General features: G+C 46.5%; 8 protein-coding genes and 4 long non-coding RNA genes across 23 annotated transcripts; 9 read left to right on the top strand and 3 right to left on the bottom strand.

The window, feature by feature from the left end:
* The first annotated feature begins 7,481 nt into the window (after positions 1 to 7,481).
* On the top strand, positions 7,482 to 50,013 carry EPS8L1 (EPS8 signaling adaptor L1). The gene is made up of 21 exons (XM_079950391.1): positions 7,482 to 7,630; positions 13,983 to 14,035; positions 15,037 to 15,080; positions 16,989 to 17,047; positions 22,119 to 22,280; positions 22,428 to 22,577; positions 22,845 to 22,927; positions 23,849 to 23,964; positions 24,108 to 24,160; positions 25,181 to 25,307; positions 26,352 to 26,440; positions 26,539 to 26,613; positions 27,475 to 27,623; positions 28,830 to 28,971; positions 30,054 to 30,082; positions 37,296 to 37,392; positions 38,763 to 38,903; positions 40,137 to 40,236; positions 41,635 to 41,806; positions 46,371 to 46,503; positions 47,022 to 50,013. Exons 2-21 carry the CDS (start codon positions 14,019 to 14,021, stop codon positions 47,094 to 47,096), a joined length of 2,013 nt encoding a protein of 670 aa, XP_079806517.1. The 5' UTR covers positions 7,482 to 7,630; positions 13,983 to 14,018; the 3' UTR covers positions 47,097 to 50,013.
* Positions 48,384 to 52,048, bottom strand: LOC307201338. The gene is made up of 2 exons (XR_013832680.1): positions 51,388 to 52,048; positions 48,384 to 50,274 (listed from the first exon to the last, which is right to left on the bottom strand). It is a non-coding gene; the product is annotated as an uncharacterized lncRNA (long non-coding RNA).
* A 15,312-nt stretch (positions 52,049 to 67,360) lies between these two features.
* CDC42EP5 (CDC42 effector protein 5) lies at positions 67,361 to 85,349 on the top strand. 3 transcript variants are annotated; one of them, XM_079950430.1, is made up of 3 exons: positions 67,361 to 67,548; positions 75,775 to 76,169; positions 82,662 to 85,349. In XM_079950430.1, the coding sequence occupies exon 3, from the start codon at positions 82,662 to 82,664 to the stop codon at positions 83,334 to 83,336; it is 675 nt and encodes a 224-aa protein (XP_079806556.1). In that variant the 5' UTR covers positions 67,361 to 67,548; positions 75,775 to 76,169; the 3' UTR covers positions 83,337 to 85,349. The 3 variants fall into 3 exon arrangements, with proteins under 3 accessions (XP_079806556.1, XP_079806557.1, XP_079806558.1); XM_079950431.1 differs by having other exon boundaries at positions 67,361 to 67,614; XM_079950432.1 differs by lacking the exon at positions 67,361 to 67,548 and adding an exon at positions 67,859 to 68,221.
* Positions 85,350 to 94,364: 9,015 nt separating this feature from the next.
* On the top strand, positions 94,365 to 99,325 carry LENG9 (leukocyte receptor cluster member 9). Its single transcript, XM_079950407.1, has 2 exons — positions 94,365 to 94,499; positions 96,356 to 99,325. The coding sequence occupies exon 2, from the start codon at positions 96,376 to 96,378 to the stop codon at positions 97,801 to 97,803; it is 1,428 nt and encodes a 475-aa protein (XP_079806533.1). The 5' UTR covers positions 94,365 to 94,499; positions 96,356 to 96,375; the 3' UTR covers positions 97,804 to 99,325.
* On the bottom strand, positions 98,912 to 118,506 carry LENG8 (leukocyte receptor cluster member 8). 2 transcript variants are annotated; one of them, XM_079950374.1, is made up of 15 exons: positions 118,205 to 118,506; positions 114,768 to 114,945; positions 114,110 to 114,229; positions 113,455 to 113,568; positions 112,524 to 112,803; positions 111,177 to 111,327; positions 109,463 to 109,648; positions 108,879 to 109,229; positions 108,069 to 108,197; positions 107,614 to 107,902; positions 106,636 to 106,737; positions 105,069 to 105,137; positions 103,793 to 103,922; positions 102,944 to 103,151; positions 98,912 to 100,688 (listed from the first exon to the last, which is right to left on the bottom strand). In XM_079950374.1, the coding sequence occupies exons 1-15, from the start codon at positions 118,240 to 118,242 to the stop codon at positions 100,526 to 100,528; spliced, it is 2,508 nt and encodes an 835-aa protein (XP_079806500.1). In that variant the 5' UTR covers positions 118,243 to 118,506; the 3' UTR covers positions 98,912 to 100,525. The 2 variants fall into 2 exon arrangements, with proteins under 2 accessions (XP_079806500.1, XP_079806499.1); XM_079950373.1 differs by lacking the exon at positions 118,205 to 118,506 and adding an exon at positions 117,071 to 117,312.
* LOC307201336 lies at positions 114,956 to 117,690 on the top strand. 2 transcript variants are annotated; one of them, XR_013832677.1, is made up of 3 exons: positions 114,956 to 116,377; positions 117,037 to 117,111; positions 117,525 to 117,690. It is a non-coding gene; the product is annotated as an uncharacterized lncRNA (long non-coding RNA). The 2 variants fall into 2 exon arrangements; XR_013832678.1 differs by having other exon boundaries at positions 114,956 to 117,111.
* A 14,448-nt stretch (positions 118,507 to 132,954) lies between the features above and the next one.
* TTYH1 (tweety family member 1) lies at positions 132,955 to 198,638 on the bottom strand. Of its 2 annotated transcripts, none has more exons than XM_079950405.1 (14): positions 198,380 to 198,638; positions 173,292 to 173,464; positions 156,896 to 157,007; positions 154,897 to 155,117; positions 152,794 to 152,889; positions 150,378 to 150,450; positions 149,983 to 150,058; positions 145,829 to 145,884; positions 143,722 to 143,814; positions 143,455 to 143,547; positions 141,962 to 142,104; positions 139,637 to 139,828; positions 136,045 to 136,123; positions 132,955 to 134,145 (listed from the first exon to the last, which is right to left on the bottom strand). In XM_079950405.1, the coding sequence occupies exons 1-14, from the start codon at positions 198,503 to 198,505 to the stop codon at positions 134,065 to 134,067; spliced, it is 1,614 nt and encodes a 537-aa protein (XP_079806531.1). In that variant the 5' UTR covers positions 198,506 to 198,638; the 3' UTR covers positions 132,955 to 134,064. The 2 variants fall into 2 exon arrangements, with proteins under 2 accessions (XP_079806531.1, XP_079806532.1); XM_079950406.1 differs by having other exon boundaries at positions 139,780 to 139,828; positions 198,380 to 198,637.
* LOC307201335 lies at positions 140,871 to 143,186 on the top strand. Its single transcript, XR_013832676.1, has 2 exons — positions 140,871 to 141,735; positions 142,755 to 143,186. It is a non-coding gene; the product is annotated as an uncharacterized lncRNA (long non-coding RNA).
* LOC307201337 lies at positions 167,566 to 172,096 on the top strand. Its single transcript, XR_013832679.1, has 3 exons — positions 167,566 to 168,477; positions 169,879 to 169,989; positions 171,897 to 172,096. It is a non-coding gene; the product is annotated as an uncharacterized lncRNA (long non-coding RNA).
* Positions 198,639 to 202,106: 3,468 nt separating the features above from the next.
* LOC307201325 (T-cell-interacting, activating receptor on myeloid cells protein 1-like) lies at positions 202,107 to 258,810 on the top strand. Of its 3 annotated transcripts, XM_079950412.1 has the most exons (6): positions 250,071 to 251,629; positions 251,757 to 251,792; positions 252,786 to 253,082; positions 254,091 to 254,396; positions 255,518 to 255,808; positions 258,178 to 258,791. In XM_079950412.1, the coding sequence occupies exons 1-6, from the start codon at positions 251,467 to 251,469 to the stop codon at positions 258,285 to 258,287; spliced, it is 1,203 nt and encodes a 400-aa protein (XP_079806538.1). In that variant the 5' UTR covers positions 250,071 to 251,466; the 3' UTR covers positions 258,288 to 258,791. The 3 variants fall into 3 exon arrangements, with proteins under 3 accessions (XP_079806539.1, XP_079806540.1, XP_079806538.1); XM_079950413.1 differs by lacking the exons at positions 250,071 to 251,629; positions 251,757 to 251,792; positions 252,786 to 253,082; positions 254,091 to 254,396; positions 255,518 to 255,808 and adding exons at positions 202,107 to 202,398; positions 203,159 to 203,467; positions 205,060 to 205,362; positions 207,226 to 207,519 and having other exon boundaries at positions 258,178 to 258,810; XM_079950414.1 differs by lacking the exons at positions 250,071 to 251,629; positions 251,757 to 251,792; positions 252,786 to 253,082; ... (1 more) ...; positions 255,518 to 255,808; positions 258,178 to 258,791 and adding exons at positions 202,107 to 202,398; positions 203,159 to 203,467; positions 205,060 to 205,362; positions 207,226 to 207,519; positions 209,079 to 209,886.
* Positions 212,017 to 232,628, top strand: LOC307201316 (leukocyte immunoglobulin-like receptor subfamily A member 3). Of its 2 annotated transcripts, XM_079950385.1 has the most exons (11): positions 212,017 to 212,514; positions 212,643 to 212,678; positions 213,521 to 213,811; positions 214,337 to 214,633; positions 214,863 to 215,165; positions 216,802 to 217,092; positions 227,778 to 228,056; positions 228,695 to 228,985; positions 229,813 to 229,932; positions 231,302 to 231,339; positions 231,807 to 232,628. In XM_079950385.1, exons 1-11 carry the CDS (start codon positions 212,484 to 212,486, stop codon positions 231,963 to 231,965), a joined length of 2,136 nt encoding a protein of 711 aa, XP_079806511.1. In that variant the 5' UTR covers positions 212,017 to 212,483; the 3' UTR covers positions 231,966 to 232,628. The 2 variants fall into 2 exon arrangements, with proteins under 2 accessions (XP_079806511.1, XP_079806512.1); XM_079950386.1 differs by lacking the exons at positions 227,778 to 228,056; positions 228,695 to 228,985; positions 229,813 to 229,932; positions 231,302 to 231,339; positions 231,807 to 232,628 and adding exons at positions 218,320 to 218,424; positions 218,927 to 218,964; positions 220,344 to 220,854 and having other exon boundaries at positions 212,021 to 212,514.
* Positions 233,760 to 244,328, top strand: LOC307201328 (uncharacterized protein). Of its 4 annotated transcripts, XM_079950418.1 has the most exons (7): positions 233,763 to 233,962; positions 234,090 to 234,125; positions 235,081 to 235,368; positions 238,282 to 238,371; positions 240,726 to 240,830; positions 242,967 to 243,004; positions 243,769 to 244,328. In XM_079950418.1, exons 1-7 carry the CDS (start codon positions 233,830 to 233,832, stop codon positions 243,925 to 243,927), a joined length of 849 nt encoding a protein of 282 aa, XP_079806544.1. In that variant the 5' UTR covers positions 233,763 to 233,829; the 3' UTR covers positions 243,928 to 244,328. The 4 variants fall into 4 exon arrangements, with proteins under 4 accessions (XP_079806545.1, XP_079806547.1, XP_079806544.1 ...); XM_079950419.1 differs by lacking the exon at positions 238,282 to 238,371 and having other exon boundaries at positions 233,760 to 233,962; XM_079950421.1 differs by lacking the exon at positions 242,967 to 243,004 and having other exon boundaries at positions 233,762 to 233,962; positions 243,769 to 243,899.
* Positions 258,811 to 267,388: the final 8,578 nt, after the last annotated feature.

Here is a 267,388-nt window from a genome sequence, read left to right as displayed (position 1 = left end):
TAGCACCAGTACCTTAACCAACACTTTATGCTCATGCGGGTGCCCTTGGGAAAACCGTGGCTGAAACGGCCTGCTGACTTTGGAAAACCCAGGAGCCCTGGCTATGACCTAGAGCACCTGAGTCAGTTTGTGTTGGCTGGGCCTGTCTGCTCTCGCTTGCTCAGCTACACCTGTTTCCTCCTTGTCCCTCTAAATCACAGTTATTTCCAATTACAGGCTTCTTGCACAGATGTGGCTCAAGTCTCTTGTCTCACCCAGCCTCCTTGCTTTTGATCATTGCTCTCTGCCAAACTAAGACCAAAACGACGCTTCTGCTCACTGTGCCAAGACCTTTGCCACAAGATTGCGTAACTCTTGCTCCCGCACCCCCAGGACAAACAAAAGGGAGCTCTTCAGATTAGGTTCTTACGTCTGGGTGATTCAGGCTGTCCTTAAGCCTCCTTGGGCTAAAATTAGAGCTGGTCTCGGCCCCACCCTTCCTCCCCAGGCCAAACCTAACCTTCAGGAATGGTAAGGATGCTGTGGCAAGGTGTCACCTCTCGAGTAAGGGTGATCCATCGGATCTGGGCATCCCTCTAGGCAGGAAATGCTGCCTCCTCCCTCTGGTCCAAGCCGTCCCTCTTTGGCACCACCTCATAGTCTTGGCTTCTCAGATGCAAAGGACTAGAGCAGTGGTTCTCGATGTGAGGCACACGCCCCACAGGGGGGCAATTTGATTTTTAAGGGGCAATTCGAGAACCAGTTAACAGGGAACTTTTTGTATTTCTTACAGTTCTAGGGGCTTCATATGCAGTACATAAATATATATTGTGACATACACATCTTTATTACATGTTTTGAAACTTGATTTGCCATTTTTTCATATCACTTTGTTTCTTCTTAACAATTTCTTCGTGATTTCTTCCTCAGTACTTCAACTGTCCTTTCGTTCTTCTCTTTCATGGATGCCATGTTCTTTGGAAGCATGTTTAAGACCAAGTTAATGGCCTTTTGGGATGCGGGTGGCGCTGTGGGTTAAACCACAGAGCCTAGGGCTTGCCAATCAAGGTTGGCGGTTCGAATCCCCGCAACAGGGTGAGCTCCCGTTGCTCAGTCCCTGCTCCTGCCAAACCTAGCAATTTGGAAGCATGTCAAAGTGCAAGTAGATAAATAGGTACTGCTCTGGCGGGAAGGTAAACGGCGTTTCCGTGTGCTGCTCTGGTTCGCCAGAAGTGGCTTAGTCATGCTGGCCACATAACCCGGAAGCTGTCTGCGGACAAACGCCGGCTTCCTCAGCCAATAAAGCAAGATGAGTGCCGCAACCCCAGAGTCGTCCGTGACTGGACAGGTCAGGGGTACCTTTACATAATGGCCTTTTAGGCTTTCTCTACATGAATAGGAGTTCACTTTTTGAGTAATAAAGAATTATATGTCACGAGGGGGGGGGTCAGGATTTTAGAGGTACTTAGGTGGGGCGTGGCCAAAAAAAAGGTTGGGAACCACTGAACTAGAGGCAGGGTAGAGGTTTGGGGGTTGCCGACTTGCCCGGAGCCCTAATTTGTTTTCCACCTCTTTTCTAATACAGTGGTACCTCGGGTTACATATACTTCAGGTTACAGACTCCGCTAACCCAGAAATAGTGCTTCAGGTTAAGAACTTTGCTTCAGGGTAAGAACAGAAATCGTGCTCCGGTGGCGCAGCGGCAGCGGGAGGCCCCATTAGCTAAAGTGGTTTCAGGTTAAGAACCTTTTCAGGTTAAGAACAGACCTCCGGAACGAATTAAGTACTTAACCCGAGGTACCACTGTACATTTGTTTTAGACCACCTTTGTGATCTGTGACATTAGAGCTCCCACTAAAAAAATTTGGCAGCTTGGTGTCAGAAGGGGAGGGGAGTCTCTCCCCCAACTCTGGTAATAGGGTTTTTGTCCTCCCCCCCCCCCAATTCCGCATGCTTAGGTTTCTTCCTGTCTCAGGGTGGATCCTCTTTAAGACCCCCCCCTCCCCTATGGCATGCTTTCATGATGTGGGAACGCTGGCTATCCTGCAACTCTGACAAGTTGCATGTCAGGTTCATGGGAGCTGCATTTTTAAGGTATTAATCAGCATTAGTACATTAAAATGTATGGTGGTGTTTTTTTTTTTTTTTAAATAACTTTATTGTTCTGCTTGTGTGTTTCCTGTGCTATAGCAACTCAGAGGCGTTAAAATGTACACAGCCAGTTTTGGTGGTTTATGAGGAAATGATTTCGCTCTGCAGCCCCACCTAGCAAGAGAGGCCTTGCTGCAGCCTTGCCTACTCGACTCCAGGGCCCCACAGACTCCAGGGCTCCCATCTCGCAATAACAGTGGCTGCATCACACTAGTCAGGGGAAGGAATTGTAATTTTTCTTGCCAGAGAGCATGCTGTGGATGCAGAAGGCCCTAGACTCAGTCCCTGCCTCTCAAAAGGAAGATTAGAAGATATCCAGGCTTTTAGATTTATGGCATCAACCTTTTTTAGGATTCCCTCTTGTTAAATATTAGACTGGCTGTTCTTTTCTCAGCTCCTTTCTCTCCCAACAAGCCTTTTAAGTAGAGATCGTTCCCAGTCTGCATCCGTACTGGAATGGGTGTGGGTGGGTGTGTAGCTTTCCATGTTTCAATTATTTTATTGCTTATGTGTTCGCTGCTCCTTTGGGAGTTCGGGCAGGATGTGAGTAAGCAATACTAATGATCACCCTTAAAAAGAGAGAGACACCCCATAGCTGCTGCCCGATAGAGTAGATATCACTGAACTAGATGGGCAAAGAATGTGACCTCTTCCGAGGCAACCTCAAGGATGTTGCTCTGTTACCTACAGTATAAAACATATCCCTGCCCATTTCACTCACGCCTGCGTCTCATTGACACATTTTACACATCACTTCGGAAGACAGGCAAACTAATACCAGTGTACTGGAAGAAGCAAAGATCACCAGTGTTGAAGCAATGATTCTTCAACATCAACTTTGTTGGACTGGTCATGCTGTGCAGATGCCTGGTTATCGTCTTTCAAAGCAACTACTCTATTCCTAACTTAAAAATGGAAAGCGTAATGCTGGTGGTCAACAAAATAGATTTAAATACTGTCTCAAGGCAAATTTTTAAAAATGCAGTATAAACACCGACAATTAGGAAGCACTTTCCTGCGAGCGCTCCAGTTGGAGAACAGCCTTTACCCAAGGTGTAATGGGCTTTGAAGACACTCGAACTTAGGACGCAAGGGAGAAACGTGCTAAGAGGGAGGCACGCTTGGCAAATCCACACCGTGATCAGTTCCCACCTGGAAACCAATGTCCCCGCTGTGGAAGGACGTGTGGATCCAGAATTGGCCTCCACAGTCACTTACGGACTCATTGTTAAAACTGTGTTTATGGAAGACAATCTTACTCGGCTACGAGTGATTGCCAAAGAAGAAGAAAACATCTCCCTGCCCACTTCATTCATGCCTGCGTCTCATTGATAGCAGGTAAGAGACCCTACTGTAAATGAGTACGTCAGGCTGGAAGTGGGAGCCTTGCAGTGTTGGGTAACAACTAAACAATGAGAGTGTGCAGTAGGAATGTCCTTTGATACTTTTTTTTATAGCCTGCGTTGTATTGACACCTGAAACTGGCTGGGTGGGGACACACCTGAGCTGCTACTGTTCCTGCTTCGTTCTGGATCTTTTCAAAAGGAGAGAGAACAGAGAGCATTCTTTTCCTCTGTGAACACACACAGAGAATAATTTCCTTACTTTGGTGGGTAGGGTAGCTGCTTCAGGCAGCTGTCACTCAAATGTTTATATCCTGCTTTTTCTCTGCCGTTAAACTCAAAGGGGGGGGGGGTGTACAGGGTCCCCCACTGGCCGAACCCAAACTTGTGTAGCTTCTGCCAGTGGCTGCCTCATGTAGCCCCTGACCTTGGCACTTCATTGGTCTGTTCTGATGGGTCATTTCTGAAGCACACAAGAGGAAGTTGCTGTACATAGGAGGTTGCTGTATACTGAGTGAGGCCATCTAGCTCAGCATTATCGACAACTGACTGGCGGGTGCTCTCTGGAGTTTTAGCAGGGCTGGATTAACCATTAAGCAAAAGAAGCACGTGCTTAGGGCATCAAGGGAAGAGGGGCACCATAGACATTTTCCATTGCTGGGTTTACCATGGACCATACGATGCAGCTGAAAAAAAGGCCCTAACTATAAATGAAAATAATAATAATAATGTGTTACCTTGGAAGTCGAACGAAATCTGTTCTGGAAGTCCATATGACTTCCAAAACATTTAGAAAGTAAGGCGCGGCTTCCAATTGGCTGCACGAAGCTCCTGCAGCCAATCGGAAGCCACGGATGTTGTGTCAGACGTTTGGGTTCCAAAGAATGTTTGCAAACCGGAACACTCACTTCCGGATTTGTGGCGTTCAGGAGCCAAAACGTTCCATTCGCAAGACGTTCGACTTCCAAGGTACAATTGTATACATTAATGATATACATTAATCTTGGGAATACAACAACGAAATGAGAATCTGGTAACTGGTAAACTGCCACTTGGTCCACCGAGACTCATGTGTTTGTATTTTGAATTAGATAGAAAGGGGCACCAAATACTTTAAAGTGCTTAGGCAGCTAAAGGTCTTAATCCAGCCCCAGGTTTTAGGCAGGGTCTATCCCAGCTCTGGGACGCAGGTGGTGCTGTGGGTTAAACCACAGAGCCTAGGACTTGCCGATCAGAAGGTCGGCGGTTCAAATCCCCGCGACAGGGTGAGCTCCCGTTGCTCGGTCCCTGCTCCTGCCAACCTAGTAGTTCGAAAGCATGTCAAAGTGCAAGTAGATAAATAGGTACCGCTCCGGCGGGAAGGTAAACGGTGTTTCTGTGCGCTGCTCTGGTTCGCCAGAAGCGGCTAAGTCATGCTGGCCACATGACCCGGAAGCATTACGCCGGCTCCCTCGGCCAGTAAAGCGAGATGAGCACCGCAACCCCAGAGTCAGTCACGACTGGACCTAATGGTCAGGGGTCCCTTTACCTTTACCTTATCCCAGCCCTAACTGGAAGTGGCAGGGATTGAAACTGGAACCTTCTACATACAAAGCACACAAGCGCAGCCAGTGTTGGAAATCAACACAGCTTGACACCCTTTTGATTACATGGCTAGCAGGTTAGCTGGATAACCATTCAGCACAGCTATTTGCCTTGTCATGCACACACGGAGCTCAATTTAACTGACCTCGTGGTGGAAGAAGATTGGAAGAAATTTAAAGACTACTTGCAGAAATATTGTAAAATTAATGAATGTTAGAATGATGTTGGAATGAAATTAAGTGGTTTTTAGCAGTAATGCTATTAAGGAGTATGTGAAAACGGATTGTAAACAGGTGAGAAAGTAAAGTTATAATATATTAAGATGAAGGATTAAGATAAAAACAAAGAGGGAAAGGATTTGCTGAATTAACCAACTGAATTGGATTACAAAAAAGGGAGGTGTGAGGAGGTCAGGGAAATAAGGGAATGAAGGATAAACTTGGAAAGATGGATCTATTTTTAATTGTTTTTGTTTTTCTCTGTGTTTTTGTATTTTTTTCTTTTTCTTTTTGTTGTTTATTCTCTCTGTAACCTTTTTTTGAAACTTCAATAAATATCTTTTTTTAAAAAAAACAATTTACCGTAACTGACCTTGGCCAAGACATGATGTGTTCATGCAGAGCAAATTGTTCCAGGCGCCTTGAACAAGCAAGAACCATCACATGCTATAGCAGACCAAAACAAAAAAGATAACAAAAGTCTATAAATGCAAATGGAAGTTTATTGCCTAGGTTTTGGGAAACACCTGTAAAGCGGCTTGAGCCAATGAGGACTATACAAAGCTACCAGAAACCTAAGTGAATTTACCTCAAAAGTTGAGAGCAAGTTTAGCAAAATATGGGTTACCAGAGAGAAATACTAATAAATAGGAGCTTCCATTAAGCCTAAATATAAGAAACGAGATTACATAGCTACCCCGGAGATGTTATATAGACCATGCTCGTTTGAAAAGGGTCCTAAATTTTTGCCCTTCTCTGCAAAAATGCATTGGACAGCCAACACTTCCTTTAGAACCCAGAAAGTTCCCCTTCCCCTTTGCTCCGCCCAACTTGACTTTGTGGCACTCCCCCAAATCAGTGTTGCCTTCAGTGTTAAAACCGGACAAAACTGAAATGCCTTTTCCCCTCAATTTTTTAAAATTTTATTTACAAAAGTATTTTTTATATATACTACCAAAACAAAACTTCAGGGTGGTGTATAACAATAAAACAAATGAAAGTAGCTAGCTGGGTTTGGGGAATTAAACAATGGCATAGGTCTGTTGCTGTGAAAGTCTTAGACATGCCTGAAAGTCAAAAGTGAGGGTGCCTGACTAATCTCTGCTGGAAGCACAGAATGGGACCAGTGGCATGAAATACCCAATACAGTACTTCTAGTAGAGACCAGGCCTCTGTGATGCAGGGGACAATTACCAGTATTCCTCCAGCTGATTTTCTCTTTCCATGGCTTGTGGCTTTTGCATATCATTTAGCTGTGGATTTTTAGAAGAGAGAAAAGGAATTTTGGACAGTTTTGAGGCCTGGTTGGGGGGGGTGACTTCGGGCGTAGGTGGGGTCACCTGTCCTCACCTCCTTCATCGTAAATCCCTGCATATTTTACAAAAACTAAACCATTCAGTATCCCATTATTACATCCATCAAAGCTTATTTACACTGTTGAATTTATCTTAATGCTGCCAACCTTTTCAAGTGTACACAATTTACCCCCACATATTCAATAAACATTTTCTCTAAATATATGTTCTTCTTTTTCTCTTATTCTGTATGTTAAGTCTGCAAGCTGCGCATATTCCGTCAACTTAAGTTGCCATTCTTCTTTAGTTCGTTTTCCATTTTGGGGCTAACAAAACACTGGCCACATTAGTGGCATACATAAATAACCTTTTTTGACACCTGGGAATATCTGTCTGAATTATCCCCAACGAAGAGGACTCTGGTTGTTTTGGGAAAGTACTTTTAAACATTTTTTTCAGTTCATTATGGATTATTTCCCAATACTCTTTTATCCTTTTGCAGGTCCACCAAAGATAAAAGGTTTTTAAGCTGTCTTGGACCCAAGTTGTTAAGGGCTCTGTACGTCAACATAAGAGCCTTGAACCTTCTGAATAGATGGGCGTTCAACAAACTCTGTAGATCCGTCATGTATAATGAGCACATATGCAGGCGTTTTAGTGCATAGACACGTGCAAGGAAAATGACCGCAGCTTCTCACCATGCACGTACAATGCCTGCAAGCACGTTTTGAAGCATGCCCTCATTTCCCTCTTCCTCCAACCAGCTGCCTCCAGAAAGAGCCCTGCCACTTTTTCCCCCTAGCAAAAGTTTCGTTTCAAATACAGATTGGTGTGTGTGTGTTCCTGAGGCTTAAAAAAAACAAAAAAAAAGGCACCTGGTGAGTGAGTGCTACCTGCCCAGGTATGCAAGGGGTGTGGTTCAGCTGACAGGCTCGCTCTCATAGGGACTGGTAAGTCTCAAGCCACATCGGTATTTTCTACTTGCCATGTCAGATGCCACCAGCTGGGTGCCCAAAGCAGAGATGGTTGAGAACTGAAGACAAGGACTGCTGCGTACAAGGTAAGTCTAAAAGTATAGTGGGAGCTTGCAGGGGGAGAGGGGAAGGACAAGCAGGGAGCCTGGGCTTCGTGGGGATAGAGCCTAGTTAGTTGGTTGGTTGCACCAAGGGAACTTGGTCCTCAACTCTCTGGTGTAGAAAAAAAAAAGGCCTTGCTCAGCAGAGCAAGAAAGTTGGCTTTCTTCTAGCAGGGTAGATTTTTCTGAGAAGGGCAAAATTTTGGACAAACAGAAGCACTTGATTTACAGCAGGGACTGTGCTGTGGCTCCTAAAATGAGAACCCTTTTATTTGGAAGAAACTCAGATATGGGTTTAACGTGGATCTTATCAGTTGCCAAAAAGAGATCACATTGTTTTTCTGGTGAGAGGGGGCTGGAAAGTAAGGGGGGGGGTCTCTTGCAAAGCATCCAGAACTTAAGTTGTGCTTATTGTGTTTCTTAGTAATTGACTAGAATACTGACCGGGCACTTAAATTTCCACAAATAAAAAGGGTAGAGACTTTGTTTTTAATTGAAAGTTGAACATCACGGGGAGACCTGGAATACCTGCAAGGGGCCAGGCCCCCAGAGCATTGGTTGTGTCATCAATCCTCCCCACCCACAAAAAAGCTTCCACATGTACCTATAGTTTTAAAGAAGGATTGAGCAGAGATAGGCCTGCACATGCCAGTTTTTTCTCTTAACGGTATTCTGCGTGTGTCAGTCACATTTTCCCACTGCCGCCACAATCCCCTTGAGGGTGTTTGTTCTGCTTCTCTTTCCTCAGTGTTGGCTAAATCCCATTTTACACAATTTCTTGCCGTGAGATCCAGGAAGCTCTAGCCCAGGGAGCTGCTATTTTGAGGCTTTTTGAATAGGAAGATTACAGATTTGCGTGGAACAGAAAAGAGACATGTTGTTTAAAAAACACCAAGTGTGTGTGTTTGTGTGGTGATCTCACATGTAGTAACGAGAGAACCTCTAAACATACGCAGAAAGGCTTTCCTTGCCAAAGCATCAAAAGCTAGCCCTACATTTTTTGATTGCAGCTGACTACCATAAGTCATACTCAGAGAAGACCCACTGAAATCTTAGTCTTCATAACTTTTGTCCATTGGCCTAAGTCATGGGTAGGCAAACTAAGGCCCGGGGGCCGGATCCGGCCCAATCACCTAAATCCGGCCTGCAGATGGTCTAGGAATCAGCGTGTTTTTACATGAGTAGAATGTGTGCTTTTATTTAAAATCCATCTCTGGGTTATTTGTGGGGCATAGGAATTTGTTCATTATTATTTTTTCCCAAAACCTAGTCCAGCCCCCCAGTGGCGTAACGTGGGGGGTGCAGGGGGTGCCGGCCGCACCGGGCGCAACATCTGGGGGTTAGGGTTAGGGATAGGGTTAGGGGGCGCAAATCCAGGGTTAGGGGGCGCAAATTACTTGCCTTGCCCCGGGTGCTGACAACCCACGCTACACCACTGCAGCCCCCCACAAGGTCTGAGGGACAGTGAACCAGCCCCCAGCTGAAAAAGTTTGCTGACCCCTGGTCTAAGTGTTCTCATTAGGGGTTCATAATTGCTTCAGCATACATATGCCCCTCTTTTGTTAAAGGCTTTGACAGCAAATATGGGCAAGGGTTAAATCTGAAAATATTTAGGTCTCTGGTCCGTTTATTTCATTTTTACAGTTATATTCTACCTTTTTGTCCAAGGACAGTGTTACTTGGCTTCTTTTAGGCAAATTTTCTCTATTAAATCTGTAGCTTTATTGGTATATTTCCCAGAATGGTTGCTGCATCTTTGACTTAGTTTCTTTATGGCTGCCTACCCTCCAGTATAGCAGATGAGAAGATGTCCATTTTTGTAAGCCTCCTACTCTCGCACCAAGGATCACTGCCTGATCCTCACCACCACCAGAACAGCACAACGCACAATTTATACATTGCTGAGGGTTTGCAACCTCAGCAGTGACAATCTGTAAAATGGGCTTTGTTCCTGATGCGGAAGCTTATTGTTCAAGCGCATGTATTAATGTGCATCTCTAGCAGAGACAAGAAGGGGGAAAGCCATAGAAAAGTAGTAGAACATCTGCTTTGCATGCAGAAGGTTGCAGGTTCAATCTATGGCATCTCTAGGAAGGGCTGGGAGAGATTCCCTGTCGAAAACCCTGGAAAGCCACCGCTATACTTTATAGACAGCACAGAGCTAGATGGAGCAATGGTTTGGTTTGTTATAATTCAGTTTCCTATATTCCTGTGATAAACTTGGGCCAAACGCCACATGACATTATTCTGACTTTTAAAAAGTGCCTAAAACTAGCTGCACTAATTTCAAAGAACAAGTTGCTGTGGGGCCCCACTCTGGAATATGCTCTAATGCCTCAATCCCCTGCCCCCCCCCCCCCCCCGCAACTGTTTGCCTCCAAAGGTGCTGTTTTTACTGCCAAAGCCCTGGAGCTGGGGCTGAGCCTGATAAATGACAACTCGAGCAATTTGCACTAGCAACATACTAATTAGGTGTCCCCCAAAGGCAAAAAAAAAAAAAAGAGAGAGAGAGAAAGATTTAACAGAGAGCAGAACCAGGAAACAGGGACTGCCCCCATTTGGGGGGAATATGCTATTTCTTGCAAACAGCCTTCTTTGTGCCCTTTTGCATCAAAAATCAGGATGTATAGACGTTTTGGAAATGAAAGAAACGTGTAAGAAGAGAAAAAGTGGGGCTAACATGTAGATAGTGTATACTTTCTCCACAGACAGGTTGTGGAGCTCTCACCTGCCCACATTTCATACCCTCTCTCAGAGGTGAGGGCGAAAACGCATTATGCATGCTTAGAGGTGTGCCTATATTTTGTCGCTTCATTTCACACATCCAGGATTAGGCAGCGGCTTTCAAAACAGATTACCGAATTCAGAGTTAAGCTTTGGGTATAGTAATCAGATACAGCAGCGTTATCTAGCAGTTGGCTAAAATGACCCAGAGCCCTGAGCAAAGAATTTTAACCTTGTGCATGGCAGACAGAAAATCAACAGGTGCAGCTTCTCTGTGAATGGAGGCGCAACACTAGGGAAATCTTGAATTTCTGCCTCTTGGGTTCTAAAAAGGCAGGAACCCTGCAAAAATTAAAAAGGGATGCACCACCTACCTGAAACCCACCTAATTTTGATGGGGGTGGGCAGGTAATGTTTTGGGGGGAAAGCGGTGACATATAAGCAGTAATCCTTTTTCCTTTCTGGCCTAAACCCAAATACACAGTCCAACTGAGTCAATATTGACCATTGTTTCTTCATATCAACCACGGCTGGCGAGAGACCTGTGCATAAATGAGCATTGCTTGCAAATCTGTAGCTGGGATATTTAAGCAAATATCGGGAAGAGAGTATCCTGTTTCTCTCGCCACCACCCGCACTATTAAACACTACGACCTCTGCTTTAACCATTAAGCCGCTTGCTCCTTGTGTGGCTTCTTCTCTGAAAAAGAAGCACGGTTAGACGAGAGCAGGTTGGCTCTGCTCCAAGCATAGAAGGAGGTTAAATCCCACCTTTAATAAACAAAGCACCTTGCCAGGTGAAACGAAACAGGTGTGGCCGTTGGCAAGAGATGCTGCAGCATTCTTGGGCAGGAGCAAGGGCTACTTACTTTTCTTTACCATGTGTGCATGATCGCACACCCTTGTACTGTAAATGTTCTGGGGTTTTATTTATTTGCACACACACACACAAAACAACCCTATACCGCCCACATGTAGGTACATCATGCCGGTCAGCATAATTAGATCAGAATACAATGAGGAACAGAATACCATTGTGGCAAAGTGGTTAGAGTGTCAGAATTGGACTTGGGAGACCACGGTTCAAACACCAAGCCCACTGGATTGCCAATCGTGATCTCTTTTAGCCGAACCTGCCTCGCAGCGTTGTTTTGAGGATAAAACGGAAAGGCATCCTGGAAGAATACATGTGATGATAAATGAATAAATAATCAACATCAGATTAGTACAGGGGTCACAAACTTTTTCAGCAGGGGGCCGGTCCACTGTCCCTCAGACCTTGTGGAGGGCCGGACTATATTTTGGAAAAAAATTAATGAACAAATTCCTATGCCCCACAAATAACCCAGAGATGCATTTTAAATAAAAACACACATTCTACTCATGTAAAAACATGCTGATTCCTGGACCATTCACGGGCCGGATTTAGAAGGCAATTGGGCCTTAGTTTGCCTACCCATGGATTAGTACATCAGAACAACTGGGTTTACCTTTTACCCAGCCCCACTCTTTCCAGGCTGCGCTTTAATGTCCAAACATAATGGTTTGGTTTTTTTGGGGGGTTGCCCCAAATATTCCCCACAAAAACCAGCTCCTTAAAGCTGAATCAGAGCAGGATTGAAATATGTAAATAAATTAAACCATTAGGCGGGGAAGAGAAGGGAATAATGATCCCTCACTTCCCTAACATCAGGATTTTCTTCCTTCATCACAGCCAAGACCTTAAAAAAGTTCCTTTTTGAGCCTCCCTCTTACTAAGGCCCAAAGCCTGACAGTACCCACCTCAGGTGTGAAGGCATGCAAATGTAGCATCAAGGTACCTGAGCCACATGCAAAACATTCACCTCTAAACTAGCAATGTCAGCTTGAATTTGCTAGTCATATAATATTGTTTAGGACGCTTCAGCGAAGTGGATTCTAACTGCAAGAACAAGGGAAATGAGTGCAGAGCTCAGGGTACTTATCTCTCTCCCTCTCTCTCTCTCTCTCTCTCTCTCTGTGTGTGTGTGTGTGTGTGTGTGTGTGTGTGTGTGTGTGTTTTGGGGGTCAGGGGGTAATAATCCCTGAAATCAAATGTCCGCTGGGTGTCTATTGGCAGCTGCCTGGGCCTGCTTAATGAATTCTGAAACCACTCTTCTAGTGGGAGAATAGGCATTTGCCGTTGTTCTTTTTAGCACAGGGGTAGGGAACCTTTTTCAGCCCCAAGGCTGTATTTCCTTATAGGCGACCTGCTGAAGGCCACATGCAAGAGGTAGGCAGGGCCAGAGGCAAAAGTGGGCAGAGGAGTAAAGGCAAATATTACTTTTCCACAGCACTTCCCTCTCCGTCCTCCACCCAGACAAGCCACAGAGTTTTTAGGGACACATCCCAGCCAGGCAAAAACACTCTAGGTGCAAAGCAGGATCGTTGTGGGGAGAGTTCTGAGGGCCAGATAGAGAGTGCTGGAGGGCCACATATGGCCCCTGGGTCTGGGGTTCCCAGTGCCGGATTTACATATAAGCTAAACAAGCTATAACTTAGGGCCCCACTCTCTTGAGGCCCCCCAAAAAATTCAAAGGAAAAAACTGGATGTACATTTTCAAAATATAAGATAAAAAACGAATAAAATAAAACCTACATAAAACAACAGTGTTTTGTGTTGTGTAGGCTCCTAAGATGTAATGGGCCCTGCCTGCTAGCCTGCTCCCTAAAATATCACTGGTTTGCTCATTTCTATATATAGGGTGCCTACATTCTGCATGGACTGGTTGCGTGACAACATGCATGGCAAATGACTTTAGATACCTATGAGGTCCATAACTTACCATATAGCATATATTCAACTGAAAAAACAGCAACAATTTGTTGTTGACAGAGGACAGGTGGACATATAAAGGGCCCCATTACCTTCAATAGCTTAGGGCCTCATCAAACCCAATTCCAGCCCTGGGGGCTCCCCACCCCATAAGCAACAAAAGCTACTTGCTTTCTCTATGCAGACTTGTTGTGAAATGGATAACCTTCTCTTTTTTCTTTTTTGAATTTGCATTTTATTTATTTGTTAACATTCTTATATTACATCGGTAAACGTTGTCATATTACATTACAGGACTTAGTATACATGACTTAGTATACATGTATACAAAAATTATATACAAATTTTATATACCTAGAAAGAAAATGAAACAAACAAAAAAAGAAAGAACAAAGAGAAAAAAACAAAAACAATTCCCCCCTCCAAAATCATATACATACCAACACACTAGACTTCCTGTCTCTCCCGTTGTATATTCCTTTTTTACAAATGAATGTACTCTTATTATTGTATATTTCTTTACATTTTATCTAATACAGTCCTATATCAATATGTGCTCTTAGTCTTATTTCTCAACTCATTCTCACTCCAACGTCAATCAAATGCTAGCATAGATAGCGAACCTTTACTATATTTTTGAACGTATGTTTTATATCTATCCCACATTTCCATAAACTTGTTTTGAATTGCCTCTCAGGGTATTTGTTGACTGCGCCATTTCAGCAAATTCTTGTAGCTTGTAATGCCAGTCCGTTATTGTCGGGGTTTCTTGTTCCTTCCACCCCTTTGCCACCAATGTTCTCTTCTTATGCTTGCCAGGTTGCATTGGGACTTTTGGACGAGGCCGCTGACATCATGAGTGACTCAGGAAGGTAAGATTGGCTGTCAGAGAACTCCATCCAGCACCTACATATTTGGGAGCAAGACTAGCTAGGGAGGCACTGAAATTCAAAGTGTGCCCAGTTTTATCTGGGATGTAGAGCTTAAGTACAAAGTTCTTTGCTTTCCAGAACCTTCTATGGTGTTCTGGGCATGCACTCCCTTTTTGCCCCGAGGGTGAGAGAGCCCAACCTGCATAGAAAAGGTGTTAGGTGCAATCCCTGACATTTCACATCTCCGGGTCGTGCTGGGAAGAAGGCCCAGCAACTGAAACCTTGGAGAGCCACTGCCCTCCACAAAAGGTGGAGACCCTCAGGCCTGGCGGGGGGCAAATGTAACCCTCCGAACCTCCCTGTCTGAACCTCAGGATTCTCTCCAGGCCTCACACCCTTCCCAGATCTTAAGGCAAGGGTGTCTCCTGTGCTTCACCTGCTATTTTTCTAGAAAATGAGCTGCCGGAACTCGCCAGGAACGCCTCCCTTGTTCTCTTGCCCCTTTCGTTGTGATTTTTGAACTTACTGAGCATTGTCAAGGGACTGCTTAGAAAACAGCCATTGGGGATCATGTAGAGGCCCTGCTGGTGTGACAAGGAAGTCTTGCCATAGTCTTGACTCCCTTTTTCTTTCACTTCTGGGTTGACAAAAGGGGTTGGTGGCTGTGGGACTAGAGTTGACGTGGGCTGAGGCACTAATGGCTGCAAAACCTCTTTGAACAGAAACTAGGCTGTTTCAATATAGCGCCATGGCCTTGTTTGGGAGCTGAAGTAAAATTAAGTGGCACAGATTACTAATATTTCTTTTCCTTGGGTGCACAGTGGGGCTGATAGGATTTGGACAGGTTCCCCAGCCCTAGAAGATACTGGCCTCCAGGATACATGGGCAGAGGGGAGCCTGAGGGCCTAGCAAGCTTTGAGAAGGATGTCTAGTAGTCTGGAAATGTGGACCTGAGGTGATTTCTTCTGGTTGTTGAATAACTATTCCATTTTGTCTTGCAGCCTCGGCAGTGACCGCTCCAAGCCCAGTGCCAGAGCCATTTATGGTGAGTTTTAGAGTATAGGGGTGTATCTGGAAGATTTGTTTATTCATGAGTGTGCTGGTACGTTTCAAATCTGAAGACCTTCTCAGTCCTGAAGCTGTAGCATCCTCAACTTTTTCAAAGATTACCAGCTCTCATAAACGGATCTGCTGATGATCTTTACGCCTGGAACTCCCTCCTGAGTATGTCACGTGGGAACCTTTTCTCAAATCAACACCTTACCTGGGAAGCCTTTGGCCTAACTCTTTGCTCCTCACCCTCAATAACCACATTTGTTTACAATTAATCCCTTGACTCGCCCTCCCCTCTCTTCCTTGGTTGACTTCGCTACCATCAAAATGTAGTTTATTGCTTTATAATCTCCTTGAGTGCAGGGACTTTTTTTTAATAATAAAGAACTCGCGTAGCTTTGAAAAGTGCTGCAAAAAAAATTATATGGGTGATCTTTTGCAAAATTTGTCTTGCTCATAACTGTTTCTGCAGAGCTTGCAAGATTGGCGTGGTTCCCCCTCATGTTCTACTGTGTGCTATGAAACTAAAAGTTTTTTTCTTCCAACGCTGGGATCATGTGTATGATACCACAATGAACTTCTGCTCCTCTGCTGCAAACTAAACCAGGAAACCTGTCCGTCTTTCACTTTACATCCTCTCTGTGTTTCTTCCCTTTGACTTGAGGAAGCTTGAACATTTGGTTTTCCTGGGATTTAAAAACCAAAGGTTCTGTGCCGCGTGCAGTGGGGTAAAAGCAGGAATCAGCAGAGAAGCAGTAAGAGGGGAGGAGATGGGTGTGTGTGTATTTCTCACAAGCTAAACTGGTTCCCGCAGGGAGAGGCAGTAATTACATCCCTCTTCTTTAGAAGAGGTAATAATTTCTTAAGAACTGAAAAGTGTTCCTTAGAGAGATAAATCCCTGGATGTTCTTATTAAGAGTTTTAACCTGTGCTAGTCCTAGTCAGAGTACACCCATTGAAATTAATGAACCTAAGTTAGTCATGTCTGTTAACTTCCATGGGTCTACTCTGAGTCAGATTAGCATTGGATACAACCCATTGTCCTTTAAACTAGGCAAACCCTCACTCATTGCATGTGTGCATGAGGGAGAGATATAGTAATATGTATAATGTGTGTACATTCAGTTGTACCTTGGAAATCGAACGGAATCTGTTCCAGAAATCCGTTCAACTTCCAAAACATTCAGAAACCAAAGCACAGCTTCTGATTGGATGCAGGAAGTGCCTGCAGCCAATCGCAAGCCGTGGAAGCCCCATCAGATGTTCTTCTTCCAAAAAGAGTTTACAACCCGGAACAGTCACTTCTAGGTTTGCGGCGTTCAGGAGCCAAAACTTTCGAGAACCAAGCTGTTTGAAAACCAAGGTATAACTGTATATACATTTATGCTTATTTCCCGTTTTTATGCTGATGTTTCTGTGTCTTGAAAACAACCCTGGCATGCAGCTGTTAAGCATGTGCAATTTTCCCTAAGATGTAAATTAAATGACATTTTATTTGCTGAATTTTCGACTGTCACGCCACTGTCAGGAGCCCTGTCACAAAGAAGGCAGACCTCATGTGCATTGTGGCTGGAGCAACGTCCTGGCTACTGTAGGTCACTTCTCACAGGGTAACAAACAGCCGTTCCCGGGATTCTTTGTGCTTTGAATGAATGTCTGTGTATCCTGTAATCCCACCCTCCCTGCCCATTTGTTCTGGATAGTACATGGACCCCAAAGACGGTGCTTCCCTTCTCTTTCCCCACCCTCACTGCCACCTTTTAAAAATAAAAGTTGCCGCTTGATGCTAAACAGACCCGGCTGACAGTCGATACTAAAGTTTCAGGTTTCATTTGCTGGTTTAAGTCAACATTGCAACACAATTCCTCCCCCTTAAATAATGTTTTGTCTCTTTCTGCAGAGCAGAGGAAGAAGTATTCCAGCATTATCATGGCAGACGTCTCACAGTATGCCGTCAATGTAAGTTTGGGTCTGGGCTGTCCTAAAGCAGGGGCAAGATCTGTGGGACATCAGTGGCTAGTGAATTAGAGTGGGGAAAACTGAGTGATGTTAGGGAAGAGGTTATAAGGATGAGGGGTTCTTGGTTGCCTCCAGAGTTATTTTGAGGAAACCCATTGCATGAGACCCCTTCATGGATCACTGCCTTGCCGTGGCGAAGGGGCTTGAAGAACTCAGAGAAGCTATGAACTATGCCGAGCAGGGCACCCAAGATGAACAGGTCATAGTGGAGAGTTTTGACCAAACGTGATCCACCTGGAGGAGGAACCGGCAAGCCACTCCAGTATCCCTGCCAAGAAAACTCCATGGACAAAGACAACAGGCATATAAAAGTTATGACGCTGGAAGATGAGCCCCTCAGGTCGGAAGGCGTCCAACATGCTACTGGGGAAGAGCGGAGGGCAAGTACAAGTAGATCCAGAGCTGATGAAGCGGCTGGGCCAAAGCCGAAAGGACGCTCAGTTGCGGATATGCCTGGAAGCGAAAGGAAAGTCCAATGCTGTAAAGAAAAATATTGCATAGGAACCTGGAATGTAAGAACCATGAACATGGGTAAGTTGGAGGTGGTCAAAAATGAGATGGCAAGAATAAATATTGACATCCTGGGCATCAGTGAACTAAAATGGACGGGAATGGGTGAATTCAGTTCGGATGACCATCATATCTACTACTGTGGGCAAGAAACCCGTAAAAGAAATGGAGTGGCCCTCATAGTCAACAAAAGAGTGGCAAAAGCTGTACTGGGATGCAATCTCAAAAATGATAGAATGATCTCGATACGAATCCAAGACAGACCTTTTAACATCACAGTAATCCAAGTTTATGCACCAACTACTGGTGCTGAAGAAACTGAAATTGACCAATTCTATGAAGACTTACAACACCTTATAGAAGTGACACCAAGGAAGGATGTTCTTCTCATTATAGGGGATTGGAATGCTAAAGTAGGGAGTCAAGAGATAAAAGGATTTTAGATTTGGTGGACAGAGTGCCTGAAGAACTATGGATGGAGGCTCGTAACATTATACAGGAGGCAGCAACGAAAACCATCCCAATGAAAAGGAAATGCAAGAAAGCAAAGTGGCTGTCCAATGAGGCCTTACAAATAGCGGGGGAGAGAAGGCAAGCAAAATGCAAGGGAGATCGTGAAACATACAGGAAATTGAATGCAGATTTCCAAAGAATAGCAAGGAGAGACAAGAAGACCTTCTTAAACAAGCAATGCAAAGAAATAGAGGAAAGCAATAGAATGGGAAGAACCAGAGATCTGTTCAAGAAAATTGGAGATATGAAAGGAACATTTCGTACAAAGATTTCCATAATAAAGGACAAAAGTGGAAAGGACCTAACAGAAGCAGAAGACATCAAGAAGAGGTGGCAAGAATACACAGAGGAATTATACCAGAAAGAAACGGATGTCTCATATACCCCAGGTAGTGTGGTTGCTGACCTTGAGCCAGACATCCTGGAGAGTGAAGTCAAATGGGCCTTAGAAAGCACTGCAAATAACAAGGCCAGTGGAAGTGATGGTATTCCAGCTGAACTATTTAAAATTTTAAAAGATGATGCTGTTAAGGTGCTACACTCAATATGCCAGCAAGTTTGGAAAACTCAGCAGTGGCCAGAAGATTGGAGAAGATCAGTCTACATCCCAATCCCAAAGAAGGGCAGTGCCAAAGAATGCTCCAACTATCGCACAATTGCACTAATTTCTCACGCTAGCAAGGTTATGCTTAAAATTCTACAAGGAAGGCTCAAGCAGTATGTGGACCGAGAACTCCCAGAAGTGCAAGCTGGATTTAGAAGAGGCAGAGGAACCAGAGACCAAATTGCAAACATGCGCTGGATTATGGAGAAAGCTAGAGAGTTCCAGAAAGACATTTACTTCTGCTTCATTGACTATGCAAAAGCCTTTGACTGTGTCGACCATGGCAAACTATGGCAAGTTCTTAAAGAAATGGGAGTGCCTGATCACCTCATCTGTCTCCTGAGAAATCTCTATGTGGGGCAAGAAGCTACAGTTAGAACTGGATATGGAACAACTGACTGGTTCAAAATTGGGAAAGGAGTACGACAAGGCTGCATTTTGTCTCCCTGCTTATTTAACTTATATGCAGAATTCATCATGCGAAAGGCTGGGCTGGATGAATCCCTAGCCGGAATTAAGATTGCCGGAAGAAATATCAACAACCTCAGATATGCAGATGACACAACCTTGATGGCAGAAAGTGAGGAGGAATTAAAGAACCTTTTATTGAGGGTGAAAGAGGAGAGTGCAAAATATGGTCTGAAGCTCAACATCAAAAAAACGAAGATCATGGCTACTGGTCCCATCACCTCCTGGCAAATAGAAGGGGAAGAAATGGAGGCAGTGAGAGATTTTACTTTCTTGGGCTCCATGATCACTGCAGATGGTGACAGCAGCCACGAAATTAAAAGACGCCTGCTTCTTGGGAGAAGGGCAATGACAGGCCTAGACAGCATCTTGAGAAGTAGAGACATCACCTTGCCAACAAAGGTCCGTATAGTTAAAGCTATGGTTTTCCCAGTAGTGATGTATGGAAGTGAGAGCTGGACCATAAAGAAGGCTGATTGCCGAAGAATTGATGCTTTTGAATTATGGTGCTGGAGGAGACTCTTGAGAGTCCCATGGACTGCAAGAAGATCAAACCTCTCCATTCTGAAGGAAATCAGCCCTGAGTGCTCACTGGAAGGACAGATTGTGAAGCTGAGGCTCCAGTACTTTGGCCACCTCATGAGAAGAGAAGACTCCCTGGAGAAGACCCTGATGTTGGGAAAGATGGAGGGCACAAGGAGAAGGGGGCGACAGAGGACGAGATGGTTGGATAGTGTTTTCGAGGTTACCAGCATGAGTCTGACCAAGCTGCGGGGGGCAGTGGAGGACAGGAGTGCCTGGCGTTCTCTGGTCCATGGGGTCACGAAGAGTCGGACACGACTAAACGACTAAACAACAACAATTGCATGAGAAGCCTATGTGTTGCAGTGGATTCTGAAGAACATTCTAGAACAACTGTCTTGAATTATTTTGACTTGTCACTTGACTCTGACTTCTTTTTTTACCACACACGTCCTCCTTAACTCTACACCTTTCCCTCCGCTTCTGTTTGCCTGTCTGCCTGTCTCCTCTTTAAAAGACAACAGTCTTCCCTCCAAAACAAATCATCTAAATAATCTGCAACTCACTCTGAGGTTGGCCTACAAGCTTGTTTTGGGATCCTGACTCACGAGTTGGAAGATGGGTATTCTAGTTCATTTGGGATGTTGCCTAGGCCTGTATAAAGTTTTTGCGTTCATGGTTTTTTTGGACTGTCCTTTGGTAGAACTATATGGGGAACCAAACAAGAAAATAATTTTTAAAAAGCATCCCTGTTATACAATCCACATTGAAGCAGTAAGTGCCAAGGAGAGCCATGGCACAGGGCAAAAATCAGCAGAGTGAATAAGCTCATGTTTAATACTGGAAGGTCAGGACAAATGCATTCCTCACAATTCTCCTTTCATGACACAAATTATTCCAAGGTGGTGTACAAATAAAATTAAATACAATCTTTTTAGGGGGAAAAAGCAATGATCAACAATACTATAAGATCATAAGAAAGTAGTAGAAGTAGTAGTAATAATAAAAATACCCCACCCATCTGGCTGGGTTTCCTAGACACTCTGGGTGGCTCCCAACAGAATATTAAAAACACGATAAACTTCCCTAAACAGGACTGCCTTCAGATGTCTTCTAAAAGTTAGATAGTTGTTTATTTCCTTGGCATCTGACGCGAGGGCGTTCCACAGGGTGGGCGCCTCTACCGAGAAGGCCCTCCACCTGGTTCCCTGTAACCTCACTTTTTGCAGTGAGGGAAGCGCCCTCCTGAGAAGCCCTCCTGGTTCAGGCCAATGGCCTATCTAGTCCAGCATCCTGCCCTCAAAGTGGCCAAAGAGATGCTGGTGGGAAACCCTCCAGCACCAGCCAAGCACAAGAGCAGCCTCTTCTCCTGCAGCTTCCAGCAACTGGTACTCAGAAGCGTACTGAGTATGACTGACAGCATATAAAATGTCACTGAGATGCTTCCCACAGAGCAGCTGGTAGTAGCAGATGGCTCTGTGGAGGCAGAGGACAGCTCAGCTGGAGTATGAGCTGGTCTACCATCAAATAACCAACATACTTGGTGCCAAGTTAGCCTCTCAGGGGAGAACCCTCTCCAAAAGGCCCACTCTCTTCTCTGCCCACCAACCAAACATAAGATGACGGAGAGACCCTGTTAAGGCCTTTCTTCCTCTCCCTCCCTCCCTCTCTATCTATCTCTATCTCTCTCATTTATTTATGTATTCATTCACTCACTTTCTGACTCATTCACACACACTCACACTTCACTTTTGAGCACCTGGATGTTCTAGGGCAGGGTTGGTTTTGGTAGTCATACTGATGCCCATGAATACTTGTCTACCATATCTGAGACCATATAACACTGGTCCTGAAAGACCTACATTGGCTCCCAGTACGTTTCCGAGCACAATTCAAAGTGTTGGTGTTGACCTTTAAAGCCCTAAACGGCCTCGGCCCAGTATACCTGACGGAGTGTCTTCACCCCCATCGTTCAGCCCGGACACTGAGGTCCATCTCCAAGGGCCTTCTGGTGGTTCCCTCCATGTGAGAAGTGAGGTTACAGGGAAGCAGGCAGAGGGCCTTCTCGGTGGTGGCACCCACCCTGTGGAACGCCCTCCCATCAGATGTCAAGGAAGTAAACAACTATCTGACTTTTAGAAGACATCTGAAGGCAGCCCTGTTTAGGAAAGTTTTGAATGTTTTATGTTTTTAATATTCTGTTGGGAAACCCAGCCAGATGGGGCGGAGTATAAATTATTATTATTATTATTATTATTATTATTATTATTATTATTATTAAACCCCTTCTGATGGTCCCCAGAACCATTTGCAAACTAGTGAAATAAAGAAACAAGTAACCTCGGTGACTTAAGATGGATTTGCACAGGCTTCTCTCCCTTCTGTATCTTCCAGCACTTGGTGACCTTCTCCATTGGGGACGAGGATGACTTGGCAACCGTGGAGGATGCCACCAGGAAACTGTCTGTCATGGATGCCCAAGGGAAGATCTGGGTTCAGGAGATGTTGCTTCAGGTCAACGGGTCAGCCATCAAGCTCTTTGACATAGACTCAAAGGTAGAGGAGCAACCCAAGACTGTGATGTTGGGTGGCGAATAGGAACCAAGAGGTTTTGGCTGTAGCCCTGTGATCCAATATCTCTTATTTGGAGAGGGCTCTGTATGGGTTGTCTGGATTGTTTGGTGACTTTGTCTCCCCCTACAGGAGGAGCTAGAAAACTACGGATTAGCAGCTGTGGCTCGCTGTGAAGCCGTTCGACCTGAGTCTCGATCCCAGTCGCTGCTTCTGCTTGTGTGCCAGGAACCCCACCAGCTCAAACCAGATGTCCACTTCTTTGAATGTGACCATGTAGGGGTAAGGAAACTGGACACTGTGGATCCATAAGGGAAGTGTGAAAAGCCACTCTTGATAGTGAAACCCTCTTCCAGCTGCAGGAAATGTAACCTAAAGCAGTCTTTGTCAACCTGGTGCCCTCCTCTGCTGGCAAGGGCTGATGGGAGTTGAAGTCCAAAACATTGGGAGGGCACCAAGTTTGTGAAGGCTAATGTGATGCCCCAAGGCATATTTTGGGCCTGGGGAAGGGAGAGAGTTTTCTGACTTGGTTTCTCTTCTATTTTATAGGCAGAATTGATCCAGCAGGACATTAATGGAGCTCTGTTGGACTTCAAGTCAGGCGGAAATGCTCAACGGAAGGAGGCGCTCAGGTGAATGCAGACCCATAAGCCTGTACAGCCACACGTCTGAAGGAAAGGGGAGTTCTAAAACTATGAAGGCTGCAAAGTACACACACACACACACACACACACACAATGTATAGTGGTACCTTGGGTTACAGATGCTTCAGGTTACAGATGCTTCAGGTTACAGACTCCACCAACCCAGAAATAGTACCTCAGGTTAAGAACTTTGCTTCAGGATGAGAACAGAAATCGCATGGCGGCGGTGGGAGGCCCCATTAGCTAAAGTGGTACCTCAGGTTAAGAACAGTTTCAGGTTAAGAATGGACCTCCGGAACGAATTAAGTTCTTAACCCGAGGTACCACTGTATTTCAATCCTGCTGATGGCTTTTTCTAGGGAAGAGCAGCTGTAGAAGGAATGGTCTGTGTGGTTTTCCAGTAGAGATGTTTGGGTGGAGGCATCTGACCCTTTCACCCACGTGCTATTTTTCTAACGCAAGTCCCACTGATTTTCCCCCCTCCGAGTTTCCTCCCATGGTTCTTGGATCCTGCGGAGTGGAGGTGTGGAGAGTGGCTTAAAGTGGGAGTGAGTTGCAGCAAAAAAGCAATGGAAAAGGGTTAAGCACCCACATGCGCCGCTTCTCTGCTAAAACAAAGCAGAAACCTCACCAAAGCTGCTTTCACCAGTAAAAGCAGCTGCTGGAGTGCCAGTACACCTGATTGTGAGTGACATAGTTTGGGATATGGCCCCGCCTGCTTTGGTTCTGGCCACACCCACCACTGGCTCCAGCCCCTCCCACACCCAAGAGACTGTAGCCCTTGACCAGAAAAAGATTCCCCACCCTTGAGCCAGAGGAGAACTAGAGATGTCTAGAATAGCATTCTCTCTCAGGGTGAGAGCCCTTCCTTTTTATCTCAACCTCTTGCTTTTCATCTCTTGACTTCAGAGCTACCCAGAATTGGCTTGGCAGCCAGACCAACAAGGCTCCGGAGACCCTGCCTCAGTCTCCTAAACAGGTGCCCTCCAGGACAACGGTTGTCGTGCCAGAGCAAAGGGAGAACGGTGAGAAGCCAGGAGCCCTAACTCTTCGCCAAAGGCTGCAAACCTATGCACACCTTTATGCCTGAGTTGAACATCACTAAAAAAATTAGGGTGGGCAGAGGCTAGCATAGTGTGTCTAACCTCCTGGCTCTTTCTGCTTCCAGATATCTCAGCAGCTGACTCTGACCTGGCCTTTGTTCAGTCCGAGCAAAATGTGGTAAGTTTAGCTGGAAAGGTGTGGTGTGAAAAACCAGGTGGCCTTCAAAAGAGGTTAGAATGATTTGTGGGAGGTAGGAGTGATTGCCATGAGGTAGGATTTGTGGATTTGCCTATATTTGCATGCACCCAATAGGACCTGTCACCTTTTGTCCCTGATGCATACTTAGTGCCCTTGGCAGCTTCCTGACAGGTATGTGCAGGTTTGGACAGGTAACAAAGCAATGATAGGGAGAGATACACCTGTGGTGGGGTTTTTTCCCTGCTTGTTGTACAGCTGTTAAAAGTACAGAACGTATTGGCATATCTGGACTTTAAGAAACACACACACAACCTATAGAATATATTTGGGCTGATCTCTTAAATACTATTTTTTTCTTCCTATATATATTTTTTTAAATACCGTTCCCTCACCCCCCCAAAAAAATGTTTAGGGAAGCGTGTTTTCATTCTGTTAAAAGTATTGTTGTTGTTTTGCAAACCACGTGTTGTTTTATTTTGCTGTAGCTCAATGGAATGCTGCCGTTGATATAAATACCTTGAAATCCTTCAAGGAGTTCAAGATTGAGTAGATGGTCTTTGCTGCTTTTCCAGGAGTAAAGTGTAGTTAGGGCAAAGGAACATCACTTCATACAATATGATAATCTTTACAGTATTGTCAACAACAAAATTGAAAAATCTACATCAGACATTCAAAAACCAACAAGCCTGCTATCCCAGCCTGGTTAACCCCCTAAAAACTCTGATACCCCATAATTAAATACAATATATTTCATGAATTTGCACAGAACAGAGAATTCCAGTACATGTAGTTCGCATGCCACAATTCTCTTTCTTTCTTTTTAGAAATTGAGGCTACAGTGCTATGCCCGCTTACCTAGCAGTACGCTCCACTCAGTGGGACTTACTTCTAAGTAGACATGTACAGATCTGTGCATTTGGTTCTTACACAGAGAGCTCTATACAGAGTGTTCAGCTGGAGCTGTCTATTGTTATCTCCCTTCCTCTCTCTGTCTGACAGGAGCTGCTGAACCATGTTTTTGACGACGTGGAAGCCTTCATAGGGAAGCTGCAGAAATCGGCCGAAGCTTTCCGTGTCCTGGATCAACGCAAGCGCTCCGCAAAGGGGCGTCGCCGGGGGCCAGGCGGTGAGAAATATAGATCGAACTGGGCTCCAGGAAACTACATTCTCCCTCTCTTTCCTGCCACGATAACTGAGGCAGCTAGAAACTAGAGAGCCAGTGTGGTGTGGTGGTTAAGAGCGGTAGACTCGTAACCTGGTGAACTGGGTTCGATTCCCTGCTCCTCCACATGCAGCTGCTGGGTGACCTTGGGCTAGTCACACTTCTCTGAAGTCTCTCAGCCCCATTCACCTCACAGAGTGTTTGTTGTGGGGGAGGAAGGGAAAGGAGAATGTTAGCCGCTTTGAGACTCCTTCAGGTAGTGATAAAGCGGGATATCAAATCCAAACTCCTTTTCTTCTTCTTCTGAATGCTGCTCCTGTCTGGCTGAACATTCTGGTTCTGCCCTCTGGACAATTCTGGAAACCCACCAGAATCCAGAAAGTTTCACTGGGCTCTGAAAGGCTTCCCTAACATAACAGGCCCCAGGTCTCCTGTTTCGGCATAGCACCATAGCAGAGTTGTCATGCTTTGCATATACAAGAGTTCTTTGTGTGTGTGTTTTTTTCACTCGTTTGACGTGAGTTGCTCTTTCAGATAAAACCTGGGGCAAGGGGCCTTTCCCCAGAACCCTCAATGGATTCCAGTCTGCAGGCAGAAATCCTGCAGCTTTGGTCATGGATCCAAAAGGCTTACTGACATGGTTGCTGCACACCGTGTGTGCAGCTCCACATCTGGGCATCTTGTATTGACATGTGTAGCACATTAATTTCATTATGTGGAGCATTTACAGGTGGCCTTTGGCACCTGTGCTGAGGAAGCCTCTAGAGCCATCAGGACCAGGGGCTCTGGTCTCCAAAACAGATTCTGGACTGGTGAGGTGGAAGTGGGATGTACACACATGCCTGAGTCTGTTTTGGCATTCGTTTGTGCTTTCATGCCTCTTGCTTTGTTCCGCTGCAATTCCAAGAGGAAGTATACATAATTTAGGTTGCATGTAATGTCATCGTAGAACAATAGCCCAAGTTGCAGTACAGGTGTCAATATCTTCTTACTCTGCTGCATCCGCAGAGGGACTCCTGACAATCCGATCCCGGCCTCCTCCCCAAGAGGAGTTTGAAGATGCTCTGGCAAAGATGAAATATTCCTTCAGCCTTCTGGTGAGTGTTGTTGGGTGTGCTTTTCTCACAAGAAAGCAAGAGGTCACCTGCCTGGCTCATGCTAACCACTAGGATATGCTTTTGTTCCCACCACTCAGGCAAGGCTGAAATCGAACATTGCAAACCCTACCTCAGAGGAGCTCATACATTTTCTCTTCAACCCCTTGAAGCTGGTAAGCAACAGATGGGGCAGAGGGGAGGGGAAGATGAACTCTCAGGCAGCTGAACCAGTGGTGATTAAACCCTGGAAGGTGATTTGCCCAAGCAGCAGAATGACAGGGTGAACTATACCATGCGGATGGCAGACATGGGACTGAAACCCATTTTTTAAAAAAAAAATCATTGCATGTGGAAAACTGGTGTATCAAAGGGGAGCCTAGAACAGGCATAGGCAAACTCGTCCCTCCAGATGTTTTGAGACTACAATGCCCATCATCCATGACCACTGGTCCTGTTAGCTAGGGATGATGGGAGTTGTAGTCCCAAAACATCTGGAGGGCCGAGTTTGCCTATGCCTGGCCTAGAACATATATCCCTGGCATGCTAGGCATCTGTATGTGAAGTCTCCTTTGTCACGGGAGAGCATTAAAAGTGCAATCCCCTCCCCGCATCCTTGGAGAGCAGCGTGGTACAATCCATGAAAAGCTTCATCGTGTGATGTTGCTGCATGTGCAGATTGGCTCTAGAGCCGTGGTTCCAAATGTGGGGCACACACCCCACAGGGGGACAATTTGATTTTTAAGGGGGCCAATTCGAGAATGAGTTATTCACAGTTAATGGCCTTTTAGACTTCTTCCACATGAATAGTTCACTTTTTGAATAATAAGAATTATGTGTCATGGGGGTGGGGTGGGGGCATCAGGATTTTTAGAGTTGCTTAGGTGGGGCATGGCCAAAATAAGGTTGGGAACCACTGCTCTAGAGTCAAGCACCTCCCGTGGAGAACTTGGGCCCCCTTGAGTCCCGGACTGGGATATAAATAAATAGAACAATAACAACAACTTGGCATTTTTGACTCTCGCATCCCACTTCAGGTTGTGGAGTCTTCGGGGGGACCAGCGTTTGCTTCTGAGCTGCGCAGCCCCATGCTGACCCTGGAAGCAGTGACCCTGATGCGAGGCTGCTTGGGAGACCAGGAGACGGAACTGTGGTATTCACTGGGTGAAAACTGGACCAGGCCAAGGTAAGGGGGGTTTGTTATTTCTTCCCCAGTGCTGGATTTACACATAAGCTAAACAAGCTATAGCTTAGGGCCCCACTTTCTTGGGGCCCCCCAAAAAAATTAAAGGGGAAAAATGTACATTTTCAAAATATAAGATAAAAAACAAATAAAACGAAACCTACATACAGCAACAGTGTTTTGTGTTGTGTAAGCTCCTGTGATGTAAGTAATGGGCCCCACCTGCTAGCCTGCTCCCTAAAATATCACTGGTTTGCTCATTTCTATATATAGGGTGCCTACATTCTGCATGGACTGGCTGCATGGCAACATGTGCAAATGGCTTTAGATTCCTATTAGGTCCATAAATTACCATATAGCATATATTCAGCACCAAAAAACAGTGACAATTTGTTGTTGACAAAGGACAGCTGGATATATAAAGGGTCCCATTACCTTCAGTAGCTTAAGGTAAAGGTAAAGGGACCCCTGACCATTAGGTCCAGTCGTGGCCGACTCTGGGGTTGCGGTGCTCATCTTGCTTTATTGGCCGAGGGAGCCAGAATACAGCTTCCAGGTCATGTGGCCAGCATGACTAAGCCGCTTCTGGCAAACCAGAGCAGTGCATGGAAACACCGTTTGCCTTCCCTCTGGAGCAGTACCTATTTATCTACTTGCACCTTGGTGTGCTTTCGGACTTCTAGGTGGGCAGGAGCAGGGACCGAGCAACGGGAGCTCACCCATGACCTTTCTTGCCTGCCATTGGCTGAACTGAGCTGATGGCACCAGAGGAGCTTGGTCACTGGAGCCCAGCGGTTCATTTCAGGCTCGGAGGTCACTGGAAACCTTGGGGATTTGCATTCCAAAGTCTTCGATATGTTGCTGATAAATTAGACCCATCCATTTGTGACACTGGCTAGTGATTCCGTGTTGATCGGTTTGAGGTCAATCAGTCGAGTGGTTTTGGCAATTTTAATCAGAAATGAATGGGCAAGTTTCAGTATGTGATTGAGGGTTTCATGATTATTATTGTTTATTAAATTGGTATACCACCCTATACCTGCAGGTCTCAGGGTGGTTCACAAGATAAAGCCACAATATGAAAACACAAAATACACAATAAAAACAAAAACAACCCAATAACCCCCCTCATTTGATGATTTCACTCATTCTCAATTGTATTATTTTCTTCTATTCATTTCTACCTCCTTTCTGCCCTGTGCGCCCCAGAGTGGACTTCCCCCGGGGCTACGCAGATCCCTACAACCCAACTTTCCGGAGCGGCTGGGAGACACCACGCCTAGATGCTTCTGGCCAGCCTTGGGAAGACCCAGTGGAGATGCAACACCGACACGAAGAACGTCGTGCCCAAGTGAGTGATGAGGTGGAAAGCAGGCAGGATAAACATTTGCAAAAAAAACCCCACACCGAGGGCAAGAGGACAGGTGCAAAAGCATCTGATGCTCCTGGGAGAAAGACCAAGTTCTCCTTGTGGGCAGAAAGTGGCTTGAAGGATCCATTCTGATGTATTTTGGGGCATCCTAATACCTTCTGGGTGGATCCAATAGCTCATTTCTTGTTTGCAATTGCTACAAATAAGAATCTGGTGGAACCAACTTTTCTAGAAGAGCGTTATGACTGTTTAATTCCACAGCTGCTACTCACTGCATAAATCAGACCATTTTTTAAAAACAACTACTTCCTACAGTTCCACCTCTCTCTCTCTCTGCTATAAGAATAGACCTGCTGAGTGAGACTAAAAGTCATTTTAAACTAGCCTTTTGCTTCCTTCTGTGGCCAACTAGATACTTCAGGGAAGCTCCTCAAGCAGGCTGTTAAGGCAAGATCCATCCCACATTGTTTGTCCTCCCCTCTTCTCCCTAATATTCATCAGCATAGTGGCACTGAAAATGGGGGCTCTATTCAGCTAGTAATAAAACTGTCTATCATAAATTTGTCTAGTTTCCTTCTAGAAGTGTCCAATCTTGTATCTTCCAGTGCATCTTAATTACACATTAATTGGGCTTGCCCCGGATCACTCAGGGAACTTGATGGGCTACGTGAGGATTTGAATGCAAGTCTTGCTGGCCACACATTCTAGCCACCACTTTGCACTGGCTCTCATTATGGTTGGGTACGCCAGAGGCAGAGTGGATCTGAATTGGCTTTTCCCCACTTGCTGCCCTCCAGACATTATTGGCCTGCAAATCCCATCAGCCCCAGCATCATACGGCTGTGCTGACTGAGGCCGATGGGAACTATAGTCCTGGAGGGCACCAGGTTGCAGGAGGGAGGTTGGCTCTGACTACAGTCAGTATGACTTCAGGCCTGATCAGTTAGAGATGATAACTTGGGGAGGATACTGCCTTGAGCTGGATGTTGGGCCAAGGTGACTGTGCAGTCTTCGTAGTTAACCATTTATCTGTTTCTCTTCCCCACTCTCCTCTGTTACAGCAATCAGCTCCCACAATTGCAGCCAATGGGTAAGTCCCTTTCAAGCCTCTGGCCATTTTATTTTTATATTTGCGAAGGTGTGTTGAGATGGATGGATGGATGGATGGATGGATGGATGGATGGATGGACCGACCTTGGAAGGCAGGGTTGGAAATTGGATCTGAGAGGCAAGGAGAGAGGAAAGGTGGGAGAGGGGGGGAAGGTATTGCAGGCTTCCCATAGGCATCTGGTTGGCCACTGTGAGAACAGGATGCTGGACTAGAGGGGTCTTTGGCCAGATCCAGCAAGCTGTTCTTATACTGAAGGATAGGATGGGATTGCCAAAGTTTTGGTAAAGTTCTCCCAAAATTTCAGAATTTGATCAGCATTGTCTGTTTTCTGTCTTACTGTGTCTGGAGCCACAAAATGTCAGCTTTCTGAATAGGGATATTGGCTTTCCTTTTTAATATATATATGAGAGTCTTAATAAAAAAACTAGTTAAAAAAAAAGAATTATTATTATTATTATTATTTTATGTTACTACATAGAGGAGGGCCCCCATAAAATCTTAAGAATATTATTTCTGTGTGCAGCAGATAATATAGGGACCCCTGACCATTAGGTCCAGTCGTGACCAACTCTGGGGTTGCGGCGCTCATCTCGCTTTATTGGCCGAGGGAGCCAGCGTACAGCTTCCAGGTCATGTGGCCAGCATGACTAAGACACTTCTGGAGAACCAGAGCAGCACGCGGAAACGCCGTTTACCTTCCTGCCGGAGTGGTACCTATTTATCTACTTGCACTTTGATCTGCTTTCGAACTGCTAGGTTGGCAGGAGCAGGGACCGAGCAACGGGAGCTCACCCCATCGCGGGGATTCAAACCGCCGACCTTCTGATCGGCAAGTCCTAGGCTCTGTGGTTTAACCCACAGCGCCACCCGCATCCCAGCAGATAATATGGACTATTGCTATTTTGCAGATGGGAGATTCTGTAACATACTGGCACAATTAAAGTTTGGTGCTCTTGCACAACAAAGCCACTTTCCTCTTAAATCTGACTTTTTGTAATAAGGAAAATGATGGGGAAATGTACCGGAAAGTATGGGATATAACCATGGCTTGATGCAACATCCTATAACCTCCGAACATATAAATCAGAAAGAATGTTCAATAAACAGGTTGTCTGCAAGTGACCTCAGATGCATGGGCCCCCGTGCAGCACTGGTGGGGGCAGCATATGGGAATAGAAAGCTAAATTTACTGTATACTGAACTGAAAGTACTGGCCATTGTGTTGCCTCTCCTGTGAGTGACAAAAGCTCTCCAGAGTCACAGGCCTTTCCCAACCATGCTGCACAAAACCCTTTCGTGCTGGGCTCTCATCCAGTCACCAATTAAATCACAGCTTCACAGACCTCCAAAACCTTTGATGGACCCTAAGGGTGGGGGAACTTGAAAGAAGTGTGTGTGTGCGTGGAGAGAGAGAGAGAGAGAGAGAGAGAGAGAGAGAGAGAGAGAGCGCAAGCGTGAGCGCGCAAGGGCTGGGATTGGAATGGCCTTGGCCATTGTCATGATGAAGGGCTCCTTCTCAGCGTAATATGCCTTTCAGGCAGAGAGTTCTTGAAGGTCTTCCCAGCTGGGAAAATTTGTGAGCCATTTGATCACGGGAAATTTAGATAAATTCTATGTTGTTCTTTTCTGTTTCTCTCTCTCTTTCTGTTGTTCTCACTGTCTCTCTGCCTTGCATGAAGCTGGGTCCGGTGGTGAGCAGGGAAGTCAGTGATAGGACTAGTAAGCTGGTGGTGGTGCTAATGGCTGGGGGCTTCTCTAGGTGAGGGTGGTCTATAAGTCTGTATAAATTGCAGGTGGCTGTTAGGGTAAGTGGGAGGTAAGGGAGCTTCAGGTCAGTGACCAGCAAACATTTAACGTTGAGTGGGGACTTGAAATTACCTCCACAAATCGGAACCTGTTTGGATTTGTGGCTAAGGACCTGCCTAGCCACTGTCACATCAATGAATTCTGAATGCAAACTGTTAGCAGCTGCCAAAGAATCCAGCTTATTAAAACTTTAATAATTTTATCTGCTTTAAAAAAAAAAATGTTCCTAGTCTTCTTCACTGATGGGAGAAATACTTTAAAAAAAAACTGACACGAGATTAATAAATCGCTGAAGAGTAAATTCAGATCCAGTGTGGCCAAGAAAGAGGTTTCTGAGAAAACATACAGGCCTTGTTGGTCATTATACCAACTCCCATGCTTAGTTTAATCCTCTGCTCCCTAACTGTACAGTGAGTCCTAATACTTGCCAGGAACAAGAATAGTGGTAAACAGAAACAAAATGTTCTGGCCCCTCAGCTGCAAACTCATTAATTTATCTTTAACCAGTAGTATAGCAGACTGATAAATAGATAGATAGATAGATAGATAGATAGATAGATAGATAGATAGATAGATATAGATAGATGATAGATAGATTAGATAGATAGATAGATAGATAGATAGATAGATAGATAGATATAGATATAGATAGATCGATAGATTTGTCCTTATGACCACCCTCTGATTTGGGGTAATTCAGTTCTATAGCATTCCAGCTATAGCGCGCGAGCGCACACACACACACACACACCCCCCAATAATCCTGAGAAGAGGATGGTAAGAACTGTGAGTGGTCTCTAGCTCCCTTACCCCAGGAACCACCTCTCAGTCATACAATGACTATTGAACTTTCTTCAAACATATTTAGTATAGATATGCCCATAATGATTCACTTGAGATCCACAAGGTTGAAATATAACCTGGTTAACAAAGGGAGATAGGGCAATAACAGATATCTTGAATTAAAGTAAACATGTACAATGGGGGTGGAAAAACACTTCTGGCCCCATAAGTGTTGGGGTGTGTGTGCACATACTGCCCAAAAATGAGGAAATGACTGTTCACTGATGCATACTGTGTCAGGGAGGGAGCGGGTTCCCTCATAGTTCTTGAAATAAATTAAAACCAGATGCCTCTTTTTTAGCTGAACCAGAAATTCTGGATTTCAGGCAAGACAAAGATAGACTAAGGTCCCAACGGGTCACTGAAATAATCTAGGCTAGTGACCTCTCCCCTTTTTATTATTTAGGGTGGATTTTCCACAAGTATTTATGATGTGATGTTGTTTGCATAGAGAAGTCATGAAAAGGTTCCAATAAAGTGTTGAGATCCAAGGTCTCCACTTCCTGGAAAACCCTTCAGAAAAGGAGCCGAGCAACACTGACATTAAAAAGAGTAAACAACTTTGAGTCCCGAGCCATGTCTTCCCCAAAAAGAAGACTGGGAATTGTACTTCTGCAAAAGTGCCGGGATTTCTTGGCTAAAGCCTTGGCTTCACGTCACATTCACTGCATAATAGAATCTCACAATTGGACACATGCGGCGAAGGAGGAAGCACTAGTAGCCTCTGTCTGAGTACCACTCCTCTTGGCAGCTGATTTTCTCTGTTTCTTTCCCCTACCAATTGGGAATCGCTTTTCAGCACTGGACAGATGGCATAAACAGGTCCTAGTCACATACACCAGATCGTACAACATGTTCTATGTACAGAAGGGCTCCTGTCAACCCCCCTTCCCCCGGATTAAGCCCAATGTCACCACATTTCCACTCCATGTCACCTTCCAGCCCTTGCAAGGTTTCACTCTAGGAAATATGGAGAGTGATTAATAATGATTAATAACTCTAGGAAATATGGAGAATGGGAGTAATTATAGGGTTGCTACCTTTCCACCCATTAAGTGGCTGCTGGAGGAGTAGCCAACATTTTTGCCCTCCAGCTGTTGTTGGACTCCAACTCCCATTAACCCCAGCCAGCATGGCCAGTGGTCAAGGATGATGGGAGTTGTAGTCCACAGGGGAGGACAACCATGCTGGACCCACTAGGCTGCTGCATGGTTCCCAGTTGTTCCCCGGAGGAGTTCAAGCAGGGAAGCAATAAGAGCACGGAATTAATATGCTGGATCCTACACAGTTTGGCTTTCTGCACACATTACAGAAGTAAGGCCTGTACTGTTCCTTCTCAGAATGCATCTGCGCACCACAGAGAGTTTGGGTGTGTAAGCAGTCGGGAGCAGAGCCAGATAGACTTATTGGCTATATCCCCAGGTAGACACTGCTGAACATGATGTCCCCTTCAGTGAGGGCTTGGGGGACATTGAGGCACATTGCCCTCCTAAATAGGCCTCCTGTAGAATTACTTGTTTTCACTTAACGTTAACACGAATACTGCCATAAACAGGAGCACACTTTGGTAATGGCCAGGCACTGTAATTTGGGCACAGCGCACAGGGAGTTCTTAATGTGGAACAGCACACAAGTAGCAGGCTCAAGAGAACATGACAATCTCTTCAGCCCCTGGATAGCCATGGCTTGGCAGGAAGCTAAACAAACACAAAGGAAGTCCATTCCAGGCTGTGTGTACAATGTGGGAGGACAGAACTGGGAGAACTGGGTTTTCTAGAAAGGCTGGGGGAATGAGCCAGGGCAGCAGGGCTTGGGAACAACGAGGCTGCCTGGGTTAGCTTGAAACAAAATGGGGGTTTGTTATGGCCGAATAATGTAAGGAACAGACCAGGAATTAAGGGCTCTTGGGTTTACTGGGATAAGGTAGCTTAATAGGAGCTGGCTGGTTATAACAGGGAGGTGTAAAGGAATGCAGGTATCACAGAAGGCAAGGTCAGGTGCTCTGGTGATGGGTGCAGAAGGGAAATATAACAGGATGAAAACAAGAGGACAGCGGTTAAAGAAAGATGGCGCCCAGAAGAGAGCCAAGAGGGGGACGCTAGGCAGCCAGCTAAGGTAGGATTGGTGGTGGTGGGGATGAAGGGCTCTAATTCCTTTTCTTCTCCATTTCCTATCATCTGTTCTGAAGCGCTTGGCAAGCTTTGTATCCCAGCGGGTTCCAGTTGTGATCCTCATCCAATTGGGAGGAGGACCGCAACATGGAGGGGCGAGAGACTATTTTGTCTTGCAGGAAATTCCATTCCCTATAGGAAAGAGGCAGGTGTTGTGGGGGCCAATATCTCACATTGTCCATTATCTAGCCCTTCCTTCAATATTACATTTTTTTCCTGTCATCATGAATTTGCATCATTGCTCCCATTCAACTAGATAAAAAGTGATGAAAAGCTAGGGCTGAATGGTTGAAATAACTTTCGGTTGATTCATCACCTGACCTTTTTAGCAGATTAGTCAAGTGATAAAAATTTCAGTGAACTTTCATATTGCCAAGCCCAAATTTGCATGCCTTTCTGAGATATTGAAGGAAGTGTACAATATTTACTTACAACATTTACTGGTAACCACTCTTTGTTAGAAAGGCTGTGTTTAATACTTTCTTGTTCATTCCTCTTATGCCATTGAACCCCAACGTAACCTTGAAGAAAGTGTTCCACAATTTGAACTAAAGTTTTAATTGATGTCTTAATTGGTTTTAAAATGGATCTGTCCCCCAATCAAGAAATCCCCCATTGGTTTCAGAATTGACATGCCTCATCCTCTCTCTTTTATTGTTCTGGCCTCTGAATTTGAGGCAAAGTCCATTACTTCAAATGTAACCACAGCGCCAGCCTATCTGCTGTGGTCAGGAAAGGTTCTGTGGAGGCTTTTCAGGGTTACTGTGCCTTTAAAAACTTCCGTCTTGTGTCTCTAATTAATTGCTTCCTGTTCAGCACAGCCAGGGCATCACTGATGAATTTCCCTTTGAATGGTTCAGTTCCTGTTTCCTGCGAGGGGATCTTAATTTATGGTTTCCTCCGCTTATTTTTCTTACGAAAATTATTATCAAGTAATACTTAAATGAAGGGGATGGGAATTAATTCTGCCATCAGCTAATGGTGGTAAAGTAAATGGACCTCAGTGTGGACCACTGGTTGGTTAAAACTACAGGTTTGCAATTAAATGAAACAATAGTTCTGAGCAAAATGCATACTTCCTTTGTTTTTAGACTGCAAGCACGTATATCACAGCAGCATCTTAAAAGAGGTTACTTTTCCCACCCCTCTTCTTCCCTGTCAAATGAGAACACACACACACACACACACACACACACGTGTGTGTGTGTGTGTGTGTGTGTGTGTGTGTATGGTGTGTGTGTGTGTATATATGGTGTGTGTGTGTGTGTGTGTGTATATATATATATATATATATATATATATATATATAGGGACGCAGGTGGCTCTGTGGGTTAAAGCCTCAGCGCCTAGGACTTGCCGATCGAAAGGTTGGCGGTTTGAATCCCTGCGGCGGGGTGCGCTCCCGCTGCTCGGTCCCAGCGCCTGCCAACCTAGCAGTTCGAAAGCACCTCCGGGTGCAAGTAGATAAATAGGGACCGCTTACCAGCGGGAAGGTAAACGGCGTTTCCGTGTGCGGCTCTGGCTCGCCAGATGCAGCTTTGTCACGCTGGCCACGTGACCCGGAAGTGTCTCCGGACAGCGCTGGCCCCTGGCCTCTTAAGTGAGATGGGCGCACAACCCCAGAGTCTGTCAAGACTGGCCCGTACGGGCAGGGGTACCTTTACCTTTATATATATATATATGTGTGTGTGTGTGTATATATATGCACACGCGCACACACACACACACCCATCTGCCCCATGTATCAAGAGCACCTTTTTAATCAGTCAAATTGTTTTTATTGGGTTTATCTTCTGATTAATTAACTAAACGTTGCAGCCCTAGATTAAACCAAATGAAGATCGCAAAACTACATAAATGTCACAAGCTTGCAAATCCAGGAGAAAGATTATTTTGGGAACAGCAATGGACAGAGTGAAATTAAACTGTTTCGTTGTTCGTTTGGAATATGTACAACCTGCCCGTCATCTATATGGAAACTGGTGCACGATACAAAACCTAAAAATAAACTGTACTACGATCAGCTATAAACAGTACAACACATCACCCAAACGAATAAAGACAATTTTTAAAAATGTGACACAGAAAGGGTTGCATGATCATCAAATTAAAAACTCTTGAAATGTCTGGGTAAAGTAGGTCTTGACCTAGCACTGAAATGATAGCATCTGTGCCAGCCCAACTTCTAAAGGAGGGCATTCCACAAGCACATTGATGCAGACAGAGCCTTCTGGGTGGCCATATTTTACTGTTTAAGCTGGGGGTGCTGGGTTTCCAGCCCCCATCCTAACCCTCACTGATGTTCTAGAAAGCCCACAAGTAATGGACCTTCCTGCCCATAACTCCATGTGCTCTTTCTTCCCTCCTGACAGACATAAACACCCAGAGAGCAAGTCTGTGATCTCCACCCATAACTTCACAGCCAGAAACAACAACGAACTCTCAGTACTTCATGGAGAAATGTTGCAGGTGAGTTGATGTCCCAGAACACTTGCAGTGCCAGAAGATTCCCACTCCCACCCCGCTCCTGATCTGGCCAGAATAGAAAGGAATGTGATTTGCAGATTGGACACAGCTGTAGGGAAGCTGCTTTCATTGGGGACTCAGGGCATTTGGAAATACCCTATTGCCTGGTCACCTGTCCCAAGCCAGAATATCCTAGGCAATGAAGCAGGCTTGTACATTAGACCTCTTGATCTCGCCTCCCACCACACTTGTAGGCCATGAATGAGCCCTAAATGGCTTAACAGAAATGTGCATGGGCTGGGAGCCTACCAACAACCTTGTGGGTTAGGTAACATTTATAGAATTGTTTGTGAAATGGAATCGGGACCTCCCCTGACAGGGAACTTGAGAAGCAAGTTTTTGTTTTTGAGTTTTTCCCCCAATTTTTTTTATTTGTTTTCTAAATTTATAACAAACATAAACAAAGAAACAAACATAAATCCTAACTACCGTATAATAATTCCACTTTTGTTGACATTGTTAGGTGACTTCCTTTAATCCCCCTGGCTGCGTTTCAATGTATATCATTGTAACAGTTTTCCAAAACTAATTTCTCATAAAATTTACTTGGTCAATTAACACCTTTCTTTCCTTTCATATTAACTTTAAACATATTATTCCATAAAGGGATGCAGGTGGTGCTGTGGGTTAAACCACAGAGATTAGGACTTGCCGATCAGAAGGTCAGTGGTTCAAATCCCTGCAACGGGGTGAGCTCCCGTTGCTTGGTCCCTGCTCCTGCCCACCTAGCAGTTCGAAAGCATGTCAAAGTGCAAGTAGATAAATAGGTACCGCTCCGGCGGGAAGGTAAATGGTGTTTCCGTGCACTGCTCTGGTTTGCCAGAAGCGGCTTAGTCATGCTGGCCACATGACCCAGAAGCTGTACACCGGCTCCCTCGGCCAATAAAGCGAGATGAGCGCCGCAACCCCACAGTCGGTCACGACTGGACCTAATGGTCAGGGATCCCTTTACCTTTTATTATTCTATAACATCATATATTCAAATCCAAAGCCAGTCTGATACTTGCAAGTATTTCTATTTAAGTTATCTTAGCATATTTAGCTAAATAGTCTTTAAATTTCATCCATTCCTCCTGGTGCTCCTCCTCCTTCTGGTCGTGGACTCTTCCAGTCAGGTCGGCCAGCTCCCAAAAGTCCATCATCTTCATCTGCCATTCCTCCACTGTTGGCACTTCTTGTGCTTTCCAATTTTTGGCCAACAAAATCCTAGCAGCAGTTGTGGCATACAAAAACAATCTAGCATCTTTCAGTTCCAGACCTAGAACCAAGTTTTCGCTTCACTAGGAACATGTCTCTTTTTTCTTTGCCGTTAGGTCCTGGATGACAGCAAGAAGTGGTGGAAAGTTCAGAACCACTACGGTCAGGTTGGCTACGTCCCTTATAATATTCTGGCCCCAGTTCTAAACCACAACAGCGCTCCTCAGGTCAACGGAACCAGCCCAGCGATATCCAAGGTGAGGCTTAGAGCACTAATTAGAGCTTGTCTGTTTGCTTGCTTGATTTTATTTGTTGTAGCGCTATGTGCCACTTTTCTATTAAAATACCCTATTTTTCGCTGTATAAGACACACCAGACCACAAGATGCACCTAGTTTTTGGAGGAGGAAAACAAGAAAAAAAATATTCTGAATTTCAGAAGCCAGAACAGCAAGAGGGATCGCTGTACAGCAAAAGCAGCAGATGCTGGGCAAAACCAGGGAATAGGTGTTGCCTTTCTGCCCTGCATGCTTTGCTGATTCCCAGAAAAAAAATGTCTACATGCTGTTGGAAAGATGATTTTGGACTAAATGGATCTTTGGTCTGATCCAACAGCACAACTCTTATGCTCAAATAATCCTGGCCATGGAATCTTGAACAAGCCTGGGAAATGTTAGACTCACATTGGCCGGTTTAAGGAATGGGTACAGAAGACTTTTTAAAAATGTATTTTTAAATAAATAAATAAGATTTCCCTGGAAGGTTGGAAGAGGGACACTTTTAAAATCCATTCTCACCAATGTAGATTTGCTGGAAATGACCCCCCCCCCCCCAGCTTATGCTTATGGCCACTTTTTAAAACCAACACGGCATAAGAACATGTATGGGACCCAGACTGTTCAGACATGCTTAAAAACCCAGACAGTCTGGAAGGCAGTGGGAAGCAGGGGAGAAATTCAATCCAGTTTGCAGTTGAAGGTGAATCTATCAAATGTTCGCTTTCTGAACCAATATGGAAACTGAAACACAGCCATTCTGCGAAAATTCACACTTAATCTGAATTTTGCGATGCAGTTCCCAACCAAACAGTGTTGACAAAAATGTATACAGGAATGAATACATTGGTGAAACTGACATCTGAAAATGCTTACTATTAAAAGAAATTGCTTGCAAAAAGGTGTAGTGCAGACCAAAATGTGCTTATTAGGAGAAATTCACGCTAAAATGAAGAATTTTAATGGGAATTGTTTTGGGTTGTTTAATTCACAAATTGATGCAGAAATAAGGAGGACTGAATTTAAGACTGGGAAAAAATGTGAAACTGAGAGAACTGAAATTGTCAAATCCTTCCATCCCTAGTAGGAAGGCAGATGTACTGGCACTTGCAATATTAGCGTAGCATGTTCTTTGTGAGTTGACGTCCCACCAGGAGATGGGCTTTTCAGGAGGCCGAGCTGTTAATATTTGCTTCTCCCCTCTGCCTCTACTTAGAAAAGTCCACCTCAGCCGCCACCCAAGACCAAAAGTCTGTACACAAATGGCAGAAATTGGGCCAGCACAGAGGCACTTAACATGGACCTGAGTGAGCGAGGTAAGCCTGCCTTTGTATGTGGAACTGGGGAGCTCTGGGGAGCATAAGCTATTTTTTCACCATTTTAACATAGCTTTGGTTCAAGCGGTGTAGGACAAACCTCAGCACAGAGCAGGGGACACAATAGCTTATGCGGCAGGCTGCAAGGATTATAGGCAATAAAATGTGTTTTTAAAAATCTGCATATTAAGTGAAATTTGCACTAAAATTCTGACGAGGACATTTTTTTTTTAATGTGAAAAATTTAAGGTTGGGAAAGCATAGAGGAAACAACTGGGGAGAGGTCTATGAGGTGCTCACACCCCCATTAGAAATTGTGGGTTTCGTGAATGTTTTGTGAAACATTCAGTGTCACTTGATAAATTGAAAGCCTCTTATACTGTACTTGGAAAGCTTATACTTGAATGCATTGTCATTCTAGATCCCTAAAAATGTATTAAGACCCCCTTTGTGAAGGGGGGGGAGAGTTATTTGCAACAAATTCTCTTAATGGTTTGGATCTAAAGAGGGTCATGCAAGGAGTTTCTGCTACCAGTGGAATTGATGTTCTTAACACATGACCAAATGCTTTTGAAACTTTCCTCATTGCTATGTGACATGGGGAACATGGCTACTCAGCCCAGAGTTGGTTTTAGTTAAAATTCTTCACACCACATATATATATATCTATTTATATGAGTTTGTGGTATAGAAAGGAATTAATAATCATAATAAAAAGGCCACATTTCCTAAGGGACACCCAAACCTTGGCTCTAGGGCAAAGCACTTTCTATTACATGATTTTAAACAACTGAACACTAATTGGTGGTTGTGACTAACAGAGACTAATAGCCTCTAAGGGAAGCTGAGCCTCTGGAATATTGGTAGCTGCCAGGGCCTCAGATTCCGCTTGCTTTGAAGCCAACAGCACATCAAAACTGCTCATGGTTGTCCCACCAACGTTCCCCAGGCTCTGAGCTTTCTTCCCTTGGTATGTTTCCCAGCTGATTCCTCTCCCCATTCCTTTCCGTCCAACCTGTCCTTGACAAAGGGATCTCCTGTTGGTTCCTAAGAGGTTTTTTCGAGCTTGGAAGGTATAAAGAGTTGTCCTTCCCTCCCAGAAGCACAGTACAAGGATGCAAAAATCTCGACTTACATGAGAACTGGAATAGAGTCGCATGGATGAAGGATTTAGACTGAAATGTGCAGTTTGAGGTGTGGTGGACTGGCTTTTTGCTATCTGAAAGCTGTTATACAACTGACCTCGTATGACATGACACAGGGTTCTGTGGGAGAATTTCTGAACTGTGCATATAGCGATCGGAGGCTGTTGTATATGATTGTGGGAAGTAGGGTTAATTGGTCTGCCTACCCATCCAAACATTGCGTCGTGTGCGACATCACTTCCTGCCCCGGCAGAGCGCTTCAACACGGTGAACGAGGAGCTCGCCCTGAGACTGGCCAATGGGACAACTAGCCATAGCAGGAACCTTCACATCCAGCGGGCTGCAGACACCAACCTGCCTCTAGGATACGATTCAGACCCTGCTCAAGTTCGGACCTGGCTGGAAGCCAAAGGATTCAGCCCATTGTGAGTTGGCCTCTGTTTTCCTTTGAGAAGATATGTAGGTTGGCCATGAAAGTCCAAACGTATTCCTTGGTATCTCCCAAAGCAGCTTCCTGCCTTTCCTGTATTGTCTGCAATTACCTTCTTCAGATTCATGTTGCACATTCGCCAATCGTGAGGCCTGCATGTGTCAACTTAACCTACCCAGTTTTCCTAGTTGGCCTGTTTTATGAGCACCTTCTTTACTGGCCTATATCTGAAGCAGCTTCCACTTTCCTGAATAGCTCAATAGCCCTTAGCTTCTTAATGATTTGCCGTTGCCCAGTTGTTAGCTGTGTTTCCTTTTTCTGTGCTCCTGGTTAAGGTTTCTGATTGGCTGTGGTGACTCCCTATTCCCTCATTAACCCAACACCAGTTTTCAGGGGTCCATGAGATGCCATATTATCCGATGGGTTGCTGTTTGTCTACCGTGGATATTTTAATTGATGTTTTAGGCATTCTGCTAATTCATCTGCATGGATATTCCATCCCACAGCTTAAGACCTGTAGCGGTGCGACTTAGTTGTATGTACATACCATACAATTGCAGTAATCCTGGAACTTTTGTTAACCCCTCACAGAACTACAATTGCTGGCACCCTTAGCAAGCTACAGTTGTCAGGATTCTTGGGGGGCAGGAATGTGCTTTAAATGTATGGTGTGTATCCAGGCAACATTTGTTTCCTGCTTGTTTCCTGTTTAACGTTTTATGAGTGTAAATAGGAGAAATTCCCTTTCCCTCCCATAACCCTGTGAAACGATCTTGATAAGATCTTAATTGCACTGGCCATCTAATTGCTTTATGGCCTCAATTAGCCCCAGTGGTCCGGCACGCTCCCAGCCGAGCTGCGCAGACCTCTTGCTTCTCCGGTTTCGTCTAGCAGAGTAAAAACACAGCGGATCAAAACTGTCGCAGTCTGCTTCAGATCCAGACAAACACACGAAGCACCTGTGTGTGTCCAAATTTCATCAGTTCTTTATTGCAGCAAATATGTACAGCTCAGCATTTCCCAAAATCTCCTGGACTGCTAGCATTCATGGCTTCCGTCCGTCTCTCTCAGAGACACACAGAGAGAACAACAAGCTCCTCCCTCCTTTCCCACGTCAGAATGGGAGGCACACTCAGAACAAACATTAACCCAGTAAGTTCTGAACCCCAACACCCCCTCTTGCAGAGCATTCTGACAAGACCTGTGGATGTACCTTTGCAGACCTCTGTGAGATCAATCTCTGCCCCAATGCCTTGCGCCCTCTCCTGGCGTCCCTGTCAGGCATCTGTGGAACATCCTCACAACTCTCAGATTCGCACTGTGCGAAACTCACCCACGCACCTGTGGCCTGATACCTCTCAGGTGGAATTCCCTTCGTTGTGCGACTGGACCTCCTGGGCACAAACTCAGGCACTGCCTCTGACTCACTGTGGTCAGCAGGTGTGTCCTTTGCATCCTGGGATTCCCCCTCTGACTTAACGCGTCTTCGAACCCTTGGAATTACCCTCACAGGAGAACTAGGCTCACTCTTGGGCTCCCTTTTAACAACTTGCGGAGATGCCCCATCCTGCTCCTGACTTTGGTCAGTGAGCTGATCGTCATCAGCAGACTCAGCCCCTGGCTCTCCTTCCTCATCATCAGAACCTTCCTGCTCTGAATCAGAAAGACATTCTGAAAGAATATCGCGTCTGGCAGGGGTCTTTGACCTTTCCTCCTGCTTACAGAACTCAGCGTGTTTACTGATCAGCAGCTTACTCTGATCACCTGACGGGTACGCAAACCTCCATGCACGAGCCGTTGGCTCATACCCACAGAAGATCATTTTCTGGAACTTGGGTTCACCTGGCCCTCGCAAAGCTTCAGGCACCGGCAGCGAGGCCGTTGAACCGAACGCACGGAGGAAGTGTACCTGCGGTTTCCTCCCGTGAAGCATGAAAAACGGTGTGTCCCCTACCACTGAATTGTAGGCCCTGTTCCAGGTGAAGCTCACATATTTAACTGCCTCCATCCAAAACTTTGGAGGTAACCCAGAGTCTGACAGCATCACCTGTGCAGCCTTAACCAGAGCCTCACTTCTGAGCTCTGCCACCCCCCTCTGTTGAGGAGAAGTCACTGTGTGACTTATCCCTTTCTTGTGAAAGAACTTCTGCAAAGCAGACCCAGTAAACTGTGAACCTCTGTCACTAGCAATTTCCCTGACTCTGGTGGAGAACATTAGTTCCACCTCCTCAATCCAACACCTAATCAGCTGTGCTGCATCTTCCTTGGATTTGAGACCATGTGTCCAGGTGTTCTGCGTAAAATCATCCTGCAGTGTCAGCAGAAACCTGGCCCCTCCCAGACTTGGTTCCTTCATGGGACCCAACAGATCTATGTGTACAAGATCAAAAGGTTTTGTGGTTACCCTCTCCACCCTGGGGTAACTGCACCCTCTTACCTTCGCCTGTCTGCAAGCCTGACAATCTAGGACTCTTGCACATTCCGCAATTCTACAGCCTTTGGAAACCTCAGGTAGCACCTGTAGTTCTTCAAGACAAGCATGCGCTGTCTTCCTGTGCCATGCACACGAACATGAAACATGAGTGGGAACTGTAGCACGCAGGGCTTGTGCTTTCTCAACCTTCCCCTCACCCTCCAGGGACGTTTTAAGAATGAAGAGATCATTCTGCCCCTTTGCAACTCTGACCAGTTGCTTCCCTCCTTTGGAGATTGTACAAACATCGTGTTCAAAGCAAACCTTAAACCCCTTTTTCAACAAATAAGGCACAGATAAAATACAGTGTTGCACTCCCGGCACAATGCAAACTTCCATCTGCTCCTGCAAAACAGAAAACAATACATTTGCAAAGTTAGTCACATTTTTCTTTTCCCCACTTGCAAACTGAACAGTTTTTCCAGCCGGAATTGCCTTGCAATTCCACATCTCGACTGCAGGGGTCTCTGGGATCAGGTGGCAGTTAGCTGCTGAGTCGATTAGAAAACGAAAATTAGTGTGTCTCTCAGAGCTGTCCTCAAACAAAGCCATACTGGCAACAAACGTCCCGCTGCCCCCTGTCTTTGGGCTTTTGCAGCAGTTCTGTCTGGTTGTCTTGACAACCAACTCCCCCTTGCTCAGGACCTTGGCAGCTTCCGTAGAAGTAGCCTCCTCCGTCGCCTTGGAGACCGGCCTGGCCTCTGCGTTCCCACGCGACTCTTTAGGCCTTATCTTCACTTTGTCCAGGTGGCCGACCTTGAAGCGTCTAGCTCCCCGGAGCTTCCCAGCCTTTGGCTGACGACGACGATCCCCAGTGGAAAAATACTGCCCAGGGCTCCTTTCAGCTGGCATGGCCCCCCTTCTTCCGGAAGAGCACTCTGTGCCAGCCCTGCCCTCGCTGAAACTGCGTTCCACTTCAGCACTCACAGTGGAAAACTTTTGAAACTTGCCTTTGGAATTCTCAGCCCCCCCGACGTGCACCTCAGGGACTGGGGCTTCAGCCATTTCCAGGCTCTGCATGACTCCTCCAGGGCTCTGGCATCCTGCTGAAGTTTCACACAAACTTCTCAGCACCTCCCAGGCAGCCCTTGCTGACTTTACGCCCTCCAAACTGGGCAAAAGTGATGCATGTACGCATGCCTTTAGCATAGCAAGCTCTCTTTGCATTCTCTGCTGGCTTTCTTCAGGCAACGCAGCCTCAAAGCCTGTAATGTCTGTCCCTTCAGGACCTGGATTCAGGGGAAATGGTTCTGTCTGGCTTACATCCCAAAGCCCAGTAACCAGGAACCAACCCCTTACTCTTCTGGACCAGGTTGCCCAACTTCTTAAAGTGAGCTTCTCAAGCGGAACGTCCTCAAAGACCTGACCGTCTGCCATTCTCTCCTCTTCCCCGGGGCCCAGCTGTACTCACGTTTCACCAGTCAGCCCTCCGGCACCCGATTCCTCAGCTGCTTTTCCAGCTCTTAGCTTTCAGCAACTCTTGCCTCTTAGAAGCAGGCAAAACACAGAACGCAGACCTCCGCCCTGCTTCAGTAGCGTCTTCCAGCTATTGCCAAGCTGACTTCAAGACTTCAAAGCTCACCGGCAGACTCACAGCAACAGTTTTATTAGCGGTAATTAGGTCCTCCCATAACCTGTGAAACGATCTTGATAAGATCTTAATTGCACTGGCCATCTAATTGCTTTATGGCCTCAATTAGCCCCAGTGGTCCGGCACGCTCCCAGCCGAGCTGCGCAGACCTCTTGCTTCTCCGGTTTCGTCTAGCAGAGTAAAAACACAGCGGATCAAAACTGTCGCAGTCTGCTTCAGATCCAGACAAACACACGAAGCACCTGTGTGTGTCCAAATTTCATCAGTTCTTTATTGCAGCAAATATGTACAGCTCAGCATTTCCCAAAATCTCCTGGACTGCTAGCATTCATGGCTTCCGTCCGTCTCTCTCAGAGACACACAGAGAGAACAACAAGCTCCTCCCTCCTTTCCCACGTCAGAATGGGAGGCACACTCAGAACAAACATTAACCCAGTAAGTTCTGAACCCCAACAAACCCACCCCCCATAACTCACTCTTTCTTCCTCCTCACAGGACAGTAAGTGCCCTGGGGGTCCTAAACGGAGCTCAGCTTTTCTCCCTGAAGAAGGATGAGTTCAGAGCTGTCAGCCCAGAGGAAGGAGTTCGAGTTTACAGCCAGGTCACAGTCCAGAGAGCCCTATTGGAGGTACAAGGAGCCCGGAAGCTTCTCCTAAGGGCTGGGAGGGTGCTGATGCAAGTCAAGGCTTCTTGTATCCCTGAGCAGGAAGCAGTCTACTGGGCTTTAGCAAAAAAACACACCAAGGAAGGCTCCTGGGGTCCAGGAAACCGCAAACTACAGTGGTACCTCGGGTTACATACGCTTCAGGTTACATACACTTCAGGTTACAGACTCCGCTAACCCAGAAATAGTGCTTCAGGTTAAGAACTTTGCTTCCGGAGAAGAACAGAAATCGTGCTCCGGCGGCGCAGCAGCAGCAGGAGGCCCCATTAGCTAAAGTGGTGCTTCAGGTTAAGAACAGTTTCAGGTTAAGAACAGACCTCCGGAACGAATTAAGTACTTAACCCAAGGTACCACTGTAGTTTTCTATGACACTACAATTTTCTGAGAATTAAATGCACCACGGCGGGACTGGGGAAAGTTGGGGCATTCTTGAAGCCAGAACAATATTATATCCTTTCTTCGTTTTCATTATTTTCTTCCAGGATTCTGGGAAAGTATCAGAGCTAGAGGCTGTGATGGCGAAACAGAAAAGGAAACTGGAGGGTTTGAATCCGTAGCTGGGAGATCGCCCCGTTTGGTGTGGGAGTGCCCCCTGTTGAAGCATTGAGGAACTGCATGGTAACAGGCTCTGAAGCCACACCATCACCCCAAACTCCCCCCACATCACCCAAGATCTGCATTCTACAGCAGCGTTTGTTTTGAGCTAAACTTGTTGTTGCTGAGCATATGTTCCTGTAAAGCAAATTACTGCCTTCAAATCATATCCCAGATTTTCTCTCCAACTCCCTTTTGAAATAGTCATCAGAAGAAACCTCTCTTCTCTCAGTAGAACATGACACTCTTAATTGTAGGATTGTGAGTTCGAGCCCCATGTTGGGCAAAGGATTTCTGTACTGCAGGGGGTTGGACCAGATGACCCTCGTGGTCCCTTACAACTCTACAATTCACCCAGCCCCCACGCCTTCCCTCCCCAAATGCGGGGGGAAATGGAATAGCAGCAACTCTTCCTCATTATAACAGAGAACATTCATGCTGCATTCATTTTATCTCCTTTCGTACAAAATGAAATAATGTTTACCTTTTACAGAAGGTAATGGACCTAGGTCTGGCTCACTAGGAAAACTGGATTGAATTATTATTATCATTAATTAAATTTTACAAGCTTTGCAACAGATCTCCATGGAAATTCCACTCATCAAATCAACCGTTCTTCCATTTCTATGCATTCCTATTTGCTATCTCTTTCTCCACCCATCCCCAAATTTTTCAGTTAAATCTAGGCCTGGATATTGCCGTATGCATTATTTGTCTTGCAGTTGCACTGCATCATTATCCTTGCAGCTATAAATCTGCATTTTTACACACTGCATCATAGTGGTTATAGTCAAAATTTTTGTCTCCACTTTCCATCAGGGTGAGTTGGCAACTCATGAGTATTTTCCACCAAGAAATCTTCTGTTGCCAGGATTTATCCATCTATCTTTACTTAATAAGAGAATAGCTCGGCTGAAATGTATGAAGTATCTCGGGAATGTTTCCTCCTTCAGGAGAGACATGGGAAGCTATGGAACAAGCTTTTCTACAAGATCATTCCTTCACCCTTAAAGGATTTTTCCCACTGACAAACTCACACTTTCATTCCATGGAGTTAATGTAAACTGACATTGGGCACTACCACCTCCTGTCACCAGATGGCAGTCTCTGTTTGAGGCAAACCGAGCCTTAACCTTCACAAACTGTATTTGGAAAACGTCATTTCCCCCACTTTCGCTGTGTACATAAAAGCTTTGCCAGGTTTTAACAACTTGGCCCTTTCATCTCTAGTTGTATCTTTTTTTTTGGGGGGGGGGGGGATTGAATCAGATCAGCTGCTTTCAAGGAGTCTTCTGCAAGAGAATACTGTATGATATTCGGTGTGTGTGTGTATATATACATAGTCAAAGCTTGATGATTTATTTGGAAACAAGTTATGCTGAATTTCCATTGTGGTGGATTGGAAGGAGAGGAGTTTGGCAATATAACCAGATCCCCCCGCCCCCCGACAGTTTTCACAATTGTTAAAGAATTTGTTGAAGAACACGATGATTTTGACGGCTTTAGAACTGTTTCCATTCAAACTTCCTCTGTTTAGTTTTAAGTGTCCCTCAGATGGTTTACCCTTGATGTGTGCCTTTTAAAATTGACATGTTGAAGAAATTTTGGCCAAATCGCTCAAAGCTGTTTCCCCCCAAAAATTGATCTAGTGTTAAAGGGAATATTTCTTTGAAAGGATATTTGTATTAATTTAACATTAGCTGCCGTTAATGTTTTGTAAAGAATAGGCTGCATTTTTTTTTTACCCACCTCCACCACGTGCTGTAGCCTAATTTTGACAGTTTCCATAAAGTACAAGTCAGTAATTGGCAGCCCATTGGCCAAATACAGTCCTCTGAGCAGTGCAGTCTACTGTTGCAAACCTAAGGTAGAAAGGAAAGTTTAGAGCAGGTGTGGAGAAGCTTTGGCACTCCAGCTGTTACTGAACTTTTGGGCATGCTTGCTGGGGCTGATGGGAGTTTTAGTTCACCATCATCTGGAGGGCTTCCCCACACCTGCATTAGAATATTAATCATAAAATACCAAATTGTACACTAAAAAATAGTTTCTGGTCCAATGTGGTAATTGGAAAGGGAAGGAAAAGGAGCTGGGGAGGGCATGGCCTACCATCATCATGCAACTACCACGGAGCCTCTTGGGCTTGCCGATCAGAAGGTCGGTGGTTCAAATCCCTGCGACGACAGGGTGAGCTCCTGTTGCTCTATCCCAGCTCCTACAAACTTACAGTTCGAAAGCATACCAGTGTAAGTAGATAAATAGGTTCTGCTGTGGTGGGAAGGTAAACAGCATTTCTGTGCACTCTGGTTTCCATCACGGTGTCCCGTTGTGCCAGAAGTGGTTTAGTCATGCTGGCCACACGACCTGGAAAGCTGTCTGTGGACAAACGCCGGCTCCCTCGGCCTGAAAGCGAGATGAGTACCACAATCCCATGGTCGCCTTTGAGTGGACTTAACTGTCCAGGGGTACTTTACCTTTTACCTTTACTTTATATGGACTTCTACAAGGATCTTAATGTAGTCTTCCAGTCCTCATGGTTGCATAGACTACAAGTCCGAGGACCTATTGCTTTTGCAAACCATATCACGACAGTGAAGGGCTTTTAATGTTTAAAGAGCTCCAGGCTATTCTGGCTAGGCAAATTTGGTGCCGTGGACACGTATATACGCTGCTAGGGAGAAATTTACTCTGTTGTTGTGTTCGTGTTATTATTAATGTGCACTTGCACTTTTAAAAATCTGATTTATTTTTCAAAACTGCTTGCCCTCAGGGTGGAGGGCACATGATGGAAGTACAGCATAGCTGCCACTGGAGAGCTTGGCGTTCATTGGGGAAACGTGTTAATTATATAAAAAGTATGTAAATAAAAATATGCAAACCTGATGCAAATTTCCTGGCGTGAAAAGCATTTGAAGTTATGCTCCAAAGCAATGAACAACTCCCTTTCTGGGCAGGATCAGTGACCGACTAAGATTGCTGGGGACTTCCAGACAGCACTTAGGGATTCCGTGGCATCCATCTTTGTAAAGGAATCTTTAGATGGGATGGAGAACCTGTGGCTTTCCTGACCATTGGTTGTGCTGACTGGGGTCAAAAGGAGCCCAATTGCATCCAGTGGCTCTTTGAAGACATCCATTTATCACCCTGAAAATTTTTCAGTTTTATTTTAATACTTATTATATTAGAAATACTTGCATGCAAAGACAGTCTCTGGCGGATTGAGTGGATGAGACCAATATTTAGTCCAATGGTCAATAAGGCAGTTTCTACACATGCTGTAGAGGGAAAAGAGGGGCAGGTGAGGCTTGTCAACTGGGGAAGGTAGCTCCTAAACCTCTGTTGCCTTGTGGAATATCTCTGGGAGAAGAAAAGGCTAAGGAGTAAACCCTACACAAATCCGGAGCGGAGTCCCTAAGACAGTTGGAAGGCGCCTTGTGCTCCTCCTTCCAGCAATTTCTGCAGTCAAGCTGGTGCCAAACGTATTGCTCTGCTTTCCTTCAGACCTCCTCAAGTGAGGCCAAGAGAGGGGTCTTGTCTCTGGGCAGCCCAGGATACGCATGGCACAGGCTTGCGCCGCGGGGAGGTCACTTTGCTGCTGCTAACACAGCAGTTTGACTTCATACTCCATTGTCTCTCAAGGCAGATGGATGCCAACAGGAAATACCTATTTTCTATTTAAAATATCCAAGATTTAATTGAATTTGACTTATAGGGCCTTTAAAAAAATTGCTACCAGGTGACAGTACAACAATTCTTTTGTTTTTATTATGAGAAACAGTTGTCCTGATCGTGTGGGGCGTCAAAGTATATTCTCTCAATACAAATAAAAATCTCAGAGTTAGGTGTGGTGGGGAAAACTTGACTTGCTCCTCCAACCCCACGTCCATAATGTTTGGGCAAGAGTTTGCAGAGCATATGCAGAAAGTGCTACATTCAGTTCCTTGCTTTGCCAGGTTGGTCTGGGAAAGAGCCCAGCCAGAAACCAGAAAGGGAGAGACTTCAATTTTCAGTAATAGATCAAGAGTAGCCAGCATGATGCCCTCCAGATGTTCTGGCCTACAACTCTTATCATCCCTGAACTTTGGCCAGCCTGGCTGGGACGGGTGGGAGTTGATATCCAACATCTGGAGTCCATCATTGCTGGCTACCCTGGGATAGGCAATGTTTGAACTAGATGCGCCAATGAACTGACTCAGCAGATGGCAGCATCCTGTGTTTCTAACCTTCTCAAAACGGTCTGCCAGGAACTCTGCTTACCTCTAAGAATATCCCTTAGTCAGCCTTCTCTAAGGTCCACACACAACTTTGTGCTTCTCCCGTTTCCTTCCCTAGAACTGTGCTCAGGTGAGCTCTTGAATTCTCTACCCCATTTGTGAACAGCAGAGTTGGGGTGTTTCTCTTGCGAGCAGAGAGAGATCATGAGCAGGGAGCTTACCTTTAGCAATGACAATAGCACAGCTTCTTTTTCCCTCCGCCCCCCAATCATCCTTCCACAACCTGGCAGACCCCACAGGTCTTTTGTCTACAACTGCTCTTAGGCCCACCAGCCTGTTAGAACTTGCAGCCCAAAAAAATCCAGAGGGCAGCAGGTTGGGGAAGGATGCCGTCTGTCACAAGTGGCGGCAGCGAATTTGTTGACAAGGTGGCAGCCATTAGCGTCTTCCACAATGCCCCAGACTAGCATCGTTCCAGCACGTGGTGGTGGTTGGGAGGACAGCCATCATGAAACAATGAGAAGGGAGGGGGGAATATCAGGAAAACATATTTTGAGAAATTTCGACTTCGCTGTAATTTGTGCCAACCATCTGCACTACCTCTCTCCCTGCCTTTACCCAACCATAAAATCATGGAATTGTAGAGTTGGAAGGGATCCCATGGGTCATTTATTCCAACCCCCTGCAATGCAGAAATATAAACTACAGTGGTACCTCGGGTTAAGAACTTAATTCGTTCTGGAGTCCGTTCTTAACCTGAGGTACCACTTTAGCTAATGGAGCCACCTGCTGCCACCACGCCACTGCCACACGATTTCTGTTCTCCCCTGAAGCAAAGTTCTTAACCTGAGGTACTATTTCTGGGTTAGTGGAGTCTGTAACCTGAAGCCTCTGTAACCTGAAGCGTCTGTAACCCAAGGTACCACTGTAAAAGCATCCATGACAGACGGCCATCCAACCTCCAAGGAGGGAGACTCCACAACCTCCCGAAGAAGACTGTCAAACAGCTCTCAACCATGTCGTGCCTCGTCTTCTTTCTTCTTCATTTCTCTGCCAAACGGGGTCTTCATCCTTTCTTCTCTAAAGGCCGAGTCTGCTGAGCACTGGCTGCTATGGGGAAGGGGCCCTGTGACTCAGTTCGGCTGCGTTCTTTGGGAGGGAAACTGGTCCAAGCAGTTTGTTTGAAGGGGCTGAATGTTGGGGAAGAAGAGAGAGAACCATCTGTGATTTTGCAACGTGAGTGTTGTGGTGAGCTGTGTTTATGGAGCAGATTCCTCTAATTCCTGACAGAACGGCGCGGACCCTGTCAGAGCGGGCCTCGGCCTGCTCTGGAGGGTGGCTCCCAGTGTGGTTCAGAGCTGCCAACTGCAAGAGGCCGGGGGGGGGGCAATGGTACAGTTCTGCCTCACCCTGGCCCAGGGCTCAGTTGCGTGCTGGTGGCGGATCCCCAATACTTGTAGCATTGCTGACAGAAACGTCACTGAGCATTCGGGGCGGGGGGGGGGCCTGCTGGTGAGGGTTAGCATATTTTTAAGGGGTTTGAGACAGAAACTGGGAGTTTCTGAGATGGGTGACTCAGTCCCAGGTTAAAAGTGCCCCTCCTGTTTGCCAAATTCCATAGATTACCAAATAACATACAAGCACACACACACACCCCTCCGTTGCTGTATATTTCACAACCACTGGCATTCCCCATTAAGTAAGCAGCCACACATGGTGCCAGGAAGAGCGTAGGGATGGGAAGGAAAGCCAGCAACCTCATCATTGCATACCCGCCACCCCCATCCACGCCTCCCCAGAGATGGCCTCATCTCAGGCTCCGATCTCACTTGAGGCAGCAAATCTGGCTGTGTACCACCCTGGAATTTTGTGGAAGCTCATACGCTTGAATAATGCTCTGTACAAAATAATTAGTGCAAACTCTACCATTTGACTATTAAATGTTGGGAAGAAGGTTTCTGGCCTAGTCTTGATCATAGCTGTCAACTTTTCCCTTTTCTTGCGAGGAATCCTATTCGGAATAAGGGAATTTCCCTTTTTAAAAAGGGGAAACGTTGACAGCTATGGTCTTGATGTATGTAATTATATAAAAAAATGTATGGAGGAAGCCCACATTACAATGTGGCACAGATCAGAGGCAAGTTGACCACCTCAGTGAGGACTCCAAACACAAATCACCGTATAAACAAGACAGGTGAGAAGAAGCAGCAGCTACGAAAGTGAAATATACGTACTTGGAGTCGAGTGTGGATTTCATGCTCTTTATTCAGCTCATAGTAGTGAGGAATGGAAGTTCCTCCAAAATGTCTGCTTTATATACATTATTTACACAATGGGTCCCACGTGATTGGCTAATTCTGGGATTCTCCTGTAGGCCAATCAGGTTGTGGATTCACTTCCACCCAGTGGCGTAGCGTGGGTTGTCAGCACCCGGGGCAAGGCAAGTAATTTGCGCCCCCTAACCCGTGGATTTGCGCCCTCTAACCCGTGGATTTGCGCCCCCTAACCCTAACCCCCAGATGTTGCGCCCGGTGCGGCCGGCCCCCCCTGCACTTCCCACGCTACGCCACTGCTTCCACCTGGAGTTGGATCGGGTGGCTCCTGCAGACCAATCAGACTAGTGCATTCTGGATCCTATTGTTCTAGGACCAATCAGACTGCTGCATTTTGGATCCTATTCAACTCAGTACATAACAGAAAGGCATACAGGCACTGCCTCCTGTCCTCTAAAATGTGTCCTGGTGAAACGGCACGTCCAAGGGTCTCCCCCCGCCTTTCCCTTAAACTAGGTAAATCTAACATTGTGCATAGTCGTGAATTCATTCAGAATGAGGCAAGCAGCCAGCCAGGGTCACATCTCTGTCACGGCACCTTCTGTTGAAATGTTCACAGAGAGAGAGAAAGAGAGAGAGAGAGAGAGCGCAGTTTAAATAATCAGTAGGATCAAATGGTAACTCTTTGCCTGGATTGTACCCAGTGGCCAACAATACGTGCTTTTGGGAGGGGGGGTAAGAGGACTTGGCCAAGGGTGCCCTCAGTGTTTCATCTTCTCTGACTGAAATAACAACAACAACAACAACAACAACAACAACAACAACAACAATCTGATGTGAGAATGTTGAGAACTAAAACGGGAAAAATGAGAAGCCAAGAGCAACCAAGGTGGACAGATCTGGCCATCCTGAGCCTCAGCAGGTGCCCATCAAAGTTGATTCCTGATGCCAACTCTGACTTGAGGCTCTGGGTGTGCGTTTCACAGGCTAGAGGGCATTTTCTGCACACAGACAAGCATTTTTGTGGGAGGGCAGCTCAGTGTTAGAGCATCTTCTCTGTAGACAGAAGATCCCAGCTTCAATTCCCAGCATCTTTGTCTAGGGTGGGGAAAGTCCCCTGTCTAAAAATTTGGAGAGCCCTGCCAGTCAGAGTAGGTAAAACTGAGCCATGCACTTAGTCCACGCTTCCCAGTACATTTCCTGTCCTGTCACTTTCCTTATCACAAAAAATCCGATCTTCTCGGGAAGAAGGTTTGTTGCAAAGGACCTCCCGATATTTGAAATTGTGCAACTTGAATTTGCATGCACGTCACTGAATCCCGCAGGAAAACAGCAGGCATCTGGAAGTCCCATTGGTGGTATAAGGAAGTTGCCTATATCCTCTATGTTTGCATGCTGTAATATTAATATGCAAATTCAGATACTGCTGTCACCCTATTCCTCCCTTTAGCTCTGCCTCTCTGCGCTGGCTGAGTTGTGGTTCCCTCTAGGGCTTAGAGCTCTGGTCAACGACTAGTTTGAAGGAGCAGCCGTTTTTAGAGCCAAGAGCCAAGAGCCAACTCCAGCTCCTGAAAAGTGGACTGCCAACAAGCCATTGCACCCTCTCCGCCTTTGGCCTCTTGACCAGCTGATATTCTGGCGGTGGGGAGGGGCAGATCTAGCCCTGTGGTCTTCGGAGAGGCTGGTCCCTAGTTCAGAGATTAAACACAGCCATTACCTCTTTGGTTCAGCGATCAAGGAGTAAACCATCTTTACAAGCCATAAGCTTGAGAGAGCACAGCTTTTTTTGCATGCACATGTCTGTGTGTGCGCACACCCACACAGAGAGAGCATGGATCTTTTAAAAGTTTAGCAGTGCTGCATTCACTCTCACGCATAAATACTTCTCCACCCACCCACCCCCATTTAAACCTCCAGCGCTGGCTGCATTCAACCCAGACCCCAGGGGGAATGGTGGCAGCTGTTTTTCAGGGCCCTTTGGCACCAGCCATCAAGCTTGTGTTTAACCAAAAACATTTGTAGTGGCTCTGTTTTCATTCTGAAATAGGATCCCATCAGCTCTGGCCTGACCCCAGAGTAGGGAAGAAAAGGGGGGGGGGACCACAGCGGGAGGCACATCTTGGGGCCATGCACTACCCTTATCCACTCTGAGATGCCCAAAACCTTCCCAGAGGACCCAGAAGTCCCACAGAAACTTTTCCTGTTTCACTCGCCATTCGCATCTCACCAAGGTTCTTTGATCCCCTCCAAGAATTCGGTTTCTGTCCCTCACTGCACCCCCCCCCCATGCAATAGCACGTTTATAGCACAGGGGTTGGTAAGGTTTACCTCCTCTGGGCCGGTTCACTGCACCGGAGATCCCTCCGTGGGCCGGATTGCACGCGCAACCACGATTTCTGGCGTCTGCGCAGACATGATTTGCAGCATCTGCGCATGCGCAGACTCGATTTCCGGCGCCACAGAAGTGAGTCCCCACACTGCACCATGCCAATTTAGCGCAGCAGGCAGGGACTCGCCGAGCGGGCGGCTCAGTTCGGGGGTGGTTCGTGGGCCAGTTAAACGATCCTCGTGGGCCGCTTGTGGCCGGCGGTCCTAGGTTGCCTCCCCCTGTTATAGCACTTTTACTTTACAATGTGTTTGGCTATCTTGATATATGCTTGGCACCACACTATTGTGAGGTAGGTCATTATTCCCATTTCACAGTAGACAAAATGACGATTCCTCTGTAGTGCTGACTCTGACTGTGCTTGGAAGTGCACATGAATTAAGCCTTCCCTTTTCCTCCTACAGGATCTGGTAGAGGAGATATGTACAAAGCACTGGCTCCAGATTCAGAGGATCCTACGGGCGAGATGCCCTCAGCAGGACCCCCTCCCAGTGTATTTGCTACTGTCACCACTGCCCAGGAGGTTGCCCTTTTCCTCTGGGTCCAATCTACCCCACTGCCCAGAGGAAGAGAGCAAGACAAGAAGAAGCGGAACTGTTGTTCTTATTATTTATTAAATTTATATCCTGCCTTGGGAGTAGCCAGGATTTTTTGTTGGGGGGGGGGCAGGACTTTTGTTGGGGGAGACAGAACTGACGTAATTGGTCAATTAGTTAAGTATTTGTATTGTTTTACAATACATGGCTGCGCCCATGTACACTGCCCTTCATCCGAAGATCACAGGGTGGTTTACAACATAAAAGCAGAAAATACATAACTATATATTTTTTTAAGAGCCCAGCAATAACCTTGCCAGGAACATATTTTAAGTCTCAAGATCAGGCTTCATCAAACTCGGCCCTCCAGATGTTTTGAGACTACAATTCCCATCATCCCTGACCACTGGTCCTGCTAGCTAGGGATCATGGGAGTTGTAGGCCAAAACATCTGGAGGGCTGAGTTTGAGGAAGCCTGCTGAAGATTGTTTAATCAGTCAAAGGCCTGGTTGTTGCTGTTTCACATCTGCATGCCCTACACTGTGGTGTCAGTGTCCCTCTGCTATTCACTCAGCTCCTAACATATTAAACCTTTTACTTTGTATGAAGCTCAGGAGCCTTTATGGTCCTAAGGGAAGCAGCAGAGAGCAGACTCTCTAAGAGTCCCTATTTTCCAGGGATGTCCCTGATTTAGATAAGCCATCCCAGTTTCTCATTGGATCCCAGAATGTCCCCCTTTTCCTTAGGATGTTCTTATTTTCCTTGTAGAAATGTTGGAGGGTATGGTGAGTTGTCCCTGTTTTCACAGAATAAATGTTGGAGGGTATGGAGTTATCCGACCCCACAAGCTGTCTAAAGGCGATCCTGTATAGGGAAGTTTTTTTAAAAAATGTTTAACGTTTTATTATGTTTTTATATATGTTGGAAGCTGCCCAAAGTAGCTCAGGCAACCCAGTAAGATGTGTGGGGTATAAATAGTAAAATTGTCATTATGGAGTGGGACGTCCCTATTTTCATCAGAGAAATGTTGGAGGGTATGAGAGAATGTCTCTCACCTCTCCAAACCACGGAAGTGATAAATGGCTAATTATACCCTCATGCCTGAGGTGTGAATGGTTACCTGATAAGTTTTTTTTTTGACACTTAATTTGTACTTCAAATTAAAGCATCTCCCCTATTTGCCTAGTAGTGGATCCCAAATGTTTTCCTTGGAACCCTGAAATTCCCCAGGAGCTCTTCAACAAGAAGAAATCGGCAGTGCCTCTAGAAGATGGCTTGTATATCACTTCCAGAAGGGTAACCACAAAAAACAACACAAACTTGAGGCATCTTAAAGACATGCAGATTTATTCTAGTAGAAGAGTTTGTGAACTAGAGCCCACTTCATCACACGCGTGAAAAGATCACATGCATCTGCTCTTAGCTGGTAGACGCACTCACACAAATGTGCACAAGCAGCTGGGACAGTCCTGCTGGGTAACAACCACAGTGATAGCTGTAACACCATCAGGGGCTTGTTTGCCTGCTTGCCACCACCCTCCCATGGTATTTATATATTTCATAGAATCTTAGAGTTGTAAGGGACCCCAAGGGTCATCTAGTCCAACCCCCTGTAATGTAGGAATCTCAAATAAAGCATCTGTGACAGATGGCCATCCAACCTCTGCTTAGAAACCTCCAAGGATGGAGAGTCCGCCCCCTTCCAAAGGAGGTGGTTTATTTATTTATGAAACCAATTACCTTGCCTTTCAACCCTTCCCCACCCAAGGGCCCAGGTTGCAAACACAAAAATGCAATAAAAAATAATGAGATTGAAACAGAATCCAGTATAGCAATTACATAATTAAAACAACAGTACCCGAGGGGCATAACACGATACCCAGTCCATTTAAAAATACATTGTCACAGTGGGCGGAATAGAACCCTCCTAATAAACAAACTGCAATTTGCCAAGAATGCTGCTCTCTCTGCCTCAGGGCAGACAAGTCATTCTCTATGAAAAAGAATGAAATGGACACAAATCAGACATCAAAAATGGCAGCCTTCAGAAACCAGCAGAACATTCCCTTCTCCTGGACTAGGACACTCTGCTACTGACCGCTTTCCAGCCAAGAGACTTCAAAGGGAGACTCTAACAGGAACTTCCTCAACTAGAATTTGTAAGTTGATGTTATTTTATTTATTTAAGCCTCCCACAATATAATGGTTTCTCCTTCCACTTTGGTTGGTTAGTTGGCATTCATGTCTGTCTCAGGAGACTGCTATTAAATTAGCATAGTGAAACTGGAAAGACATTGTTATCACCTCTTATTGAAGTTGTGAATGGTTGATATGCTTATCTTGTATACATTTAAGCTTGACCTGGAATTGTCACAGACAGAATCTCTTACTTTCATGGTTTGGCCCAACTGCTTTGCAATTTCCCACCCTGCTCATATATCTGAGGATAACCCTTCCTGTATCTGGTCAAGTCTGTTTATTCCGCAATAAATTTGTTACGTTGGTAAGCTGCAAACTTGAAGTGCGTTTCTCCCTTGCATCCTGAGAGTCTTCAAAGCCCATGACACCTTCCAAACTTAAAAATGGAAAGCATAATGCTGGTGGTCAACAAAAGAGATTTAAAGAATGTATTGGGGCAGCATGACATGGGTAAATATGTGCCCTCCTAGTTTTCTCACTTGCAATACAAATGAATAAGGCAAATATATTCAGCCACTAGTATAGGGCTGGGAAGAGGGGAACCAGTGTGGTGTCACAGTTGGAGTGTAGGATTATGTGTCCAAAATGCCTCTCAGTCATGAAGCTCCTTGGGTGATCTTGAACCAGTCACTGTCTCTCATCCTAACCTACCTCACGGTGTGCTTGCAGGGTTCAGTGGGGAGGGGGGCATATATGCACTACTTTGAGCTCCTTGGAGGAAAGGTGGGGTATCAATGTAATAAATGATAACAAATAGATTCGGGTTTTCCAAATGAGGGATACAATTTCTCCACAGGCCTGGGCCAGCGTGAGACAGTTTGCTGTCTGAGGCAAATGACAAGATGGCGCCGCCCCGCATTCCATGTACAAAAGCTAACCAGACTGGAAATTGAAGGCTAACACTGGGGATGAGGCAGCATATTCCACTACACCTGAGCACATCTGGCTACCGCAGGGGGCAGGGTGTGGGGCACACACAACTCTGTGCACTCCTCACCTGTCAGCATGTGCCACCAAGACAGGTACCTCACTCTGCCTAATGGTAGGAGCGGCCCTGAATCAGACTTTGTGGTTCTAAAGGTCCGGTGTCAAGACCGATCCTCCTCATGTTTTGTTTTTTTAAAAACAAACACACAATTGCAACCTCTTCCCTTCACACCATTCAATTTGTGTGGAACAGGAAACAAGGGGTGGAAATCACCAAAAGCCCTGAGGAGAAAATCAAATTTTCTCACTCCTGAGAGTTCAACCAGATGCAGACAGGCATTTTTGTGTGTAGCATATTTAGTAACAGAGCATGCTTTAAACCAGAAGGTTTTAAGTTCAATCCCTCACATTTCCAAGTGAAGGACTCAAGAACCAAGACAGGCAAGGTTCCCTGCCTGCGACCCTGGAGAGTAAACCGTACTGAGCTGGATGGATCAGTTATGTAACGACTTCCGGGTTAGCGCGATCGGCTAATGGCGGATTCCCTCCGAGCTCCGGAGGGAATCGGCTCTGCTGAAGACGGGTCTTACCGCGCCGGCGACGCGGGGACCCTTAGAAACCGCAGGCGCGGAAGCCTGCGGACTTGGTGACTCGGCGGGCACCTTTAAGCGCCTTCCCCGACCCACGAAGAGCCTTTTTAAAGGCTACGGAGAGGGTACGGGGAGTGGCGTGGTGCTGTGAGTAGACCGCTACTTCAGTGGAGCGAAGCTGCGCAGCCATGGCCGGAGAGCGCTGACTTTTTTCCCAAAATTCGGACTGGAAAAAGAACAACCCGTGAGTAGAATGGAATCTGGACTTTAAAATTTATACCTTTGAATTTGGTACAACCGGGGGATGTGCTAAAGGGAAGTCCGCACCCCCCCTACCTACAAACGATCTAAAGCAAGGATCGGAGAACTAAGGTGGAGAGTACTGTTTTTGGTGTCAGATAAAAGATACTTCCAAGAATTTGACAGAAGAAGTCTTGTGCTGGAGAGAAAGTGAGGAATTTTGGAAGTTTTTGTGTAACCCCCCCCCCCCGAACCCGGGAGCGTCCTGTGTGTGAGCCGGAGGAAAAAGAATAAGGAGTTTGACAGCTGTCAAAGGAGCTGTCAAACGGGCGGCTAAAGTTAAGAACTTTGTTATTTAATGACTCTCTGAATTAAAAGTGTTGCATTTGAATTGAGGTGGTTGGAAACAACGTAGCTATAAACAACAAGTAACGGACTGTTGGAAAAAGGACTATCAAGTAATTGGAATCCCCCTAGGGGGAACTAGAGACATTACAATGGCTGCAGAGGGAAAATTACTGGCAGAGATAGAAAAAATGTTTTTTCTCGTGGGAATCCTGCAAGAGCAGAGTACGGCTATGAACAAAGAACTTATGACCTTGAACCCTAAAACAAACAACTCTGCTGAATGCATAAAGGATTTGACTGATAAGGAATCTGCAGCTGAACCAGAAGAGGCGTTTTTGGAATTGGTGGAGAGGAAAGAAGGAGTGAAAAAATTACAGGAAAATACCAATCAGAAGCCTATATTGTCAGGAAATAAAGAAGAAGATCTTTGGACTACAAATCTGCGAAAGATGAGAAAGATGAAGGAAGAAGTCCCTGGAGTCCCTGGAATACTGGAATTTAAAAGAATAAAGAAATATGATTGGGACTTCCTCTTTGAATATGGGAGATCAGCTGACCTTTTGCAGCAACTGCTTTTAAGTATTTTGGATGGAAGAAAATTTGATGTGACTGTGACAGAACTCCTTCGAGACCTGAGGACCAACAAAAAGGGTTATCAACAAAATCGGCAGAGAGAGACTGACAGAGACTTGAAGGCCTCGGATGTGAGGAATCCGGGCTAGGAACTGTTTTTGGGGACATCTGCTTGGGAAGGGATGGAAACCGGGGTAGGGAGGGAGGGGAGAATAGAATTTCAAAATTTTATGATTTTTGTATTTGGCCATTATGGCATATAACTAATTAATATATGAAGGGAGAAATTCTTGGAAGGGAAATTAGGTCGACCTTAGAAAAAGGACTTAATGTTTATAATAGAATTGGATAAGTTAAATGTGGATAAGTAAAAAGAGCTAAGTTCCAAAATAACAATAATATGTTAAAGATGGGAGATAAGAACTTGCTGAATTAATTATTGGAATTGGGATGTATGAAGAGGGGGTGGGGGGAAGTCAGGGAAAGGGGGTAAAGAAAGTAAGAATATGAAATTATACATGTTTTGTTTTTGTTTTTGTTTTGTGTGTGTGTGTGTAAAATGTGAAAATCTAATAAAAATTTTATTAAAAAAAAAAAAAAAGGATCAGTTATGTAACTTGGTACATTATAGTGTCATAGGTGCTCAAAATTATGTTTTATCTTTTGACTTGTAACTCATATGGCTATAAACCTGAGTGCTAGTAATATAGGCAAAACACCTACGGTATATTGTGTATAACCATATTATATACACGATGATTACAGCAACCACTTTCATTCTCTCTCCACCACACACAAAGCTAGAATCATTAAGTGAAGCCAAAGACCCACCCAGACCAGTATTATTTTACCACAGTGGCTGACTAGTTATCTATTAGAAGCACATAAACAGGACATGATCTCATTAGCCCTCTCAGCTTGTGGCTGTGTGACAGTCACTTCATATTTTGCTGTGAGATAATCTCTGATTGTACAGTGTCGATGGATTTATGCTTTATTTCAGCCAGCCCTGATAAAATACATCCCAGAACCCTTTGCCGCATAGAGGAGTATTTCTGAGTCAGTGGACAACTTGACATTGGGAGGGGTGCTGAGGGGTTTGGAAGCTTGGAAATTTGTAGCAGCTCCTTGATTTGATACCTTGATGACCCTCCAAGCCCCTTCCAGCTCTACATTTCTAACAAACCAGATCTAGCAACTTGGCAGGCGCATCCTGAGCTTTGAAATCCTCACAATTATAGGGTTTGAGAGTTAATTTGTATGTTTTGCTGAGGAAGAACAACATGCAGATTTGGGTACCTAAATGCTGCCAAATGTTGTTGTTATTTTTTAAGTGGTAGAGAAAGTTTCCATTTCTTTTTCTTAGGGAACGTGTGTCAGCTGCCTGCTATCAAGACCTCCCATGAGGCAGCTTCCCTTTGAGGCAGCTTGGAACAGTTAAAGTGTTGGACTAGGATCTGGGAGAGCAGGGTTCGAATTCCCACTCAGCCATGAAGCTCCCTGGGTGACCTTGAGCCAGTCACCATCTCACACAGCCTAACATACTTCACTGGGTTGCTGTGAGGATGAAATGACGAGGAGGCAAGCCGTGTACACACCACCTTGAGATCCTTGGAAGACAAAGGTGGTATATAAATTTAACAAATAAAATAAAAAAACATTGGCTTTATACAACCAATAGCTGCAGTGTGGACACTTAATACTGTAGTTTACCGTGTGAGCCTGCAGCTCTAACAATGTGACTAAACCTACCCACACAGAAAAGTACAGTGGTACCTCGGGTTACATACGCTTCAGGTTACAGACTCCGCTAACCCAGAAATAGTGCTTCAGGTTAAGAACTTTGCTTCAGGATGAGAACAGAAATCGGGCTCTGGCGGCATGGCGGCAGCAGGAGGCCCCATTAGCTAAAGTGGTGCTTCAGGTTAAGAACAGTTTCAGGTTAAGAACGGACCTCCGGAACGAATTAAGTACTTAACCCGAGGTACCACTGTACTAACAGTGGGTTAGCCACACAGTCAGTGGCTGCAGATGACCACTGCTCTAGACAGCCACAGGTGCCATGCCGTTTTCTGATGCCATCAAACAAGAAGCAAAAGCAAGCTTCTTTAGGGCGTATTATATCTGGTGCAAGTGCGCTGCTTTGTCAATACAAGCCAGCAAACAGCCCTTTGGCTGGGCGCTTCTGAGGAGCTAAGAGTTGCCTCCAGGCGGCCATTATACATTTCTGCTAAAGGTGGGAGGTATAAATTATGTAAATATATTTGCCAGCTCACCTTACAAAAGTTTGTTATTTCTCTCAGGCCAAAAATGAACGATTATGAGTATATGAGGGCAGGCGAGGCCAGTTAACTTTATGCAGTAATTATTTTTTATTACTTATTTTAATCCTGCCTGTACTCCCATGAGCTCAGGTTGGTCCACGTGGTTCGCCGCCCCCCCCCCCCCCATTTTTATTCTCACAACAACCTACCCTGTGAGATACAGGGAGATGGTGACTGACCCCAGGCCGCCTAATGAACTTTATGGGGATCTGAGCCCATCTTCTCGGGCCTAAACATTTCCTGACAGCATCACTGTGGGACTGACTTTACTTTTATGTGTTAATAGTAACTTGTTCAGAATAATTTTGCACCGCTTCAGGCCAATTCATGACTCAGACAAAAGGTCTGCCTCCCTTTGCAATTTACAAGTACCTTGCAGTTTAGTGAGCTTTGATGTAGCTACCATGGAATCTACCAAACCTCCCTTTCATTATTTGGAACCATTCTTGGGAAATTCTCTCAAATATCTGTCAAATGTTAGACGTTGGTCCTTTTATCTACAGACCTCATCACCCCCCCACCCTCCGCCCCACCATACTTCCCAGGCCTCTCTACCTCCTCAGATTCTCATAGTGGAGATTCTGCGTAGAAAATCTGCAGGCCATGGGCCCAGGGGTTGGATTAGGAGAGCCTGCAATGCATTTCCTGCCATCAATTTTACTTGGGAGGCATTGATTTACTGGGGGGGAAGTGAAAAATTATTCCCTCCCCACAGCAGCTCGGTCAACTGTATCTTGACGGAAAATCTACCATTAAAACAAGCACTACCACCACTCTGGATTTATCTGGGACAGAAGTGAATTAGAGGGGAGGAAACATTGGGAGTCCAAGCTTCTTCTGGCTTCTCCAGGAAGAGTGCAATGTCTAATGCTGTTGCGCAGCAGGAGAAATTGGTAGCCTCCTCAGTTTTCTAAACTGGTGTAGGGATGAAGCGTATGATGACGTTGGCTGCGGCCTAACCTGCCCCTGGAGGATGCTGCCTGGCCCATCCCATTGCCAACCCAGAGGAAAATGTGGAACGAGGAGGCAGCCATTGCTATGACAGCAGGATTTGCCTGCAGGCTGCTTTACAAAGTTGGGAGTTTGGCCCAGGGTCTGCAGAAGAGCCTAGCAGGGACCAAATGAAATGCAAGTAAGCCCACACTTTTTTTGGTGGTTACATTCCAGGGATCACACCTAAAGCCAGCATCTCCTATAGTCAAAACACATTGGGATCCATGGTGGGTAGGATTACCAAAGTCTTTTTTTCCTGGATGCCTGCCCTCACTTTATTTATTTAATTGCCAAGCACATAAAGCTGAATGCACACAAGTTAAATGTGTTATGTTACAGGCTTTCTGTGATTCTTAGTAACTGTTATAGTTACTAAATAGGTGTAAACATAAAACATTAAAGCTTCTTATATAGTTATTACCTTTCAACAGATTTGCATTTCAAAGCACTTCTTTTAATTTTAAATTGCCTAAGTTAGCAATGTTCATTAATTTTGGTGGGTCTGCTCTGAGCGGGATGAGCACTAGCTACAACCCATAATAGCATTTTGAGCTTTTTAGTTTACACTGAAATAAAGAAGTTTATACAGTTATGAATAGCATGACCAAAGCAGATAAATATAAACGTTTCTCCAACGGTCATTGTAGTTGGTGGAACAGAGGGTCACCAAGTGGAAGTGATTTGCAAAATAAAATATTCCTTCATAAAACATGAAATTGATTTATGGAATTCACTACTACAACATGTGGTGGTTGATGGTCAGTGGCACAGGACCAACCAATCTAGGCCTGAGTGATTGAATTTCTGTCTCTGGCTGTGCTGGATCAGACTAAAGGCCCGTCTAGTCCGACATCCTGTGCTCACAGGGCCCGGCCAGATCCCTGGGGGATCAAAGCCTTGCTTTTGCTGTAATAATGAATGCCTTTGTGTGTTTGCTTTGAGTAATCTGCAGCTATTTGCTCTAAGGTTGCATCTCCCACACCCACCCTGACAAGCATAGCATAAGGATTAAGGTAATTAGCTAGAAAGTTCCAGGCTGAAATTGCACTTTTGCAATCAACTTATTGGGGAGGCTTTAAGGCAGGCCTTCTTCATGCTCTGACCCTGAGCTCAGATTGCACACCGATTCTCCAGCACTCCTAAAAGTAAATTAAAGGACCTGAAGCATCTGTTTGGCTTGCCTGTGACACAATGCGTCCAACCCTAATGCCCGACCTTGGGAGTAATCCGATGAAATGGACTGACTGGAGACTCAGGAAAGACCAAAGGAAGCGCTTCCTCATTCAACACAAAATTATTCTGTGGAATTTCTGGTCACAAGATGTAGCAAGGACCACTGTTTGAGACGGCTTAAAAGAGGGTAAGACGCTTTTAAGTATATGAGCCACATTCAAAGGCAGCATGTGACTGAATACATAATACAGAACAACTGTAGGAGAAGAAAGCTAGCACCTTCCTGCCCCCCTTCTTTGTTTTGGGGGTGCTTCCCATGGACATCTGCTTGGCCACTGTGGGAAGGATGATGCCAACTTAGGTAGACCTCGGTGTGATCCCATTAACTTCAATGGGAGCTTTCCCCCTGTGTAAATTACAGGCGCAGGAGCCTTCAGCCCCACAATACAGGTGGGGGGTACAGTTCCCTCCCTGACCCCCCATGCTGGGGTTCCAATTGTTGGCAATTGGTATTGAAAAAACAAAACAAACCCCCATCTTGCACTTAAGTGTACAGACGCATAACCAACATGCTGTGTAGTTGGGCTCTTGTGTTCTTAACCCTCCTTTACATCCCACCCAAAAACAAAACAAAAACCACCATCTGGAAGGACCCCCCCCCCCCCACTGCGCTCCTATCCCCCTTTCCTCAATTTTCTTCCTCCCCTCAATTTTCTTAACTGCTTCACTGTCGCTTCACACATTACAAGACACACCACACACACAACACTTGCATCCTGGCCGTAACCGTTTTGCTGTCAACAACCCTCATCGCTGCTCTTGACAAAGTTTGTGAAATGAAGCACAGCGCAGTGAATGAGTGACCCTACACATACGTGCAAAAGGGCCGCTTGCTCCCAAGCGCTGGAAGGATGCGGCTGGCCGCGTCACACTAAATAACGCCGCAGAAGCCACGCGTCCCTGCGGCGCGCGCGTGTGACACGTGAAGCTGCGCACGTGTGAAGCGGCCGCCAGTATCTGCCTTCTCTCCTCCATTATCTAGGTTCTGTTTCTTTTCTCCATCTAGTCTCTGCCCCATTCTCCCATTCCTGTGCTGGGCTCCCCTCCCCTTTCCCCTTCTCACGTTGCCCCCAAACCCCCTCTCTTCCTCTGTTCTCCCTCTCTTCTCCTATCAGTTATCCCAATTCCTCTTTCTCTCCCCCCACTTTCCCCATCTGGAACTGATTATTCTCCCTGGGAAAGGAACTTTCAGGAAATTCCATCCTAGGGTTGGGTTAGCCGCCGGGGTGGGGGCGGGAAGGGAGAGAGGAGGGGAAAAAAAACCCTTTTCCAGCATTAACTTTCTTCTCTTCTCCCACCCGCCTCCATTCTGAATTCCGCAGTCTTTTTTTTCCAGTCTTTTTACAACGTGTGTGTATCCTTTAAGGAATTCCTTTCCAAAGAGCCGCCTTTATTTTATTTTTTAGTTATTGATCATGCAATCCTCTTCCCGAATTCGTCCTGGTATATCCCTTTAAGAAAGTGGAGCAAGGAAGGGAAAGTGGGCGCGGCGTGAGACCCGCCCGTCCCTTTTAACCTCTGGCTTGCCAGAGCTGTAAAGCGGAGCCGAGTGGTTGGAACTTTGCTCGAGAGATGGAAAGAGGTACGACGGGTCGCCCCCCTGAGAGTTTCGTGGGTCGGGACTCCTGGGTTCCTTTCTGTAAAGGGCGTGAGTAGGCTCGAGAGTCCCTGGGCTCCGTTAGAAAATATAGGGGGAAAGGGGCAGGGAACCCCGGATTCTCTGGGAAGGTAGTGTTGCCTAGTGGGTTAGAAGCGGGTATGCTCTCTTGAAGAGCAATTGGTTTGGGAGCCAGGACTCCTGGGTTCTTTGGACTACTGGGGTGGAACCACGATGGCGGTTCCTCGTCCGATCTAGGAGCCGCCAGAGACTCAAGACTCCTGAGTCTTGAGGAAAGGAAGCGTGGGCTAGTGGTTGAAGCCACAATGACCGGGAGCCAGGAAAGGGAGTGTAGAGTAGTAATGAGTTAGAATCTGGTCGTGGGAACGTTTCTAGAGACCAGAGGAGATCTGCGGGCAGCCTGAGTTCTGTGCTCCCTGCGTCCAAACGCTGAGTTTGGCTGGGAGAGGAAGTGTGGATTAGAAGTCCCTGTGGATGACTAACTTGTGAGCAAATGGGGTGAGCCAGGGAGAAGAGGCTGTAAACTGAAGTTAATCACACACAAAAAATCCAAAGGCAGAAGATACCTGGTTAGGAAGGAATTGATGTCAGGCAGTGGGAGGCTGGCTAGCGCTGGAGGGAACTGCATTCAGAAAAGGTACCTGCACACCTTCTGAACATGTGCATGTTCACACTTGCAGGGGAACATGAGCAAATGGGTCAAGGAGGGTTGTCCTGAAGGATCCAGTCCCTTTTAGGAAGGCTTTTGGCTGTTTTGTATTGGGCTGAAAGGTTCATATGTGTGTTTGTGTGTACAGTTCAGGACTGTGTGGGTGAGCAGTGATGCACATGGCTGGTTCATACATAGGACACGTGAGTTTTGCACAGTGATGGGGGGACAGTCAGCTTCCCGAACTTTGGTTTTGTTCTGCGGAAAAATCTCCTAAGTCGATCAGTAACAATTAACAGGTGCCGGTTGCAGTACAGTGGTACCTCAGGTTACATACGCTTCAGGTTAGAGACTCCGCTAACCCAGAAATAGTGCTTCAGGTTAAGAACTTTGCTTCAGGATGAGAACAGAAATCGTGCTCCGGCAGTGCGGCAGCAGCAGGAAGCTCCACTAGCTAAAGTGGTGCTTCAGGTTAAGAACAGCTTCAGGTTAAGAACGGACCTCCGGAACGAATTAAATACTTAACCTGAGGTACCACTGTATAGATATCGGGCAAGCTTGGCAGTTCTAGAGTTTTTTGCTTTGTTCACCAAATACAAGTAAATTAAACATGCTGAATTAAGTGACTCTCTAGAGCATCAGAAAATTTCCTCAGGCATGTTTCCTAATTAGGCAAACTAGCCTAATTATCCAATTCAAAATTTCCCAGAAAAATCCACATTGCTGGTTGTGAAACAGTGTGCACTTGTGTGTAAAAATTCTTCAGAGTTTCGAGTTGTCTGTTATTGGGCTGTCAGTGCTGTGCAGAGGTGCGGATTTTCCTGTATTCCTGCTGTGTGCTATGTAAAATCATTGATCTGCATTTGGCAAGGCCCATCCACTTTCCCTGGCGAAACCTGCTCAGTTGGGCACAAGCCTATGCCTTTGAGGATCACATGGCGCACAGCATGTTCAAAGCGTGTTCCAGGTCTCCAGGGCGCTTGGCGGGGGAAGGGTGCCGCGGATCCTCCGCTTGTTATATAAATCTGGATTCCTGTTGCTGCTGATTGAATTGCAGTCATGTGGTTTGTTGTCCCTGCTTGCCTAGTTAATTGATTTTTGTGTTTTGTTTTTGGTATTGCGGCTCCTATTGATTTATTTCTCTGTGTGTCTCTTTTAGTGCTGCTGGTGTTAATTCAGCTGTCTTTTTTAAAAAAATGAGGCTCGTTTACAATGTTTTGATACATGATCTGCTTTGATTCCTTATTCCTCCTTGATTCTCTGCACACACTAGACTTTGCTGTTTCCCTGGGGAAATTGGAGATCTGGCTTCTCTTCCCCTTACTGGTGGGTCTCAACCTGTGGGTCCTCAGATGTTGTTGGACTACAACTCCCATCATCCCTGACCACTGGTCATGTTGGCTAGGAATGATGGGAGTTGTAGTCCAACAACATCTGTGGACCCACAGGTTGAGAAAGGCTGCTGCGCAGCTTAGAGAGTCAGGACCAAAGTTCCATCTAGCCCAGCATCCTGTTTTCAAGGATGCCTCCAGAACCCCTTAAGCAGGTCACAAAGGCAAGAGCTGTTCCCTGTTTGTCTCCAGAGATAGCTTGCCCCTGAACGTGGAGGTTCTATTTAGCCGGCATGGCTAAGACAGCCTTTGGATTCTACTGGGAGGAGTTACACATGCTGTGCTTTAGCCTCATGAAAGTGCTCCTGTCAGCATGAAATGCTTGCGTCAGAGTAAAGGCTATAGCTCTGCAACAGAGCGTCTGCTTTGCATGCAGAAGATTCCAGGTTTGTTCCCCAACATCTTCAGGCCAGGCTGGGAACGCCCCCGTGGGAAGCCTTGGAGAGTCCCTGCCAGTCAGTGTAAACAGTTCTGAACTAGGTGGACCCATGATCTGACTCTGTATTAGGCGCTTGTGGAAGGTGAGTGAGCTATTCTATTCCCCCTTCTTAGCAGATGGGGAAGCTGAGGTCAGGAGGAAACTTGCCTTCGAGGAAACCAGTGTGTCCTTGACCGAACAGGTAGTTGAAACCAGAGCTGAGCTGCCATCTTTTTATAGCATCACCGATGTATGTCCCACTTAACAGAATAGCATGAGCAAATCAAACAGGCCCCTGCCCCAAGGAGCTTGCAGTCTTGCGTTGGACATGCTGTTTGTTGCGCCAGATCCGCTGCGCCTCACTGTGACTCCAAACACCTCCCTACTCAACCCAGGATCCAGCCAAACCCTTCCACCCCATCCTCATCGCTAGACCTTCTTCACATGTTAGCTTTTGGCAGGTTGCTGGACTTTTGGGTCTGATCCCAGACGGGCTGCTCTTTTAACTCTCGTCAATTTCCTACAAGGAAGCCCTTTTGGTGTACAAAAGCAGGTGCGTAGGCAAAACGCTGTGTGCATAGGTGGCAGTTGTTGCAACTGAGCAGAGCTTTCTTCCACAGCTTGTTGGACCAGTCTCGAGGTGGCTCCTGGTTCCCAGTTCCTTATTTGACACTGCAGCCTGAATAAGAACAAGTTGCCAAACCCCTGCACCCCAGAATAAGCTTTGGTCATAACCTCCATGAACAGGAGGCCCCCCTCAGTTGTATTTACACCCTGTGTAGCTGCCGAACTCTGGAGCAATCTCTAGACACAGGATTTCCCCACTTCCCTTACACGAAAGCAACTTGGATAAAGTGGTTCTTGTATTTCAGAGACTAGAACCCATTCACAGAGTTCAGGAATTGCACCTAAATTTCTTACACACACACACACACACACACACACACACACACATAGCGTAAGAAGATTTTGCTGGATCAGGCCAATAGCCCATCTAGTCTAGCATCCTGTTCTCACACTGTCCTCACATCACTGTTCTCACATCATCTCACAGATGTCTGTGGGAAGGCGGTGAGCCCGGACCTGACTGGAGCAGCCCTTTCTCCCTTTGTGATTCCCAGTCAAAACCCAGTTTCCCTGAAACTCTTCGCTGTGGTCCAGGCCTATGGGCTCCCTATTCCCTTTTTTATCCCATCGTGGATAGAGATCAATCAATGAGTCACATGGCAGCACATCATTTTTTGCTGACGCATCAGTGCGTGGGGGAACAGAAAGGAAGCATTTCAGATAACAGCAAATTGAACAGCTAAGACCCTGATAGCAGAAACATCCATGGGCGGAAAATGCCATTGACTTTATGAAATTGGAGCAGGAGCGGTTAGGAGACAGCGCTCTCTGATGAAGGTCCAAGTTTGCTGAAAGAGCATTCACCCCCCCCCCCCTTTTTGCTTATATTTCCTAAAAGAATAAAAAGTCACACACACATTTCCAGTAAACTTAAGGAGAAAATTCTTCATTTGTCTTGTTGATTACTTTTTCCAGTACTCAATAAAAACTCTCCTGTCCCAGTCCCTTGTCCTCTGCTGCTGCCAAAATCTCCCATTATTTGCTAATTGTTATCTTCAGGTCATGTTACTGGCTGCTGTCGCCTCCACCCCTTTAATCGACAATTCTTTATCATTCCCCCAATATTTTGCCTCACTCAGGCTCGTGGCTGGAAAATGCCTTAATTCGTTGTTGTTTTAATCTAGTCTCATTATTGGAACAATGTTTTCTAGCCTCGTTGGACGGAAGGGAGTTTCAGACTTCTGTGCAGCGGGGTTTTCAGAAGGCCTTGAAGATCTGCCCTTTCCAATTGGCCTTCCAGGAGTGATGTTTTCTTGGTTGGGCTGCGGCCATGTTTTCCTGGCTTTCTTATTCTTGTAAGGAGATGGGCCAAGCTATTTCTGGTTTTAAAACGTCTGCGTTAACTGTTTCTTTTTCTCCTGCTCCTTCTTGGCTTTGTGGCTGTAAGCCATCTTGGATGAGCATTGTCCCCAAAAAAAAAATTGCCTAAAAATAGTTTCAAATAAATGACATTATTTCTAAATCAGGGGTGGGATTGAGAAGTGGGGACCAGAGTGCGGTACGTAGGCCAGATGTGGCCTGATCCTTTATGCCATTGAGCCCCCTCTGTTGGCTCCATCCTTCAAATGTAAATACAGTAGTACCTCAGGTTACAGACGCTTCAGGTTACAGACTCTGCTAACCCAGAAATAGTACCTTGGGTTAAGAACTTTGCTTCAGGATGAGAACAGAAATCATGCAGCAGCAGCGGGAGGCCCCATTAGCTAAAGTGATGCTTCAGGTTAAGAACAGTTTCAGGTTAAGAACGGACCTCCAGAACGAATTAAGTTCTTAACCCGAGGTACCACTGTAGTCCAATAAGAGAGACTGTGTAGCGTAGTGAGTGCTGAAGTAGGACCTGAGAGACGAGGGTTCAAACCCTCCACTGGGCCATGAAGCTCACTGGGAGACCTTGGGTCAATCGCTGCCTCTCAGCCTAATCTACCTCACAGGGTTACTGTTGGGATTAAATAAGATGGGGGAGAACCTGGTATGCCATCCTGAGCTCCATGGGGGGAAGGTGGGATATAAATGTAATAAATAAGATGACCAGCAGATTTCTCAAATCCTCTGAACACTGTTTTTTGTTTTTGTTGTTAGCCATGATTTCATTCCTAAAATTTAAATGTTAGGACTAAATGCTAGCAAGACCAACCTCTTTAGCAAATGCTCAGCCTTCTGCCTGCTGTTCTAGCTTGAAGGCAACACACACGGCCCTGGCCATTGTTCATTCTTCCACCTCAGGAATCTGCCACAATATTCTGGTGGGCTGTGTGTGCCCCATCCTGACACCCTGGGCCATGGTTAGGCAAACTAAGGCCCGGGGGCCGGATCCGGCCCAATCGCCTTCTAAATCCGGCTCGTGGACGGTCCGGGAATCAGAGTGTTTTTACATGAGTAGAATGTGTCCTTTTATTTAAGATGCATCTCTGGGTTATTTGTTGGGCATAGGAATTCGTTCCTCCCCCCCCCAATATAGTCTGTCCCCCCACAAGGTCTGAGGGACAGTGGACAGGTCCCCCGCTGAAAAAGTTTGCTGCCCCCTGTACTAGGGCATGGAGAAATACCAACTTTTTTCTTCAAGCCTTATCTGAATGATGTTGCCATTAGATGAGGAGCAAAGATGTCTGGTGGAAGTGGAAGAGGATGAGGAGAATAGCAGCCGCTGTCTCCTACGATTGCCCTCCTGTCTCTCTCCCCCATTTTTTTTGTCTACTTCACTGTTAAACATAAGCTTTGAACCTGATGCTCATAAATAGAGATAAAAAGTTCTTGACGCTGAGATTTATCGGTATGTGCAACGACCTCCTTCACCCCTTGCGTCCCACATACGGACGTAGATCTGCCTCTCGAAAGGTTGTTTTCCTTAAAGCTGACTAATCTTAGCACGCGATCGCGCCTCCCCCTTTAAACCATTCATCTCCAAACTCCTCTCCTTTCAACCAGCCGTCCTTCTCCCAATCTTCGCTTTTTGCCTGTGCCTCCTTGGCTACATCCATCCATCCGCACTCTGGGAGGACTGCAGATCTCCCTCCATCTGACTGTCAGTGCATAAACTCTAAAAAGAGGATTCCTGTGGCAGAGAAGTGAGTCTGGGAGCTCCACCTGTTGATCTTCAGCCCAGTCTTCCTTGATCCCAGTTGCATAAAGGGTATTGTTGTTGTTTAGTCCTGTCCGACTCTTCATGACCCCATGGACCAGAGCACACCAGGCACTCCTGTCTTCCACTGCCTCCCGCAGTTTGGTCAGACTCATGTTTGTAGCTTTGAGAACACTGTCCAACCATCTCGTCCTCTGTCGTCCCCTTCTCCTTGTGCCCTCCATCTTTCCCAACATCAGGGTCTTTTCCAGGGAGTCTTCTCTTCTCATGAGGTGGCCAAAGTATTGGAGCCTCAGCCCCAGACAAAAGGCATAAAGGGTATACCTGATGGCCAAGGGAATGCGTTCTGCACAAAAACAAGTGTGCTTCTATATTGTTGCACACTGCAGAAGTTGAAAATAATCCCCTGGCTTGCTTAATAATAATAATAATATCCATGCTTCACCAGCACGTCCCACGATGGGTTAATGGTATTTAAAATTCAGAATTAAATGCAGCTGAAAGATTATAGTCACAGGTATGGGGTGGGGTCCTGAAAACGCATATCTCATGTGTCAAAGGCCAAGGTAAAGAGGTACATTTAAGATCAAGATACCAGGGTTATCTGGCTCAAAACTTGTTTTCAATACTGATGGTCCCAGGATTCTGTGGTGATCATCAGCCACAGGTTCGTGACAAAGAGGCAAGTGCCTCTGACCACCCATAATGCCTTGCACCGTAAAGTAACTGCGTTCAAAGTTTCTGACCCTCCTCCTGGCAACACCTGGAATTAAAGAGAAGGCCACAGGGTGCAATTTTATGGTAGGTTTGCCTCCTGTGACACAGATTCCCTGCAAGAAGAGAACCTGTGCTTCAGCAAGAAGAGCTGTATTGCAAGCCCTCCCCTTGCTGCTCTACTTTTCTGCTTGCGGGGAGCCTTTTACATGGGACTTAGGAACCAGTAAGATGGAGCAATTCATCTATCCATCACATCTCTTAACACGTTCTCCCCTCATATGTATGGTTCTTGCCTATTGTGTGTCACAACAAGGAAACTCTAATTACGCCGATATGCTTAGATTTTGTGATGAGCATGCTTTGCTTGATTTTGAAGGTAGTGGTTGAGTTTTTGCAAAAATTGCATCCTCTACCATCCATGGAGCAGTTAGAATAAATTGTCTGGGCGTAAGGAGACCTTTAGGGAAGGGAAAGGTGATAATGTATATAGCATAAGAAAATGGGAATCATCAGGAAAACCAATCATGAGGGCTAGAAACCTATTTTGGTTTTTTTTAAAAAAAAATGAATGTTGAGGTTTAAAATTATAATTGCACAGAATCCACAGCCTTGGGTTTATCTTTCTTATCCATACTCTAATGCCCCCCTACAGTCATGTGGTACCCCACTCCTCCATTCTTTCCAATTGCATCACCCTTCCTGATTGTCTTTTGTGTCCGTAACCGCTCCATTATCTTTTCTGTTTGATTTTCTGTGCATAAGTTGTTGCTTCCTTAATATGGGATAGCCCCATGCCCCAATATAGCTTAGGGCATCCTTTGCCCTCTCCATCAGTCTTCTTCCATCTCTTCCCCCCCCCCCCCATCTTGCTCCCAGTTGTTCCCTTCCACCATCCTCCACTTCAGTTTCCCTCTTTCCATACCTCCTCACTGTTGTTTTTTCAACATGCCACTTTTGTTTTAAAGCCACATGCTTCCTTTCTCAAATTCCCTTCTTTGCAGCCCTCTACTCTTTCACCAATCCTCCCCAATCCGGCGCTTAGCCTGGTTTCCAAACACGACAACCAAGTCCGGAAGTTCAGGAATGCAGTGAACTTTATAAGGCAATGGAGAGGCTTTTTGTGTTTTTCAAATTTCCTCTCCCCTCTTCTTGGGACAATATTTTTTTTGGCTCCTGGATCCCAAGCGTTTTTCCCCCCATTTGGGGCTTGTGTCTCCCCCCCCCCCACCTCTTTCTTTTCTTTGGGGCAAGCAGTGTGTTTGGTTTTGCTTTAGCTTCTGACATCTACGATTTCATCTTTCTAATGCAGGTATAAATAAATAAAATTCCGGGCCACCACCCAAGAAGGGAGGAGTGAAAGCTCGTGACGAAGAAGTGGGTGAAAGAGAGAGAGAGAGAAAGAGAGGAGTGTGAGAGGCGGACAAATGAAAGGAGAGAGAAAAGAGGAAATTTTGCTGGGGATTTCTGAGAACTGCGAGCAAACTTCCCGGACCTAGCTAGACAAAAGTGGCGACAGGATCCAACTGCAAATATCCAGGGAAGGATATACGCGTTTTGTAGCTCTGGTTCACTTGGCACTGCCTCTTGGCGGAGGCAGCGGATTGGGGCGACTACAAAAGCAGGAAGAACGACCGGGACAGTCCTGTGAGTCACCCCGAGCTGTGGGGGAAAGGAAAAGGACGTTGGAGTGTTTTCTTTGCAAAGGTGAGTTTCGCTAGCACCTGGGAGAGATTCTAAGCAATGCTTTGTGCCGGCTGACAGCTCTCAGCCAACTGCTGCAAGTCAGAAGGCGAGAGAGCGCAGCAGGCTGTCTGGACTCCTGAGTTCCCGGAGACAGGATTGCGGGGTCAGCAGGGAGTGGCTGCCAGACAGGGCCTTGTGGGCTCTCCCACAAGGCAGGGTGGGATTTAGTGGTTTTGAGCCAGCCAGCAGGGAAGTAGGACTCCTGGTTCCTCTAACAGAGGACTGGGGTTTAGGAGCCAAGGCACAGGAAATCTGGAAGAGGTGGGAAAAAGCTGCAGGGTTCCTGAGTTGGGTTGTGGGAGTGGGGAGTGGGCTTGAGTGAGGTGGGCAGGTTTAGGTGGTTCTCTCCTCGAAAGGTGGGGTGGGTGGGTGGAGATGGTCTTCAGCCCTTGGGTGCCTCATCCCAGGAGAGAAGGGGGCGGGGAGGGAGAAGCCACCATTTGTGTAGCAAAAGGGGTGTGTGTCTGGCAAGAGGAATGAGTGAGTGGCCATAAATCAAAGAGCGGCTGGGCTGGGAGCAAGAGAGGGTGTTGGCTGGGGCTAAAGTAAATAGGCCCCCTAGCCTGAGCTTCTTGGCATGCTCTCCACAGGCAATCAAAACTCCTGGCTTGCAGCTAAACTTCCCCTATGCCCCCTTTCTTGACCCCCCCTCCTAAAGAACCCAGGAGTCCTGGCTTTCCCCCACCCCTGTAAGCCTCCAATCGGTGCAGGGTACCTTATTTGCACCCAGCCCCACATCATGCTGTAGCCCCCCATATCCCACCTCTCAGCCAGCAAACCCACACGTTCAAACACCCACGTTGGTTTCGCTGCCACCACAACAACCCAGTTAAATCCTGTCCCTTTCCAAGAAGAGCCCTGGCTCCCAAGCCCTTCACTGGCACTTTGTATTCACTTGATCACTGTTCCGTTCCAGGGAACCCAGGTGTCTGGGCTAAATGGCTCTGCCCCATCACATCTCCCCCCCCCCCCCCCCGATTCCTGATCATTTCCTCAACCACGGCCACATCTGAGCCTTTCAAAGGTCTTCATTTCATTTACCAAAGGAAATTCCGTCATCGTACTCCGGGCCTCGTAACCATATCTGTCATCCGCAGAGAAGGGAAACATGGACGGGAAAGGAGGGAATAGATATCTTCTCCCAAGAGGCTGGAGCATAAGCCTCTCTGGGTTTGTGCCAGGACCATGTCAGACCCCAGCCCTTCTGGATCTCAGCTGTTCCCCGTCTCTCCGTTAAGTTATTGCATGCACAATTGATGCGTTTTAGTGTGTACGCCCAAGAGTTCACTTTTGTTGGGGGGGGGCGGTATTGTGGCATTATCCCCTGCTCTCCCCTCCCCACATCCCTTGCCTGAAATCAGCCTTGCGTAGAGAAAACTTCCCCTCCACAAACTGCCCCCCGCTTCTTATTAGCTAACTTGTCCTCACAGACTATGCTGGTCAATTGGGGCATTCATGAAAAACAAACAAGTTATAACGTTTTTCCTGCTAGTCGCCTGGAGGCGAGTCTGAATTTGACACAGGTGACCAGGCGAGCAGCTCTTGGCAAGCTGGATTCGTGAATGCAATCTCTTTTATGCTTGGGAGAATACTTCTCCCACCACCCCCAAAACAATGTAGTTTTCCCAGTACTATTCTGGTTGTTATATGTACGCTGTTAGTGCAAGTGTTGCTTGATAGATCTCTCCTGGACTGCAGTTAATGACACAAACACCACAGCTCTTTCCCATCCACCATTTAGTGATCTTCCGTTCTTCTGTTCTTTTAAAAGCCACCTTTTGAATTTGTCTTCCTGCTCTGCCTGTCCCAGAACTTAGCTGTCTTCATGTAAACTCTGGCTTAGAAGGAGGAGAGCATACATTTAACCAGGTTCATGTTGACCAGGCTGGGCTTCCCATCCTGCCAACTTTTCTATCTCACCCCCCCAAAAAAAATATCCAGTGGAGCATTGCACTGTTGTTGCTGGCTCAGGGTTGGTGTTTATCATTTATGGCCTTCGGGGTGGGAGATATGCCAGTTCAGGCAAAGAGCACTTTGGCAGAAGTTATATGGCGGATGCAGCCACTTTGAAGTCATCTGTTCACCAAAGCTGCCTTGAACTTCAACAAAATCTGAAGCTAAGCAGGGCTGGATCTGGTGGAAAGATCCATCTTGCAGCCCTGTCTAGTCTAGGCTGGGTTGTGTTCCATAAAGTCCGGTAACTGTAGTGGTAAGTAAAACATACACAGTGCATTGCTGACTTAACCTAAGCAGTGAAGCTGGGTCTCTGCCCCAAGGGTTTTACAGTATAGTCTTGACAGTGGGGAGAGGTAGCTAAGGGGACTAAGGGATGGACAGAGTCAAAAAGAGATGGCTGTGAGGGCCATGCGACCAGAGCTCAACCTTAGAGCAAGAGAGGGGGGAACCATTTCAGCTTGGGGGCTGCATTCTCTGCTATGGAGCCTTCCAGGGGCCACATGCCAGTGGTGGGCGTGGCCAGGAGAGAAAGTGGGTGGAGCCAGTTTGCCACATAAAAGGTAAAGGTACCCCTGCCCGTACGGGCCAGTCTTGACAGACTCTGGGGTTGTGCGCCCATCTCACTTAAGAGGCCAGGGGCCAGCGCTGTCCGGAGACACTTCCGGGTCACGTGGCCAGCGTGACATCGCTGCTCTGGCGAGCCAGAGCCGCACACGGAAACGCCGTTTACCTTCCCGCTGGTAAGCGGTCCCTATTTATCTACTTGCACCCGGGGGTGCTTTCGAACTGCTAGGTTGGCAGGCGCTGGGACCGAGCAGCGGGAGCGCACCCCGCCGCAGGGATTCGAACCGCCGACCTTTCGATCGGCAAGCCCTAGGCGCTGAGGCTTTAACCCACAGCGCCACCTGCGTCCCACAGTTTGCCACATAACCCTCTCTTATTCTCTTTCTAGGCTGGCAAGACACATTATCAGAGTTCAATGGCTCTCCAGCCAGGCAAAAACACAAAGGGGGGGGGTGCAAAAGAGGGCTGGTGAGGGGTGTGGCTTGGGGAGAGTCTTGAGGGCCACGTAGAGAGGCCTGGAGGGCCACAATCAGCCTCTGGGCCTGAGCTGCCCTACAGACATATCTCAGTATTTATTTATTTTTTATGGAATTTACTGACCTCCACAAAAACATATGTTGGTTTCCCCCCTGCTGCTTTTCCAGCAGAAATCTGTGCCCAAAGCAGTTTGGAGCACGTAGGAAAATAAGTGAAAGAAGCAATGCATAACGAAAGAGAAACCATCAGCATATCTAACCACTTGGTATAAAAAAATAGTTGCGCCAAATATTGGCAGCTGCCTCCACAGTTGAGGGATGCATTTCTGAGGCATGACGGAGAACCAGCATTTAATCTCAGTGTTGGTGGAACTGAGTGAACGGGCAAGATTCAGAACCATTAGACTTTGCCTGTTATTGTAGATTTTTAATGCACATTTCAGGGGTTTTTTAAAGTGAAATTTCCCTTGTACAGAAAGGGCTCAGTCCTTCCCCATTCGAGGTTTTTTTGGTACCTGAAGAGTTAAGAGCTGGCTAGGAGATTGGCAGCCAGCTACCTTCCTGTGTTCTGCTGGAAGGGTGTGGTGTTGAGTGGCTGAGAGGAAGGGATGCTGGCAGCCAGGACTCCTGGGTTCTTTTCTCTCCTTGCCTCCTAATGTGTTTGGGTTTCTCTTTCTCTCCCACCTGTGCTGACTCGACTCTCCCTCCCTGCCCTTTTTTCCACTTCTGTCAGCGCTTTCTGATCTTCGGAGCTTGCCGGCTTCCTTCTAACTTGGCCTCCACCTCCTCCGTGTTGTCCTCCTTCTCCTCCCCTCCCCAGTACTTGCCCAGACTATGTCTCCTACCCCCAGCGCAGCTGCTGCGTTGTTCCCCATTAAAGCATGAATCATTCCCGGCTCTTAGATCATCACACCTGAGATCATGACATGCAATAGGCAGGCAGCACCCAGGAGTCCCACCTTGTATCTCCAAAGCACCATCCATGTCAGGGCCAGCCCAATACATTTTGACACCTGAGGCGGACCACAATATAGCTCCCCCCTCCCTGCCATGGAAGAAGGGGGTTAAGGGACACAGGTGGAGCTGTGGGTTAAACCACAGCGCCTAGGACTTGCCAATCAGAAGGTTGATGGTTCGAATCCCCACAATGGGCTGAGCTCCAGTTACTCGGTCCCTGCTCCTGCCAACCCAGCAGTTTGAAGTGCAAGTAGATAAATAGGTACCGCTCCAGCGGGAAGGTAAACGGTGTTTCCATGCACTGCTCTGGTTTGCCAGAAGCGGCTTAGTCATGCTGGCTACATGACCCAGAAGCTGTACGCCAGCTCCCTCGGCCAATAAAGCGAGATGAGCACTGCAACCCCAGAGTCGTCCACAACTGGACCTAACGGTCAGGGGTCCCTTTACCTTTACCTTTACCTTTACCTTACATTGAGAACGGGGGGGGGGGGGGAGAGAGAAGGATCAGTATCAGGATTTGCTCCCCCAGTGAACACTGCCACTCATGGGTGAGCCAGCCCTTCTTTACAATTTTATTTGATTTTACCAGTATAAAATTATAACAATCCAAATGCTTATCCATATATAGAGATTACTCTGAATCTCAAGACTTGCCCCCACCCCCTTCATGGGTCCTATTGTCAGCATTTACAACTGCATATTATTCGATAATCTACATTTTATATCAATCCATATTATCCATAATATTTGTTACATTAAAAGCGAGATTAAAATTCTGCTAATGTTTTCCTCTGCTTGCAATGGTCCCTTAAATAGATTATAAATTTCCCCCGTTCCTTTTTAAAGATTTTGTCCTCTTGGTTCCTGAGCTTTTACGGTCAGCTCTGCCATTTCCTCTTAGTCCATCAGCTTAGCTTGCCATTCCTCCCTGATGGGGACCCATTCTTCTTTCCATCTCTGGGCTAGTAGCACATGGGTGAGCCAGCCTTGATCCATGTGTCTGGCACAGTACAGAGTACAAAAAAAGGTAGGTGTTTCCTCTGAGGCACTTAAAAGTTGGACAAGAGGGAGACTGAGGTTGGGGTAAACAAGGGAGAGAATGTGTTCCTGGGCTTGGTCCCCAGGCTGCACTGATTTCTCCCTTGCTTAAATCTGTGGTGTCCTGATGATCCCATTATCTTCAGCTGTGATCCTAACTAAACCCCACTAGGCTTTCACTTCTCGGCTTCTTGGTTAAGATCAAGTGTAGTAGCCAAAGATTTCCAGTCCCTGTCTTTTCCATTTTAGCAGTCCCCACCAGGCCCGGATTTAGGTTTGATGAGGCCCTAAGCTACTGAAGGTAATGGGGCCCTTTATATGTCCAGCTGTCCTTTGTCAATAACAAATTGTCGCTGTTTTTTTGTGTTGAATATATGCTATATGGTAATTTATGGGCCTAATAGGTATCTAAAGCCATTTGGACATGTTGTCATACAACCAGGCCATGCAGAATGTATGCACCCTATATATAGAAATGAGCAAACCAGTGATATTTTAGGTAGCAGGCTAGCAGGCAGGGCCCATTACTTACATCATAGGAGCCTACACAACACAAAACACTGTTGCTGTTATGTGGGTTTTATTTTATTTGTTTTCTATCTTATATTTTGGAAATGTACATCCAGGTTTCTTTTTCCTTTAATTTTTTTGGGGGACCCCCAAGAGAGTGGGGCCCTAAGCTATAACTTGTTTAGCTTATATGTAAATCCAGCACTGGTTTTCACCCTTTTTCTCCATGCTCCACACCCCCAACCTTCTCCTTCTCTTAAGGAACCCAGGAGTCCTGAGTCCTAGCTCCCATGGCAACCTAGGCGTTCCTTGTTCTAGGAACGGGTTGAACAAGTTGCTGTCCTCTGGACTGCAAGAGTGGGAGCTCAGCACCCTACGCTGGGGCAGGAACAGTTCCTGCCGTCACTCATCCCAGGCTCTGCTTCTGAAATCTCATCCAGGAACTGGGGAAGGAGCCTCTGGTCTCTGGTCTCTGCCCTTAGTGCCAGTGGAGTGAAGTGGATTGATCAAGGATACAGACCTGGGTTTAAACCTCTACTTGGTAATGGCCTCAGAATAAGTAGCAATTTCTCTGTGTAGCCTACCTTGCAGGATTGTTGTGCAAATAAACTGGGGTAGCCCTCCATTGAGCTCCTTGGAAGGAGGGGCAGGATACAAATCTGTCAGAGATGAGGCAGCCGCCAAGACAACCGCGAATTCTATATAGTTTTTAAAATAATGATTATGGGGGGGGGGAGAGAATGAAAAGGGGGTTTCAGTGTGTGTCTCCACAAAGCCCTGTATGGTAGGCTACTGTATGGTAGGCTATTGTTTCCATTTTGTGGCTGGGGACTCAAGATGGGCGAGTGAGTTGCCTAAGGTCAAGTGAGGACTATGCTGGCTCCGTTGGGAAACTTCCAGCCCTTTCGCCTTCTCACACATTTCTCTTTCTCTCCTCTCCCCCCCCCCCCAGATGCCCATCCTCAAGCAGTCCCCTGTCTCCCACTCCAAGAAGCGGCCCCGTTTGGACCGGGCCATGATCAGCGCCCCCTTGGGTGATTTCCGGCACACGATGCACATCGGCCGTGGGGGAGATGCTTTTGGCGACACGTCTTTCCTCAGCAACCACGGGGGCTCCAAGGCCAATGGGCTGCCTCCCGATGTGTCCCCTGGGGCCTTCTCTAGCCCTGGAGATGCCCGCTTTGAACTGTTGTCTCCTCCTGGGAGCGGGAATGGCATAGTTCAGAGCCCGGCGACGTCGACCCCGGATGGCAGCTTTGTGGCCCTGCAGACCCCGGAGAAGGCAGAGCGGCAGAAGCCCTCTAACGGAAGGGACTGGGACCTGCCCCAGAAGTTCCCCTTGGAGAGCCCCACATTGGAACATGCCGAATCCCTCCTCTCTTTCCAGTTGGACTTGGGGCCTTCCATCTTGGACGATGTGCTGGGAGTGATGGACAAAGACTGGGACAGCATCAGAGGGCAGGAACAGGAACCGCTGAGGGTCGAGAGCTCCAGCCCAAAGGGGCACCTCCATCGCGGTGGTGAAGAAGATGAGGAGGAGGAGGCGGAGGAAGAAGAGGAGGAGGAGGAGGATGAAGGGCAGGGCTACAGTTTTGAGGATGAACAGGATGAAGAGATTGGACTATAGAAAAGTAGAAGAGCGGTATTGGTTTTTATCGCTTTGGTTTCTCTAGCTGTCCCCCACCCCAGCACTCCTCCTGCCCTCTTTTTGGCAGAATTTCTCAGCCCCTCTGATGTGAGTTGGTCTATGGGCCAAATGTTGTCTGCAGGTGACTGCTGGTTGACCCATCCCAAAGAGCCATTGATCTCAAATCTCTCACGGTTGCGTTCAAGAGGAAAATGGACAGGGGCAGGCAGGCTGCACCTCCGGTGTGATTCTTGCCGTCTCCCTTCTCTTGTGAGAGAAAAGCACTGTGCAACTGAGAAACACACACACACACGCACGCACACTGACCAATTATTGTACTCTCCCTAGGCATGGGATGATACAGATATTTTGATGCACTAAAAAATGCATCTTGGTTATAAGGCGTCTCAAAATCCAAGGTTGTGCACCACTGATACCATCTCTGTCTCACCTTCCACTTCTCTGTTGTTTTATGCAACCATCCATCAGGCTACCTTGCCAAGGACGATTCCATCTCCTGCGCTTGTACTGTTGGTTTCAGTCTCTAAACCTGAAACTGTTTTTTGAGAGTGCTGGAAGGACAGGCGGGTTGGAAATAAATTGGCATGTTTATGGAAGGATGGAGGGAAGGAGGATGCACAGATATTCTGGTGTACCTGTCCAGCTATTTAGCCAATCATTATATTGTTCTGTTACCCCACTAGCATATTTAGCAGTGTGAAGTTATCCCTGCTTATTTGCTGCCCACCATTTTCTTTTCATCTGATCCACACCTTGACCCTGGTGCTCTTCTGTCTGTCCAGATACCCATTCACTGGCTACTTCTTTCTCTGCATTCAGTACATCATTGTATCTGTATATCCAGCAGCAGCAGGACTGACAACACTGCAAGGCCTCCCTGCTATTGGGGAGAGTGAAGAGGCTGCTTCAGGCAGCAGGTGCTGAGGGACAGAAGCTGCAGGCCTTGGCTATTCCTTCTGAGCCAGCAGACACGCGCCCCCCCCCCCGTGTTGCCATGTGACCTGCCCTGAGCGCCTTAATCTGGCTTGTTCCCTTGGGGTGGTGAAGGATCCCATCTCATCATCAGCACTGAAGTAGAAATAAACTGCAAGTCAAGTTGGCTTTTGTACGGGGTGGGGTGGAGCCGCCATCTTTGCCTCAGCAAAGGAAGACAGTGTAGAGCAGGGCTTCCCAAACTTGGGTTCTCCAGCTGTTTTTTTGGACTACAACTCCCATCATCCCTAGCTAGCAAGACCAGTGTTCAGGGATGATGGGAACTGTAGTCCAAAAAGAAGCTGGAGACCCAAGTTTGGGAAACTGATATAGGGGAAGGAAGACAATGGAAGCTTTTGGAGAGGAAGTTGAGGGCAATGGGTCTGCTGTTTAAGGTGAAAGAAAGCAGAGGAGCTTTCAGTCAAGAGATTATGGGATGGATGAAGGAAAGAGGAATGACTTGGGCGTAATGTGAACTGATGGTTGAGCAAAAGTGTAAACAATTTACAGTTCTTGGAATTGTTGAGCAATTCACTTAGTCACTGATGGTGGCTGTAACAATTGCCTGCAGGCAACTAAGCAAAAATGAGTTTCTGATTGCAAGAAAGGTGTGGGTTCCCAACCCCCCATCCCACCCCATCCCTAGTCGACCAAAGTACCAAAATGACTAACCGAGATACATGTGGGAAAGTGTGTTTACATTCTCTGTGTATATCTGCGCGCGCACACACACATGTTGTCTCATTAGTAGCTTTTTGTAAACTTATTTGCCAATGGTCAAACTGGGAAATGCACAACTGAAGAAATAGCACACAATCTTTTTTATTATTATTATTTTTTCAGTTGTTGCCGTTTAAAGCTATAATGGGGTCAGGGTGGCATCAACAGATCACCTCTCCATCAAACATGAACTGGACAGCCTTCTAAATTAGGTGCTTTAAAAGCTGGATACAATTTAGTGGGCTAGAGAGGATAATAACTGGAGGGGAATCTACTGGCTGATACTGACAGACCTTCTTTTTTTAAAAAAAGAAAACCACAACAAATCAAAAGGCCAGATCCCCAACCATCCCCTAATCATCTGTCCTTTCATCCCTTTGTTAAAAATAATTCTTATAGATGTTCTTGCCTTCCTAAACTCTCCTGCATGGATATTGTTGGCAGAAATCTGTTTTAATTCGTGTCTTGTGTCTTGTCTCCTGAGCACAATATCAGCTGGTCCGTGGTGAAAAGTTAAGCTACCCCTTCACCAAATCACCAGTTGTCTCTCTTGTTCTATCTTTCCCACGTCTTCCTCTGGTGCCAACGACTTGCTAATCCATCACCAAACTCCTGTTACAGTGAGATAAATAACGCAGCAAGACAGCTTTAAGAGCTGGGAAACGATCGCTTTTTTATTTCCCTAGGTGCTTGCGGGTGTTTGTTCCGTGTAACTTGTGCCAGATTCGTTAATCACAGTTGAAAAGGTGTAACTGGATTGTACAGTGCCCTTCCATGCAGAGTTCTTAACGTGCTGGGACAAAATTGCATTGCCCCAATGGGATTTTGCTGCTTCTTAATCTTCCCACATAATGAGGACAAGGCTCCACTGTGTCAGTAAGAAAACTGGGTGGTGGTGGCTTGTACGTTCTCACTGTCAACTCTGGGGCTAATAGCTCGTATCTCTGGGTGGCCCCCTCTTCGGGTAGCATTTTTTCCTACACAGATCTCCGTGCTCTTGTTAGTGAAACGGTGATTTTGAAAGAAGTAGGAATAGATGGGCTGTTCTTTAATATCACCACCACAAACTGCACTTGTTATGGCCTTTTCTTGCCATGCGCGGTGATAAGATTTGCTTTTTAATGTATACAGTAGACCTACAACTTATTCCGAGGATTGTGCATAAACCCAAAATCACATATAGTCAAAACGCATTGGGTGCAATAGCAGGTGGAATTGCCAAAGTTCCCCCCGCCAACGCCCCCCCTTTTAACATCTTTCCCCACCAAGTGCGTAGAGGGTGTGGGGGGGGAGAGCAAGTTAAATGTGCATAAGTTGCAGGTCTAGTGTACCGCATCTCCCAGCAAGGAGCTACTTTAAAAGTGGAAGTGATGATTGTGAGGCTGGGGCTCATTGCCAAATAATTGGTGTGTAACATGGGCTTTTGATGGATGGTGAGGGGGAACCTAGAACTATCCAAGTCTCTCCACCTGGGAAAGTAGGAGAGGTTTTAATATGTTAAGGAGCTCGAAGGAATTCAGTTGAGTTTCCCAGAAACTGAGTAGAGTCGAGTCAGTTGGGAGGGGAGCTCCGATCCCATAGAATGTCTAGACAGAGAAGTACAATTTCTGGCCCTCCCCATGTTTGGAGTCTGGCATCATGGCCAATGGCCAGAGAAAATGGGAGTTGTAGTTCAGTAATATCTGGAGGGCCGCCAGTTCCCACTCAGTCTAGAATGCTCAGTCTCTGCTGGAGTTGTTTTGGGGTGAGGAGGTAAAGGTAAAAGGTAAAGGTACCCCTGCCCGTACGGGCCAGTCTTGACAGACTCTGGGGTTGTGCGCCCATCTCACTTAAGAGGCCAGGGGCCAGCGCTGTCCGGAGACACTTCCGGGTCACGTGGCCAGCGTGACATCGCTGCTCTGGCCAGAGCCAGAGCCAGAGCCGCACACGGAAACGCCGTTTACCTTCCCGCTGGTAAGCGGTCCCTATTTATCTACTTGCACCCGGAGGTGCTTTCGAACTGCTAGGTTGGCAGGCGCTGGGACCGAGCAGCGGGAGCGCACCCCGCCGCAGGGATTCGAACCGCCGACCTTTCGATCGGCAAGCCCTAGGCACTGAGGCTTTAACCCACAGCACCACCTGCGTCCCCTGGGGTGAGGAGGTAGAGGACCCATAATCAGACCCTCAAGCCCCACCTCCTGCTTCTCTCGAAAATCTTAGCCATATAATGTCCCACAGTAGCCGCCTAAAACCAGAATCTATGAGGTCTGTCACAGAAAGCAGAGGGTAGAATCCCCACGACCCTCTACAATGAGCTCTGACTGCTTGGGCCTGCTGGGTGTGATCCTCAGCCGCCATTTATGGGGATTACTCAAACACATTGGTCTTCAGTGAATATGCACTGGGACCCAAAAGAGCAGTGGGTTGCTGGAGGAGGTGGAGGAGGAGGCAAGTAGAAAGATAGGTGGGGTGGAAAAGAAGGGGGGAGAGAGGCGGAAAGTATATCTACGCTACCATCTAATAAATTTATTCCAAAGCTTGTTTCGCTTTAATAGCTTCCCCACTCCCCAATCCTGGCAACTGTAATAAAGTGTTGATTGATTGTTGTTTTGTGTGGGTGGGGGAAAATAACCTCTGTAGGACTTCTCTACCCAACGCCATGTACACTACAACTCCCAAGGACTCCCTGGGGAAAAAGAATTACTGTTAAACCACCCTATCTGCAATGTGGATTTGCTCCAGAGAGCGGGGGGGGGGGGGGGGGAGTCGTGCACATACTGAAAATTGCGCAGGACAAAGCAAAAGCTGGGACCAGAGTTGGAGAAGGTTGTGGTTGTAGGAGACTGAGGAGTCTTTTAATTGGAGAGCTGGAATTCCTGTGGATTCCTTCTCTGAAGGGAGTGGGCAGTTCATTGGTTTTAAAATATATTTCCTGTTTTATGCCTTAACTTATTGCGTAACCTCAAGTTGTTGTCCTCTCTCACTGTGGACTCTCTCTCTCTTTTTTAAAAAAGGGAAATGTGAAAAATGATTTCCTGCAGTGACCGTGTGTCTCTGATATATATATATTTTAAAGTCATTCCAAGCATGCATGAATAAGGTCCAGCCACAGACTGCAAGAGAGATGAGGGCTGGACTCTGATCTCTGTTCCCTTTGGGAGGGCAAAAGCTTTTGTTGTTATTCTCATTTATTCACACACACACACCCCCGATCTAAGCCTGAACCCTAGGTCATAGATGTCGCTGCCTTTTCACAATCCCTTTGATCAAGGCAGCAAGAGGGTTCTATATGTACATTTATTATTTTATAATAGCTCATTTTATGGATTCCTGTGTAAGAAAATGTCTATGTAGCATCTCTCCCTTCTCGAAATCATGTTAATTTTGATCCTACGTAGCAAAATATTTGTACAGCGACCAAAGTGTTTGATATCTCTTGTAATTAAAAGCAAACTAGTTTCGGATATTTTTCTCTCTCCTTCCCTCAATCCCTCTTCACGATCTCAATTCCCTTCAGCACTGATTGTTGGTTGGTCAATGTGGGCTGAGTCCAGCACAACAAGTTGATTCACTAAATTTTTATACCTTATTATATATACATTTTTAAACTCCTTCGAGATTTTCTTACAACCAAGCGATATATAAATTTTGTTAAACAAATAAATAGCATTTCCATGGGGATTGCACCAACTGCTGTTTGCCGGCGCAATCCAATGTGGGTTGCCTACCAATGGGCGTATCCAGACAATTACAGCTGATCCAGTTAATTACTGTGCTTCCATTTTAGTTATCTGTGCATATACGCCCTTAGCTGCAGCATTTAGCCATTGCAAAAATTGATTAGATCTCATTGTTCAAATGAGATCTAACCCTTTCACTGAAAGAATATATGGCTCTGCCTTATGCTGACCCAGATTGGTGGTCCATCTAGTTCAGTCCTCTCTACCCTGAGTGGCACCTGTGCTCCAAGGCCTCAGGAGAAGAGGGGTCTTTCTCTAGCCTGTTATTACCCACCCCCCCCCAAAAAAAACCTTTTAAACTGGTGACATCAAGGAGTGAACCTGGAACGCTATGGGGATGTAGAGCTTGAGCTCTGGCAGTGAGTTAATGTTATTGCTCCCATCTTTGCCAGCCATCTTCTTCCTTAGGTCTAGCATGGCACACAGGGTATTTTGCCCCACTTTGCCTCTTGTCTTGCCTGCATTTGCAAGGCAAGGTGATGTGGTGAGGATTGGGAAGTGAGGAGACTTAGGAGTCCTCGAATGCTTCTACAGTGATCTTCAGTTGTGCAACCTTATCTAAATCAGAGCGCTATCTGAACATGCATGGCAGGAAGGTTTGTTTTGTTTTGTTTTATTACATTGCACTCAGGGGCAACATGCCTCTTAATTAACATTTCCTCTTGTTTCATCTTGGCGCTGCCATCCTGCAGCATCTTGGAAGCGTTCTTTAGGAAGAGTTAAGCAGAACTGGTGGCAAAGAGAGTAAAAGATAAAGGGACCCCTGACCATTAGATCCAGTCGTGGCCGACTCTGGGCTTGTGGCGCTCATCTCGTTTTATTGTCCGAGGGAGCCGGCATACAGCTTCTGGGTCATGTGGCCAGCATGACTAAGCCGCTTCTGGCGAACCAGAAACGCATGGAAACGCCGTTTACCTTCCCGCCGGAGCGGTACCTATTTATCTACTTGCACTTGACGTGCTTTCGAACTGCTAGGTTGGCAGGAGCAGGGACCGAGCAACGGGAGCTCACCCTGTCGCGGGGATTCAAACCGCCGACCTTCTGATCAGCAACTCCTAGGCTCTGTGGTTTAACCCACAGCGCCACCCGCATCCATTGGCAAAGAGAGAGAGAGAGAGAGCTATATAAAAAAAAGAACTTATTCAGAAAAATATAGCAAAAAAAGCCAGTTCTTCAGTTCTATCTCTTGGTCACATGTTGGTGTGACCAAGGAAGCAAACACAATGTAGGGCTAGGCATATAGGGAAAGACAGTTCTCAATAGTGTTTGTTTCAGTTCTATTGTAGGAAGTAGAAGTGCTGAAACAGAAAGAGAGAGAGAGAGAGAGAGAGAGAGAGAGCACATGGCACAAATCTATGGGGCTGAAGGCAGTTGAGGCCACCAACTGGTGGAAGCTACAGCAGGTTTGGGACTCTTAAGTGCCTGGATGGGTGGCCAGCAGGTAACGGGTAACCGCAAACACCTCCTTGGGTTTCATGACAGAAGAAAGGCAGGATATGCGCATATGAAGATAAATAAAACCTGTTTTCTCAGCACTGAACCAGATCACCAGAGGCATGTTTAACCCCCTCTTCCCTCTGCCAGGGATACCTTTTTACTTTTCTCTCCCATAGGAGAGGATGTGCTGCACTGTGGGCACTGGGGCATAGTCCTCATGCAAAGCGTATGGTATACTGCAGAGCTACACCCCCCTCCCAAATAAGCACAGTTTAAAGATAAATACTCTTAAGAAGGCAGAGCAGGGATCTTGCAGTTCCCAAACACACAGGGTCAGGGTGCCACAGTCTTCCCCATTATTGTATTTCTATTTAACTTAACAGTCGTTTCTAGTCTTTCATCTGTGTACATATAAATCAGCATACACATTTTTTTTTAAAAAATGCTAATATGCCAACTTTTCCCTCTTTTTGTCAGGGGGAGGCCATGTGTGAGTGGCCACTTAACTCCTGTCTGTTTCTCATTCCACTTTGCTGGCCTAACAGAAATATTTACATGTTTACCACACAGATATTTATATCTTCATCTTAATGTTTCTGGAATCTGGGCATATCGAGTTATCATCTGGGGCAGAAAACCCCCACAAGCGTTTCTCCCCCCCCCCCAGCAGTAACAACCCACATTTATTTATTATTTAGAAAACAATTTGCTGCCCTGTCATTGCTGCCTGAGACGGCTGCCAGAATGCTTTGAAATAAGAAGACAGAGTCGTCTAGAACGCTTATTGCAAGTTTTGCGAGGGGCCAAGTTTTGCATTGAGCCCAGCAAAATGGGGCACCCTCTCCAGCTTGCTGACGCTGCATTTTAGCATTTTAGCTTTCGCCACAGACCAAGGAAAGTCAGAGGCTCTTATTTTCCAGCAATGGGGACCGGATCAAAGTGAAAGCATTTACGGATCATGCTCCCTACCCCCACTCCCCTCCTCCTTGCCCGCCAGTAGACTCCAGCTGTAACACATCTCTGGAGCCTTATCTAGGACTTTGGTGCCTCTGTTTGCTGGACGATCCTAGCTGTGAATTTCCTGCCAGGGGATAAACAGATCAGGGGCCCTCGCTGACACAATCCAGGCCTGACAGGATAAAGGAAACCATTGCAAAGGCAACTTGTGAAACACACCAGCTGGGAGATACATGGATGGGAGTTCAGCCGCCAAATTCCCTCTTCACACAGCCCCTCTCCAGTTGGTGGAAGTCTCTGATCCTGGGCTCAAAAATGCCTTACTGAAAATGTGTTTGCATTTTTCTCTAGAGGGTACAGATGCAGCCCCAGATGCAGAATCCACAACATACATGAAAAAAACACTATAATGCCATTTTAAAAGTTATAAAGGATACGGAGGGGCGGGAAAGTGCCAGGAAGTAACTGTAGCTTCATTGGCAGCAAAATGATTGGGAGTTGTCTGCTCTGTGGTGGGTAGACTACAGTCCCCAAGGTTCTTTAGGGAGGATGTCCTTTGATGGATGGTACATACAGAGCCCCCTCTGTATGAGTTCTACAATGGCAACCCTAAGACCAAGGAGGAAGTTGGTAGGCAGTGCCACCGCTTGGACTGGTTGAGATGGGCAGGGCAGGGTCTCACTTGCCCTAGGGAAGCAGCCTCCACTGTCTGGTTGAATGAAGCACTAGCCCCCCCCCCCCCCGCCCGCCCTGCCCCACTGCACACTAATTCTACTCATGTAGCCCATTGCATTATCTATTGTACTTTGGTTAATGCATCCAGCTGCCATTCAGGTATTGGTAACTTAAACTGGTTGATCTGCAAGGTTACATACAGCTGCCTGGCAGGCCACTAAACAAAGGCCTGCAACAGGGTTTCTCCTAGTCTCTAAGTAAGGGGTAGGAAGGCAGAGATGGGAACCTGCAATCCTTGCCCTGATTTCATGCATCTGGCAAGGGGAGAGCGGCAGAGAAAAAATGGGTGGAGAAAAAAGGGGAAAGGGTGCATTCTTCCACCACTTGGCTTGGATCCTCGTTGCTGCCAGCATGCAGCCATGGCAGATTACCCCAAGTGAGTGTGGCTCTTGACGGGGAATTGGGGGGAAAACATTCAGTTAACATTCAGTGAGAGCCAGTGTGGTGTAGTGGTTAAGAGTGGTAGACTGGTAATCTGGGGAACTGGGTTTGAGTCTCCGCTCCTCCACATGTAGCTGCTGGGTGACCTTGGGCCAGTCACACTTCTCTGAAGTCTCTCAGCCCCACTCACCTCACAGAGTGTTTGTTGTGGGGGAGGAAGGGAAAGGAGAATGTTAGCCGCTTTGAGACTCCTTAAAGGGAGTGAAAGGCGGGATATCAAATCCAAACTCTTCTTCTTCTTAATGTCCTGCACCTGCATACAAAACTCACACTGCCCGAATACTGAATGGGTTCAGTTCTCTAGGACAGGGCACATCAGGAGCAGGTGGGACCCAGCGTGCTTCACATCCTTGTGAGTCACGTCAATTCATCTTAATTAATCTGGAATACGTGCCACTTCCAACTCTGCGACTAGAAAGCACTAATGCAGATTTTAGCCTCCGCTCTTCATCAAACAAAAGTGGGCACAGAGATTGGCACGGTTCAAGATTGGCATAAGGCGACCAGGTGACAAATCGGGTGTACAATGTAGAAGCAGGTTATTCTTGCCCCACATCCTCTGCGACAGGCCCCCCAACTCAGCCAGTAGTGCGCAGCATATGCATTGGAAGCGTCAGTGGCATCGTACAACTACTCTAGGGTGGCGCCATCTTGTCTTAAGATAGTGGTTGCTCCAATCAACTGTGCCTGTGTGTTGAGGGAGGAAGGACTGGCCCTGCCCAACAGGCAATATGCTGGCCATGCTGGCTCAGGGGTTGACGGGAGGTGTAGTCCAACAACTTCTGGAGAGCATCACTTGGTTACCTCCGGCCTAGTTGGTCCACGTTGGAGGATCCTTTGGTTAAGAAATGCTCCATGGGATGGCAGGGGGGCACATTCAAGGCGCCCACCCTCCATGGCGGCAGGGTCCAGGGGGCTCTCCTCACTGGGTGTGACATATGGCCCCTCTTTTATCACCTTGTGCGTTGCCACTCCTTGTGCCAACTTGGTTCAAGGCGGTGCTGTTTTCTTTAAAAGCAAACAAATATACAGGAGGTGCCAGGCCTCAAACCGGTCTGGGAACACCACCTGCCGCTTTTGTGAAACCTTTTTATCATGAGTGTGGGAATTGGGTGTAATTACTCAAGGCTGAAGGGGAAGAAATGGAGGCAGTGAGAGATTTTACTTTCTTGGGCTCCATGATCACTGCAGATGGTGACAGCAGCCACGAAATTAAAAGACGCCTGCTTCTTGGGAGAAGGGCAATGACAGGCCTAGACAGCATCTTGAGAAGTAGAGACATCACCTTGCCAACAAAGGTCCGTATAGTTAAAGCTATGGTTTTCCCAGTAGTGATGTATGGAAGTGAGAGCTGGACCATAAAGAAGGCTGATCGCCGAAGAATTGATGCTTTTGAATTATGGTGCTGGAGGAGACTCTTGAGAGTCCCATGGACTGCAAGAAGATCAAACCTCTCCATTCTGAAGGAAATCAGCCCTGAGTGCTCACTGGAAGGACAGATTGTGAAGCTGAGGCTCCAGTACTTTGGCCACCTCATGAGAAGAGAAGACTCCCTGGAGAAGACCCTGATGTTGGGAAAGATGGAGGGCACAAGGAGAAGGGGGCGACAGAGGACGAGATGGTTGGATAGTGTTTTCGAGGTTACCAGCATGAGTCTGACCAAGCTGCGGGGGGCAGTGGAGGACAGGAGTGCCTGGCGTTCTCTGGTCCATGGGGTCACGAAGAGTCGGACACGACTAAACGACTAAACAACAACAACTCAAGGCTGAAGAAATGGCACTCTGCCCATGCTCGGGGGCACCTTCCTTCCTTCTCCCCCCCCCCCCTTGCCGCCTCCTCTGCGCGCCAAGCTCGAGTCCCAGCGCAAATTAAACCCCGGTGAAAGGATTCGAGCCTGCGCGGCGCGTCTTCAAAATAAAAAGCTAAGGGAGGAAAGCGTGCGGCCTTCGCCCTCTGCTGGCTGTAGGTGCAAATGGTTGCAGCACTTGGCAAAAAAATAATGACAACAGAGAGGGATTGTGGGATCGCGAGCTTCCTTCTGTCCAGGAAGACAAGCCCGTTGCACGCGAGGAGGCGGCGGCGCTGAGCTGTTGCTCCTGGAAGCAGAGTCGGGGAGTGGCACGCCCAGCCCACGAAGTCCCTGGAAGTCTGTCGGGCCACGGTAAGTGGTGTCTCGCCCCGTCCTTAACTCGCCTGCCGTTTCTTTCTTTCTTTCTTTCTTTCTTTCTTTCTTTCTTTCTTTCTTTCTTTCTTTACTTAAGGCTCAGGGTCGATTTAGGAGCTGCGAGACCTGGGTTCTAATCCTCCCACTGGGCCATGAAACTCACCGGTTGACCCTTGGACAGTCGGTGCCTGCCTGTCCTCCTAACCTACCTCGCAGGGTTGTTGTGGGAATTAAGCGAGGGGGGGGGACTTAGGTTGATCACCTTGAGCGCGTGGGAGGGAAAGGTGGGATGCGCAGGTAGTAAATAAACAACAACAGCGAGCCGCATGCTGAGTCGATACAGGAGGAGCTTCCCATAAATGCTTTGCTTCATTCCATTAAGAGAGCTTCCAGACGAACGGGGCATTAAGGTAGTGGCGGGTTTTTTTTAGTGCAAATGCCCTGCCACCAGATGTCAACGAAATAAACAACAATCTGACTTTTAGAAGACGTATGAAAGCAGCCCTGTTTAGGGAAGTTTTTAATGTTTGATGTTTTATCATGTTTTTAATATTCTTTTGGGAGCAGCACAGAGTGCGGGGTATAAATAATATTATTATTATATTATTATTCTGACCCACCAATCTCAGTCTGCCCTCAGCCAGCCTCCACTTGCCTTCTTTCTTCCTTAAACAGTCCAGGGCATGGCCCTGGCTTTAAGTTTGTTCCTCCTGCCCTTTGTAGAACTAAACCAGGAGGAGAAGGGGGGGGGGGCTTGAATTAGTTGACTCCACCTGTCATTGTCTTGGTTTACAGCTGCTTTCCTTGCTTTCCACCCTACTAGCCTAAATGGACCCTGCTCTTCACTCGTGATCTCACACATTCCCGGTTTCTCTTTTCAATTCTGCCTCTTGCCAGCCACACGATTAACACACCTTGCTAGTATGTCTCAGGGCTGTTATTTTACCCCTCCCTCTACTGTTACCATTCTGAGCATGCGCACAAGTGCTTCTGTCCCTGTGCATCACATCTTTTCCTTTCTTTAAAACAACCACCACCGGTATTTTCCAGGAAGAGCACAAGAGCAAACATTACCCAACCACATGGAGTGGTTATCTTGTTTCACAATGGACAAGATCACCTCCACCAGCCGCATCTCTCATATTATATTGCTCTTTTATTTTGATACTAATTGTAAGTAAGCAGCTTTGGGGGGCAAATCACTCTTGGTTGAATGTCAGCGTATAGATGCGATCATTAAATATATATGTAATAAAATTTAAATCTGATCTAAGAGTCCACTGAACGCAAGGTTTTGTGGGTGAGCAGTGTCGCACCTCCTCTTGTTTTTGAAGCCTTACAGGCGCCTCCCCAGGTGTTGTTGTTTTAAGGTGGTTGTGGTGACTTTGAGGCAGAGAATCCCTTCCTGGTTCAAGCCCCTACATTTCATAAGATACAACTAAGGGAGAGAGATTGCTTTCCAGTTGCTTTCCAGAACCAATTGTCATCATCTTTGTTGATGTGTTTGACCACATTCCTTTCCCACCTAGTGTTCAAAGTTCACATGTATTTGCTCAGCCATCCACCTAACATGCCTGTAAATGCATGTCAATATTGCCTCCGCTGTGCTCACAGGTGCGGGTGGATTTAAACCAGACACTTCCTGGTTCATAATTCCAACTCTTCAGCAGCACCCTGTGCAAACTTGGTCCCTCATCTCACTCCCGTTTTTCAGGGACAGCATATCACTTCCCAGGCTCTGATTATTCCTTACAGCTACCCTCATGACCCACTATTGATATTGTCCCAGGAACAATGTGAGAACTGGTTACAGTAAAAATTGCGTCTTCTAAATAATTTTGTTTCTTCCACAGAGTGATTCCCATTTTTAGCTATGGCTGAACTGGTTCCCTCCCCTGAGGACTCTCCCACTGACCTCTGTTCTGATACCCCTGTGGAACTACTAGCGGCCCCCGATTCTCTTCCAGCTGAGCAATCCCTTGCCGAAATTGACCTACCTTGCCGCTTTTTCCTAGAAGGTCGTTGCCGGTTTGGTTCCCGCTGCCGGAATAGTCACCCTGGTGACATGGGAGCTGCTCCTCGTTCAGAAGGCGGTGGATCCAACCGCAGTCGTTCTCCACAAGGCAAGAAGCCCCCCATGAAGACTGCGGAGGATGTTATCTCTCGTCTCCTCTGGGACCCCCAGCTGCCTGCTGAACATTTTTCTATTGGTTACCTGGATCGGTTCTTGGGGGTATTGGAAGAGCCTTTTGCTGCTTTCTCCTGGGAAGACCTGGCTTCAGCCGGGCCTGGCGTGCTAGCTATCCCCAAACATAGGATCCACTATTTCAAATACAAGACTCGCATGGTGTGGGACAAGGTGAGCCGCACAGACGACGTCTTTGGGTCCACAGGAAGTGGGAGAACCATCTTGGAGGTGATGAAGGAAGTCGACGAGGCAGCCAGAACCATTGAGGGAAAGGTTCAGGACCATCCTTCAAATGGAGACAGAGAAAAGGGGCTGGGAGGCGTTGGATCAGGGGCAGCTAGTGGCAGCGGAGAAGAGGCGGTCAATGGTTTAGCCAGAGAAAAACAGGTGGCCGAGACAGCTGGCGGACAGGATGAGCTGGATAATTTGGATGCCTTCAGCATCACAAAGGAAAATGACCCAATAGTGGAAGAGGAGGAAAACACGGCTTTGCAGAGCGGGAAGGTGGGATACCTTCCGCATCGCAAACAGCGTCCCACCCATTTCATAGCTATCCAAGTCACCAGTCGAGAGACCTGGGAAGCTGTGAAACTCTTCCAAGGCGCCCTCTCTGAGGTTCAGCCAGACCTAGAAGAGTTCTATACCCCTTTGCCTACTCTGCACATCACACTGTGTCTGCTGCACTTAGATACCTCGGAACACATTTGCAAAGCTGTTACGGCACTCCAGGAACTGCAAGACAACAGCCAGCGCCTGCTGCCCCCCGCCTTGCTTCTCTCCTTCCACAAGGTTGAAGCTTTCCATTCTCGTGTGCTTTACTTGTCACCAGCACCTACGCCTGGGCTGGGATCACTGGCCCAGACTTTGGAGGATGCCTTTAACAAGAAGGGCTTGGCAGTGATTCCTCCTCCGGACAAAGACAAGTTCCACTTGACCATGGTGAAGATCCCACGGGCAAAGGCAGATCTACGGTTGCCAGCAGATTCCTCATGGATTCCAACTATTAATGATTTAGGAACACAGGCTGTAGAGGCATTATGTTTGTGTGAGGTTGGAAAAGGTAGGCAGACTGATGGGTTTTACACCACGGTTCTGAAAATAGATCTATACTGAGAGGCAGGGGTGGCGTCTCTTCTTCTGCTGCTCGAGGCAAAACAGTAAGTTTTGCCATGCTGCTGCTACTGCTACCATGCACCTTTGATTTTGGGCAAGATTGTGTTGATTTCAGGCGAGATCTTACCTCAAATGGACAGGTTTTGTTCAAAATCTGTGCCAATGGCAATGGCACTTCTCTGCTGCTGGCAGAGGGCCAGATGGGGCATGCATCTGAGGTAGCAGCACCACCCTGCCTTATGCCTGAGCTGCCTCTGCTGAGGCAATTGTTATCAAGCAGCAGGTAAGCATCTTTGCGGTCAAGATCCACTCTACAGAAGGGGGTATAACCCTGTAAATTGTATTATTGTGAACAGCAGGAACACAGCTAAGATGGTGAACTAGCCTTGAATAACCTGGGCTGGCCACCTACAGAAGGGGTTTAAGAGGAAGGATACTATACTCATACTGCATTAAGCTATTTTGAGGCAACAGTAGGAACTATGGTGTCCTTTCCCCATTTATTCAGGCAAGGTACATCTGGTAGACTAGAGCATAAATACACTGGGGTACTGGGAGCTACAACTTCCATGTGAATGAGAACACCAAACTTAGACAACAGGGACACACAATAGGGAAGTGGCTTGGATGACATGGCGTTTTTCCTCCCTTAGGTAACAAAATGAAGCAAGATTTTGAATGCAGATAAACTTGTTTTGACCATTAGTCATGACCAAGACCTTTTGAGAAGAAAGTCACTCAACTGTGCACTTTTAGTTGTACTGATTTCAATGGATGTTTGTCATGACTAAATGGCAAGGACTGCAGGCCACTGTCCCTCTACTGTACCATGTAAGGAGGAAATCTGCAAACATTGCAGCTGACTAGCTCAGAAAGGCTGTAGGCACCTATGTTCCTCTAACAACCTCCTCCTCTCTCCCCTGTCCCAACACTTTGTATGGTAGCTTTTGCAGGTCAGCAAAACTAAACAATCACACACCCCTTGCCTGTTACTTTCTGGGGGGCAGATGAAAACAAGCTAGAGATTAATCTCCCTTTGCATGTGTTCTGTTCCTGTGTTTCGTTCCTAGAGACTGCCCCCCTGTTCAATTTTAGGCACCAACACAGATTTTTGTTTTCAAAAATTTGCTTTAGTCAGTTGGAAAAAGATTCAGAGGTTTCTGTAAAGGAAAAAGGAATCTTTGAAAAATCCAGCCCAAGCCAAAACATCCCAAAATTACACATGTTCAAAAATAAAGAGAGAAAGAAAAGAGGAATTAGAGCAAAGGAGAAAAGGAGAGGGTGGGGAAGGGATTATGAGAAGGCTAGAGACTAAGGGTGGGAAAGAAGGGGGAGAGAGAGAGAGAAATGGGGAAGGGAGAAAGACAATTGGACAATCTTTCAAAACTTTAAACAAAATTGAAACAATGTGAAGGAAGAAAAGTGGAAATGGGGTGGTGCATTTTCTGAGTTTACCTGTAAAGAACTGAGGACAGAGGGAGAAAAATAAATAAATCAATTAAAAAAAAACTGAGCATGACAACTCCAGAACACAATAGAAAAGGAGGAGATTGCAAGGATCATCTTGTGTGTTGATTCAATTCCTCTGTGGTTCCTTCTTACTGCCTTGATTTGATTCTCTTTACGTCGCCACATCCACAATGAGGTGCAATTTACAAAGAAGTCTTTTGCATTCTCTGCACAGGAAAAAGTCACTGAAACTGGTAGGAAACACGCCAAGGCAGGCTTTGCTTTGCTCTTCCCCCTCAGGCTGGTTTTTTGATCGGCTGGAGAGGTGGCATCTCTCTTTCTCCCTCTCATGCTCTTTTGGAGCCAGGCCGTAGCTCGGAAGAGGAAAAAACTGAGACAGCGTTAGTTTTTGAGGAGCACAATGGAGAACACAAAATGCGCACACAAAACAACCTGGATTTTTCATCTTCAGAGAAAACCATCTGTTAAACTCATCATTATAAAAGTAGAAAAGCACAGATATTTTTTTTTCCTCTTAGAAAACAAAGAGTTTTCCTAGCATTATTTACAACTTGTAGCTTCTGTACAAAATCATCATTCCACATATTTACACAAGGGAACCGTTAGTTCTCATGTACCGCTGACTTCTCAAGTGTTTTCCCAGGTGGAATCTAGATGAAATTACGCCTCTGTAAAGATACTCGTGTGGTTTTAGAAAAATCTGGACAAAGGGATCCCCTGTAGCTTAGGGAGAAATCATTTTAGCTTCCTGAACACTCTTGTGAGGGTGAAGGGACGGCAACACAAGGAGACAGCAGTTAATTCCGCATCTCCCAGTGATTCACTTAGAGATCCCTGTTTCTTTCCCCAACCCTTTATCTCAGCCATTTCTGACCAATGAGTGATGGGTGAGGTCTTGCAGCTATGGTCTCTCATGCATCTTGACACGAGGGGAAGAAAAAAACAGCTGATCATAAACTGATGCTCACGTATTCCCCAGCACCTCCCTACCCCACTGCTGGCAAAAAACACAATCGTTAGACTGAACTGTCTGCTCTTCTCCGTTCCTGGTGGTCTCAGACGCCATCCGATGTCCTTGGATCTTACCCCTCTTCGCTCCGTGTGCGGCGTGGACAGCGGGAGAGGCGCAGCACAGCTAGGTTCCGGCATGCCCACAGCAGCCAACTGAATCTGGTTTTATATATGTATAAATATATATACATATGTACATAGGTTAAAAACGGGGCAGGGCGGGGAAGTGGGCCTTATACTTTCAGAAATTGGCCAGGACCGCCAAGCTCTGCTTGCAGTCAATCTTGGTGGCGTCGGGACTAGTATACACAAGGGACAGAGCTGCGAGGAAGGCTTGGCACTCCTCCTCGCTCTCGAAGGCCAGCTCTGACACAACGTAGGAGACTGGAAGCACCGGGCGGAAACTGAGGGAGATAAAAAGAGACACTGGTGAATGGGAAAAGGCAGCAGATGAAAGCCAGGCTAAGACGACAAGCAGAATCCTGCCCTAAGTATGCAATTAGTTACCGTTAGCTACCCTGGCAACGTGAAGAAACTGCACTTGAGAGCGTTTCGTATTTAAGCGCCTAACCCTCATGGTTGTTTTTAAGGAGAGTTTGAAAAGAAGGGGTCCTTGTGGGATGGGCTTTCTTTCAATGTGCTGCTTAATTTGTGAAGAGGAGACAAAGTTCAGCTGGCATGAAGTTGTGTGTGTGTACAGAATTATGACGATATGCAATAACTGAGGCATTCTATCTTTGCTCAGAAGCACATTCAGGAGGCCTGCAGGTTATAGTAAGTCCTAAGTTATGAATGACAAACAAAAATTAAACCTACCCCTACACCCCAATGCAATGGTAATAAACATACAGAGAGGCAACTAGCTACACCCAAGGGAGGGAGGAAAGAGTCATCTAGACTGTACTGGTAGATAAACAGCAAGTTAGTGATGAAGCGCCCACACATCCTGAAAATGCAGAATAGTCAGGACTGGCATTGGGCAGGTACTGGCTCTCCTCCAAGTGGAAGGAAAAGCTTAGAAAAATGTACACAGCTGTGCCTGTGGAGCAAGTGGGAGAAGAAACCCACTTCAGGGAACTCTCCTACAACAAAGTAGAATTGACTTTATATTGTACCAATTGTCAAAAGGGTGACATCGTAGAAAGAGATCTTGGGAAACGGGGTAGGAAAGAGTATGCTATGACAAAACATACTAACTTGCTGTTCTAAGGAATCCTATTAGTCGTTCACAACCTTGCACATAATTAAAATTTACTCCTTCAACTCCCTAAATATGGACAAAGCAACTGCTCTACCCTCAAGTGCTGCACCTTGTAAGTCCTCCATCTATTTTTGCTTCCTATCTTTTGGGTAAAGGTAAAGGTACCCCTGACTGTTAGGTCCAGTCGTGGACGATTCTGGAGTTGCAGCACTCATCTCACTCTATAGGCCGAGGGAGCGGGCGTTTGTCTGCAGCCAGCTTCCGGGTCATGTGGCCAGCATGACTAAGCCGCTTCTGGCAAACCAGAGCAGCGCACGGAAATGCTGTTTACTTTCCTGCTGCAGCGGTACCCATTTATCTACTTGCCCTTTGACGTGCTTTTGAACTGCTAGATTGGCAGGAGCAGAGACTTAACAACGGGAGCTCACCCCGTCACGGGGATTCAAACCGACCTTCTGATTGGCAATCTCTATGCTCAGTGATTTAGACCACAGCGCCACTTCTGAACTAATGGGCAGTTACCACTACCACTAATTACCACAGTGCTTGGTAAGCTTTTGGACCTGACAACCATTTTATTAAATGCCTGTAGACAGAGACCCCCCTGGCACTTTAAAGGCTTGTGGCGTAAACTGAAGGAGCATGCAAAGCGTATGTGAGCAGATACCACCCATCTATGCAAGCCCTTTTTTCAGTGCAATGCACACTCAGATTTCCTTTCCTATCAGGATGCAACAAGGCTGCATCCCACTCAAAGCAACAGTGTAGATAGATGGCATCCATGCTCAGATGCACATCCAAGTGAGGCCCAGAGCTTCCAGTTCCAACAAATGATAGCTGTGCAAGCGGCTGCCTTCTTGTGCAGCTCTCTTTATCTGAACCAGGGCTGGCACTGTGCCATGGGACAGTCCTATTCCTTACCCTGCCTCCATCCCTCTTCAGGTATGGGATGCAGCAGCAGCAACAAAAATAATATCTCACAGGTTTGCTCCTTAATTATTATTTCTTTCCCATACACCAATTTTGTTTTTTGTCTGGGGCAATGGCTCTTTATTGCTTCTTGCGCCCAAATAAAATCTCAATGCTGTATTTCCGGAATCAAGTAAAAATAAGATGAGCACTTCAGCTGTTAAATTTACTTAGATTTCTTAAGTGAATCCAAACAGCCCTAGTGGGTCCTCAACCTGGTCCGTGTTTCACAGCCAAACTGGTATTTAAAACCCAAGGGATCAATGGTGGCTTAAGCCATCTTCCTACTTACCTGTGAAGGACATGGCCCTCTAAGCTACAGTCGCAGAAACACAACCCCCTTTTACCCGCCTCTAGCTACAGGGGACTTAAGTCTCCCTCTTTGCTCCACAAGGGAGTTGGGGCAGAGGGGAGAGGCAGGAGAAGGGTGCAAGTGTGAGTCACCTCCCCAGCCCTGTCCCCAGGAGTGTCTGGTTTGACTTCACATACGTTTTGATCATGGCTTTGAGGGCTGTTTTCCTCTCTCGCTCAGCAAACTTGTCAATGAGGTAGCCAGACATGCAGGGTGCCTGGCGGTACAGGCAGAAGAAGCGGTGGTAATTGGACAGGGCCCAGGCAGCCCGCAAGGCGAGCGCATGTGCCACACAGGGGTCCGCTTTCATCTCTTTCGTCAAATACGCCAGCTCTGTAGTGATGTCTGGAGGGGAGAAAACAGAGTCATCAAGACTCATTCTCATGCTATAACCTTCCCTATTCTTTACGCCTACATTTAAGCATGCTTGGCTTGGCACAGTCTATTAACACAGTTGGTCAAGAATTTAAGCTCTTCTTTCCCAATAGTCTGGAGCCTTTATTTGCTTTACAGTCTTTTGAAAGCAGGTTTAGCAATATGCTTGACATCTTTCTAGGACTGGCATTGACTGAAAGAACACTAGCCTTTGCAGGGGCAGGCTGTGGGAAAGAGAGGCGCAGGGGCTGGGAATTCTTTATGGGTCTCAGACTACAGTCCAATGTGTAGTGACTGCATCTTCCGCCTACAGGCACAGTGGCTACAAGGACACATTCACGGGCAAAATGCCACAAAAAAGGGATCCCCGAGTGCCAGAGGAACTCAGCAGACTAGCCTTGAACTACCAGAGACTCCTGCATCCACTTCCCCCCTTCAAGGAAAATGTGCTAAACAGCAATGCACAGGAATTGGTTTTCTAATTGCAATTTACAAGTAATATGGGCAGCCTCACCACAAAACTGCTGCAGGGTCAATTCAGATTAAGCTATGACCATACAGGTCTTCCTCTCCACCCATGCACCCCTCCCTTTCCCAGCCCCAGCACTCACCCCCTGAGTTTTTTGTGAAAATGTAATAGAGGATGCGGTAAGCAGTGAATTCTCCAACATTCCCAGGGAGGTTCTCCGCATAGAGTGACTTCAGCTGTGTCTGGCACTGGTTGAACTCCTCATGGTCACCCTAGAGAAGATACTCCCATTATTATGGAACTGTTTCAAGTTGCCACACACCCCTCCCGCTCCTAGAGCCAGATACAAACTTAGCAGTTGTGTACTCCAACCTCACCAAGCCAGAAAGGCTCTGTGCCTTCCCTGAATTAGCATTGTCCTCCTCCAGTGGAATGTGTGAATGGGCCCTTAATCCTCACAGGCTCTCATCTGGCTAGTGTAAGAGAGAGAAACTCTTTGTGCCACAAGGGCTACCTGCGTTGGGAACTCTCACACACCTGCACCTCCCTCCCTCAAGTTCTGCGTGCAACAAGTTCTAGATATAATTCAGTTTACAAATATTTTATGAAACAAACTGGGAAACAATCAGTATGTGACAGGTGAAGGAGATAGGAAAAAGGCAGAGGATAGGCCAGGAGTTATGTTTTTGGGCTCTTGGGCACATCTGCAAACTGGAGACTGCCATGGGCACCCCACCTGCACAACATTTCTCCTTTCCCCGGCTGTAAACCCCCAACTGCCCCCTGCCCCACAATTCTATGTGAAAAAGGCTTCCATTGGCTCACTAAGGCTTCTTTCAAACCTGATTTTGGGGTGAGGGAGCAGAGGACAGGACCCTGTGGGTGCCAGAGAAGATCTCCGAGGCTACATGTGTGATCATGAGCACTATGCTGGCAACACATTAACTAGGAGAACAAGGCACCTATGTCCTTCCCCAAGGCATCTTCTTGTTTTTAAATAGATGCAAGAAACTCTCCAAGGTTACAAAGTGACATATACTCCCCCCCCCCCTTACTAAGCTGCAAAAGAAAAAGCAGGGATTCTCCAGTTTGAGAATACCTTGGCGCATCTGACAGAGTGGTAGCCACTATAGCTCTTCTCTACTGAAAAGGGCAAGCAACACATTTCCTGGGACATGGTCTGAAGAAATGCCATGAAGCAATATTGTTGAAGCTAATTAGTTCTGGGTCGGGTGATTGCTTCAACCTAAAGGTTATGTACATGGTTCTCCCACCTTTTCTCCTCATAGCAACCCTGTGAGGTAGGCTAAGCTACAAGATGGTGGTTGGCCCAAGATGACCCAGTGAGCTTCATGACTGAGGAAGGATCTGAACCTGGATCTCCCCCATTCTAGCTGTGACATCCCATTGGCTCTTACCTTCTCCAGTGCTATCCTGGCATGGGTTTCATAGACCTCCACAGTGAATTCTGTACGAATTCCCTGAACCTGAGCAGGGCAAGAGAGAGGGTTAGCAAGCAGTTATAGGTCAGTAAGTATTTACATATTCATCAGTGGCTGAATTCCTTTCTGTTTTCCCACAGTGAAAGGAAAGTTTGGAATATACGTGGATAAATGAAGTGCAGGCTGCTTCTGAAGCTATCAAGTTTAGGAGACATGTCTCAGCCTCCTGCAATGGGTGGAGAGACTTTGTTGGCCATGCATAAAATGCTCTCATAACACTGCCCCTTGGCAAATAGAAGTTTCTACAAGGCATTGATGCCAACCTGATTTTCCCTTCCTTGTTCTTGCATGATTCACGGATACAGGCAGTAACCAAACCAGAAGCAGAAATTACAAAGTAAGAGCATGAAAGTGTTCCGATAACTCAAATGAAGCAAGCTAGCAAGCCAAGGAGGCGGCTTGGAAGCCCAGGTATTTTAAACCAACACAAAAGATAATATAGGTAATCTGTTACCTCCTGCTGACAACTCTAATACGGCTCCCCCAAATTTATCTCCTTCGCTCCCCACCCTCAAAAGTAAGCAGCAACCCATGTTAGAACTTGGAAAGCTACGAAAGCTACATTAAACAAAAAAGTTGGACCTTTTTGGACTAGCTTTACCCTACTGTTGATGCCACCTGCTACTGTGGATGCAAGGCCCTTTGGTGAAAGCAGCTCCCACATGATTATAGAAAGCGGCAGGCCTGTGTCACCTTGGGGGGCTTCCAGAGGGGCATTTGGAGTTCACCTTGGCTGTTCACATAGCTTCAAACAGCTGTTTCCTTTCTTAGTACTTAATAACGAGAAAACAGCCTATGGCAGAAGGCTAACATGAATAAACTGCTATTAGCTGTTGCTCCACCTATATTATGTCAGAGCTGCTCAACCCATAAAGTAACACAGCAGTTCACAAAGGGCACATGGCTTAAAAGCCATAGGAACACAAAAAGTTGCCTAATTTAAGTGTTCCTTACACAAGTAAAGGTACGGCCAAGTACAGAACCAGGGAAACACTCATAAACATTGAACTGCAGAAATACAGCTTGTCTTGCACAGAATTGGGTTGACCTCTGTGACTTGCATAAATTGCACACTTCCAAGGCCCTGACGCAACAGTCCAGCTATTTGCAGAAAGCTGCTCTTTCCACCTCTGGTTTCAGATAATTTCACTAAAAATCTCATTGCCAGCACTTCCAGATCTAGTTTTATAAAAAAGAGAAGCAGAATCTCAGGACACCAAACTGTATTTGGTACCAGGTTTCATGCTTGCACCAAAAAAAACCACCCCACAAAAAACCTACAAATACGCATGTACTAATCAGGAGACATGGCACCCATTATGGAGAATTCAAATGCACCAATTCCCTTGCCAAAATAACAAGTTCTGTTGGCAAGAAGCAAGTCAATAGATGAAGATCTCTTGCCCGGTCAAGTCTATTACAGTCACGGCAAAGCCCTCCACCCTCACCACCTCTTGCCATTCAGTGCCTCAAGAAAGCTTACAGTGAGATCTTGCCGTATGGATTTCATCTGTTCACAAGCATAGGCATAATCTTGCTTCTCTTTCCAGTGAGATTTCACCATGGTCAATGATTTTTTAAGCACCTGGGAGAAAAATAAAATAAAAGGTTAAGTTAAAGAGACTTCTGCCAAGCATTAGCTGACAAAGCTGCTCAGCCTTGGAGAAACACCTTTGGAATAGGAGCGCGTAGGGTGCTGAGTGGTGGCTGGGTGAGAAAGCAATGGCAATTGCTACCAAGGCTGCAGCACCTGGCATCACTGAGTTTTAATAAAGGGTTTCCCCCCTTCCCAGGCCAGCATGCTTGTTTATTATAGCACTTTTATTTCGCAATTTCCATTCAAATTAATAACCATCATAATCAAGGGAGCTATCGGTAAACACAGTTCCTATTCAATAAAACAGTACTTTGCTCCTTACAAAAATATGTGCACCCTGATCCTGCCATCATTATGTTCTATGTTTCCATTTGCCACTCAGGAGCCATATGGGTTCCAGCTGGTTTACCCCCCAGTGGGACCAGTGTACTCTCTTTTCCTTATGCATGTGAATGAGGCCTTGCTCTTTCCTCCTCCTCTGTCTGGCAAACCCTTTCCTGGGGTTTTGGATGTATGCACCTCCCTCTTTCTCACCCACCCCCCTTGCTTGGATGTCTTTTTAACACTGATAAGAGTTGATAACTTTCTTTGGCCTGTGGGCTCCTGTACCATATACATACACATCACAAACTACTCTATTAGCTAAAAATAAAATAAAATGCTTCTTCTACGCCTAATTTTAGCAGGGGGAGGAGCCCCTATGGGCACCAGGAAAAGCTTCCACAGGTACAACAGCTGCCCCATATCATTTTATCAGTGGCCGAGGCCCAGAAACAAACACAGAAAGGTAGTATGTCCAGGTGGAAAAGCAGGAAGACACAAAGTAAGCTCTTGGATAAGACTCCACTGCCTAGGGTTACTCACAGACACAGGCCGGACAGTAGAGGGGTCCGGTGCACAAGTGAGACGCAGGTAATGTTTGGTGATCTCCTGGCAGGTGCCCACAATTTTCAGTTCGTTCCAGTCGAGTCCATCAGAGCCAGTGCTGTCAAGGCTATTGATCTGCAAAATGAGGGGCTCCAGGCGCAGTTTTTTGAAAAGGCTCGCATGCTGGAAGCGGGCTGCCCGCCGCTCCTTCTTGAACTCTTTCTCAGGATCTTCATAGTCCATGGTGTTGCGCTTCCGGTTGCGCTTGGAAGGGCCCTGATCATGCCTGCAGAGACCAAAATGAAAGGGTCACCCCTGATGATATTCATGGGAAATACCCAGGTCCTCTGTGGATCAGACAGAACATGGTAACCCCTCACAGCTAATCTAAAAATCACACGCAAGCAGCCAGTGAATATGCTGAACTTTGGTTTTCCACCCAGCCAACCTACCTTTTCCCTCGCTGAGCTCTCATCCTGCCTCGTTCCATGTGGCCTCCGCGACCCCGGTTCTTCTGGGTGTTCCTGCGGCCACCCAAGCGACACTCAGCGCCTGAATAGGAACTGTCTGAATCAGAATCACTATTTTGAGAGAGGGAGAAGGAAAGTTAATGTGTTTCATCTCTTAACTCTTCTATGCAAGTCAAGGTCCTATATTGTAATCAGCTTCATGTTACACCTGCCCCACTAGCTCTTGCGAACCTTAAGGCTGTTTGTACAATCATAAAATAACCTGGTTTACAAATTAGCCGAACTAATTTTCCTTTTAAATTTTCTAGCTCTTACACCGAATACAATTCTGTTGATGTTCAGTATATGCCACTTAACCAACACACCCCTTAATGACCTGGTGACGTGACTCACAAGGATGTGAAGCACGCTGGGTCCCACCTGCTCCTGATGTGCCCTGTCCTAGAGAACTGAACCCATTCAGTATTCGGGCAGTGTGAGTTTTGTATGCAGGTGCAGGACATTAAGAAGAAGAAGAGTTTGGATGTGATATCCCGCCTTTCACTCCCTTTAAGGAGTCTCAAAGCGGCTAACATTCTCCTTTCCCTTCCTCCCCCACAACACTCTGTGAAGTGAGTGGGGCTGAGAGACTTCAGAGAAGTGTGACTAGCCCAAGGTCACCCAGCAGCTGCATGTGGAGGAGCGGAGATGCAAACCCAGTTCCCCAGATCACAAGACTACCGCTCTTAATCACTACACCACACTGGCTCTCTAGGAGACAGTCTCTGTTCCCATTTTGCTTCTTTTACTTACCTCCGTCGGAAGTGGCGGCTGGGAGACCGTGATGAGGAACGTGACCTGGAACGTGAATCAACACTTGAGGATGAACTGTTATCCTTCATGAAGACATTGCGGTTTCCAAACTTGGTGGGAAAGCCATTTCCGCGAGTCCGACCAGCCCCCGTTCCCCCTCCACCTCCTCCACGCTGTGGCTGAGAGTTGCCACCAGCACTTCGCTGCTGCTGCTGCACCTGATGTTGCTGCTGCTGCTGCTGCTGCTGGGAAAGGCTGGACTGCATGGAGTTCCGTGGTGAGTGGAGAGAAGACACCTCCCAGCGCTGCTGTTTCTTCTTGGGACTTTCAGCCATGCTGTCTCGGCCCAAGCTGCAGAGAAAGCATGGGACTGATAAGTGCTCTGGATGCAATCAAATATTTACCCACATGCGCCTTTCAAGGAAAATCTTCCATGAAAAACCATGGCCCCCAACATGCCTCTCTCCAAACGCCCTGGATCTCACTCAGAATAGCAAGGACAGCAAAACTAGCAACTAAGATCAGTGCTCCCAAGTCTGAAATCAGAAATCCTATGTAACATGCCTGGCCTTGCAGCTACTTACCCTGGAAGTGGCTCTCTGCTCCAGTCAATTGTGTAGGCAGTGCCATCTTGCAACCTGGCTTGTAGAACTTCCTTGAGCAGCTTCTCAGTGCGGTCCTTGTCCTCTTCCGACTCGCAGGCAGTGAAGCAGCGTTGGACGTACTCCTTCATGTCTGGTGGCCAGTCTTCTGGCTTCCCCGTTGAAGAACTGCAAGGAAAATTTTATTTATATTTCAAGGCTCCAGTAACATATTCTCAGTCATGCTAAGCCCTTTATTTAGGCCTTCAGTACACTTTGAAGGCTTTTGCCATGTTTAAGTAGGAAGCAGAGAAAAAGCCAAAGTTTTGGGAAAACACCATCTTATTTATTATATACGTTCAGACTACGTCTAACTGTGTTAGGCTGGCAAACATAGCAGCAAACAGCATTCAGAAACAGAAAAAAAACCCTCACTAAGACTCATGCCACTCTTCAGGGTATGGCCTCTCTGAAGCGTTACCAACACAGTCCCAAGTTTTTATGAAAGAGACTAATATATATTGCATGGTAATTTCTTCCGAGCCAAATTCGTTTTGAAATTCACTGAACTTAGCTCTTTCAACACTATCTCACCAACAGTTTGAAGGCCACATCTTCCTATGAATGCATCAGCTGGAACTGGACCAACCTCCAGAAAGAAATGAATATTCTAGAGGCTTCAGCAATGAAACACAAAAAGCCTTTAAGCAATCTTCTCATTTAGTACTGAAAGGTGCTAGCTAGCTGCAAAGAACACCTGGCTACAGAGCATGCCTGGAGTGCTTCTCAATGAGGAAGGAGGCAGTGGCAGCTAGAACTTAGTTGGAGCTCTCAAGGAAGGACAGAAGTAGGCTCAGTGAGGGGAAGGGTGTGGGGAGAAAGTACAGCAAGCCAGAATGAGAGGCCTAGTGCAGTGTTTCCCAACCTTGGGCCTCCAGATGCTTTTGGCTTACAACTCCCATCATCCCTAGCTAGCAAGACCAGTGGTCAGGGATGATGGGAATTGTAGTTCAAAAACAGGTGGAGGCCCAAGGTTGGGAAACACTGGCCTAGTGGGCTGCATTCAGGCTGCGGACCAGAGATTCCCATTTTTGCATGTACACCTCTGTACTGTAAGAACACAGATTTGAGAGTGAGATATTATAGTGAAAGTCCAAGAGCAGCGATGGCCAAGCAAAAGGCAGCACTGCTCCCAGGCTTCCCTCCTAGCATAATGGCATCATAATTGGTGAAATGGGGACCAGATATGACCATGATGTGGAAATCTCTGGTATATTTAATAATCTGGGCTGGATTGAAGTGAACAGATACAAAGTAAGTAAGGTGCTTCATTTCTACAGGCTGAACATCAACTGCTGTTCTGAATCAGAAACCTTGGGTTACAAGAAACTCAGCAGTGCATAATCTTAATTATAGTGGCAGCAAGAATGTGTGCTCCCAGAAACCCCACAATGAAACCAAGAAACCAGGTGCTTTCCAGCCTCTTCCTAGAACTAGAAGTCTAGAAACGTGCAAAACCAAAGTGAAGTATTCCCAGGAATATGTAACAATCACTGACACTAAACCCACCCCCCACACAGAAAGCACAGCCACAGGCAAGGGGATTTCTGCAACCTAGAGATTTGCTTGCCACCATCCCAGTTTCCTTCCCCTTACTAGAAATGTGAGAGCCTACCACCCAAACATAAATATGAAAAACTGAGGAACTTGTGCACACCTGTGATTGTGGCGTTTCTCAGAATTCTGCTGGGAACCAAAGTTGCTGTGTTGTTGTTGCTGCTGTTGCTCTGAGGAGTTGAAGTTCTGATTTGTTACCACAAAGGGGCGTTTTGGTAGGTTGAATTTCAGACCACCAGACCCAGGTGCTTCTGTTGGGAAAGAGAGGGGTTTTGTGGTGATTCTTTTTTGGAATTTGGCCTTCAGCCTCCTCCAGGCACAGACTTAAAATGCCATAAGGGAGACACTTATTAATTACTGTGGCCACAGACAGTAAGTGGTACCATTCATCTCTGTAAAACTAGAGAGAAACAGCAGTTCCTTTGAGTGAAAGTACAGCAATAAAGGAGTATTTTAACTATTTGGAAATGCAGCAAGCACTCCAACTAGTCAGGACTGGATGCCAGGTCTTTTATAAGAAAAAAGAAATCTCTTTCCCATTGAAATCAGTGAGACAAGAGTAAAGACAAAGCTAACTTACTGCATCAAACACCTAAGTGCAACTATCTCAATTTTGATCGAATGAGCTTTTTGGGTGACTGGGAAGGGCTTCAACTTGCCCAAGGGGGTTCCCTATCTTGCTGATTCTCCCCTCCAAGCTCCCTCATGTCATTAACCCTGCGGGTCTAGAAGGCTCCCAACTCAAAAGAGCAGCTTTTTGGAGGATTCAAGGGGCTGCAGTAGGAAATCCACACTGCACAAGAACCAGTGTGCTGTAGTGGTTAAAAAAAGTGTTGGAATAAGACAGGAGACAGCCTAGATTCAAATCCCTATGAAGATCACTGGGTGACCTTGGGCCAGTCACCGTCTTTCAGCCTAACCTATCTCACAGGGTTGCTTTGAGGGGGGAAAACAGGAAGAGGGAGAACCATTTTCATGACTCTCAGCTCCTTGGAGGAAAGGTGGTATGTAACAATATGCATGCATGCAGAAAAGAAGCTGCTTGTTTCTCTCAAGAGTCCAAGCTCATATATTAAAACTTTACTAAAATGGTATCAACAGTTCACAATTCTTGGCTGGATTCAGTGGCTTCTAGTACCATTTCAAGCAACTGACAAGGCTTGACTTTCTTAGCTTTCGTTAGGCTTTTCCATAAGGGGCGCCCACCATCCAGCAAAGAGGAGCAGTGGTCGGCATCCACATGTCTGCAGCATCCTCTCTTCCCTCAACCTATGATGTGAGTCTGGTGCAGGGGTTGCCAAAAACACTCTAAAAGTTGTGGACCAGAACTTCTGTCAGCCCCACTTAGTGGAGCCAGGGGTCTGGGATGGTGGAAGCAGCCTTCCAAAGCATCTGCAGGGCACCATGTTTGCTGCTGCTGCTACTGCCCTGGCCCTTAGAAACTCACGCTTCATGCGGTTCCACAGCTGGTGTCCTTTCTTGGGCTTGGCGGCATCCTGGTAGGAATGCTGCTGGTTGTACTGGTTTGATGACTGGTTTTGCTGGCAGTGTGGCCCTCCAGGAGGCCCCCCCTGTTGCTGCTGCCCCCCAGAGCCCATGGGATGGTTGCTATGTTGTGAAGGATGGCTGGGGTGTTGCATAGGGGACTGCGGGGGATTGGGGACTTGCATCTGTTGCTGTTGGCCTGGGTAGGACATCCCTCCATCTTCCATGCCTGGGACTGGAGGCTGAGAGAAAAAGACGATTGGCACCATCACATTCTCTGGAAGCCACATTCATGGACAGTAAACATTAAGGCCTCAAATCAGGCAGGCGTCAAATACACGATGGCTTCACACTTCTGCCTGAAAACCTAGAACCCTGGCCTCCCTTTTTCCATCGCCTCTCAGAACTGGGAAGGAAAGTCAGAATCTGCTTTGAGCCCCTGGCTGCACAGAATTGTTTCTATGTGCTGTATTTCTTTTGCATCACACCCCACTCATTAACTACCATCACCTCAAACTTCTGAAGCAAGAATTTGAAACACCAAAAAACCCAAGTCATACAGTCAAACTGCACAGCACAATACAGAGCTGGCCTTGCCCACATCCATGGTAGCATCACACCCAAAAGAATTTGTCTGAGTCAGACAAGTTTGGCTAGACATATGGGAAGGCAAGGAAATAAAGCTCATTTCCTCCTGCTGCCTTTAATACAGGCAACACCCTCTTTTCCAGAGAAGCTGTTTACTATTGGCAGCGAAAGAACAGATCACCCAACAGCCTTTCTGTAATCCACCAAGCCCTCTTCAGCTAAAATAGCTCTTTACAGTAAGAGATAAGACAGTATTTGGAGAAATTACTTAGGGGGAAACTAAATAGAGTTTAGGTATCCATTACCTGGTTCATGTTTCCCTGATGCTGTCCAGGAACTGGTGGTTGCTGGGATGCTGTGGAAGAGTAAGAACCTGGAACACCATATTGTCCAGGAGAGCCATACCCAGGGTAGACATTCTGTAGGAGGGCAAGCCATGGAATCATATCAGAAGAGACATATTCAGCATAAGAAGGCACTTCACATGCAATATAAAAGTTGGCCACTTCCCCATGCCTTCTATACAGCAGTTCATAGTGGTGGCCAGAATCTCACTTGACTGAACAAAGGGCTTTTTTTCTTGCTCTGCCTTTTCTGCCCTCCAAAACCAAAGGGTTTCACTCAACAAGCTTTCTATCCATGTTGACATCCAAAGACCTCTTTGCTTCAATATTGCTTTGAAACTGCAGAAATAAACAGCTCCAGCAGCAAGTTATGCTTCTGTGGCACACCTTCTCTGCAGTTTGCTTTGCGATTACCCTGTTGATTTGGTACAGGATGGAGGGAGGGCATAGGTGAAGCCCAACTGATGCGGTGGGGACTGCCTTCCCTTCCTGCCCCCCCCACCTTCCGAAATTCTAGGATCCCTGCTGCAGATGTCTCTCAACTGAAGAAATGGAGTTACAATGAACAGGCATTCTGGGAGGGAGCTTAGGAGGCCGGCCAGCTGCTGTTACTTACCATAGGGTAATAGTAATTATAGGGGTAGAGGTAGTTGTACTGCTGGTACCACTGGTAGTATTGCTGCTGTTGCTGCTGCTGTTGTTGCTGCTGCAAGGATTCTCCTTGTTGGGCTGCATACTATAGAAGAAAAGAGCACAAATGTATATCATAAAAGGATGCTCGCGAATTTGTTTGACCTTGTTGACATAGGAGCTAGGCTAGCTGTCCAATCGCTCCAGGATCTTACTACCTTAGTTTCAGAATGACAGATTTGGTTGTGTGTGTATCTGTCTGTTCAGTAATACAATCATGCTACCCAGGGATCCAAAGTCCCAATAATGCAGACACCAAATCTGTCCCAGAAAGCTGAGGCTCCTGGCCTAGTCTACATCCTCCCCAAATCAAGAAGAATCTGTTCTTCACACTATGGAAGACATACCAACAAAACACTTGTAGCATTCATGCTCATTTCCATGCAGTTACTATATACTTTAGGCTATGGGGCCTTGGCCAAAGCCTCCCCTTTGGCTTCTGGGCAGAGTTCCAGCTAGCAAGTTAAGATTACATTTCCAAAGGTTTGTCAAAAGCAGACTTGCACACTATGAAAACTGGCAAAGAATTCTGCAACCTCCAAGATGCCTTTCCAGGCAGCTGAAGAAATATTGAACCTTCTTACCTGTGCATTAGCCTGTCCATTGGTGGCACCTTTGTTATTGCCAGAGGCAGCAGCAGCACTGGCCTTACTAATGCTAGCTAGTGCTTGACGGGCCTTCTCCCATTCGGGGTTCTCATGCATGGGGCCTTCCATTCCATTCTCTCTGCTGCTCCCGTTGCCCAGATTGTACTGGGGAGCCCTACAAGGTGACATATTGGGATGAAAGATTACTGAATTCCAGGCTCAGTTATTACACAGCCCATTATTATTATTATTATTATTATTATTATTATTAAAAAAACATTTAATTGAGCAGTGTTTTCAGTTTCTATGTTTGCCATTCCTTGATCATTCTTCTAAATTTACAGGACTGAACGCTCAAGGTGACCCAGTGAGCCAGTATTTGAACCCAGATCCAAATCCTCTCAATATTCACAGCTAGAGAGTCTCACATAAGTAAATTATACTAGGTTCATGTCACAGTACTACCTCATAAGCTATTCCTTTACAGCTAAAGCATCTGAAACCATTCAATTGATCAGCATCCAGAAGGTGTGACCAGGATGCTCATGGCACATTACCACCAATCAGAAGCATCAACACTGAAGTTTAAGGCCTTCTAGATCCAGGATGGGGGAACCTGTGGCACTCCATTTGTTGTCAAACTCCCAATTCCCACCAGCCCCAGCCAGCATAGCCAATAGTTAAGGATGACAGTAGTTGTGGCCCAGATATGGAGGCTAAAAAGGCTCCCCTTTTGTGTTCAAAACTCTCAGTAATTTAGACCAAGGCTGACTAAGCCCTTTCAAATCAACAGCAGCTAAAGGGCCCTGGCAACAGAAGGCACCACATGCAGCCAGGTAGCTGACTCACAAGGCCAATAGAGGCCCTTTGTGACATCAGACCAGTTCAAAGACTGAAGCAGCAAATGCAGAAAAAATGGACACTGGAGGACAGCTGTTTCCTCCCTTTTGAAAGCCTTGTGCCCCCCCCCACCTCTTGGATTTGAGACAAGTTATATCCTAATCTGAACTAGGATTACTTGTAAATAATCACTATGCAAGATCAGGCAAAGTCTTTGTTTTACTTTCAGGACAACATTCAACTCAACATTGAAATGAGCTCCATAAAAGCTACTAGCCTGCAATCTCATATTTCTATGTTGACCATCTGTAGCCTACGCACAAACACACCAGGTTTTGTGTCCTTCTACTTGGTTCCCTTGAGACCACTCTTGCTCCCCAAAGTAAGGCTGGGCATTTGATCAGTCCAAAAAGATCCAGGTGAACTGATTGGTGAAGTATTTGCAAAAAATGGGCATATATTTTTTAAACATTAACTGTATTAGAACAAAAAAACCTTAAATTGTCCATAAAATTGGCATGTATACTAATTACAGAAACAAATTAGTTAATAGGTTATTGTTCCACAATAAGTGTGTACAAGTTTCTAGACTCTAGACCTCTCTCACACAGGAGCTTGACAGAGCAGACAGCCAATCACACAAAATAGGCAGACTGGTCTCTGCTACAATCAAGTTGAAATTACTGGTGATCCAAGGGTGCTATCTTTGCCAGTGATGACTCCGTTCCTGTTTGAAGATGGCTACACTTATGGGAGATTAAACATGGGTAAGCTCCCTCACTCCCGGGCTTTGCTAATAGGTGACACAATAATAAAAGGTGATTCCCACATAGTGCCAACTTAGGCTTTATCTGACTGTGATCAAATAATTGGTTGCCAACAGACAACAACCAACTATTTGACTGGCAATCCTAGCAACAGGGCAAGTTGCTGTGAAGCTTGCCTTAAACCATGTTTTTTCCTGCTAGAAAGCGGGTGGCTAACCTATGGTCTTCCAGATGTTGCTGAACTTCAACTCTAACTTCAACCCTAAACCAACATGACCAAAAGTAAGAGACAATGGAAGCTGTAGTCCAGCAACAGTTTGGGAGACAAGCTTTGACTCCAAAGTAGAATAAAACAAGACAGCTTTTCTGCTGTTGGTTGGTTTGATTTATTTGTTTGTTTGCATTTGACTTTCAATCATTTCTAAATTTGTTAGATGCTCTGAAGGCCCACAGGCACAAAAAGTAGTCTAGAAATACTTAAAGAAAACATTCATTTAGCACAGGAATTTATATGCTGCTCTATAACCAAGTTCTCAAGAATAGTTACAACAACGATTAAAAGGAAAGAAAACACAAACAACTCAAGAACAGAACTTGTCCCAAAAACGTAAAGAACCTTAATGAAAATGATAACAAAGTGGTTTTTTTTATTGCCCCAGGGACAACTTTCTGCAGAGGAAATGCAACACTCACCCACATTTGATGACTAAAGGAAAAGCAGAGGCCTGAAAAAGGTAAGTACTATACATTTGACACTCTGGTCTCACTTTCATTCCTCCTGTCCTGTTATAGTCAACTCTGCAAGACCAGCAGACTTGTGAAATCATTGCCATTATGATGTCACAAGGTGAAATTATGATCTCAATGACCAAAGTCTCAAAAGCATGTTTAGTTTGGGATGTGTCCTAAATACAACTCTACTGCTGTTATAGCTGGCCACTGGTCCTATCTCTTCTTAACATCCACATTTCCCCTGTGAGAAATCAGCAGGCAGTTACCATAAAATTTGTGAAAACATCTATGCCAAATGCATCTCTTCTGCACTGGCTAGCCAACAAATTTGGTACACAGTATTTGGGTTTCACTTCAATTTCCTATTATGTGACACATAATTTTGTGGGATTAAACTTGATTTCTCATTCTGCAGAACCAGGACCAGCAATCTTGAGCCAAGACCTCAGACTTTACCTTCATCCAGAAAGCTGTTATAGCTGTAAGCTTTCATCTGCGAGAGACCTAACCCCTTCTGAGCTCTGATCAGTATCTCTTCTTTCCTCCACAAGCCTATCCAGCCACATAAAAACTGATCTCAATTTGCTCCTCCACCTGATGCTTGAACCTATAATACAGCCTTACATTGAACCAGACCACTGGCCCGTCAAGCTCAATGCTAACTAGCAGTGGCACTTAGAGGTATCCAGCAGGGGTCTTCCCTAGTCCTCCTGAGATTTGGGGGGAGGGGAGGGGAGAGAAGGTAAATTCTTCTCTGGGTTTGAATTTTAGGCACATGGAATTTCAGTGTTAGAAACAAATGTATTTCCTTAGTCACACTCATCTGGTGAGTTGAGATCATTTAACAGCAACAAATTCCTAGCCCTTTTAGGTTATGAGAGATAACAGCTTGTGTTACAGCCTGGAAAAGCTGGCTTCGTATTATTCCTGCCACACAGCAACATTGTTATGAGCATAGAATGAGGAAGCAAATGCAGATCAGGTTACCAGAAGTACAGTGGACAACCTTCTGCATTTTAAAACCACTCGGCGCATCCCAAATTCCTCCTTTAATGACACCCCACCGACCAAGTTAAAATAAACCGCTGCAATCACCATTCCGAGGCACGCTGGTCGCCTAGATTGGCAGCCATCCTCAGGTCCGTGGAACCGGCAGCCGAAACCAATCCTTCCCCCGGCGACCTTCTGCTGGAGCGACTGCCCGCCCCCTTTTCTTCTTCTTCTTTTCCACAAGTAGAGGCCAAACAAAGGAAGTTAACTGGGCGAGATGAACATCCCGCTCGAGGCACCGCCGCCACCTGGGGACGCCCCTTGGGCACCCTCGACGCCCACTTCTAGGGCGCCCAGGACAGGGCGAGAGGAGGGGGCAAGGAATGAGGCTCCGAAATGCCAAAATCCTCAAGAGTGAAAAGTCAGGGGATCTCCCTCTGAAGCGCCCTCCCAGTAACAGGAGCTGGGATCTGCAGAGGCACCCTGCCGCCTCAAAGCCGGGGTCTAATATCCTGTGTACCCCCCGGCTGTTTTTTAAAAACAGTACCCCAAGTGAAGAGTATTTTCTCTCCTACCCCGCCCCACCCAAGTCTCCACCAACGCCCCCTCCTTTCCCTGGCGAAGGAGACCCCCTGCCCTTGTGTCCCCTCCCACGGCCAACTGGCAGCCCCCCACAAAACTCAGGGGTCCCCCTCCCGGCCTGCCCACCGCAGGCCAACCTCGTTCTCCCCGACTCCGCTCGGCCTCGTCCTGCCTCCCTCAGTCGGCCGCTTCTTCCCTCATCCGGGTCTCGCCCCCTCCCCCCCTTCCTCTCTCCCCTCAGCCTAACAGGGCGGAGGGAAATATAAAGGGCGGAAGCGGCTCTCTCGGCCTCGCCGCAGCTGTGGTGGCGACGGGAGGCGAAGCGGGGCGGCTTTTCGGGGTTTTTTGTTGTCGTCGTTGTTCTCCTTCCGGCGCCGCAGCGAGAAGCGGGAAGCGCTGCAAGGCTGTTGGGTCTCCGCGCTGGCAAAAAAGCCGGAGAAGGAGCCTCTCGCTTTTCCAAAATGGCGCCCGCCGCCTCCTCCGTCTCCGTCTCCTCCTCCGTCTGCCTTTTCTTCCTTCCGGCGGCCAAGCAGGAAGAGGCGGGGAGGGAGCAAGAGGCGTTCGACGCTTCGTCCTGTCAGTCAAAAGTCATCTTGCGGCGCTGAGGGGAGGAGGTCTGCGCAAGTCCGGTAGGAGGGAGGCACGGGCACCGGTTCTTGGCTCTGCGCCACGGGTTCGAATCCCCGCCTCTCCCCCGCAACTGTTGGTAGGTCAAAGTGTGCCAAGTAGGTACTGCAACTGAGACGACGAATGGGATCAAAATGGAAACATGCAGGATCGCTAATAGACATTAAAATGGTTTTAGACTCTAGAGGCTATTGGACTTCAACTCCCATCAACCCCATCCAGCATAGCCAATAGTAGGGGATGATGGGAGTTTGAGTCCACATCTGGAGGGCAACAGCTTCCCCCTTCCTGTTTTAGTGCTCGCTCTTTGAAGAAAATTCTGATGTTGGGTACGATTGAGGGCACAAGGAGAAGGGGACAACAGAGGACGAGATGGTTGGACAGTGTTATAGAAGCAACCAACATGTATTTGACGAAACTGGGGGAGGCAGTTGAAGACAGGGGTGCCTGGCCTGCTCTGGTCCACAGGGTCACGAAGAGTCGGACACGACTAATCAACTAAACAACTACACACATACCCCACCTTTTTTTTTATTATTAGTCCCACTACTGATTTTCCATCTCTATTGCTTCTGTTGGGGCATCTGGGACATTTCTCTGATCTCTGTCGGCAATTGGCTGGAAGGCACTGTCTGTCATTTGCTTTCACCAACTGGTGGTGGCTAAAAGTGGGATAATGATGCCACAGATTCTATGCTGCTGTGGTTCTTATAGAGGTAGGGCAGTGTGTAGACAGACACCACTTCTTTGATCCCCGAGATTTTCCATAGGTGCAGGGCATCGTTGCTGTAGCATATGGATTCTAGGCAATAGCATCACAGTGATGAACCATTTGCACTGGAAATAAGACTGGAACATCATACCAGATGCATATGAGGACCTTGATGGTGTGCTTGCTTCTTCTTCTTCTGTTTCTCTACTTACAAGTGCAATTACCGTATTTTTTGCTCTATAAGATACACTTTTTCCCCTCCTAAAAAGTAAGGGGAAATGTGTGCGTGTCTTATGGAGCGAATGCAGGCTGCGCAGCTATCCCTGGAGCCAGAACAGCAAGAGGGATTGCTGTGCAGCAATCCCTCTTGCTGTTCTGGCTTCAGGGATAGCCGCGCAAAGCCTCTTCAACAACATTTGATTCAGAATATTTTTTTCTTGTTTTCCTCCTCTAAAAACTAGGTGCGCCTTATGGTCCGGTGCGTCTTATAGAGTGAAAAATACGGTAGTTGAAGTCCTTGTCATTTACTCCTCCACAGGCTCTGGAAATGGTTAGGTTCCTACTGCACCATATTTTTAAATCCTCACTCGCTGGATCATCACCTTGTCGTGGTGAGTGGGCTTGCACGTTCCTATGACCCTTGTGAGCGAAGCCGTCAGGAATCTCATACTCCCAGCAGGGTCACCCAAGGCAGTAAGGTCAAAGGGAAGGAGCTAGTCAAAGAATGATCCAAGAAGTCCTCAACGGCAGAAGAGGCAGATGATAACAAGCGGTATGTTACAACAGCTATGAAGGCGGATGAAGGCTGAAGCAGATAAGAATCTACTGGTCATTGTGACTACTCATGCCATTGGAACAGAGCCTTACTGCGAAGACTGTGCGTTGGTCAGCGTGCAGTGATCTACACACATAAAACAAATTCATACAGAGGCGTCTTCCAAAAACTGTGCAGCAATCCCTCTTGCTGTTCTGGCTTCAGGGATAGCCGCGCAAAGCCTCTTCAACAACATTTGATTCAGAATATTTTTTTCTTGTTTTCCTCCTCTAAAAACTAGGTGCGCCTTATGGTCCGGTGCGTCTTATAGAGTGAAAAATACGGTAGTTGAAGTCCTTGTCATTTACTCCTCCACAGGCTCTGGAAATGGTTAGGTTCCTACTGCACCATATTTTTAAATCCTCACTCGCTGGATCATCACCTTGTCGTGGTGAGTGGGCTTGCACGTTCCTATGACCCTTGTGAGCGAAGCCGTCAGGAATCTCATACTCCCAGCAGGGTCACCCAAGGCAGTAAGGTCAAAGGGAAGGAGCTAGTCAAAGAATGATCCAAGAAGTCCTCAACGGCAGAAGAGGCAGATGATAACAAGCGGTATGTTACAACAGCTATGAAGGCGGATGAAGGCTGAAGCAGATAAGAATCTACTGGTCATTGTGACTACTCATGCCATTGGAACAGAGCCTTACTGCGAAGACTGTGCGTTGGTCAGCGTGCAGTGATCTACACACATAAAACAAATTCATACAGAGGCGTCTTCCAAAAACTCACCCCAAACCATGTTTATGGAAGACAATCTTACTCAGCTACGTAAAAGGTAAAGGTAAAGGTACCCCTGCCCGTACGGGCCAGTCTTGACAGACTCTGGGGTTGTGCGCCCATCTCACTTAAAAGGCCAGGGGCCAGCGCTGTCCGGAGACACTTCCGGGTCACGTGGCCAGCGTGACATCGCGGCTCTGGCGAGCCACCTGCGTCCATACCGTACTCAGCTACGAGTGATCACCAAAGGAGAAGATTTTTAAAGCACATAACCAAAGAAACTTGAAAATGGTAGTCTGTTAAAGGTGTTGGGCATGGGAACTCTGATGGGTAAACTACAGTTTCCACGATTCTTTGGAGGAAGCCATGTGCTTTAAACATGTTTCAAATGTATGGTGTGAGCACAGCCGTAAGTCTCAGTGGGACTTGCTACCAGGTTAATGTGCAAAGAATTGCATCCCTATAGCACAGGAATTAGGAACCTTTGGCCCTTCAGAAGTTGGTGAACCACAACTTTCATCAGCTCCAGCAAGCATGGACAATAGTCAGGGATGACAACAGCTGCACCGTAATTAAAATACATGGTATTCTTTTTAAATAAGCGGGGGACCCCTAAAATCACAGGCGCGGAGCCTGTGAACAAAGGAGATTCGGTGGGCACCCTTTGCGCCCCCCGGTACTGTGAGGGAGCCTTTTTAAAGGCTTCTGAGCGGCATCGGGGTAAGCGCGGTGCTGAGAGTCGTCACCCAGCTAGCGGAGTGAAGCCGCGTCGCCATGAGCGGAGAGCGCCGATTCCTTCCTGCAATTGGAATTTGACCACAACACCCGTGAGTAAGATTGGAGAAGTAACGGGACTTTAAAAAAAAAAAAAATTGGCTGAAAACGGGAAAGGCAAAAATTAAGGAAGTCTGCCTCCCCGGAACTGCAGAAGGAATAAAGCAACGAAAATCAAGCTGCACTTAAAGGGAACCTTTCTAATTTTTTTAAGCTGTCAAACTGACATCGGACTTAAAACCTCCCCCCAGATTGGCAGGAGAAGGGGGGAAGGGATTGGAACGTTGTTAATCTGCTGGAAAATTAATGGAAAATTAAGACCTTCCATTGCCAAATCCCCTGGGGTCGGGCTGCCCAAACAAGACACCGGGACGTGGACTGTCAAACTTTGAGAAGCGGGGATTTGTTTGCAAAAAAGTTATCGGACCTTAGATGTACTTTGTTGCATTTTGGCCACATAGAAAAATAGAGACATTACAATTTGGACATTGGAAACTTTTGGCTACTGTTATACTCCCTTGCTTCTTTGTTTTCTTCTATCTCTGCCATTTGGATACAATTGAATGCTCCCTCTAGAGGGCTCTATCTGAAACTGTTGCACTTGAAAAAGTAACAGTGGGATTTTCCACTTGGGAATCAACTCTGTGAAAACGACCTTGAGGATATGAGTGCCCCTACAGAAGAGATAGTAACAAGGCAGAAAGCAAAACAATCTCACAAGAAAAGGGCCTCTATATCAGGAACTGCAGCTGTGCAGGAAAAAACACCAGCCTCTATGGATCCTATGACTCAGGCTCTACTTAAAATAAATCAATCCCTGGAAGCATTGACAAAACTTTCGACAGAGAATTCTAAAAAATTAACAGAGTTGACAACAAGGTTGGATGTGAATACGGCTAGTGTTGCATCGAACACAGATTCTATAAATAGATTAATTCAGGAAAGTTCAGAAACACGAAAGATTGCAGAAAGTGCAAAAATAACGGCTGAAGAGACAAGGGAAAAATTTGGGCCTATTATTAAAAAAGTGAATGAGCATGATGCAGCCCTCTCCTTACTGGAACTTCAACGTAAAGAGAAGAATTTAAAATTTAGATTGGTGCCTGAAGGGGAAGGGGACAACCTTGTGAAATTTCTCACAGAGAACATCATAACTTTTTGGCGGGAGGAATGGGAGGAAGATGAGGAACTTGAGATAATATCAGCCTTTCGACTGGGTAGAAGGCAGGACAAAAAACCAAGGGACTGCCTAATTACATTGAGATCAAAAGAAGAAAGAGATAGAATATTGAATTTGCATTATCAAAAGGCATTGGTGATCCAAAATTGTCAGATACAGATTTTTAAGGACATTCCTAAATACATTTTAGAGGTGAGAACATATTATAAGAGTTTAGTAGACCTGCTGAAGAAAAACACTATACCATTCAGATGGGAATTTCCACAAGGATTGTCCTTTAACTTCAATGGAAGGAAGATTAAAATAAAAACAATTCAGGACAAAGAACTATTTCTAGAGAAGTATCTGGAGGATCTGCAGAAAGGAACCGTGGAGGAGAGGGAACCACCCGATATAGCAAATTTGTCATTTGGACTTTCACTACCACCATCGGAGGAAGAGCAGAAGCTTGGAGCAGTTGGAGGAACAGCTACCTAAATACAAAATGTCTCTGCAACTCCTTAGTTGGAACTGTAATGGTTTGAACCTTCCTCGGAAAAGAAGACAGGTTTTTCACATTTTGAAGAAAGAACAATTAGACATAATATGTTTGCAAGAAACCCATATTGCCAGGATACACAGGAAATTATTAATAAATAAGAGACTCGGTCAAGAATTCATCTCATCAGACAAAGTAAAGAAAAGAGGTGTGGTGATCTATGCAAAGGAAAAGTTGGCTCCAAAATTAATATTTAAAGATGAACAAGGAAGATACCTGGCAATTGAAATACAAATTCAAGGAGAAAAGATATTAATTGTGGGAGTTTATGCCCCAAATGAAGGGAAGGCTGAATTTTTTAGGAAGTTGCATGAGACATTAGTTGACTTTTTAGATTATAAAATCCTAATGATGGGAGATATGAATGGAGTTGTCTCAACAAACATGGACAAAGCACAGAGACAAGTGATCTCGAAAGAAGGGAGACTACCAAGGATCTTTTTTGAAATGACTGAAACAATGGACTTGATTGACATTTGGAGAACAAAGAATCCTTTAGAGAGAGAGGGAACTTTCTTCTCAGAAGCAAAAATGACATGGACAAGAATAGACCAAATTTGGATTTCTAGTAGTCTGGCGTCAAGAACAAAAAAAGTAGAAATCTGCCCAAAAACGTGCTCCGACCATAATGCGGTCAAGATGGAGATGAAACTAACAACAACTGGTTCCTTTAGATGGAGAATGAATGACACCCTATTCAAGGACGAAGAGATCCATAAGAAGGCCCTTAAAACATTAAAAGATTACTTTGAGATCAACAGGAAAACAGATGTGGAAAAAAGAATAATTTGGGACGCAAGCAAAGCCGTGATGCGAGGTTTCCTAATTCAACAAAATTCTATTAAGAGGAAGCAACAAAATGAAAAGAAGGAAAAAATTTTAGAAAAAATAAAAGAAGGAGAGAAGAAGTTGAGGTCCAAACCAAAGTCTCATGAGATTTTGAGAGAAATAAAGTTTCATCAGATGCAATACATGGAACTCATGAACCAACAAATAGAATGGAAGATAAAGCAAATGAGACAAAAAACTTTTGAATCAGCGGATAAATGTGGGAAACTTCTGTCATGGCAATTGAAAAAAAGGCAGAAAATGAATACGGTAACAAGTTTAGAAATGGATGGAAAGATTATCCACAAACCCAACGAGATCAACAATTGTTTTCAAAGCTTTTTTAAGAAATTGTATGCACAAGGGCCAACCAACGAGCAAGAAATAGAAGAATTCATCAGAAAATACGGTTTACCAAAAATCTCAGAACAAAGTAAAAGGATCTTAAACGAGGAAATAACAGAACAAGAAATAGAGGGTGCCATTCAAAATATGAAATTGGGAAAATCACCAGGACCAGATGGCCTGACGGCCAAATACTACAAAATGCTGAAAGAATGGCTGATACAACCATTGAAGGAAGTTTGCAATGAAATTTTGAAGGGGAAAAAGGCACCTGAATCGTGGAAAGAGGCTTTCATCTCACTTATACCGAAAACAGAGACTGAGAAGAACCAAGTTAAAAACTACCGCCCTATATCTTTACTCAATGTGGATTACAAAATTTTTGCAGACATTTTGGCAAAAAGATTGAAAAGAGTGTTGGCAGATGAGATTCATAAGGACCAAACAGGCTTTCTCCCAGGTAGACATATGTCAGACAATGTGAGGAACATTATAGACATTTTGGAGCTGCTGGACGTTGACATTAATAGGAAAGCAGTTTTGATTTTTGTGGACGCGGAGAAAGCCTTTGACAACATTTGTTGGACTTTTATGAAAAAGAATCTCCAAGGGATGGGGGTAGGACAAGGTTTTGAAAACGGTATAGGTGCAATATACTCTCAACAAAAGGCCAAATTAATTGTAAATAACGTGGTAACAGAAGAAATACCTATAGAAAAAGGTACACGACAGGGCTGCCCAATATCCCCTTTGCTTTTTATATCGGTCCTGGAGGTTTTGTTAAACATGATTAGAAAGGACCAGTTGGTTAAAGGAGTTCAGGTCGGAGTTAGACATTATAAATTAAGAGCATTTGCAGATGACCTAGTATTGACTTTGCAACAGCCAGACACTAGTACTAAAAGAGTATTAGAACTAATTGAAACATTTGGTCGAGTAGCAGGTTTTAAATTGAATAGACAAAAAACGAAAGTGTTGGAAAAAAATTTAACAATGGAAGAAAGAGAGAGTTTTCAGAATGAAACAGGTTTGGAAATTACAAAAAGGGTAAAATACCTGGGGGTAAACTTAACATCCAAGAATGTGAACTTATTTAAGGATAATTATGAAAAATGTTGGTCAGAAGTTAAAAAGGATCTGGAAATATGGTCAAGGCTGAAACTTTCCTTGTTAGGCCGAATCGCTACTATTAAGATGAATGTATTGCCTAGAATGCTGTTTTTATTCCAGACGTTGCAGATTGTGGACAAGATGGACTGTTTCAAGAAGTGGCAGAAAGACATATCAAAATTTGTCTGGCAGGGCAAAAAGCCCAGAATTAAATTTAAGATTTTAACTGATGCAAAGGATAGAGGGGGGTTTGCCCTGCCGGACTTAAGACTTTATTATGAATCAGCAGCTTTCTGCTGGTTGAAACACTGGCTACTTCTTGAGAATACTGACATTTTGGATCTGGAAGGGTATGACAACAGTTTTGGTTGGCATGCATATTTATGGTATGACAAGGTAAAGGTGTATAAAAGTTTTAAAAACCATATTGTAAGGAAAGCATTGTACAACGTTTGGATTAGATACAAAGACTTGTTGGAAAGTAAAACCCCTAGGTGGGTGTCACCAATGGAAGCTAGGGAAGTAAAAAAGCTTAATATGGATTCTAAATGGCCAAAATATCATGAGATCATAGATTACGATGGTGAAAGGGTGAAACTTCAGAGTTATGAGAAACTAAAACCTAAGGTTCGAGATTGGTTGCATTACTATCAGATAAATGAGACGTTTAAACAGGACAGGAAAATAGGATTTCAGAAAGAGAAGTCAAAATTAGAAACAGAATTGTTGGAACCCAATACTAAGAATTTATCAAGAATGTATAACTTGCTGTTAAAATGGAATACACAGGATGAAACGGTGAAATCAGCTATGATCAAATGGGCACAAGATATAGGACATGATATTATGTTTGCTGACTGGGAACAATTATGGACCACCGGTATTAAATTTACTGCATGTAATGCTTTAAAAGAAAATATTATGAAAATGATCTACCGGTGGTACATGACCCCAGTCAAGCTAGCAAAGATTTATCATTTGCCTAATAATAAGTGTTGGAAATGTAATGAGACTGAAGGCACTTTCTACCACCTTTGGTGGACCTGCCCAAAGGTTAAAGCTTTCTGGGAAATGATCTATAATGAAATTAAGAAGGTCCTTAAGTGGACTTTTCCTAAGAAACCAGAGGCTTTCCTTTTGGGTATGGTGGGCCAAGTGGTGTTAAGAAAGGATAGGACTTTTTTTATGTATGCCACTACAGCAGCAAGAATTCTACTGGCAAAGTATTGGAAGACGCAAGAATTACCTACTCTGGAAGAATGGCAAACAAAGGTGATTGACTTTATGGGACTGGCCGAGATGACGGGCAGAATCCGGGACCAGGGGAAAGAGACAGTGGAAGAGGACTGGAAGAATTTCAAAATATATCTTAAAAATAATTGTAAAATTGAGGAATGTTAAGATGTCAGGGGGTAAGAAGTAAAGAATTGCAGCAGTAAACAAAAAAAAAAAAACTTAAGAAATACTTACGAAAAGGAATTAAGACAATGGACTTAAGGGTTGCTAAAGAATCATTAAACAAGGATGCAGGGATGGGGAGGTATGGGGAAGTCAAAGAAAAAAGGTTATGAACCGATGAGTATGAAGTTATATTGTGTTATATTGCTGTTTATTATCTGTGTGGAAAAATAATAAAAATTATCATAAAAAAAAAAAAAAAGACAATAGTCAGGGATGACAACAGCTGCACCGTAATTAAAATACATGGTATTCTTTTAAATATGATTCTAGTAAGATGGCATCCACAATAAAACTGAAGCATCATGGCCAATTTGTGTGGTGACAACCTAGTGAGCTAATGCTTGTTTGAGACATTTATGCTCATATATTCATTGATTTTAAAACATATCCCAAACTGCTTATTTCGTCCTATCATTTCATTTTGAAGTTAGGTGTCTTTAACCCAGCTCGAATGAAAACTTAGTATAAAAAAACCTTGCAGTTTCACTAACAGTAGTGCTTTTTCTGGGGGTACGCATACCCCCAAACATTTTATGAATCTTTGTACTTTTGTCCATTTACTGTATTTATTTTTCCCGATTTGAACTGTAAAATAGTGATTTTCTTGAGTTAAAATGAGAGTACCCCTAATCATTTTTTTAGGGAAAGAAAACACTAACAGTAATCTTGGATTTAACGGTTCAAGCCTTAGCAACCGCATAGCAACCCCACTGCAGAAATGATATAATTGTATGTGTGTGAAGATGAATGGTCTTTGCTTGCACAGGCTGGAAGCCAAGAAGCAAGTTTGGGCTAGTGGTTGTGAGGTCTGAAAAATGGGATGCAAGCAATCTGGATATTGCTACTTTAATGTACGGGGACCCTGGGCCCATGTGGTAGATGTTTCCATGCTTATGAACAGGACAATATTGAGACAAACCTGGATTTTGGCAAAGGATAAGGCTACTTTTGTAACTTTGTAGATCCTGTGGGATAAGACTTGGTTCTTCATCCTATATAAGAGGTCTCTCTCAGTGTCAATTAGGCTACACAGTACATCCCAAAGAGGCAATGCATGTCTGCAACACCTTGTTCTCTAACCTTTTCCTATTCTTCCTTCCCACAAAGATCCCTGGCCAGGATCCTTTGTATACGTATCACCCCATCCTTGCTATGTGTGGATTAGGGTTAGCGTGTTTAGGATACATAAATAGGAAATTTCTATTTCCTATTTTCCAAGCTTTCCCTTAGGGAGAGGACACTGCAGCTGTGTAAAGTTTGGATGGGGAACAATGCTTTTAAACTTACATTTTTGTCTGGCTGTTTTATCCTGGCATTCCCTGGCAAAGAAAGAAAGGTATTCCCCAACTGTAGACTTGGGAATTAGTTCTGAACAGAGATATACACAGCATTGCAGTGTTGGAGATTCAGTCCATTGATTTTGTTTGTGGTTGAAGAAACAACTCAGAGGAAGTGTAGATCAGTTACTCATCATACGGCATGCAGAATGCAACAGGGTATCTGAATTGCCAGCATTTTTCTTAGCATGGCTCCTCTGGCTGTGTGATGGGCAGAACCTCAACAGGCACATCCTGTATTCTATCCTGGGAAAGGTGAAGTAATAATGACGATAGTGTGACCTTCTGTGCATGTGCAGAAGATCCCCATGTGTTTGCTGTCTTCATAGGTAGGACGCCCAAGGCCCACCCTCATTACTATATTTATAACCTACCTTTTCCTTCAAGGAGCTCACGGTGGCTTGCTTGGTTCTTCCACCCCTCCCCATTTATCATCACAACAACCTTGGGAGGTAGAACAGATGAGTGACTGACTGACTGACTGACTCACTCACTCAATGAGCTTCATGCCCATTAACAACATGGGGGCCGCTTTGTTTCTCTTCCTTTTTTTTAACCACATACATGCATTTTACTAGAGAAGCAAACTGGAAAGGGAGGTCATTAGGTTGACCAGTTGAAAAAGAGAAGGCACCTTGAACTGTTGTGTAGTAGAACATGTCAGTTTGCATTCCTTAGTACAGAAAGTATTGATCTGATGTGGACAGATCTTTCCTATTCTAATTACAGTGGTACCTCGGGTTACATATGCTTCAGGTTACATATGCTTCAGGTTAGACTCCGCTAACCCAGAAATAGTACCTCAGGTTAAGAACTTTGCTTCAGGATGAGAACAGAAATCGTGCTCCGATGGCGCGGTGGCAGCAGGAGGCCCCATTAGCTAAAGTGGTGCTTCAGGTTAAGAACAGTTTCAGGTTAAGAACGGACCTCCGGAACGAATTAAGTACTTAACCCGAGGTACCACTGTAATTCAAGAGGGTTCTGGAAGCTTCTCTGTGAGAAAGAAACAATCAGAAGGTCCATGATGTTTGGGGTTATTCCTTCAGAGAAGCTGGCTTAAACTGGTTCTGTTCTCTCTTCTGTCAAGATCATGCTGACTATAAAAGTAAGGCCAGAAGGAGCCGGGGTTTCACTTTCTCTTTCTCTTTCCCTCCTGGTGTGGTGTTCTGTACATAGTACAGTGGTGCCTCGCAAGACAAAATCCGTTCCGTGAGTCTCTTTGTATAGCGGTTTTTTCGTCTTGCGAAGCAAGCCCATTGACAGCTTAGCGGATTAGCGCTATTAGCGGTTTAGCGGCTTTTAGCGGCTTATCAGCTTAGCGGATCAGCTGATAAGCGGCTTAGCTGCTTAGAAAAGGGGGGGAGGGGGAAAAACCCGCAGGAACTCACAAGACATTTTCGTCTTGCGAAGCAAGCCCATATGAAAATTGGTTTTGCGAAGCGCCTCCAAAACGGAAAACCCTTTCGTCTAGCGGGTTTTACGTCTTGCGAGGCGTTCGTCTTGCGGGGCACCACTGTATGCTATAGTGTTAAGGTTTAGACTTATTATAAGTTATTATAAGTTTAAGTTAAGTCTGCAACTGGATTTCTTCTGGACAGTGCCAATCCTGAATATATTGGAATTGTGGCCATTATGCTTATTTGCCTTCAGTAGCAGTAAAGCTCTGCTGGATGAAATACAATTGCCTCTGGTCTATTTTTTGGGAATCCTGCAACGTGTTTTTACTCTGCTAACTATATGACGGAGTTCTGCATTGGTACAATATTGAGTAGAATTCCATGACAGAACAGTGCATCTCAAACTATCTAATAAGGTGGACTGGCATCCCCCCCCCCATGTACCAGAGACTGGTACCATATTTGGTTCCTGAAGCGTCCCACCCAACTAGGGCTAAGGTGGAGTTGCCACAGACCCACAGCTGATGGCTACTTTGAGTAGCACTAGTGTAGAAAAGGGAATATCAGCTTGCATGGGAAAGTATGCCTGGGAAAATCTTCTATTTTCTGCACAAGTATTAAACAGGAGCCCCACTCTCTTTTTCACTTGGGTCACCCCCTGGAAACAAAATGGTTAGGGGGCCACACTCTTAAGAAGGAATGAAGCAAGGCACACTCCCCCCACCAGGGACTGGGCAAGGTGGGGAAATGATAAAGGGCTCAATAACAGGCATCGCCCAACATCCTCATCTCCTCAAGAAGAAGCGAAAAAGGAGCTATTATCACAGCAGGTGCAAGAGTGAGAACGAGCATTTGGGCCTTTTGCTGCTTCACTAAATTTAGCTTGGTTGAATCACTGGGAGAGAGGAGCAGCTGGCTGCAGAGGACTCATGTGTGTCTCTGCTGTCTCTCAACATTGTTGTTTTTTTAAAGATGCCTTGCCCAAGGCTGGGGAGGGGATGCTAGTTGTTTGTACAGCAGCAAATGTAAGCCAGACCCCGACACCCAGTGAATCGGGGTGCATAATTCAAAGCCTCTGTTTCTGAAGCTGTGTGCCCCAATTCTAAACTTTGAAAATGCAGGTTGCGCCAGCTGATTTTTAGTCTATTTTCCATTCCTGATTTGCAGTTCACGGCGTGTTTTGCACTGGTTCCTTTAACGCCGAGCTCAGGTTGTGAGAGCCCACAGGAAATGGAGCCAGAATGGGCCCCTGAGAAACAAGAGGGAGGTGTCAGAATTTTGGTTTGCAGAAGTTCTATATACCTGATCATCACTGCAGGTGAAGGTCTCCTGCAGATATAATCTTATTAGAAGGTCCATTCCACATAGACCTCTGGTGTGGTGGCACTTACTCCTGAGCCTCTTGGGCTTGCCGATCGGAAGGTCGGCAGTTCAAATCCCTGTGAGGGGGTGAGCTCCTGTTGCTCTGTCCCAGCTTCTGCCAACCTAGCAGTTCGAAAGTATGCCAGCGCAAATAGATTAATAGGTACCGCTGTGGCGGGAAGGTAAACGGCGTTTCCATGCACTCTGCCTACCGTCATGGTGCCCTTTGTGGCAGAAGTGGTTTAGTCATGCTGGCCACATGACCTGGAAAGCTGTCTGTGGACAAATGCCAGTTCCCTTGGCCTGAAAAGCGAGATGAGCGCCGCAACCCCAGAGTCGCCTTTGACTGGACTTAAGCGTCCAGGGGTCCTTTTCTTTTTTTACCTTTTTCATTCCCTCCCCTTGATAGGCATCACCTCTCATGTTTTTTCAGCACTGACTGAGGACCTCCCTTTTTTCAGCATCGCCATCTCTTTTAAGGTGTTTTTATTGTTTTATCATTTGTTGTTTCCCGCCCTGAACTCCTCTGGAAAGAAAGGCAAGATTTAAATCAGTAAGATCAATACACAAGTCTTTCAAAAACAGCTATGGGATTACTTCCCTCCCCCTGCTCCAAATAGCTCAATCAATACGGAAAATAGCCAAGGAATGCTAACTTGATAGATACGGCAACATTTTGTCGCAGACCCCCTTGTCAATACAGTTCTACTGTATTGTTGTCCTGTACAGTTCTACAGGACTGGTATTTCAAATAGCAGCTGAAATTTTAGGATGCCAAATCTGCAAAACAAAAAAGGGGTTCCAAAATTTAAACTTGAGGGAGATCATTAAATTCTGCCCTGTTCTTTCATCTGCGCTAGGCTCCCAAAGCCTGCAGAACATCCTTCTCCAAAGCTGGCACCCTCCAGATATTTTGGACTACACCTCCCATCATCACTCACCAACAAAGGAGTACTAAGTGGGGTTGATAGGAGTTGTAGTCCAAAACATCTGGAAGGTGTTGGGGAAGGCTGTCCCAGAAGGACCCGGAGGACCACACACACACACACAAAATCATACGTAAACGCCACGTAAAATAAAGTTTCCCTTTTATTTTTAAACTGGGCAAATTCCAAACGCTTGTTAGTGTTGGGAGGGGGCTCTAATTCGGAGCAAGGAGGCTGGTGGGGAGCAGGGCTGGTTCTGGGCCCCTACTGGACTCCCCTCTTTCCTTGGATCTCCCTGGTGGGCCCAGCAGTGTGCGCCCCACCTGTCTGGGGTGCCCACAGTGAGATGGTGCAGCAGGGATGAGTGTCTCTCGCTGGGTGGCTTAGCAGTTCCCGTATCTCAAGCTCGGATTTTAGCCTCCCTCGCCTGCCTGCGCTTTCAGCCTACCCCTCGTTTCGTTCCTTCAGCCCGTGCCTCCTTTCCCTTGTTCGCTGGCTCTCGTTTGCACACCCTCATTTGCATATAAATGTCCATTTGTTCACTCTATTTTTACCTATCTATCTACGCACCGCCAGCTGTTCCCTGCCATTCCTTCTCTCGGGGCTCATCCACACTTTAGCCTGTGCTTTCCAGGCACAGGTCGGGGCTTAGCAGCTCAGCGTCTGAGCGATTCGGGTTTCCCCATGGGTCGCTGTTTGCTCCGATTGGGCAGGGAAACGGCAGGGGCAAGGGTGCTCAGACACAGGGCTCTAAAGCATGGAAGGGGCCTGGCAGGAGCAGAGGGAACCTAAGTGCGGACAAGCCCCCATTCAGGTACCTATTCACCCATTTGGCCTTTGGCTTGGCTCACCCTCGTCCTGCTTATCCGTCCTGCCTCTTTCTTTTCCTTCTTTCTATTACATTCTCCTTCTTTGATCCCCTTTCCTTGGCCTTTTGCTCACTCCTCGCTCCTGCTTCTATTAATGCCCCATATATTCGCATATGGGGCATTAATATTCATATATATATGTATTCCTATATATGCATGGGAATGAGATATAACTGCTCCTGTCTCCTTTTCTCTTGCGTTCTTACAGAAGGCAGGCAAATGAAATGAGTGAAGAAGAGATCCAAGTGTAAGGGGGTGGGGGCAGACAAGACGCAGCGACGTGGCTAGCCTCATGGAAAGAGGTGTGTGTTTTGGGAGGTTGGGATCTGCTCTGTGTTAGTTGGATGGCATGGAGGTGGGTTGGGTCGGGGTCTTCTGGGGTTCATCTAGGGCAGGAATCCGGTCCGGTAGGGAAGGTCCACTTCTTCGCTAGCACCGACGTAAGACGCTCTCATGCTGGGAGAATACTATGGGGCAATACATAGACAGGAGTAGCGGGGTTATTATTACCCAAGAGATATATCACAACAGCAATAGGAACAGCTGCAGGTGGGGAACTTGTGGCCCTGCAGATGTCACTGGACTCCCAGCTCTGGTCAGTTCTCGGGACACAGACACACCTTTAAAGTACAGTGGTGCCTCGGGTTACATACACTTCAGGTTACAGATGCTTCAGGTTACAGACTCCGCTAACCCAGGAATAGTACCTCGGGTTAAGAACTTTGCTTCAGGATGAGAACAGAAATTGTGCTCCGGTGGCATGGCGGCAGCGGGAAGCCCCATTAGCTAAAGTGGTGCTTCAGGTTAAGAACAGTTTCAGGTTAAGAACGGACCTCCGGAACGAATTAAGTACTTAACTGTACAGTGGTACCTCGGTTTACGAACTTAATCTGTTCTGGTAGTCCATTCTTAAACCAAAACCGTTCTTAAATCTGAAATATACTCAGAGTCGAGAGTGGATTTCATGCTCTTTATTCAGCTCATAGTGGTGAAGAGGAATGGGAGTTCCCCCAGAATCTCTGCTTTATATACATTATTTACATAATGGGCCCCACGTGATTGGCTAATTCTGGGATTCACCTGTAGGCCAATCAGGTTGCGGATTCACTTCCACCTGGAGCTGGATTGGGTGGCTCCTGTGGACCAATCAGTCTGCTGCATTCTGGATCCTATTGTTCTAGGACCAATCAGACTGCTGCATTTTGGATCCTATTCAACTCAGTACATAACAAAATCGAGGCGTGCTTTCCCTAATGAGGTCTCCCGCCACCGGTGCCCTTCCACCGTTCGGATTCCGTTCTTAGACCAAGGTAAAGTTCTCAAACCAGGACACTATTTTCGGTTTCACGGAGCTTGTAAACCAAATTGTTCTTAAACCAGACTGTTCTTAAACCGAGGTACCACTGTACATGACTCTCCCCTAAAGAATCTGGGGGAGTGTAGCTAGTTGCAGTTGCTGGGAATCGTAGCTGTGCAAACAACAGTTCTCATGATTCTTTGGCAGGGGTGGGGGGAGATGTGTTTTAAAGGTAGTGCATGAATGTGGCCAATGGGAGACTGCAGTCCAGCAAATTCTGGGGTGCCACAGGCTTCCCATCTCTTCACTGCTTCATCGTTCTCTATCCACCGGCAAATGCATATGGCAGACAAGCAAGACGCAGGTTGGGGAAAATGAGCAGGCAGAATATGTGAACATTGCCTGAGCATTTCTGCATCACGTGGCCCTTTCTTCAGATATTACTAACAAGTGCTGCCAGACAACTGTGGTCGCACAGGATATTAGCAGCATCCAAATTTGCCCTCCCGTCCCCTTTTTATACGTGATGTGCTCATTGACCACAGAGTATACCTATTCCTCAACCCAGCATTCTATATTTGGAGACTTTGTTTAACCCTTCAGGTCCATTTTTTTTTTAAATGCTTGGCAGTTGACAAGTAGTCATTCTGTGCAGCTTTAAGGGAGCAGAATTCCTGTACAATTGCATCAAACTGCTTATACAGTACCAGCAAACACAATCCCCTTTTGCTTTCCACTGTGTGTATATGGTCCTGTTCTAGCAAGAGGAGTTTTTAATGTTTGATGTTTTATCGTGTTTTTAATATTCAGTTGGGAGCTGCCCAGATTGGCTGGGGAAACCCAGCCAGATGGGCGGGGTATGTATGTATGCATGCATGCATGCATGTATGTATGTATAAATAAATAAATAAATAAATATCATCATCATCATCATTACATTCTGGCTCACCAGATTTTCGCAGCACAACCATGGCCACAAAACTACAGTGGTTTGTTCTGCAGCCGCTGTGGCCACTGTGTATCACCCTAGTGTGCCACATCTGGGCCCCGTGCAATGCTGCAAACTTACCGAAGGGGGTGGGGAATGGCGGTCGATGAGGGGGACGCTCTCAAATCGAGGACTGCCACTGTACGAAGCGCTTTGACTCCTGCAAGCAACACCGACAAAGAAGCTGAAAACAGGTCCCCCCTCCCTCCCCCCTCCCTCCGCAGACCACTACCCCAGAACTGGAAGGTCAAATCCACTCTCAGAGATACTCAAAAGCCTCTACTCTGCCTGTCTTTCACAAGTTCCCAGAGAGCAGGCAATTTATATGGTTCTCGGTTTATTTTGGTCACAATTCAGGAAGCCGTAATCCAGAAGGCGGATCTTCGTTTCACCAAGGCGTGATTGATACGCCTGCCTGGGCTGTGGATGCTCTTTGTGTTTTGGAATCGATGAATTCCCTCCTTCCGTCATATAGAACCATGGAATCGTAGAGTTGTATGTGTTTGAAAGTTTAATGGGAGAACTCCACTCGCAGGGTTTCATATGCACAGGCACAACTTGTGCAATTCTTCCTTCTCAGAAAAAGGGAGGGACGGAGCCGGCCCACCCAAGAGGCAGGGTGAAGTGCCTGCCTCGGGCGGCAGAAGGGCAAGGGGCAACGCTCTGCCTGTCCCACCACTTCTGCTGCCGCCACTGAGAGAGAGGTGCTCATGCGTGTGCCATAGCCACTTGCCATCCTTGTCCCTTGGCAGAGAAGCCAAACAGCAATGCTGATTCCTGCTAAGTCTGGCCCTGGCTCCTGCTGAGTTTGGCAAAAGCCAGGATATTTTTCCATGCCACGTTGCTGCTCGGATTCCCTGCCCTCCAGGGCGGAGAAGCCAAGTGGCGATGCTTTAAGGCTTCCCAAACTTGGGTCTCCAGCTGTTTTTGGACCACAATTCCCACCATCCCTGATCTCTGGTCTTGCTAGCTAGGGATGATGGGAGTTGTAGTCCAAAAACAGCTGGAGGCCCAAGTTTGGGAAACCCTGATTTAAGGAGTGCCTCAGCTCCCTTAGGTGGCAAACCGGGATGGGCCACGACCCGGGAAGGTGACAAGATGGAGGAAACGATACTGTACTCATACACAGTAGGAGGAGGGCAATGGCTAACCCTCCACTATACAAAGAGGATTCACAACCCAGGTTAAGTGAATCAGCCAGATCTAAGAAAAATCTGGCCCCGGTCGCTTCAAAAAAATTTAAAGTGGCATTTGTAGCACATTCCGATCTGAATCTTGCCCCAGATGTTGGGCCAGGGCAGTAACAAAACAGAACAGTAAAAGGGTCATGAGAAGGAGGAAAGGAGAAGAATAAAACAGAATGTTTGTTGGAGAAGTTTACCCTACATTGGGAAGCTTTTGGGTGAGAAAAGGAGCAGCAAAAGGGAGAGGGAGGCCTATGCTGTCCACGCCAGAAGAGCCTATTTGGATTTGGGAAAGCTGGATTTTGGGAAAGCTGTCTTGGGGTGGGAATAAGGAGTGAGAATGAGTGCTGGGACAAAGCAGTTGTTGGCTAATTCCTGTGCAAACAGGGTGGGAATGGGAATGGGAGAGCAGGACACGTAAGTGACAGAGAAGTGAAGGAAACTAAAGGATTCATTACCCATAACTCCCATGGAAAACTGCTTGATATGGGCTGGATTGTGGTGGTGATGGCAAAGGACGTCCATTGGGTCTCAACCACGCATGCGATTTTGTATTTGTAAGGCTGCGGTTTGTCCGCAGAAGGAACTGCTGAACGGGTCAAACCAGCCTGTTCGTTAAGTCAGGCATCCTGTTATCATCCATCCTCTCACTTCACCCTGTTCACATGTCTAAAGGAGCTGGTGAAGAAGAGTTTGGATTTGATATCCCGCTTTATCACTACCCGAAGGAGTCACAAAGCGGCTAACATTCTCCTTTCACTTCCTCCCCCACAACAAACACTCTGTGAGGTGAGTGGGGCTGAGAGACTTCAGAGAAGTGTGACTAGCCCAAGGTCACCCAGCAGCTGCATGTGGAGGAGCAGGGAAGCGAACCCGGTTCACCAGATTACGAGTCCACCACTCTTAACCACTACACCAAGCTGGCTCACATAGAGACTGTTTGGTGATGATGTTCTTTCAGGAGAGGGGAAGCCTCCTACCCATTCACTTGGGTGGATGGCCTGCCATCCTATGGGGCAGGAGAACAATAAGCCAGGGAGCTAGTCTTTTGTTTCAGCTGATCTGCAGCTGAAAAGAGACACCAAGGCGTGGCTCGCTCTGTGTGCTGGGAAACCTAATGGGGAAGAAAGGTCTTTTGAAGTTGTTAAAGCCAGAGGGTATCTGAACCACGTACTCTCAAAGCCCTAACTCAGGAAGAGAGAAGTGTAAATAGTTTTATTGTTCTTTGGGAATCGGATAATTAAAAGGTGTCGGGGAAATAGGGGTGATGAATGGGATGAGCTACGTACACATGTCACCACATGACAACCACTCCCTCTTTATGACCTGTTTGTGATGTACTGATGATGCTGTTGGAAGTGTATTATGGGAAAGAGGTGGATAAGTCTTAAAAGTTCATGCAAGCCCATGCTCAGGGTTCCTACTCTTTGTGTGTTTGAACCTTGTTGCAACAAATAAAGATCAGGTCTACTGACTGCTGTTTTGCTTCTTTAACTTGGCTGGGGACTCCTTCCTTTGACTGACCAGAGGGACCCTTGGGGAGTGGCACCCCAATGAGCTGGGCAGCGGAGTAAATCTGCACCCCAGGATTTTTTCCTTATCAGAGTGCTAATGCTTTGGGCTCCCCCATCTTATGCTCAGGTGGTAAAGGTAAAGGGACCCCTGACCATTAGGTCCAGTCGTGGCCAACTCTGGGGTTGCGGTGCTCATCTCGCTTTATTGGCCAAGGGAGCCGGTGTACAGCTCATGTGGCCAGCATGACTAAGCCACTTCTGGCAAACCAGAGCAGCACATGGAAATGCCATTTACCTTCCCACTGGAGCGGTACCTATTTGTCTACTTGCACTTTGATGTGCTTTTGAACTGCTAGTTTGGCAGGGGCAGGGACCCAGCAACGGGAGCTCACCCCGTCATGGGGATTTGAACTGCCGACCTTCTGATCGGCAAGTCCTAGGCTCTGTGGTTTAACCCACAGCGCCACCCGCGTCCCTTATGCTCAGGTGGTATATATGTGTAAATAAAACCATATATCCTAAAGTCATGCCAAATCCAGGGCAAGCACTTGAACTCCTGGGTGCTCTTGCTGCTTGGAGACTGGCGTGTGTGCAAGTGTGTGCAAGTGTGCGTGTACACACATATATACACCAACATCTCTCCGTGTGTTTGGCTTTAGAACACAGGAATGACATGCAGGAGTCAGGAAACGAACGAGCAATGGCAGGTAGAGAAATGAAGAAAGCACGACTGGGAATGAGGGCGATGCTGTAGCAGTAGGCGAGGAGGAGGAGAGGAGGAAGGAAAGGGAGAGGAAGCACTCAGATGCAGGTTGGGAGGGAGGGGTGGGGACTGCCCTCCCTTCCCCCCGCCACTCGCGCACTCGGATCTGTGCCGGTTGCTGGCCGCTCCGAGCCCCTCCCGCCTCGCAGGGGGCACCGTGACCGAGCGAGCGGGGAGGGGGGGTTGGGAGGTGGGCGCTTGGGGCTACTCACATGTACTGTGAGACGGGGGCGTTGGAAATGGGGGGGGCTGAGAGGCGCAGGCTGCCACGGCTGCCCCAGCTTGAACAGTGGCTATAGGAGCCGGGCAGGGTGGGCCCGGCCCCCCCCGCGCGCACCATCGGCTGCCTACGTGCCTGGGGCGTGAAAGGGTCGTCGTCCTCCATGTCGTCGTAGTCCGAGTCCCTAGACGGGAACGCGAGGAGAAAGAGAAAAAGAGAGAGAGAGGGGCAAGGTTGGCAGATGTGTGGCAAACCTCTCAAGAAGCGTGTGGCCCCACAATTGTACTCAAGAAGCAAGAGAGCGGAGTCCTCTTTTGTACCACTAGGCACATGGCGGGCCATGTGTCCTACTTTACAGAGAATGCTTCTCTCCTTGAAGGATTCTATTTTTATTTTTAATTTTTTTATTATATCTTTTTTATTATTATTCGAGTTCAGGATTTTTACATACATTATATTATCTCCTTCCAATTTTTAAATTTCCCGTACAATTTTTTCCTTCCCTTCCCTTCCCACCCATATCCAATGGAAAGGTTCAAACAATTATCCTCAGCCACAGGCATAGCATCTTTAGTTTCCACCAAATGTCTTTTGTTCTCCTTGAAGGATTCTATACCTTCCAAGTGCCAAAGAAAAAATGGTGGCCATGCTCTCGCTCCGATAAAGTGTTTTTCGGGGCCACAATCTCGTGCGGCACCCAAAAACATGTGTTCTTGAGCACCGGGTGAGATCACATCCCCCAAAAGCACTTTTTCCAGGGAGAGGGCGAGGTGCAGGTCACATGACACACTCGGGAGCATGCCCTGGAAGACACACATTTTGCATCGGAAAATGTTGGACCCTAGCAAAGGGCAAAGCCCTGATCCACTGCGGTCCTGCTCCAAATGGGGACCCCGACACCTGGAAACAACTGTTCTGAACTGGTATCGAAGCATGGGAGGAGGAGTTAATGTTCTCCTAATCCTGCACTAGGTTCCAATTGTACCTGCAGTTTCCTTTAAAAAAAACCATTTGCACAATTGTGTGAATAGCGTGATCTCTAGTTTGGCCCTGATGCTAGACCAGAGCATAGGCTGGTCAGTTTTCCTGGGGCTGGCGGTGGGGCTTCTTTATCAGCAGGAGAAGCTTTTCACAGAATGGAGATAAGTATCATCACCCGCTAAATGCCTGCACATCAAGACAGACTGTTAAAGGCACAGGACAGAAAAGCTGCCTGTTCAAACCAGGCTGCAGCCCACATGTCAGATGCTACAGCTAGAATGCCTCTGGCCACAAGTTGACCGCCAAGTACCCTTTTGCAATTTTGCATGGGAACACGACCACACACCTAGCTGATGCTACAGCCCGAATGGCTGATAGTTATCCATCTCCCAAGATGTATTTGCTCATTGCTTAATTGCACATAATTGCACATAAAATCTGACCACAGGAATAAATTCTAGATCGGGAAGGCAAGTAGCCACTTGTCCGGTTTTCTGTGGCAAAGAAGAATCGCCTCCAGGCAAATCTTAACGATAAAACAATTAACAGGGAGGTGATACAAAGACTACTGCAATCGACACAAGATAATATCACCAAGTGCTGAACCACTGGTATATTATGAGTGAACTCTCTATTTACTGCATTTGCTCTTGTTTAAGATAAAACCCATTTGGGAAAGAAACTACTTTTGCCATTTTTATGGACGTTCATTGCTTGTTTACAGGTGGTTGCCTTGGTGATATTGTCTTGTGTCGATTCCAGGCAGATCTGGCAGGAAAGCAAGAGGAGGGGCCAGAGCTGAGCCTTGGAGGACACTGTACACATGCAAAAGGTCTGAGTTCACTCTCCTATTGAATCAGACCAAGGGGTCCATCCATTCCATCCTGCCTCTCACAACAGCCAATCAGATGTCTTCTCTGGGAAGTCCAAAGGCAGAGCATGAAAGCCATCACCCTGTTTAATTGTTGCCCCCCGGCAACTGGACTCCAGCACCCATCAGGCACAGCCAGCATGGCCAGTAGTCAGGGGAGAAGGGAACTGTAGTCCAACAGCATCTGCATTATGGATCCGGCCAATAGCCCACCGGGTCCAAGCATCCTGGCCAGTCAGGTGACATAAGTACAAGACAGCTTCGTATGTTCAAGTTTTGCAGAAGTGGGCTGTTGTTGTTTGTGGGGGGGGGGGAGGGAGCTTTTTAAAGTCACAAATGACCAACATAAGATGATGTCTGGACAAATAGGGCAGCCTGTGGGATAATAAAGTTTAATGGGTCCATTTGCAAAGTTGCATTAAATCTGATGCCCAACTCGATGACGCCAAGGCTGTGGGTGCTCACCTGTTCTGGAACCTCTTCCACGCCCGGGGCAGACTGCAGACGGCAGTAGTGAAGGAAAGGGCAGAGAGGAAGGAGAAGAGGAGGAGGAAGAGCAACCCTTCCATGCCATCGTAGCACAGCCCTTTCAGGGCATCCACATAGTCCTAAAATAAATAAATAAATAAATAAATAAATAAATAAATAAATAAATAAATAAATAAATATTTATTATTATACCCCTCCCTCCCCGGCCAGAGCCGGGCTCAGGGCGGCTAACACCAGTAAAATTACAATAACAATATAATGGGGGATGGGGAACCAATTTAAAATACAGGTTAAAATACAATTTAAAATGCAGCCTGATTTTAAAGAGGGAAACACAAGGGTCAGACTGAGTCCAAACCAAAGGCCAGGAGGAACAGCTCTGTCTTGCAGGCCCTGCGGAAAGATGTCAAGTCCCGCAGGGCCCTAGTCTCTTGTGATAGAGCGTTCTACTGAAAAGGCCCTAGGAGAAAGAGGAAGCACGTGCAAGCGCACACACACACACACACACACACAAGCAGGGTTAACAGGAGAACGGGCCTGCCCAGATGCTCTTCTCAATAGCTTCTTTGGTCATTCTTAAACTCAGTTTCCCTAGAGCAGGGCTGGACAGACTTCAAGCTTGCAGGACCTACATTAAGATTCTTGGAGTTGCTTTTTTTAACTAGGACGCTGGTGGTAGCACTCCTGTTGTAACCCACCTTGGATCAGGCCAAGAGCCACCAGCTGAAGACTAAACTACCAGCTCCTGTTTCTCTCTTCCTCTTCTCAGCTGGCAGGATGCTACCTTCTCTAAGCTCCCATGGGCATCTCATTCAAACATACAAAGAGATTCCCAGTTATCAGGAGGCCATTCTCCTAATCATTGGCTCCTTTTGATGAACCATCAATTGACCGCCCTGGGTTATTAGCCAGCAATAATTTATTCCGAACATTGTCACGAGACAATGTGTTGGATGTTCGGAACAGCTGCCGAGCAAGATTTTGGCTGAAACACATCGGTCCTTTGAATGAAGTTTAATTTGGGCAGTTTAAATGATGCTGTGCTGATGGACTACAATGGATAAATTTGGAAGCTCTCTTCAGAAATGTCATGCCATGGAGACGAGAGCCACCGTTCCTCAACGGCATTGTACGTGCTGTGGATGACGGACACGGTATTCGACAAAACTGCTGAAATAATAGTAATTGTTCCAGAATAAAATGTAGGGGGTCTTTATTTATCTATTTTGCTTCGGTGTTGGGGTGGCCAACCAGATCCCAAAGGGGAGGCCGCAGGCAGGTCCTGAGCACAGGAGCTGCTCTCCCTGTCTTGTAGTTCCCAGCAGTTCGTAATCAGAGGCATCTTTAAGTGGGAGTGGTATGCAGCCGTAGAAAAATGACAGGTATAGGACAAGTAGAGAGAAAGGGGTTCAGTGGAGGGGCCAGTGAGTGTCAGTGGATCACTTAAAGGAAGAATAAGTGTGGGTTACCTTATGAAGTCCCCGGCAGTTGAGCAGAGCAATAAGGTTATGGAATTTGCTTTCTGTGTTGTTCAAAGTGCTCTGGATGGATAAGATGTTTTTCTGCAATGCACAGAGGATGTGAGGAGAGAATCCAGTAGCCCTGGATTACACAGCCCTTTCCCCTCCCCTCATCCTCCTAACCCACCAGATCCCTTTCTGGACCAAGAGAATCAAGAGTCCAGGCACCCAGTGTTTTTCTGCCCCCCACCCTCCTATCTGGGCATTCCTACTGACCTCCGCTGCTGGGAAATGTGGGATGGCTTCTCTTTCCAATCCGTACAGCTGAGAATGTATGTTGGACAGTGCCCTCTGACACATGGTGAGCCTCTGCAGAAACGGCGGGAGGAACACAGGGCATGTTGGGTTAGAAAACTTCACAAGCCCACCACAAGGGGGGAAACTTCCAAGAATTCTTCTGGCGAGGCCTGTAGCCACACAAGAGCTCATGGGCTGAATGCCACACTATTCTTTGTGCAGAAAACCACTGAGGGCAAATCCACACCACGCACTGAAAGCACCTGAGTTCCCCCAAAGAATCCTGGGAGCGTTACTTTGTTGAGCGTACTGAGAATTGTAGCTCTGTGGCGGAGAAGCTACAGTCCCCAGGATTCCACATGCTTTTAAATGTACAGTGGTGCCCCGCAAGACGAACGCCTCGCAAGACGGAAAACCCGCTAGACGAAAGGGTTTTCCGTTTTGGAGGCGCTTCGCAAAACGAATTTCCCTATGGGCTTGCTTCGCAAGACGAAAATGTCTTGCGAGTTCCTGCGGGTTCCCCCCCCCCTTTTTCTAAGCATCTAAGCTGCTTATCAGCTGATCCGCTAAGCTGATAAGCCGCTAAAAGCCGCTAAACCGCTAATAGCGCTAATCCGCTAAGCTGTCAATGGGCTTGCTTCGCAAGACGAAAAAACCGCTATACGAAGAGACTCACGGAACGGATTAATTTCGTCTTGCGAGGCACCACTGTATAAGGATGTAGATCTGCATCTCAATGCCATCTCTTAAGGGCTGCATCCAACCAACATGTCTCCTCAGCTCAAGGATTTACACTTGCGCAATGGAAATCTCCCCCCTCACCTGCTTGGGCCCTCCCCAAATATGCAAATCTGGGAACTCCTAGAACAGATTTAGGAGGCACACCAAGGGAGGGGAAGGAGTTCCATTGTGCAAGTTTAAATATTTGTGCTGAGGGGATGTGTCAACAGGAAATGGCCCTGAATTTCTAGGTTAAAAAACAAACATAGCTTTTGAGATTTTGTTTTGCTTTCCAGTCCATTCTGGGACAGCTTAATATTCAGTTCAGCAAATCATAATGGGCAAAACTCTTGTTTATTCCGCAATGTTGCGATGGTACAGTGGTGCCTCGCAAGACAAAACTAATCTGTTCCGCGAGTCTCTTCGTCTTGCACGGCTATTAGCAGCTTAGCGGCTTAGCGGCTTAGCGGCAATTAACAGCTTAGCGGCTTAGCGGCTATTAGCGGCTTAGCGGCTTTAAGAAAAAGGAAACAAACTCTCAAGAACTCGCAAGATGTTTCGTCTTGCGAAGCAAGCCCATAGGGAAATTCGTCTTGCAGAACGACTCAAAAAACGGAAAACTCTTTCGTCTTGCGCGTTTTTCGTCTTGCGAGGCATTCGTCTTGCGAGGTACCACTGTACCAAGTGCACCGACATAAAACTAAAAAGAAAGAAAGGAACGGCAAGTTTCTAGTCCCTACTGCTGTGAAGAAAAGCACGGGCAATGCTTGGAAGAATCCTGTGTGCAGAGCCGTCTTACCCATAGGCGCTAGGGGTGCAGGGCACCTGGGCTCCAGGCTCTCAGGGGCGCCAGGCCAAGAGTCCAGGGCCCGAGAGTTGAGTCTGGGGAAGAGCCTGCCCATTGGTTGGGCTCTTCTGCTGCGGGCGCCCCTGCACCATGAGTTCGGGGATGAGCAAGACAGTGAGACGCTGAGGTGGCCGGCCAGCTCTGCCCTCCTGTGCGCCTGGGATTGGGCAACTGGGGGGGGGGGCGACGGGCAGATCTTTGCACCCCAGCACCGCATATGCTTAAGACAGCCCTGCCTGTTTGGGTATGTGGCTGGATGTGGTGGGAGCAGAGGGGTGGTTGAACCACATGAGTGGCCCATGGCGTTTCAGGGTCCTGCATAATTCTTTGCCCTTCTTGACACAAATGAGAGTGAAACAAAGATTGCATGATGAGAGTTTCTTAATTCTCAATATTTGGACACAGCGGTCGATTCTAACATTGCATGGTAGGGAATTTGGGATAGGTTGGCCCAGAGTCACTCCACACACCCACATGCAGCACACTTCTTAAGCCTTAAAGAAGGGCGGGGAAGCCTACCTGCTGGAAAGGGTTAAAGACGTCTTGGCTGCAGGTTAAGTAGTATTGTAGGATTTCTGTGGGATTGGGAAGAAAAGGAAAAGGAAATCAGACCCGTGGCTCCCTATCAAGGCACCAGGCTTTTCCCATGCTCCTCCTGGATCCTGTGTTTGTTTGCTCTAACTTGGGTTTTACATGTTCAAAAAGAGGGTCTCTGCCCTTGATAGCAATAGGACAGGCCATGTGACACTTTATGCAGGGATGGGGAATCTTTGTGTGCCCCCCCCCGCCCAGATGTTGCTGGACTACAGTATCCATCATCCCTGGCCATTGGCCATGCTTGCTGGAGCTAATGGGAATTGCAGTTCAGCAATATATGGGGGTCTAACAATATGACATGCAGTGGTGCCTTGGTTTTTATTTCACAGTTGAGTAGCTGCTGTGGGGAGAGCTATGGGGAGCAGTTGAAAAGGGCCGCCCTTTCTTCTCTCACTCTGGACAAATATTGCCTCCCCTCCCCTTGCAGCAATTATTAACTCCAGAAGCGCAGGCTCCCCTATGTGCCTAAGGTGGTGTTACAAGAATTGTGGTGGTGTTACAAGATATAGAATAAATATAAATGCACACATATCTAAATATATGAACCATGTGTCTGAAATAGTATGGGAGAGCAATCCTGAAGCCATTTTGACTGTCCCAATAACGTCAAATATTCCTCTGCAGTAAGGGAGGCAAATAGGGAAGGCTTTCCCATTGTCTTTTTGCTTGCAAATCCTGTCTGAAGGGCATATTTGTGTATGAATAGGGTGAGCCTGTGACCTGGACTCAGGAACTAAAGTATTGACCATCACAAAAAGAATGGCCAGGCTGCCCAGGTAACGCAACCAGTGACCATTATCAGGTATCCTGGCAGGCAGGATTTCTGCTGGGGACCGCCTTCTTCTGTGATGTATGTATGATGTTTTTGGGGGGTCTTGGTCTACAGGGTGGGCAATTTCAAAAGTCTATATAAGGGCTTGAACACCATTGTTCAGGGTTCTCCTCCCTCCTGCGTGTGATGAGTGGGGACCCTGTTGCAACAGTTCCTTGAATAACGATCAGGCTTACCAGCTGCTTTGCTTCTCAAATATACTCTGGTTGGCCTCTGTTATTTCCTCCTACTGATAGGGAACCCACTTAAGGACTCTATACAGGCTCTGGAATACCCCATAAGGGAAAGGGAGCAGTTTTTCTTGTAACAGTGGTTAGCCTGTGGGAAGGGGAGCAGGCAGGATTTCCACCAAGGCTGCAGCAGGGGATGGTTTATACTTCCCTGCATGATGGTCCTGGTGAAAATAGCCCCGCCTTGTGGGCACAGTGACTATTAATAATTTTAAAACCATTTCCAGGTGCTGGGAAGTAACCTCGGAGCTATCACTGCAAAGCGAGTGTTCCCGAGCATGGCGAATTGCGCTGGCTGAAAAGCTGACACATAATTATGGATTTTGAAGGGGGATTGGCTAATCCTCATGCATTTGACTCTATATGGCTCCCATTCTTATACAGTGGTACCTTGGGTTAAGAACTTAATTCGTTCTGGAGGTCCGTTCTTAACCTGAATCCGTTCTTAACTTGAGGTACCACTTTAGCTAATGGGGCCTCCTGCTGCCGGAGCACGATTTCTGTTCTCATCCTGAAGCAAAGTTCTTAACCCGAGGTACTATTTCTGAGTTAGCGGAGTCTGTAACCTGAAGCATCTGTAACCTGAAGTACCACTGTATTTTGTAAACACAGGTGTTTGGCCTCTTACACAAGGCAGGAGTCATGTTGGAAGGAAGCGCACTTCAGTCTATCAGCGATTCTCAACGTGTGGGTCCCCAGATGTTTTTGGACTACAACTCCCATCATCCCTGAGCTCTGGCCTTGCTAGCTCGGAGTGATGGGAGTTGTAGTCCAACAACATCTGGGGACCCACAGGTTAAGAAAGACTGGAATGATTATGTTTCTATGATGATGGCAATGTGTCTGTGGCATGTCACTCAGTTTCACGAAGGAGGATCCAGGGCTGGCTCAATGCGTTTGAGCACCTGTGGCAAACCACAAAATGATGTTCCTCCTCACTCTGCCAGGGAAGAAGGGGGGGGGGGCGGTAAAGAAGATCCACCTCGTGAACAAGGGGTGGTTAGAAACAAGGGGGGAATCAAATTAACCCAACGTTTAAACTAGGAATCAAGGGCCGTCGTGGGGCGAAAGCGGCTCACTCTGAATCGCGACAGGTGGGGACAGAGCCTAGGAGACCCCGGAGGGCAGCCCCCACCTAGGAAGGGAGGAGACCAGCAGCACCTCTGAGAGGCCACCACGGAGGCAGAATTGGGTGAGAGGGGCTGCCAAGGAGATGGCAGATCTAGACTGGAAGAAATGTGCTACTGATGAGGTCCTTGGAAGCCGGATTTGCCGCTCCTGTGGATCCTGCTGCCTAAGGTGGTCGCCTCACCTTGTCGGCCCTTGGAGGACCATGACCTCACAATAAGGTAAAGGTAAAGGTACCCCTGCCCATACGGGCCAGTCTTGACAGACTCTGGGGTTGTGCGCCCATCTCACTTAAGAGGCCAGGGGCCAGCGCTGTCCGGAGACACTTCCGGGTCACGTGGCCAGCGTGACATCGCTGCTCTGGCGAGCCAGAGCCGCACACGGAAACGCCGTTTACCTTCCCGCTGGTAAGCGGTCCCTATTTATCTACTTGCACCTGGAGGTGCTTTCGAACTGCTAGGTTGGCAGGCGCTGGGACCGAGCAGCGGGAGCGCACCCCGCCGCAGGGATTCGAACCGCCGACCTTTCGATCGGCAAGCCCTAGGCGCTGAGGCTTTAACCCACAGCGCCACCTGCGTCCCGCTGACCTCACAATAGGAGGGGATAAATAAAAGGGTTCCGTTTCATTGTTTGTTACTTTGGATAGTCATACCGGTTGTAGTTCAACGTATTTCTAAAGAGGTTTCTGCTTCCTCAGTGGAAGTATCTCCCCTTTCTTCCCCCCATGGGCTGTTGTGGGGGTTCTCCCCACCCTCCAAAGTAGGTCTGAGGGAGGCGTGAGATCAAAAAGATGGGGAGGAAGCCCTGCTGTGCTAGTGGGGATCCTTATGCTGGCCTCTGCTAAGGGAACCAGGGGGTTGAATCCAGCCTATTTATTATTAACTAGATGTCTCCACCAGAGAACCTCTGTTATAGGCCCATCAAGAAGCAAATCAAGTATTTGGAAAAGTATTACAATAACAAATATCTCCTGGTAGAAATAAAATGAACCTTGTAAAATAACAAATATAATGTTTTTTTGATATCTGATGCAAACAAAGAAAGAAATATAATAACTTGGAACTGTGTGTGAAAAAATTGTAGAAATAATAATACAATGAGTCTAATCGGAAGTTAAATATGTTTGTTTTGCTTTGGGGTTTTTTCTTCATCTTTCCCCCCCTTAGCTTCACTCCCCCCCTTCCTCTTCTCTTTCTTTTTTCTTTTTTGTGTTTCCTTTCTTGGTCTCCCCTTTTTTTATTCATTAAGAAAAAGATAAAGAGAGGAAAGTGTATTATGAAAACCTCAGTAAGTTAAAAGTGATGTTGTATAATTTCTTTATTAGTATTTATAAAATGTTAAAATTGGTTAATTGTAATGATTTGATGTTGCAACTACTGTGGTTCCCCCCCCCCCCCCCCGTTATCGTTGAACTCTAAATAAAGTTTTATTCTGTTAAAAAAAGAGAGAAGCGAATCAGCTGGAGAACGAATGCCCCACAAAATACCCTAGCTTTCAATTCTTGTAGACACGGATGTTAAGTCTGGGTGACAATCTAGATTGCCTGAAACAGGTTCAGTGGCAATTAGCCCAAGGAAGGCCTTGCAGCTGAGCCGGCAAGTGAGGTGTGAGTTTAAGCCAGGCTTTTCAGGTAGGCTTGCCAACTAACCAGTGGGGGGGGGCAGGGGGGAAGTCCCAGTCTGCTCCTGTGCCTTTAACAGCAGACCTGATACCTGCAAAATTTGGCATCGGAAGCTTTTCACAGCATGGAGATAAACATGATCGCTGGTGAACCTCTACACATCAGGCTTCTGCAATGAAGGCACAGCTTGAAAGTTGTCAGCCCTGCTCCCCAAATGCTAACCCACTTTGCTTTTTCCCGGGCCCCAAGGCACTTCCAATCCTACCTGGGCTGAGTCCAGTGCTGGCTTGGGTTGTGTTCATCACATAGCCATCTGGCTCAAAGCAGAAATCGCTCAGTCCCTGAAGGGAAAGGGGAAGAAACAAATGTCTCTTTGACTGCAGTCAGTCGCTAGCAGGATCTAAGCAAAAATGTGTGACTGCAGAAGGTGGAGTCCAGCACTTTTGACAGCCGTGGGTCACTTTGATAGGCATCACAACAGAAGGCTCAAAGCTGGGATGGTGGGGGCAGCAGCTTTGATCCGCAGGGCGTGGGAGAATGTGGAGGGTTCAAATAGAGATTTTTTTTTGATGGGGCGGACTTTGAAAGGAAAGAAATAGTGATCTGGGCACTGTCCCTGCCAAATGTATTAAGAGAAAACAACAACAGCCCCAAACTCACCACAGCAGCTGCTGTCTCCAGCCCCATGGAGCCCCAGCTCAGGATGAGGACTAGGAAACTCATGACAGTCATTCTGTAGGCAGGAAAGAGAGAGGAAGGCACTCAAACGGGCACTGGCGGTGGTGCAGTCCGGGCAGGACTCTGGGGCAGAAGCCAATGGCCTGGCTCAGTTAAATGAATATGAAGCATACCCTCTAACATGTACCAGTGCAAAAGCGGGATGCTTGTCTTCCGGGGCTGTGCTCCCATGCGAATCATTTGACCCACGTGAGAGCCGCTATCTCGCATGAGACACATGTCCGGCCGCAATCTCACATGTTTTTGGATCCTGAGCTCTTGTGTGTTTGGGGGCACCATGCTCGTGCATGAGAGCGCAGCCACCACCCCATGGGATGTCCTGATTTAATTGGGACAGTTGATGGATGTGACCCATCCATGCTGGCTCACCTCATTTGGCATTACCGTATTTTCCGCTCTATAAGACACACTTTCCCCCTCCTAAAAAGTAAGGGGAAATGTGTGTGCATCTTATGGAGCAATTGCAGGCTGCGCAGCTTTCGCTGAAGCCAGGAGAGCAAGAGGGATCAGTGCGCACCAATCCCTCTTGCTCTCCTGGTTTCAGGGATAGCTGCCTGAAGCCTCCTGAGCGCAGTGGGAGCACTCCCGCTGCGCTCCGGAGGCTTCGCTTCGCTGGATAGGTGCTGCACAGCTTTCCCTCTCTGCGCAGCGCCCCTTCAGCAAAGCGGGAGGAGAAATGGAAGGGGCTCCATTTCTCCTGCTGCTTCGCTGAAGGGGCGCTGCACAGAGAGGGAGAGAATATTTTTTTTCTTGTTCTCCTCCTCTAAAACTAGGTGCGTCTTATGGGTCAGGTGCATCTTATAGAGCAAAAATATGGTAATTGAAGGAGGACCATCTAGAGAGCGAGGGGGGGCATGTGATTCTAAGACCAGAATCTAACATGACATCACTATATCATGGGGCACTGAGGGGGCTGATGGGAGTTGTAGTCCAAAATGTCTTGAGGGCACCAGGTTGGCCAAGCCTAGTGCAGATGCAATCTGGTGTGAGCACGCTGCCTAATTACCATGAATGGGGATGTTGCCATGGTTTTGCTTCAAAGGGCTGCTTAGTTAGGATTTGACAAACAATTACTAATAGTCCTCGATAAGTTTGGATGGTGTACGGGAAACCCAGCTGCAGGAGTGCCTGGTGCGAATGCTTGGGAGACCGGGAGTGAGCAAGAGGGCTTAGAAATGGTGAAGACATCGATGCAGGAGGTGGGAAAGAGGTGTGGAATGGTGGCAGGGCCTTTTTGGTGGTGGTGGTGGGATTTGGAATAGTAGGGGCAATTGCCCCAGGTCTCATACACAGAGGGGCCACATCAGTACTGGCAGATTGTACCACTGGCAGGGGGGAGGGGAGGACATTGACAGAGGCTGCAGTGAGAAGGAAAGCGGGGGTGTTGCCTTTGTTAAATAATTGAGTCCTGTGGGCCAGGGAAAGCATCTGGGTTGCAAGGTCTCTATGGGGTTCTGATAGAATCATAGCACTGCAGAGTTGAAAGGGCCCACGTGGGTCCATAGCTGTCAACTTTTCCCTTTTCTTGCAAGGAATCCTATTTGGAATAAGGTAATTTCCCTTAAGAAAAGGCAAACATTGACAGCTATGCGTGGGTCATCTAGTCCAAACCACTGCAATGCAGGAATCTTTTGCCCAACAAGGGGCTTGAACCCACAACCCTGAGATTAACCTTGCAGGTCTACTCCTTTGCCTCTCCACTCGGGCTCTTCTGGGATACTGGCAAATGAAGTGAGTATTGCAAGCAGATCCCTCTCATCTAAAGGATCTTGCAGCGCTGCCTTTTGGAATGTCTCGCTACCCAGTTTCTGTGCGTTTCTGCACGGCAAACCTTTACGCTTTGATATTAAACATCCCCCTGTCCCCCGAGGGAGGGCCATACAGCTTCAAGCCCGCTGATGTTTCGTTTCAAATGGGCAATTCCTCAGTGCATCCTTGTTGGGTGCGTTTAAGACATGAGTAGGCAAACTAAGGCCCAGGGGTTGGATCCGGCCCAAATGCCTTCTAAATCCAGCCCGCAGATGGTCCGGGAATAAGCATGTTTTTATATAAGTAGAATGTGCCCTTTTATTTAAAATGCATCTCTGGGTTATTTGTGGGGCATAGGAATTTGTTCATTTCCCCCCCAAAAAATATACCGAGCCCCCCACAAGATCTGAGGGACAGTGGGCCGGCCCCCTGCTGAAAAAGTTTGCGGACCACTGATTTAAGACGTAAGACACCTTGTAGGTTTGCTCCCTTGTCTCCTTCCCTCCTCCTTCCTCCCTCTCCCCTCTTCTCAGTTGCCACCTCCCAAAACCAGCAGCTCCCGGATGTGCCCGCCAGATGGCGCACTCACACGATTACCAGCCACTTGATCTGCTTCGCCAGCCCCAGCAAGGTGAAGAGACAGATGATGAGGTCCAGCAGCAGCAGCAAAATGTAGGCCAGCCACCTGGGGTGCCAGAGAGCAAGAGATGGGAGTGAGGATGACGCATTCAGCCCGCTTCTTCCACCTCCGACCCTTCTGCCCACCTCTTCCCACTGCCAGGTTGCCCCCCCACCCCACCCCGGGACTGTAGAGTTGTAGGCAGCCGACTGTGGCCTCTGCCATTGACCCCTCTGTCCTACCAAGCCTCCCAGGCAGTGGTGCAGTATGCTAAATCCTGAAATTCACATGCTCTTCATGGCACCAAGCAGCAAAAATGGGTTTTTGACCAACACAGGCATCATGGCAAAACACTCCCTAAGTTTCCTTTCCAAGTCCTGTACCTCCTGCTTTGCTGAACATCCAGGCTGATTAGAAGACTTAAAAGCTTTCTCACTGTTTTGCTGGCATAGGCAAACTCGGCCCTCCAGATGTTTTGGGACTACAACTCCCATCATCCCTAGCTAACAGGGCCAGTGGTCGGGGATGATGGGAGTTGTAGTCCCCAAACATCTGGAGGGCCGAGTTTTCCTATGCTTGCTGTTTTGTGACATTTTTGTTGGTCATCATAAAGCAGTGGTTGGTTCTCAAACTATTTTTTCCCCTCTGGATCACGCTTTCAGAATAAAAAATTGCTCGCGCCCCACCAATTTATTTTTTTTAATTGATAAGAAATACTTTGGAAAACAAAAAGAAAACAATCCCTAGCAGTGCTTGATTTATAACACAGGACACAACTGCTTTATAATATGGTCATAGGGACATCCAGCAAGTATAAAACAAGGCAGCTACACATAAGAACATGGATCATTCCCAAACACTTGATGTTATTGCTCTCATCCTGAAAAGATATCTATCCATATTCTGTAAATAATAATAATAATAATAATAATAATAATAGTAATAATTTTTTACTATACCACACTGAAATGTCTAAACGTTTATGAGATTGCCCTCGAATCTTTCTGACACACTTGCCATCTTCTCCCGCTACACCCTCTGAGAACCACCGTCATAAAGGGACTTTGGGGTTTCCCACCCACCAGCCTGCAAATAATGAGTGGCAGTTCAGCCCATAGTCTTACAGACTAATGTAAACCTACTTTATTCTCTAAGCTTATTTGGGGCCCCTCTGGACTGGTGTTTTATTACGGGTGTGTTCAAGAACTTGTTATTGACACAGTGATAGTGTGTTCAAGGCAGGTTCGCTCTGTATTTATTAAATTGTTGTTCCCCAATCCTATCACACGGTGGCTATTTCAGAAGGGCCAGAACAACTGTGGTCCACAAAGGTTCTACGATTTCAGCAGGAAGTAATGGGATGTGCACTGATGGGAGATGTGGATTGTGTTAGGTTACAAAGGCCTATAGACAGCTGGTGTTTCTACTGCTGATAAGATTCTCGAGGTTGTTGTTTTGTTAGGGAATGCATGAATGCTGTGTTGAACTCTGTACTTTTCTTATTCCAAGTCGCCTAAAAAGTGTTTTTGTACTAATAAATCTGAAAAGCAACAATGAAAAGAAAACCTATGCTCCCTGGAGTACACTTTTTCTCATCATATATTGATTTCTACAGAAACCCTGTCTTTCTGTCAGTACTAACACCCACCATCATTTCCCAGTGCAAAAAAGGTAAAGGTAAAGGACCTCTGGACGATTAAGTCCAGTCAAAGGCGTCTATGGGGTTGTGGTGCTCATCTCACTTTCAGGCTGAGGGAGCCGGCGTTTGTCCACAGACAGCTTTCTGGGTCATGTGGGCAGCATGACTAAACCGCTTCTGGTGCAACGGAAGCCAGAGCACGTGGAAACGCTGTTTACCTTCCCACCGCAGTGGTACCTATTTATCTACTTGCACTGGCGTGCTTTTGAACTGTTAGGTTGGCAGGAGCTGGCAAAGAGCAATGGGAGCTCACCCTGTTGCATGGATTCGAACCGCCAACCTTCTGATTGGCAAGCTCAAGAAGCTCAGTGGTTTAGACCACAGTGCCACCTGCGTCCTCAGTGCATGCCCTTCTTCAGCACCCCATATCTCACCTGTAATCTTCCAGGTAGCCGATTTGTTCTGCTAGGACGCTGGGTGTGCTGCGTGCCTCGCCCCAGAAAGGGATGCCATCCAGCGTTTGCGCTACTGCCTCTGCCTGGCGGCGTGTGTTCCTCACCACGGCCACCAGCTCAGTTCGTGGGGACAGCGTCTCCTCCAGCTGGGTCAGCTCCCCCCGTACGGTCGCCGAAAGCAGCTCCACCGTCTCAGACACCTGTGGGTAGAAAAGAGGAGAGTCGCAAAGCGATGAGTAGGCAAGGAGGAGAAGCCATATGTGCCACATGGCATCGTGTGGCGTGCAGGGCCTTGGCACAGATTCGTACACCAGACGCCCGTGGCAAACGCGACACATTGTGTCCCATGTGCGACTGTTCACACCGGACCCGAGTGCCAAGCTGCGCTTCAAGAACAGGCTGTCCTTACATCAGCGACAGAATGACTTAACCACAGGGTTAGTCCTGGAGATTGGCTCCCATCTTGCCAGCACTGCAGAACCTTTTCTGCGCTATAGTGGGGGTTGGCGGGGTCAGGCTCTGTGACCTGGATTATGCAAATCAAACGTATTTGCTGAGATGTGTTCATTTCCTTCTTCGCACAGCCAAAGGGAAGAGGACATTTGAAAGTTTATCAATGGCTATGAGGTGCAATATGGAGGAACGCTTTTCCGCGTTCAGAGGCGAGACTCCCACTGGTTGCATCACACCAAGGGGGCCATTCGGTGAGCAGTGAAGACAGAGCGTTGGATTAGATGGACTCGCACCCTTGGCTTGCCAGATGCCATGACCTTGCCTTCCCCATAGTGGGAAGGAATCCAGCGTCGTGCTGTTCTAATGTTTTTTCGGTGCCTGTATTTTTGCTTACCCAGTAGAACCACCTCCTAACCCCGCACACTATTCTGGGGGTTCTCACAACCTCCCAGAGCCGATCTGAGGCATGTGTGTGTGTGTCAGTGTGCAGGGAGAAGGGGAGGGAAAGCCATGCTGTGCCAGCCAAAGTCATTGTGTGGGCTTCCAGTAGCAGGATGAGTTTGTTCAATCTGAACCAGTAAGTTTCCCCACACCTGGTGGAGGCTGTTCTATTAGGGCCCCACCAACGTCATCTCAGCCAGCCCCCACTGCCTGCCTTCTTCCTCAAAAGCAGCCCATAGGCTGGCGGACTGGCTGCCGCCCTTCCTGTTCCTCACTCTCCGTTGTGTCATTGTTGAACTTAACAGGAAGGACGACGAGTTGGCTCTGCCTGTCCTTGGCTCTGGCGCCACCTACTGTTGGCCTCCCTGCCTTCTGCCCAACCAGTCCCAATAGACACTACCCATCACTGCCTGTGCCACACATGGCATTCTCATTCTACTCACCTGCATCACCAATATGCTATAGGTGTTCACCTTTAACACCAAGCGCACTGGGCCTGCCCTTTCAATTTCCCTACAGGCTCTGCAGCTGACATCTCTGCATGCTGAGCAGACAGGTCTGAAGTGGGATCTCTTCACACATTGGGCTGGATGTGCTTAGATATCTCCTGTGCAAACTGGAGCCCTGATCATTCAGGGTTCTCGTTCATCTGTAGGATTGTAAGTGGGTAATAGCTGAATACTCAGAAATCTCCCCCTTTGGACCTTCTGTTCAGGGTGCTAAGGTTTCGGGGTGTAGCCAGAAAGGAGAGGGCTGGCTTGCACACCCTGATTCCTCCCTATACATGCTCTGATAATGTGTGGAGGTGAATGCCTAGACACGGCTTAGCGCTTGCGGCAATCTTAGCCATTGTGTGCCTTCATATTAGGCGCACTTGCAACATGTCGGACGCATGCTGTGCACATGTCCCTGGAGGGAAGAGGCATGAGTCAAATACCAGTGATCTAGTCACGGGTTGCTTACAGCCAATTTCAACCTGCGGTTCTTCTCTGTAAGTGGAGCACAGGTTAAAAGCATATTTAGGGGTAACTGACCATATAAACAAGTGCATGGGGTTTCCCCGCTTGTTCGCTCACGCACTCACCAGAGCATCGATGGAGCTTAGTGTGTGGTTGGTGTTCAGCAGCGAGTATGTGACCTGGTACACCCCATCGTTGGTCTCACTGTTTCCATAGAAACCGATGCCAATCCCAGCACTGTGTTGGGGGTGGAGAAAGGCAGAGAAATGGATCAGCATGCATGCAGGGTTTGCAGCTGGCATAACCCCATTCCCAGAACAAGGAGAGGGTGTCCCTTAAATCCTGCATGGCCCCATATCTGTGCTGCTCGTGCCTGTTTATACCGGGATATAAGAAGCAGAAAGTCCCAGCTGAATGAGGCCAATCACCCATCGAGTGCAGCATCCCATTCTCACAGTCTCCAAGCGGATGTCTATGGGGACTTGAACACAGGTCCTGCACAGCCCTCTAACACTATGTAATATGGAGCTAGAGTGGCCATGTGTCCTACTTCACAGAGGACAGTTCTCTATGTGAAGTACAGAGCCCAGTTTAACGAAGAACAGCCCTAAGGAGGCGAATGCGGGAAGGGCCCTTGAAGCTGGCCGTCAACAGTTAAGCACCTGTCAGAAGAGGCTCCAAAGAAGCCCCCAGCTCAGATAGTTTCCCACACTCTTTGATTTAGAGCTTGTGCATTAAACTGGAAATGCAGAAAGCGGGTGTTTCTCCTGCTCCACCTATGCTATATTCCGGCTCCAAAGAGGTGTTGATCATTGCACAGTCTTTGAATGGGGGCCTGCCGTGGGGCTTCTCTTGGACCCAGAGAAGGGAGAGGGGAGCCTGGAATCCTGGGACCCAGCTGACAGCGCACTGAACACAACATAGCAGGAGGCGAAGGTGAGGCTTTCCAAAGCAGGCTGGCGCTCTCTCCCTTTTGCAATCGCTTGCAACGTAGCCTCAGCATCTCGTGCCAGGCCCACCGCTGCCATGATCTGTGGCGAGGGTGGGCAAGGACGGGCAAGGGAACGCAGCGGGCATGTGTGGATGGTAACAGGCACCTGTGGACTGGGGGGGGGGCAGGTGCATATTGGATGTGCACTCATCCAGCCCGTCCTTGCAAACAGCCGTGTAGCCGTGCTCCCAAAGAACCCACGGCAGGAACAAGGAGGAATCCTCCTGCAGGCACAATGGAGGGAATCTTTGCCAAAGAAAGAAAGAAAGAAAGAAAGAAAGAAAGAAAGAAAGAAAGAAAGAAAGAAAGAAAGAAAGAAAGAAAGATGGAGTTGCATCAGTAGAAGTGCTAGTGCAGACAAGAAGAGCAGGAAGGGACGAGCGCAAAGATGCATTGGGGGAGCAGCATCAAGCCAGGGAGGAAAACGTCTAAGCTCCTTATGGCAACTGGCTGGGGATTGGGAAGGGATTTGCGCAGAGAGGGAACAAGTGAGTGTGAAAGGAACGGTGCACAAGAGAGACCCCGTTATCCCCCCCCCTTTCCTTCTCTCCCTCCCTCGTCCTGGATTGGGCCACCTATCTGCGCCTGGCTCCTGACAACCGCGTTTGCCCACCCCCTGGCTCGCTTCTTAACTGTAATTATGAGCATGCCGGGTGGGTAATTACAGTCTTTCTGGTAATGACACAGGCGTGCGCAGAACAGCTGCAACCAAAATGTATGGGGATTAGCACAAGAGGGACCAAAAATACCGGTGGTTCTTCCTTCAGTCAGAACTGCCCTTCTCCGCACATTCATCCACCTGAGCCACACTCTGAGGGGCAGTTCGCCACGTTCATGGACGGCTAGTTTTTGTTCTAATCTGGTGATTTTTTCCTAGGCTAGGGGTTTCTTGTTTGTTTGTATTTTAGTATTTTATCCAGGTTTCCCAGGATTATGTGCAGGATTGGTGATGACTCAGACTAGATGAATGCACAACTCCTGCTCTTCTTCCATTTATCTCTCACAACCTTCCTCCCTTTCCACCTGCTGCTCGACCCCAACATCCTTAAGGTAAAGGTAAAAGGACCCCTGACCATTAGGTCCAGTCGTGGCCGACTCTGGGGTTGCGGCGCTCATCTCGCTTTATTGGCTGAGGGGGCCGGCGTACAGCTTCTGGGTCATGTGGCCAGCATGACTAAGCCGCTTCTGGCGAACCAGAGCAGCCGTTTACCTTCCCGCCGGAGCGCTACCTATTTATTTACTTACACTTTGACATGCTTTCGAACTGTTAGGTTGGCAGGAGCTGGGACCGAGTAACGGGAGCTCACCCCGTTATCACAGGGATTCAAACCGCCGACCTTCTGATCGGCAAGTCCTAGGCTCTGTGTGGTTTAACCCACAGTGCCACCTGCGTTCTTAAATGCCACTAATTCAGTGATGCTATACTGACATTACATATGCTTATGCTTGTCAATAGACACTTTTTCTGATCCCCCATGGCAAGGGTGGGGAACCCGGAGCTCTTCAGATGTTGCCAGACTCTAATTCCCACCAACCCCTCTCAATGGTAGGGGATTATGGGAGTTGTAGTCCAGCAACATCTGGAAGGCCTCCTTGTGACTTGAACCGATTAGTTCATGCACTACCTTCTGGAGCAGGAGAAAAACAAAATGTTCCATCTTCTATGTGTCTCCCTTTTAAATATCTGAAGACAACTGTTATGCAATGCCTTTTAATGGTTATTTCTTCAGCCTAGACATACCTGCCTTCCACCTTTCCTCATAGGATTTGGCATCCTGGCCCCGCACCCTCTTTGTCTTCTAGACGCATCCCACTGTTTCTCTATCCTTCCTAAAATGGGCTACCCATTTTAGGTACTCCAGGCAAGGCCTGACCAAAGCCGATTAGAGGGGCTCCATCATTACCCTTTGCAGTCACAACAGTATATGGCTGTGTTATGCCTTTAAACTACCTTCGAAGCATATCCTTCCACTCAAAAGAATTGTGGGCCCTGTAGTTTATCCCTTATGGCGTTGCAATTCCCAGAAACCCTTAGCAAACTACAGTGACCAGTATTCTTTGAAGGAAACAAGGTGCTTCAAATGTGCTTTCAAGGTCTAGTGTGTACAGTACATGTTGATGCAACCCAGAATTGCATTTATCCTTTTAGCTGCTGTACTGTTGTTACACCAGTGTTTGAATTATGGGGAGGGGCATGATAAGCAAGTTCTTTGTGCCCCCTCCCCAAATTTGGCCAGATCATTGGTTCCTCATAACCATAGCTGTCAACATTTCCCTTTTCTTGTGAGGAATCCTATTCGGAATAAGGGAATTTCCCTTAAAAAAGGGAAAAGTTGACAGCTATGCTCACAATCCTGCTAAAAATAGTAGCAAAAGGGGCTTTTTGCAATAGGAAAGAGGGAGATCAGTCAGGCCTGTCCTCCCTTTGAGTCAACACTGAGTTATGCTCCGTGGGCTGAGTGGGAATCAATCCTTTTCAGGGAAGATCACTCTGACAGGAGTTTGGCTCCACACTGAACTCACTCAAGCAACCTCTCAACTAGTCACCTCATCTGTCTGAGTGTCCAGGCCCTTACATCCATTTCTGGCCAGCTCTGAGGATCCAAGGCTGGCGTCAGGGCCACGATCCTACCTTTGAGCGGGGCACCCAAGGAGGTTGTGGGCATGCCCGCGAGGGAAATCTCAGTTGGCATGCCCGGCCTGAGCTCTCCCCCAAATCCTGGAGCCAGCAGTGCATTCACAGATCCACCTGCTCTCCCTTCACACACCAAGCCCCAGCCATTCTTCCTTTCTCTCTCCCTTCATTCACCCCTCCATTCATGTACCCACCCAACTCTCACACAGGTCTTTGCCCACCCCCATCTTTGCCTCTTTCAGTCACACCAGGCCCTCTCTTTCTCTTTCTCCCTAAATCTCGTTTCTATGGCAACCACCTCCCTCCTCTCCTCTCCTTGCAGGGCGGGGGAGAGGCAGCACCATTCTCATGATAATAGAGCTTTTTCATTAGATGGGAGGCAGTTCCCAGACTGAAGGGTGAGGGGATAAAAAAAAAAACAACCAAAAAGCCATGGTGGGGGGCGGGAGAGTGTTCCTGGCTCCAACCCCACCCCCTCTGCAGACCCTCTCTATCTACCCCTCTCTTCCCAAAGGAGTCGGGAGTCTTGGTTCCCACCCTACCCTTCCCTAAACTCTCCAGAGCACATTCCAGTGGGACAAGAAAAAAGAATCTTGATATCTGGGCCTCAAGAGTCTCAAAATCTCCATGTCTGGGAGATTGGTCAATTACCTGTTCTGGACAGGTTTGCACTCCCTCTGATGGAGCGACTTTGCAGCTTAGGGGGACTCCCTGACCCATCTTTGTCACTGGAGGCTCAAATGAACTCTGTGGCTAGGAGAGCCAGCTTTGGTTGTGGCACCAGCTGTGACCATTCTTGGACCAGGATAGCCCAATGACAGTGGTCCATGCATGGGTAACCTCTAAGCTTGATTACTGAATGGTGCTTTCTGTAGGGCTGCCCTTGTCACTGGTCTGGAAGCTGCATCCAGTGCAGGAATGCAGCACCCAGATGGCTCACAACTTGGGCCCAAAACATCTCAATGTTGACACCGGGAAAGGTACCGGAACAGATCAACAGCCTGTCTGTGAGCACGAGGATGCTGTGATTACTAAGACCCAGCATGGGTCTCTCAAATACAAGTCATGCCAGACAAGCCTCTCTCATTTCAGGGGAATGCTAGGATGTAGGGTATCTTGAGTTCAGTAAAGCTTTTGACTAAGTCCCTCATGATGTTGTTATTTGTTTGGGGTGTTAAGCTGCAGGCCATCTCCTCCGATGCCTGGATCCAGCAAGTGTTAAAAGCTAATCAAGCCTTCTAATTCCTGGAAGGGCCAAGCTAACTTCCTGGTGAGGTGATGGGGGATTAAAGACAAAAGTGAGTGAAACCATGAATGCAAATGTTACCTTTATACAGGAGGCAAGTTTACACCCACCAACACCCCTACCCGTCTTCCATCGAGGCAACCAAGAGGCATGGTCAGGGTTCAAGGTCAATGTTCTAACCCAGCAAAACCCTCAAGGAGGGTATGAACTAGGGCTGGTGAGGGGTGTGGCCTGTAGGGGGAAGAGTTTGGCTTGGGGAGAGCTCCAAGAGTTGGATAGAGAGGGCTGAATTTGCCCCCAACTCCCGGCCAGAGGTTCCCACCACAATTCTGGATGGCTAGCATAGATTAGGGTTTGGTGGCAAGATTGTTCTGTCTTTGGGACAGTGATGCTCACTAGACGCCCTTTTGATTTGTAGTTGCTGCTGGTGCCTTACTCTGTTCTCCCAAACCACCCATCTCCTCCTCCTGACCCTCGGCCCTCTTCCTGTTTCCATCCACTAGAACTCTCTCCCACTCCAGAGGACCCAGTCAGTCGTCTTGGCACTTCATTTGGATGAGCAAATGACCATTTATTGCTCCAGGCAGGTTTCCGTGCAGAGGACGGGTGGCATCTGGCTGCTGGAGCCCCCGTGCCTATCCGTCTGGAAGGGTTATTTCTCCCTGGGCTGGATGAATAAAGGTCCTCATGCTAAAAATATATCCTAGCCACCCGCTCTTTCGATGCTCTCCAAAGAGCAAAGGGATCGCATAGGTTACCCATTCACGCAATGTGGGGTGAGACGGACAGTTCTGTGAAATGTAGTCTTAGTTCAGAGATAGCAGGGATTGAATGCAGCGGAGAAATTAAGCTTAGGCTGTCTCTGCAACCACAGCCTTAAACTGTTTTTTTCCTCCCTATTCGCCTCAGGGTTGGAACAAGTTCTCTGCAGCTCCATGATTCTTTTTTTGGATGCTTAAAAATCTGTGCTGCAAAGTGAATTGGAAGACCAGCATACAGGGGCAAGAGGAGATGAGTTTCCTAAGACTATCCTACTTACACTGTTCTTTTTAATGCTAGAAACTTCCCTCCCCACAAGTTGCTGCTGCTGTTGTTGTTTGGATGTTGTTGTTGTTTTACCCCTGTATTGAGAAAAGATGCAGGTATCCCAAACTTTTTCTGAGCGGGGTAAAAGTAGCTGGAAAAGGAGAGACTTTTTGTCTTCAGGAATCAGTCTTATGCTTCAAATTGCAGCCTCGGCTGCTTCGTTGTATTTAAAACAAAAACAACAAAAACAAATAGCAGGAAATATAAGATCACAGAAATGTTGTTGTTGTTGTTTGCTGTTGTTCTGCCCATCTGACTGGGTTGCTCCAGCCACTTTGGGTGGCTACCAACAAGATATTAAAAACCATAAGGTAAGGTAAAGGGACCCCTGACCATTAGGTCCAGTTGTGACTGACTCTGGGGTTGCGGCGCTCATCTCGCTTTATTGGCCAAGGGAGCCGGCGTACAGCTTCCGGGTCATGTGGCCAGCATGACTAAGCCGCTTCTGGCGAACCAGAGCAGCGCACGGAAATGCTGTTTACCTTCCCACCAGAGCGGTACCTATTTATCTACTTGCACTTTGACGTGCTTTCGAACTGCTAGGTTGGCAGGAGCAGGGACCGAGCAACAGGAGCTCACCCTGTTACGGGGATTCGAACCGCCAACCTTCTGATCGGCAAGTCCTAGGCTCTGTGGTTTAACCTACAGCGCCACCCGCGTCCCATTAAAACCATAAAATGAAACAATTCACAACAACAACAAGCTGCCTTAAACTGAGTCAGGCCATTGCTCTATCTAGCTCATTATTGCCTATACTGACTGGCAGAAGCTCTCTGGGGTTTCAGTCCAAGGTCTCTCCCAGCCCCATCTGCACGTGCCTGGGATGGAAACCTGGGACATTCAGGACGCAAAGCAGATGTCCTAACACTGAGCTACAGTCCTCCCCCAACATGTCCTAAAGCTACACAGAATGTACAGTTCTGTCTTCAGTGAATTCTCGGAACGATCAGTGTTGGCCCAAGACACTTTTCGGCTTGACGCAGAGCTCAGGTGCTCCCCTACTGCCAAGACTTTTTAAAAGTCTTGCTGCTCCATTCGGAACCAACCTCTGAATTCACCTACAACCCCACACATGGTGTAATGCAGGCATAGGCAACTTCGGCCCTCCAGATGTTTTGGGACTACAACTCCCATCACCCCTGACCACTGGTCCTGTTAGCTAGGGATGATGGGAGTTGTAGTCCCAAAACATCTGGAGGGCCGAGTTTGCCTATGCCTGGTGTAATATGAAGCAGGTCGCTTGCTCTGCTGCACGACAGGGTTGCATCTTGACAATGGAAAGGTCAGGGATAATTATCTGCAGTAAGACAGTCCCTAACACTCTCACCAACCCGCAACTCCTTTCTGGAAGCTGCCATAGTTAAACGGGTATAAAAGAGATGTCTGCAGTGTAAACATGTCCCCAGGACATGCCAAGAAGACTGCTTGAGTGTCCAAGAAAGAGTAAGAAACATTTGGGGTGGGGAGCTAGTAATATTCTAGCAATAGGAAAGTGTAATGTTCTAAACATTGTAGCCTAACATGTGAGATAAGGAACCCAAGGCCATGGCCATATTACCAAATAGGCAGAGCAGGCACCGGCCTATGGGCCCCACAATTTTTAGGGGCCCCCGGACAACGGATCAAAATAATATTGATTTGATCTTGAAATAAAATTACAATCAAGTATTAGGAGATAATTTGCAAGGGCTCCCCTCCACTGAGATTTTGACTGCCTAGGGACCTCCAGAGGGTTTAATCCAGCACAGCCTGAAGCCCACCAGATGATGATGGACTCCCATCAGCCCCAACCAGCGTGGCCAGTGGTCTGGGATGATGGGAGTTGGAGTCTAGCACCATCTAGAAAGCCACCAGTTTGCAAATCCTGTTCTGACAAACACCAAAGTGCTAATTAAAAGCAGGGTACTACAAAAATGTCCTACACAGGGATCTCTAAACATAGGATTAAAATCCTCTCCAGCTTTCTAGAAAGGGGGGGGGAGGGGAGCAAACGGAGCCAGCATGTGTTATTTCTGATTGCAGGCCAATTATAATCCACTAACTAATTGCGCTTTGAATGACAAGAATGAAACAGATACTGCTTCATCAAGAGGGAATTACTAACCAATACTGCTTCATCAAGAGGGAATTACTAACCATGTAGTTATGCTTCTGCACAAGGAACTAGTAATAATCATAGAAACCCCACGATGAGGGGGATGGTAACGGAGGAATAATAAGCGGGTAACAAAGATGTAGTGAAGACCACCAAAAAGGGGAATTAGACAAATTCATGGAGGATAAGGCTATCGATGGCAGCTAGGCATGATGGCTATGCATGGCCTCTAGCATCAGAGGCACTCTGCGCCTGAATACCAGTTTCTGGGGATCACGAATGCGAGAGTGCTATTGCATGTTTCCTGCTTAGAGTCTTTCCCTGGGCATCCCATGGGCCACTGTGAGAATGGAATGCTAGGCTAAATAGGCCTGTTTCGAGTAGCGCCCCTCCTATGTCCTCATCTAGAAAGGGCGTAGTAAGTTCTGGTAAGAACTGCCTACAAACATAGTACCATAATTGCATTCAAGCAAGTTCTAGCAATAACCTAGCAACAAGCAACAAAAAGGTTCTAGTAACAAGAGACGAACAATTTTTTAACAGCAAAGGACTTCGTTCCAGAGAACACTGCAATGTTGGTCTGTTTCTGTTGCTACTTGTACAGGCATCGAGCGCCGATGCTATACAAAGTACTAAGGATCTACTATATAATCTGCCAATGAGAGGGAATCTGTCATGTTTCGGCAACAAATTTGAGCTAGTACAAAGTGCTGCGGCTGGTTTTGACCAGAGCCAGTTATTTGGATGAAGCAGTTCTGGGCTTATGGCAGCTTCGCAGGCTACCAGTCTGTTTCCAAGCACAATTCAAAGTGCAGATTGCAGCCTTTCAAGCTCTAAATCGAGGCATTGGGAACCACAGGCCCTGAGGCCACACTCCTTTCTAGGCTATACATATCACTGGCCCTGCTTTGCACCCTCCTCAGCTTGTTTTTTGCCTGGCTGGACTGTGTCCTTGACCTTTGATAATGCTCTTTTCTTTTTTGGTATGTATGGAGTGTTAATTTTGGGCTGCCTTTTGTTGATTGCTGCGTATTGTCTTGTCTTGTACTGTATTTGTTTTGTTTTGTTTTTAAAACTAATAAAGCATTTTAAAAAAAAGATAATGCCCTTGGTTGCCTGGCTGAAGGATACGGAGCAGGGTGAAACAAACAAAAACCACACACTTTGCTTTCAGCGGTCTTGGGGTGACATTGTGTCTCTTCTACTGAGCCTGGGAGCAAAAAGGAGTGCAAGGCCCATTTAGAAAAGTCATGTGTCCCTATATTACAGACGACAGTCCTCTTTAGACTCTACCATCTATTGGAAAGAGTTCTCCATCTGAAGAGCTGTCTGATCCAAATTCAGCTTAAAAAGCTATAAGAAGAGAGGGAGAGCAGGAGCGGCTTTGAAGTTGTCCATCAGCACTTAGCACAGGGGTCAGCAAACTTTTTCAGCAGGGGGCTGGTCTACTGTCCCTCAGTCCTTTTGGGGGGGCCAGACTACACAGTCATACCTCAGGATAAATATGCTTCAGGTTGAGTGCTTTCGGGTTGCGCTCCGCTGTGACCCGGAAGTAACGGAGTGCGTTACTTCCAGGTTTCGCTGCTCGCGCATGCGCGGTCAAAATGACGTCATGCACATGCACAGAAGCGGCAAAATGCGACACGCGCAAACGCGCTGTCGCGTCTTACATTCTGTTTGGGATGCGAATGGGGCTCCGGAAGGCATCCCGTTCGCATCCCAAGGTATATATATTGGGGAGGGGGGATGAATGAATTCCTATGCCCCACAAATAACCCAGAGATGCATTTTAAATAAAAGGAAACATTCTACTCATGTAAAAACACATTGATTCCCGGACTGTCTGTGGGCCAGATTTAGAAGGCGATTGGGCTGGATCCGGCCCCTGGGCCTTATCTTGCCTACCCAGGACTTAGCACTTGGACAGCAGACTCAACCACCAACACAGGCCACCTCTTCAAGAGTCTTGCCCACTAGGATGAGGTGCATCGTATTTCTGTTGAAATTATAATAACCATGTCTAAATTGGCACAGATACATCTAAATCAGCACATGCAAATCCGATGCAAATCTGAGCCCCCCTTTTCCCCAGTGATGCATTTCTTCCTTTTAGCAGTGAATAAGTGGCCACCTGATCTCTCCTGGTGTGAGAATAGCACTTGTGACACAGGCCAACCACCCCACAGAACAGGACTACAGCCACAAGGGACAAGCTTGGAAGCAGCAAGTTCCATTCCAATAAAAAAAGCAAATGGAAAACATTTCTATGTGAATGTTTTTGAGGTGTGGCATATAGCTCACATATCTTAGTACAGGCTGCTATTCAGATAGCTCCCGCAGCTTGCTTGCACAACTAACTATCCTAAGATAACCTCTGAACTTACACCAACCTCAAGCAGCTTGTTTACATGTCCAAGAGGAGAATCAGATTCTGAAGTGAGTTAGGGGAAAAAGAAGTTAACAACCCCCAGCCAGCATATGGGCGTCTTAATGCCAATATTACACTCTTCCAATTTATTTTTAAATGAAAAGCGGCCATGGGAAGCTGTCAGTTTCAAGTGGAAAAAACGGCAGCCGAGGGAGGAAGGCTGCTTAACTCTTTCCTCACCTCTGCTTTTTCAAATCAAAATTACTTCCCCCAATCTGTTTTTCTACCTTGGGAAAGCTTATATATATTTCCTCTGTGGGCTGCAGGCGAATTTGAGTGCAAAAACAATCAGAGGAGAATTGGTTACTCACAGTTTCTCCCCCACTGTTTGTCTGCTCACAGTTGCGGATTCCCATGGCTTTTCATTTTAAAAATAATAACCAAAAATTGGGAGACTTGTTACGCTCTGCTCCTGTTTAATGTCTAGCTTGGCCTTCCATCACACATCCTTAAGCTAACTGTCCAGGGTCCCTCACACAAGTAACAGAGTTTCTCATCAGCACTGCAAACCCGGCATAGCTGAGAAGACACCCTTGCTGTGACCACACACCACAGCTGAGAGGCTTGCTACCCTGGAGAAAATCATTACCAATGAACCAAGACAGGCGGCACTGTGGTAATTAGTGCTTGTTCTTCACAATAAACACCTGAGGGAAAGGACACCGCCCTCTTAAGAAAACATTCCTTTAATACTTGCATTGGTGGAAGTATTTTGGAAGGAAGAATTTCAGCAAGGGCAGCTTCTTTTTCCTGTCAGGTGAAACAGCAGAAAAAGCTGCCCTTGTTGAAATTCTTCCTTCTGCTACACAACTGTTAAAGGAGCCTTTCCCCTGTATTACACCTGGCAATCTCATAATTAATATCCTCGCCTCGCCCTGTCTTGAACCCATGACCCCAGGCTGTCGCTCATGACGGTTAAGTAACGTCCCTAGCAAGGTGGGGGGGGGGCCACAAAATGCCATTAGCATAAATGGTGCGGCCTGTATGTAAAGCACGGGCCTTTCTTTAAGGCTGAAGCCAGCACTTAGCAACCCCTTAGCAACAGCTTTTGTTCCTCGCGCCATGGGCCGATCCCGAGTCCATTGTTGGGCCTCTGTGCTGTTGGGAGGATTTGGAGCGATTGTGTGGTGGGGCAGGGTCTCTTTAAGCACTCTTCCCCCATGCTCCCCCACCTACCCCAATTGGGGCCAAGGACACAGAGGAGCCATTATTCCCGCCATGAATGGGTACAGTCTTGGCATGAATGGGAGCCTTATTTTTTTGTGGTTGCTGGGCTCGTTCCCAAAGCGGCTGGGAATGAACCCCGATGCGACCCTTGTCAAATCAGGACAGAAGAGAAGGTGTGGGGAGGGGAGGAGAGGAGCTAGTTTTCCCTAATGAGAAAATGGGGAACATGTATTGGCACAGATTTGCTCCAGCGTTTGGGTTCCGGTAGAAAGAGGAGAGCGTGTATAGAGACAGAGGAAGCTGCCTTATGCTGAATCCATCTAGGTCAGGATTCTCTGCACTGACTTTAAGATGCCATCCATGGAGACATCAGGTATCCTGACAGGAGCTGGTCTGGGGACCTGGAGTAGCCAAGCTGCTGAGGAGGGATGGCACAGTGACAAAAGGGCTGTGTGTTTGGTGTTCAGGAGAGAGGCGGCCTGCCTGCCTTCATTGGCTGAAGGTACAGTGGTACCTCGGGTTAAGAACTTAATTCGTTCCTGAGGTCCGTTCTTAACCTGAAACTGTTTTTAACCTGAGGTACCACTTTAGCTAATGGGACCTCCTGCTGCTGCCGCACTGCTGCCACACAATTTTTGTTCTCATCCTGAAGCAAAGTTCTTAACCCAAGGTACTATTTCTGGGTTAGCGGAGTCTGAAGCGTCTGTAACCCGAGGTACCACTGTACTGGAAGCTGCTGCCTTACACTACACATTTCCAACTATTTCTGTTCTGCAGCCTAATTCATGCATAACACTAAGCCAAGCTATAGCTTAGTGAGGATGAGGAAGAGTGCTGGTGCACATTTAGAAAAAAAAAATTTGCTCCTCCTCCAGTACTGCTGCTGTCACACTACTGGGAGCTAATGGTTTGACTTGATGTTTCGTCCAAACCTGGGCTCCTTGTTTGTTTTCCTCCATACAAACCATAAATCGTAACTAACTTTCCTTCTTGGCTTCCTGCTCCCGGTTTGCTTGTGGGAGACAAACCCTGAGCCTAGGTTCAGACTTATCACTAAACCAAACCACAGCTTAGCTCCCAGTAGCTTGGATGGGGCAGCGTGAAGCAGCCACAATTTTCTCTCTATGTTTATTCATTCACACCTAGCCATAGTTTAGCTGCGTATTACAGTGGTACCTCGGGTTACATATGCTTCAGGTTACAGACTCCGCTAACCCAGAAATAGTGCTTCAGGTTAAGAATTTTGCTTCAGGATGAGAACAGAAATCGTGCTCCGGGGGCATGGCAGCAGCAGGAGGCTCCATTAGCTAAAGTGGTGCTTCAGGTTAAGAACAGTTTCAGGTTAAGTACGGACCTCCGGAACGAATTAAGTACTTAACCCGAGGTACCACTGTACATGCAAACCAAGCCAGCGTGTACTACTAATTGTCTTACTATGATCATGCACCAAAATTTTACAGGGGGAGAGAAACAGCTGCATTGTGTGCCGGCCCATCATCCTCTGTAACATCATCATGATGGTTCCATTGTCCTTCGCTTCATCACTGAACTGGCTTTTGATGGCACTAAAGGTAAAAAAAATATTAACTGGGACTCCCACAGATTTGCCATGGGGAATATTCTAAGAGGCAGAAGTAACAGAGCCCTACAATAGGCCTCATTGTCAATGTGAAAGTTCTAATTAGTTTTGGATCTGCAGAGCGGCTCATCTCTCTGTATCTGCCAAGCTCCTTGAAGTTCATTTTTGAGTGAGAAATCTAGGAATCATGGGGCACTTTTGCTGCTCTCACTTGTCTGGGCCAGTCATCCAACAGTCTCTGAACTTAAAAGAACTTGACACTGTCAGTTTAATAAAGGCTTTGTAAATTTTGTGATGTGTGTGCGTGTGTGTGTGTGTAGTCTAAGGGGAAAAGTCATACCCAACATGTTTCTAGGGGGAGGAGAATGAAAAGATCAAGGACATTCGTGTTACTAATATTGTAAAGATTGGTTTGGAGACCATGTAGTGCACACAGACATCTGACTGTCCGCACTGAGTACGTATTAGTCATTGCATATACGAGAGAGACAGAGACAGAGAGAGAGAGACAGAGAGAGGGAGAGACAGAGAGAGGGAGAGAGAGGAGATGCACATCACTGTCAATTTAAAATGAGGAAATGAGGGTGGAGAAAGAATTTTAAGCACAAGGGTACTTTTAGTTTAGACTTTCTAGGTTTGCTGAAGAAGGCTGGGGTCTTGTGGATCAAAAAAGGAGGTTAAAACAGGGGTGGGAAAAGGAAGGAACCATGCTAGAGAAAGGGAACAAGATCTAAAAGGCTGCAGAAATGGAAGGAAGGGAGAACTGGGAGCCAGGATTTCTTAAAGTTGGGGTTTTGTATGTTCTGAGAGCCAAACTGATATGAGGCATCATTGAGCAGCCTCCCAACAGCCCCTACACACACACACACACACACACACAGAGAGAGAGAGAGAGAGAGAGAGAGAGAGAGAGAGAATTCACCTTAGGGTTTTCCACCGCACCTGTAATTTGGTCCAATGTGTCCTGCTATCTGTCCTTGGCAAAGCACCCTATATATCTTGAACCTGTTCCATGTTTTGGGGACATGTCTGCGATGCATATGTACAACGTTGTTGTTGTTGTATGCACATACATATACTCTAGTTATGCAGGTTTCAGGCCTCTGATGGTTAAATATCAGAGTGGGGAACAGATGCCTCCCTACTTTGAGCACCCGTGCCACATGCACGTCAAGGCACAAACTTGGACGAGAAATGGCAACTGCACTACTTTCTGTTCCATCTGCTGGTGCCTAGTTAGTAAATGCTGCTGAACGTGTTTGAGTTGCTACTTTTCTATAATAAGTACAACCAGATCCATTTGGAGCTTAAACATTCTGCTAAGACTTCCTTAAGCTTTCCAAAAAGGAAACTGTCATGATTATTCTACCAGCACACACCCTCCTTCGGAAACCAGTGTAGAACATGCCATTGCATGGTAAATGAATGAATACAGTGTACAGCAGGTGGGGGGGGGGGCGCTTTCTTTAACAGGGTGTGCTAGTGACAAGCACTCAGGTAGTGACATTTGATGTGGGAATAAGCAAGAACAACAGGAGAACTAGCAGATTCTCCCTTCTTTAAAGGAGCCCAAGGGAAAAATGAGATACACCAATGAACAGCTCCATATGCACCATAGGTTTAAAGCATGTTCTTTCCCCCAACCCCCAAGAAACCTGGGAGCTGTAGTTTAAGGCTACTGGGAACTATAGTTCTGTGAAGGGTAAGCTACAGTGCCTAGGATTCTTTGGGTGGGTGGGGGATGTGTTTTAAAAGGTTGGTGTGTACACAGATACTGTCACCACTCTTGCTAGGATTCCGGTAGGTTATTCACTTTGGGATTTATTTATTTTTAAGTGAAGCATGTATGTTTAGTCATCTAAATATTAATTCAGTGCCATTTATTTGCTTGTTTTAAAGCACAGTCAATTTAATCAGTGTGGTGCAGTGGTCAGAGTGCTGGACTAGGACCCATGAAGACCAAGGCTCAGATCACCACTCACCAATGAAGTTCACTGGGTGACTTTGGGCTACGTCCAGCCTCAGCCCTAACCTACTTCACAGGCTTGTTATGAGGATAAAATTGAGAGCAGGGAGAACTATGCATGCCACGTTGAGCTCCTTGGAGATAAGGTAGGATATAAATATGATAATAAATAAATAAAATTAATAAGGTGTTGCAAACCTGCTCTGTGGATGTGGGAGGATGTGTATGAGAAGAGTAGATTTGTGACGTCACAGTACTGGCCAGTAGGTGCTGTTCACAGCCAGCTTTGGCTGCAAATTCACAAAAACGAGAGTGACTCTGTAGAGCTGTTTCATATGGACAGAACACAGCTAGTGTGTTTGTAGAGCTCTTCCACAACTCAAACACTGTTATATCGTATACACCCTAACTGTTATAGGTACACAATCCTCCTAATTCTCATCTGTGAAATGTTGGGAGGGTATGCTTTTCCTGGCCTCTGGCGAAGGGGATTTCTGCCTTTGAGAGAGGGGAACGACAATGGTGTGTTTCAAATCCTGCACGTTACAGCAGAGTCCGGGAGTGTGTGTGTGTGTGTGTACGCTCTAGGGGTAGGGTAATGACGGCAGAGACAACGTTGGCAGGGCTGGGTGGGTGTGGGTGTTGCAAGGAGTTCAGGGCTTGGAATAACAAACAGACAAAGGGGCCTGGCGAGGCTGTGACGGGACAGAGAGAATGGGACACAATTTCCTATTCTCCCCGTGGAACAAGAGACCCATTGTGACTTCAGTTCGGGGGGGGGAAGGGGGTGGAGATGATGAGGGGGCGAATGGGCATCTAGTGTGAGAGACAACAGGAGCGAACCGTCAGAGGCCTGAAAGAAGCAGAGAAAGCAATAATATTCCAGTGTTAAGGTCTGGATGGGAGGGCAGGCTTTTCAGCCTTTCCTTTGTAGGCTCACGGGGGCGGGTGTAGAACGGGACTGGAGCTCTTTCCCTTCTAGAAGACTCCAGCTCAGATCTCAGGTTGTTTACCTCAGGTTAAACACCAAGGGACTGAACAAAGCAGGCCGCAACACACTGAGAGATCATATGTGTAAAGCCAATGACTTTACAAGGAATCCTAGAACTCTGGTTTATGAAGGGTATTGGGAATTGTAGCTCTGTGAGCGATAAACTACCCCAAGGAAGAAGTAAAGCTACTGGGTTTTTCTGCCAGGTGTCTTGTTTAAGGTCCCTGGCGCCTTATGTTTCGCTCTGCCCTTTCCCCCTTCTGTAAGGTGTACCATTTTTAGCCTGGAGGACTGACAAGCTTGCCGGGGGGGGGGGGGGATAGGAGTCTCCCTTTACCAGCAGACGATAACAGCCGCCACGCAGCTCCAGGTGACACAGCAAACCCTTTGCGTCTTGCTTTCCTCGTCATCTTCATTGCTGCAGCAGCAGAAGCGGATCAGGTAGACACAGATGAGAACTAGGCTGATGGCAAAGCACAGGCCTGAGACGCTAGCCAGAAACAGCAATGCCTGGAGCGAGAGCAGAGACGAGAAAAAGAAGTGAAAGGAATGGGGCGGCTGATCTTTGGCCTGTAGTTTATCAGCACGTCTGGGGAAACAGGACAATCCGTGTCGTCGTCATCAAACATGAGCTGTACAACCCTCCTTCCTTTGCCAAGTTTCTAGGCCTCATCAATGAGAAGATGTGTTTAAGAGGCAGTATACATAGGGTGCAGTAGTTATGCCTTCCCGCATAGCCTTCAAATCATGCCATTTGCTTGTAAACACTTTCTATCCTGCTATCGTAATGTTGCTTTTGCTCTCTTCCCATATACTGTATTTTTCGCTCTATAGGACGCACAAAAATGAAGGGGAAATGTGTGTGCATCCTATGCTGCGAATGTAGGCTCCTTGGCTTCAGCGATAGCAACGCGAAGCCTCCAAAGCGCAGAGGGAGAGCTCCCCCCGCGCTCCAGAGGCTTCGCGTTGCTTTCGCCAGTTTCTCCTGCCGCTTCGCTGAAGGGGCCCTGAGCAGAGAGGGGGAGAATTTTTTCCCCCTGTTCTCTCCCTCCTATGGTCCTATAGGTACCTCCTCACTGCAAACAAACAAACCCTGCAAAACATGCTTCTTTCCTTCCATGGAGTTTGTTGGGGTAACTTTCGCCTCTTTCTTTTTGGAAAGGAGAAAAAACAAAATAATAATAATATTTTGAGGCTGTTGAATATCCAACTTTGCAGGAAAATGGGGGGGGGCAATCCTCCCCCTCTGCTCTGCTTCAGTGTGGATTTTACCACTTACGTATGAAGCTGGCTGTATTTTATGCTTGCCAGTTGTTAGCTGCCTTGGGGTTTTCTTTCAGAAATGAAAGGTGAGCCATGAATATCAAAAATGCATTAAAAGGCCCACCACAGCCAGAGCCTCAAATATTTCAGGAAACATGAAAGGACTTCCACTCCAGGAAAACATTCAGTGAATTTTTATGAGCTGCAGCCTTCTGGAGGTCTACATATCTGTGTGTGATCTTTTGGAGTTTGGCGAAGTGCTTTTGAACTCTAGTTTTGTGTTTGTTGTGGGTTTTTTATGCTTAATAGTGTTGTTGATTCTTCTTTTTTAAAAAAAAGAAGATTGAAAGACACTTGGAGCTATTTGGTAAAGTAGGATATAAATTAAATACTGCATCTATTGCAATCTCAATTCTGCAGGAACAGGGTCTAGAATCCCTCCTTCAAAACCTGATTTCCCTGGGTAGGCTTTCATACCACACCATCCTTCAGTCTCATAGCCCACTTTCTGTAAGCTAAATTACATATAAGTATCTGTTGTATACAAATCATTGAGGGACAGTATATACAGCTGAAATAATTGCATATTGTCTCCTTGCTTACGATTTTGTCTATCCCCCTCCGTCCTCCACTGTCTCCCTTAGCTCAATGTTGCTGAACCACAATTCCCACCATCCCTGCCTACTGACCATGCTTGCAGGAGCTGATGATGGGGAGTGATAGTTCAGCTACATATTGAGGTTTCCCCCACCTGTTTGAGATCATAAGCTCCTTAAAGCTCTTGTGCATTGCAAAACACTATGCACACTGAAGATAAAATGAGAAGAAACATGAAAACTACTACAATCCTATGTGCACATGTACCTGGCATTAAGCCCAATTAAACACACTTGCGCTTCTTTCAGAGCAGACATGCACAAAATCAAGCTTTCTGTGCAAACCTGCATGCCGTGCAGTTTCATCAGCACTCAGGATTTGAGAATTTGGAAGCACAAAGGCTGGCACGTGTTATTTTTTTACTGACACAGAAAATGAAGAGTTGGGCACTGGGCCTAGCTGCAGAATCCCATCACACAAATACCGAAGAATGAAATTTGCACACATCTTTAAGAAGAGTTCTTTGGATGCTTTGACTTTTTTGAATATCTCCCAACCTTCAGGTGCTAAAAGAGGGGCATCGGGACTCCAGTGGACACTGGCAGTGTTAATTCTGTCTCTTCTACTCCTCTACCACCCCTGACGCATGCACGCATGTGCACACTTACGCAGAAACACACACACTGCAGCTGCTCCACAGCTTTTCTGCATGACACCAAAGCTCTGAGTAACAGCAGGGCACACCCTATCCTGCTTGCTGGTGCCGCCCGAGGCATCACAACAAGAGATGTGGATGGAGGGAAGTGTTTATCTGCCTCGCTGGGCCCTCCCTTCCCATTCCGCAAACATACAAACAAACAGATTACAGGCAATCTGACAATTTGCCTCAGGCTTAGACACCACAATCTGTGCCCACGGCAGCTGGCAGGGCCAGAGGGAGCGGCTGGAGGGGTCAAGGGGGGTCAGTTGGTTACACTTGCTGGCCTTTCAAGGACTGAAAGCATCACCAGCCCCAGGAATGAGGATGCATCTGAGACTCTACGGTGGTACCTCAGGTTAAGAACTTAATTCGTTCTGGAGGTCCGTTCTTAACCTGAAACTGTTCTTAACCTGAAGCACCACTTTAGCTAATGGGGCCTCCTGCTGCCGCTGTGCCGCCGCTGCACGATTTCTGTTCTCATCCTGAAGCAAAGTTCTTAACCCGAGGTACTATTTCTGGGTTAGCGGAGTATGTAACCTGAAGCGTATGTAACCCGAGGTACCACTGTATTTCACACACACACACACACACACACACACACACACACACAGAGCTATCCATTCCCTTCCCTCAGAAAACGTACAGCTGTACATGCAGACATAGCTCTGCATACACCACTTTTAACTGTGGGTGGCCTCTATAATAAAATTGCAAAGATGTCGTCACACTCCTGTTTGTGTGGCCACCAATCGGTGGCTTTGTAAACTGCAGTGTGGTGACAGAACTGCAAGCGGTCAGCCCAGGTATGTTGGCTGGCTGGCTGGCAAGCAAGCGAGCAGGTGGCCCCAGCGAGCGACAGAAGAACAGCCGGAACAGGGCAGGGCAACTAACCAGCAACCATTGTGCACTGCTGTGCACCTCACATCAATACCATCTTTTCAGCCTCAGCAGCACAAGACATCTGAGGATGAAGAAAAAGCATCAGAGCAGGACATACACTGGAGGGCTGCAGCAGCCTGCCCTGGCTGTTCCTCTGTAGCTCATCTACACTGTACTACAAGTCAAACAGCAGGGAAATGAGTTACTTGAGAGTGAGAATGAGGAGGAAGCAAGTAAGCAGGCAGTTCCCGCTGGTAGGGAGGAGGGGAAGAAAGGTGATCTCCCCTTCACACACACCCCTCCTCACTCCTTGGTGCTACCACTGGCTGCTCCTGTCAGAAGAAGGCAGAAAAGGCTGCATTTTAAAATGCAGGGTTCTTTCTCTATCTTTGTGTGGCGACAGCAGGGGTAAATGTGGTGGTGGGGAAAGCTTTTTTCTCTCTTTCACCCCACCCGGCCCCAATGCTCCCACCACTGCTACCTGCTGTCTTTGCTACATGAATGCTGGCTTCTCCATCTCTTTGAGAGGCAACCAAGGCTTGGAGGATGAATGAAGCAGCTTTCTCCCTTTCATTCCACCCCACCACCAACAATGGTGGGGAGATGTAAATGGGGGGGGGGGAGTTTGGCAACGTGTGAAAAGGGGGTTGGGGAGCTGTGAGGAGAAGGGATTTTGTTTTTGGGAGGGGGTGAGGTGTAAAGGGGGAGGGACAAAGTCCTGAGCAAGCTGTAAAGGGGATAACTGGTCAGGTGGAAAGGGAGAGGAAGTATGGCCAATTGTAAAGGGAGGGTGATTTTGTTAAGGGGGTGAGGTTGAATATTTGTTTAATGCTGCTGTTTTTTAAACCATAATCTATATTGTATTTTAATCTGCTTTTATTCTTAGTTATGGATTTTTTTTATTTAAAAAAATCAAGCCGCCTGATGCTTCTATTTTCAGGAAAGCCAAGATGAAGAAAACCTTTAAATATTTCCCCATTGCCCTCTTTTTATCAATCCAGTGTGGGGTGTAGTGGTTAAAGCAGGCAGAACCAGATTCAAATCCTACATGCGGCCTCTAGAGCTCAGTAGGCAAATCTTATCCTACCTCACAGGGCTGTAGTGACAATGATCCCAGCACACCATGCATTAACACACATTTAATGCACATGGAATGAGGGACGCGGATGGTGCTGTGGGTTAAACCACAGAGCCTAGGGCTTGCCGATCAGAAGGTTGGCGGTTCAAATCCCCGCGACGGGATGAGCTCCCATTGCTCTGTCCCAGCTCCTGCCAACCTAGCAGTTTGAAAGCATGTCAGTGTGCAAGTAAATAAATAGGTACCATTCCGGCGGGAAGGTAAATGGTGTTTCCATGCGCTGCTCTGGTTCTCCAGAAGCGGCTTAGTCATGCTGGCCACATGACCCGGAAGTTGTACGCCGGCTCCCTTGGCCAATAAAGCGAGATGAGCGCTGCAACCCCAGAGTCGGTCATGACTGGACCTAATGGTCAGGGGTCCCTAATGCACATGGAATACCGGGAACTGCAGTTTTTACCCCTCACAGTGTGACAATTCACAGCCCTGTGAAGAAGATACCATTCCCAGAATTCTTTGGGGGAAGCCACATGCGTTAAATGTGCAGCATGGATGTGACTGATCACATGGGCTGAGGGAGAATTTTGTACACCCCTGTAAATGCCTTGGAGGAAGATCAGAATGAAAAAGGATGAACAATGTAGCTAACGCAGGGGTGCCAACTTGAATAAATATATTGTGGGGGTCCTGGTAAGCCCTGCCCCACATAACCGATCACATGATGCAGTGCACCCACACTATTTGAATGGGAGTACCCATTAACTTTGTGGGGGCCCTGCTCCCTCAAATATTTTATTGTGGCGGCTGAAGCCCCCACAGCCACTAGGAATGGGCTCCTATGAATGTAGGGATGGACTGAACAGGAAGAAATTGTGCTTTCAAGGGAGGGATAGGTACATGGGATTTATGGAAGGGAGGGCAGGCTTCATGTTGGGGGAGCAGAACTTCAGTTAAGTATTTTTATTGATTTACTTGATTGGGGGGGCAGCTGCCCATGGATAGCTAAATCAAATGAGTTGATGGGCTCTGTGTGGGGATTAAGAAAGGTGTTTTGAGTCAGGGCTCCAGGACTTGTTTTCGGTGTCACTGGAAACCAGGCAGAGGGCCTTCTCGGTGGTGGCACCTGCCCTGTGGATCGCCCTCCCATCAGATGTCAAGGAAATAAACAACTGTCCGACTTTTAGAAGACACCTGAAGGCAGACCTATTTAGGAAAGTTTTTTAAATGTTTGATGTTTTATCGTGTTTTCAGTATTTAATATTTAATATTCTATTGGAAACCCAGCCAGATGGGCAGGGTATAACGAACATATTATTATTATTATTATTATTATTATTACCAGTAAGAGAGAGAAAGAGAGAAACAAGAGTGTCTCTGAGAAGATGACCCCTCCACACACGATTTCCTCCCATCTGGAGAAAGATGGAGCAGCAGTCAGATAGAAGTAGGGAGGGCAGAAACAAGAGAGATGGAGAGATAAACGCGATTCTCTCTCTCTCTCTCTCTCTCTCTCTCTCTCTCACACACACACACACACACACACACACACACCCCAAAGTGGATCAGCTGCTGCTGTGAGGCTCAGCCTGACCTACATATCAGCAGTCAGAGCGCTCGCCTCCTCGCTGGCGCTGGGAGGGAATCTGCTGCTGCTGCCGCCGCCGCCGCCACAAACCCCCGCCCCCTCACCCGCAGGCCGGGACTGCGCTCCTCGCTCCCGGAGCTGCCCACGGCAGGGGCGGCGGCGGCTTCCCACGGGCAGCTGCACGCGAGCGGGTGCAGACCCAGGCTGCGGCAGGTCGTTGCCACCGCGCGGGCTGCTTGCTTCGGCTCCCGCGCCTTCGCCACACCCGCGATCGGAGCCGGGTCACCGGAGACCCCCGGGGCCGCCTTTGCGCAGCCGGGCCAGGCGCACCATTAACAGTCTTGCGCTCTCCCGCCACCTCCGCTGCTTCATGCTTCGCAGCCGCTCCCACGTTGCTGATGTAGCTTGCAATAAGAGAGCAAATAAGCAACTCTCGGTTTTGTTTTTTTAATAAAAAATAAAGACTCTGAGCATGTGCAGTTTTTGCATTTAGCACCATTCCGGCTGCTTCCTGGGTGGTCGCCTGGGGCCTCTCTGGCCCCGCACTCCAGCCCTAGCTCAGCTCCGCAGTTGCCTCCCTGAATGTGTTTGTTTTCCCTCTGGCACTAGAGACATCTGTTATAGACATAATTATTTTAACGTAATGGGCCTCTAAACGGTTTTTGAAGGACTGAGCACTACTAGGAAAGCAAAGAGGAGAGAGGCCTCGGATCAGATCTCCCAGTGCTTACCTGGGTGCTGCCTCCATTCATTTCCCCTCACACTCATAGCTCACTTAAGGAGCTCAAGGCTTTCTATGCTGATGCTATTAGCCCCATTTGCCCTCACAAGCATAGGTGCCAATTCCTTGGGGGGCAGAGGTCCCTTTGGCTCCCCCATATAATATTTTAGGGGGCCAGGCCTCCCCAGAATTCATGGGCAATGCCATTCAAATAGTGTGTATTGTGATCAATTATGCAGGGTATTGTCTTGTGACCAATTATGCCCCCCCCCCGCATATTTTATTCAAGTTGGCGCACCCTTGCTCACAACAATCTTGTGAGGTAAATTGATCAGAGAGGGAGCAATTGAGCTTCATAGACCAAGCAGGGATTCACACCTAACCCAGCTCCCCTCCCCCTCTGTCCAAAGCCACAACACCACACTGGCTCCATAAAGCCAGGACCCACATTTTCATCCCCAAATGCACAAATAAGAAATTCCTGGGGGCATTTCTCTCCCTCCCCAATGTCTGGATAGAAAGGTGTGGATAGGCGAAACGTGTACCTATGGTGGCTGGTGAACCATCGGTAGAGCAGATGGCAAGGAGGCCAACAGTAGGTGGCGCCAGAGCCAACGAGGGGAACAGAGCAAGCTAACTCTAGGTTTGCCCCCATCTTCCTCCTCCCTGCTGCGTTTGACAAGGGCAGTACAGTGGTACCTCAGGTTACATACGCTTCAGGTTACAGGCTCCGCTAACCCAGAAATATTACCTCAGGTTAAGAACTTTGCTTCAGGATGAGAACAGAAATTGTGCTCCGGCGGAGCGGCAGCAGCAAGAGGCCCCATTAGCTAAAGTGGTGCTTCAGGTTAAGAACAGACCTCCAGAACGAATTAAGTACTTAACCTGAGGTACCACTGTACTGAGACTGAGGAGAGGGGGAAACTGACAGGCAACACCACCCGCTGAACATGTCGTAAAAAGAAGGCAGGCAGGTATGGGCTGGCTGGGGGCAAACTGAAGTTGGCAGCACAACACCCCATTCATGATTCATCGGATCATGCCCACTGCCGCCACCCTCACCTTTGGGTGTTCAGTTGAGGCTCTACAGGTTTGGTTGGCGACCCCGTTTTTCGTAGGGTTCCCGCCAGAACAGCGAAAGTCTATGCAGGTGCAACTTGTCCCCACAGGTTCTGTTCAGATATTTTGGTGAATGGGTGGGCAGGGGGTTGGTTCTGCAGGTAAAACCCTTACCCCCCCCCCCCATCCACAGTCCACATGTTCATGGTTATAGAGCATGAACAGAGCTATATCCTTGAGGACCCAGTTGCATCCGCCCACCCACAAATGTAGTCACCTTAATTTCTAAGCCTTCGGTTGTAATGACCCAAGCAGGGTTTGTCTCCACAACTATGAGGACTTGGAAACACAAAACTGCAACAACCAAAGGCTAAGTCTCAGCTGGTGCACGCATGTATCCCTTCTTCACACAAGCCTGTAGCTGCCAGATCAGAACCCAGATATCTTGCCCCTACCCCACCCTTAACCATACTGAGGCAAAGGAAATGATCCATTAGTTCCCCATGATCTATAGGAAAGTTTCCTTCTCAAATTCCACATACAGTGGAACATTGGTTCTCAAACGCCTTGGTACTCATAACAACTTGGAACCCAAACACAGCAAACCCGGAAATAAGTGTTCTGGTTTGTGAACTTTTTCAGAAGCCAAATGTGCTCCGTTTTGACTGTTATGCTTCTGTTTTGAGTGCCACACTTCCATTTTGAGTGTTATGCTGAGCTCTGCCTGTTTTTGCTATTTATTTTGCGTTTTTGTTTTTGCGGCTCTTTTTGTTTTGTTTTTGAGACTGTGTAAAACCCAGCTCAGCTACTGATTGTTTGATTGTGTGACTGTAGTATATTGTTCATTGATCCATAAAATGAAAGCAATAAACAATATACTAAAGTCACACAATTAGACAGTAAAATTCATGTTAAATTGTGTGTTAGGGGTTGTATTTAAAACCCTGGAACAGATTAATCCATTTTGCATTACTTTCTATGGGAAAGTGTGCCTTGGTTTTGGAACGCTTTACTTTTGGAACGGACTTCCATAACGGATTATGTTTGAGAACCAAGGTACCACTATCTCTCAGAAGCCTACTCTGCAGTAACTCAGAACAAGACTTTTAGTGTGGCTACCCATGTACTCTGGAATAGCACCCCTGTCCCAATAAGAAAGGTAAAGGTAAAGGTACCCCTGCCCGTACGGGCCAGTCTTGACAGACTCTGGGGTTGTGCGCCCATCTCACTCAAGAGGCCAGGGGCCAGCGCTGTCTGGAGACACTTCCGGGTCACGTGGCCAGCATGACATCGCTGCTCTGGCGAGCCAGAGCCGCACACGGAAACGCCGTTTACCTTCCCGCTGGTAAGCGGTCCCTATTTATCTACTTGCACCCGGAGGTGCTTTCGAACTGCTAGGTTGGCAGGCGCTGGGACCGAGCAGCGGGAGCGCACCCCGCCGCAGGGATTCGAACCGCCGACCTAACGATCGGCAAGTCCTAGGCGCTGAGGCTTTAACCCACAGCACCACCTGCGTCCCTTCCCAATAAGAAAGGAACTTACTATTTGCACTTTTCAGAAACATTTGGATACATGTTTGTTCCAACACACTTTCACAGTGTTTTGCTACAAGTGTCTAATTTAAATTGTTTAAGTTTGGTTTTAAAGGCACTGGCTGGTTTTATTTTATTTAAAAAAAACCCCAAAACCTCATTTTGAATTAATTAATTTTATAATGAAATGATTTTAGAATGTTGTATTATTTTATTGTTGTTAGCTGCCCTGAGCCTGGCTTCGGCTGGGGAGGGCGGGATATAAATAAAAAAAATTATTATTAATTATTATTTTGGCTGTTTCTGTTGTAGGCGACGGCCTTGAGATGATTGTGTAGAAGGCAATTAATAAATGGAGATACTGTAATAATAAATGAATGGTAATAAGTTAATAATAATAATAATAATAATAATAATAATAATCCATTTGTTGAAACTCCTCCCCACTCAATCTCTCTCCTAGTCCGCCTGCCCATCCTCTTCCCCTCCCTGCCACAGAGAGTATGAAGCTGCCCTCTACCAAGTCACATCACTGGTCCAAAGCTCAGTAAGTGTCTACTCTAGGGATGGGAGAGGCTGTGGACGTCCAGATGTGGTGAGACTCCAACTCCCATCAACTTCAGCCAGCATGGCCATGGCTCAGGATGATGGGAGCTGCACCGTAGGTCTCTAGAGCTGCTTTCCTTCATCTGGTGCCTTCCAGGTGTGTTAGACTCCTAACTCCCTTCAGCCCCAGCCAGAGCTGTAACCTGGAAAGGCCAGAGATTGAAGCTGGGAGGTTTTGCATGCAAAGCCTGTTCTCTACGGCTGGGTTATCTTTACTGCATAAATCCACCTGCCTGTTTCAGTCTGTTGCAGAGACAGAAAGATAACCTGATGGCGATACTTGTGAATGGAGAAAGGGGAAATGCAGAAGACAAAAGGGATCAGGGGAGAGATATGGATGGATAGATCCATCAATCAATGGAGGGCAAATAAAAGAATTAGCTGATTTATTGAATATATTAATGAATAAGACTGTTAGTGAAGGGGGGAGGAAGCAAGAGGAAAGCCTTTAGCTTATTAGAACATAAGAAGGATGCAGAAAACCGTTCTCCCCCCTCCCCATCCAGAATGAATTCACAGATCCCCTGACACTCATTAATCCAGCTAATTTGATCTGATTGTTTTAAAAAGCACTTTCAAATATTTGAGTCTCCTAATCCCAAAGCTAAGGGACGCAGGTGGCGCTGTGGGTTAAAGCCTCAGCGCCTAGGGCTTGCCGATCGAAAGGTCGGCGGTTCGAATCCCTGCGGCGGGGTGCGCTCCCGCTGCTCGGTCCCAGCGCCTGCCAACCTAGCAGTTCGAAAGCACCTCCGGGTGCAAGTAGATAAATAGGGACCGCTTACCAGCGGGAAGGTAAACGGCGTTTCCGTGTGCGGCTCTGGCTCTGGCTCTGGCTCTGGCTCTGGCCAGAGCAGCGATGTCACGCTGGCCACGTGACCCGGAAGTGTCTCCGGACAGCGCTGGCCCCTGGCCTCTTAAGTGAGATGGGCGCACAACCCCAGAGTCTGTCAAGACTGGCCCGTACGGGCAGGGGTACCTTTACCTTTACCTTTAATCCCAAAGCCAAAGCTCTCAGCTGGTGTGAACCAGCCTGTTGTTTTGTTGTTGTTGTCTTTTTGTTGTTGTCGTCATCAATGGGACACGATCCCCACGTGATGACCCCCACTTTTGTTACAAAGTAGCTTTGCATGTGAGTTCATAAAAGACTGGATGGAGGAACGTGCTCTGTGTGTCTTGTATATGGCTACTGGTGATTGAGAGAAGCAGCTTCCCCAGGGGAACATTTTCATCACTGTTTATTTAATAATAATAATAATAATAATTTATTATTTGTACCCCGCCCATCTGGCTGGGTCTCCCCAGCCACTCTGGGCGGCTTCCATAAAAACCAAAAATACACTAAAATATCACAGATTAAAAACTTCCCTGAACAGGGCTGCCTTAAGATGTCTTCTGAATGTCAGGTAGTTATTTACTGCTCATTTACTGCTCATTAATGTAATGGTGTGTATGGGGTGTTAAGGGAAGGCCGCTTCACACTCCTTCTGGGGCAGATTGTCTACCTTTGGTCTCCATCCTGCATTCAGCTCTCACCTGTAGCTCCTAGGAGCTGTCAGCATGCGACAGCGGCTGCACCCGGGAATGGCTTCGACTGGCCATCCACACCAAGTAAGGGAAAAGTAAAGGTAAAGGGACCCCTGACCATTAGGTCCAGTCGTGACTGACTCTGGGGTTGCGGTGCTCATCTCGCTTTATTGGCCGAGGGAGCCGGCATACAGCTTCCGGGTCATGTGGCCAGCATGACTAAGCCACTTCTGGTGAACCAGAGCAGTGCACGGAAACGCCGTTTACCTTCCCGCCAGAGCGGTACCTATTTATCTACTTGCACTTTGACATGCTTTTGAGCTGGGAGCAGGAGCAGGGACTGAGCAATGGGAGCTCACCCTGTCGTGGGGATTCGAACCACTGACCTTCTGATCGGCAAGTCCTAGGCTCTGTGGTTTAACCCACAGCGCCACCCACATCCCTAAGTAAGGGTAGCCTTGAAAAATTATGGACTTCTGCATGCAAGCAAAGACAGGCCGCAGCGGATTAAGCAGATGAGACCAATAGTGGGTCCAACAGTCAAGAAGGCAGTTCCTGCACATGGTGAAGTGAGGGGCAGGTGGGGCTCATCAGCCCTGGGAAGGAAGCCCATCTAGGAGAGGGAGAACTCTGATCCTAAACCTCTACTGTCTTGTGGGATCTTCAGAAGAAGAAGAAACTAAGAAGTAAACCAGGCTTCCTCAACCTCGGTCCTCCAGATGTTTTTGGCCTACAACTCCCATGATCCCTAGCTAGCAGGACCAGTGGTCAGGGATGATGGGAACTGTAGTCTCAAAACATCTGGCGGGCCGAGGTTGAGGAAGCCTGGAGTAAACCCAACACAAATCTGGAGTGGAGTCCACTCCATATATAGCCCCGAAAATGATACTTGGGACCATACAAAAGATATTAAGACTGGGAGTCTTCCCTTTTTTTAACCTCTCTTCTGAGCAGGAAGATTTGGCAAGGCCTTTCCGCTACCACGAAAACAGGGCCGGCCCAAGACATTTTGGCACCTGAAGCGAACCATGAAATGGTGCCCCTCCCCACCAGGGAAGAAAGGGTGAGTGAAGTTCTACATAAGGAACAAGGGGCAAATAAATTATGCATTGAGGCCTGCTGTCCCTATGGATCCTGTCACCTGAGGTGGTTGCCTCACCTTGCCTCGTGGGTGGGCCAACCCTGCACAAGAAGCTTCTATTAATGCCACATTTCTGAATACTTCCTGCTGAGAAGCTACACAATGCAGCTCACACAGTCTTCTGGCAATCTGCACTTTCCCAGGTATCTACCACTATTAAGAATCAGTATATTCTGCCCACAAACACATACTATGGCTGCAATCCTAAATATAAATATACTTATATGGAAAGAAGCCCCATGGAATTTAATGGGACATAGTTCTCAGTAAACACAGATAGGAGTGGTCCATAAGACTGCAGTTGAGCACCCAAACACATGCAAGTCCCCCTGATTTTTAAGCATGAAAAAGTGGAGGCAGGATTGTACTGCTTAAAACTAGAGATGATTTAACCCCAGCCTTGTTGTATGATCAGCATTGCCTTCCAGAATTCTGATGGTCCACTAATGTGCTTTAGATTGCAAAGCAAGAGTGTCTGTACTCAGGATCTTTGAACAGTTAACTAATCTGCGCTAAGTGATCTTGAGTATCCACTACTCTTTAAGAAAGCAAATGCCTTACTTGGTCCCACCAAGGCTGAATTCACAGGACCTTTCCAGACCTTTCTTTTAATTGTTAAGCTCCGCATTATATGTGAGCATTCACACAACAGAAAAGCCGCTTTTTGAGCTCTAGAGGAATATAGGGCAAGTTTCCATGATATTTGCTTCCGGGGGGGGGGGGGATGTTTGCAAAAAATATGGAAAGGGATGTTATATTTACACTACATCCCACTCCAGTTCAACTGTATAGTTCCAGAAGTGGCTTTTACATTATGTGAAAGCGCACATATGATGTGGAAATGAATAGGGAAATGTGAATGAAAATGGAATAAGCTGCCATGTGAATGCAACTCAAGGTCTACCCCATGGATCATTCTTTGCAAAGCTCCTAGCAGCCAGGAGGTGTGCATGTGAGGGTCGATTAAACACTGACACGTGGTCCGGCAGTGGCCTACGGTCTTATTTTTCTCCACCCCTGCTGTGGACTGCATGCTACCTGCAAACTTTCACTACTGGCATGCTTCAAGCGGAAACTGCAACACAATGTTGCAGTGTGTGGCGTGCTCCAGTTCAAGTTGCTCCATTCTGTGTCCTCTCCCTCCTGGTTCACAGTTCCCACCCGCAACAGTCACTCAACATTCTGTGGCCACTGGGCATGCTCAGCACTCATGGGTTGTTTTAGAGGTCCCCCATGTGGGGGTTTCCCCCCCAAAAAAAATATTTTTGTATTGCTGCAAACCTTGGGAGTTCCTCCAAGCCTGTTGAATACAGTGGTACCTCGGCTTACAGACGCTTCGGCTTACAGACGCTTCGGCTTACAAACTCTGCTAACCAGGAAGTGGTTGCTCTAGGTTAAGAACTTTGCCCCAGGACAAGAATGGAAATCGCATGACAGTGACGCAGCGGCAGCAGGAGGCCCCATTAGTGAGAGCACGCCTCAGGTTAAGAATCGTTTCAGGTTAAGAACGGACCTCTGGAACGAATTAAGTTCTTAACCGGAGATACCACTGTGCCTCCCTCTGGTATGTGGGAGATACTGTTTTGGCTATCTGTGCAATGGTACTTGCAGCCTTAATGCTGGCAGTACAGATGGACAGGGAGGGAGAGGAGCAGCCCTTCTGGAGAATGCATCTAGGTTCTACTAGCGACACACGAGCAATAATTTCATCACATGGGGTGCCTGCATTGGAAATGACATCATTCCTATGGGAGTAATTAACATTCAAAGTAGAAGCGGTACGGGATGCTCTTCTGGTTTCAAGCAGTCCTCCAAGAGCCAGGTAAAGATCAGAACCTGAAGAAGCAATCTATGAACAGGTGTGTGGGAGAAGAGCCAAAGGTCAGAAGAAGCCCCAGATGCCGTCCAGTGGGGATTGGGGAAGTCCGAAACCAGCTATTTCCCCCCCCTTTTTCTCTCAAAATGCACATCAACATGTGCTTATGCAACCCCAAATGCACACTTCCACACTCAGATGCTATAAATATGTTCAGTTTCATTATTCCATTCCAACGATGCTTTGCATTTCCCCCCCAAAACGTGACATGCTGCTAAATTTGGAGGAAGATCCAGTACATACTGTAAGTAATACAGTCCATCCTGGCCCTGCCAAATCTGGTGGTGCCACTGGCATGTAAGGCTGTGTATAATTTATAATTTAATTTGGCAGTTTTATCTGCTTAGTTTGTTTATACACAATTGTACACAAATTGCGGTGGTTGGTGGTGTACAACTCTCTCTCTCTATATATATATATAGGTAACGGGCAGGGGTACCTTTACCTTTTTATATATAGGTAAAAGGGTAAGGGACCCCTGGACAGCTAAGTCCAGTCAAAGGCGACTATGGGGTTGTGGTACTCATCTTGCTTTCAGGCCAAAGGAGCCGGTGTTTGTCCAGACAGCTTTCTGGGTTATATGGCCAGCATGACTAAGCCGCTTCTGGAGCAACGGAACACTGTGACGGAAACCACAGCACACGGAAACACCGTTTCCCTTCCCGACGCAGCAGTACCTATTTATCTACTTGCACTGGTGTGCTTTTGAACTGCTAGGTAGCCGGAGCTGGGACAGAGCAACGGGAGCTCACCCCGTCGCGGGGATTCGAACCTCCGACCTTCCAATCAGCATGCCCAATAGGCTCAGTGGTTTAGACCACAGTGCCACCCGTGTCCCTTTCTATATATATATATATATATGGCTCAGGGTGTGTGAGAGGAAGTGGGCAGTGTTTCGGCAAGGGAGGCCAGTGATTTGGCACTGCCACAAGCTGGAGAGGATGCCAGAAGGGGTGGGCTTAGGGCATGTGGTTTGTAACTATACATCTACAGTTCTATGTCATGGATGCTTTAGCTGAGGTTCCCGCATTGCAGGGGTTGGACTAGATGACCCTCAGGGTCCCTTCCAACTCTATGATTCTACTCTATGATCTAACCATTGACAGAGGGATAAAAGAAGGGGGAGAGTATGTTTTCAAGGGGGTGTCGTGTGAGACAAAGAGGAGAGGATTCTCCCTTTCTGCTTTTAAATATGGTTTAGAGCAGAGGTGGGGAAATGTGGTGTTGTTGTTTTTTTTCCTTCATATTTTCCGTATTCATTTGTGAGCAATTTCCTGGGGCTTGAAAACAGTGGTGGGCAGTGCCAGGGGAACAAAGTGGGCAGGCAACAGATGCCAGTCTTGTACCGCGTAGGCTGTATTCCAGCCACACAAACACCAGAGTTCCTTACACAAAGAAACCTCTTCACCCTCCATGCAGGTAAGCAAGGTCACACTCACACCGTACATTCAAAGCACAGGGCTTCTGCCCTCCCACCCCAGAACAAGAACCCAGTTTGTTAAGGGTGCTAGGAATTGTTGCTCTCTTGGGGGAAAGCTCTGTGGTGTGGATGTCGCCCAAGTAAGAGGCATTATCGCAGTTTAAGGTGCTTGAGGACGGGTCTGGCTTGAGTCCTGAGGGCCACAGAGGGAGGCTGGGAGGGGGGCACTTTTGTCCCCCAGGCCCAAAGTCCGCCACCACCTCTCGTTTACAGCAGGTAGAAGGCAGGTTGGGATCTGCTAATAGATCTCTGAGCGATGTTGCAGTAGATTGGCAAGGATTCCTGACCTGATTTTTTAGCAGCTAGCTGTAACAAAACAACAGCTTTCCCACCTACATTTGCCTGCAGAAATGAAGGCTAACTAGAGCTGAACTTTTGTCATGTAAAGGCGCTTTGGGGCATTGTGGAGAATTTAAATGGTGACACAAATGCCTTGTATTTTTGTGGAATTTGCTTCCGTAATCTGTTATGACATGAGAGTTTGATCATTTTATGTTTGTACGGTCTTTTGCTATTTGAGGTATTTACATTCATGGAAGTTCTGGGCTGTGCAGGTGGTTGGTGTTTTTTGCCATGACAGCCACCCACCTGGACAGATTTAAAATGGGTTTAGATGAATTTGTGGCAGATTTGGCTAGCAATGGCTACCATTCACGATGACTTTATACTTCTTCCAGTATTATTTCCACATTTTGCACCCAGACCTATAAATTAGCTTATACAGATCTGTGTACAGACAAATCCTTTGTATTCTTTTTTAAAATGATGTATATCCTCCAACATTTCTCCGATGAAAATAGGGACGACCTATTCCATAATAATAATTTTATTATTTATATCCCAACCATCAGACTGGGTTGCCCCAGCCACTCTGGGAGGCTTCCAACATATATAAAAAACATAATAAAACTAAACAGGGCTGCCTTCAGATGTCTTCTAAAGGTTACTTATCTCCTTGGCTCAGGGGCCACAAAACTCCATACCCTCCAACATTTCTCCGATGAAAATAGGGACGTCCTAAGGAAAAGTGGAGGGACGCAGGTGGCGCTGTGGGTTAAAGCCTCAGCGCCTAGGGCTTGCCGATCGAAAGGTCGGCGGTTCGAATCCCTGCGGCGGGGTGCGCTCCCGCTGCTCGGTCCCAGCGCCTGCCAACCTAGCAGTTCGAAAGCACCTCCGGGTGCAAGTAGATAAATAGGGACCGCTTACCAGCGGGAAGGTAAACGGCATTTCCGTGGGCGGCTCTGGCTTGCCAGAGCAGCGATGTCACACTGGCCACGTGACCCGGAAGTGTCTCCGGACAGCGCTGGCCCCTGGCCTCTTAAGTGAGATGGGCGCACAACCCCAGAGTCTGTCAAGACTGGCCCGTACGGGCAGGGGTACCTTTACCTTTACCTTTAAGGGAAAGTGGGACATTCTGGGAGGATCAAATCAGAAACCGGGACAGCTGCTGTTAATCCGGGGCTGCTATCCCTGGAAATCAGGGACACTTGGGGGTCTGAGTGATGCCTTTCTCTTCTTTGGGTGAGACTTAAGCGGCTGCTTTATTTATTTATTTATTTATTTATTTATTTATTTATTTACCATTTTATACTTCTACTAAAAACCTCAAAGTGGTGTACAGCATATTAAAGCAATAGCTGGGTGATGTTCCTCCGTCCTCATGAGCAGCCTCTTCAGTAGGGCTGGTGAGTGTGGGTATACCCACTATACCTTTAAAGCACATTCAAAGCACATCCTACCCTCACTGTAGGTTAAACCACAGAGCCTAGGACTTGCCAATCAGAAGGTCGGTGGTTCGAGTCCCCACAACGGGGTGAGCTCCTGTTGCTCGGTCCCTGCTCCTGCCAACCTAGCAGTTCAAAAGCAAGTCAAAGTGCAAGTAGATAAATAGGTACCACTCCGGCGGGAACGTAAACGGCGTTTCCGTGCGCTGCTCTGGTTCGCCAGAAGTGGCTTAGTCATGCTGGCCACATGACCTGGAAGCTGTACGCCGGCTCCCTAGGCCAATAAAGCGAGATTAGCGCCGCAACCCCAGAGTTGGTCACGACTGGACCTAATGGTCAGGGGTCCCTTTACCTTTACCCTCCCCAAATTCATGGGAACTGTAGTTTGTCAATATCCTGGGTATTATAGCCCTGTATGGGGAAACCTGGGTCCCCAGGATTCTTTCTTTGGGGTGGGATGTGATTTGAATCTGCTTTAAAGGTGTCATGTGTATGGCGGGGGTGGTGTCACAGTTGCTGGGGAACACCAGCAGAAAAGGGCTATTGCCCTCCTGTCTTGCACGTGAGCTTCCCGTGGGCGCCTGGTTGGCCAATCTGCAAAATGGGTTGCTGGATTATAGAGCCCTTAGGTCTGATTCAGCAGAGCGCCTCTTGAGTCTGCGTTGGGGGCACTCCAGGGATTTGAATGTAATTTAAATGGTGGCTCCAAGTTGAAGCAGCGCTCACTGGAACACCATAAAAGGGGAGAGGGCCAGACAGGAATCAGCTCTGGCCCCGACAACCACCCAGCAAAGTTGGGCACTGACGCCAGCCCTGCCTGGTGCCTCTCCCTGGGGGCTCAGCGAGAGAGGTAAGTGAAAGAAAGGCTGCAGACACACCTTGGCAGTGCCACAATGGGGCATATATTAAGGCTGCGAGAGCTCTTCTTTGCAGAGAAACAGTGAAATAGGCAGGGCAGAGATGAGAACTGTGAAGTGCCAGGAGTAAGAGCTATATAAAAGATAAATTATTTATACCGTGCCGGGTTTTTCACATTCACATCTTTAAAAGGATGTTCAAGGAGAAGAGTGTTTAAAAAAGAAAAGCTGTAAAAAAAAGAAAAGAAAGAAAGAAAAGGCTCACGGCATGGGAGAAGAAGGAGAGCCTTGTGGAGATCTGTCTGAACCGCATTTCTAAAAGAAGGTTATGAAGGGAGGGTGTCAAGAAGGGCGTCCTACATTTTATGTGACCAGAAAACCCAAATTCTCTAATTGAATCAAATGAAATAGATTTGCATGAGCTCGCTTAAGCACAGCACTTCGCGTTGGTCTCAGAGTACAAGGGATTCCCCCCCCCCTTTCTCTCTCTTTGGTAGCAGCTGGTGTTCCTTTTTAGGAAACCAAGCAGTGTGGAAAACAGGAGGGATTTGGTGACGGGACTTGGATTCTGTGGTGAAACTCAGTTCTGTGTGTGGCCGTGTGATGAAATTCAGTTTGACAACAAAATAAAGGTAAAGGTAAAGGTAACCCTGCCCGTACGGGCCAGTCTTGACAGACTCTGGGGTTGTGCGCCCATCTCACTTAAGAGGCCAGGGGCCAGCGCTGTCCGGAGACACTTCCGGGTCACGTGGCCAGCGTGACATCGTGGCTCTGGCGAGCCAGAGCCGCACACGGAAACGCTGTTTATCTTCCCGCTGGTAAGCGGTCCCTATTTATCTACTTGCACCTGGAGGTGCTTTCGAACTGCTAGGTTGGCAGGCGCTGGGACCGAGCAGCGGGAGCGCACCCCGCCGCAGGGATTCGAACCTGGGATTCGCCGCAGGGATTGACAACAAAATACAAGGTGACAAAACCCAGACTTAAGGGAATAAGGCATAACCCTTTCCTTAATGTACCACTTTGCTACATGTAGGGAACTCCCTCCCCCCATTTTTAAACACAAGGGAAGCAATCACAAACATGATTCTTCACAACCTGTAATTTGAAGTGGTACAGTCCAGAACCCCGCCATCTTAGGCTACAATCCTATGCACACTTCCTTTGGAGCAGGAGTGCCAACTTGAATAAAATATTGGTGGCGGGAGGTAAGCTCTGCCCCACATAATGGATCACAACACAGACACACACACACACAAATGGCAATGCCCATCCACTTTGGCAAGGCGTGCCACCCTCAAATATTTTATGGGGGTCCGAAGGGACCTCGGCCCCTAGGAGTCGGTTCCTATGCTTTGGAGTGAGTCAGGCATAGTCAACACTACACAGGAAGTAGAATGAAGTGGTATAGATCTGAGGATTTGACTGTACCACTTCAAGCTGCAGATGGGTGGTGGTAGACGATTATATTTTTGAAAGCTCTCCACACACAGAAACCACCCTGACAGGGAATGTGCTGGGTTATGTGTATAATTCTTAGTAGCAGGATTTTAAAAACAAAACAAAACAAGGGGCAGCATTCAAAACAGGTGTCGCTAGCTGCAGTCTGAAGCTGTATACTCACTGTACCTTTGAAGCACCTTTGAAGCACATTCTTCCCCCGAAAGAATTATGGGTTGCTGGGAATGGTAACTGTGAGGGGGTAAACTACAATGCCCAGGATTCTTTGAGGCAAACAATGTGTTTCAAATGTGCTTTAAAGGTATAGTGTGTACATAACCTGTGATCATAACAGTCTGCCTTACCACTGCAGGGTTCGTACCACCTTCGTCTTCTGCCTGGGTAAGGTAAGGTAAAAGGTTAAAGGACCCCTGGACAGTTAAGTCCAGTCAAAGGCGACTATGCGGTGTGGCGCTCATCTCGCTTTCAGGCCGAGGGAGCCAGCATTTGCCAACAGACAGCTTTCTGGGTCATGTGGCCAGCATGATTGAACTGCTTCTGGCTCACAGAGAACCATGATAAGAGCCAAAGTGCACGGAAACACTGTTTACCTTCCCGCCGCAGCAGTACCTATATATCTACTTGCACTGGTGTGCTTTCAAACTGCTAGGTTGGCAGAAGCTGGGACAGAGCAACAGGAGCTGGATTCTGCCTGGATAGAGCAGGCCTCGTAGTGGAGCGAACTGGCTGTGAATGTCCTGATTCCGCATAATGTGTGGATTCACAATAGGGCTCTCCTTTGTCAAGCAGACCAGTCTTGTAGGAACAACAGGAACTTCTGCATGCACAGCATGTGCTCTGCCACTGAGCCACAGCTCAGAACTTCCTAAGAACTTTCTGTTCCCATCGAGGTCGCTCCCTGAGCCCGCCACCACCCATCCCACTTGGGCCAGGCAACAGTCCCAGTGCTTTGAATGGAAATGAGAACTCTTCCATTCAAAGACTCTTTGCAGGGGTCCAGCGAGTGAGTTTATTTGCCACTCAACCACACAAGTATTTGGTTTAGGAAACAGGTTAGGAACAGCCTGCAAGGCTGGCATCATGCTTATCTGAGGGCCTTGTTTTCTAGTCTCCTTTAAACATTATGAACTTCAGCAAAATCTACAGGTGGCTCCTGCAACTCAATGCTGGGAAAATTTGGTACAAAACAACCACAGTGCCAAAAATGCACCAGGCCTCACCCCACAGAGGGCCTCCCATGGTCCACCTCACAATGCCTCTCTGACTCTTTCACCGATGGGGCAGGAGAACTAATTGCTGTGAGATGTTGTGCTCACACTGAGATCGCAGCTCCGTTCCAAAGTGGGATGGATCATGGGGGGGGGGGGTCCTTCAGGGACTCAATGTGCACTTGACACAGCATTGGCTGTTGTGGGAAGATTACAGAATGCATGCGAGGCATTTCCAAGGCAGACCTGACTCTCCGACAGACACACCAGGAGAATGAGCAACGACTGTGTCATTTATTCAACAATTGCCCACATTGTTGTTTTTAAAGCATCTGTTGAAATTCAGCACCGTTGAAGCAAAGCGGCTGGCCTAAGCTAGACCACCGATGGAATTCAGAAGACACGGCAAAGACCCCTCAGAAAAGCTGAATTGGGGCAATCTCTTTTCATTAACAATATCCAGAGAGGTAGCTGTGTTACTCTGTTTTAGTGCAAGACCAAGGCTGTGTACACAGCATACTTTTAAAGCACATCCGAAGCATGGGGGGCTGGAGGACAAAATGTGCTTTAAATGTATGGCGTGCACACAGTCTAACACATTTTAACTATCACAACATACAACCTAATTTTTGTGCTCAACACCCCCCTCCCCCTGCTTTGTTGTAGAGCATCTTGCCTGAGGAGCGTTCTGGAGAACTCGGACCCTTGCCACTGTTTCATGACATTTGGTTGGTCCTAACAAAAAAGTATTGCCCAATGTGGATTGTTGGATTTCCCACTCCCACTCCCCCCACCTGATGGACCAAGATGGCTAATGTTGCTTTTTATGTTTTATTACAGCATTAGCTGTTGTAGGACTACAGGACACTTAATCAGATCTAACATCTGATGGACTGGGCTCTAGTCCATGAAACCGTATGCCATAATAAAATGTGTTAGTCTCTAGGGAGACAAGGGACCATTTGTTGTTGTTATTAAGGTTCTTCTGCTAAGGATGAAGGCTCTTTCTTGTATCCCAGTCATGTCTCTGAGGGTGGTGCGGTGCAAGTCATCTGAGTGCACTGGGTGATCAAGATTGCATTCAGAAAGTCCCAGGTTCGATCCCTGCTGTCTCCAGGTAGGGAGTAGACCCCAGCTGAAAACTGGAGAACTGCTGTCAGTCAGTGTGGACAATACTGAGCTACATGGACCAATGGTCTGATGCAGAAGAAGGCAGTTCCCTAGGTTCCTAGACATTACCTCTTTGACTTTGTTCGTTTTGGTATTTGCTAGTCTAGCTTTGGTGATTCTAATCTTCCAAAATAATACACCAAATTTCTTTTGCAGCGTCCAAATCATGTGGTGGTTAGTTCCACAAGGTACAATCTGACAAATTGGGTTGGGCAGGATGTAATTGGCAAAGCAGCATCAGTTAGTCATATTGTCCACAGTGGTTTGTGCCCAAATCCCCGTTTGGTAAATTTGGCAAGCTAGCTTTTGTGGCTCGGGTTAAGAATGAGCCTGTTCATGTCTTAGATAAAAGGACAGATAAATGTTCTACTTCTCTCTTTTCATGCTTTCCTTCCCAGCTTTGGGGAAAGAAAACACATAAGAGAAATCAGCAGAGGCGACTGAAGGAGCAACTAGATTTTACAGAGAAGTTAGGACGTTGGGGTTGACCAAAGTTTACCATTTAATTTCAAATTGTATAGACCACAGCCTAAGAAGGCTCCATTTGCATGGTACATTTAACCACACTATCAGACCACTTTGAACAGTCATGGTCCCCCCCCAAAGAATCTTGGGACTTGTAGTTTGCTAAGGGTGCAGAGAGTTGCTAGGAGACCCCCTGCTCCTCTCCCAGAGTTCCCTGGGAATATGAATGGACTGTTAAACCACTCTGAGAGCTGCAGCTCTGTTCTCGGCTCCCAGGATTCTTTGGGTGGAATCCATGGTGGTTTAAAGTGGCATTATCCTGCTTTAAACATGTAGTAGAGATGACGGCCTCAGTGACAAGAGTACATGCACAATATACATTGAAAGCACATTGAAAGCATCCCCACCTGCCAGAATCCCAGGAACTGTAGTTTCCTAAGGGTGCCAGAAATTCTAGTTCTGTGAAGGGTAAACTACAGCCCTTTCATTTTCACGCAACCCTTCATTTTCGGGCGGATGCAACCGCAAGAACGGCTGTTGAGGCCGTATCCGTGTGCAACTGGTTCGCACATTACATGCCACTACACAAGTGCAGTCTCTCTCTCTCTCTCTCTCTCTCTCAGCCCGTCCTGTCTCTCTGTTTGTAGAAGGAGAGTCCTAAGTGAGTCGCCCCAGATAAGACACACTGCACACGGGAAGAGGCTGCTGAGCCTCATCAGCTATGACAAGGAGCTGCAGAAATGTGTGTATGTGTGTGTGCTTGTGTGTGTTTTAAATCTATGTTGTATACACAGCCTTTCTGTATGCAGAAGGCCCCAACCTCAGCCTTGGCATTTTCAATTAAAAAGATCTGCGGTAGCAGATAATAGGAAAGAAAGATTTCTGGCTGACTCCCAGGCGATCCACTGCCCGTTTAGGCAAGCCTTCTGAACCTGGTGTTCTCCAGATGTTTTAGATTGCAGCACCCATCGCCCCTGACCATTGGCCATGCTGAGGCTGATGGGAGTTGTAGTCCGGGGGGGGTGGAATCTGGAGGGCACCCATTGGGAAAACCTGGCCTGGATGACATAAGCAGCATCCCACACTCCTAAATTAATATTGGGTGTGCTCCAATTTGTGTTGAAATTAAGATGCAAAAGGCTGAGAAATAAAATGTTGCTTTGAGGAATAGATGAAGTGGGATTAGGAACGCAGATGCAGAGGCCGCATCTACACAGCCACAGAGCTGATCTGCACACAGTGCAAGCTCAACATGTCCTCAGCTGCACTCATGCGCCTTCGCTTGTGCAGCGAGGGAGAGGCATTAACGTGTGAACCAGGCTAATAATGCAGATAAATCAGCTGCCTTTCATTTTCACGCAACCCTTCATTTTCGGGCGGATGCAACCGCAAGAACGGCTGTTGAGGCCGTATCCGTGTGCAACTGGTTCGCACATTACATGCCACTACACAAGTGCACTCTCTCTCTCTCTCTCTCAGCCCGTCCTGTCTCTCTGTTTGTAGAAGGAGAGTCCTAAGTGAGTCGCCCCAGATAAGACACACTGCACACGGGAAGAGGCTGCTGAGCCTCATCAGCTATGACAAGGAGCTGCAGAAATCTGAGGCAGGCGAGTTTCTCGACAGCTGAGCCTCCCTCCACGGATGCAACCTCAACACACACACCTGGACCACTGATGGCTCCTCCTTGACTTCAAAGCTGGAGCTTCTTGACACATGAGAGATGCTCCTTGGACCTCCTTAGCCCTTCCTCCCTGGCATCTGTCTCCTCCTGTCCCACATTACCCCCTTCTTTCGCTCTGTGTGCAGTTCCAGTCCCATCCTTCTTCCCTTATCTCTCGATTTGGTCCTCCATCTTTCCCAGAGCATCCTGTCAGGTTCCTTCCCTCCCTCCCCCATCCTCCCTCCCCCTCTCCTCCAGCCCACCCCCCTCTCACTAGCTGCCCCATTACCTCTCCTCACCTCTCCTTCCCTTTCCCACAAGTCCCCCTTTCACCCCCCATTCTGCTCCTTTCCCTCCCTCCTTTAGCATTACATTATCCGCTGCTCACTTTCCTCTCCTTCTTCTTCCTCAACTCTTCTCATTTTCTCCACTCTTCTTTGGACCACATCTCTGCACTCTGATTTCCCTCCCCACCCGTCTTGCTTCCCCCTTGTTTCCCACCCTTAATCTTTGCCATCCCGTCCTGATTGCTCCTCCATCCCATCCCTCCATCCCTCCATCCAAATAGCTCTGCCTGCGCGCACGCATTTTAATTCTATGGGCGCACATCTTAATTCCGCGCATTCAAAAGCCCTTCCATTCCCCTCTTTTCCACCCCACCCCCACCTCTCCCTCTCTCCCCTCACCTTCTCCTCCCGCCCCCGCCTGCCCCCTTCCTCCTTCTCTCGACTCTCTCATTCACCTCATCTTTCCCACAGCCCTGCCTGATTTCTGCCTGGCTCGCTGACCCCACAGATCCTGCAAACCCATGCCATGCCCACTCTGGGCATCACCGTGGCACTCACCTGCTGATACCCCCAGTCCTCTGGGGCAAATTCGCTCCCCACGGCTTCAAACTGGAAGTTGATGTGCGGCGCCTGGTGCAGGAGGAACGTCCACCACGAAGCTCGATAGCCCTGGGGGGACCCCATCCCTCCGACGCGGGGCGCCCACAGCCCCAACCCCGCTCACCGCGCTGGTCTCCGGCCCCCCATGCTGGCACACGGATGGATGTCGGGGAATGATGTGCAGGGAGGCAGTGCAGAACATCAGGGCTTATCCGCGCGGGATATTGGGGAGGGGGGAGTGATGGTTGGGGAAATAAAGGGGGGGAGGGCTAGGTGGTGGGCGAAGAGGATCGTGGAAGGCGCAGCGCCATCTAGCGAGCGCTACGCCGGTCACCGTGATTTAAACCAGCCCTTGTCTCGCCCGACCTGTCAGAGAGACTAATAGCTCCCCCAAGTGGATCTGTCCCTCTACACAATAAATACAAGGCATCACTGATCAGATTTAAAGCGGATGCAGAGTGGGAGAAAACGCACTAGTAAAGCAACTTCTAAAACTTCGCAATCGCTTCCAGCCTTCCCAATTTTCTACAAAATATACTTGCGGGGACCCATTGAAATATGTGGAGCGGGCTAGGAAGAAACCCTGCGTAAAAATCCTTACACCTGCAGTGATGTCAGCCCGTTTTTCTTAATTGTCAGGAATCCTCACAAACAGCCAGTTGCTTCTATTATTATTATTATTATTATTATTATTATTATTATTATTATTATTATTATGGGGCGGGGAGGCAACCAGAAAGTAGTTGCTGCTATAAGCCTATAACATTTCCCCAGTTGATACGTTGTAGTTTTGAAGATAGTTATTCCCCCCAGATTGCTGCAGTTGTTGCCTGGAATGTAGCAGCAAGAAAAGCCCCAAAGGTTGTAACATTTCCTCACGGGGAAATTGCTGCAACCCCTTGGTGATTTTGGTTACCTTTTCCTGAAACTTTTCCAGCTCTACAGTATCCTGTTTGAGATGTAGCACCTGGAACTGAACACTGTGTTGCAAAAGTGGTGTAGCACCATAGATTTGTATAAGGGCAGTGTGATACCGGGTTTTATTTTCAGTGTCTTTCCTAATGATCTGAAACGTGGAATTCATGCTTTTCATAGCTGCCATACACTGGACTGGCTCCTTCATTGAGCTATCCACCACAACCCCAAGATCTCATTCCTGGTTAGGTACCAGATCCTATTAGTGTATATGCAAAGTTAGAATTATTATTATTATTTGCCTCAATATGCATCACTTCATACTTGCTTATGTTGAACTTCATTTCCTGATCTTGGCAATTGTCCTCCACAGGGACTTGCTCCAGCCTCCAGATCACTGTAGTGGTGAATTTTATTTGCAACACCAGACACAGTCACTTTGTGAACGTCTATATTTATTTTGAACGAATATCTCCCACGGTTGCACACTCTTCCTCTCCACAACTCAGTGACATCAACTTGGAATTTCACTTATTTTCTGTTTGTCGAACACATGTTCACATGGTCTTGGTAAACCATAGTTTGGCTTCCCATGCCATGTGAACCAGGCCATAATGAATACAGCCGTACCTTGCGAGTTGAACGGAATCCGTTCTGGAAGTCCATTCGACTTCCAAAACATTCAAAAACCAAATTGTGGCTTCTGATTGGCTGCAGGAAGCTCCTGCAGCCAATCAGAAGCACTGGAAGCCCCATTGGATGTCCGGGTTCCAAAAGAACGTTCACAAACCAGAACAATCATTTCTGGGTTTGCTGCATTCGGGAGCCAAAACGTACGAGTTCCAGGGCATTCGACAACCAAGGTACGACTGTATATCCAAATCTTAGTGGAACAGTAAATTTTATTTATTTTAATATTTTAAAACTGTAAACCACCTTGGATGCCTTGGCAGAAAGGCAATATATAAATGCAATGAAAATAAATAGGAGATAAATCATTTGTTCATCCCACACTTTTCATTCCATTTACTTTCCTACCCTTAAAAAAAATATAACAAAGCAATGTGGAATTTTTATGGTAGGGCAACAGAGAACTTGAATACACTTAAATCTCTGCAGCATCACAAATGTGGTTTTGAAAGCTGCTTGCTCACTCTTCCCCCCTCCTGTCCCCACACCTGTGGTTGCAACCTTAAAAGGGATGTGGCTTGTCAGAAAGTGCAGTGAGCTTACTGAGGTCAACCATATTGTAAGACTACAGAATATCTGCATGTCAAGGGGGGGGGAACTGTGTCACAGAGCACTGGATGTTTGAGAAGCTGCGGCCTCGTTTGTGGTACAGTACGGCAAGGTGCAATGGAGAGTTGCTGGCTACGGAACCCTCAACCTGAGTTCCTCTTTCAACATCCTCCTACTTGGCTCGTATGATCAACTGAGAGGTATTGGGACCAGAGACCAGACAGGAGGATCAGAAAGCCAGGTGATGCGTTTACTGAGCATAACTCAAAATGTTAGTGCTGACCTTTAAAGCCCTAAACGGCCTCGGTCCAGTATACCTGATGGAGCGTCTCCACCCCCATCGTTCTGCCTGGAAACTGAGGTGCAGCTCCGAGGGCCTTCTGGCGGTTCCCTGCAAGAAGCCAAGTTACAGGGAACCAGGCAGAGGGCCTTCTCGGTAGTGGCGCCCACCCTGTGGAATGCCCTCCCACCAGATGTCAAAGAGAAGAACAACTACCAGGCTTTTAGAAGACATCTGAAGGCAGCCCTGTTTAGGGAAGTGTCTAATGTTTAACAGACCACTGTATTTTAATATTTTGTTGGAAGCCGCCCAGAGTGGCTGGGGAAACCCAGCCAGATGGGCAGGGTATAAATAATAAATTGTTGTTGTTGTTGTTGTTACTGAGCCTTTACTGCTGAAGTACAAACCCCACCAGCCTCAGCAAGCATGGCCAATGGGAGGGGATGCACAACAATGGCTGGGGATGATGGGAGATGTAGTTCAGTGACACTTGGAGGGTCCAAGGTCCCCCCACACCTGGAATATGTGAAGTAATGGAGGAGGAGTATGTATTTGCCTGATAGAGTTAGGCCTAAGCCTTCTAAGGAGAAGAGACTTTAAGGCTTTGGAAGCGAGGTTAAGCCCTACCATGAATTAAGGTCCAGCACTTCTCATTACAGTGGTACCTTGGGATAAGAACTTAATTCATTCTGGAGGTCTGTTCTTAACATGAAACTCTTCTTAGCCTGAAGAACCACTTTAGCTAATGGGGCCTCCTGCTGCCGCTGCATGGTTTCTGTTCTCATCCCGAAGCAAAGTTCTTAACCCGAGGTAATATTTCTGGGTTAGCAGAGTCTGTAACCTGAAGCGTATGTAACCTGAGGTACCACTGTATAGACATTAAACACTGTGTAGAAAGGGTGAAGACCATAAGCAAGTGAGGGTTTCATAGGAGGCAAAGGACACAGCCCTGGGTGTCTCATGGCACAGCATTTGCACCCATAGAAGCAACTAAGTGCTAAGTCGTTTTAGTGGAGGCAGGTGGGGAGAGGAAGGAGGCACAGGCTCCAACACTTTTGTGCACCATTTCCTCAAAAGGTAGGTAATAAAGGAAATGTGAGACATGTCGAGAGGAGTTCCTCTTGAGGCAAAACAGTCTGTATCAAGGGTGGCCACAAATGAAGGTTTGGCTTTGGAGAGACCTTTGCTTCCTTTTTATCTTTCGCATTATGTGACTGCACAGCTACCGGGGGGGGGGGGGGGCGGGGTAAGGGAAGAAGGATGTTACAGAGGGTTGCTGGGCTTTAGAAGATGCAGACATTCCCTGCATCTTCAGTCAGTTGACAGAAGGCGCTGAGGCAAAATAGGTCAATCTACTAGCAGCAGAGCCCTCACCATGAAGTTTTCTTTCACCATCATCTTTTTGGGTTGGTATTGTAGAGGGGGAAATAGGAGGGTGGAAGGACCAGAGAACGGGATGCTAGTTTCTGTTGCTCATTTATCTTTCCACTAATGGAACCATCTGCTTTTCCAGGATGGTGGCTGACTGGGAAGACATTGAAAGGTGAGCTGCGTCCAAAACAAAAGAATGTTATGTCTCGTAATCAGAATGATGTGAATAGAAGCTAAATGGCATGCCTTTTCCTAACCAAATCTATTTTTGTCTTACACATGCATGAGAAGTTAAGATCTACCAACCTTCCTTGCTCTATATACTCTTCAGAGATCACACCACTATGTTAAAAGTCTCGCTGCTGTTTCTCTCCTACTTCCTGGTCAGTTGGCAACCTTTGTGTTTTGCCACTATTGCTGTGCCACTCATACCAGTTTTGCTAATCTATTTGGACTAGCAGCAAAATGCACCAAAATTGGCACAAGCCCTGTGTGGATTGTGGATATTGGACAACCCAGATCCCAAGGCCTCACCTGAAAGAACCAACAGATTAGTCTGGGTATAGGGATGGGGGAAAACTTGGTCAACTGTGTTAAATCTGTCTAATAATTCACATTTCTTCAAATCATGTGTGAACCAAAACACAGTCATTCTTTGAAAGTCACACTTCTCTGGATTTTGCAATGCATTTCTCCAACCCAATAATGCTGATGAATTTTCTCGAAGAATTAATGAGGAAGCCATCTTGGCTGTGATTCCTGGAAGAATTGTTTTGTCACTTGCACGCCTTTCCCCCCTGACTCCAGCTACAAAAACTGAAGGTGTTGAAAAGACTCTTGGGCTGGAATGTTGTTGGGTTTTTGTTGTTGTTATGGGAGATTGTTGCTGTTACTGATATTTTGTAAATCTCTTGCTCTCTTTTTTTGCCCAGGACAATCTTATCCCAAGCCTTCCATCTCTGTGGTCCCCAGTAAAATTGTCCCCCTGGGAAGCAATGCTACCATCCGCTGCAAGGTGCGCAGTGAAGACTACGCACAAGCAACATTTGTTCTGTTCAGAGAACTGGATTCATCTTTGCATGCTTCAGTAGTCAAGAAGTCAGAGTGGAATGAGGTTGCATTTTTCTTCGCCAATGTCCAACTATCAGATGGTGGGAACTACCGGTGCCGATATTGCTTCAACTCTTTCTCTGGCGACAGCTGCTCACCTTTAAGTGACAGAGTAAAGGTCAAGATAAGAGGTAAGAGCTGGCTGAGTCAAATTTAGAGATGTACATGAAGTTTTCTAAACTTGAGACTGGAAATGAGCTTTGGAGGGAAAATAAAAATAGAGGAGAATTTATGAAATCTAAGTTCTTCTCTGGCTCAGACTAAAATCTAAGCCAGGGAATAATTCCTGTCTTCCCTCTCATTGTCCCTCTCAGCCTTTCAAGAGCTCACAAATATCCTGTCATCCTTCCCTTTGAAGCCTTACCATATGGCAGCAGCTCCACTGCAGCAGCCCAGCTGTGGGGGCTGAAGGAGAGGGGAAGAGAGTCTGTCTGTGTCTCCTTCCTGGGTCCTTATGCAGCTGTGCACCCTGCCAAGACAGAAGATGTCATGTCCTATGGAAAATGCAGTATAGTTTCTAATCTATACAAACCAAGGCTTTTCAGTGTACTGTCACCAGTAATTTGGAACACTATTCCTACTGATGTCAGACAGGCACCTACAATCTCGATAGATTTCAGTCTGCTGAAAACACATTTGCTTCACCAAACTTTTTAGAGAACTAAGTTGACTCAGTGTTGGTCATTTTTTCTGGATTTTATGCTTTTATAACTTTAAGATTTGAAAGTTTTATGGTGTTTCTGAATGATTTTACTGTACACCACCTTGATTTTCTTTCAATGGCAGTTTATACACATTCTTCTAAAAAGCATAAGAACTAAAGAAGAGTCCTGCTGGATCAGGCCAATGGGCCATCTAGTTAGTTCAACTACCTGTTCTCACAGTGGCCAAACAGATGCCTCAATGGGCAACCCACACGCAGAGCCCTCTCCTCTCCTGTGATTTGTAGCATCTGCCCTAGACCACGAAGGCAGAGCAGAGCCATCGTGACTAGTAGTCTTATCTTCCATGAATCTGTCCACTCTTCTTTTGAAGCTGTCCTAGTGGGAGACCATCACTGCCTCCTGCGGGTTCTGTGAGTTCCATGGTTTGATTATGCACTGTGTGAAGAAGTCCTTTCTTTTACCTGTGCTGAATCTCCCACCGTTCAGCTTCATGGGAAGCCCACAAATTCTAGCATTCTCATATATATGTACACAGTGTGTGTGTGTGTGTGTGTGTGTGTGTGTGTGTGTGTGTAGTTCTCCCAAGGGGTACTGTCAGGAGTGGAAAGGTCCTGTGAGCCAGTGTGGTGTAGTGGTTAAGAGCGGTAGTCTCGTAATCTGGGGAACTGGGTTCGCGTCTCCGCTCCTCCACATGCAGCTGCTGGGTGACCTTGGTATAGCGGTTAAGAGTGGTAGTCTCGTAATCTGGGGAACCGGGTTCAAGTCTCCGCTCCTCCACATGTAGCTGCTGGGTGACCTTGGGCCAGTCACACTTCTCTGAAGTCTCTCAGCCCCACTCACCTCACAGAGTGTTTGTTGTGGGGGAGGAAGGGAAAGGAGAATGTTAGCCGCTTTGAGACTCCTTAAAAGGAGTGAAAGGCGGGATATCAAATCCAAACTCTTCTTCTTCCTCCTCTTTCACTCTACCTCCTTCTCCAGCGATACGTTAAAGCAGGATGGGGAACCTGTGACAGATTCCCCACCTTCCAAATCTCAGTTCTCTTCTCTTTCTCACCCAGCTCTGCATTTTCCCAAGCCTTCCATCTCAGTGAGCCCCAGTAATATCGTCAAGTTGGGCGGAAATGTCACGATCCACTGTAACAGTCAAGGCTACCAGGATGTAGAGTTCCAACTCTACAAAAAAGTAGGTCCATCTTTGTTTCATGTTGTAATGGAGAAAGACCGGCAAAAACGGGTCGTATTTGCTATTGCCAATGCCACACTATTCCACGGAGGAATCTACCGGTGTACATATTGTTTCAAGTCAACCTTCTGTGAACTGTGCTCAAATTTCAGCAACAGCATATATATCTACATAAGAGGTAAGGCTGTTTGTGTGCTTTACCCCCCCCCCCCATAAATGGCACTAACATGGATTTTGTATTCCCTGCAGCTGTATATCAAAGGGAAAAGCTGCATTAGCTAAAACATACAAGGTGTTTTAAGAGAGATGCGGGTGGTGCTGTGGGTTAAACCACAGAGCCTAGGACTTGCTGATCAGAAGGTTGGTGGTTCGAATCCCCGTGACGGGGTGAGCTCCTGTTGCTCGGTCCCTGCTCCTGCCAACCTAGCAGTTCGAAAGCACGTCAAAGTGCAAGTAGATAAATAGGTACTGCTCCAGTGGGAAGGTAAACGGCGTTTCCGTGTGCTGCTCTGGTTTGCCAGAAGCGGCTTAGTCATGCTGGCCACATGACCCGGAAGCTGTACGCCGGCTCCCTCGGCCAATAAAGCAAGATGAGCACCGCAACCCCAGAGTTGGTCATGACTGGACCTAATGGTCAGGGGTCCCTTTACCTTTTTTACAAGGTGTTTTTAAAAGAGGCTCTTTCCCATGCTGTGCCAGCATTTGAGTATCATTAGCAATCTTCTCAAATGGTGCATTCCAGGCTGAAACACATTATTTGCTGCTGAATTTAGCAGGATATGTAGACACAGGCTGCCTACACACTGACCTCTCCAGGGTTTCAGACTGGGGGTATTTCCCAATCATATGTGGTGATGCTGAGGACTGAACCTGGCACCTTCTCCCTGCAAATCATTTCCCAGTAAGCTGTGGTCCATCTGGTCATGGACATAGGAATATGAAGAAGAATGGCAGCAAACAAAGGCTTGTTTCATTCAAGCAACTCCAGTTGAAACTGAAGCATAGGATTAGGCCTTTCAGGATTTTTTTAGTGAGAGCCTGTCCACCCTGTGAAAATAAATCCTGGTTTGGAGCTGCTTCAGGTTCTGAAATAAAGGCTATGGAGGAACCTTCTAAATACTGCACACATTCAGTTTATTTGCAGTGGTTCCCAGAGCTGCCCATAAGCCCCTGAAAGTCTTGAGATGGGACAAGCTTCAATTCTACCTTCTGACCATCAGGTGGCAAACGTCCACCAAAAATGGAATAGAGATAAACCACACTGTGATGCATGCAAGAATGGGGGGAAAAAAAATTTGATTTTGGTTTGAAAGCCAAACTTTTGCATGAATGGAACTCTGTAACCTGATTGAATGATGCAACTATGTATATACTTCCTTTCTCTGCATTAATTTTGTGACTAGTACTCATGCTTCCTTACTGCATATAATTCTGCTGTGAATAATGGGGGGGGGGGGGGCGGTGTCAGGGAAGAGGTATGAATGGCTGCCACTGAAATCCTGGCCATTAGAATTCTGGTTTAGCACTTTAGCTTCTGAGACGGGACTTGACATTGCCCCAAACGTATCAAATTCATGTATCAAAGTGAACTGGAAACTCACTTTTACATGGCAAAACCTAAGATTCCCAGGATTTTTACAACTCACTGAAGGGTCAGGTGATCGCATTTCTCAGCAATGAAGTCTTTTTTAATTAAGGTATGTACATTGTTGCTGTTGTTGTTGTTGCTTTAAAAAAGCATAATGTTATTTCAAATTTAATAGACTAGACCATGATGTAAACATAACTTTTATATGCACTGGGAAACAAACAAATAAATGTGTGATTGACTTTACTGTGATATTTGCTTTATTGCAGTGGTCTGGAACCAAACCCACAACATATCTCTGAGATATGCCTGTATATCGCTGAGATATGCCTGTAGCAGAATGAGACTGGCTGAGCAGGAGATGAATTGACTGACATGGTCACTAGCAGGAGATATTCCTTGGTTACCGTAAACATTGCTACTCTTTGCCTCCCCTTTTATTCCAAAACATAGATCCCAGCCTCTCCAAACCATACATCAGAATGAGACCTGGGGACCCACTTGCTGAAGGCTTCAATGTCACCATCGAGTGTCACGGACCAGAGAATGGCCTGAACTTTTCTTTGCACAAGTCCAGCAACCTAATAGCATGGCAGATGGCAGAATCGGACGGAAACACATCTGAGTTCTCTCTTTCCATGATCAGGCTGGAGGATGAAGGGAATTATACCTGTCAGTATCACCGCAGAGGACATGCCTTTCAGTGGTCGGAGCCAAGTGATGCAGTGGGGTTGGAACTTGTGACAGGTGAGGAGCCTGGCTTTGTGCCTTTGTTTTCCTTCCTTCTATGTATACAGCAGGAGTTTGGGGAATTGTGACGACCAAAGCCAAACACCTCTATGGCGGAACCATGGCCACATAGCACAGAATGGAGTATCCATGTGATTTGACTCCACTGGCAATGGCTAAGAAAGTGTGGGTTCAGCCCCGACAAAAGAGCAGTGGCAAGAGAAATGGATGAACTATGCAGAACTGGCTAAACTGACATATAAATTGCGAGATAAGGACAACTGTGACTTTAAAGAAGAATGGGAACTTTTTACAAACTACTTAAAAAGGCAACAAAATGAATTGGACTCCTTGGCAGGTTTTGAATAAACATACACAAATTTATTGATTGTTAACATAGTAGGCAGATAATATAAGGATTTATGCAATTTTACAGTATGCAGAGAATAATATGTGTTGAGAAATCAGAGAGAGGAGCTGGGGGAAGTCTTGGGGGGGGAGGGTTCGATGGGGAGGTGGGGGAAGGGGAAAATAATGAATATGGTATGTTTTGATATTTTGTTATGTTGAAATTGTTATTTAAAAAAGTAAGTGCGGGTTCAGGAATGAATAAGGAGGTACATTTGAAGCCTGAGTGAGATGAAGACAGCCCTGGGAATTGTGGGAAGCATTTGGTTGTATTTACATGATTGTGTTTGGGACAACATTATCCCTCTTTGATATTCTGGTGTATCAGGGGTGGCTAACCCACAGCATGTGGATTGTATCCAGTCCCACTAAACTTTTTCATTTACTCAATATCCTGCCCTTCTACCTTCCTCTGCTGCCACCATCTCCACTAGTAGCTTCAGGCTCAGGTTCCTCCAGGTCCTCTTCTTGAGTTCCTCATTGCATGTCCTCACAATCTGTCAATGCATTCCCAACTGACCCCCCCCCCCAGGCAGTGCTGATCCTGACCTTCTGCTCTCTTCAGCCAGGACCATCCAACCAATCCATTGGTGGATGAAATTTCAAGCCCACATTATGGACCAGTAATTCTGAACGGAACACCCAACAAATGACCAATCACAAACTGACCACTTTTGGATGCTTCTGCATTTGCATAAAAACTGAAACGCAACATGTATCCCTGCTATCTTATTAGTGGAGCTGTCAGTTGGTCCACTGCTTGCAGACTTAGTATGCTTTGTATCATCTCTCTGACTCTAGTCAGAAGGAAAAGGCAAGTGGAGTAGATTAGAAGACTGCTTCCATTGGCAGGTAGATCCAGCAGACTGTTCTTAGAAATCAGAAGTAAGTCTCGCTGGACTCGATGGGGCTAAGTATGCGGAGGGCTGGAAGTTAGAAAGTCAATTTGGAGGGATGGGAGGAACTCAACAACTCAAGAGAGTCAAAATATAGGAGATGAAAAGAAATGTAAAAAATGTACTGTGTTTTTTGAAAATGAAAATGTTAATAAATATTTTTTTAAAAAAAAAAGTATTCTGAGGCCACAGCCTTGGGGTAATCTCCCTCCCCACCCTGCCTTCATCACAACCAACAATTGAGTAGTAACTCTTCTCTGTCTCACTCTGCAGCAAACACTTCTACATCCATGGAGATCATCATCCGCCTGGGAGTTGCTGGCTTGGTCCTGCTTTCCTTGGTGCTGATCGTGGCTGAGTTCATGTGCAGCAGGCAAGGCTGAGAAGCTCTGACTTGACTCAGTTCCACAAGTCAAGACCCTTCCATGAGGCATCAAAGACAAGCAAAGCCACAGGAATCCCATACAGACTGGTTTCATTTCTTGTTCATCTGAAGGCCAAATTTCTATTCTGTGATAACACCAAGGAATCTTTCCAGAAGGGGCTGGGGTGGGGTGAGAATACTAGAGGCTTCTGTTTTCTGCGCCTTTTTTTGAGCTTTTTATGTAAGTTTGGAGCCCTTAACTTACTGTTCAGCTAAGTCCTTCTCAGAGACAACCTACTGAATAACTAAGAGAATTGTGTGTATTAACTGCGTAACTTATGATTTTATTCCTTGTCTGGGTGTTTTGCTTTTATTATTATTATTATTTATCTCTTATAGTAATCGTATCAAATGAAAATCAGTAAAAAGCATACCCGTCCATCTAAAACCAATGTGACTGTGAGTTAGGTAATTGCTTTTCTGTTGCTTTGAACTGCGATTGGGCAGGAGTAGCAAACTCCACAATGCCCATCCTCAGTGAGAAAGCAGCTCCTGAAATCCAGCGGGGGAAATGAGAGGATTTTTGGGGTATGGGATCAGAAGACTGTTGTGTGGAGCCAGCATGGAAGAATGCTAGTGCAAATCCCCTGAAGTAAATGAAAGATCCCTAGTTTAATTCAAGGGTGGCAAAGGCAGGGGGCAGGGTTTATAGGAAGCCTGGAAATGTCCAAAGCTATTGTGGGGGTGCTATTTTAGGGACTGGGTTGGAGAGAGACCATTGTCAAAGCTCTGCAGAATACTACCTTCCTCTCTCAGAGTCTTGGCGAGAGTGGGGTGTTCTGGAAGCCTTTGCAAGGTTTGCCCCCTGGCCTGGCAGCGAGACTTTGCAATGAGAGGAAGCCCTTTCAGAACCTGGTGCCCTGCCCTGTTATTACAGAGCAGCTGCACGGCATTTGGCTTCAGGCATCAAAACATCTCAGGCCGCTCCTGACATGAAGTCATTCTCAGGGGAGTTCCAGGGAGCCCGCCTCATTGTCCGCTCAGCCTGAATTAAAAGATTACTATAGACCCTTACTTTGTAGAAAGAGGAGCTCTGCAGAGTCCCCTTGTATCACTTCGGTTTCTTCTGCTTTTGGAGGAAATGGAGTATAACACAGAGTCAGATGCTGCACACAGTGGTTGTCACCATTAACTTCAAGGGAAGGACCTGCCTGCCTTTCTAATGTGGAACGAGTGTAGCTTGGTAGCAGAGCATCCGTTTTGCATGCAGAAGATTCCCTGTTCAATTCCTGACATCTCCAAGTACAATACCGAGAGAATCTTGCCTGAAATCCTGCAGAGCTGCTGTCAGTCATTGCAGACAGTACTGGTCTCAATGGACCAACTGACTCACTCATTCTGAGGCAGCTTCCTGAGCTCCTTGCTTTGCCAAGTCTGAGGTCTCTCAGTAACCTTCTACTTTTGTTAATGGAAAAAAACCAAAGGAAGTAGTTTACAATTTGACTTTCATTTTATTTTAATGGAAAGGTTTCACCACAATCAAACCATGATTTGGAAGTCAGGGAGAACTCTGGTTAATCCAAATGGAAATGGAAGCTTCTAATATCCTACCTGACAAAAGAGGAGGCACATGAGCCTGAGGCTTGCTGCGGTTCGTTTATATAGAAGAAAACTATGGATGTCAGAGATGGTCCTAGGACAGCATCAGAGTAAGAAAGAAATAAGTATTTGGGGGCTGGTCATTCCTTTGCAGTGGGGAGCCATCATAACTGCAGTCCCAATGCCTCTCTGGAGCTTAAGTTTACAACTCACTCACTATGTGGCTGGATGGCTGCGTTGGAGCCAGTTGAAGTTAAATCCTTCGAAGACAGAGGTCCTCTGACGACATGGGGTTGGGGGGCCAACTCCCTTCTCTTGTGGGGGCCCAATTAGTGCCAGCACCTTCCGTCAAGAGCTTGGGTGTAACCTTTGACGCCTCCCTTTCCATGGAGGCGCAGGTTGCAGCCACAGCAAAGGTGGCATTTTCCCATCTCCGCCGTATTAAGCATTTGGTCCCTTACCTTTCTCACCCTGATCTGGCCACAGTGATCCATGCGACAGTCACCTCCAGGCTTGATTATTGTAACTCGCTCTACGCGGGGCTGCCCTTGAAGCTGACCCAGAAACTCCAGCGGGTGCAGAATGCTGTGGCGAGGTTCCTTACGGGGTCCTTGCCATGGGATCACATTCACCCAGTGCTTTACCAGCTGCACTGGCTGCCGGTGGAGTACAGGGTCAGGTTTAAGGTGCTGGTTTTGACCTTTAAAGCCCTATGCAGCCTAGAACCTAAGTACCTATGGGACTGCCTCTCCTGGTATGCCCCATGGAAGACCTTAAGGTCCACAAATGACAACACTTTGGAGGTCCCAAGTTGCAAGGTGGTTGGATTGGTTTCAACTAGGGCCAGGGACTTTTCAGTACTGGCCCTGACTTGGTGGAACACTCTGTCACAAGAGACTAGGGCCCTGCGGGACTTGACATCTTTCCACAGGGCCTGCAAGACAGAGCTGTTCCGCCTGGCCTTTGGTTTGGACTCGGTCTGACCCTTATGTTTCCCTCCCTTTATGGTTTTGATCTATGGGCTATTATTAAAATGAGACTGCATTTTAAAATCTATTTTAACCTGCATTTTAAATTGGTCCCCCCTCCCCATTATGTTTTTATTGTAATTTTACTGGTGTTAGCTGCCCTGAGCCAAGGAGGGCGGGGTATAAATAAATTATTATTATCATCATCATCATCATCATCATCATCATTATCATCATGTATCTGTGAGTCTGTACAGAGGGACACACCACCAAGTCTCCTAATTCTTCCTTAAACATGCTTTTTTGATCAACAGGGCCCAAAGTGACAGCATACGCACAATATCTTTGGGGAGGAGGCAGTAAGTGACCAGAGCTTGAATTTGCCATGGTGTACAACTGGGCATAGTAGATTTCTTTTGCCCCAACAATACTACTGACATGCTCTCTCTCTCTGAGAACTAGAAAAATTAAAAATAGGAGTTGTGTTCCACGCTCTTCACTTCCTCTGGTTTTGCAACCATCAGATAGATGCAAACTAATAAGGGATGTGGTTGGTCAGGCAGCCGTGGGAACGGAAGAAGGACAACAGAACTGGCCGATCAGAGAGGAGTCATTTGTTCTGGGGAAGAGCTGCAGCACAGAACATTGCTGGGTTTCAGCGGCAACAGCCTCCAGCTGAGACCTTCACTCGGGAGACAGCAGAATTAGGAGCGAACGGAACAAACAGCTGGCTACAGAAGCCACGCCATGAAATTCCCTTCCAGTATCCTCTTTCTAGGTTGGTCTCACTCCTTGGAGGGCGGTGGGGTCAGAGTGTTTGCAAGAGCAGGCCTGGGAGATTGGAGGCCCGGCTTCCATTTCTGTTGCTCAGATATCTTGACTCTAAATGGATCCTCTCCTTTCCAGGGTGTTGGCTGACGAGGCAGTGGCAGATCTCCAGAGGTGAGTGTCAGTCAGCCGTGAGAATGGTGATAAAAAAATAGGGGGTGAGAAGAATGGGAACTAAATGCCGTAGACTCCTCCAACCAGGACTACTTTTCTCATGGTAGACTTTCTCTGTCTCATATTCAAGGCTTTTTTTCCAGTCGGAACTCAGTTCCGGCACCTTTTAGGTGGGAGCAGTTGCCATTATCAGAGAAGAAGGGAGGCTTTCATGGTTGTACAGCTCATATTTATTTGTCTCTATACAGCCTGTCAAGGAAACCGTCCTCCCAGTTATCCACTTCAGTTTATTTCTGTTGGGTGCAAGGGCTGTTTAGACACAGGGATCCTTAGTCCTGCCCCTCCCACTGTAAACATCACCAGATACTAAGAGAGAATCTTCTCTTTCAATGCCTCCTGAGTGCATGAATTGCAACTGACGCTGTCCTGCCTGTCTCCTGTGTTTTGGCTTATGCAGGAGAGTGAGCAAATAAAGGACCTCAGGTTCTGGACTCTTCTACAGTACTTCCTCTCCACCCTGTCCTCCTCCAATGTCAACAGGGAAGGGGAAGTTAAAGAGCCCCCCCCCCCCCGCTATCTCAGAAGTGAGTCATTGGTTGAAGGCTATATTGTTGGCCCTACAGCTGTTGCTCAGTTCAAAATATGATTCCTACTTCTTTTGAAAACAGCTTGGTGATGAGGAATATGTGAAAATATAGATATATGTCAATTGGAAAATGTTACTGATAAATATACGTACCACACTTTTGTGGATTTTTGTACCCTGATACAAGTCTACTACAAGTCTCCCATTACTACTGCTCTGCCTTCCAAATCTCACTCCTGTTATCTTTCTTTCCCAGGACAGCTTTATCGGAAGCCTTCCATCTCAGTGAGACCAAGTCCTCAGGTCATCCTAGGTGAAGATTTCTATATCCGCTGTAAGACTGAACATAATTCAGAAGCAACCTTCCACCTTGTCAAGGAAGGGAGTTCAGCGGCTGTGGATTCTAAGACTGCTTTATATTATACAGATTTCCCCCTTTCTAATGCCAAACATGTAGAACCCAATGGCGGGTTATACAAGTGCAAATATTGCTTTAATGAAAATGAATGCTCAGAATTCAGCGATAATGTTTATGTCAACATAACAGGTGAGAGTTTTGCTCTGTCCTTAGACCTATTCATGTGCAGCGCATACTTACGTTGAAAGCTAAGCAGTTTCTCGTTTTAAGCCCTAACCCTAATGTCACCACTTCTTCAGGCAACAATCACATGCTACATGTGGTTGTCTGCAGAGAATCCACTGTGTGGACACACATGTAAGGACTCTGCGTGATTGCGACAGGTTGCATGTGTCTAGGTGGGAATGTCTCTGCAGACAACCCCATGGAGCACATGGGTGCTGCAGAAAGACAGGAGGGGGCCACCCTGTGTCACCATTTGAGGCAAAATGGGAATGTGCCACTCCTTGCACGCCCCCCACTTCCGTTCTTGCCAGAATGCCCCCCTTCTTGCCAAATGTGACAAGAGTCAAGCTATTGAACATAGCATTGCCACTCATCTTTTCTGTCCCAGGTGAGCAGATATTCCAAGAGCAGGAAAAAGTTTCCAATTTTACAGAGTGACACAGTTGCAGATGTTCCGCCTTCCAAATACCAGTTCTCTTTCTTTTCCAGGAGACCTTTCTCCAAAGCCTTCCATCTTTGTGAGGCCCAGTCCCCTCATCATCCCAGGGACACAATTCTTTATCCACTGTAGAAATGAATATCGTAGAAATGAATACCGTGAACAAGCAACTTTCTATCTCTTCAAGGAAGGGACTCCGGGGCATTTGTTTTCATTAAGTCCTGCATTTCTCATTCCTAATGCCAAGCAAACAGATGGAGGGATCTACTGGTGTTCATATTGCTTCAGTCAAGACCAAGTTCGAAAATGCTCAGGTTCCAGTGACAGAGTTTACGTCAACATAACAGGTGAGGGCTCAGCTCTGTCTTGGTGTGCCAGTTTCACAAATGATACTAAAGTGGAGGTCAAATTTATTGCATCTTCAACCAGAAGGAAATGATGCATTGCTTAACATATAGGCTCTCTCTCTCATTCTCTTTCTATATTACATTCCTCTAAGATTGTAGTTCTGCCTTCTGCTGAATGTTGGAGTTGCACCAGCCCTTAAACATCCCTCTTCTTCTCTTTCCCATTCAGAGATATTATATCCCAAACCTTCCATCTCAGTCAGTTTGCATGAGTTTATTGCCTGGGGGGGAAATGCAACCATCCACTGTAAGAGTGAAGAGAACCCAATGGCAGAATTCACTCTGCTGAGAGAAGATTCTTGGGGTAACCGTGAGATCCGGAAGATGGAACCAGGCAGTATTTTATTTCCCATTCTCAATGCTAAACAAACTGATGGGGGGATCTACTTTTGTACCTATTGCTTCCAATCAGACTTAGACTTCAATCAGCGATGCTCAAGCTACAGTGACAGAGTATACATCAACATCACAGGTGAGATTCTGTCATGGGTCGCATCCATACCAAAGACTCTTATACCACTTTAGCAGTCATGGCTTCCTCCATGTAGTTTGGGAACTGTAGTTTAACTGAAAGATTAAAGTCTCTGTCAGAGAGTCCATTGCCAGCCTCATGAAACAGTTGATGGTTCTGGATGACATTGAACCACACTCTTTGTCAACTAACCCACCTCACATGGTTATTGTGAGGACAAAATGAGGTAAAGAACCATTATCCTGGCTTGAGTGTCTTGGGATGTAATTGAAAAACGATTAATTAGCTAATTACACACACACACACACACACACACACACATTTTTGGGAATATAAAAGTTTATATACCGTTTTAAGTTTTGAAAAGCAGAGGCATTCAGTTGCATAGGCAAGAATCCAGGTTAACAGATTTTTGTTAGGGTTGTAATTAGTGCTTTTTTCCTGGGGGGATGCTGGGGTACACATACCCCTAAACAATTTGTGAATCTAAGTTTGCCCTCATTGGGGGGCAGTATTTCAATATGAGTAGGAAAAGGAGCGTATCTCTAGGCATTTTTAAAGAAAAAAGCACTGGCTGTAATGCATTATTTTGGAAACTGCAGATTAGGTAGCTCTGCCTTTAAGTCTCTGATAAATGAAATTTCTCCCCCTCTGCCTTTGCTTCATTCCATCACCTGAACATGAAGGAGAAATTGTTCAACCTTCTGGCTGATTATATGGCATTGTCACATATTGGCTCAGGCTTCTGGTGAACACCTTTGGAAATGGGGGGTGTGGAGGTATACAGATGAGATGAAGATCATTTCAAATTATCACGTCCTGCTTACTGGTCGTAATCCAAATAGACTGCATCCAGAAGTGGAAAAAAGACTGCTGTTGTGTTATTCTGTGGTACTTGTGGTACATAGTTTGTCACAGTGATGTGGTGGAGCAGGGAAAGGGAACTTTTGGCCCTCCAGATGTGATTCTGCTGCAACTCCCACCATGCCTGACCATTGCCCATGCAGTCTAAGACACACAGGAACATCTGGGTGGCTACATGTTCCCTATCTCAGTGGTGGACCATCTGCTTTTCATGTAGAAGATTCCAGTTTCAATCGTCAGCATCTCTAGGTAGGGCAGGGAGAGATCCATGCTTGAAATGCTGGAGAGCCTCTGCCAATCAGTGTAGCAGACAATGCCAAGATAGATGAACCAATGGTTTGACTCAGTATAAGGCAGATTTCCTTATGCGCTCTGCATTATTAGTTTCCTAGCTACTGGTTTTGATGGGGCAGGGATAATATTCAGGGAACTAGCATATGTTTCAGCCTCCCTTCCTGCCCTCTAGCTTCAGAGATTGTGGTTCACTTTGCCCATACTTTCAAACATGTCTTTGAACCATTAAGGGGTAGAAAGATGGGAGGGGGGAGAGATGAAGCTGAAATAATTTGGATGATAACGTATTTGAATGCTACTCTCTTTGCACAGTGTGCCTGCACAGTATATCCAATACATGTCTATTGAAGGTAGTTTTGTGCATAGCAAACAGGTCTTTTGATCTGATGCAAATTAGCAGGATGCATTAAATGCATCATAAGCAACATGTCTCAGTCCTTTCCTGGCTGTTTTTTTCTTTTCTTTTTCCTAATACTAGATCCCTGGCTTTCTAAACCTTCCATCACTCTGACACCAACACAGCAGATTTCTACTGGGATGAACGTCAGCATTGAGTGTCAGGGGGCAAGGAGTTATGTGACCTTCTCCTTGTTCAAATCAAACAACCTGATAGCATCACAGGAGGCAGAAGGGAACAGAAATGCAACCAAGTTCTTTTTCTCTGAAGTGAGGTTGGAGGATGGAGGGAGCTACACCTGCCGATATCACCACATAGGATACCCCTTTCTTTGGTCAGAGTCAAGTGACCCCATGGAACTGGTTGTGACAGGTGAGGAGCTTCCATAGGTCTTTCTCCCACCTTTCTTCTAACTCTCACTCTCTGTGCATGAGCTCTAGGGATTATGGCTGTCAAAGCCAAATACCACCCTAGGAGGCCTTGAGCCACATTAGAAGGAATGCAGGAACTGGGCGTTTGGGTTTACGTCAGCAACTGGTTACTAGAGGCAAGATCAGAAATGAAGATGATTGCGTCCGAGGTGAGGTCCATGGGAGATGGAGGTACATGGAGATAGCAGGAAGCCCATCTCAATATTCACTTACTTGGGGCATGTAAGGGAATATGATATGGCTTTCTGCACTTGTGTCATGTAATCATTGGCTGGAAGGCCAATATCTTGGGTTGGCCCTGCATCCTGCTGGAGAATACGTGTGATTTAATCAACCATGATGCTGGGACCAGACATGTGGATCATTCCAACTTCAAAACAGGTGCTCTCCTTTCTGTCATGGCAGCAATTACTCCAACCAATTTGCCGTGCTCACCGGATTGCTTCATCTGCCCATATTCCCAGTGTAAAGGAAATTGTGTGTGAGAGAGAGAGAGGGAGAGGGAGAGAGGGAGGGGGAGAGAGAGAGATGGACGGATGGATGACATACACACCATTTAAAGCACATGACTTATTCAAAAGAATCCACAGAACTGTGGTTTGATAAAGATGCTGGGAATCCTAAGTCTGTAAGGAGTAGATTCTGTGAAAACCTAGGCATTCCTAGGATTATTTATGGGAAAGCAGGGTGCTTTAAAAGTTCTTTAGCTTTGTGGTGTGTGCGCAGCCAAAGACAGCGGGTGTCCATACTGTGCAGTAGATAGAAAGCTTTTATCGTAAGAATGACCCCTGCAGAATCAGACCCAAGGCCCATCTGGTCCAGCATTCTCGTCTCAGAGTGGCCACCCAGAAGCTTATGGGAAGCCCACAAGCAGCTTAATGCATGCAACAGCCCTCTCGTGCGCATGAACTTCAGCAACAGATGTTCAGAGGTATACTGCCTGTGCTGGTGGAGGTATAAAACGTGCATGGCCACCATGACTAGTCCAAATGCCATCCTGAGTGACGTGGTCATGCAGGGGCTAATGGATGCATGTATGGGAACTGGGAGGCGGTCTTGTGGAGGTTGATTGATAGATCCAAAGGCCAATAAGAGGGTCATTCCTAATAGCCACTGGACATTGCACAATAAGCATTAGTAGCATTCTAACTGTCACCTGGTTTTACAGACAGATTTGCAGTCATCCTGTGGGCAAGCATTGCAGCTGGACTTTTCCTTCTGATTCTCTTCCTGCTGGTACTTGCCTTTATATTGTACAGAAAAGGCAGAAAGGGTAAGTGGGCCTCTGAATGGACTGCTTTACAATGGCTGAGATTAAAGCATGCAAAACTGTTTTTGTTTTTCTAGGTTTTCAGGTACCTGAACAGCAAGTTATCTTTTTGCATCTCTAGCAGACGAAAAATTTTCTATGTGTGTTATTTAAATTTATTTTAAAAAGCAATTTAGTTTATGGGTTACCTTGGTGGAAATTTTTCCAATGCTGAGTGACACACAGCCTCACAGAAACGAAGCAAGAAGTTTTCTCCATCCATGAAGAGCAAGGTCTTAGTCAGCCTTTCCCAGCCTGATGTCCTTCTTGTGGAAGTTTCTGGATGACAACTCCAGCATGGCCAATAGTCAGGGCTGATAGGACTTGTAGTCTAAAACATCTGGAGGGCACCAGGTTAGGGAAGGCTGGTCTTAAGAGTTAGGCTACGTGGGGAGGGAGCAGAACCCACAGAGCTGCTCTGAAACAGATTGGGCGAAGAATCTCATGCTCTCTTTCTGATCTGCAGGTTCCACGGCCCACGAAAGAAGCCAACCACCGAACACAGTAAGCTTTCCTAGCAACAAAAACTTCCCTGTAAACAAAAACCTTTATGACTGTGGACATCCTGCCAACCTCCTACACTCCAGACCTTTCAATCTAAGAAGGGAAAAAGCGCATCTCTGCCAGTGTGGTGTAGTGGTTAAGAGCGGTGTACTCGTAATCTGGGGAACCGGGTTCGCTTCCCCGCTCCTCCACATGCAGCTGCTGGGTGACCTTGGGCCAGTCACACTTCTCTGAAGTCTCTCAGCCTCACTCACCTCACAGAGTGTTTGTTGTGGGGAGGAAGGGAAAGGAGAATGCTAGCTGCTTTAAGGCTCCTTTGGGTAGTGATAAAGTGGGATATAAAATCCAAACTCTTCTTCTTCTTCTAACCAATTTGGTGGAGAAAACAGGCCATAGAGACAGAAAAAGATATGGCCTGTGAAACACTTCAGGTGTCAGACCGAAAGCCGCCATTGGCAATTATAACCTCTGGATCCCAATAGGGGTGTGGTTTTATTCATACATCTCTATGTGAAAGTCCTAGAGCACTGTCAGGATTCAGTGACAGTGTATAAAGCAGCTCAGTTTTATACCAGAAGTTTCTGGAGAGGGCAGCTGCATTCCAAATGTACCCCTTTAGCCTTAGGGTTGCAGAGTTATGTCAAAAAAAAGGAAGTGTGATCCTGTCCGGCAACATTCTATTTATTTTTTAGCAGTAGGTTCATTTGACTGTGGTTGTGCAGGCATGTGCAGAGTGCCAAGTAACACTCATCCTCTTGACAGCTGAGTGGCAGCCCCAGGTACAGTGGTGGAGTTTGCCGCTCCTGCACCCAGAGCGGCGGGGTGGGGCGATCCCTCCCATAGGGCGGGACAATCCTCGGGGGGGGGTCCATTCACGGAGCAGCAGCGCGATCCTCCGGGGGGGATTTTGTCACCCCCCTCTGGGATGGCACCCGGGGCGAACTGTCCCCACCACACACCCCTTCTGATGCCCCTGCCCAGATGCCATTTGCTCCTATCTGGAAGTTGCTGTTCAAATTCCTGTCATTTACACATTCTCATTCATCATTCCCATTGCCACTCTAGAAAAGGGGTAGGCAACCTAAGGCCCAGGGGCCAGATTCAGGCCAATTGCCTTCTCAATCAGGCCCCCAGACGGTCTGGGAATCAGCGTGTTTTTACATGAATAGAATGTGTCCTTTTATTTAAAACGCATCTCTGGGTAATTTGTGGGGCATAGGAATTCGTTTATTTTCCCTCCCAAAATATAGTCTGGCCCCCCACAAGGTCTGAGGGACAGTGCACTGGCCCCCTGCTGAAAAAGGTTGCTGACCCCTGCTCTAGAAGATGTAGCGGCAGAGACTGCATGCTAAATATCTCCCTCTCCCCCCCCTCCATAGTCCCTGGAATCCAACAGCAGAGAAGACCCTGATGGAGTTTCTTACGCTGCCCTGAACCACGGGGCCCTGAAATTCGAACAGGTACCCGATACTGACAGGATCCCTGAGAGCTGTACTTACGCAACATTGGCCCAAGGCAGACCAAAGTAGGACAGACAAGCAGGACCTCTTAGGACGTAGAGACTTCTGGGACCTCGGCTGATCCTTGGTTTGCAGGGACACTTCTAGCAGGACAATGATTCCTAGTAGAGCCTTCTTCACTGAGAGAACCTGCTGCTCCCACCAAAGAGCTGGGCACCCCAAATATGTATGCACTCTTCTTCTTTGACCACTGACTACCTCCTTTCCGTAGAGTTCTTCCTTAGGCTCCTGGCTCACTAAGGCGGTTTGCCCCTGCGGTTGAGACCATCGCCTAATCCAGGGTTGAGAATCTTCAGCACTACATTTTATCATATGTGGTGGACGTCTAAGATAATAAAAGTTTTCTGGGAGATGATATATAATGAAATGGGGGAAAAATGTTTAAAATAACTTTTGCTTAAAAAAAAACCCCAGAAGCTTTTCTATTAGGAATTATAGGTACCGACATTTCAAAAGATCAGGAAAGACTTTTTACGTACGGGACAACAGTCGCTCGCATGCTATTAGCCCAGAGATGGAAAGAAGACAAAGTCCCTACCAGAGAGGAATGGACTGTGTCAAAATGGCAAAGCTGAAAGCTCAGGAACCAAGAGGACAAAAACTTCAAAAACAGAATGGGGGGAAATTATAGTTTATTTAGGAAACCAGTGTAAGATGATGGAAACATTAGCAGGATTTTAATCTCACTTGTAATGTAACAGATATCTTGGATAACATGGATTGATACAAATTATAGATTATGCAACAATATGCAGATTTTAATGTTGATATTAACATCCATGGAGGGGGTGGGGTGAAGCCATGAGATTCAGAGTAATCTCTATATATGAATATGTATTTGGATTGTTATACAGTGGTACCTTGGTTTACAACAATAATCTGTTCCGGAGGAGCAGTTGTAAACCAAAACAGGTTGTAACCCAAGGCGTGCTTTCGCTAATGGGGCCTCCAAAAAAAAAAAAAAAAAGGGTTGTAATCCCCAAAAAAGGGGCACACACTTCTGGGTTTGATGTGGTTGTAATCCAACATGGTTGCAAACCAAGGTACCACTGTAATTCTATATTTGTAAAATCAATTAAATTTTTTTTCAAAAAAGAGAATCTTCAACTCTGTGGATTGAATATTCTGTACTCAAATTCCCAAATGCATGTTTACACTGCTAGCCTTTTTAAAATTGTCTTTTTATTGAAACCTGTGTATCTATGCTTAGGTCTGAGCCAAGAGCACTGTGCTGGTCCCGTGGGTTACCCAAGAGGCGAAGTCCAAGTCCAGTCCGTGGTCAAAGGTGCAATGAGGAGGTAGTCCGTAATAGCTGAAGCTGGGTGCAGGGCAGGGAGTCGGGTGAAGTCAGGTACAGGCATGCAAGCAGTGGACCAGGGCGGGTCAGGAGCTCAGGCAAGAAAGCAGGACAGGGTTCAGGCAGGAACTATCAACAATGTCACTCCGGCAACTTGGGACTGGGGCTGGTTGGCTTTTATCTGCCCTGAGGCATAGGGCAGCCCCGATCCTCAGGTGACTCGCCTCTCCTGGCTTAGAGGCGAGCACTCCTCCTGTGGGAACTTAGTTCCCTCCGCCTCTCTGCCCTAAGCCTCTGCAGCTCAGGAGAGGCTGGAGGGTTACCGGACCCAGAGGCAACCTCAGCTTCCTCTGACGGGGCCGAGAGTGGAGCACCTGCAGGCAATGGGTCCTCCATCACCTCAGGAGCCAGAGCAGACTCAGCTGGTGCCTGTACCTGAGGATCCAGCACAGGTGAGGACCCTTCAGGCTCAAGCCCCAGCTGGTCAAGCTCAGCTGGTTCTGGAGGCAGGGAATCCTGTGCAGGCTGGGATTCCTCAGGTTCAGCATCCAAGTCCGAATCCCAGGCCATCACAAGCACACTGAAACTGCAAACCTGCATCTTCAGGGGGAGTGTTACCCCATCCAGCACAAACCGAATCCCTATTCCCTGTCCTGCCTTCTGACTGACTGTCAGGGGCTGGACTGGGGTGGAACGATGGGGGCTGCTCCCCCTTCTCCTGAACCTTCCTGAGACCAGGAAGACAGTCTCGATTTAGAGCAGTGGTTTGCAGAAAGGCATAGTTCACAGTCTGCAGAGGGCAGAAGATGGGAAATACTAGAAGAGGAACAGCAGGAAGAAAGGGAAGCAGCAGGAGAGAGGCAGCCAACAGACTCATTGTCTTTGGAAAGCATTCCTGAGCCCCCTTCCCCCAGGACTAGGCATGCTGTGAGAGTAGCTGAACAGAAAGCAGAGAGACAGAAAGCCCAGACCAACCGTCAGGAGGAGGATGTAGTATGAGAGAGACGAAGGGGGTGGGACTTGACTTGGAGCGACACCATTTCTAGGGAGAGAGAGACATTCCTTTGTCTCTCACTGTGATTGTTGAATAAACTAATTGGTCAGAACTCTTCTTTTCCTTTATCTGCTTCTTTGCAGCCACCATGGGATTCACTGAAGCCTTGACACTGAGCAAGAGCGCCTCAGTCTTGCCTGGACTAAGTTTCAATTTGTTGGCCCTCATCCAGTCCTTTAGTGATGACAGACTGAGTTGAGAACCAAGAAAGCTGCTTTGGACTTGGGCAGAAGGGAGAAATAGAGCTGGGTGTCGTCAGGCTGCTGGGGACAACAACCCCCCCCCCAAGTCCAGGTGACCTCTCCCAGGAGCTTCATGATAACATTTCTTTCCGTGCAAAAAAGAACAATACAGTGGTACCTCGGGTTACATACGCTTCAGGTTACAGACTCCGCCAACCCAGAAATAGTGCTTCAGGTTAAGAACTTTGCTTCAGGGTGAGAACAGAAATAACGCAGCAGCGGCGCGGCAGCAGCAGCAGGAGGCCCCATTAGCTAAAGTGGCGCTTCAGGTTAAGAACAGTTTCAGGTTAAAAATGGACCTCCGGAACGAATTAAGTACTTAACCTGAGGTACCACTGTAGTGAATGTTGCTTTTAGTCGCTGTTTAAAATTCACAATAGGAAGCAGATTAAGACTGAAATCTTAACCCGACTTACCTGGGAGTAGGCCTTGCAGAATGAATTAGGATTTATTTCTTAGGTTAGCATAACATAGTTAGGAGTGCAGGCCTAATGGATGTAGGATGCCTTTGGCAACAAAATACCGTTCAGGAAAAAAAAGGGGGGAGTACCATTATATATCAATGAATATCTAAACAATTTATATTGCAGAGCCATTCATGTATCTATTTACACATATATGTGCACCCTTATTTTTTAAAAAAAAGGTCTGTTATAAAGAACAAAGATTGAAACCTTTCAGTGCAAGAGTCAGTGCCACAGTGGCGGTTGAATGTACGGGTGGAAGGAAATCCACTTGGTTGTTTGTTTGGAACAGATTCCCAGGATCCAATCCACAGTAGCAATATTTGGCACAATGCTTCTTGGTCGCTGCCTCTGGCTGACTCATGGGCCAGACGACAGATGATGCCACTACTTCTTCCATTTGAGTCTGGAATTTTTTTAGACTCGGCTTGTGACAGCTGTTTTATTTTTTGCCCTGCTCTTGCCCTCTTGGTTTCCACATGAGCCAGCGCCCCCCTACTTCTACTTCATTTTGATAGTCGTAGACATAACATACTGAGCTACAAGGGCAATTTTGCCTGATTTTCCTCCACCCCGCACTGCACTTCACAAGCAGAAGGCGATGTGAAAGACTATGAGGGAATCAATCTAGATTTCACAAGGAAGAAGGCTGAGCGGCCGGATGTCCTCTTTTCCTGACATGTCTTCTTTTTTATGCGTATGTAAAATGAGAGTCATTGGAGCGATCCATAGTTAAAAGTAGAAGTCGGCAAATATCTCCTCCTTTGTGGTCTTCAAAATATGGCAACCCTATGATACCCCCACACACATTACTGTTTGAAATTTCTACCCCTACATCTCCCCCAGCTTTCCTGACCCCAACCAGTTACATACTCTACTGAGAACTGTGCCTCTGAAGAACACACTTCCAAGAAACAGCAGACAAGAATCAGGGGGTGGTTGGGTAGAGGCTGCTTGCTTCATGGGAAGATGGGCTACCTTATGTAGGGATGTCTATAGATGCTGGGAGAGGATAGGTTTATTAGATATTATCCTTCTTTTCTCATGTTTGTGAGTTCAACAGGGCACATCCGTTTGCAGCTTAAAAAGGAAGCTTAGCAAGGCTAGTTTTAGCCTTTTAGTTTAAGTAATGCAGGTTGCTTCTGGATTCTCCTGCTGTTTCCCCCTTTTCTCTCCCTTAAAACAATAATCACACAAACAGTCTTGCAAAAGGTAAAAGCAACATTTACTCACTCAGAGTATCTGTTGCAGAATAAGAGATACAGGAGTTTTGTTCAGGTGGACTTAAAATGGTAATTCAGTTATACAGACATGTTTTAGTCTAGCTTAAGATGGAGTTTGAGCTACAGCTCAGACTTAGCAGCTCTGATTTCTGGCTTGGAGATGAGATGAAGAGTAAGAGGGAAGAGAGGCAAAGGAGAAGGTGCCCAGGTAAGGAGAATATATAGGGCCACACCCTCTCCCTCTCAGGGCACAGTGGGATCGCCACTCGCAAGGTCCTCTCTAGCAAACTTACAGGTAAACTCTGTGAGCTTCAGCTCCCATCATGGGCCTATCTAGCAAACATGAATCGTTGGTTTGACTGCATTGTAAATATCCCACACCTAAAAGCTGAACAGAGGCAAGTTGTCAAGTCCCAGTGGGCTGCCCAGGACTTGACTTTGCAATGACGTGTGACTGGCAATACTAGATTCCTTTCGCCCTCACAATACTGCTGAGAATCCCTCTGTCCAGTGACATAGCATGGGTTGCTTGCACCTGGAGCTGTACAGAGCGGGGTGGATGGGAGAGAAACGGACAGAGGACACATGCGCATTCAACTGCTTAACATCGTCCATGTCACCTGGGAGATTGCAGCTGCAGAGATAAGAAAAGACTTTTTCCATTGTCTGGAGAGGTCACTTCCTGGTTTGGATGCAGAAGCTATTTTCAACAGAGCCCAGCGACGGAAATGCACAACGGCATCGAGGCAGCACTGGGTGTTGAAATTTTGTGCCCCATACAAGTTTGTGCCTGGGGCAATCACCCCTCTGCCCCCCCCCCATGCTACACCACTGCCTCTGTCTCAGGACAACAGCTATAAAAAAGTGCAGGGCATACAATCTATGCTAAACCATTTCCCCCCAAAATGCAGAAGTTTCATCTGTTCAATTCCGTTCCTTCCATTGTGCAACCCACAGTTGTGACATAATAGGAGATGTGGTTAATCAGGCAGTCTAGGGAGGGGACTATGATCTGAATATCAAATCAGAGAGAAGCGATTTGTGCTGAGGATCCGCTGTGTAACAGAAAGTTGCCGGATTTCAGTGGCAACAGCTGCCAACTAAGACCGTCATTCAGGACACAGCAAAGATAGGAGCAAACAGGACGCCCTGCTAGCGGCAGAACCCACGCCATGAGGCTGTCTTCCAGCATCCTTTTTCTTGGTTAGTATCCCACCTTGCAGGATGGTGGGGGCAGAGCAAGTGGCCAAGGCGCTGTGAGGAGCTCAGAGGACCAGCTTCAGATCCTTTTGTTCAGATGTCTCGCCTCTAACACAATCCTCTCCTTTCCAGGGTGTTGGCTGACCAGGCAGTGGCAAATGGCTAGAGGTGAGTTTGGGTCAACAAAATAATCCCAAGAGTGGGAGAGAGGCATAGGCCAGAATGGGAGTTCAATGGCAGGGCCTCCCACAATCAAGCTTGCTTTTCTCACTACTGCTGAATGATAAGTGGTAGCTCCCACACTTTCCCTGTAGTGTGCAAGGATTTGTCTTTAGACAACCTGTGTCCATCTCAGCTGTCCATGTGGAACTCTGAAGTTTCTGTAGGAATGTTAAGGAAGGTAGGAGAGGATAAATTTATTAGATATGCTCCTTCCTCACTCATGCTAGTGAGCATAGAGCACATCACATTCCTTGCAGTAAACAACAACAACAACAATTATTTACTGCAAGGAATGTTGTTGTTGTTGTTGTTGATGATGATGATGATGATGTTGTTATCCCCGGCCACTCTAGGAGGCTTCCATCAGAATATTAAAAACAGAATAAAACTTCAGACATTAAAAACTTCCCTAAACAGGGCTGCCTTCAGATGTCTTCTAAAAGTCAAATAGTTGTTTATTTGCTTGACATCTGATGGGAGGGTGTTCCACAGGATGGGCGCCACTACTGAGAAGGCTCTCTGCCTAGTGAAGCTTGTTGATGGCTCGTTTCAGCCTTTTAACTAAGCAATCCAGGATTCCCTTTGTGCAGACATGATTCTTCCTGGTCATTTCCCCTTTGTTTCCCTCTTAAAACAATAACAACACAAAGCCATCTTATTAAAATAAGAATAATGTTGACTCACATTCAGTAGCAATCTGAAGGCAGGCTTTAGCTGCAATTTCGGTTTCATTTGCAGGAAAATATAGACAAGAGAAGTGAAGTTTCAGATGTACAACATGTGGCCTACATGCTTTGTTATGGATGAGGCTGCATTTCAACAGCAGGATCAAGAGTAGGTCAAAAGAGATCCAAAGGAGAGATTCAAAAGAGGAAGATGGCTGTGTGCCCAGCCCTTTTCTTTGGCTTCATTTGGGTCACACTCAGAGGGAGTGGCTCCAAACAGGTCTTGCAGGAAGTCCTCCCTTTTTGGAGCCACCTTCCTCTGTGTGTCCATTCTAGGAAACAAGGAATGTTGGACTTGACTGCTCTGTGTCTACACCCCACATTTCCAAGGAAGGTACCTGCTACCTTTCGGACTCCGATCTCTTTTGACTCTTCCTCAAGCTACTGCATCTTTGAGTGACGATAGAGCTGCTTTTTAAAACAAAAAACCTTGCTGACCAGAAATTTACACAAACCAATGGATATGGGCTGTGTTGTAGCAGTTCCCAAATGCCCCTCTTCCGGCCATGGATCAGATGAAAATTGGTGAGAGTCTTGGAGGATAAGTCATTTTATGCCTGTTGTAGCTGCTGTAATACACTGTGCCAGATGTCGCAAGATTTGTAGGTGTGTGTTTTTTTCTCAGATGGACCACAGACCCCCTAAATGAAGCTCATGGGCAGCCAGCCACTCAGGGACCACAGCTTGATAACCCCTACTCTGTTGGATAATGTCAAAGCAGAGTCATCCAGCACTGCCGTTTGAATTTTTGTACAAACTCACTATTTGATTCTCCAGCTGCAGGTGAAAGCCTCCTATTTGACAGAAGGAGGTTGTTGCAAGTGTTCCACCTTCCAAACCTCATTCCGATTCTCATTCTTGATCAGGACAATATCCCAAGCCCTCGATTTCAGTGATTCCCAGTCCTAATGTCGCCCTTGGAGGGAATTTCTACATCCGATGTCTGAGTCCACATTACGGAGCCACCTTTGATCTCTACAAGGGAGATCCTGCAAAGTTTGTGCGATCTAAGAAATCTTCATCTTATACAGTGGATTTTTTAATTTCTGAGGCCAAACTAGAACATGGAGGAATTTATCATTGTAGATATTGCTTTGATGGCCCATGTTCATATCTAAGTGACAGACTTTACATCAACGTAACAGGTGAGGGCTTAACCCTGTGTGACTGTTTTACAAATGACGCTAAAATGGGTGTTGGGTTTATTCCATCTGCCAATCAAATGGGGGGAAAGTGCACTGATTGAACTATATAACTGAACTGTAATTGCACTGATCGAAATATGTACCTTTCAAAAAGGATTCATTATCCCTAATTAATTATTAGTATTTTATTTCAGATTAAAATGCATTCTCTGTAACCAAAGGCGTAATGGAATGCAGATTGTGTAGTACACTATATAATCCCCTGCTCTGTACGCTATTTGTCACAGGCCCAGGTCCTAGTCAATGGCCAAGGCAATGGACGTTACTATACAATCTGAAGCCTACAATGGAGGGTCCACAGCAATCCTACCCCAATCGGTTCTGCCCCTCTCACAGGGCATCTCTGCTGTGCAGCTTGCCTTACCTGACAAGGGTCTCATCCCACCTGTGTTCTCAGCCAACTAATCTCCTGAGTAATGGCATAAAAGCAGCCTATCGATATTCACACTCTGAGTTGCACGTGGTTTTCTATATTCCGCAATAGCCTGCAAATCTTTCCCATTTTACAAAGCCAGACTATTGTGTAAGATCAAAGAATTAAGCATCCCTCTTTTTCTCTTCCCCCCCCCCTGCATAAGCTTCTCCTAAACCTTCCATCTCAGTGAGCCCAGGAGAGGTGATTGCTCTGGAAGGAAATGCCAGCATCCACTGTAAGACCAAAGAACAGCAAGAAGTAGAATTTATTCTAAACATAAAAAATTCTTCAAATACTTATAAAAGCAAGAAGATGGGATTGGGAGAAGTTCTATTTCCTATTATCAATGCCAAAGAATCAGACAGAGGCATCTATCGCTGTAGCTATTGCTTAAAGTTCAAGAGCACTCAAGAATGCTCAAACTACAGTGATGAAGTACACATCAAAGTAACGGGTAAGATCCTGTCTTAATCCTTGTATGCATCTTTCGCAGATTGCACTAATACAGGTTTGAATTTGCTGCAATTGTAAATGAAATTGGAAAAGTGTGCTGGCTCCACCATTCTTTAGTTTTAAAAGGAGGTATCTCTTCAATTCACAGTTGGGTATCATTTCAATATTTGTAAATGATGGATTCCCTGATTTCTACAGCATCTTGCCTCTCTGTCTCCTGGCCCCGCACCTCTCCAACTCCCTCTTCTGCCTCTAATTCTGAACTGCCCTCTGCTCCAGACTCTTCCTGCTCACTAAACCCTGTCACCTGGGTATGACCCTTCCTCCTCACAGTCGGCTCTTCCTCCCTCTGACGACTCATCATTGTCCCACCACCAGTCCCCTGGCTCTGAGCCATCTTCCCATGGGGGCTTCTTTGGGGAGTGCTGGTGCCCCCCACCTCTCCTCTGCATCCAGACAGTCCATGAGTCTTTATAAAGATATTGAACAACACTGGGCCCTGGACTGGACCATACAGCACCACACTTCTCAGTGGTTTTTCCCCACTGAGCACTCTTTGGGTTTGGTCAGTCAACCAGCTACAAATCCACCCAACAGTAACATCCTCTACCCACATTTTACCAGCATCTCACAATAATATTATGGGAAATTTTGTCCAAAGCCTTACTGGAATCAAGATGTGCTACATTCACAGCACTGGGAGATGGTTACGCAGAGGGTGAATAGAAAGCTCCACGAACTGATGGGAGCTTCTGGGCACTGCCTGTGTGGGGTTTGGTGAGCATTGGCAGTATTCTAACTCTAGGTCTCCTTTTCATGGTTTTACAGGTGGGAATTCAAAAGCCGGACATTCAGTAGCCATGTGGGCAGGCATTGCTGCCGGTGTCTTCCTTTCGGTCCTCTTCCTGCTGACCCTTGCTTTTGTATTGTCCAGGAAAAGGAAAAAGGGTGAGTAAGCTTCTGGGTCAGTTGTTCTGCAATAGCTGAGATGAAAGCATGCATAACCGAGGTTGTAAATGCTCACTTTGTGGGAGCTGTACCACTTCAAGTTCCACACGAGAAGATTAAAGCCCCAGGTGTCAAGACAGATTGCAATCTCAGAGAGAGAGAACGCTCTTCTTTTAAAAACAAAATAGGGTTGAAGTTCATATGGCTGGACAGGCAGACTTGATGGTATTGGGGCAGTGCCTGGTGAAATATCTAAAGCTGGTGCTGGGCCTGAGCAAAGCAAAAAAAAAAAAAAGTGTATTTCTTTATCTATGTAATATATATGTGATAAATAATAGCACAAAGCCAGCAGTGTGCACACCATGTGCCAGTAGAAATCAATTCATCAGTTAAAATACTCACAAGTTAATACAGTGATCTAACAGAATACAGTGGTACCTTGGTTCTCAAACTTAATCCGTTTTGGAAGTCCGTTCCAAAACCAAGGCATGCTTTCCCATAGAGAGTAATGCAAAATGGATTAATCCATTCCAGATTTTTAAAAACTACCCCTAAAAGAGCAATTCAACATGAATTTTAGTATCTAACGAGACCATTGATCCATAAAATGAGAGCAATAAACAATGTACTGCAGTCACACAATCAATCAATCAATCAATCAATCAATCAATAGCTGAAACTGGGTTCCACACGGTCACAAAAAAAGAGCCACAAAAACGCAAAATAAATAGCAAAAACAGACAGACCTCAGCGCAACATTCAAAACGGAAGCGTAACACTCAAAATGGAAGTGTGGCGCTCAAAACGGAGCACGTTCGACTTCCGAAAAAAGTTCCCAAACCGGAACACTTACTTCCAGGTTTGCAGTGTTTGGGTTCCAAGTTGTTTGAGTATCAAGGCATTTGGGAACCAAGTTACCACTGTACAGTAGTTATAAATTCACATGGTGGATATAATTGTTCAAGGGATAGTTGACCATCCATTTCAGGTATGATCCATTCCACATTAGTGGTGCTGCTGCTACTTCCTCGCTTGTGAGTCACACAATGCCGTTACCACCATGGAGTTATTCCACCACTCCCATCTCTTTATTTGAAGGCTTTTCAGGCTTGTTTCATGTTTTTGTTGTTTACCTCTTGTGGCGTCCTTTCACTGTTGATTTGCATGTTAACCAGCAGTGCAGCCAATCAGAAGCCACACCTTGGTTTTTGAATGGTGCTGGGAGTTGAATGGACTCCCAGAACGGATTAAGTTTGACAACCAAGGTACCACTGTATTTGGGCCAGTGGAGACAGAAAAACACCATCCATAACTTTACTCAGAAACCTATTGGGTGAAAAATCTCACAGTGTGTATCTCTGCTCTACAGGTTCCATGGCCAATGAAAGAACTCAGCCAGCAAACATAGTAAGAAATATACCAATGAACAAAAACTTTTATGACTATGAATGTCCTGCCAACACTTTACAGCCCTGACATTCCAACCGGGGGGAGGAGGATTCTAATTCATTGCAACAGCCACTACCTTTCCAAGTAACAGGCGATGGCAGGGCTGATGTGATTTGGGGTGGGGTAGAGGGCCAGGTACCATCCTCCGCATGGTCTGTGCCCATCTCCAGGTATGCCCATTTTTTGAACTGGCTCTTCCAAATTCCTGGAATTTCTCTGGACCAGGGATGGAGGACCTGTGGCATATGTTGTTAGACTACATCCCCCATCAGCCATAGCCAGAGGCCGTGGATGATGGGAGTTGTAATCCAGTAAGATCTGGAGAGCAGCAGTTTCTCCATTCCTGCTTTGTTTCCACTGTATGTAACTCTAGCAGACCGAATGGCAGGACTGCAGGCTACATCTCCTTCTTTTTCCCTCCATAGCCATTGCAGTCTGAGCCTGAAGAAGACCCTGATGGAGTTTCCTATGCTGTACTGAGCCACAGTTCACTGAAAACCAAACCAGCACCCGATGCTGACGGGATCCCTGAGTCCTGTACTTATGCAACAGTGGCCCAACACAGAACCAAGGGGGGCCAATAAGGAGGTCATCTTGCAATGCAGAGATTTCTGGGACCTTGGCTTATCCCCGAGTGTTATGGACATTTTGCTTATTTCTAGCTTCCGCGACATGGGAGATGGGTTTCATATGGTGGCCTTATTCACGGAAAGAAACTATTGCTCACAGCTAAGAACTGGGCAGGCCATACATAATGCATTTAAAAAGATGTTTAAAATAGCTATTTTCAAGAGGCCTGAAGCATCCCCCCCCCCCCCGGGATGATAGGGGCAGAGGTTCCTAAAAAGATGGTTAAGTTGTTTGTGTAAGCTACTACCACAGCCGGAATCTTGTATGTGCAGAAGTGGAAAGAATTCTCAACAAAAGAAGATGAGTTTTAAAGTTAATGGACTATGCAGAGATGGCAAAGCTGACAGCAAAAGTAAGAGCTCAAAAAGATGGGAACTTTGTTGGAGAGCGGAGGTTCTTTTCGGACTATCTGAGAAAAAGCTGTAGCCCAATGAAATCACGAGCCGGATTTGGATAATAGACAAAGGAAGGTGAATAAATAAATGATTGTAATGTAAGTTATAATACCATAGAAAATAAAAGGCCGGTCAAAATGTAAGAAATTATGATATTGAAAGTGAATTGAATAACGTCAAGTTTTGTGTAAAAAAACTAATAAAAAATTATTATTAAAAAAAGGGAATGGGGCAGCTGCTTTTATGGCTGTGTTGGAAGACCACATCCTTCCAACTGTTGGTAATATGGAAAGAGGCCAAAATAGGGGAGGGGACCTCACTTCCGGGGACTGGGTGTGGCCCTTGGGGCTCTCCATGGGCAATGATCCTCAGTACCATCTTGAGGGCTTTTGCCTGGCTGGATGGTGTCTTGATGTAACATTGCCTCCTGCTTGCTAGAATCAGGGCTAGAGAAGCGGGGTGTTGTTAGGGACCGTGCTGAAGAGGGCTGCACTGAGGAGAAATGGTGAGAGCCTGCCCTTCCCCCTGCTAGTGATCAGGATCCTGACTCTTCCCAGGAGCAGGAGGACAGTATAGATTTGGAACAGTGGTTTGCAGAGGGACATAGTTCAGAAGGCAGAAGCTGGGAAATACCAAATGGGGAACAGCTAGGAGGAGAAACACTGGGAGAGAGAGAGTTAACAGACTCAATTTCTCTGGAAAGTGTTCATCAGCTCAGCCCAAGGTCAAGAAGAGCAGATAAGGTAGCACAGAAAGCACAGTGGTCACAAGATCTGGTTACAATACATGGTAGTGACGTTGAGGACAAGGGAGGATGTGGGGGGGACCCTTAATTGGGAACACCTTCATTCCGAGAAATGGATTCTTTGTTCTCTCCCTGTGATCATTAAAATATCGAATTGGTAAGAGACTTCTTTCTCTTTGTTCTGCTTATCTACTGCCAAAGGGGGGTGGGGTGGTGGAAGCTCCTTCAGCTATACAGGGCCGAAGCCGTAGTCTACTTGATTTATCTCTTTGGAAAAAATTATGAACTCTGTGAATGTATAACCAATCCCTCAGCAGTTTACATTACAAAGTATAATTATCAGTGATATACGGATAAAATAAGCATATTTATAAAATGAGCATACATAGCTAATTATATGCCTGGATATTCTTGCTGAAATAGAGAAGGTTTTTTTACCTAGTGTCTAAAACATTTTGGCCAGGGTGTCTGCTTAGTGTTAATAGAAGTAGTGAAAGATCCTTCTGCCTACCTCCCTGGGTGTATCGGAAAACACATGATCATATCTATGCTGATTTTGCAGCATATGACTGCAGTGTGGAGGGGGAAAAGGGAAGTGTTTGCAAGGCACTTCCAATGCTGCTAAGTTGTGCATTTTAAGTACATGAACTTCATGGGCAAGAACTGTGTTGCAGAGCCATGTTGCATTTCAGACCCTGCAGCCTCCCTCGAAGATCTTCATTCCAGGGACAGCACACATCTTGGGGGACACTGGACCACAGGGCTAGGCGGCCCTTCATCATGAGGCTCTCTTTCAACATCCTCTTTATCGGTTGGTATCTCAGATGAAAGGGTGAAGGGACTGGGGGTTGTGCAACGGCCGGGTGGAAGGACCGGAGACCCAGTTGTGGTTCCTGCTGCTCAGCTACATTGCGCTAATGCAATCATCTCCTTTCCAGGATTCCTGCTGGTTGGACAGTGGCAGATCTCTGGGGGTGAGTCTCTTCGGGTGATAAATATGAACATGGGCCCAGGGGGAGATGGATGGGGGGCAGAATGGGAGCTAACTGTAATGATTTTCCCCAACCAAATCCGATTTCCTGACATCTGCATGATAACAACAGAGGCCTACCAAACGTTCTCTGATCTATACAAATATTAAATGTCCAGGAACATCCCATCCAAATTGATTTCGAGGTTAACTTGTAGGAATAAAGCCCTCAATGGCTTGAGACTCGGGACCTGAAGGTATGCTTCCTGCCATGCTGACGTATCTGAGGACTGAGATTAGAAGGGATGTGGAGGATGATATATTCCTGCCATTTTAAAAGCACTGTGTTATATAGACTGCTGGTGTTTGTTTCTTCTTTTCTGCAAGTCACCCTGGAGAGAGACATAGAAATCTCCCAGTATGTTTTCAAGCACAATTCAAAGTGTTGATGTTGACCTTTAAAGCCCTAAATGGCCTCAGCCCAGTATACCTGAAGGAGAGTCTCCACCCCCACCGTTCAGCCCAGACACTGATGTCCAGCTCCGAGGGCCTTCTGGCAGTTCCCTCCCTGTGAGACGTGAGGTTACAGGGAACCAGGCAGAGTGGCGCCCACCCTGTGGAATGCCCTCCCTTCTGATGTCAAGGAAATAAACAACTATCTAACTTTTAGAAGACATTTGAAGGCAGCCCTGTTTAGGGAAGTTGTTAATGTTTGATGTTTTATTGTGCTTTTAATTTTGTTGGGAGTCGCCCAGAGTGGCTGAGGGAATCCAGTTAGATGGGTGGGGTATAAATATTATTATTATTATTATTAATCAATTTATTCAACAAAAACGGGTGTTCTGTGGACCTTGACCCTCTGATCAAAGCTTTGGTATCCTCAGAGCATGCAAATGTCTCCCACCTTTGTAGATGTTCCACCTTCCAAATCTCAGCCTTATTCTCCTTCTTTGATCTAGGACAATATAACTCAAAACCTTCCATCTCAAAGGGTCCCATAAATGTCAACCTGGGGGGAGATATCAACTTGGAGTGCAAAAGTGGCTACCATCAATCTGCACGACACTTTCTGTACAAAGGAGATTCAGACCATTCTGCTTCAGCAACTCAGAAGATAGAAAAGGATGCAATTGTATTTCACATTTCCAATGCCAAAGAATCAAATGCCGGAATCTACCGATGTAAATATTGCCACAACGAAAACATGTGCTCAGATTTCAGTGCTGGTGTCCAAGTCAACATAAAAGGTGAGAGCCAGGCTGAATCCTGATACGCCGTTCCCCCAAATGACACATAAAATGAGACTTTATATCTCCCACATGTATAAATCATGGGGGGGGGGGACTACTTTTACTAAAGCAACCTTTGCTAACCTGGTGCCCTCCATGTGTTTTGGTCTACAACTCTGTATGGGCAATTTATCCGGAAGATATTTGTATTTTAAGGAGATAGTGCTCTAACATGGTTTCCTTTCCTGCCTCTGTTTGCTTCCCCCTCTCTAAGCTCTTTGATGGTTGAAGAACATCCTTTAATTTCCTAGTCCTAATCTGTTGGAAGGAAGTGATATTGCTGGGTACCTTCTTTTGATGTTGGACATTGCTTTAAGAAAGTGAGGCATTGGGAGAGGTGGCTAATGAATAATCTGTACGTAGCTAATAGCACGTAGGCGGTCAGGCAAACCACACAGGTTAGCTATCTATAAATTGGATAAATGGACATAAATCTAACATCAGGAATCACAAGACAGAGAAACCAGTAGGAGAACACATCAACCTCCCAGGACATTCTATACAAGATCTCAAAGTAGCTGTCTTATTACGAAAGAATTTCAGAAATAGACTGGAAAGAGAAGTTGCTGAATTGCAACTTATTACCAGACTTAAAACCACGGAGAGACCTGGTCTGAATAGAGAGATTGGATTCTTATCTCATTACAGGGCACCTTGGGTTACATACGCTTCAGGTTACATACATTTCAGGTTACAGACTCCGCTAACCCAGAAATATTACCTCGGGTTAAGAACTTTGCTTCAGGATGAGAACAGAAATCGCATGGCGGCAGCAGGAGGCCCCATTAGCTAAAGTGGTGCTTCAGGTTAAGAACAGTTTCAGGTTAAGAACAGACCTCCGGAACGAATTAAGTTCTTAACCCGAGGTACCACTGTATACATGACAAAGCTATTCTTAGCCATCCCACCCCTTGCTTTTTCCTGTAAGACCTATTGCAGTCGTTAAGAGTCGTCAACAGGCTCATCACAGCTATCTGCCAATCACCCATTCCCACCACCCTTCTGAGTAATACCCCTCCCCACCCTCTCACTATATACAAGGGTCTGGTGACTTTTGTTTCAGTGTATTTGAAGAAGTGTGCATGCACACGAAAGCTCATACCCAGAACAAACTTAGTTGGTCTCTAAGGTGCTGCTGGAAAGGATCTTTTTATTTTGTTTCGACTGTGGGCATAGTGTTAGGGAGAAGCTTGTGCACGGACTGATGGCCGTGGGGCCGTGCAACCTGCGGCTACCTGGGGGGTGGTCACTTCACCACTTCTTTAGGGTTTCCAAGTAGCAGATCGAAGTGCTTGCTTGGTATGTACAGTATTTTTCGCTCTATAAGACGCACCAGACCATAAGATCGCAGCTCAGCAATCCCACTTGATGTCCCGGCTTATGGGATAGCCATGCACAGCCTCTCCTGGGCAGCGGGATGAAGGCTCCTGTTGCCCGGGAAAGGCTGAGCGTGGCTAAGGCTCCCCCAAGAGCTGTGCTCCCTTTAAAGAGTGCATGGAGCGTGTGTGCGGCTCTTTAAAGGGAGTGCTGAGCAGAGCCTCCCGCCTGCATTCGCTCCATAAGACGCACACACATTTCCCCTTACTTTTTAGGAGGGGAAAAGTGTGTCTTATAGAGTGAAAAATACAGTATATATTGCTTGCTGTTTAGAATAAAATCTTTAATCTTCTCACTCACTTGTGTTTGTCTTGCCTCTGAATCTCAATTAAAAGAACCACCTTGTATTTGGCAAGACAAACTCCCATCAGCCTCAGTCAGCAGAGCCTGCTTGGAGTTTCAGTCCAAAACATCTGGAGGGCACCAGGTTGGCAAAGGCTGGGCTAAACTCTACATTGGACTTCAGGGTCTCTCTCCTGCTTTGCATCCCACTTACATGTCTTGGCAATTTTCATGAATGAAGGCAATTCTCAGTGGCTGGTTTTAGCAGGAGCAGTCTTGCATGCATGCCTTTGAAAAAGTGTTACAAAGCATTCTAAAAAAAGAAAAAGAAAGGCATTTACAGTTAAAAACAATTATTTCATCTCAAGATTGCCCTGTAACAGTGCTCTTCAGCCACCAAATGTTTTAGAATTCCTCCTGAAAGTTCATGATTTTGGGGACAGGGTGTTGGGTGGCTTTGGAGGGCAGGATGTGATACTATCTTATTAGTTATCTGTCCTCTTGCTCACTTGTGTGAGTTAAACATCTAGTTAAAGGTAAAGGTAAAAAGGGACCCCTGACCATTAGGTCCATTAGGTCCTGGCGAACCAGAGCAGCACACGGAAACGCCGTTTACCTTCCCACCGGAGTCGTACCTATTTATCTACTTGCACTTTGACATGCTTTCAAACTGCTAGGTGGGCAGGAGCAGGGACCAAGCAACAGGAGCTCACCCCTTTGTGGGGATTCGAACTGCTGACCTTTTGATCAGCAAGTCCTAGGCTCTGTGGTTTAACCCACAGCGCCACCCATGTCCCAACGAACATCTAGTTAGCAGAGTTTAAATTTACCTTTTGCAGCATGAACTGTGGAAGCTTCTGGGACACGGTTGCTTAACTTTATTAGTAATTATCCAGGATGCTTCAGCAGATTGGATCTTCTCCTTTTTATCCCTCTACACAAAATAAACACAGAGAAGTCTGTCATGTAGGAATAAAAATAGATTTTACTTACATAAAGCTTCAGGCTCGATAGAAGCAGACAGTAGCAGTGAAAGCAAGTCAGGCAGAATCTACTCGTATGTTACAAAAATACATGGTAAAGATAAAAATGGAGTCTCTGCTCCATCTTTTCTCTTCCCCCATAGCTTGCAAATCATTCCCATTTCACAGAGCCAGACTACTGCATAAAAATCAAAGGATTAAACATTGCTTTTCCTCTCTTTTCCCCTAGGGACAGCTAATCCCAAGCCTTCCATTTCAGTGAGCCCAACTGATGCACAAAATGAAGTTTGGGAAAAGGGAGAGAATATGAAAAAATCAGGTTTGTCATCCCTACATTAGAAGCACCATCGTAGATGGTAAAATAAAAATGGTAGAACAGCAGTAGGAAACAATTTTCTCTTCCCCCGCGCGGGGTCTAACCCCTTAGTTATGCTTTGGGTAAGAGGAAGCCTTAGTACCCAACTATTGGGAAGATAATTTCATCAACAAACAATTTGCGACAGAGAGTTGCTTTGCTTCCCCACTATTTCCGAGGCACCTCAATATTTTTGCTACATTTCTTTCATTCTCCTATTTCCCCTGCTTCCAGTGGAGTAGCTAGCCGCTCAGGTACCTGGTGCAGGGGCGTGTCCTGCAGCTGGGGGCGGAGCCTCTCTGCTGCCCCCCCCCCAGCTGCAGGGCGGCTGAGGGAGAGGCAGTAGGTAGAAGAAAGTCCCACACTGCCATTTCAGGCAGCACGGAACCTGCAGGCGCCTAAGCCACCATGTCACTCCTAAAAAGTTTCGTGAGCCCAATTATTATTATTTTTAATTCATTTTGTCACTCCCCCCTCAGTGATGACACCTGGGGTGGACCTCACCCCCCTTCTTCTGCCACTGCCTGCCTCCCACTGCTTTCTCTCCGTCATTATCTATATTCATCCTGCCTGACACTTCCTCTCTCGTTCTGCTTCCCTTTTCCTCCATCTTGTTCTGTTTATTTTGGTGACACAACATCTGGGGGAGGCGTGGCCACTGCTTTTGCAGAGGGAGGGAGGAGCTGAAAATAAATCTTGGGAGGAACAGGATGCTTAGTCTGCATCAGCAAGAGAGCCAGTGTGGTGTAGTGGTTAAGAGTGGTGGACTCGTAATCTGGTGAACCGGGTTCGCGTCTCCGCTCCTCCACATGCAGCTGCTGGGTGACCTTGGGCCAGTCACACTTCTCTGAAGTCTCTCAGCCCCACTCACCTCACAGAGTGTTGTGGGGAAGGAAGGGAAAGGAGAATGTTAGCCACTTTGAGACTCCTTCGGGTAGTGATAAGGCGGGATATCAAATCCAAACTACTACTACTACTACTACTACTCTTCTTCTTCTTCTTCTTCTTCTTCTTCTTCTTCTTCTTCTTCATTAAAGAACTGAACATGCTTGCAGCTGAGCTCAGGTCAGTGGGAGATGTAGGTATCCAGAGAAGGAAGGAAGCCCATTTCAATGTTTTCTTGAGTATACTTCGGACATGTAGAGTATATAATGGCATTTGCCATTCTTACATATGATTGTGCACACTAGCAATGGAAATCTCCAGGGCTGTGTATAGTTTTTCTTTACAAACAAATGCACACAACCTACACCGGGGTCAGCAAGGTTTATCTTGCCTGGGCCAGATCGGTTCCGAGGGAGATCCCTCTGTGGGCCTGATCACGCGCACCCACAATTTTCGGCATCTGCACAGATGTGGTTTTCGGCATCTACACGTGCGCAGACGTGCTTTTCAGCGCTGCAGACATGCTTTTTGGCACTGTAGAAGTGAGTCCCCGCACCGCGCTGCAAGTCATGAGCCGGTCAAACGACCTCCACGGGCTGCTTCCGGCCCATGAGCCTTAGATTGGTGACCCCTGACCTACACCAATAATATTATTATAGGTTTTTTGTGGGGGAAACCCCTCAAACCCTAGAAATTAATGAATGGTAGGATTTTGATTACTTGGGATATGAATGGAGAATACAATCTGCAGAGGAATTCCTGGGCTTGCCTATGCAAAAATGACCTGGCCAAGCTAGGGCCATTAAGAAACAATACAGGGCCATTGAGAGCCATTGGCAATGCAAGAGAACTCCCCCCCCCCCACTTGCCCTGAGGTGTGAACAGCGACTAGGAGTCTGGAAGGCTGACAGGGTAACAAACTGGGATCCATCTTGGGCAGGCTGGCTGAAGGCTGGCAGAGAGAGATGCCTTATATTCCATGGCTGTACTGCTGTGTAGGACAACCTCCTCTTGGAATGACCAAGCATGCTGATGTCCCATGCACACACGGCGCGGTGACGTCGGCACACCCCAGGCACCCACTATCACTGGGGCAAGGTGGCGCACCTGGCAGCAGTGACGGGTGAACCCTGTCACCCCTCCATGGGTTGGTTGCTGGTCAAACATGGCTAGCATATAGGGGAAGGTGTATGAGAGGCAGAAAGTGAGACAGAGAAGAGAAGAGAATCGTGATGTGTAGTAGAATGAATGGAAGGGCTTTGCCAAAAGGGATATGGAAATGCCTGCAAAGGAAGGGGGGGGCTACATGGAGGCTGGAGAGATAGATAAAATAGCAGAACAATAATTTTGGGTAGCCTCTGGATGTGTCTGCGTGTGGTTTGGTAAGCACCAGCAGCATTCCAACTCGAGGTATCCTTTTCATGGTTTTACAGGTGGATATTCAATAGCCATGTGGGCAGGCATTGCTACCAGTGTTTTCCTTCTGGTCCTCCTCCTCCTGTTACTTGCCTTCATATTGTCCAAGAAAAGGAAAAAGGGTGAGTGAGCTTCTGGGTGGGTTGCTTCACAACAGCTGTGGTTAAAAGGTGCTAAGTCTTTCCATCCTGTGCCCCTTAAAGTCCCACATGAAAAGATATATTTAAATATGTTCCAAAGCTGCTGTTAGGGAGAAAAGGCTTCTCTTAAAAACAAACCAACAACAACAACAACAACAACAACAACAACAACGACTTTTATCCCTTATAGTTGAGCAGATAGGTTTGAAGGTTTTGGGGTGATGTCTGGTGAAATCTCAAAAGCTGGTGGGTGGGCATGAGCAAAGCAAAATTTCTTATTATTATTATTACGTATTTATTTACGTAATATTTGTTAACTAATGAACAAACAAAAGTAAGATGCATGTGATAAATAATAGCACAAAATTGACAGCACACACACCAAGTGCCAGTACAATGGATTTAATACAGTGATCTAACAGAAGAGTTATAAATTCTACCCCTTTATTGGATGATCTTTCTGGGTTGTTTTATGATGGTCCTTTTACTGTTGATTTCCATGTAACCAACCACACATTATTATTATTATTATTATTACTACCATCAGTGTAGTAGTAGAATCCCGTAGAAGTAGTACTCTTTCCCCACCCCCCACTGCCTCTTCGTTCATCTTCAATCTTGGGTGGTTGGGAGCCAATCTGTGGGAAGCTTTATCATCCAACTTCCTCTCAGTGACTGCCTGGTTGGCTCAGCTCTCCTTACCCTCAAGACAGCCCACTTTCAGGGCTTCCTTTAGCAGTGTTATCTATTGGGTTTAACACATTTAATGTTACAAGGCGCGTTCTAACCAATTGTATAAGTGTTGGTAGACGAACGTTCTAATGGCAAGTAAGCGCATGCACTTTCAACTGTCAACTGTCAACGGTCAGTTCATGCTCGGCATTATTATTGTGTTGTCCAGTCAGTTCGGTTCTTGTTTTCCTATGAGTGAGCTGTTGTCACTGGCAAATGTTAAATAAACATAGTTGAGGAACTTATACTGCCTTGGGCTTCTGGCTTTTTCCAGAAAAAGCCGGGCTTGCAAGGCTTGCGGATAGCTTCCTGAAGCCTGGAGAGCGAGAGGGGTCGGTGCACACCGATGCCTCTCGCTCTCCAGGCTTCAGCGAAAGCCTGCATTCGCCCCATAGGACGCACACACATTTCCCCTTCATTTTTGGAGGAGGGAAAGTGCGTCCTATAGGGCGAAAAATACAGTAGGTACTGCTCCGGCGGGAAGGTAAACAGCGTTTCCATGCGCTGCTCTGGTTCGCCAGAAGCGGCTTAGTCATGCTGGCCACGTGACCCAGAAGCTGTAGCCGGCTTCCTCGGCCAAGAAAAAGAGATGAGTGCCGCAACCCCAGAGTCAGTCATGACTGGACCTAATGGTCAGGGGTCCCTTTACCTTTAATATTGCTTCCACCACATTTCCCATGTTGCAGAGGAGGCCATTGGCTTCTAACCACCACCATCCCCCCCACCATCAGATCCAGAATTAGGATAGCAATCTTTGTGGTGAAAAATAGGAGTGCATTTCTTATATCTGTTACATATGATTTGCCTCTCTCTTCCTGCATTTTATGTCAATTTACAGCAGAACATGGTGGGTGTGCTGTTGATTTTTGTCATTATGACTTCATTATATACTATAAAGGATTTGTCTTATCTTTTTTACCAGTTGTATTCACATGATTCAGAACAACACCTTTTGACAGTCAATATCCCATTATCTGTGCGATACGTTTCAGCACATTTAAAGAAAAAGAAAAAGTCTTCATGCCATTGAAGAAAATCATTATTTTAGCTTCCTTAGTAGTGAATGTTTTCAGTATAAGGTTACCAGATTTTTTTCAGTATAAGGTTACCAGATTTTTTTCAATGAATCCAGGGACACTTTTCAACTGCAATTGAGTTTGTATGGGGACTGATTTGTAAATCTGGGGACTGTCCCCGGGAAACGGGGACGTCTGGTAACCTTAGTCAAGTAAGAGAGATGAATTGGGTGGCTTCCTCTATCCAGACAAGGGTCTTGGAGGTTGTACTATATGGGCCAGTGAGTGGGGTGTTGGTGGTAGCAGCATCCATAACTTCAATCTGAAACCAACTGGGTGAAGAATCTCACAGTATGTCTCTGCTCTACAGGTTCCATGGCCAATGACCAAGCTCAACAAGTGAACATAGTAAGAAACATTCCTATGAAACAAAACATTTAAAACTGTAAACCTGGTGGGAGGGAGACAGAACATAACATCAATGCAACATCCTCTGTCTGTCTAATTTATAGGGGATGTGGGTGGCACTGTGGTCTAAACCACAGAGCCTAGGGCTTACCGATCAGAAGGTTGGCTGTTCGAATCCCCGCAACAGGGTGAGCTCCCGTTGCTCGGTCCCAGCTCCTGCCCACTTAGCAGTTAGAAAGCACGTCAAAGTGCAAGTAGATAAATAGGTACCGCTCCGGCGGGAAGGTAAACGGCGTTTCCGTGCGCTGCTCTGGTTCGCCTTATGCTGGCCACATGACCCCTCGGCCAATAAAGCGAGATGAGTGCCGCAACCCCAGAGTCGGCCATGACTGGACCTAATGGTCAGGGGTCCCTTTACCTTTACCTTTACCTTTACAGGTGTTATTTGATTGGGTGTGGGGCAGAGGGCCAGATATCAACCTCCAGATCATTGGTTGGTATCCTTGGATGTCTTGAAATGGCTCTCCCAAATTCTTGAAGTTTCTCTGTAATAGGGATGGGATACCAGATTATTATTTTTTACTCCATCTCCCATCAGCCCCAGCCATCATTGCCAGTGGTCAGGGATGATGGGAGTTGTAGTCCAATCATGTCTGGAGGGTCGCAGGTGCCCTATTCCTGCTTGGCAGCACTCTCCTTTGTTTTTATTGTAACTCCAGCAGAGGGAATGGCAAGATTGCATCTCCTTCTTTTACCCTCCATAGCCCTTGCAGTCTGAGCCTGAAGAAGACCCTGATGGAGTTTCCTATGCTGTACTGAGCCACAGCTCATTGAAAACCAAACCAGCACCCGATGCTGATGGGATCCCTGAGTCGTGTACTTATGCAACAGTGGCCAAAGGCAGAACCAAGGAAGGCCAATAGGCAAGACGTCACAAAGGAATGCAGCCCTCAGACTGAAAAAGATTCCCTAACCCTGGCTGTACATCTTCCCTTCCTAATGGAGAATGGTTGAGAGCCAAAGACTCAAGGAAGGAAGGAAGGAAGGAAGGAAGGAAGGAAGGAAGGAAGGAAGGAAGGAAGGAAGGAAGGAACTAATAACCAATAACCAGCTGCCTTAAAGGAACATTTGGCATTGCCTCCCCGTGTAAATACATTTGTCCCAATAATCACATAATGCTTTTAAGATGTCTCTAATCGTTTTACTATAATGTATTACTTGGTTGTATTTTTCATTTTATTCATGACTATTTTGTATTCATGAGAATGAAAAGTGGTCTAGAAACAGTTTAAATAAATAATCTCCTTTTCTGGTTTTAGTGCAAGTTGTTGTTGTTGTTGTTGTTGTTAGTGCAATGTTAAATTCTAAATAACCCTGGACTATTGGGGGTTGCTAAAGACTCCTCTTTGTCCCTCATAGGAATTACTATGTACATAGTCCTCGAAGTTTATTGATAAGGTTGTTGTTGTTGTTTTTTGTCACTGTGTGACTGGAGACAATCTCTCAGGACTCATCTAGACCTATCCAATTGGAAAACCCAATCTTAAGTAACGAATTAGAGCAAATGTCAGCTGGGTTTTCAATGGATTGATATTTGCTCAAATTTATCCCCAAAATGTGGGGGTTTTTTCTGAGGAAAGTGGCAGGACAAGAGCAGAACCACTCTTGGATCGAGAGCTGGATGTGGACGTGGAAAGAGTATTTGGATAGTAGCATAGCTGGTTTGGTAGAGTAGGGTCGCTATTGTTGTACAAAATCACTATACCGCATGCACATATTGGGATGCACGTAGATAAATACATCTCACCCACAGAAATAGATAGCCATTTCTATAAATTCCACCATTCACTCATGAACCCCATTTTATACAACCTGGAGTATTATTCCTATGAAATCCCAAGCCATTAACTTACATTACAGACAGTGCCTCCACAGGCCACCAGCGTTACAGCATCCCGGTCATTTGACAGCGCTAACAAGCTAACTTGGCTTGTCTGTCAACGCTGTGGGGTGCCCAGTTGAAAGAGGAAGGTATTGATTTATGCCAGATAAGCTCTATCACTGGTTCTCCTATGCAATAAATGGAAACACACCTTTTTTAAAGAGGAAAATAGATGACAAAACGAATGGGAAGTTCTCCCCTCCCCCTTTGTGAACTTTTGCAGCTGATATAGATCCCTCTTTTGCCTGAAGCTACCCTGTAACCCAATAATAGATATTTGCAACTGTGTTTGGAATAGAATCACAAATGTAACTTAATTTTCAAACTGAAAGTCACTGTAACACATGCAAATCACAAATGTACGTTTATTTGCCAAGCTGATAGACATTGTAAACCCTCAAGGGAAACATTGAAACATATCTTCCTCTCGCTCAGCCTCCAGAAACATGAACTGTTTCTTTACCTCATCTTTACCTCATCTTGGCCTGGTATGTTAACAAGTCACAGTTTGACATAATATATTGGGTGCTTTACATCTGCAGGGACTCAATTTTCTTCTTGAGTTTCAATTCCACCCTCCGCTGTGCGGCGAGCACTGAACAACAACAACAACAACAACAACAACAACAATTTTTTATTTATACCCCGCCCTCCCCAGCCAGAGCCGGGCTCAGGGTGGCTAACACCAGTAAAATTACAATAAAAACATAATGGGGGGTTGGGAACCAATTTAAAATACAGGTTAAAAATACAATTTAAAATGCAGCCTGATTTTAATAGTAGCCCATAGATCAAAACCACAAGGGGAGGGAAACATAAGGGTCAGACTGAGTCCAAACCAAAGGCCAGGCAGAACAGCTCTGTCTTGCAGGCCCTGCGGAAAGATGTCAAGTCCCACAGGGCCCTAGTCTCTTGTGACAGAGCGTTCCACCAAGTCGGGGCCACTACTGAAAAGGCCCTGGCCCTAGTTGAGACCAACCTAACCACCTTGTGACTTGCGACCTCCAAAGTGTTGTCATTTGTGGACCTTAAGGTCCTCCGCGGGGCATACCAGGAGAGGCGGTCCCATAGGTACGTGGGTCCTAGGCAGCATAGGGCTTTAAAGGTCAAAACCAGCACCGTCAGCAGGAGGAGCATAAGTATTGTGGCAGCAGCGACAGAAGAGGCAGCTCCTTTTCTATTTAGAATCATAGAATCATAGAATCATAGAGTTGGAAGAGACCACAAGGGCCATCGAGTCCAACCCCCTGCCAAGCAGGAAACACCATCAGAGCACTCCTGACATATGGTTGTCAAGCCTCTGCTTAAAGACCTCCAAAGGAGGAGACTCCACCACACACCTTGGCAGCAAATTCCACTGTCGAACAGCTCTTACTGTCAGGAAGTTCTTCCTAATGTTTAGGTGGAATCTTTTTTCTTGTAGTTTGGAACCATTGCTCTGTGTCCGCTTCTCTGGAGCAGCAGAAAACAACCTTTCTCCCTCCTCTATGTGACATCCTTTTATATATTTGAACATGGCTATCATATCACCCCTTAACCTCCTCTTCTCCAGGCTAAACATGCCCAGCTCCCTTAGCCGTTCTTCATAAGGCATCGTTTCCAGGCCTTTGACCATTTTGGTTGCCCTCCTCTGGACACGTTCCAGTTTGTCAGTGTCCTTCTTGAACTGTGGTGCCCAGAACTGGACACAGTACTCCAGGTGAGGTCTGACCAGAGCACTATTACTTCCCTTGATCTAGATGCAATACTCCTATTGATGCAGCCCAGAATTGCATTGGCTTTTTTAGCTGCCGTGTCACACTGTTGGCTCATGTCAAGTTTGTGGTCAACCAACTAGATCCTTTTCACATGTACTGCTCTCAAGCCAGGTGTCACCCATCTTGTATTTGTGCCTCTCATTTTTTTGCCCAAGTGCAATACTTTACATTTCTCCCTATTAAAATTCATCTTGTTTGTTTTGGCCCAGTTCTCTAATCTGTCAAGGTCGTTTTGAAGTGTGATCCTGTCCTCTGGGGTGTTAGCCACCCCTCCCAGTTTGGTGTCATCTGCAAATTTGATCAGGATGCCCTTGAGTCCATCATCCAAGTCGTTGATAAAGATGTTGAATAAGACTGGGCCCAAGACAGAACCCTGTGGCACCCCACTAGTCACTCTTCTCCAGGATGAAGAGGAACCATTGATGAGCACCCTTTGGGTTCGGTCAGTCAGCCAGTTACAAATCCACTGAGTGGTAGCATAGTCAAGACCGCATTTTACCAGCTTCTTTACAAGAATATCATGGGGCACCTTGTCAAATGCCTTGCTGAAATCAAGGTAGGCTACATCCACTGCGTTCCCTTCATCTACCAGACTTGTAATTCTGTCAAAAAATGAGATCAGGTTAGTCTGACACGACTTATTTTTCAGAAATCCATGCTGACTATTGGTGATCACAGTATTCCTTTCTAGGTGCTCACAAACTGTTTGCTTAATGATCTGCTCCAGAATCTTCCTTCCACTTCTACCCACTAACCAGGTCATCAACATTGGTTAGGACCAGATCTAAAATGGCTGTTCCTCTTGTTGCTTCTCCCACTTTCTGGACAACGAAGTTGTCTGCAAGGCCAGTGAGGAATCTGTTTGACCTTATGCTCTTGGCTGAGTTTGACATCCAGCAAATATCCGGGTAATTGAAGTCCCCCATTACTACTATCTCCCTTCCTTTTGCATGCTTGGCCATCTGTTCCAGGAAGGCATCATCTATGTCCTCCGTTTGGCTTGGGGATCTATAGTAAACTCCCACAATGAGGTCCCTGTTATTCATCTCTCCCTTAATTTTGACCCAAATGCTCTCACTTTGGCTTTGAGGTTCTAAATCTTGGATCTCTTCACAGGTATACACATCCCTGACATATAATGCCACTCCTCCTCCTTTCTTGTCTGGTCTGTTTCTCTGAAACAGATTGTAACCCTCCATTATTACATTCCAGTCGTGGGACTTATCCCACCAGGTTTCAGTGATGCCTATTATGTCATATTTAGTTTGCTGTACCAAGAGCTCAAGTTCATCTTGTTTATTACCCATGCTTTGCGCATTAGTGTACAGACATTGAAGTCCATTAATCATTCCCCCGTGTCTCTTATTTAAGGATTTTTTCCTCCCACCACTAGGTCTGCGTGCTGTTTGCTCCATTTGGTCTATGACATTTGGATGATCATGTTCATCAATTGATAGACTCCTACCTTCAGGAGCACTGTCTTCCTCCCCCACATTAGTCAGTTTAAAGCCCTCCTGATGAGGTTTCTGAGATTTTTGGCAAAAACATTCCTCCCAACCGTTGTGAGGTGCAGCCCATCGCTTGCCAGAAGTCCATCTTCAAGAAACTGCAGTCCGTGATCTAAGAATCCAAACCGTTCCTGTTTACACCATTTGCGAAGCCAGCTGTTCACTTCCACTATTTTTCTCTCTCTCCCTGGGCCACGTCGTTCAACTGGGAGGACAGATGAGATGACAATTTGTGCATTTAATTGCTTCAATTTCCTGCCCAGAGCCTCATAGTCTCTTTTGATCTTCTGGAGGCTATTGCTTGCAGTGTCATTGGTTCCCACATGAACCAAGAGGAAGGGGTATTTGTCAGTGGGTTTTATGATTCCTTGTAGTCGTTCAGTTACATCTTGGATCTTAGCCCCGGGGAGACAGCACACTTCCCGAGACATCTTGTCAGGCCCACAGATCACTGCTTCTGTTCCCCTCAGTAGGGAATCCCCTATCACCACTACACGCCTCCTCTTAGGTTTGGTCGGGGTTCTTCCGTGATCTGTCCGTTCCAAGGTCGCCTGCACATTCCCTGAGGACTGACTTTGCTGCTCGTCTTCATATACCTGATCGACTGTAACGAGGGAGAGATCCTCAAATGGAGTCTGCTCTTCGTCTTCCATTCTAGGGGAGAGGACCTCAAAGCGATTGTGTATTTCTAAACAATCAGAGCGAACCCTGGGCCTCCTACTTCTTTGAGTCACGTTTCTCCATATATCTGGCTCCTGTGTTGGTGAACTAGCCTCCTTCTCAGGGGAGTCCCCTGTCTCCTCCTTGGTGGAGACGGTGTGCTCTGTTGCTTCCAAGAAGAGCTCCAGCTCTCAAATTCTTTGGAGCGTAGCCACACGTTCCTCCAGTTGCTGGACTTTGTCCTTTAAGAGGGCAATCAACATGCAATTGCTGCAGGTAAAGCTGCCTGCAACCTTTGGCAAGATGGCAAACATTGTGCAGGAACCGCAGGCGACTGCAGCTGTTCCCTCACTCTCCATCTTGAGAACGTGTCGTTGGGGCTGGCTACAGTGGTCCTCGATCATAAGAAGCGTGCAGACAGGACAAGTAACTCCCCCCAAAAAAACCCTAGGTCTCCCCCAACAAACGTTTGAGATTAGCTCCCCTAAATGTAAAGATAGATCAAATTGCGCGCGCCTGGCGGCGCGCGCGGCTGCCCTACAAGCTCTGATAAACTCCTCCCACAGCTCATCACCTACCTCAACAGAAACCCTGCCCCCTCTGACCTTTGCACAGGGAGAACAGCTAATCAGCCACAAGAAACACACACAGGAGAAAAACCCTTTTTGCTCCTTCTTCAGCCGCTGCCCTACAAGCTCTGATGATTTATTTGAAAGGGAAAGTGCAGCAGCAGCAGTGACCACAGCAAAGCTCTGGTCTTGGGCCACAATGTTTAGCCTCAGCATCCTGCTCTGAGGACATCCCCAGTATTTGAGTGTGGTCTGTCTTGCATCCACTTAGATGTGCAACTCTCTCTTCCTCTGTCCCAGTTCAAGAAATAGCTTTCTCTCTCTCTCTCTCTCTCTCTCTCTCTCTCTCTCTCTCTCTCCCCCCCCCCCCCCCGTTTCATTTCTGCCCTTACTGTTCTTTTTGGTTTCCTTAGCTCTAGTGCTATTCTTAGATTAATTACTGTCAGTGCTCAAAGGGGAAGGAAAAAAAGAAAACAGCCAGCCTTAGGAAATACCATCCTACCTCATTCGGCTTTGAGCTCTGATGAATACTTTCTTTGAATATTTTACTCTCCAACCTAGTGTGCCTTTTCCTTCCCATTCTTCCTTCCTGCACCCCATACTTTCAGACAGCAATCCTGCAGGAAAGGTCCTTTTCATTCGACTTATGTACGGTAGCCTGTCTCTGCCAGCAATTTCTGGGGAGTCTTTTTAAGCATCTCACATGCCTCAGGCACCAAAAAGCCCTCAGAGGTCTGATGGGAAGAGAGGGGAGTGGCAACAGCCAGACTTGGTCCCTCACCATCATCTGTTCCGTTGTTTGCCACCTGCCCTCAAGCTTGTGTCCAAAAGTGGCTCACAGAATATCAAGCAAACAGTAAGTACAGTGGTACCTCAGGTTAAGTACTTAATTCGTTCTGGAGGTCCGTTCATAACCTGAAACTGTTCTTAACCTGAAGCACCACTTTAGCTAACGGGGCCTCCTGCTGCTGCCACACCACCGGAGCACGATTTCTGTTCTCATCCTGAAGCAAAGTTCTTAAGCTGAGGTACTATTTCTGGGTTAGCGGAGTCTGTAACCTGAAGTGTATGTAACCTGAAGCGTATTTAACCTGAGGTACCACTGTACAACTCAAAACTACCTTATGCGAAACATAGAACTGTAGACTACAGTCGTACCTTGGAAGTCAAATGGAATCCGTTCCAGAACTCTGTTCAATTTCCAAAACATTTGGAAACCAAAGCGCTGCTTCTGATTGGCTGCAGGAAGCTCCTGCAGCCAATCAGAAGCTGCGGAAGCCCCGTTGGACATTCGGGTTCCAAAGAACATTTGCAAACCAGAACACTCACTGCCGGATTTGTGGTGTTTGGGAGCCCAAACGTCCAAGTACCAAGCCGTTAGGTATCCAAGGTACGACTGTATATACAAATATCTAGGTTTTATATTGACAGATTATCGCAGCTATCAAGAAAGAAGTTTGTTTAGTGGAATACCTCAAGCTGTTCTGCTTAGATTCATTTAACTTTATCCCCATTGGGGAAATGACAGCAAGGTGGTCTTTAAACACACACACACACAGAGGCAACTGTTGACTTCAGATAAATCTGTAGACCGTGAGGCTTCAGCCACAGATGTTTTCAATGCCATTTTGCCTAGAAACAATAGTCAGGCTGTGGAGCCCCTGGCAAAGGAGAAGACTGGGGTTCTGGTTATGAGAGTGGTTGTGTAGAGAAGGAAACTTCAGCAGCTGCAGCATTTTTTTGATGTGTGTTTACCAAAGTTCTCTTTTTTAATTTTTGATGTGTACTTACCAAAGTTCTCATGTTTTACACAGCTGTGACCATTATGGTAGTTACAACTTCCTTTTCTTACAGATGGCCACTCTCGTTTTTTGGGGTAGGGGGGAGGAGGAGCCACATCTTGAAAGATCAAAATGTGAGCAGCCAATAATGATCCTGGTCCTCAAGGCACATATCCAAGGTAGGGGGAAAAAGGGAAGTGGCTTGCGAGGCACTTCCAGCGCTGCTCAACTGTGCATCACAGAGTATGTGTACATCAAAGGGAAGAACAGTGTTGCAGAGCCATGTTGCAGCCTCCCTCCAAGATCTTCATTCCGGGGACAGCACACATCTTGGGGGACACAGGACACTGGACTACAGGGCTAGGCGGCCCTTCATCATGAGGCTCCCTTTCAACATCCTCTTTATCGGTTGGTATCTCAGATGAAATGGTGAAGGGACTGGGGGTTGTGCAACGGCCGGGTGGAAGGACCGGAGACCCAGTTGTGGTTCCTGCTGCTCAGCTACATTGCGCTAATGCAATCATCTCCTTTCCAGGATTCCTGCTGGCTGGACAGTGGCAGATCTCAGGGGGTGAGTCTCTTCGGGTGATAAATATGAACATGGGGCCAGGGGGAGATGGATGGGGGCAGAATGGGAGCGAACTGCAATGATTTCCCCCAACCAAATCGGATATTCTAGCATCTGAATGATAACCATAGAGGCCTACCAAAAGTTCTCTGATCTATACAAATATTAAAGGTACAGGAACATCCAATCCCTATTTCTTTCTCTCTTGCACGACAAAGCTAGAGTAGCTGCAGTAGAAGAGAGTGCCTTCTACCAACTCCTTCTGATAGGCCAATGAGGTGGCCTTATGTTCTGCATTACAGAGGACAGTCCTCTCTTTGAAAAGCTGTCCAAGTTAAGTTTTGAAAACCATAAGAAAGGAAAGCAGGAGGGGGTCTTGAAGTTGCCCACCCACCGTGAGCAGCTGAACAGTGGAATGAGCAGACACACAGCTCACCTGACCACAGTCTTCCCCACTAGGGTGGAAATAATGCATTTTCATTTAAAAAAGAGTAATTACTGTCCTACCTTAGTTCTCAAATGGAATCCGTTCTGGAAGTCCGTTCAACTTCCGAAAACGTTCAAAAACAGAGGCGTGGCTTCTGATTGGCTGCAAGAGCTTCCTGCACTCAGTCGGATACTGCTCTGGACATTCGGCTTCCAAAAAACGTTCGCAAACCAGAATACAGTACTCACTTCCGGGTTTGTGGCATTCGGGAGCCAAAACATTTGAGTCATAAGGCATTTGAGAAGCAAAGTACGACTGTATTTATGTGGATCTTCCCATATAAATTAGCATGTGGTAAAGTCAGGACCTTCTTTTGTCTTCCTCTTTGGTGAGACTTTTGTAGACGCTCCATCTTCCTAAACTGCATTTTCATTTAAAAATTAGTAATTATTTATAAATGTGGATCTTTGCATATAAATTAGCATGTGGTAAAGTCAGGGCCTTCTTTTGTCTTCCTCTTTGGTGATCCATCTTCCAAATCTCACCTTTGTTCTCCCTTTTCGGTCCAGGACAATCTTACCCTAAACCTTCCATCTCAGTGGTTTCCACAAATGTGGTCAGCCTGGGGGGAAATATCATCTTACGGTGTGCAAGTATTTACCATCAAGATGCAATCTACTATCTGCAGAAAGATTCACGATTTCCTGATTCAGCACATTGGAAGAGCAAGAGGGATGCATTTCAGATTGTATTTCAGATTTCCAATGCAAGAATTTCAGATGGTGGAACCTATACATGTAGCTATTGCTTAAGTTATGATCAACGGTGCTCATTTCGTAGTGATCCTGTCCAAGTCTTCATAAAAGGTGAGAGCCTGGCTTAGCCTTTTTATGCTATTTTCACAACTGACATGTAAGGGGAGGAAAGAGAGAGAGAGACATTATGCTGGCCATCAGGCAATGGGCTTTTTCCACCTGCCTCGTCCCTCCCTCCAGCCCTAGCAGCCTTTTCCAGATCATGACTTTAAGAACAGCAGAAGCAGCTGGGAAGAGACTTAAACAGCTATCTGACTTTTAGAAGATAGCTGAAGGCAGCCCTGTTTTGGGAAGTTTTTAATGTTTGATGTTTTAATGTGTCTTTAATATTCTGTTGGGAGCTGCCCAGAGTGGAAACCTAGCCAGATGGATGGGATAAAAAAAATATTTTGTTGTTGTTGTTATCAAGAGTTCTCCACTAGTACTAAATATTGCAGAAATGCCATGAATTCGACAGAAATGCCATGAATTCAACAGAAATGCCATAAATTCAACAAAATCTCTTAACCAGTGCTTTTCATTGAGGGGGCAAAAAGGTGCCAATACTGCGTGTCCTTAAGTAACTCCAGGAAAAAGCACTGTGAGTCTTAAATAAAAATTGCAATCACACAGTTAGATACACATGATACTCAGTGTAGATGCAGATAAGACCAATGATCCCAAATACTTGGTTCTTAATTCTTTCTACAGCGTTCATTGAGATAGGCAACAGAAATGTACAGTAACTCAGCTTATAAAATTCCCTGGATCTGCCACACTGAACTGCAGCAAACAGTAACTCCTTTCAGGAACCCGTCTCCCACCTAACCTGGCCAATGATGGGTGTTGTAGGTGTGTGGAAGGTGCAAGGTCACCCATCTCTAAACTGAAGTTGTAAACAAAAAGCTTAGAAGCATCAAGATCTTATGAACATTTACCCTCGGGATTTAACATCCTCGGGATTTTGCATTCTCCCAGAACATGCAAACCTCGCCCATATGACAGACTGTTGCCTGGGACTGATTTGAGAAGGCTGAACTGCATCTTTGAAATCTCACACTTGTTCTCTTCCATGTGCAGGAAAGCTGCATCCCAAGCCTTCCATCGCAGTGAATTCAGCTGAAATGCTTGCCGAAAAGGGGAATGTCAAAATCAGCTGCAAGGCAGAAGACTACTTACTATTCTTGTTCTCTTTGTATATACAAGTGGGTGCAGACAGGCAGCAGATAAAACTGACAGAGAAAACAGCAACAAAGGAGGCTGTGTTTGGCTTTGACAATGCCCAAGAATTCCAAGGGGGTCTCTACCAATGTAGATATTGCTCCATGGCAGCCTTCGTTGAACTGTGCTCAGATTTCAGTGACAGCCGATGCGTCAACAGAATAAGTAAGGTTCAAAATACATCCTCCTATTGTGACAAAAGGGTCTGAAATGGGAGTGTTCTGCATTTTCAGCATCTGTACATCCAGTGGAGAATTTGAATAGAATAAAATATTCCAAATAGGCTGGGATTAAAGGAGGGTGTGTGGTGTGCATGGCTCTGAGAGCCAAGTGTGGTATAGTGGTTAAGAGCGGTAGACTCGTAATCTGGGGAACCGAGTTCGCGTCTCCGCTCCTCCACATGCAGCTGCTGGGTGACCTTGGGCTAGTCACACTTCTTTGAAGTCTCTCAGCCCCACTCACCTTGCAGAGTGTTTGTTGTGGGGGAGGAAGGGAAAGGCAAATGTTAGCCGCTTTGAGACTCCACCGGGTAGTGATAATGCAGGACATCAAATTCAAACTCTTCTTCTTCTCCTCTTGGAAATTTCTGAAGTGAGGTGTTTGTAGAATTTTTAGTGTTAAAATGGAAAGGGGTCAAACCATCGCAAGAGGTGTTGAAATTTTGGGAGGTTGGATAGTTACAATGGAATGGTCTTGAGGGTATGGTGCACATTTTTATTCTTATTTATTTATTATTATTAGTTTGGATAGATGATAGATGATAGATAGATAGATGATGATAGATAGATAGATAGATAGATAGATAGATAGATAGATAGATAGATAGAGATAGATGCAGACTAGGAAGGAACCTTTGTCCTTCCAGATGTTACTGGGTCCTAGCAAGTGTAGCCAATGGCATGTAGGTCCGTAACATCTGCAGGGCGAATAATTCCCTACAACTACTCTAGACATTTTTAACTAAAGAAAAAACAATAGCAGTCCCTACGTACAACCATTTTTTCATAAGCAAAGAGCCATTGTTTGTTTGTTTGTTTGCTTGCTTGTTTACTGAATTTATCTACTGCCCTATACCCAGAGGACTCAGGACAGTTCACAGAAAAGATCACAATATATAAAAATAAAAACAATAACCCAATAACCCACACCCACCCCTCAAAAGAGCCACATTTTAAAAGGACATAGTTCTAGTTTGCAGATATTTCTGCTGATCTAATCAAAAGCAGCAGAGTGCAGGGGAAGTATATCAAGCCATACCATTCTCACAGTGTTTTATTTGCACCCAGATCCCAGCCTGTCCAAACCCTCCATCAAAGTGCTACCCGACGAACGTATTTCCCCAGGACAGAATATCACCATCGAGTGCCAGGGGCCGGAAGAGGGTCTGAACTTCTCCCTCTACAAATCCGGGGAACTGATAACATCACAGGTGACGGAGTCAGAGAGAAACAGAGCCGAGTTCCCTTTCTTCAACGTGGGGTTGGAAGACGAAGGAAACTACACCTGCCAATATCACCGCCGGGAAAATCCCTTTGCCTGGTCAGAGGCAAGTAATGCCACGGAGCTGGTTGTAAGAGGTGAGAAGATTGGTTTGGTACTTGTCTCTCCCCTGCCGCCCAAGTCTCGCTCCCTGTTGTGGAGGAGGCAGGAGCTTCAAGGGGCCTGAGACTCACACTGCAACGGAGGAGGGGAACCAGCTTCTTAGTCTCTTTCTGCACGACTTCTCTAAAAGCAGGAGAAAAGTTTCATATTTTGCAGTGATACAGTTGCAGTTGTTCCACCTTCCAAATACCAGCTCTCTTTCTTCTCCAGGAGAGCTTTCTCCAAAGCCTTCCATCTTTGTGAGGCCCAGTCCTCTCATCATCCCTGGGCATCTCCCAGGGCACCTCTGCTGTGCAGCTTGCCTTTCCCTGACAAGAGTCACATCCCACCTGTGTTCTTTGCCAACTAATCTCCTGAGTAATGGCATAAATGCAGCCCATCGATATTCACACACTGAGTTGCACGTGGGTTTCTATATTCCGCAATAGCATGCAAATCTTTCCCATTTTACAAAGCCAGACTATTGTGTAAGATCAAAGGATTAAGCACCCCTCTTTTTCTCTTTCTCCCCCTGGATAAGCTTCTCCCAAGCCTTCCATCTCAGTGAGCCCAGGTGAGGGGATTGCTTTGGAAGGAAATGCCATCATCCACTGTAAGACCGAAGAACAGCAAGAAGCAGAGTAAATGATGGATTCTCTTACTTCTACAGCATCCTGCCTCTCTGTCTCCTGGCCTCTCCAACTCCCTCTAATTCTGAACTGCCCTCGGCCCCAAACTCTTCCTGCTCACAGTCGGCTCTTCCTCCCTCTGACCACTCCTCATTGTCCCACCACCAGTCCCCTGGCTCTGAGCCATCTTCCCATGGAGGCTTCCTTGGGGAATGCTGGTGCCCCCCACCTCTCCTCTGCATCCAGACAGTCCATGAGTCTTTATAAAGATACAGTGGTACCTCAGGTTAAGTACTTAATTCGTTCCGGAGGTCCATACTTAACCTGAAACTGTTCTTAACCTGAAGCACCACTTTAGCTAATGTGGCCTCCCGCTGCTGCTGTGCCACCGGAGCACGATTTTTGTTCTCATCCTGAAGCAAAGTTCTTAACCTGAAGCACTATTTCTGGGTTAGTGGAGTCTGTAACCTGAAGCGTATCTAACCTGAAGCATATGTAACCAGAGGTACCACTGTATTGAACAACACTGGGCCTGTGAGCATTAAATGCCCGTTTACAGATAGTAAACTCAGTCTTTTACAGCAGAATACAGCAGAAGCAACTGTGGTTGGAATAGTAACATCAAAGTTTTTATTTATAAAGCAAATAACAAAACAATAAGACGACTCTCACATCCATCTTCTTCAGCAGAGGAGCAGAGAGAGAGCAGAGAGGGAGGAGACATTTAAATGATTCCCATACTCATACATCAATTAAGTAATTAAAGGCAACATGCAACATTATGCAATGTGAGAAGGAGACATTACAATATTAACACCCTCTCCCTTTTCATGGTAACATTGCCTTATCATCTAGTACATCTGTAACATCTGTACATATAGACCCAGTTGTTGTTTATTTACAACCTTCAACAACAAATCTGTGGATATTTCTTAAATCTGGGTGGGGCTGGTATGAGGGAGCTTTCATCCTGAAGGGATGATCAGTGCCTGTTCGGACCTTAGATTGTCTTTTGCCTTCCTGCTCAGCCTGCTACAATTTGCGTGTTTTGTGTCAGCCAGCTAGATAAGATAGTTTTATTATTTTTTTGGCTTCTGAGCAGTCCTAAATTGTGTAATCATGTGAAGTTTTTGCTTTTAACAAAGTCTTGTTTTTAAAAACAACGGGTTTTCTTATGAGAACTGACTTTGGCTTGAGTTACTGAGCCTCCCAGCTGACCCCCAGGCAGTGCTGAACCTGACCTTCTGCTCTCTTCAGCCAGGACCACCCAATCAATCCATTGGTCAATGAAATTTCAAGCCCACATTATGGACCAGTAATTCTGAACGGAACGCCCAGCAAATGACCAATCATAAACTGACCACTTTTGGATGCTCCTGCAGTGACTTAAAAAACTGAAACGCAGCATGTGTACCTGCCACCTTCTTAGCAACAGGGAGCAACTGTGACAGTGGAACTCTGAGTAGGTCCACTGCTTGCAGACTTAGGATGCTTTGTATCATCTCTCTGGTTCTAGTCAGAAGTAAAAGACAAGTGGAGTAGATTAGAAGACTGCTTCCATTGGCAGGTAGATCCAGCAGGCTGTTCTTATGTTCTTAGAAATCAGAAGTAAGTCCCACTGAACTCAATGGGGCTAAGTATGCTGAGGGCCACAGCCTTGGTGTAATCTCCCTCCTCACCCTGCCTTCATCACAACCAACAATTGAGTAGTAACTCTTCTCTGTCTCACTCTGCAGCAAACACTTTTACATCCATAGAGATCAACATCCGCCTGGGAGTTGCTGGCTTGGTCCTGCTTTCCTTGGTGCTGATCGTGGCTGAGTTCATGTGCAGCAGGCAAGGCTGAGAAGCTCTGACTCGACTCAGTTCCACAAGTCAAGACCCTTCCATGAGGCATCCGAGACAAGCAAAGCCACAGGAATTCCATAGAGACTGGTTTCATTTCTTGTTCATCTGAAGGCCAAATTTCTATTCTGTGATAACACCAAGAAATCTTTTCGGAAGGGGCTGGGGTGGGGTGAGAATACTAGAGGCTTCTGTTTTCTGTGCTTTTTTTGAGCTTTTTTACAAAGTTTGGACAGGGCCTTCTTAAGCATTCCCCCCCCCCTTTCCCAGAGTTATCAACCTCTGTTTTTTAGTGAGGGAACACAAGCAGCAGTGGAGGAAGCCTCTTGAGACGGGATGGCGCTGCCTGTGCCGCACCCAGCTTTGTGGGGCTGGAGGAGGCAGGCAACGGCTGGGGGGAGGCTCCTCCGGCAGTGAAGAGGCAGAGGCTAGATGAGGCACCTTCCAGCTCAGCTGGTCGCTTTGTGGTGCGGTGGCTACAGCAAGTGGAGGCTCCGGGTGTGGCGCTGCTTGGGCGCGGAATGGTGGAGGTAGGTGAGGGCGGTAAGCGGGCCGGGGGAGCCAGCCCTGTGGAGATCTGTGGCGCCTGATGCCCAGCTCAAAGACAAAGACAGCTAACAGGAGGGGCACCACGCGTGCCTGCGCCTCAACCTGTTGGGTGAGTGAGCACACCGAGTGAGCGGGCCTGGCCTGAGCGAGAAAGAGTGTATGGCTGAGCGTTGGCTGGGTTTTTTCCCTTTTAGCCTTCTGGCACTCCGCAGAATTTGGCGCCTACAGGCTAAAAGGGAAAAAAACGAGCCAACGCTCTGCGGAAGCTGGGCATGCACCTTCCCTCACTCAGCACGCTCATTCAGTGTTCCCGGGACTCTCACCTGGCACCCTCCAAAACTTGGCACCTTGGCGCCCCGCACCACTAGCATCTATGGGTAAGACGGCCCTGAGTCTGGAAATGAAATGAAATACAGTGGTACCTCAGCTTAGGTACTTAATTCATTCCGGAGGTCCATTCTTAACCTGAAACTGTTCTTAACCTGAAGCACCACTTTAGCTAATGGGGCCTCCTCCTGCTGCTGCGCCACCGGAGCACGATTTCTGTTCTTATCCTGAAGCAAAGTCCTTAACCCAAGGTACTATTTCTGGGTTAGCGGAGTCTGTAACCTGAAGCGTATGTAACCCGAGGTACCACTGTATCTCAAGTTTAATTGGCAAAGGCAGAGGACAAGGTGTGGTTTTTTTGTCATAAACAGTTTATCGTGTAGCTGGTGTATGTGACCATGTGGAAGGGTGTGCAAGGGGAAGGAGTGCCCTTCCAGATGCCCTAGCGTGCCCTGGGAGACTTGCTACACTTGCTGCTGCAATGGCAAAAACTAGTGAAGAAAGAAAAAAAGGGGGTAGAAATTCCTCTGCTGTCCTGAATTTTGGGATGTAACCCCCCCCCTCATTTTTTAATCCATTCTAGAAATTGTGGGTGGGAAATCCAAATGAATATTTGAGTTAGTACAAGGTTATTTTAACAAAATGCAAAGCGTGCCCCCCTAGGAAGAAGCACGGGCAACAGACAAATATCTCACATTGTTGGAGAAGTGCTCAGATCCAGGCCTGGCTTCCTCACGCCTTTCACAAGGACCAACCAACCTCCGTTTCAATACAGTCTGTTCAGATGATGAGCTCCTCTAAACAGGGGCAATAAAAAGATAGGAGGAGAAACCTGGGAGGTGAAGAAACAAATCTGTCTTTAAACATTTCATACCCAACAGAGATCAGATTGATGAATGGGCCAAATATGCAGAAAACTGCTTGAACCCACACTTTCTAGGTGTGGGATTGCAGAAGTGAGGGAGAGCCCTCAGCCTAAACCTTGTCTGCCAGTATCACCCCCATAATCTTTTCCAGCCAGTCTTTCCTTGTAGTTTCAGGGACTCCATTCCTCCATTCCTCCATTCAAGTCTATTGAAATTGATGTTTCTCTTCCTTCTGACTCAAAAGATGTGTCTCCCTACAACTCATCAGAATAATTCTAGGCAGATCACTTTCAGTATGATCTTCTGGGAGTCCTCTCTTGTTAATAATTTAGATAAAACCACATGTTCATATGAGATTATGATGTAGTGGATCCCTTTCAGGTACACCACCAGCTTCTGGTCATTCCACATAAGCTGGTCACTCCATTTCCAGATGCCTGAAAGAACTGGTGTTAAGTTCTTATTTTATTTTTTGTAAATAAAATTTTATTGGTTTTACAATTTCAAATTCAACAATTATTTTCCATCCAAAAAAAAAAAAAGAAAAGAAAAGAAAGAAAAAGAATGAGAAATACAAAATATAAGATTTTTTTTTAAAAAAAAAATCTTTTCAGAGGTTGTCTTTAACCTCCTGACTTCCCTCCATTTCCTTTCCTAGTTCATTGCATATATATATATTCTGCATAATTAGACTTAAACCTCTTTTTTTCTTATGCTTGTTATTTTATCTGAATTACATACCATCAGTTTTCATTGTTTCAGTTCAAATTTCCTTCCGTAAACTTTACCTTATTTTAACTATTTGCAAGTGTTTACCGGGGGTAGGCAACCTAAGGCCCGGGGGCCATATCCGGCCAAATCGCCTTCTCAATCCGGCCCGCGAATGGTTCAGGAATTGGTGTGCTTTTACATGAGTAGAATGTGTCCTTTTATTTAAAATGCATCCCTGGATTATTTGTGGGGCATAGGAATTTGTTTATATTTTTTTTCAAAATATTGTCTGGCCCACTACATGGTCTGAGGGACAGTGGACCAGCCCATGGCTGAAAGGGGTTGCTGACCCCTGGTTTAGTCAAAGCCTGCCAATGTTTCTACTTGTTTACAATATTTTTTTACATATACTAAGGTTACCAGACGTCCCCATTTCCTGGGGACAGTCCCCGGATTTACAAATCAATCCCCTGACAAAATCCATCTATTTAATAGGAAATTGAAAAGTGTCCCTGGACTCACTGGAAAAAATGTGGTAACCTTAACATATGCAATAAACGCATTTATTGTGTTAAGTTCTTATTTAATCCCAGGGCAGCTCTTGCTGTTCTGGTGTTAATGTAAATAATATTGCATATGTATGTAAAAATAAGGGACGCAGGTGGCGCTGTGGGTTAAAGCCTCAGCGCCTAGGGCTTGCCGATCGAAAGGTCGGCGGTTCGAATCCCTGCGGCGAGGTGCGCTCCCGCTGCTCGGTCCCAGCGCCTGCCAACCTAGCAGTTCGAAAGCACCTCCGGGTGCAAGTAGATAAATAGGGACCGCTTACCAGCGGGAAGGTAAACGGCGTTTCCATGTGCGGCTCTGGCTCTGGCTCTGGCCAGAGCAGCGATGTCACGCTGGCCACGTGACCCAGAAGTGTCTCCGGACAGCGCTGGCCCCTGGCCTCTTAAGTGAGATGGGCGCACAACCCCAGAGTCTGTCAAGACTGGCCCGTACGGGCAGGGGTACCTTTACCTTTACCTTTTTATGTAAAAATATTAGATTAATTATGGGAAATTCATATTTGGTAAATGTGTAGGTCAGTATAATATATGAATTAAGGTATGTGTTGGGTTGGGGAGGGGAGGGAGTGTGCTTGGAATGTTGGAAGTGAATGGTGATTGGCTAGGAGTTTGCAAAGGAGTTTGAAAGCTGATGGGAGAAGTTTGGAGAGTTGGCTGAGTTTGGAGTTGAGTTGCACTTGGATCGAGAGCTGGATGTGGACGTGGAAAGAGTATTTGGATAGTAGCATGGCTGGTTTGGTAGAGTAGGGTCGCTATTGTTGTACAAAATCACTATACCGCATGCACATATTGGGATGCACGTAGATAAATACATCTCACCCACAGAAATAGATAGCCATTTCTATAAATTCCACCATTCACTCATGAACCCCATTTTATACAACCTGGAGTATTATTCCTATGAAATCCCAAGCCATTGATTTACATTACAGACAGCGCCTCCACAGGCTACCAGCCTTACAGCATCCCGGTCATTTGACAGCGCTAACAAGCTAACTTGGCTTGTCTGTCAACGCTGTGGGGTGCCCAGTTGAAAGAGGAAGGTATTGATTTATGCCAGATAAGCTCTATCACTGGTTCTCCTATGCAATAAATGGAAACACACCTTTTTTAAAGAGGAAATTAGATGACAAAACGAATGGGAAGTTCTTTCCCGCCCCCGCTCCCTTTGTGAACTTTTGCAGCTGATAAAGATCCCTCTTCTCCCTGAAGCTACCCTGTAACCCAATAATAGATATTTGCAACTATGTCTGGAATAGAATCACAAATGTAACTTAATTTTCAAACTGAAAGTCACTGTAACACATGCAAATCACAAATGTACGTTTATTTGCCAAGCTGATAGACATTGTAAACCCTCCAGGGAAACATTGAAACATATCTTCCTCTCGCTCAGCCTCCAGAAACATGAACTGCTAGACTTCTAATCCACCTTCAGAAAACTGCTCTTTCACTTGTAGGCTCACCTCACTACAGAACACTTCAGATTTTGTTGTTTTGAGTTTCTTTAGCTCATCTTGGCCTGGTATGTTAACAAGTCACAGTTTGACATAATATATTGGGTGCTTTACATCTGCAGGGACTCAACTTTCTTCTTGAGTTTCAATTCCACCTTTCGCTGTGGGGCGAGCACTGAACAACAACAACAACAATAATAATTTTTTATTTATACCCCGCCCTCTCAGGCCAGAGCCGGGCTCATAACAGCTAACACCAGTAAAATTACAATAAAAACATAATGGGGGATGGTGAACCAATTTAAAATATAGGTTAAAAATACAATTTAAAATGCAGCCTGATTTTAATAGTAGTCCATAGATCAAAACCATAAGGGGAGGGAAACATAAGGGTCAGACTGAGTCCAAACCAAAGGCCAGGAGGAACAGCTCCGTCTTGCAGGCCCTGCAGAAAGATGTCAAGTCCTGCAGGGCCCTAGTCTCTTGTGACAGAGCATTCCACCAAGTTGGGGCCAGTACTCAAAAGGCCCTGGCCCTAGTTGAGACCAACCTAACCACCTTGCGACTTGGGACCTCCAAAGTGTTGTCATTTGTGGACCTTAAGGTCCTCCACGGGGCATACCAGGAGAGGCAGTCCCGGAGGTACGTGGGTCCTAGGCTGCATAGGGTTTTAAGGGTCAAAACCAGCACCCAGTCAGCAGGAGGAGCATAAGTATTGTGGCAGCAGCGATAGAAGAGGCAGCTCCTTTTCTATTTGTTTGAAAGGGAAAGTGCAGCAGCAGCAGCAGCAGCAGCGACCACTGCAAAACTCTGGTCTCGGGCCACAATGTTTAGCCTCAGCATCCTGCTCTGAGGACATCCCCAGTATTTGAGTGTGGTCTGTCTTGCATCCGCTTAGATGTGCAACTCTCTCTTCCTCTGTCCCAGTTCAAGAAATAGCTTTCTCTCTCTCTCTTTCTCTCTCTCTTTCTCCGTTTCATTTCTGCCCTTACTGTTCTTTTTGGTTTCCTTAGCTCTAGTGCTATTCTTAGATTAATTACTGTCAGTGCTCAAAGGGGAAGGAAAAAAAGGAAACAGCCAGCCTTAGGAAATACCATCCTACCTCATTTGGCTTTGAGCTCTGATGAATACTTTCTTTGAATATTTTACTCTCCAACCTAGTGTGCCTTTTCCTTCCCATTCTTCCTTCCTGCACCCCATACTTTCAGACAGCAAACCTGCAGGAAAGGTCCTTTTCATTCGACTTATGTACGGTAGCCTGTCTCTGCCAGCAATTTCTGGGGAGTCTTTTTAAGCATCTCACATGCCTCAGGCACCAAAAAGCCCTCAGAGGCCTGTTGGGAAGAGAGGGGGGTGGCAACAGCCAGACTTGGTCCCTCACCATCATCTGTTCCGTTGTTTACCACCTGCCCTCAAGATTGTGCCCAAAAGTGGCTCACAGAATATCAAGCAAACAATAAGTATAACCATTCAAAACATATTAGAAAATAGAAATTAGAACGTCAAAATCAGTCCATAAAACCATAGTGTAAAAAACATGGCTCAAAAAAAAAAGCAACCCTATTTTAAGGGCCTAAAATTATCATTATATAAAACAATATTAATAAGCCAACATAATTAAATAACTGAAACTGAACGGGTGAGAAAATGATATCAACACAAAAATGGAAGAAGACCATAGAAATCATCACTCTGTTCCAGATCCTGTTCCTGTATCCAACGGTTTGGTTACGGGGCTCAGTCTACACCATCCAAGGATCTCACCCCTGCTCCCAGTTGCAGCTCCTTGGCTTTTATGTAGGGGGGTCCTTTGTCCAACATTATCATGGACTTTCTTAGCCAAATGGCAACCAGTAACTTTCCTTCCACACTCTCCCACCAAACTACGTACTGGTGAGAATCCTCCCTCGGGCTGGAAGATGGACTGTTTCTCTGCAACCACAAAGACTTGGATCGGTTGCCGGGGGAAATGATAGTAGAGATTTGTCACATTTCAAGTACAGTGGTACCTCGGGTGAAGTACTTACCGTAATTCGTTCTGGAGGTCCGTTCTTAACCTGAAGCACCACTTTAGCTAATGGGACCTCCTGCTGCCGCCGTGCCGCCGGAGCTCGATTTCTGTTCTTATCCTGAAGCAAAGTTCTTAACCCGAAGCACTATTTCTGGGTTAGCGGAGTCTGTAACCTGAAGTGTATGTAACCTGAAGCGTATTTAACCTGAGGTACCACTGTACACCTCAAAACTACCTTATGCAAAACATAGAAATGTAGACTACAGTCGTACCTTGGAAGTCAAACGGAATCCGTTCCGGAACTCTGTTCAATTTCCAAAACATTTGGAAACCCAAGCGCTGGTTCTGATTGGATGCAGGAAGCTCTTGCAGCCAATCGAAAGCTGCGGAAGCCCCATCGGACATTCGGGTTCCAAAGAATGTTTGCAAACCAGAACACTCACTTCCAGGTTTGTGGAGTTTGGGAGCCCAAACGTCTGAGTACCAAGGCGTTAGGTATCCAAGGTACGACTGTATATACAAATATCTAGGTTTTATATTGACAGATTATCGCAGCTATCAAGAAAGATGTTTGTTTAGTGGAATCCCTCAGGCTGTTCTGCTTAGGTTCATTTAACTTTATCCCCATTGGGGAAATGACAGCAAGGTGGTCTTTAAACACACACAGAGAGGCAACTGTTGACTTCAGATAAATCTGTAGACCGTGAGGCTTCAGCCACATATGTTTTCAATGCCATTTTGCCTAGAAACAATAGTCAGGCTGTGGAGCCCCTGGCAAAGGAGAAGACTGGGGTTCTGGTTATGAGAGTGGTTGTGTAGAGGAGGAAACTTCAGCAGCTGCAGCATTTTTTTGATGTGTGTTTACCAAAGTTCTCTTTTTTAATTTTTGATGTGTGCTTAGCAAAGTTCTCATGTTTTACACAGCTGTGACCATTATGGTAGCCACAACTTCCTTTTCTTACAGATGGCCACTCTAGTTTTTTGGGGGAGGGGGAGGAGGAGCCACATCTTGAAAGATCAAAATGTGAGCAGCCAATAATGATCCTGGTCCTCAAGGCACAGGATCCCACGGTATAAAATCAGCCAAAATCTCATTCCATTCTGCTGGCGAGATTGCAAACTTCCTGGAATTACAGTACACTATGTGGCGGTGCTGTCCAAAGATTGTTCCCTTTGGGGAAAAGGTTCTCTAGACCATAAACCAGATTATGGAATAAGACCCCACAATATCACTGTTATCTTATTTTCCTTTAGATGCCCAAGGAATGCGTAAAATGTTATTACCCATGTGTTAGCTGCTGCCATGTCATGTACTGGAGGAGTCTCAAGGTAAATCTCTTTGAAGCTTGGATGTCACAGATATGGGACTCTATATTTAAGGACAAACCAACAGCCTTACAAACTTTGATTGAATATGCACAAACCATCAAGCATGGCTTCCAGCCACCAGCAACATAGCGAATATTAAGGAATATCACTTTCATCCTACTAATGTATATCCAGTGAGCCACAACTGGGATTGCTCCTGTTTTATTTTTCCCATTTTTTGTGATGGTTCTATACTCCCAAACTGTTGTTGTTATTACTTATTTTTCTTTTCTTTTCTTTTCTCCTTTTTCAGATCCAATTCATTTGTAACTGAAAATCAATAAAATACATTTTTTTTAAAAAAAGGGAAAAAGTCACATCTCCAATGCTGTGTCATGTTGGGGAAAGTCAAATATTAAGGAAGTTGCCTCAGGAAGAGGAGGAGCAGGGGGAACGCAAACGCCAGTCCTAGGAAGAGATCCTCTTTCTGTAAGATTAGGTAACGGGGCCTGTGGCAGACGAAAGGCGACACATGCAGTCATTTGTCTTCCTGTAACTACAGGCACTGGGTTAGTCAAATAAGGATGTGCAAACTCCAGAGAGAAACATTGTTTGCTCCAGGCTCCTTCTCCACTGTGGCAGCCACTCATACTCTGGGTTAATTTTCTGAGGCGTTCTTGAGAATCCTGGCTCTCACGCTCTCTTGGTCTTGCCCCTGCCACAGAACCACATAAGACAAGCCTGCTGGATCAGGCCAAGTCCATCAAGCCCAGTATCCTGCTCTTACCTTGGCCGATGCCAGTGGGAATCCCGTAAGCCAGAAATGAGCGGAGCAGCACTTTCCCATTTGCTATTATGTCACCTCTCCCTTCTATTATGTCACCTCTTCTAAACTTCTATTATGTCACCTCTCCCTTTAAACAGTCACAAATGCTGCAACCTTTCCACCCCCCACCCCCCCACCCCGATCCTTTTCTGAACTGAGCAAATAGCATTACCGAACTCAGTGAAAGCCAAAATTGATCTAGTTTTTTCTCTTTTTTGAAACCATTTTTATTTAACAAATGTAAATTAATTACAATATTGAATACATATCCATAAAATGAGATTTCTCTGAACCTCCAGACTCCCCCCCATCCCATTCATGGGTCCTATTGTCAGCATTTACAACTGCATATTATTTCATAGTCTATGCTTTGTATCTATCCATATCATCCGTGTATTTGTTACATTACAAGTGAGATTAAAATCCTGCTCATGTTTTCATCCGCTTACAGATGTGGTCTCCTAAATAAATTATAAACTTCTCC

The sequence above is a fragment of the Podarcis cretensis genome (genome assembly GCF_951804945.1).
Source record: "Podarcis cretensis genome assembly, chromosome: 13".
Lineage (NCBI taxonomy): Eukaryota > Metazoa > Chordata > Lepidosauria > Squamata > Lacertidae > Podarcis > Podarcis cretensis.
This window is presented reverse-complemented; position numbering and strand designations above follow the sequence as displayed.

What these genes read in the sequence shown, in the direction of transcription:
- TTYH1 (XM_079950405.1), bottom strand. Translation starts at nt 198,505, where the DNA reads ATGGGGTCCCCCCAGGGCTATCGAGCTTCGTGGTGGACGTTCCTCCTG. An exon ending in ATCAAGTGGCTGGTAATCGT is followed by an intron (nt 150,451 to 152,793) that starts GTGAGTGCGCCA and finishes TCCTGCCTACAG; the next exon opens with AATGACTGTCATGAGTTTCC. An exon ending in CAGCACTGGACTCAGCCCAG is followed by an intron (nt 145,885 to 149,982) that starts GTAGGATTGGAA and finishes CCAATCCCACAG; the next exon opens with AAATCCTACAATACTACTTA.
- LENG8 (XM_079950373.1), bottom strand. Translation starts at nt 117,210, where the DNA reads ATGGCAATGATTTCACAAGTCTGCTGGTCTTGCAGAGTTGACTATAAC. An exon ending in ATAATTACTATTACCCTATG is followed by an intron (nt 113,569 to 114,109) that starts GTAAGTAACAGC and finishes GCCCTCCTACAG; the next exon opens with AATGTCTACCCTGGGTATGG. An exon ending in CCAGGATAGCACTGGAGAAG is followed by an intron (nt 103,923 to 105,068) that starts GTAAGAGCCAAT and finishes TATCTTCTCTAG; the next exon opens with GGTGACCATGAGGAGTTCAA.
- CDC42EP5 (XM_079950430.1), top strand. Translation starts at nt 82,662, where the DNA reads ATGCCCATCCTCAAGCAGTCCCCTGTCTCCCACTCCAAGAAGCGGCCC.
- EPS8L1 (XM_079950391.1), top strand. An exon ending in TTGAATGTGACCATGTAGGG is followed by an intron (nt 22,578 to 22,844) that starts GTAAGGAAACTG and finishes TCTATTTTATAG; the next exon opens with GCAGAATTGATCCAGCAGGA. An exon ending in TCCAGAGAGCCCTATTGGAG is followed by an intron (nt 46,504 to 47,021) that starts GTACAAGGAGCC and finishes ATTTTCTTCCAG; the next exon opens with GATTCTGGGAAAGTATCAGA.
- LOC307201328 (XM_079950418.1), top strand. Translation starts at nt 233,830, where the DNA reads ATGTTGCATTTCAGACCCTGCAGCCTCCCTCGAAGATCTTCATTCCAG. An exon ending in TGTCCAAGTCAACATAAAAG is followed by an intron (nt 235,369 to 238,281) that starts GTGAGAGCCAGG and finishes CTTTTCCCCTAG; the next exon opens with GGACAGCTAATCCCAAGCCT. An exon ending in AAGCTCAACAAGTGAACATA is followed by an intron (nt 243,005 to 243,768) that starts GTAAGAAACATT and finishes TACCCTCCATAG; the next exon opens with CCCTTGCAGTCTGAGCCTGA.
- LOC307201325 (XM_079950412.1), top strand. Translation starts at nt 251,467, where the DNA reads ATGTGTACATCAAAGGGAAGAACAGTGTTGCAGAGCCATGTTGCAGCC. An exon ending in ACAGTGGCAGATCTCAGGGG is followed by an intron (nt 251,793 to 252,785) that starts GTGAGTCTCTTC and finishes TTTTCGGTCCAG; the next exon opens with GACAATCTTACCCTAAACCT. An exon ending in TGTCCAAGTCTTCATAAAAG is followed by an intron (nt 253,083 to 254,090) that starts GTGAGAGCCTGG and finishes TTCCATGTGCAG; the next exon opens with GAAAGCTGCATCCCAAGCCT.
- LOC307201316 (XM_079950385.1), top strand. Translation starts at nt 212,484, where the DNA reads ATGAAATTCCCTTCCAGTATCCTCTTTCTAG. An exon ending in TGTTTATGTCAACATAACAG is followed by an intron (nt 213,812 to 214,336) that starts GTGAGAGTTTTG and finishes TTTCTTTTCCAG; the next exon opens with GAGACCTTTCTCCAAAGCCT. An exon ending in GAACTCAGCCAGCAAACATA is followed by an intron (nt 231,340 to 231,806) that starts GTAAGAAATATA and finishes TTCCCTCCATAG; the next exon opens with CCATTGCAGTCTGAGCCTGA.
- LENG9 (XM_079950407.1), top strand. Translation starts at nt 96,376, where the DNA reads ATGGCTGAACTGGTTCCCTCCCCTGAGGACTCTCCCACTGACCTCTGT.